The 288,358-nt window shown below is 41.9% G+C and overlaps 11 protein-coding genes, 3 long non-coding RNA genes and 1 other non-coding gene across 23 annotated transcripts; 8 read left to right on the forward strand and 7 right to left on the reverse strand.

Annotated features, from left to right (window-relative positions):
• Nucleotides 1–37,754: 37,754 nt before the first annotated feature.
• LOC134225280 (putative mitochondrial transporter UCP3) lies at nt 37,755–74,935 on the forward strand. The gene is made up of 4 exons (XM_062705223.1): nt 37,755–38,243; nt 55,114–55,502; nt 73,829–74,123; nt 74,191–74,935. Exons 2-4 carry the CDS (start codon nt 55,368–55,370, stop codon nt 74,769–74,771), a joined length of 1,011 nt encoding a protein of 336 aa, XP_062561207.1. The 5' UTR covers nt 37,755–38,243; nt 55,114–55,367; the 3' UTR covers nt 74,772–74,935.
• Nucleotides 74,920–84,062, reverse strand: LOC134225279 (recQ-mediated genome instability protein 1-like). Its single transcript, XM_062705222.1, has 4 exons — nt 83,031–84,062; nt 82,203–82,919; nt 75,265–75,372; nt 74,920–75,195 (listed from the first exon to the last, which is right to left on the reverse strand). Exons 1-4 carry the CDS (start codon nt 83,883–83,885, stop codon nt 74,992–74,994), a joined length of 1,884 nt encoding a protein of 627 aa, XP_062561206.1. The 5' UTR covers nt 83,886–84,062; the 3' UTR covers nt 74,920–74,991.
• Nucleotides 84,063–91,014: 6,952 nt separating this feature from the next.
• On the reverse strand, nt 91,015–91,839 carry LOC134220777 (uncharacterized). The gene is made up of 3 exons (XR_009982055.1): nt 91,421–91,839; nt 91,239–91,342; nt 91,015–91,168 (listed from the first exon to the last, which is right to left on the reverse strand). It is a non-coding gene; the product is annotated as an uncharacterized LOC134220777 (long non-coding RNA).
• An 836-nt stretch (nt 91,840–92,675) lies between these two features.
• Nucleotides 92,676–95,121, forward strand: LOC134225281 (transcription initiation factor TFIID subunit 5). Its single transcript, XM_062705224.1, has 4 exons — nt 92,676–92,879; nt 92,939–93,855; nt 93,988–94,570; nt 94,633–95,121. The coding sequence occupies exons 1-4, from the start codon at nt 92,817–92,819 to the stop codon at nt 95,023–95,025; spliced, it is 1,956 nt and encodes a 651-aa protein (XP_062561208.1). The 5' UTR covers nt 92,676–92,816; the 3' UTR covers nt 95,026–95,121.
• Nucleotides 95,122–95,596: 475 nt separating this feature from the next.
• On the forward strand, nt 95,597–96,388 carry LOC134222649 (uncharacterized). Its single transcript, XM_062701809.1, has one exon. The coding sequence runs from the start codon at nt 95,597–95,599 to the stop codon at nt 96,386–96,388; it is 792 nt and encodes a 263-aa protein (XP_062557793.1).
• Nucleotides 96,389–111,063: 14,675 nt separating this feature from the next.
• LOC134223718 (uncharacterized) lies at nt 111,064–111,967 on the reverse strand. The gene is made up of 3 exons (XR_009982684.1): nt 111,850–111,967; nt 111,303–111,394; nt 111,064–111,226 (listed from the first exon to the last, which is right to left on the reverse strand). It is a non-coding gene; the product is annotated as an uncharacterized LOC134223718 (long non-coding RNA).
• A 1,239-nt stretch (nt 111,968–113,206) lies between these two features.
• LOC134220778 (uncharacterized) lies at nt 113,207–114,441 on the forward strand. 2 transcript variants are annotated; one of them, XM_062699878.1, is made up of 2 exons: nt 113,207–113,886; nt 113,948–114,441. In XM_062699878.1, the coding sequence occupies exons 1-2, from the start codon at nt 113,668–113,670 to the stop codon at nt 114,191–114,193; spliced, it is 465 nt and encodes a 154-aa protein (XP_062555862.1). In that variant the 5' UTR covers nt 113,207–113,667; the 3' UTR covers nt 114,194–114,441. The 2 variants fall into 2 exon arrangements, with proteins under 2 accessions (XP_062555862.1, XP_062555863.1); XM_062699879.1 differs by having other exon boundaries at nt 113,963–114,441.
• A 397-nt stretch (nt 114,442–114,838) lies between these two features.
• Nucleotides 114,839–115,689, forward strand: LOC134220779 (uncharacterized). The gene is made up of 2 exons (XM_062699880.1): nt 114,839–115,415; nt 115,484–115,689. Exons 1-2 carry the CDS (start codon nt 115,245–115,247, stop codon nt 115,646–115,648), a joined length of 336 nt encoding a protein of 111 aa, XP_062555864.1. The 5' UTR covers nt 114,839–115,244; the 3' UTR covers nt 115,649–115,689.
• A 126-nt stretch (nt 115,690–115,815) lies between these two features.
• Nucleotides 115,816–156,147, reverse strand: LOC134225282 (calponin homology domain-containing protein DDB_G0272472-like). 8 transcript variants are annotated; one of them, XM_062705229.1, is made up of 8 exons: nt 155,991–156,147; nt 130,870–132,853; nt 129,619–130,839; nt 128,623–128,826; nt 128,416–128,557; nt 127,941–128,357; nt 127,598–127,871; nt 115,816–116,432 (listed from the first exon to the last, which is right to left on the reverse strand). In XM_062705229.1, exons 2-8 carry the CDS (start codon nt 132,829–132,831, stop codon nt 116,027–116,029), a joined length of 4,626 nt encoding a protein of 1,541 aa, XP_062561213.1. In that variant the 5' UTR covers nt 132,832–132,853; nt 155,991–156,147; the 3' UTR covers nt 115,816–116,026. The 8 variants fall into 8 exon arrangements, 7 of the variants coding, with proteins under 7 accessions (XP_062561213.1, XP_062561211.1, XP_062561212.1 ...); XR_009983213.1 differs by lacking the exon at nt 115,816–116,432 and adding exons at nt 116,896–117,031; nt 117,112–117,261 and having other exon boundaries at nt 129,619–132,853; XM_062705227.1 differs by having other exon boundaries at nt 129,619–132,853.
• On the forward strand, nt 134,273–135,789 carry LOC134222650 (secreted protein C-like; the record flags this gene model as incomplete). The annotated part of the gene is made up of 2 exons (XM_062701810.1): nt 134,273–134,401; nt 134,923–135,789. Coding segments are annotated over exons 1-2 (996 nt in total), but the record flags the coding sequence as incomplete, so codon positions are not given.
• A 347-nt stretch (nt 156,148–156,494) lies between the features above and the next one.
• LOC134225284 (uncharacterized) lies at nt 156,495–162,679 on the forward strand. Its single transcript, XR_009983214.1, has 4 exons — nt 156,495–156,618; nt 156,941–157,145; nt 161,486–162,107; nt 162,557–162,679. It is a non-coding gene; the product is annotated as an uncharacterized LOC134225284 (long non-coding RNA).
• Nucleotides 162,128–180,947, reverse strand: LOC134225283 (facilitated trehalose transporter Tret1-like). The gene is made up of 6 exons (XM_062705233.1): nt 180,182–180,947; nt 163,758–164,253; nt 163,515–163,689; nt 163,120–163,461; nt 162,869–163,055; nt 162,128–162,806 (listed from the first exon to the last, which is right to left on the reverse strand). The coding sequence occupies exons 1-6, from the start codon at nt 180,227–180,229 to the stop codon at nt 162,546–162,548; spliced, it is 1,509 nt and encodes a 502-aa protein (XP_062561217.1). The 5' UTR covers nt 180,230–180,947; the 3' UTR covers nt 162,128–162,545.
• Nucleotides 173,344–173,418, reverse strand: Trnat-agu (transfer RNA threonine (anticodon AGU)). The gene has a single exon. It is a non-coding gene; the product is annotated as a tRNA-Thr (tRNA).
• Nucleotides 180,948–211,514: 30,567 nt separating the features above from the next.
• On the forward strand, nt 211,515–213,016 carry LOC134220780 (lipase member H-B-like). The gene is made up of 2 exons (XM_062699881.1): nt 211,515–211,601; nt 211,663–213,016. Exons 1-2 carry the CDS (start codon nt 211,559–211,561, stop codon nt 212,640–212,642), a joined length of 1,023 nt encoding a protein of 340 aa, XP_062555865.1. The 5' UTR covers nt 211,515–211,558; the 3' UTR covers nt 212,643–213,016.
• Nucleotides 213,017–233,950: 20,934 nt separating this feature from the next.
• On the reverse strand, nt 233,951–265,687 carry LOC134220781 (phospholipase A1-like). The gene is made up of 3 exons (XM_062699882.1): nt 265,343–265,687; nt 265,113–265,278; nt 233,951–234,724 (listed from the first exon to the last, which is right to left on the reverse strand). Exons 1-3 carry the CDS (start codon nt 265,419–265,421, stop codon nt 233,995–233,997), a joined length of 975 nt encoding a protein of 324 aa, XP_062555866.1. The 5' UTR covers nt 265,422–265,687; the 3' UTR covers nt 233,951–233,994.
• Nucleotides 265,688–288,358: the final 22,671 nt, after the last annotated feature.

Genomic DNA, 288,358 nt, shown 5'->3' on the forward strand with positions numbered 1-288,358 from the left:
ACTTCAAAGTAGAATGACTTTTTACCTGATAATCCGATCGTTCTAAAATTTCTTGACTTTTAATATTTTGTGGAAATGAAGCATCTGACATGAAAAAAGTATTTTAAGGTGCAACAGGAACGACCCCACAAAAAAAGTTACGAATAAGATGTTAGGGTCATATTGACCCAGAAATGTAAATGCTTATAAAACAGTCAAATTATAACCGAATTACAAAGTTTATAAACCGTTCGAAAGATAAACTCATCAATTTTGTGGCTATGTGGTGATATGCTGGTTCTGGAGACAATGGCAACCGGGAAACGACTTCCACGGGGACCTTGTCGGTCATATAAGGGGAGCATAAAAATCGCTCCATATATACCATTCGATCGCTAATTCTTCATATATTCTCTTAAAACGAATGTATGGTCCATGAGAGGGCTTCCGACGAAAGTGGCCACTCCTGGTACATGCAAGGTGCCCCCGGGGAACCCGCAAGAGAAGACATTTCCGTTTTAGCACCAAAATATGCCGTGCGCTTTTTTGTCAAGATTTTCCACCAAACAGATGGTTATGCGCTTGAAATCGATAAGTGACCACATTGACCACTCCTGGTACATGCAAGGTGCCCCCGGGGAACCCGCAGGAGGGGACATTTCCGTTTTAGCACGAAAATATGCCGTGCGGCGTCTCTTTCGTCATGATTTTCCACAAAATAGATCATTATGCGCTTGAAATCGATAAATCGATTGGCAACGCCTGGAACCTATGAGGGGCCCCCAGGGAACCCGTAGAAGGGGACATTTCCATTTTACACCAATATAAGCCGTGCGGCGGCTCTTTTGATTTTTTCCTATCAAACAGATGGACGTGCGCTCGAAATCGATAAGTGACCACATTGGCTACATTTGAAACCTATGAGGCTCCCTCGGAGAACACGTAGAAGATGACATTTCCATTTTTACACCAACATATGTCATGCGGCGGCTCTTTCGTCGTGATTTTCCTCCAAATAGGTGCCCTCGAAATAGATTATTGACATATTGTCCACCATTAGAACCTATGAGGTGCCTTCGAACCCGTAGGAGAGAACATTTTTATGGTTATATCAAATGTACTGTGCCGCTTGCGGCAGCTCTATCTTCGTCTATCATTGTCTACCATGGCCATAAGTCTTCAAAAAGTTGGTTATGCGCTTGAAATTGTTCTTCATTTGAAATTGAGTACTGAGTCAAATTAAAAAATAGTTTCTGGGATTCCTTCGAACAGCTCTCCAAGGATTTTCCATTCCGCATCTCGATATTACTATTAGTCGATGGTCCCTTCAATCCCAGGTAGCACACTTGTCATAGACATGTTTCCGTGACTCGTATGTGACCCAATCGAGTCACATTAGAGTTGCTGTAACTGAATAGGTTAGGATTGTGTTACTAGGGAAATCGACTCATAGAAGTTTGAGGTTTTCACCGATCGCCGTGGACAATGATATGAAAACGCTACATTTCGATATAAAAAAAATCTCTCCTTCTGTGAGACTCCTGCGGGTACCTTGTAGGTTGTAGATATTAAGTTCAGAATGAATGATATTTGATAGAAAAAAACTAGACTAATCTACCTAGTGGTGATGGTGCCTTTATCGTTCGTTCAAAAGGGTTGAGAAATATATAAGAAAAGTCTAATAACACTAATAGGTAGATAGCTCTTATTTTTCATATTTGTTTATTTGCATTCTAAAATTTTCTGCTGAACGCAACTTACTGGAAGCCAATCGGATGAGCATAAGTGCCAGAAAAGTGATTTTCCCATGCAGCTGCTCAAATTAGTATTTTGGCCATAACTTCGGAGCCCATAATTTGATCTGGCCAATTTTCAATAGGAAACAATAGGGCAGAATTTTCGTCGAATGCTATTTACTGCGAGCAATTCGGTTGAGGAAAAGTTCCTAAAAAGTGAGTGAGATTTTGTGTGCACAGACACTTTCAATGAATTCTTCACGGCACTCCACAATTACCAGACTGGGCCTGGGGTTCCCCCGGGTTGATATTAGATTTCAAGAGCATAACCAACTATTTGATGGAAAATTATAGTGAAAGAGCCGCTGCACGGCATGTCTTTAAGGGCCGATGTCCACGTAAAGTTTTTTCACGTTGCTTGCACGCCGCGTTCACGCAAGGTACCCAGCATCAAATGGAGTAATGCACACGTAAACGTGTGCACGACTACATTTGATGCCGGGTACCTTGCGTGAACGCGGCGTGCACGCAGCTTGAAAACACGCTACGTGGGCATCGGCCCTAAGTAAGAGTAAGAGTAAGCACGGAAATGTCCTCTCCTATGAGCTCCACGGCGGTACTTCATAGGTTCCAAAATGGAAAAGGTGGTCACTTATTCATTTCGGTATAAAAACGCAAATGTCACCATCTACGGGTTCCCTGTGGGCATCTCATTGGTTCCAAGAGTGGCCAATGTGGTCACTTATCGATTTCAAGCGCATAATCATCTATTTTGTGGAAAATCATGACGAAAGAGACGCTGCACGACATATTTCGGTGTTAAACGGAAATGTCCCTTTTTACGGGTTCCCCAAGGGCACCTCATAGGTTCAAGAGTGGCCAATGTGGTCACTTATTGATTTCGAGAGAATAACCATCTCTTTGGTGGGAAAACACACCGAAAGTGTCGCCGCTCGACATATTTCGGTGTTAAAACAGAAATATCCCATTCTACGGGTTCCCTGGGGACCCCTGGTAGACTCCAAGAACGGCCAATGTGGTCAATTATCGATTTCAAGCGCATAATCATCTATTTTGTGGAAAATCATGACGAAAAAGCTGCCACACGGTACTTATCTGTAAAATAAAAAATCACCATAATAAAGTTTAAAAAAAAAAGCTGCCTCACGGCATATTGGTGTTAAAACGGAAATGTCCCCTTTTACGGATTCCCCGGGGGTACCTCATAGGCTCCAAGAGTGGCCAATGTGGTCACTTATCGATATCGAGCCCATAACCATCTATTTTGTGGAAAATCATGACGAAAGAGCCGCAGCACCGCACATTTTGGTGTCAGAACGGAAATGCCATCTCCCCGGAGGTACCTTGCATATACAAAGGTGGTCACTTATTCATTTCGGTATAAAAACGGAATTGTCACCATCTACGGGTTCCCTGTGGGCATCTCATTGGTTCCAAGAGTGGCCAATGTGATCATTTATCGATTTCAAGCGCATGACCATCTGTTTGGTGGAAAATCATGATAAAAGAGCCGCTACACGGCATATTTTGGTGTTAAAACGGAAATGTCCTCTTTTACGGGTTCCCCGAGGGCACCTCATAGGCTCCAAGAGTAGCCAATGTGGCCAGTTATCGATTTCGAGCGCATAATCATCTATTTTGTGGAAAATCATGACGAATGAGCCACCGCATGGCATATATTGGAGTTTAAACGGAAATATTCCTTTCTACGGGTTCCCCAAGGGCACCTCAGAGGTTCCAAGAGTGGCCAATGTGGTCAATTATCGATTTCGAGCGCATTATCATCTATTTTGTGGAAAATCATGACGACAGAACCGCCGCACGGTATATTTTGGTGCTAAAACGGAAATGTCCCTTCCTGCGGGATAACCGGGGGAACCTTGCATGGACCAGGAGTGACCAATGTGGTCACTTATCGATTTCAAGCGCATAACCATCTGTTTGGTGTAAAAACATGACGAAAGAGCCGCCGCACGGCATATTTTGGTGCTAAAACGGAAATGTTCCCTCCTGCGGGTTCCCCGGGGGCACCTTGCATGTACCAGGAGTGGTCACTTTCATCGGGAGCCCTCTCATGGACCATACCTTACCGTTTTAGGAGAATCTATGAAGAATTAGCGATCGAAAGGCATATATGGAGCGATTTCTATGCTCCCCTTATATGACCGACAAGGTCCCCGTGGAAGTCGTTTCCCGGTTGCCATTGTCTCCAGAACCAGCATATCACCACATAGCCACAAAATTGATGAGTTTATCTTTCGAACGGTATATAGTAATTCGGTTAAAATTTGACTGTTTTATAAGCATTTACATTTCTGGGTCAATATGACCCCAACATCTTATTCGTAAGTTTTTTCTAATATCCGAAGAAGGTTAAATGTTTAAAAACTTTAAAATTATCTGAAATGTTGTGATGAATGTTCATATTTTAATATTGAAATAGTTAATGGAATTGATTATGATTGATATGGACACATGGGCTTGAATGAAGGAGCAGTCATCCTAATTCTTTCTAAAACAATTTGTTTTTTGCCTTTCTCGTACACCAAGGTGTAACGAAAAGGCTATATATTCACTTCCAATACGATTTTGTGATAGAAGGTCCGGAGACCCATAGTGACAAAAAATCGCCTTTTCATAGAACGATATTTGCACCAATTGCGCTACTAATATTCTTGGCACTCCAAAATACATTGCCTCTTATTACTCTACGCAAATCATCGCACATTGGTTCAGAACCAGTATAGGAAGGGTCTGGGTCATTTGGCATAAAGTCATTTGGCATAACGCCATTTGGCATAAGGTCATTTGGCATAAAGACCATTTGGCATAATGGCCATTTGGCATAACGGACATTTGGTATAATTTTGAACTGTAAGAAAAGAGTGGGTCATTTGGCATAACGGACATTTGGCATAATTTCGAGCTGTGAAAGCGAAAGGGATATTTCATGTAATGTTTAGCGTAGATAAAGTAGGACGAGGCTGTTTTCTGATAAATTTTAGATTGATTGTAGACATTTCCCGGAAGAACGAAATAACAAAACGGCATAATTACTTCCGAGAGAGGGATCACATCCACCATTGCATTGCCACAATTCAGGCCACACACCTACTTTTAAAGAAGGGATTACATCCACCATTGCTTCAATCCGGACAAGCGCCTATTTTTAAAAAACAAATCAAATCCTCCATTGCCATAATCCGTGCAAGCGCCTATTTTTAAAGAAGGGATCACATCCACCATTGCCTCAATCCGGGCAAGCCCCTTTTTTCAAAGAAGGAATAACATTCACCATTGCCTCAATCCGGGCAAGCGCCTTCTTTTAAAGAAGGAATCACATCCACCATTGTCATAATCCGGGCAAGCGCCTTTTTTTAAAGAAGGAATCACATCAACCATTGTCATAATCCGGGCAAGTGCCTACTTTTAAAGAAGGGATCACATCCTCCATTGCCTCAATCTGGGCAAGCGCCTTCTTTTCAAGAAGGGATTACATCCACCATTGCTTCAATCTGGACAAGCGCCTATTTTTAAAAAACAAATCAAATCCTCCATTGCCATAATCCGTGCAAGCGCCTATTTTCAAAGAAGGGATCACATCCACCATTGCCTCAATCCGGGCAAGCACCTTTTTTCAAAGAAGGAATCACATCCACCATTGTCATAATCCGGGCAAGTGCCTTCTTTTAAAGAAGGAATCACATCAACCATTATCATAATCCGGGCAAGTGCCTACTTTTAAAGAAGGGATCACATCCACCATTGCCTCAATCCGGGCAAGCGCCTTCTTTTAAAGAAGGGATTACATCCACCATTGCTTCAATCCGGACAAGCACCTATTTTTAAAGAACAAATCAAATCTTCCATTACCATAATCCGTGCAAGCGCCTATTTTTGAAGAAGGGATCACATGCACCATTGCCTCAGTCCGAGCAAGCACCTTCTTTTAAAGAAGGAATCACATCCACCATTGTCATAATCCGGGCAAGCGCTTTCTTTTAAAGAAGGAATCACATCAACCATTGTCATAATCCGGGCAAGTGCCTACTTTTAAAGAAGGGATCACATCCACCATTGCCTCAATCCGGGCAAGCGCCTTCTTTTAAAGAAGGGATCACATCCATCATTGCCTCAATCCGGGCAAGCGCCTTCTTTTAAAGAAGGAATCACATCCACCATTGTTATAATCCGGGAAAGTGCCTACTTTTAAAGAGGGGATCATATCCTCCATTGCCATAGTCCATGCAAGCGCCTACTTTTAAAGAAGGGATCGCATCCACCATGGCCTTAATCCGGGCATGCGCCTACTTTTAAAGAAGGGATCACTTCCACCATTGCCTCAATCCGGGCAAGCGCCTTCTTTTAAAGAAGGAATCACATCCACCATTGTCATAATCCGGACAAGCGCCTAATTTTAAAGAAGGGATCACATCATCCATTGCCATAATCCATGCAAGCGCCTACCTTTGAATAATGGATCGGATCCACCATGACCTTAATCCGGGCAAACGCCTACTTTTAAAGATGGGATCTCATCCATAATCCGGCCATAATCCGGCAACCCGCCTTCTTTTAAAGAGGGGATTATATCCACCACTGCTCTAGTCCGGGCATGCGCCTATTTTTGCATTGCATTGCAAATGCATTCCTTCCACGAGAGGACAATGTCTTTTTAATATTGTTATTGACGGGTGTTATTTTTACTATTCCGGGGTGTTTCCCGCACCACTTAGTCACCATTTAGCAAACGCAAAGAAAAATTATGCCAAATGTCCGTTATTCCAAAAGACCCTCACTTTTGACGTTGGCTACAATTATGCCAAATGTCCGTTATGCCAAATGACCGTTATGCCAAATGGCCTTAATGCCAAATGACCTTATGCCAAATGGCGTTATGCCAAATGACTTTATGCCAAATGGCCCGCTCCCGTATAGGAATACATATAAATGTTCAAAGTTTTACTGAAATATTCACTTGTCTTTTCTTGGATTCTTATAGAATTTTTGTCCTTTTTGCTTTTGTATTTTCCTTCAATTATGAAAAGCATTATAGTTCAGAAATCTGAAATTCTCTGGATTTTATGCTTACAATATTGTATTATAATCCAAATGTTATTAAACGTTTAGAATCATAGTGTTAACATCTTTTGTACAATACAAACTTAGTTAATACATGAATCATTTGTTTGAGAAACTGCATACATCCGTTTTACACAATTCTTAGAAAACGACAAAATACTGTTTTTGAACAAATTGGCACCGAATCTTTCAATTTCTTCGATACAGATCAAAAGTTGCTGGCAATATTCAACGCCCTGGCACACTTTCATTACGGAAATGGCAAGCAGTGCTACATAACTTCCGTAATTTTCAAAGTGCGTGTATATATGTAGTTTCTCAAGCAAACGAAAAAAAAAATCATACATTTCCATACATTTCCATACATCATACATACAAAAATCATACGTATTTTTGGACAAGGATTCAGAATATATAAAAATCTCATTTTCCCCAAAAATGTCACATATGCAGTTTCTTAAGGTGGTTATACAACAAAGCCACAAATCGGCCATCTTGGAAACCACGTGTTTTTTCTAGTGATTTTTCAAGAGCACGAATTGAGAGAACCACAACGCCCATGGGGATGAAACATCCGTAGATCGTTTGTTTACTTATGCTAAACAATCGACTTTAATTTCAGCATTGTACGAAAATTATTACGCTAGATTTGAACTTTTGATAATAGGAGTAGAAAATCGTGTGGTGAATTTAAAATTCACCACATGGCGTGATTGTATAATCACCTTAAACAAACGGTTCATATATAAGCAAATTGTTTTCATGTTTTGTAATTTCATATTATGTGTAGAAATGTATTTCAAATATCAAATAACTAATGAATAACTGCAGAGTTATTGTTAATTTTTGTTGAATAACCAGCCCACCACAGTCCAAAATATAGTTGTTTTGTAATTATCATGTTTATAAATCCTCTGATTACAACGATATAAAAAAAGGAAAAAAAAGTTTTTGATAAAAAAAAGTTCGTTGTGCGAGAAAGGTAAAAAAGTCAGAATACATATTCATATTAATCAAAACAATTATGTTATTATGTACCGTGGACCCCCGATAATTTGAACGGTACCTCATTCAAATTAACGGGGTTCATTTCTAATTTGAACTTCTGGTTACTCTATTTACATCAGAAAAACTGGTTTCTGGCTGCTCTCTTGCTGTTTTGTTGTGATTCTGAGTTCCGTTTCACGATGTTCCACGACCCCACGTGCTAAATGACGTTTGAACAATTTTTAATTTGATCGATGTTCAAAACAACGGGGATCAAATTAAAAAGTGTTCAAATTAAAAACGGTCGTATTATCGGGGGTCCACGGTATGATACTGCCGTCTTTTTATTTCATCTTTTAAGAAATCAAGAAGTCTATTTCTCGATCTTTGAACCAGAATGAAACATTTTCCCGATCTAAACCAGAATATCTTTTGAAGAGCTTTTGAAAACCATTTCGATCTCTGAAGGCATAAATCTAAAATCAACTGGCGTTGAAAAAAGGGCACCCGATTGAAGCGATTTGGATAGGAAGAGTGGAATCGCCAACTTCCTATTGTTAACATCTCGTGGATAAAGGGCGGGCTCTTCTCCCCATCTATTGGGTCAATCTGGGAAACGAGGGCTAGATTATAATACTGTATGTACGAACTTTCTTCTGGAAGGAGATTCTCTATTTCATCCCGTGGATTCGCATAAGTGTCTCTGCTTATGGAACCACCCCACCCATTTTTGGCCCTTCATACAGGAGGCTGATGAAATACAAACAGTAGTATATGATCATGATCAAATCGTTTGTCAGATATGGCCAGTGCTATCGGCAGGTGCCTTGCTACAATAGATGGTAGTATCATCATCATCATCATCATCACTAGACCATATTTGGACAATAACAAACACACCAACAACCAGGGGTCTGATGTTTTGGTTGTGTTTTCGTAGTGTAGATGCAGTCTCGTTTCTTCTGCTTGTCGTTTATGGAACTGTCAGTGTGGAACGCACCTATCTCTTTCTTTCCCATGATTCTTCTTATGGCTGTCAGTGCGGAATTTTCTATGTTGGCTACGAAATGAACTGTGGTGGAGGTATAGAAGTGTCAGTCCCGTGCCAACAACAGGAAACGACATTTGTTTTGTTGACCTTTCTCGCATAGCAACGAGCTTTTTCGGATCTGATCTAGTACCAATAAGCCATTTTATAGAAAGCTCAAATGACAGGAGACCAAATACTAATATTTACATTTTACAAGGAACATTTGCGAAAATGAAATGAAATGATGATGATGATGACGAAATGATGATGGTTTACATGCAAATTTACCAAAACAAAGACCGAGCCGTCCACTCAAAATTTCGATCAGCTGTTCGAATCTGTCTCATAAAATGGCTTATTTCAATTTTCCTTCCATTCCTAGATCTCTACTCAGACTTTTGTTTTTGCAACAAGAAAGGGATTACAATGCTAGCAGATATAAAAACAATACAACAGCCGATTTACTGTTTAATTGGCTGTTGCCTGGCTTTCCATTACCTTCCTTTCTTACCAAATTTGTTAGATGGAAAGGTTAAGCAAATCTTTATTCACTTTCCGAATGAGTGTTTCTCTGTATAGAACACAAATTATTAAATAAATTAGAACTTCGAAAGGAACGTTTTTATTCAGGCGATGCGCAGTGTTGTAAATTTGTAATAGAACGAAATGGCCAATTTATGTCTCGAGCACTTTATTTATCTGAAAATTTGTTAATCTGATGTAAAGTTAGAAAATAACAAAACACAAGACAAAACCTGTTGATCTATTGTGGAATAAATAGATTATTTGCATAGTAAACGCAAAATTTCGCATAGTTATAACCATTGCTCTTTTCCATGCGGGAGATAATTTTCAGAAAGTAAAATACACATTTGGTAAATCAACCGTACATTACTTCTTAACAACGAAACCAACGATATCAACTGCAATCGTACCAATCGCCGCTGATCTGGATCCGTCTGCTACCCAGTTCCCGTTATCCGCAGGGATGCGGTACGGGTCCGACAGGATAGCTACATCTGTCTGCTACCAACTGCCACAGCAACTGCTGGGTGGCCACAATGGTTGAGGTTGAGCTGCGTTACTTGTACGGCTTCCTCGTACTAACACTCAACGGGCAAGCAGGCCCACCTCTGACGTGGTTGTGTATCTGGTTCCTGCTCGCACATAGCGTGCACGATGGCGCTTTCTCGCACGTGTGCGCCTTATGACCCTCTTCGCCGCATCGCCTACATAGGTTACTCCTATCCGGCCCTTTGCACGGCCACGATTTGTGTCCCGCTTCGAGGCAGCGGAAGCACTTATTGACTACCGGTGGTTGGTACTGACCAGCCAACTTTCAGCTTACCAACTTTGATTACCTTGTTTTAGCGTCGGAGGCCGATAACTTCTCCGTGGCAATTTGCGTCCCTTGCGGTCCTCTTCGCAAGCGGATGGACGCCTTTGCTACCACCACTCCACCTTGGTCCTTGATGACCGAGGCTGTCTCTTCCGATGTCGTGACCTCGTCCAGCTCCTTACATAATCAACAAATCCGCCCAGCCCGTTGTTGGGGACATAGAGTGTGATGTTCCTCGAATAATAAGCAAGGTGAGCTCGCTTGACTGTAGATATACAACAGTAAAGCATATAAGACGATTGGACAACTCAAGCATCCGAAAGATATTCAATTTGCAAAAAAAAGCTCACCGCGGTGGAGGTTGGTACTCGGATTCTGACGGCTTTTCCGCAAACGTGACCTTTAAGTAGTCTTGTTGTAGTCTAAGTATCACGCCTAGCTGGAGAGTAGGAGGTCCCTCCAAGACACATGGATTGTTTTTTGTGTGTCTTGATTAAGGAGACTTTCAGCCCTAGGCTGGCTCGTCTCCGGAAGACACATGGATTATTTTTCGCACAGTTGCAATAAAAGTTGTTCGTTTGTCATTCAAATTAATTGAATCAATTGAATTGATTGAACTTAATTGATTCAACTTTTTATCAAAAATATTCCATAGTTGTGGATGTTCCAAATAAAATGATTTATCTTGTCTTGTCTTAGCACAGCACATGCACAGCCAGTTTTTATCAAGCAAGTCTTTCGATTTTTTTGGAATACACTGGAATACACTGTTTTTACACAATTTACATTTTCTCAATTTTTCACTCATCCTAAATGTTCAACGCATATTAATTACCATGTGATTTTTCTTTGATTTATTCTAGATTTTTTAAAACATGTCGCGAAGATTTTGGAAGCAAATTGAAGTCACACGATCAAAAATACGAACGAAAAAAATCGTGTAAAAACGAAATCCTGTGTATTCTCACTTGTCATAAGACGAGTTAGTACTAGGTATCCCATTTAATTCCACCACTTGAGCCAAGTAAGAGACACTGAAGACGGCCTTACTGTTGAAGTCGAAATACGTATCTGTAAAGTAGCAATCAAGTGGTGGAATTCAATGGAATAGTACTAACTAGTTTTATGGCAAGTAAGATCGTCTTTGTTGCGAAACGATCTTTTTTTCAAAACCCAAATTTAGCAGTGAAATGAAAGTATTTACTATTCACAGAGATGCCGAAAGACGACTGTATATTGCTAAAGAAGTGCTTCCAACATTTCAGTATGAGATAAAAACTGCACTAAAACTACTAAACATTTTTTGTGAGGCATTTATAAAATGTTCTTGCTATCAAATCGTCCTTGTTGAATTTCCTCGTTTTTCACAACGCCTAATCTCCATACAGCTGTTGAAGGTTAACACACCTCCTGATGCCATTCATCTGAACCTGTTCAAAGTAAGTAGCGACCTGATGATAACTCGAATCTATCGAAAACCAAAACAAACTTCGGCCAAAATAATAATCCACATTCCGCCGACCGAAGCGCATTAGCGTTCTTCTTGCAGAAGGTGTGTCCTCTAAATGAACCAATCAGCATCCGAGGTCGTGATTTCGAGCAGGACACGCCACCGTGGTCGAACACGCGCGCGCGCGCGCTTGATTGTGTCGTGTGGTAATAAACGAGTCGGACGACGTCGTTCTATCGCCTGATGGTAACAATTCGGGTGTTTTCGATATCTGTCCGTTATTTTGTTCCCACAGTCAATCGATATATCTACCAATGGTATGACGATCGCTAATTGATGGACAATTGCAAAAGCAGATAACGCGGACAGAGCGCGTTCGTTGTCTGCTGAGGTTATAAATCCTCATACGAATTGATACGGACGTGGGAGATGTTTTTCACAGATTTATCGCTATGTCACTTATGATTTGGTTCGAGGAGTTTATTTTGTATTAGGTATATGATTTTGACTGTCGTAGGTATAATGCAATCGTCAAATATTGATCCATCCTTTATGCGATGTTTGTTTCGCACCTTTCGGCAGTTGCTCAGATTGCTTGCTTGGGGAAAATATGATGAACTCAACCTAGTTTACCCTTGACAACAATTTCCCGATACTACACATATGCGTTCTCTGATTGGTAATAAAATTTGCGGCAGACAGAAGATATGCGTTGTCGCTCTACTTTTTATTGACAGATGAAACGGATTCGCAAATAAGCTACGAATTGAATTGATCAATGTTATCAAATGACTTGAGTGATTCATTGAAAGATATATTGCTGTGATTACCTTGAGTAGTCAGAGTCATTTAATTTTTTTGAAATCGAGGGCGTTACGCTGAAAGGGAAGATTTCGAACGTTACTGGCACTTTTATCTTTTGATGGAATCTGAAGATTTATATATTTATAGATTCGGATACTATCCAGCATTTTGACAATTTCATTGAAACTTAAGATTATTAACGATAAGCTATTGAGAATTTAAATTATTGTCAAAGCCAGTAAAAATTTCAGATGTTCGTGCATTCCTAACACGGACATCAGAAAGATGTAATTCACGGGCCTTCGAGTCCACCGAAAGATTTTCATTGTGTAGAAAAGAAGCAGTGCCTGCTGTACGCGAGTCCTTAGGGATGAATGACCTTTTGGGTTAATATCCCTGAAAACCTATATGAATCAACCCAGCGGTGGCGATGCCTTTTTCTTTTCAATTGTTTGGTTTCGCTTTAGTGTGATACACATAATCAGTAATTGCCTACATTACGGCTCTTGCAAACGCTGTATAGCGAACCAACCAACCAACCTTAGATGCTTCATTACACCATTTTCTTCATATGTTTTGAACGCATTGACCGATCGTGAATATACTCAATAGTGATCAACTAGGGTTTTCCCCTGTCCAATGCAACTTGTGAGAAAATCGGTCAAGATATACTGTATGAAAAAGTGGCAAATGTTTTTCAGTTTTCGTATGTACACGTACACGTACACGTACACATACACACACACACACACGTACACACACGTACACACACGGGTGGCAGCAGGGACTTTGTCCAAGGGCTTGACGACCCCTCCCCATGGCCACTGCGAGTTAGGGGGCCTGTCTAGAACGTGGTGGGGTTTGACAGTGGGCTCTGTTGAACCTCTATAAAAAGCTGCATGTGTTTGCAAGCAGGCCCTATCATAGCGACCGTGTGTCGCTCGAAGCGCACAAGCCCAACAGGTGTGCCAACCGGCACATCAGGATTGATGCCAGTAAGATCCTGATAATGGTATACTGGTCACGGCAAATGACATTGGACGATTCTCGGTTTTTGGATAGGATTAGGCGTATATGGGCTGACAGTCGAGCTATTCTGTTTCCTGAGTAAAAAAGAGTGACATCTTTTTGAAATGGCAAGCAGGCTAATGGTTCGTCTGCCTCCGTCCCGGTAAACAACCTGGCAGGCCTCCGGTAACGCTCAACACTTGTCACCTATACCGGTGGGTAGTAGGTTCAGATGCACCATTCCTGATTTACGTCGATCCGGCTCTGAACACGGTGTTATAAGGCACCGGAGTCAACCCTTGCATGGACCTCACTGTTACAAAGGCACCCATGGGATCACAAGAGGCGACTATCTACAACAGGAAGAGATAACGGCCCGGAGGGGGGACCCTTGCACCATGGAAACAAATTCTACAATCAACGAAGGAGCAGGCGGTGCGAATGTTTTCGCAAAGAGTGGGAGGCTGCAGCGATCTCCAGTGATGGCGCAGGCAGCAGTAGCAAGTACCAGCAGTATGGCCAAGGCTGCTGAGAACCAGGCAGGCCAACAGGAGCTAGGATCCGGAAATAGGGTGTCCACCCCAAAATCGGAAAGTAGTGCTATTCAGGAGGATCTACAATTTGGGAGGTCCAACCTGATGGAGGTGCGGAAGCGAGTCAACGAGCTCTATGACTTCGTGAAGGACAAGCACAATGTTCACACGAAGATCAAGCTTCTAGTGACGAGCATCAAGTCCGCCGTTAAATCTGCTGAGCACGAACAGAACGCGCTCAAAAGAAGAGCGGAAGCAGCTGAAAAGCACTGAAAGATGCAGCGGAGCATACAACAGTCGAGGCACTGCAAACACCAATGAGCTCCTGAAATACTCGCACGGAGAAGCGAAGCAGGGACTCTCCAGGAGATCAGGAAATCCCGAAGAAGCAGCGGAACGTGCAAGATAGTGCTAGCGTACTGAAGGAAGGCGTCAAGAACGGTGATTGGCAAACCGTGGAAAGTCAGCGAGAGAAGAGAAAGAAGCAGAAGGAGTACGTGGAAAAGAAGAAGGAGCAGAAGAAGAAAGAAAACATCGCTCTTCTCGTGAGCGGGTCAAGGGGACGCCTTGATAGTCGAAGTGAGCGACAAGACGACATACGCAGCGATATTACGGAAGGTGAGAGAAGACCCGGTGCTCAAGGACTTGGGTGAAAAGTGGTGAGGACTAGGCGTACTCAGAAGGGGAATTGCTGTTCGAGCTGAAGAAGGATCCCACGGTCAAGAGCTCGGCCTTCCGGGAGCTCATTGCCAATTCCTTAGGTAGTGAAGGAAGCGTAAGGGCTCTAACGCAGGAGGCCGTGGTCGAATGCAGAGACCTGGACGAGATCACCACGATAGACGAACTGAGGGATGCACTGATCTCACAATGCATGCTGGGCGAAGTTCAGATGACCATTCGGTTGAGGAAAGCGTACGGTGGTACACAAATAGCAGCGATACGACTACCGGTAGATGCCGCCAACAAAATGGTGGAGGTGGCCAAGGTGAAGGTCGGATGGTCTATGTGTCCGTTGAGACTCACCTCGAATCACCAAACAGATGGAGCGATGCTTCAAATGCATGGCATTTGGACACCAGGCGCGAAACTGCAGTGGCCCAGACAGATCCGGTCTTTGTAGGAAATGTGGTGGAGAAGGACACGTTGCTAGGGACTGCACGAAGCAACCAAGATGCCTGCTCTGCAAACCGGAGGATGGAAACGACCACATGACGGGTGGCTTTCAATGCCCTGCCTACAAGAAGGCGATGGCGGGCCGAGATTAATGGAGATCATCCAGTTGAATCTCAACCATTGCGACACCGCACAGCAGCTGTTGTGGCAGTCGACAACAGAAGCAATGTGCGACGTGGCAATTATTGCTGAGCCGTACCGGATTCCTTCTGACAACGGCAACTGGGTGGCGGATGCTACGGGGATTGCGGCTATCCAAGTGATGGGCAGATTTCCTATCCAAGAGGTGGTAGACAGTTCAAGCGAGGGTTTCGTAATCGCCAAAATTAACGGGATCTTTGTGTGTAGCTGTTACGCACCCCAAGGTGGACTTTGGAGCAGTATAACCGGATGCTGGACTCACTCACGGAGAAGCTGATCGGCCGAAATCCAGTGATCATCGGAGGCGATTTCAATGCTTGGGCAGTGGATTGGGGAAGCAGACTGACTAACGCCAGAGGTTACAGTTTGCTGGAGGCGCTGGCTAAGCTGGAAGTAAGATTGTGCAACGAAGGTACCGTTAGTACATTCCGCAGAGATGGCAGGAGTCCATCATCGATGTCACGTTCTGCAGTCCGTCGATGGCGAGGAACATGAACTGGAGAGTTTGTGAAGAATATACCCATAGCGATCACCAGGCGATCCGATATAGTGTTGGAACGCGAACGCCGACGGTACGACGGGAGACAAGGTCTAGTTGGCGAAGATGGAAGACGAAGGACTTCGATAAGGATCTTTTTATCGAAGCACTTCGAGTGAACAGCGACGCTACAAACCTTGACGCAGACCAACTGACGAAAACGCTAGCGAGGGCTTGCGATGCGACGATGCCGAGGAAATTGGAGCCAACGAATAGCCGACGGCCAAGTTACTGGTGGAACGAAAATCTTGCTAACCTTCGCGCTGCCTGTCTCAGAGCTAGGAGACACGTTCAGAGGGCACGGTCTGAAATGGTCAGAGAGGAGCGAAAGATAGTTTTCCGTGAAGCTAGAGCGGCATTCAAACGGGCGATCCAAATCAGCAAGTCTAACTGCTTCAAGGAGTTGTGCCAGGAAGCTGACGCTGATCCTTGGGGTAACGCTTATCGAGTTGTGACAAAGAAGATCAGGGGTCCAGCGACGCCAGCCGAAATGTGTCCAGACAAGCTGAAGATCATCGTGGACGGTCTTTTCCCGCAGCATGGTTCTACGACGTGGCCGCGTACGCCGTACGAAGATGAAGACCGAGTAACCGCTGCAGGTATGCAAGTCACCAATGACGAGCTATTATCAGTGGCGAAAGGTTTGAAGTTGAAAAAGCTCCGGGTCCGGATGGAATTCCAAATGTGGCTCTAAAATCCGCGATTTTGGCGTTCCCGGATCTGTTCAGGATGGTGCTGCAGAAGTGTTTAGTAGACGGTAATTTTCCGAACACGTGGAAGATCCAGAAACTGGTGCTGCTGCCGAAACCAGGAAAACCGCCGGGAATCCAGCATCGTATAGGCCCATATGTCTGCTGGATACACTGGGGAAGCTTCTGGAAAGGGTTATCCTTAATAGGCACACAGTTCACGGAGGGTGAGACTGGCTTATCGGATAAACAGTTCGGATTCCGCAAAGGCAGATCGACTGTGGATGCAATCAGGACAGTCATTGAAGATGCAGAGAGGGCGTCCAAGAAGAAGAGGAGCGGCAATCGGTTCTGCGCGGTAGTGACGATTGACGTCAAAAACGCGTTCAATAGTGCCAGCTGGGAGGCCATCGCCGCAGCGCTGCATGGAATGCGAATCCCGTGAATGCGTGTAAGATCCTTAGGAGCTACTTCCTGAACCGGATTCTGGTTTACGACACGAACTCGGGGCAGAAGTCGATCAGGGTTACGGCGGGCGTTCCACAAGGGTCCATACTAGGCCCGACGTTATGGAATGTGATGTACAACGGGGTGCTGATGCTGAAGTTGCCCAAAGGTGTAAAGATTTACGGATTCGCGGATGATGTCGTCCTAACGATAACCGGTGAGTCACTGGAGGAGGTGGAAATGATGGTGGCGGAGGCGGCCAACGCAGTAGAAACTTGGATGAATGTAGTCAAGCTGCAGCTGGCTTACACAAAACGGAAGTGGTGCTGGTCAGCAACTGCAAAGTAATTTAGCGGATGCAGATTATCATTGGAGGGCACGACATCCCGTCGGTGCGGACTCTGAGACATCTAGGTGTGATGATTGATGACCGGTTGAACTTCAACACCCACGTGGACTATTCCTGTGAAAAGGCGGCTAAAATGATCAGTGCGTTAGCAAGGATCATGCCGAACGTCGGCGGTCCGAAAGGCAGCAGTAGGCGTCTTCTTGCGTCAGTATCATCCTCGATACTAAGGTACGGAGTTCCAGCCTGGGGAGCTGCGCTCAAGACGAAACGTAACCGGAGGAAGCTGAATAGCGTGTTTCGTCTAATGGCCATTCGAGTCGCGAGTGCGTACCGAACTATTTCGTCGGAGGCAGTTTGCGTTATCGCAGGGATGATTCCAGTCTCGGAGGGATACCAGAAATGTGAGGAAGGCGGTGAGACTGGACTCTATGGTGAAGTGGCAGCAGGAGTGGGACAATGCGGATAATGGAAGGTGGACCCATCGGCTCATCCCCAATGTGTCGACGTGGGTGAACAGGGAGCATGGTGAGGTGAACTTTTACCTCACACAGTTCCTGTCCGGACACGGTTGTTTCCGCCAATATTTGCACCGGTGTGGCCATGCGTCATCGCCATTCTGCCCGGCGTGTATCGACGTAGAGGAGACTCCAGAGCACGTGATATTCGACTGCCCGAGGTTTGCGGAGGCACGTAGGAGAATGCCTGCCATAAGGGCGGACAACATCGCAGAGCGAATGTGTCGCGATGAAGGTACGTGGCATGCGGTAACCAGAGTCGTGACACAAATAATGTTAGAGCTGCAGCGTCGATGGAGAAGGGACCAGCAAGTAAGCGTCGGTTTGGAGCAAAATCCAGCACAGTGAGCAGTGTTGGGTCTCGAGTCGTCGGGGCGCCAGCGAACCGGAAGTCTTCTGCCAACCGGAATCGTCGGACCGACCTCGGCACTCGAACCGTCAACCTGCTGAAGAAAGAAGAAAGAAGAAGGAAGTGCTTCGGGTATGTAGGGCACCGCCAGTGCGGACGTTATCCACCACCGGAACTGTCGGACCACCTCTGCAACCCGAAGACGAAGTCGGCGCAATGCGCGAAAGCGTCCCCTGCGATAGCCGCCGGTAGTCGGGGCACCATCAGTGCGGAAGTTTCCTTCACCGGAACTGGTGGACCACCCTCGACGCCGGGGGAAGTCAGGAGGATTCGAGTGAGGAAGTTTGCGGCACAACCGCCGAGGGATCGAGACGTAGCAGTGGATCTCAGCAAGCCAGTCGGCGAACTAGCCTAAGCTAGGGGCCGGAATTTTAGAAGAAGTGCATGAGCACAGCCCCCCCCCGAAGTAGTCGCAGGATCCAGTGGTCCCGGGGGGATCGAGGCAAGGAGGATAAGGGACCCGGTTTATCCGGGAGGCACATTTTTAGCAGGTCGGGAGGAGCCCATCCCTGTTCGCCTTCGAGCATAGTGTGGATGCTCGAGGTGTCTGTCGCGCAGATTTTTGATGGCCTTTAACCCTTGCAAAAAAAAAAAAAAAAAACACGTACACACACGTACACACACACGTACACACACACACACACACACACACACACACACACACACACACACACACACACACACACACACACACTTGGGCTGCGAAATGAGTTGACATCTGGGTAGGAGCGACTTACACAGCTCTGGTCCTCACAAGTTTCAATCTCACGCTTCCATGGGTCTTCCATTGACAGTTGACCGCCAGCTAAGGGTTGCGTACTTAGCTGGTAGTGCAGCCTGGGCACTGTTGTCCTTCTGACATCAGCTAGAGTGAGGGGGTGCGACCAAAGGGACCATCGTCCCTAACCCCTAATCCTAAGGCGTTAAGCGACCCGTGCCGAGGGAATGCATGGCCAGGGGGTGAAATAATGAGCTAGGCCTCTAACGGAGCCTGTGGGGTACCTGGGCACCCTCCACAGTAATTGTCCCTTACCGCGTCATGCTGGGCTCTGTCGTGGTGGACCTCTTTTCCCGAGAAACTCGTGGGACCAAAATGGAAAACCAAGTCAATTCTTCAATTATTGGTAGTAGTGTAGGCGACAACCCCTTCGCAAGAGGTGGGCTGTTCAGGTCTCTGCCTAGGAGGCCAGAGGCAATAGTCGGCAGCTCAGTGCGCAGCGCCAGCGTGGGTCACTCAACCTTCATCTCGGCTAAAAAAACGCCGGTAGAGGTTATTGACGGCCCATGGCTTGTGGAGGCGATGAACCGCAAACGCGATGGGCTTTCGGCCTTCGAGATGGCGACGGAACAGCTGGACGCCATCATCGACTTTGCGTCATCAAAGCATAATATCAGTAAGGACCTCAAGAGGAGCTTGCTGAAACTTCGAAAGTCGATGTTGGACGCCAAGCTGGAGAGGACGGTCGGGACGGCCAAGTCTAAACCCGTGAAATCCGTGGAGTCGAGGTCTACCCAGACTAAGGCCCAATGATTCGCGGACTCGGGTAAGGTCGAATCGACCGAGGGCGTGCCAGCGAAGACGGTGGCGTCAAAGTCTATCCAGACTGAGGCTCAAGTATTCGCGGGCACGTCGGGGGTGACTGCTCCAACGGAGCAGACACAAAAACGGGGGAGACAGTCTCCAGGGGATGAGCTCCCTGGGGGGCCGCTCCAAAACGCGGAGGATTACTACCCCGAACAAGGGTAGTGGGGCTGGGATGCTGAACCCCGGCCAGGTACCTCCAAAACTGGGGGAGGAAGGGCCTGGAAAGGTCCGTCCATCCAGGAAAGACGGTGGTAAGGGGTTACGGCAGGCTGAGAGCTCTCAGCCGCCCTAGACCAGGGAAATAGAGGGGGATGACGCCTCCTGGACCCTGGCCAAGAACAAGAGGAAACCGAAGACGTCAAGGACCGAAATGAAGGCCCAGGCGAATGAGGGTAGCAAGAAGTCTAGGGTAGGCGCCAATCGCTCCAGGGGTCATGCCCTAGTCATCACGGCGGACGAAGCCAAGTACTCGGACGTCTTGAAGGCGATGAGGAGTGACGTCAAGCTCGGAGAACTCGGCGCCGATGTACGTCGAATAAGACGTACCCGGATGGGCGAGATGATCCTCGAGCTGAAGCGGGGCGTCTCGCAAAAGGGCGCCGCCTACAAGAAGTTGGCGGAGGAAGTCCTAGGCGAGACGGTCAAGGTGAGGGCACTCACGACGGAGGTGAATCTAAGGGTTAAAGACATGGACGAGATCACCGAAGTCGAAGAGCTCGTCACGGCACTGCGGCGACAGTGTGAAGTGGAGACGCCCACCGCAGCCGTTCGGCTACGGAAAGGTCCGGCAGGGACGCAGGTAGCATTGGTTCGGCTATCTGCAGCGGACGCCTCCAAGGTAGTCAAGTTAGGGAGCATCAAGGTGGGATGGTCGGTGTGCCCTGTGGGCATATACGAGCAACCCAATGTTTACTTCAAGTGCCTGGAACCGGGGCACAAGCAATGGGACTGCAAAGACCCTGACAGAAGCAATCTACGCCGACGCTGCGGATTGAAGGGACATAAGGCACAATGCTGCACGAACCCTCCCAATTGTTTTATTTGTTCCAGCAAAGCTGGCGGCGTTTAAGCGTGCTGCAAAATCACAGTGTAGGTAACGCAGCTGGCTTGCTCGGCCTCGTCCGAGGGTTTGGTGTGCGCAGGTTTAGAGGAAACGGAGGAACATGTGTTGTTCGTGTGCTCACGTTTTCGCGCAATGCGTGACCACATGCTTGCCACATGTGGTCTGGACACTACCCCGGACAACCTAGTTCGAAGGATGTGTAAAGATGAAATTGGCTGGAACGCCGTTTTATCGGCTATCGCCCAAATCGTCTCGGAGCTACACAGAAGGTGGCGCGTGGACTCAAGGATGGCTAGTTCAGGTGCAAATAAGAGGTGGTCCAAGGGATCGGAATCGGCTTCATGGGTCATACCGGTGGTCATGCTCTGTGGTCGAACTGGATCCTTTTATCGAACAAGTGGCCGCGCGAAGAACAACATGGTATCGTCGCTTTCGCGGCGTCGGTCAACCGGGCGGGTTCCGAGCCCAAGGACGGAAAGGGGTCCTCGTCAAGGCTGGGGCAGGCGTAGGCACCGCGCCGGCAAGTCCCTCTGTGTGCTGGCGAATAGGCCCTATCGCAGAAAGGTCAATTTGGGGTGCACGCGGCATCATCATTCTTGATACCAGCCGTGCAGAGCGAAGCAGGCGCGAAGTCGACCCTTCCCACCTTCCGAGGACATAGGGCGTGGTAAGGCCACCTGGAAAGCCGGCAATGCGCTGGCACGATACCATGGTGTTCTTCTAAAAAAGCGAGTCACGATGTTCGATTCTGCAATGACACGCAGCTAACCTCGAGGGTTCGTTGTGCACTAACCCGCTTTGAAGGATTACTTTCTGGTTGTACCGAAGGGGCGATAAGCTTGGCGGCAATGGAAACGGTTGAGTGGGTCGGGGACGTAGTCTTGCCTCCCTCGTTTGATGTTGGAGGTGGTCCCTAACCCCGCACTTCCTGGACAACCCAGGATGTCTGTTGAGCAGATTCCCCCTCGATTGCTTAGGAAGAAAAAAAAACACACCCACACACAGACATATACTCACATATGGGTTAGCAGGGGCTTTGTCCAAGTGCTTGACGACCTCTGCCCGTGGCCACTGCGAGTTAGGGGGCCTGTCTAGGATGTGGTGGGGTTGGACAGTCCCTAGCAGCACAATTCACGTTGATTTGGTTGCAATAACTCATATATGACCAAATTTGGTCATATATGAGTATAATCAACTGATTTACAACATGTGTGTTGCTCGGGTGGGCTCTGTTGAACCTCTACAAAAAGCTGCATGTGTCTGCAAGCAGGCCCTATCAAAGCGACCATGCTCCGCTCAAAGCACACAAGCCCAACAGGAGTGCCAACCGGCACATCAGGATTCATACCAGTAAGATCCTGATTATGGTATACTGATCACGAAAACAACATTGGACGATTCTCGGTTCTTGGATAGGATTAGGCGTATATGGGCTGACAGTCGAGCTATTCTGTTTCCTGAGTAAAAACGAGTGACATCTTTTTGGAATGGCAAGCAGGCTAATGGTTCGTCTGCCTCCGTCCCGGTAAAAAACCTGGCAGGCCTCCGGTAACGTTCAAAACCTGTCACATATACCGGTGGGTAGTAGGTTCAGATGCATTATTCCTGATTTACTCCGATCCGGCTCTGAACAAGGTGTTATAAGGCACCGGAGTCAACCCTTGCATGGACCTCACTGTTTACAAAGGCACCCATGGGATCACAAAAGGCGACTATCTACAACAGGTAGAGATAACGGCCCGGAGAGGGGACCCTTTTAACATGGAAACGAATACAAAAAACAACGAAGGAGCAGGCGGAGCGAATGTTTTCGCAAAAAGTGGGAAGCTGCAGCGATCTCCAGTGATGTCGCAGGCAGCAGTAGCGAGTACCAGTAGTACGGCCAAGACTGCTGAGAACCAGGCAGGCCAACATGAGCTAGGACCCGGGAATATGCTGTCCACCCAAAAATCGGAAAGTGGTGCTATTCAGGAGGAGCTACAACTTGAGAGGACCAACCTGATGGAGGTGCGAGCTTTATGACTTCGTGAAGGACAAGCACAATGTTCACAAGAAGATCAAGCTTCTAGTGACGAGCATCAAGTCCGCGGTTAAAGCAGCCGAACATGAACAGATCGCGCTGAAAAAGAGAGCCGAAGCAGCTGAAAGAATGCTGAAAGAAGCTGCGGAGCATACAGCAATTGAGACACAGCACCTAAAAGTCCCCGAGTCACTCGCACGGAAAAGCGAGGAAGGGATTCGCCTGGAGAGCAGGACGTCCCGAAGAAGCAGCGGAACGTGCAACATTGTGGAACGGTGAAACGGTGAACGGTGAACCGTGGAAAGTCAGCGGGAGAAGAGAAAGAACCAGAAGGAGAACGTGGAATAGAAGAAGGAGCAGAAGAAAAAAAAAACATCGCTTGTCTCGTGAGAGGGTCAAGGGGGATACCTTGATAGTCGAAGTGAACGACAAGACGACATACGCACTTACGCAGCGATCTTACGAAAGGTGAAAGAGGACCCGGTGCTCAAGGACTTGGATGAAAAAGTGGTGAGGACTAGGCGTAATCAGAAGGGGGAATTGCTGTTCGAGCTGTAGAAGGATCCCACGACCAAGACCTCGGCCCTCCGGGAGCTCATTGCCAATTCTTTAGGTAGTGAAGGAAACGTAAGAGCTTTAACGCAGGAGGCAGTGATCGAGTTCAGAGACCTGGACGAGATCACTACGCTAGACGATCTGAGGGATGCACTGGCCTCACAATGCAAGCTGGGGGGAGTGCAAATGACGATTCGGCTGAGGAGAGCTTACGGTGGTACAAAAATAGCAGCGATACGACTACCGGTAGACGCTGCCATCAAAATGGTGGAGGTGGGTAAGGTGAAAGTCGGATGGTCGGTGTGTCCGTAGAGACTAACCCCTTGAGTCACCAAATAGATGAGGCGATGCTTCAAATGTATGGCGTTTGGACACCAGGCGCGAAACTGCAGTGGCCCGGACAGATCCGGTCTATGTAGGAAATGTGGTGGAGAAGGATATGTTGCTAGGGACTGCACGAAGCAACCAAGATGCCTACTCTGCAAACCGGTGGACGGAAACGACCATATGACGGGTGGCTTAAAATGCACTGGGTGGCAACTGGGTGGCGGATGCTACGGGAATTGCGGCTTTCCAAGTGATGGGCAGATTCCCTATCCAAGAGGTGGTAGACAGTTCAAGCGAGGGTTACGTAATCGCTAAAATTAACGGGATCTTTGTGTGTAGCTGTTACGCACCCCTAAGGACTCTGGTGCAGTACAACCGGATGCTGGACTCACTCACGGAGAAGCTGATCAGCCGAAAACCAGTGATCATCGGAGGCGATTTCCATGCTTGGGCAGTGGATTGGGGAAGCAAACTGACTAACGTCAGAGGTTACAGTTTGCTGGAAGGCGTTGGCTAAGCTGGAAGTAAGATTGGGCAACGAAGGTACCGTTAGTACATTTCGCGGGCTATATCTGCTTTTTTGAATGCAGGCCTATCCGAGGACATCTACAGGGATTAGGGAAAAAGGCGAGAAACTCATATAGTTTTCTACACTTATCCTAAATCTAAGATCGGTTTACGGGTTCCAAAGATGTTCTGGATATTCCGAGGGTATATTAAAAATGCATTTTCTTCTTCTTGAGATTATGTTTAATGCTTTCCCCAGACACTATAATTAATCTACCTTCAAAAAAATCAGTGGAGAACACTCAATGGCTGCAGGTGTTCATCGACAGATGCCTGCGGTATATAATTCGGACCTGGTGGCCTCACAACTAGATCTCAAACAACAAGCTCCATCGTCGTTGTCACCAGAGGCCGATAGCAACAGAAATACTAGATCGAAAGTGGGGCTGGGTCGGCCACATTCTACGTAGGGGCGGAAACGAAATCTGTAAAGGGGTCGTTCAACAATGATGTCACAGGTTTTAGGGGGGAGGGGGTCTAAGATTTTGTGACAGTAGATATACTAGGTATACAAAAAAGCGTGACAAAGGGGGGAGGGGGTCTAGAAATCTCAAAAAGTAGTGGACGTCATACTTGAATCACCCCAAACAAGCATTAGCCTGGAGCCCAGCGGGATATCGCAGCACAGGCAGACCCAGAGGCTCATGGCGGCGAAGTCTCAATAAAGAAATAAAAGAAGTCGACGACATCTAACCTGGCAACAGGTCAAAGCGACAGCTGGACATCGCTCATGATGGAGATCTTTCAAGTCGACCCTTTGCACAGGACCCATAAGTAAGTTCAAAAATATCTGCGTGTCAAATTTGCACAGTTACGCGTTATATAAAGGAGAGGGTATTAAATTTGTTTATTTTTGTTACATGGGGAAAAAAGGGTTGGTAAATCCACTCTCAAGGCTGCCCCAGACCTAAGTGATTTCATCGCCGCGACGGCGACAACTAGTCGCCACGATTCTATCGTTGGGTCGCTGCAGGCAATGTTCTATTTACGCTTCCATACCAACGGCGACAGAATCGCTGTCGCCAAGCGATAGAATCGCGTCGCGACTGTCGCGTCGCGTGTGTTTGGGGGAACCTTTAGAGTTTTATATTTAGCAGATGTATATCGGTGATTGATCCTCATTAAACCCATTAACCGTTACCATTTAACCGATATGTAACAAGTTCAGGATTAAGAAGTGTAGATATATGCGTACAAACATATTTATACAAGTATTTGCTCAGTATTTGATAGTTTTGAGCTGAGTCGTTTGTTGTATGAATTAATTTCCTACGAGTTACCCCTTTTATCACAAGTTGGTTTTTTGTAGTGAGGTTAGAGCCTTCTAATACAACTTTGTTGTACCTATTAGGAAGGCAAAAAGAAGAGAAACAACTGTAAAAAAACACACACATCAAGGAGGACGAAACGAAGGTGCGGGTAGAGCACTAACAGGCAACAAGGCATAAGATGGAATGGACGATGGAAATTTTTCAATTTCGCTAACAAAGATGTTTCTTACGAATTTCTTTTTTGCAGGTAAATGTATTCAATGTAGAAAGAAAACCAAAGGTAAAAGATAAACCATCTTTTGTGTGGTGCATCTTTTGGAAGATCTGCTTGAGTTTTTAGACCCTTAAGGCAGTACGGAGCTGACAAGTAGAGAAAATTTCGTAACGCTATCTAATCGTAAGCCGTTTTCATTAGTCAGTCGAAAGGCGCCGAACTTTCCAATAGTCGGTCTGAACTCCTACTGAACTTTATTCATAGCACTCTACAATTCTCATCTGTCGATAAAATGCATAACCAGTTACACTTCGATGGCTTTGTTCCTAAGAAGCAATACCGAGAAACACCGCGTTCAGCTCTCTGGACTTGAGTGCTATCCTCATTTTGAATGTTTATTTTTATTATTTTTAACAAACTAAATTAATGAAATCACGAAGTAAGTGCATAGTGTATTTCCATACCATGCAAACATTCTGGATTCCTAAAATCATGAACGTTGTTTTTATTTAGGGGAACACATTCTTTCCCGTGTGACTCCACCCGTGTCAAACACTGCTCACTGCACTCAGAAATAGACCAAACCTGTAACATACAAACCAATAATTTTTCATATTTTCAAAGCCCGCAGTCCACTGTTTGTCATATTGGCAAATATTTGTCAAGTTGATTCGGACATCTATCAGACTGATTAGAAATCGACATGGATTTCAGGCTGACTCGACAAATATTTGTCATCATGACAAACAGTGTACTGAGGGCATAAGCTAGGAGCGCTCGTTGATTGAGATTTATGAGTGATTTTACCAACACTGAGCTAGGGTAAAAAAGTAATCTATGCAAGATTAAATCGTTACACGGCGAGGATACGGAGGTTATACTAATCGAGTATAAACTGCACGTAAACGAATGTGGAGTCAACCAGGAGAAACGCAGTTAGCATAGATTTTCCTTAAGAAAATTATTTTGAGCAGAATAGTGTGAGAAACATCGTAGCAGACGCCATAAAAGCAGGACATCGAACAAATTCGAGAGGAGGATTTTAAAGGAGTTGGAAACCAGTTTACTACATGAAGGCGGACAAAGGAAACGCAGTGGTGATAATGGACAAACAGGACTACGATGAGCAGATGACGACAAAAATTCAACGGAGGACCATACAGGTATTTGAGAGTGGACCCACTACCCGGACTAATCCGACTTACGGATAAAACGATAAAGGAATGCAAGACGATCATCGGAGAAGCCCGGGTTGAAATGACGAACCCTGTGTTACCAAGGATCAAAGGACTACCAAAGATACATAAGCCAGGTACAGAAATGCGAGAAATAGTTTCATCGGTGGGATCCCCTACACAAAACTTGGCCAAGTGGTTAGTCAAGGAGTTCCAGTGTATGCCGAAGCCGTTCCCCAGCAGATCAGTTGTAAACATCCAGGAGCTCATCAAGAGGATATTGGAATCAGGAAACATCAAAGAAGAGGACATCATGGTATCATTCGACGTAGCGGCATTGTTCCCAAGCGTTCCAGTGAAGGATGCTCTGAACCTTTTGGAGGATTGGCTACTAGAACAACGGACGGATACAGCATGGCGAAGAAAAGTAAAGATGTATCTCAAGCTTGCTAGATTATGCATGAATGAGAACTACTTTACATTCCGTGGAAGCTTCTACAAACAAACGAAGGGTGCACCTATGGGAAATCCGCTATCACCGTTTTTGTGCAAATTATTCATGGCGAATTTGGAACAAGAGGAACAAGGAGTACTACCCAAGAAATGGTGGAGATACGTGGACGATATTTTCAGCATTATCAACCGGAAAGATCTACCCAGGATTTTGGAAGCGATAAACAACGTGCATAAAGACATCAAATTCACCCACGAGGAGGAAAAGGAAGGTAAATTACCTTTCTTGGATCTACTGGTTATCAAGGGAACAAATGCAACATTAGACTTCGAAATCTACAGGAAGCCCACCAACACCATGAGAGTCATCCCATACACAATCAAATCATTCGTATCAGCATAAAATGGCAGCTTTTCATCACATGATCCACAGGATGCAGACGATCTCCCTGAGCGAAGAAGGAAAAACGAAGGAGCTATAACACATCATGGAAACAGCGAAGATCAACGGATACAAGGAAAGAACAATACAAGCAATCATCAACATGAAGCAGAGGAACCTACGGAAAAACGAACTGACAACACTGACACCGATCAATGAACCGCTGAAGAGGGTATCGGTCCCCTATGATCGACACATCACCCACCAGCTACGCCATCGACTGAGGAAATTAGGCATCGATTTAGTATTCTCCAGCAGAAGCAATCTACTGAAGACACTGCTGGGCTCTACAAAGGATAGAGTAGAAATGTTAAATAAGGCCGGGGTTTATCAAATTAATTGTTCACAGTGTGATAAAGTATATGTAGGTCAAACAAAAAGATCGTTAGATGTAAGGTTCAAAGAACATATTGCAGAAGTAAGTAAGGCTAAGAGGGAAACTGATAAGGGATTAAATTATGAGTTTAGGTCTAAGGTAGCTGAACATGTATATCAGGAAAATCATTCAATAAGGTACCAGTCAAAACGATGGCGTTTTTTCAGTGGTAGTAAAATCGAAATTTTATCACTATAAAACTACTAATCAGTGCAAACTAAGTGCAGGAGATAATCTTTTCACCTCATACTTCATTCCTTATCACTACTTTCTTCTAAAACACTTCCATTTTCCATAAATTTGCAAAATACTTGATTTTCCCATACATTTTATCGATTTCCAACTACCATTCTTCCATGAGCTCATGGTGGAAAATGTGAAAATCTCAGAACATAGAGTAGCAGGCTTAACAACACAGATAGTAACGCCGGTATCGCCACTCAGTGACGAGTACCGTAAACATGATGCACGGAAGGTTGATGTCTACACTTTTTACGGCTGCTGCACCCTGGAAGTAAATGTCATCAAAGTAAACAGTCGGTCCCTTATTACAACATCAAACATTAAAATTTTAAGAAATGTCTCTTCTCCGTGGAAACTTGATGTTGCTGAGAGCCGACGTCTACCGACAGGTACAAACGCGTATTCACCCACGTCGATACGTTGGGGATGAGCAGGAGGGGCCACCTTTCATCCTCCGCATTGTCCCACTCCTTCATAGAATTCAGTCTTGCCGTCTTCCTCGCATTGCTGGTCTTCCCTCCCATTGGTATCCTCTCGCAGGGCTATGCAGATTGGAATCATCCCGGCGATAATGCTGAAAGCAAGCTGCCTCCGACAAAATGGTTCTATATCTGAATGCAATCGTTGTCATTTGGACCACCGACGTTCGACATGATCCTTGCTAGCGCGCTGATCATTTCAGCCGCCTTTTCGCATCAATAGTCGACATGGGTGTTGAAATTAAACGGGTCGTCGATCATCACTCCTTGATGCCTCAAAGTCCGCACAGACGGTAAGTCGTACCCTCCGACGATCGATCTGCATTCGGTGGATAATTAGTCAGTTGCTCAACAGCATAACATACTTCTGTTTTGTGTTGACCCAGCAGCACTCCATTGTTAATTCAGTGTTAACTGTGTGTGTTAACTCAAACAAACAGACATAAGACATGGAACATCGTCGCACAGACTCTTCTGACATCTGTTGATTACATCAAGTATGGCAAACCAAGAAATAGATGGCAATAATCAGCAAACGTCAAACTGGAGCAAAACCGATTGGGACGCCAATATATATAATAATCTCGAAGTGTTATGTCTGTCTATTATATCATTACTACCCTAGTTGATTCCATACTTCAAGTGCTTATAGGTTCTCTTCGGGCATAGTCCAGGTCGCAATACCAGTTAGTGCAGGGCCGTTTTGCACTTTATGTATCCCAAACTGCATACACGCAACACGATCTTGAAGCACTTTGTTCACAGTGTGTTACATCACAAGCATTGGAAATACTTAAAGCGCACTAAACTTTCATGAAAATAGCTCTACAACGCGTACCATTTGAACTTGTTTAGTTGAATGTCTTTACCTGTTTAATCCACTTCGAGTTGATTTGTGGTTGTGCGAAACAGATTGTAAATTAAAGACGCTGACATAATGGAAGTAAAAACAAAAACATTGGCGTTAATTATGAACAGAGTCTAAACTTGAAAATGCTTGAAAAACCTTGCCTTTTTCGTTGATGAAAGTTTCGAATAATTTGGAGCTTCTTCAAGTTATTTCGAGCTGAGCAAGTATTGAAACAGCATATGTGACATTTTGGGCCAAAACGAAATTTTTATATATTCTTAAACCTTGTCCAAAAATACGCATTCTCGCAAAAAATACGAAGAAATTATGGAGTTCTGCTTGCAGTTTTCGAACTGGAAGTGTCACAGGGTGTTGAGTTTTTCTCAAAACTATTGATCTGTATGGGCTGCAAAATGGTGAGTGGACATCAACGAATCAGCGCCCAACACAGCTCTGGTCCCACAAGTTTCTATCTCACACTTCCACGGGTCGACCGATGACAAAAGACCACCAGCTAACTAAGGGTTGTGTACTTAGCTGGTAGTGCAACATGGGCACTGTTGTCCTTCTGACATCAGCTAGAGTGAGAAGGTACGCCTCCAGCGTCTGCTTACCAGGAGGTGCGGCTCAAACAGCGTTTGCCTGGCACCCAGCGGCTGATTAACGGAATGCTGTATCGCGTCAACTATACCTAACGTGGCAGCCCCAACAGTGAGATGTGAGTGACGCGACCCCGGTAAGCCTCTTAAATACCACGAAAAATGGATGTAGAAGAAAAAGAGAATGCTATTTTTGGCAACCGTCCCGGCAACGAAAAAATGACTATGATTGGAAACTCGGGATCTAGAATGTCAGGACCCTAAATTGATCTGGACGAGTGAGCCTTTTGGCTATTGAGTACTCGCCTATGGAGAGTACCCAAAGCATGACATAAAAATTGTTATCGGAGACGCCAACGCTCAGGTCGTTAGAGAGGATTTTTTCCTTCTCATATTCGGTAGGGAGAGCCTTCACTTCGCTACCAATTACAACGGCCTGCGACTAGTAAATTTCCCTCTGGCCATCAGTAGCACCTACTTTGCACGAAAGAACATCCGAAAGCACACCTGGAGACACCCGAATGGTGAAACTTGCAACCAGATAGAGCATGTTCTGGTGGATGAGCACCATTACTCGGATGTTATCGATGTGCGGACATTCAGAGGTCCGAACATTGACTCTGATCACTACCTCGTTGTCAGTGAAATTAAAATGCGATCACGGTTGTCAACTGTATCGAACAAAAGATCACAGCGAACGATGCGTTACAATATTCAGCGATTGTCGACGGAAGAAGTATCGGCTCAGTACCGCCAGAAGCTCGACGAACGGATAAGTGCAATCAACGTTAGCGACAACATCAACGATCTATGAGAGTCTATCCATGGAGCGGTGAGCACAATAGCACGAGAAGTGGTAGGCACTGCACAGAGGGTTAGGGACAAAAGGTCGAAAGACAAAAGGTCGAAAGGTCAAAAGGTCGAAAGACAAAACGTCGAAAGACAAAAGGTCGAAGGGACAAAAGGTCGAAAAGGACAAAAGGTCGAAAGGGACAAAAGGTCGAAAGGACAAAACGTCGAAAGGGACAAAACGTCGAAAGAGACAAAAGGTCGAACGGGACAAAAGGTCGAACGAAAAAAATATCAATAAGATCAAAAAGGCGAAAGGGACGAAAGGTCGAAATAGACAAAAAACTGAAACGGAGAGAATCAATCTCGCACCAGAGTTACATAGTTGTCAAAAAAATCTGCGCTTTTATTTTTCACAATTTTAACAATTGAATAAAATTCATTCAGTGAGTACAACTAATAGATGGATTTTTGAGTTTTGTAAATGTCACTTCGATTTGTCAAAATGGCGCACCCCACACATTTTGATGTGTATTACACGCAGGTGAATTTTTAATGCAGGCGTCTTTTTTATCTCTAACATAACTATCAAGATATTCATAATATTGTTTCATAGTCATTACTCCTTCTTTGAAAATTGCTCATTCTTCAACTTTGATTAATGAGATGAGTGTTATTTCTGCTTGAAGTTAAATGCATTTCAAAAATTCCTTTGGAATACACAAAATCTCAACTTGTTCATGATCGACCTTTTGTCCCTTTCGACCTTTTTATCTTTTTCGACATTTTGTCCCTTTCGACCTTTTGTCCTTTTCGACCTTTTGTCCCTTTCGACCTTTTGTCCTTTCGACCTTTTGTCCTTTCGACCTTCTGTCCCTTTCGACGTTTTGTCCCTTCGACCTTTTGTCTTTTCGACCTTTTGTCATTCGACCTTTTGTCCTTTCGACCTTTTGTCTTTCGACCTTTTGTCATAGATTCCTGCACAGAAGCGACCCAGGACGGGTTGGTTCGATGTGGAGTGTCAGGGAGTGATAGACGAGAAGAACGTTACCAGAAGCCATGTGTTGGTGTCGGGTACCCGATCGAATAGTGATCGGCACGAGGAAGCAAGAGCAGCCGAAAAACGAACCCACCGCAGAAAGAAGAAAGAATATGAAGAACAAGTGATTAGCGAGGCGCAGGAAAAAATGGAGCAGAATGATATGCGGAGGTTTTATGAGTCTGCCAGAGGCAGCGCCATCTCCTATCATGTGCAACGACCAAGAAGGGAATTTGCTGACCGATAAAACCGAAGTGGCTGCCAGGTGGAAGCAACACTTCGAGACTTTGTTGAATAGTGGAAGTAACGGTGCATCGGCGAACAGAATAAATATTAGCGACGATTGACAAGCTGTGGAGTCGCCTACACTATGTGAGGTTAAAAAAGCTATTAAAAGGTCAAAAAACAATTAAGCTGCGGGGAAGGACCAGCGCCCGGCTGAACTTCTCAAACATGGCAGTGATTAGCTTTATGAAGTTCTGCATCATTTTATGTCGACAATATGGAAGACGAGGAATTGCCTGCTAGCTGGTTGGACGGCTTCATTTGCCCTCTCTTTATGAAAGGGCACATACGCTAATTACCGAGAAATAACCTTCCTTAATTCGGCCTACACAATTATGTCCCGTATTCTGTTTAACAGATTGAGATGGTTGAAAAGTCCTTCGTCGTAATCTGTTTATTGATTTCAAGGCGTCATACGATTCAGTGAAACGAAATGAATTGTGGCAAATTATGCTAGGACATGGTTTTCCGGCGAAACTGATACGGCTGATTCATGTAACGTTGGACGGATCGAAATCAAGCGTAAGGGTTGTGGATGAAGAATCGACATCATTTGTGTTACCAAAACACGGTTACAATACCTTCGTTGAGAATCAACGTACTTTTATCCTAAAATAACAACTACAAAGACTAGCGAAAATTTGTGAAACTCTGCATGTAGTGCAAACAAGGGGGAATAGACATCTATTTTATTAGTAAAATAACTATTCCTCCTTTAAAAGTGTAATTACAAACGCTACTGTGGAACTCCGAATCCGAGTGAAATTTGCTCGGGTAACCCAACCCCGAGGGCGAAGTCGAAAGAAAAAGAAGGATGAGAGGGTGAAAAGTCGGTAATAGACTATTAACGTGTTCAGAATTGTCTCTCAAGTCGCTAATAACACCGACAAGCAAGTGTAGAAAGTCGCCACCTTTACCGTTGGAGGCTTTCCGTTGAACAGAAAAAGACGACATCGGACCAAGCGCTTGGTGTGGCCTCCGACCTCCGCGACAAAGCCGTTCGCCTTCCAACATTATGGGGACCTGTTCTGCGTGGACCCGTGGCCGATTTCCCCTATTCCAAGCCCAATAAGGGACCGACTGTTTACTTCGATGACATTTGCTTCCAGGCTGCAGCAGCAGTTAAAAGTGTAGACAATAACCTTCCGTGCACCACGTTTACGGTACTCGTCACTGAGTGGCGATACCGGCGTTTCTATCTGTGTTGTTAAACCTGCTACTCTATGTTTTGAGATTTTTAATTTTTTTACCATGAGTCCATGGAAGAATGGTAGTTGGAAATCGATAAAATGTATGCGAAAATCAAGTATTTTGCAAATTTATGGAAAATGGTGGTGTTTTAGAAGAAAGTAGTGATAAGGAATGAAGTATGAGGTGAAAAGATTATCTCCTGCACTTAGTTTGCACTGATTAGTAGTCTAATAGAGATGAAATTTCGATTTTACTACCATTGAAAAAACGCCATCTCTTGCATTAATCGTTTTGACTGGTACCTTATTCCCGTTCGACGGTTATGTCAAGAACCCTGCTAACCTCTATCATCGCTGGCTTCGCGTCAGTACCTACCGGTGACCGATACCAGGTCGATCCCGAACCCCGCCCGACGAGCATCTCAAGAACCTTGCAAGCCTTTGCCATCGCTGGCGTCTCGTCGGTACCGATCGGTGACCGATATCAGACTTCAGGTCAAGCCCGAATCCCGTTCAACGACCATCTCAAGAACCTGGCCGACTCCGGCCCGATACGGTGGGCACAGCTACGCCACCCGTCTGCAGAACCTGGCAAGTACCAAGGCGAAATTAGGTTTCAAAGATCGATCTCCTCACGTAAGCATGCCACCCATATGGGCCCCAACTCCTCAATCGGCCGCAACGTATCTAACCCTGACCACTAACCCTATACAAATAAGAGAATAAACATAAAGCTAAGATGAATTAAAACTTCCAATGCTTCTTTAATTAGCTAGTTAATTCCTTGCATGACCATACGTTGGTTCCCGTACCGTCCACGTCCAATTATTGGTTTTCGTCTGTTTCTTTGAGCAGGTGTCGACCCTGAGTGATTTGTCTCGGTGAACTAGTTAGGGACGTTTGGACGTCCACTCTACAGATGTGTGGACGTCACGAAGAGTTACATTTGTTACCTTAGAAGTATTGTAGCAGGGTGATGCACTCTCGAATCTATTGTTTAATATAGCGCTCGAGGGAGCAATTAGGAGTGCTGGTGTGCAAAGAAGCGGTACTATTATCACAAGATCGCATATGCTACTGGCATTTGTGGACGATATCGATATTATCGGGATTGATCGCCACGCCGTGGAAGAGGCTTTTGTGCCTTTTAAGAGAAAGACGAAGTACATGGTCGCTGGCAATCAACGTGGGTTCATTAGTGGTGGTGGTAGTGAAACGGTGCTGGATGGTGAAAAATTTGAAGAGAGGGACTGGAAACGATTGGCCCAGGCTCGAATCCAGGGGAGAAGGATACTCCATTCGGCGTAGGCTCATCGAAGAGCTGTAGCCCATCAAGTATCAAGTATTGATCTGTATCAAAAAAATTGAAAGAGTTGTCCTAGAACATTTTTTTGTTGTTTTCTTGGAATTGAATGTAAAATGAATCAATTATGGAGCAATAATCAAATCGCATTTTATTCATGCAGTAATTAGTTAGTTATGGGTCCTTTACACCTCCGATGGTGCAAAGGGCCGAATTGAAAGATCGCCATCCTGAGCGATGTCCAGCTATCGCTTTAACCTGCTGCCAAGTTAGATTTCGCTCAAATTCTCTTATTTCTTTATTGAGGCGTCGCCATGAGCCTCTGGGTCTGCCTCTGCTGCGATGTCCCGCTGGGTTCCAGTCTAATGCTTGTTTACAGATTTCGTTTCCGCCCCTACGTAGAGTGTGGCCGACCCAACACCACTTCCGATCCAGAATTTCTGTTGCTATCGGCCTCTGGTGACAACGACGATGGAGCTCGTTGTTTGAGATACAGTTGTGAGGCCACCAGGCCCGAATTATATACCGCAGGCATCTGTTGATGAACACCTGCAGCCGTTGAGTGTTATCCACTGTTACACACCATGCTTGGCTAGCGTATAACGGCACAGATTTTACGTTAGAGTTGAAAATTCGTATTTTGGTGCGTTCACTTATCTGCCTGTTTTTCCAGATATTTCATAAAAACATGCTTTCTTGATCCGTACGCCCATGTCGATCTTGGTACCGCCGTTTGACGCCATTTGGCTATCAAGATATAGGAAGATATCAACATTCTCCATTGATTGCCCGGCTACTGTGAAATATGAAGGGGTCACCGTGTTTACATCCAACGATTTGGTCTTGTTGACGTTGATGACTAAACCTGCCGAAGAGGAGCGCTCGGCAAGGTCGTTGAGCTTACTCTGCATATCAGAGCGCCGTTGAGCGCGGAGTGCAACGTCATCAGTCAATTCGAAGTCGTTTTGGTGCTCCATGGTTATAGGCTGCCATAACAGCCTGCGGTTTGGTTCACGGTCAATCACACCTACCAGAATCTCGTCGATTACGATGAGGAACAGTAACGGTGATAGAATACATCCTTGCCTCACACTAGCTACACCAGCTACGACCCGATTAGGGTCAGACAAGACCCCATTGTGGAGCATTCTACACGAGAAGGCCTCGTACTGTGCCTTGATGAGACCGATGATTTTCTTAGAAACCCCCTTGCGTCTCTGGGCGCCCCACAAATTATCGTGATTGAGTCGGTCGAAAGCTTTTTCGTAGTCAATGAATACCAAGTAAAGGGACTCTTGGAATTCGATAACCTGCCCCTTGGAATTCAAGAATGATACGGAGCGTGACAATATAGTTTACAAAGGATCTTCCATCACGAACTTCAGCCTGCTGCCCCGGTGAGACGCATCGATCTTCACCTGAATCCGGGCTAGGATAACTTTGCATAGAACTTTGAGAACGGTACACAGCAACATAATGCCTCGCCAGTTATTGCATACAGTCAGGTCACCCTGTTTGAGCTCCTTCACTAAGATACCTCGCATCGAGTCGACCGGGAAAGTTGCGGTGTCCCAGATATTACGAAATAAACGATGCAGTAGTTGAGCGGATGTCATTGAGTCAGCTTTGAGCATCTCGGCTGATTTGCGATCGACCCCTGGGGCTTTATGCGAGTTAAGTGCGAGATTTGCAAGTGGTGGAACTAAATGGAATTGTACAAAGTCCTGGGCTGGACTGGACCGGGAAAACACAGTTAGGCGAAAATGATAAGTCCACACACCATTATGCACGCGCACGCCTTATTATAAATGAAGACATTCCACGAAAAGCTCAAAATAATGTTCATATCAATATCGAGTCTAATCTTATAATCTCTTAATAATAATCTCTTCTATACAACATCATGCATACGATATGTAGAATGATCATCTGCTATTTAAAACATAGAATAAACAACAAATCACTAGCAAAACAACAACCGTAACGAACACCTTTCCCATCCATCAAACCATAAGCTTCTTGTAGTCAAGTGCAGATACTTGCGTAATGGAAACCACAACAATAACAGCGCTAATAAAACGTGTCGTCGATGGCAAATCAATCCATTGAACGGACCGAAGTTCAACAAATCATAGACTCTCGGTCAAAGTGATAAAACGTACAACAACGAGCCCACAGCGCCTAATCTATCGACCGATATAACTCCGGTGCCCATACATCATGACGACGACCTCATCAACGATTCCAGTTGCGCGGATGTGAACCGCAAAGACGCAAAACATGATTGTCCTGACGATGATGGCCTGATGGGCGTCTCGGTGGCTATTTGCTATAGCAAATCATCAAAACAAATTGGAATTGAATCACCTATGGGGCAAAGGATCCTGTCGATTATTTAGCTCGAATGGTAAAACCAAATCGATGATGTGGGTTTGTTTCGATTTCTCAACCGCTCAAGATGTAAGAAGTGTAAAATCACGATTGATAAGATTCGTCGCGGCGGCGACGCCTGCATATTGCTATAGATCGTAGCAATGTTCGCACATTCAGATGTCCCTGTGTATCGGCGACGAGCGTCGCGGGCCGGACGCCGGTAACGCGCGCGCCGTCTGCATAGGTAGAGGATCGGCGCATTCGCGCATAACCGGGTAGCCTTAAAACGGTTCGGTTCGCCGGTTTCAAGCTTCAGTTCAATTCAGTTCCTGCTGTGTTGAGTTGAGTTGGCGAGGTGACGGCGGCGATAGAGCACCGCGTCGGACAGACGAGAAAACGAGCAACAGAATAAGCCCCAGCCTTCGACAAAGTCGTCGGTCGATCGTTTTGTGAGTGGTGATTAGTGCGGCTACTTACGGGGACACAAAGCGGAAAGCAGGAAAATATCCTCTGAGTTGGAAAATTTTCACGCGGGCCAAATAGGCGGCACATGCTGATCGGGTGACGAAGAAGCACAGTGTACTGAGCGCTCAGCAGGTCAGAAACCGGGCTTGTTGGATAAGTGAATGAGCGAACAGTAGTGGAAGAAGTGTCGTCGGGTGAACGTCAAATTCCTTTCAGGTGCAAATTTTCGAAACTTAACAGTAATACAGAAGACGAATGAGTAGCGTTTGTGGCGAAAACTAGTGAAGCGCGATAAATAGTGATCTGCTGTAGGCAATTGCGCCATTGAAAGTGACGTCGTTAAGTTCCAGGTAAAAAATATGAATATAAGGCTGTATTCCGCATCCGCATGTGTTTTGTTGCTTATCATAACTTTTTTTTCGTGAATTTCAATTCTTAAAACTACCTAGTTCTAACAATTTCTGACAATAGATTATTTTGCAATATTGCTTCCAAATGTATTACTTCTTGGTACAGTCAAAATGACTAATATATCTTTAATGTTTGTTTGACTCCATTCCATGTTGGCAACACGTTCGGAATCACCTGTCATAAGACGAGTTTATACAATCCCATTGAATTCCACCACTTAATTGTATCTTGACAGATACGTATTTCGACCTCAACAGTAAGGCCGTCTTCAGTGTCTCGTACTTGACTCGACTTATAAGTCGAGTCAAGTACGAGACACTGAAGACGGCCTTACTGTTGAGGTCGAAATACGTATCTGTCAAGATACAATTAAGTGGTGGAATTCAATGGGATTGTACACCCAACCAGAGATTGCAACATTTTATTGCAATCTCGCATTAGTTTCGTGTACAGTTTGCCATAATTTGCGACATATGCACAGATTGTATTAAGTAAACGGCAGGCCGTTGCATTAGGTCTCCGGTCACGAGAAAATAAGAACTGGTTATGTGTTAGTGTCTACATTGAATCTAATTTTACACTCCCCATTGAGGAGTGAAATGCTGTATACTTCGAAAACCTCAGCAACCATACAAAAAAATTCAATCAAAGACGGGAACTGAACCGGGACCCTCCACCCTTACCACATCTAGACTGGCGCGCTAACCATCTGGACCGAATAACCAGATGAGAAACGACGCGACCAAAGGCAATTATAATCCACGTTTCATGCTATGCGGATGTGACAAGTGGAAGGGTAACACTGTAACAGGGATAGCAATGAGTGATACGAGTGGAATATGCACCATGTATATTTGTGTCCTTTTCCGTTATCAAGCTAAATGGAATCAGGAAGATTGTGTGGGTTAAAGTTATATTGCTGTACACGACTCATATACTTGTTCTAAGAGGAGCCAACGAGATTCGTTTGGATGTATTGATTGAAACCAAATGAACCGACTTAATGCAATGAGCTGTATTAACAAGTATGACATTCTCTGAACGGTTTGAATGCGAGATTTGATACAAAATGCTTAAAACAAAGAATGTCACCCAGAATTGTTTTGGGTGTATAAACTCGTCTTATGACAGGTGAAAACATTCCACTAAAAAGCTCAAAATAATTTTCTTATCACGTTCGGAATGTTTAAATATGTTGTCAAAATCAAATTTTCCTAAAATCGTATGGTTTTTGCTTTCTAGGGTATCTGTTACATTATCAATAACATTCGCAAAATAGGCAATTTAGGCTCCATTTGTGCCGTGTTTTGTTGTTATCACAAAAATGAGAAATAAAACAATTTGCGCACCAATTCTTTGTTTTCGAATGGTATTGATTTGGGTACATCGTATGAATTCAAGGAGTAGTTCCCCTACTTCACATTTCTTCACTTATTGTGACACTTTTTTCCGAAGATTTTGGAATCTCAGCGTTTTTCTTAGATTTTTTTTACGCCGGTTTTGGGATCATACCAGTTTTTTTACGCGGATTAAAGAATTACGCGATTTATAAACGATTTCAAAAATAAAAAAAATAAAAATAGTGTTCCCAAAATTGAATGGTTTTGTTGCTGAAATCGAATGGTTTTAGAATGTAGTATATTTTGGCAAAGACGACATTCCATAAAAAAATGGAATGTTCAATGATTTTTTTGCGCATATAAAATCATAATGTCGCTGTTGTATTCAAAACGAACATCTGGTTTGTTATAGTCAAAGTTAAAGCAGTTAACCGTAACTAAGAGTGTAAAATGGATGTTGAACAGAACAGTTATACAACTACACAGTGCCATTAGCATTATCGCTTCTACTTCAAAAACGCTATATAATCACTCACCGCATTACCATTTGAAAAAAAGTTCCTAGATATGCATAATGTGACCAGAATATTTTGTGCCAGCGGGGGACAAAATTTTTTAAATCCTTGTTTTTATTCAAAAATGTGATTGAGTCCAAACTTTAAAATTTGATAAACCCCTCTGGGACTCACTTGCCCCTGGATCAATCACACAACCCACCTCTGTTGTGAATGAATCTGTTCAACTTTTTACAACGGTGCGAGTTCCTGATGGTTAAACTTATTTGTATTGGTTACATGATTCATTTCTAACATTCAAAGTGATCGTATCATTCGTTTTATGCAATTAGGCAGAGCGCTCAAATTTGCTTAAAACGCCTACATCTTACTCAGTTTATTATTATTTCCCGCAAACTGACAGACGATTTATCATAAATTTTTCCAAAACTAAATTTTTCGTCGAACTAGCTCAGATTACAAGTGAAGTTTTTACTGAAATAATAACAACATACGAACATGATGTGAGTTGAAATTGTTGGGCTAGGGATCCTACATTCAGAGATCTTGGGCCAATCGAGCATTGAGAACTGCCAGAATCTGAGCCAAAAGAGCATTGTTATTTTTTAAATTATTATTTCTAGTTATTGACTTCTACTCTGAGATGAGATAAGACATCTCGGAGCTGAATGCCCTCACACAAATTATCCACGCAACGGCAGCAGACGAATAAACTACAAATAATAATTACCGAATGCTGAGCTGTTCATTTGTACTTCATGATTGCACTGATTCTAATTCTGATTCTAATTACAACATTTTTATTATTCATTCTCTTTTATGTTAAAAAAATGAATGGAAGAAACGTTTATTCGTTTACTTGTTCTTTAGAAACTGATGTTGGAAAATCCCCGACTACTAGCAACACCGCGAAAGTAATAACAAAGCACCCACCAGCAAAATAAAGCAACGCTGCACTTGCCGGCGTCTGTCAAATCTCCCAATCAAAACTGGCTTTTACTGATAGGCAAATGATTTCAAAAAGGGACAGTGAGATGTCTTATCTCATCTCAGCTTCTACTATAGTGTGGATTTTCGAGAACATTTTTTTCCCTGAAGAAGACATCGAACCCGATGCCGAAACGTTGGACAAAATTTAAAAAAAAAACTAATTAATCAGACTGTATAGCCGAAAAATCTCGAAAATTTATTATTTCTGTGAATTTTGAAATGATTTCAGTTCTTCACTTTTAAAAGCATTGTTTTTCTTGCAGATTGAGTAAAATATTCCATGTTCAAACCTTCCATTTCACTTATTATAGCTCTTTTAGTAGGTATCCAATTAAACATCCTCGTTCTCGTGTACATGAGGATTTGACTAGGATCCCTAGAATACACCAAAGTAGGCTTGTCAAAATTCCTTGCTAGAGTTTAGGACGAAATAAAATTGGAAACCAACAAACACGTGTTTTAAGTGAGTGCTCGTGCTGCCACTCTGCGTTGCACTACCACAGTTATAATTTTGTGGGAGGCGGAAGATACAAATGACGTTGATGACAATATGAGAAACCCTTGGAGAAACCTCTTTTCTGCGTCCAAATTATATTTCTTACATCTTAAATAAAATTAAGAGCTTAACAAAATTGTTTAGCCCCTCCTTACTCTGTTTGTTACTGATGATAATTTTATTTAAGATGTAAGAAATATAATTTGGACACAGAAAAGAGGTTTAAACCACATGCGAGTGTGGCCATGGCGTTGGGTGAAAGACCACTCACCAAGCCTCCAGGGCGATGCTTTGTATGTGACGAAAATCGAAAATTATTAATCAATATAATAAATTTTCAAAATATTATAAGTTCTTGAAGAACGTTTATTAAATTACTGCTATTTTTTTAATATTTCTTTATTTCGCGGGACATTATCTTGAAATGAGTGAAACGCAGGACATTTCGCGGGACTCTTTTCAGCGCGGGACAAATGGCGAAACTGCGGGACTGTCTCGCGAAACGCGGGACGTCTGGTCACCTTAGATATGCATATTAAGGATACCAGTTGTAATGTATGAAGAGTTACAAAATATCATCTTTTTAGAACAAGTGCTAAGAAGTCCATCAAACAGTGCTGATAAATTTCGTCTCATTCTTGAATGCTGAAAAGAAAATCTAGTCAGTCATTTTCTATTCCTGTCGTTTTCCATGCCATCACAATTGATCAGTGCCTTTTCTCGCTGTTCTCAACTCTGTCAATTATGTCTACTGACATCCGGAATTTCGAATGACAGGCGGTCGAAAAAAAATGGGAAATTACAGGGGAAACTGATTCTTGTTCAATCAAAGGTTATCCCAGGTTTTTGACCAACCGGATTGGAAATTAATTACACTGGGCTCGATTTTTACGCGTTTTTTATGCGGGTCGTTTTTTACGCGGATTTCATTATACATATACGCGGTTTCTTCGCACGGATTTTGGAATACCGGCGTTTTTAAACGGATTTTTCGAAAAAGTAATTTTAAACGCGGTTTTTTTTAATGGTATGAAACTCTAGAAAACCGCTTAAATCCGACTCTAGTGTAGGTACTATGTTTAAAAACCCGATTTGTGCAACTGCCCAAAAAGTGAAAGATTTACCTTAGTAGGGGCATACTGGAGTTTGATACCGTTTCTGGTACGGCCTTTTGCTCTCGAGGAACTACTCGACTGAACCTGGAAGAAGCTCAGTCCTACACCCCCTGTTGCTGGTCTATAGGCAACAGCAGCCTATAGGGTGGGAATGCAAGGCCTCTTTTGGTCCTTGAATCCCAGGTGGAGGTTATGGGGAGGTTTTCGGACCATGCTAGTAACTGTAGATCGGGAAATTAGCTTAATAAACGCTTTAATTACTCACGATTTTGAACAGGGCGAGGAAATTTTGGAGTGGCGGCAGGGCGACGGATGGCCGGCCGGGCTGGCGACTGGCAGCAAAGTGATGAAATGCGACGGAGCGATGAAGCGTCGGCAAGCAGAAATGCCGGACGAGCGATAGAATGCCAGCCGGGCGGGATGCCGAAACGTCGGGGGATGCACTCTAATTTTTAACTACTCAGTGACTGAGTGAAATTGTATTGCCATCTCTTTTCTTCCCAGACGCGAGCAAAAGATAAATACTTGGAGGACACAAATGGGTGGTTAGCGTGATTGGAAACATCATGGAAGCCTTGGATGATTCGGTAGACCATTTGATTCAAACTCCAAGACAATTTGGAGATCTTAGAACAACTCATATGCCTACATTTGAGACGCAAGTGAAAGACAAATACTCGGAGGACATATTTGGGATTAATACGCGGCTGAGGAGTCTAGGGAATTCTTGGATGACCAGGAAAGGAACGGCTGCATATTGAGTTTGGTTTAATAGATCATATGGAGCATGAACCATTAAAAAAAAAGAGATAACAGCCCATCGGTTACGCGGGTAGACCTCAAGACCTATATTCCAGGGAATTCTTGTATGACCTAGAACGGAATTTGGTTTAAAATATCAAATAGGACATAAACCATTTTTTACAATAGATAACAGCTATTTCGCTACGCTTGTAGACCTTAGGTCCTTGGTTACGCGTGTAGACTCCAGGAAATTCTTGGATTACCTAGAATGGAACAATTGTTGAAGGCAAATGATGAATATACAAAGCATCTACTTTGTTCTTTGGGTTTCTAAGAGTACCTTCTTCTAGGCTTACTTCTGGATGTCAATAATGGTTCGAATTCTTTTTACGTCACGTGCCGTCCCTGTCCATGGATGATGGGGTCAACGTTGATAAGTCAAGTGTCTGCATATTGTTAAAATTGTGAAATAATTTGTTCTTTTATAGTACACATTGCTAGTATTATTAGTACTCAACACATTACCTTTAGACGAAAACGAGATGAATTTAATTGCATCCGAGTATGCTTACACTATTAAGCAGTACTGAAGTACGTACTTTAAACCCGGTAACATTTCAATTTAACAGAAACGCGTCGAGTATTTTTTGCCAATATATAGAAAATAATTAAACACTTGATATATCATACCTCCTTGCAAATACTTAGAGAAGGTGTCGCATGATCTAACAACATTTTCTTGAGTATATGCTGCGGAGGTTCCGGCAGGGTCTAGTACCAGTCTTAACTAACAAAATACTAACACAAAAGACTGGGAAGCAAACGATCATCCATTGCACCAATTGTAGTTAATAGTTCAGTATACAGTAAGTAGTGAAAGTAGATACTGTAGATTTACTAATTTTGCATTATATATGAAGATTGTATCCGTTATTTCTTCTCAGTAATCTTTGTTATTTTACTCTTACTTTCACTGCATGGATCAACTTATAAACAAACCTGTTTCGCTCTTCATTTTTTCGGGTTAGGAAAAAATAATACATACTCCAATGTAAAGAAAGATTGAAGGACATAGGAGACGTGACTAAGTGTATTCTGAAAGACAAATAAAAATAGTTGACTACCTTATAACACAGTAAATGACCGATAGGGAATGAACTCATGATCAGCGCTAGACGGTAAAACAAGAGATAGAGTCACGTTTAACTGAGACCTTAGCCATCTATGTGCATGAGAATAGACCATATGATGCTTTCATCCACTATCCTTTTATCTGCATGACTAATAGTTTGACCACCTAAGGTCGTGAGGAGGATCAATCAATGTCTTTTTAATAAGAAAATTATTTTGAGCTTTTTAGTGGAATGTTTTCACCTGTCATAAGACGAGTTTATACAATCCCATTGAATTCCACCACTTAATTGTATCTTGACAGATACGTATTTCGACCTCAACAGTAAGGCCGTCTTCAGTGTCTCGTACTTGACTCGACTTGAAGAAAATGATCGCAGCTTACACTATTTATACTATGCGTAGGTGTAATAATTTATCTAGGTGCTTATCTTACTACGGTGCTTATTTCTACTCGCTTGATGCGCTTAATGCTTAGGTATAAACTTGAAGAGCCAGGAGCTACCATTTCCTTGATCTTTATTCAACAACCGCGTTTGTACCTGTCGGTAGATTTCCAAGCTCTCAGCAACATCAAGTTTCCACGGAGAAGAGTCATTTCTTAAAATTTTAATGTTTGATGTCGTAATTGAATGATTTTCCTGATATACATGTTCAGCTACCTTAGACCTAAACTCATAATTTAATCCCTTATCAGTTTCTCTCTTAGCCTTACTTACTTCTGCAATATGTTCCTTGAACCTTACATCTAACGATCTTTTTGTTTGACCTACATATACTTTATCACACTGTGAACAATTAATTTGATACACCCCGGCCTTATTTAACATTTCTACTCTATCCTTTGTGGAGCCCAACAGTGTCTTCAGTTGATTGCTTCTGCTGGAGAATACTAAATCGATGCCGAATTTCCTCAGTCGATGGCGTAGCTGGTGGGTGATGTGTCGATCATAGGGGACCGATACCCTCTTCAGCGGTTCATCGATTGGTGTTAGTGTTGTCAGTTCGTCTTTTTAAGCCCATCATCAAATGGAAGCTCACGAAATGGTTTGAAATTTTTACTGAATCTAGTTCCGAGACAATGATGATGCTATGCAAGGCCGTCATAAGTCCACAAAGATAGTATCAGGCGTTTTCTTGGAACATGGTTCTTCAAAATATGTAGTTGTTAAAATAGCAGGCTCAAATTTTTGAAGATTGTTTGGTGAACGGTTCTGAACTGTGGCCCATTTTGGCTTTTCGATTCAGTTTCGACTGCTTTCACTAGATCATGGGTTCCCAAACTGTGGGTCGCGACCCCCAGGGGGGTCGTAGGCAGATCAATGGTGGGTCGTGAAAGACAAATCTTGATTTATACCTTTGACACTATTTTGTCCCACAAGTCTATACCAGCTTTTAGATAGCGATCTAAGTAATAATTCGATGATTAGAGAACATCAAACTTGACGAGGTCAATGGCCTTCTTTCATTGTGCAAATGGCAAATAGAATGAAGTTCAATACAATCCACATCTAATCAAAAACCCAATCCAGAACTAATCTAAATCAAATCCAAATCCCATCCCAATCCAAACCATATCCAATTCAAGTTTAATTCATATCCAAATCCAAATTTAATTCAAGTCCAATCCATATCAAACTCAAACCCAATTCAAATCGCATTGAAATCCAATCCAAATACAATCCAAATCTACTTCAAATCCAATCCATAACAAATTGAAATCCAATTTAATTTCGAATCGAATCCAAATCTAATTCAAATCCAAATCCAATCTAAAGCCAATCAAAATCTAATTCAAATCCAATCCAAATATAATTTGATTCCGATCTAAATCCAATATTAATTTGATCCAATTCCAATCTAAATACAATCAAAATCATATTCAAATCTAATTCTAATACAATCTAAATCTAATTAATTTCCAAATCCAATTGAAATACAATCTAAATTAAATTCAAAACCAACCCAAAACCAATCCAAATTCCATCCAAATCCAATAAAATTCCACATCCAATTAAAAAAAAATTACAATGATGGGATCAATTTATTATGATTTGTTCTATCTAACGCCAACTCATTTTTATCCAATTCATAAAAATCAATGCATTTGTAACTGGTGGGTCGCAAGCAATTTGGGATTCTGCTAGGTGGGTCGCATATCCAACAAGTTTGGGAACCTCTGCACTAGATAATTTCCCAAACTTTGGACGATTATTGATATTCATCAAATTGTAATACGATATTTTAGTTTCAAAATACGTTTTCATGAAAGGTGTTTATTTAAAATATAGCCAGCAATTCAAATTTAACGAGATGTATCGCAATTCCTATACCATATACACATCAACATAATTGTATTAACACTGACTCGCGATTGAATATTAAGATTTTGAACAAACTTTTAAAGCTTCTTTTGTTTGATGGGGACATTACTTAAACGCTATTGATGAGAAAACTACTTCGAAACAATACCACTCACACTGAATACTCCGAACAATATTGAAAGAGACTTTTTATAAGAACTGTTTAGATCAGGCCTTAACAGCAGACTATAATGACGAATAGACTGATCATTTAGGAGTAAGGATTTGTAAGGGTTACCTTGCTGGACAACTAAAATTTGTAACATCAGACAACTCTAACTGGAAGAATACAGAAATCAACACGACATAATAACAAACACATTTGTTTAACCGCCTAAATACAAGGGAAGCTCTTTGTGATTTATAATTGGAATCAAAGTTAATACATATAATCAAATATTATAACCGACATCTCTCCACAGCTTTAATATTCATCATAAAAATATCCCCAACCTGCCCATACTCCTAAGGCAGTGATATACTAGCAGTATATCCCGCAAAACTTAAAACCCCCATGGGTAAAGATGTTGTGAAGCCTTATCCTTTAGTCCCTGGTGTATCATGGACGATATGAATTTCAAATTCACATCGGTGACTTGGCCCCCGGCCCCCTTATACATCAATAAAATAAAATAAAATAAAATAAAATAAAATTCTTTTTACGTCACGTGCCGTAAAAAGAAGTGACGTATAAAAAACTGCCGTAAAAAGAGGGTTGAGTGTATAGTTTTGCAATAATTGAAAGAGAAAAGAAGCAAAGAGAGACTCTCTTCTGCACATACGACCTATTCTCAAAGCACTCTAGAATTATATTTGCCATTCCCTAGTAACATTTTGGTTTTATACTGGTTTTAAAACACTCTTGTAGAGTAAATTATGGTCTTCAAGAGCGTTACTAAATTTAACGCCGTTTCACGCCGGCGGTATTGAACTTAATTTGTAAATTAAAAAACAAATAAAATCACGCCGGTAAAAACCAACGACGGGCCGCCGTGATGCCACCGGGGCAACAATGTATGCCACGCCACCGCCGACGATGTTGTGCCCGGCGCACAAGTCTACCCACAACTTGTATAACTGCTGAATGTTACAAATTAATCAATTTCAATAAAAGAAAAAAGTGATTTTCACACTTTGCTGGTTGCTAGAGTTAGGTTGGGCGGCGAAGAACTCAATTATTCTGGCGGGCGTAGATCAAATTGATAGCAGTGCCATTAGCTCACCGTTGTCACCGCTCACCTAACTGCCAAAGATGACCTGATCTAGGAATCCTTTCGTTAGTCATCTCGGATATCTGAAGCTTTCAGGTAAATTCACTGTTCAGGCCAACCGACGCCCCGCCAAGTTCCTTACCGTGAGGGTTTTAATTTCATTAGAACCACAGGGAAACAAACGCCTCAAACACAAAATGCAATCAAAATCATCGTCACGGAATCATTATCGTTCAGTTTCAAATTTACCGTGTTTGGTAATGCCTAAACGTCAAACACAAGCAAAATCGATGGAAGCGCAATCAGTGACCTACAAAAAAATGAATCCACCGTTAAAAAGGTGAACGATGGAACATGTGTTGAATGTTGAGTAAGACGTGTGTTTCTCTGTGTTTTCTCTGTTTCTCAAAAGCAAATTTTCAAAACAACTTAGGTATCTGCTTTTGTATACAAAGATTCAAATGTCGATTTGTCGAATCTGAGAGCAGTCCCACGCAAACCAACACCATCAACACATAGGCGAAGACTTCGGCTATCTGTTGATAGTGTTGGTTTGCGTGGGAATGCTCTCAGATCCGACAAATCGACGTTTGAATCTTTGTTTACAAAAGCAGATAAGTGTTTTTGAAAATTTGGTATTGAGTTTTAGGTTCTGTCTCATTTGGAGAATTAAACTTAAAAGTGACAGTTCGGAAATTAACAAATAACCCAATCATAAGAATGGCTGGTGCTACCCAGCAATTCCAATAAGACATCGATGCAAAAATGATTCGATATCTGTCAAAAGTAATCTTGCTCTGCGAGCAGGGTTATTTGATAATTATTGAAATGTCACTTTTAAGTTTAATTTCAGTTTAATTCTCCAAATGAGACAGACCCTTAACATCATTATATCCATCCACGTTACACCACTGACTGAGTGACTATCGTCAATAGTAAAAACACCCTGTCGTCGTCCGGTCAATTCCGGTTCGCCTGTGCCAAGGAAATCGTCTCCCGGTAACAGAATCGACAGCTAACCTGCAAAGTGGTCCAGCGTTCCACTGCCAATCCCGTTGCACGCCCAATCGCCCGCTCGATTCATCAGCCTTCCGGCGCCCCATCGCCGCCGCTAACTTTTTCCTACTCAGTGACTAAGTAAAATTGTATTGCCATCTCTTTTCTTCCCACGGAAATTTTACTCAATTTCCGTGGGATAGAAAGAGAGAGCAATATAATTTTACTCAGTCACTGAGTAGGAAACAGTTAGCGGCGGCGATGGGGCGCCGGAAGGCTGATGAATCGAGCGGGCGATTGGGCGCGCAACGGGATTGGCAGTGGAACGCTGGGCCACTTTGCAGTTTAGCTGTCGGTTCTGTTACCGGGAGACGATTTCCTTGGCACAGGCGAACCGGAATTGACCGGACGCCGACGTTTTTACTATTGACGATAGGCACTCAGTGGTGTAACGTGGATGGATATTGGATATAATGATGTTATAACTTAATATAATACCGAATTTTCAAAAACACTTATCTGCTTTTGTAAACAAAGATTCAAACGTCGATTTGTCGGATCTGAGAGCATTCCCACGCAAACCAACGTTAATGGTGTTGGTTTGCGTGGGACTGCTCTCAGATTCGACAAATCGACATTTGAATCTTTGTATACAAAAGCAGATAAGTCGTTTTGAAAATTTGCTATTGAACTAATAGTTCTAACACAGAGAAACAGATGTCTTACTCAACACTCAGCACATGTTCCATCGTTCACCTTTTAACGGTGGATTCAATTTTTGTAGGTGGTCAATCGGCCACTGATGGCGCTTCCATCGATTTAGCTTGTGTTTGACGTTTAGGCATTACCGCCATCTGTTTGCTGCTTGTCCAAACACAGTAAATTTGAAACTGGGCGATAATGATTCCGTGATGATGATTTTGATTGCATTTTGTTCTAAGTGAGACGTCTGTTTCTCCGTGGTTCTAATGAAATTAAAACCCTCACGGCAAGGAACTTGGCGGGGCGTCGGTTGGCCTGACCAGTGAATTACCTGAAAGCTTCAGATATCCGAGATGACTGATGAAAGGATGCCTAGATCTGGTCATCTTTGGCAGTTAGCGGAAAGTGTATTCGACCAGTTAACACTACAGAGGGAGATACGCAACGATAACCAGTGCAGCTCTTTGACAGTGAGCTACACACTTCGAAAAAATCATGTAAATCTAAGTGATGTTGGATGCACATAAAAGGAACGATCCGTTGGACATAATTTTACGTCACTTTTTAAAATTACATGACATTGAAATTCGAAATCAGCATTTACGTTCGATGACTTAAAAAGATGCTACGCAACTTAACATTACTTCCCAAATTAAAGTCATCGTTTTAAATGACCATTGCTGCAACTTTCTACTGCAAATGATTTAACCATATTTACATATATGGTGATAAACATCACACTGAGCGAGACCGGTAAACTCGTCCGATCCTTGTCGATTAACAACCACGAACTAGTGCTACTGATGATCAGGGCTGTCCAGCCTCGTCTCAGAAACACGTGTTTATTCTGCTCCACTTGCACTTCTAAAAATAAAACTTTTAGTTCACACGATCTATCTACATCCACGGTCATAACTAAAAAGAGTAAGCTTGCCTCCAGCAGACTCGCGGGAACGTCCAATTCCACTTTTCAGTAAGTTCCATCGAGTATTTTGGTAGCTATCATTTATCCGGTTCAAAACAACGATGAGCGAATGGCACTGCTACCAATTTGATCTACGCCCGCCAGAATAATTGAGTTCTTCGCCGCCCAACCTAACTCTAGCAACCAGCAAAGTGTGACAATCACTTTTTCTTTTATTGAAAATGATTAATTTGTAACATTCAGCAGTTATACAAGTTGTGGGTAGACTTGTGCGCCGGTCACAAGATCGGCAGCGGTGGCGTGGCATATATTGTTGGCGCGTCGTTGGCTTTTACCGGCGGCGACGGCGTGAACCGGCGTTAATTTTATTTGTTTTTGTTCTTTAATTTACAAATTAAGTTCAACACCGCCGGCGTGAAACGGCGTTAAGTTTTGTAACGCTCTTGAATACCATAATTTACTCTACAAGAGTGTTTTAAAACCAATATAAAACCAAAATGTTACTAGGGAATGGCAAATATAATAATTATTAGAACTTCAGTTGCGCCGGGAGTGGGTGACACAAGCATGAATGTTTCTGGGTGGGACAGTCAGAGAATTTTCCTACCTATGATTCATAATCGAGGTTATTACTTTAGATACAATGCTGTTTGATAAATTTAATTCAGTTTTACAAAAATATTATTCAATCATTAGGCACCTTTACTTATATACATAATTAAAAAAATCTTTTTGAGAATTTTTACCGAAACCTCAGCAGCAGAACAGTTCGACAAATAATTTCTCAGATTTTTGGTGAATTTACCGTTCAGGGGCTTACGGATAAAAAAATCACAAAAATATCAGTGAAATAGTTAGCGATCCGTTCTGTTGTTGTATCAGTAGCTGACTAAAGGAGATTTTACGGTTTAGTCGGAGCGTATACCTTAGATCCTAAGAGTATTCTGAGATCTTAAATCACAAATCATTATTTTCCGAAAAGACTATTCAGTGCCCGTAAAAACTATAGGAAGTCCTTTTCATTTCAAAAGCACTAGGATGTCTAGAGGTTTTCCATAGGTAGAAGGGTTGAAGAAATCTGCAAATGCTTTTTATACAAAATTCACAAACGAACATTTCGGTGTTGAACTTAATCTAGAATTAAAAAAACACCTAAATAAAGAATAAAAAAAAAAAAAAAAAAAAACAAACGAACATTTTTGAAATGTGAACTACCCTAATCTACAGGCTTCTAGACAATCCTCGATAGATCTTGATAATGCAATGTTTCTCCTGGAAACCCAAAAGAAAATTATGAAAAGATTCTGCCCGAAAAGATCATTAAAGTCCAGAAGAATATTTCGATTATTGGATTCTTTTGATTCGTAAAATCGATTAAAGCTACCGTTTTGACTCAAATCCCGAACAAGACTCATATTGCGAATACTGGCGTATTAGCACATTCCAAACAAAATTTTCTTCGATGCACGTATGATAAATATTATTTCAATCGATCCTCAAGAAAAAATGACACGAATAAAAGTAAAATGGCTATTTAAAGGCGAATCTTCGGAATATTTGATTTGAGTCAAAACCCCAAAATTCGGCATTTTTGCTATTTGTCCTACGCATAACTGTTATTTAGAAATGTTGTTAATTGGCAATATTTTCGACTATGGCTTTATGAAGCCGAAACAATTTCCCACCCGAAAATATTTTTCGCCAATTACAATTCCAAGGCTCCAAATAGATTTAGTTGTTTCCTAGTAATGTACAACCAATAATTTGAAAGGCTGAACACGCGAGTTGAGGCCCCTACTTAAGTAGATCTTCTCACTTCTCACCTTAAAGTGAAGGTATAAAAAGGATTTTTTTAAAATATTTTTTCTTTCTAAATATAACTTTATGGATATACATTCATTATTCAAATCAGTTCTAAACGATTTGGATCAGATCTCACTTATGCAGCTCAAACATTTAAGTATGCAGGTGGTCGAAAGCACCTTGCACCTCGATCTTAATAACTTCCTCTGTATATCATATCTTTTTATTGAACTCCGGTCAAATCTAGTCAAATCTGGTGCAGGTTATCGGCATTCTTTTTTGTGTCGCATTTTTATCGCATTTAATGAACGTCTTTCATTTGAATATCCTTTATTTGAATGTCGAATTTTGACTTTAATAAGAAGAAAATGGGTAGCGTTTAGTTCGGATTTGAAACTTAAATAAAAAATTCCTTCAATAAGAAGAATGGAGAGTCTCCATTGGAGACGTTAGCTTGAACCCTAAGGATCGCTTAACTTCGGGGTTTTCTCTAAGCCGAGTCAGGTACGAGGCAGTACAGACAAGCTACAAAGGAGTAACGAAAATAAATCGAATAATTAATAACCTGCATAAATTCGCCATGTGACAGGTAACATTGGTAACGAAAGATATGATGAAAAATATGTATGCATAGTTTTAATGATTAGAATAGTTTTATATTATTTTTCCTGGTGATCTTTCAAGTTTATATTTAATAAATAAATATAATTATAAATGTATAATTATAAGGCCGATACAAATATGAAAAAAAAACAACTATATCTCTCCTCCTCGGATTTTTTTGCCCAAGAATAATATTTTGAAGGAGCAATAACAAAAATTCGGATAATTTTGAGGATTTTCAAAACAATCTATAACAAATCCAAGGATTTTTATGTATCTTTTCATTTTAATATTTATTTTTTCATAATACACCCCCTACTGGCCTTTTAATTTTATTTAGATATTTGTAGCGGTATAATTATAAATAAATATAAATAAATAATTATGCTCATAAATACACATTTTCACAAAAGTCAAAATCAATTCAAAATAACTTTCTTACACATAGAACCATTTGAACTATGAAACCAATTGTTAATCATCTAAACGTGGCTATGGCTGCCACAATTTCCAAGGTTGCTTAAACTCAACTTTTTTTTAAACTTTGACATTTACGATAGAATCACAAAACAACAAAACATATAGGCCATCGAAACTGTTCTGGAGTACGTATTCTGTCCGAGTACACCAATTTGAACAAAATAATAATAACTATTGATCATTGAATGCACGTAGAACTTCCCAATCTTAAATAATCGGCCTTAACCCTAATACGTGATAGATGCTAAAAACATGTTCAACAATGAATTTCTAAAAAAAGTTAAATATCTAATTACTAAAAAATATTGATTTATTTGTTTCAGCAGTAACCATGTTTTACATGAGAATCAAAGATGGGTATTGTTACAAATTAAGGCGCGAAGAAAATACTTGAAAATGGCCGGAGGGCGGTGAACCGTTGAAATTGGTGTTTAGATGATTTGTTTTGAAACAGGATGAATGTACAGGAACGACAGGAACGTATTGGACTTTCATTTCCCTACGCATGAACAAATGTATTCCTGGTATTCCCATTGTTACGCCTAAAATTATCATCTAGTGATAATAAGGCTAGGTAAAAATGAATTGCCCTTGAATGCGATAACAATAAGCAATGATTGCCAAATCATTGATTCAACGATTCCATACCTTACTGATGTAAAGCGATAAAAGCAAAACAAAGTGCAAATTACTATGATGGGAACTACGTACGTTTTTTCTTACTCCTTTGTATCGAAAACAGGAATTTCTTAGCTGTTTTATTTGTGTATCCATTTTGCAATGAAAATATCTGCTGAGTCATTAAGTGGATCCACAGTGGTAGAAAACATCTTCAAACTCATTAATAACGCAATTTGATGGTGATTTGCCAATATTGGTTCTTCATATTTCTCTCTTTCACTGGCACTGGCATTCCTTAATTGGGACATACAGTTTTTGCAGATCAGTCTTCATTAAACACAATCTTAAATACGAGTATTATGTTTCATTTGCGATTTCAAAATGCATATATAAGACATGTTGATACATTTTTCAACGAAAATGTCGTTGCACGGATTAGTATTCGAACCCAGTCATCATCAATGTGGTTTTAGTTTTCATAAGCACAACTTTCTGAGCAATTGAAGACTCAATTGTGGTGGAATCCTTTTTAATGAAATCTGTTTCGTGGGGAAAAATATCATTTATGAAGTGAAATGATGACATTTCGTTTAAACTTTGTTGAATAAGACAGATAATGAAGTTTATCGAATGATACGCGACACGTCGAAATACATTTTATCGAGGTACACCTGTGCTTGCACTCACACGATGGCAACAGAACAATAGTCGATTGTATACTATCGCAGTAATATTCTTAAAAACCATCTCTTTTCTCTCATTCTTTTATTGCAGAATTCAACTGGCCAATGTACCACAATCACCCATCAGTAATCGTTTAGGCTGGACCTACAACGATCTTCCAACAAAATCTAACATTGTGCGTGGCCAAAACAGTCAAAGTTCCTTAAAACAGTGTCAAGTTGTTCCTTGTCTTGCTTTTTAAAACCACCAATTCAAAAAGTGCGCGCGCAATTAGTTACCCGTGTTGAAGAAAGAAATTTTTGTCCGTTGGAAACGCCGGTAGAGATCACCTACGAACCACCATCATGAACAAGCAATTCCCGAAACGCGAAGAACCGCCCCAGGTCTCGGTGGCGGTCAAGCTGCTCACAGCCGGTACAGCCGCGTGCTGGGCCGATTTCGTCACATTCCCGCTGGACACTGCCAAAGTGCGACTGCAGGTAGGTTTGCCTCTTTGAGTTTAGTTTCCGTTCGACCAAGTAATTAGAATTTGATCAATGTCGGGTACCGATTCGGGCGTAGTTTGCAATGGCTGCTTTTATCCGTTTGTTTGAAATAGAAAGGGACGAGAACTGCTCGTTTACATATAGTGCATTGATTGGAGCTATGGTTCTCAAACTGTTTCTGTATCTTGGCGAATTGTATTTATTTGATACCTGCAACTGTTGATGAAAAGAGTATAAAACATGTAAAAATTTCAATAAAACTGAACCAATTTTGAACGAATTCTATACTGCCCTTTTACGCATAATTGTCTCCTGTTAGTTTTTGAAGATTTCGACTTCTTTATCAGAGAGCGCTCTATTTTTATGTATATTTTCCGAAAACACTCAAAAGTATCGATTTTTGTTCGAGAAATCAGTGAAAACATCATCAAGTCTATTATTTCCATTGCATTGTTGAATTCAACAATGAGTCATCATTATTGCAGAATCCGTTTCTCGAATTTCAAACAAAACTGAATCAAACTGAACAAAATCCCACACAACAAAAATCATTTTGAAAGGAAATCAAATTTAATCCTCTGTCCATAGCTCCGGAAATCAAATTTCAAGGCCAAGTAATTTAATTTCTGTTGCATTCGATTTCTCTTAGAGGGGGGCGCCACTGCTTAAAATCTGTCACGCATCTGTCCTATAATTTTGAACGCTGGTTCAAATTTGTGAAAACCGAAGAATTTTCAGAATTTCGAGAAATTTAGAGTTGAAATTCCGAGAATGTCAAGTTTACATTCCAATAATTTTTGCGCGGAAATTTCGTAAAAATTTCCCAATTGCTAACCCTGAAAGCTTCCAGGTAATACTCCAAATAGCTCTCCGTGATAATTCCGATGCTTTTCTTGAAAATTTCATGCAATATCCCGCTGAATAATCGTCTGTTGAAATCCCAAGAATAGTCTTCTAAATTTCAAAAGTTTCCCCGTTAAAAAACCGAGTATTTCTCCGACAAAATGTAGAATTATTTCCCGAGGTAATTTTAAGTTTTAAACGGACATTCTGATATATTTCATGAAAATTACAAAAGCTTTTTTTACAAAAACTGCAAACAATTTTTTTGTTGTGGAAACTCAAACAGATTTTGGTGGGGAATTCAAATAATTTCTCGTGGAAGTTTTCAACAATTTATTTAGAAATTCCGGAGATTTTCTATCGATAATTCCAAAGAATTTGCATTAGAACTGCCGAAAAAATTTACGAAGTATTATCCATGAGAATTTCGAAGAATTTCCAAAATAAGAAAAATTTTCTGGGGACTTCCCAGAAAATCTCCAGTGGATATGTTGAAGGTTTTCTCACGGAAATTTCGGAGAATCCCCTTTACAAGTTCTAAAGAATATCTTTTGGGTATTCCAAAGACTTTTTCTTGGATGTTCCAAAATGTTTTTTTGTAAATTAAAAAAAAAATCCGTTGCAGTACGACATAATTTAATTTCCATAGTTTCCAAAGAAGTGTCTGCCGACAATAAGACAAATCTAGTAGAATCTGCAATAAAATCCAAGTGAAGATTTTGAAATTTTTTCGAATGTTTTTATAGAATACTTTGGAGAATTTTCCTGCTCAATGCAGAAGAATTCCCTGGTGAAATCCATGACTTTTACTTCAGTGAAATTCATTACATTTTTATGGAGAAAAAAAACGGGAAATCCTAAACAAAATCAAACGAGTGAACTTCGCACAAAGCTGCTGTATAATTTGATCAAAAAAATAAAAAGTCCACGTAGACTTTTAGCAAACCCCCCCGTCCCCCTTTGTAGACTATCGTAGACTTTTTCAAAACCCCTCCCCCCTCCTCAAGAGTCTACGTGGTTTATGGACAGCCCCTTATTGGCATTACACTCCCACTGGGACATTGCCGCCTTGCAGTTTTTTTTTTTTTTTTTTTTTTTTTTTTTTTTTTTTTTTTAACTAATTTTATTTGCTGATTATCTAATACATGCATTCATCTCTTAGACTAGGTGTTCCGTGTTTTCTTAACACTATCATCCTTATTTGCTATGTTACTTTTTAGTTATTATTAATACATTTCAATTGCCTCTGGCAGTTAGAATTTTTCCTCTGGTTGAATTGAACCATGTAGGAATTACAATGTTTTCAACTTAAACTAATCTTAACCTATTTTATACTAAGGGTACAAGGAGTTAATCGTTGCAATAGAAGATTGCAACGATTTTTGTTTAAAATTGATAATTATTTTGTTGGACATTTGTTGCAATGTCTCAATATTAGAAATTCTATGAAGTTCATTGGTACTATACCACGGAGGCAACTTCAGAATCATTTTCAGAATTTTATTTTGAATCCTCTGAAGTGCCTTCTTTCTGGTATTGCAGCAACTAGTCCATATTGGCACAGCATACAACATGGCAGGTCTAAAAATTTGTTTGTAAATCAAAAGTTTGTTCTTAAGACAAAGTTTTGATTTTCTGTTTATAAGTGGATATAGACACTTAATATATTTGTTACATTTGGCTTGAAGGCCTTCAATGTGATTTTTAAAAGTTAATTTTGATCTAGCAGAAGTCCTAAATATTTAGCTTCGCTAGACCAATTAATTGGAACCCCATTCATAGTGACAATATGTCTGCTAGAAGGTTTCAAATAAGAAGCTCTCGGCTTATGTGGGGAAAATTATAAGCTGAGTTTTGGAAGCATTCGGGAAATTTTCCATTTTTGCAAGTAAGTGGAGAAAATATCCAAACTTTTTGCAATCTACTACAAATGACACGAAGGCTTCGCCCTTTGGCTGAAAGGCCCGTGTCATCTGCAAACAAAGATTTTGACACCCTGGGGGTAAATCAGGTAAGTCAGAAGTAAAAATGTTATACAAAATGGGCCCCAGTATGCCGCCTTTGGGGTCACCAGCCGTTACAGGTAATCTATCAGATTTAGTATTCTGATAGTTTACCTGCAGTGAGCGATCTGATAAATAATTTTGGATCAGTTTAATGATGTACAGAGGAAAATTAAAATTCATCAATTTTACAATCAAACCTTCATGCCAAACACTGTCAAATGCTTTCTCTATATCAAGAAGAGCAACTCCAGTCGAATATCCTTCAGATTTGTTGAGCCGAATTGAATTCGTTACTCTTAATAACTGATGGGTGGTTGAATGCCCATGGCGAAAACCAAATTGTTCATCAGCAAAAATAGAATTGTCATTAATATGAACCATCATTCTATTTAAAATAATCTTTTCAAACAGTTTGCTTATTGAAGAAAGCAAACTGATTGGGCGATAACTAGAAGCATCAGCTGGATTTTTGTCCGGCTTCAAAATTGGAACAACTTTGGCGTTTTTCCATTTATCTGGAAAGTATGCCAATTGAAAACATTTGTTAAATAAATTAACTAAAAAGGATAAAGAGCTCTCAGGAAGTTTTTTGATAAGTATGTAGAAAATACCATCATCACCTGGGGCTTTCATATTTTTCTTTCTAGTAATAGATCTCACTTCATCCAAATTAGTTCCCAACGAAGGGTCAAAACATTCTCTTGACTGAGAATGTCTTCGAAGCTCCGTGTAACCTGATCCTCAATTGGACTAGTGAGACCTAGACTAAAATTATGGGCACTCTCGAACTGCTGAGCAAGTTTTTGAGCCTTTTCGCCATTTGTTAAAAATATTTTATTTCCCTCTTTAAGCGCTGGAATTGGCTTTTGAGGTTTTTAAGAATTTGTTAATTTCCAAAAGGGTTTTGAACTGGGATCCAACTTCGAGACATTATTCTCAAAGTTTGTATTTCTTAGAATAGCGAAACGTTTTTCAATTTCATTTTGCAAATCTCGCCAAATAACTTTCAACGCGGGATCGCGAGTTCTTTGGTATTGCCTTCTTCTCACATTTTTAAGACGGATCAGTAGCTGAAGATCGTCGTCAATAATAATGGAGTTGAATTTAATTTCACATTTAGGAATTGTAATGCCTCTGGCTTCGACAATTAAATTTGTCAAAGATACGAGAGCATTATCAATATCACTTTTGGTATCGAGAGGAATATCAACATCAAAATTCCTATCGATATACGTTTGATATAAATCCCAATCAGCTCTATGATAATTAAAAGTAGAGCTGATTGGATTATAAATGGCTTCTTGTGAGATTTCAAATGTCACAGGAAGATGATCAGAATCAAAGTCAGCATGAGTTACCAATTGGCCACACAGCTGACTTGAATCCGTTAAAACTAAATCAATTGTAGAAGGATTTCGACTGGAAGAAAAACAAGTTGGTCCATTGGGATATTGAATAGTATAATATCCCGCAGAACAATCTTCAAATAAAATTTTACCATTGGAATTGCTTTGAGCATTATTCCATGAACGGTGTTTGGCATTGAAGTCACCAATTACAAAGAATTTTGATTTGCTGCGAGTCAGAATTTGAAGATCAGCTTTCAACAAATTCTTTTGCTGCCCATTGCATCGAAAAGGCAAGTAGGCTGCAATGAAGGAAAATTGCCCAAAATTTGTTTCAACAGAAACTCCCAAGGTTTCGAAAACGAAGAATATAATTTATGTTTGATACGTCTATTAATGACAATGGCGACCCCACCACAGGCGCTGTCAAGACGATCATTTCTGTAGATAAAATAGTTTGGATCTCTTTTAATGGAGAGTCCTGGTTTTAAATACGTTTCAGTTATATTGGCAATATGCACATTATGAACTGAAAGGAAGTTGAATAATTCATCTTCCTTACCCTTTAGAGAGCGGGCATTCCAATTTAGAACTTTCACACAATTATTTGGATCCATTGAAACGGAGTCCGATAACAATTTTTTGTGTGTACTTTATACCAACCTGAACAGCTTCAGGAATGGTATTTGCTTTGAACATTGCATCAATCATGTGATGCAATTGTTCAGTTAAAAATCAAAATCGGAAGCAGTCATGCTACCTGAATCGGCAACATGACCGTTATTTTCCTTTGGGACATGGGTATAAACCTCATTTTGAGAAGAGAAATTTTGTCTACCAGCAGCGATGTTTGCATACGTAGGTACATTCGAAAATTGGAATTTACTGAAGTGCTTGCTACCCGTTGACGAGCGGCAAAATTTGTTTGTGAATTGTGGTGGGTATGAATTGCTCGACCGGTAACCGGTTTCGAAATTTGAGCGTTTGAAAAATTTCTACCCGTCGAATCTGGGATCCGATTGGAATTTCCCGTCATCAATTTTGCACGGGAATTCAAAACTTTTTTGCGTGAAGGGCATTCCCAGAAATTGGATTTATGATTGCCCCACAATTTGCACACTTAAATTTATTGGAATCTTCTCTCACAGGACATGCGTCCTTGGCGTGAGAGGTTCCACCACAAATCATGCATTTAGCATCCATGTGACAATGTTTGGTTCCATGACCCCACTTTTGGCACTTACGGCACTGGGTGGGATTTTGGAAATTTCCCCCAGGCCTGCGGAAATGTTCCCATGTAACACGGACATGGGACATAATACAGGCCTTTTCCAAACTTTTCATATTATTTAGTTCACTTTTGTTAAAATGAACTAAATAAAATTCTTGAGAAATGCCCTCTGGGAAGTACCAGAATGGGATTTCTTTTTCATCTTAATTACTTGGACTGGTGAAAATCCAAGTAATTGAGAAATTTCAATTTTAATCTCATCCAGTGATTTGTCATCACTGGGGAGACCTTTCAAGACGACTTTGAACAATCGCTCAGTTTTGTCGTCGTATGTGAAGAATTTATGGCGCTTCTCAGTTAAATACTGAAGAAGACGTTTGCGATCGTCAAAGGATCCCGGCAAAACGCGGCAGCCACCCTTCCTAGCAATCTGAAACGAAACCTTGATCCCCTGAAGGTTACTCAAAATCTCATTCCTAAAGCCAGAAAACTCGGCAATAGATACCACAATCGGCGGAATCCTTTGCTTTTTCGCATGAATCGAATCACCTGGGCTAGTTTCGATTTGCTCAATATCATCATTAATCAAATCGAACTGATTGCTCAGTTCGATAGGAGAAAAATTATTTCCGACATTAGAGTTTGAAGGAATATCTGAATTCTCCAGCTTCCTTCTATTTTTTCCGCGCTTTGGCAGGACGGTCTTGAAACCTTGTTTCTTAGAAGGAAGTGGAGAATTCAAAGACTCCTTCCTTTTGTTTTTATTAATGCTCATTGCTGAGCGTGGAGACGTGACCTTCTAAGAGGTTTTTTTCCCAGAACGGTGTCCCTGCAGGATTACCATCGCTTGTCGGAATTTTACTTCCGCAAACGGGTCCAACGTAAAACGAAGGCACGGGTCCTTGCAAAGATCGTAACGGGATCAGTGGGTACAAATAGCGCTAAGAAGCACCGTTGAAATTAAAATAGCTTCGGGTAGTATTAAAAACTTCCTTCCGCAAAGAGAGAAAGAACCGCACAGCACGAAAGCACGATGCGGTCTGACGCCTTGCAGCTTAGTGTTCTATTAAGCACTTCCGCAGTTATTTACTGCGAGGTTTATTTTAAGTCAGTTTTATAAAGTCAGGTTACCATTTTTGCATTCGTATATCATGAGGAAAACGATGATATCTTTATACTCAGGAAAATCGAAATCTCGAAATCAAATTTTTTTTAAGCCTGCTGCAATGCACTCAAATGAATGTGAATTGATAGAAATAACTGAATCTATCTCCCTAAAGTGCAATTTTGACCACTCTTATGTGCTTTTCTCGTTATATTTTATAATAGACTAGGTGGATTATTCTGGGTTTATTTTCAATTTAGTACAAGCGTGTTTGGAACGACAGTCGGCAGAATAGTGGACGCAAAAGTATGAGAACGACAGTGACCAGTCGATTCATTTCCTTAGAACGGCAATGATTGAAATAATTCAACCACAGTAGTCTAGATTTTGCAGTAAAAAGGTTCACACGGAGCGGCACAAATAGGGCACTGCACAGGAAAATCTCTTTCTCTTTTGTTCATCAAGAAAGTTAGAAAACAATAAGGCCAGTAAATTACATTTACTAGCCTTATGCTACGTTTTGACAGGGCAAGTGAATTGAACAACTTGAATTCAATTGACTTGCCAAAAGTTAAACATGTTCAACTTTCTTTTCGTTCAAGTGAATTGAATTAAGGTGTAAACGTTCAATTCGCGTTCGATTCAAGCGACTTGCTCAATTCACTTGCCTTGTCTAAACGTATTATTGTTTTAAAATAAAAAGTTGAAATGGAACTCAAACTCAAATGGCATTGATACACTTTCGGAGGAAAAATGTTGTTTTATATTTAAACATCAAAATGTTCACTCAAGTGTATGGTATGTGTTGGGGGACGGTTCGACGGTTAGATGTACTTCCCTACGTTGTGCACCTCCTGGCAGTAATCCTTGATTACGCTAGATAGCCTTTCCTTTCTTGTCTATATTCATTCCCTTTCTAGGAATTTGGACACCCAGTCCTTTGAGGCACTTCCTTTCTTCCACCAGTAAAAGTCCGTATCACAATTCCGTTAAACAAAACTGCACAATTGATTTGTGTTTCGTGTGCAGTGGGCAGTGTTCATTTGTGTAACATATTGTGTGAGAAGTCTGTGAGTGTCTTTTACATGTGTTAAGTGTATAATTTAAGCTAGGGTGATCGTTTTATTAGTTTTACATTTATGGACCGCAAACATTACCGCCCCCCTTGAAACTTGTTTCAATAATAATTTAGACGTTTATATCATCGGAGGGCACGAGACAAATCCGGTTTACTGCACGCTTGTATGTCCCTTTGGATATCAAAATCGTGACCACCCTCACGACTCCATTAGTACCAGGGTGTATCTCCAGTATCCTCGCTAGAGGCCATTGTAGCGGTGGTATGTTGTCTTCCCGGACAATTACGATGCTGCCGATGCGAATGGGGCTCAGTTGATGGACTTTGTTCGCCTGCTGAAGTCCGGTAAGGTACTCTTGGCTCCAGCACTGCCAGTACCGTTGGGACATCTGCTGTCGTTGCTGATAGTGTGTAAGTCGGTTCGAGGGTATGGCTGTAAGATCATGATCTGGGAGGGCGTTCATGGGGGACCCGATCAAGAAATGGGCTGGTGTCAAGGCATTGATATCGGTGGGGTCATCCGATAATGGGGCTAGAGGTCTTGAGTTCAGGGCTGCGACGATTTGCTGTTTAAACTGTTATACAATTCATGCAATTCGTATTTCGCTCCTTGAAAATGGGTGGCATTGTCGGAGTGTATCTCGCTTGGGATTCCGTGGTGCCCAATGAACCTCCGAAGAGCAGAAATAAAACATGCTGTTGAAAGGTCCGTAACGAGCTCCAAATGGATCGCTTTCGTGGTGAAACATACGAATACCGCGATGTAAACCTTCGGTGGGGCTGCTCGACGATGAGGAGGTGTCAGGAAAAAGGGGCCACAGTAGTCCACGCCGGTTAGCAGAAACGCCCTAGCGGGGCGGACTCTCTTAGATGGCAGCTGTCCCATTGGCTGCTCAATCGGCTTTGGGTTGAAACGGAAACATCGATGGCATTTTCTCAGAACGGAAAGAACGGCTCTTTTTCCGTGAATCGGCCAAAATTCTTGTCTCACTGCGGCTAAAGTTGCTTGGTGTCCACCATGGTGAATCTGAATGTGGTAATACTCAATGCTCAAGCGGGTGAGAGCATGTGATTGAGGAAGAACAGCCGGATGTTTGACGGGGAAGAACGGAAAGAACGGCTCTTTTTCCGTGAATCGGCCAAAATTCTTGTCTCACTGCGGCTAAAGTTGCTTGGTGTCCACCATGGTGAATCTGAATGTGGTAATACACAATGATCAAGCGGGTGAGAGCATGCGATTGAGGAAGAACAGCCGGATGTTTGACGGTGTAATCCTCAAGAGAGTCACGGAGGCGACCACCTATTCTAACAATGCTTTCATTATCGATGAACGGACACAAAAGCTTCAAAGGTGATTTGGAAGTACTTGATGCATCCTTTTCAAGGAAATTATTTCCTCAGCGAAACATTCCTCTTGCACTAAGCGAATAATGATGTGTGCCGGTGATTTGACTGCCGACAATTGGACAAAAACCGTAAACAGAATGCTACTAATCTGACTGAGGCTACGATACGAGATTCTAGTTCCACTTCAGTTGGGATCAGGTCGGCGGATTCGACCATCCATTTTGACGGTGCTTCCTTCAGCCATGTAGGACCGTATTTACAACGCTGACTTTCCAAGAAATCTTCAACGGACATTCCACGAGAAACCAAATCAGCGGGATTTTCATTGCTTTAACAGCGGGATTTTCATTATTTTAAAGAAAGAGCTTTAACCACCGTCTGTAACAGAGCAGCAGCTTCCTTCGCAGCACTCAGTTCCAGTCTCGGTATAGTCAACCTTTTCAGTGGCGCAACCCTAGATTTCGATGCGAGTAGCTCGATACGTACGTTTCCGCGTCCATCCACAGAGCGAACGTATAGACATGCATCGTATGCTAGATCCGAGGCGTCGGCGAAACAGTGTAGCTGCACATCAACGAAAGCGAATCTGGGGATGCTGAATTCGGTCAACTTGGATAAACGACGATGGAAATCCACCCATTTATGCTCTAGTTGTGTTGGGACAGGTGCTGCTGCATGATTATTTTTGCGGTTACCACCACAGGCGATATCAATCCGAGAGGGTCGAAAAGCCTTGCTACACACTTAACTCATTTCACCGTATTCGGTAAATTTTACCGAAATCTCAACAGCAGAACTGTTCGGTAATTTATTTTACAGATTTTTTGTAAATTTTTCCATTGATCAACTGTCAAAATCACCGAAAATCAGTTAAATTATTTACCGAACAGTTCTGCTGTTGAGATTTCGGTAAAATTTTACCGAATTCGGCGATTTATTTTAAGTGTGTATAGCGGACAAAATTCGCCTCCTAGTCCATTCGCCTTCTTAATTCGCAATATTGAATATGAACCGAAGTTGGTCCACCTTCGGTACCCAAGTAATTCCAAGCGTTTTAACCTTCTCATCGGGGCTCAAGTCGAAGGTTATTGTGAGGCTTGTTCCCAGTTGATCCTCTGGAACTCCAGCCAAGACTTCGGGATGGTTTGAACACCATTTTCGAATGGAAAATCCTCCTTTGGCCATTAACGATGTTAGATCTTCTCTGAGGTTAGTGGCTTCGACGATACTTGCAGCCCCTCCAATATAATCGTCCACATAAAAATTCTTCTCTACCTCTACGCTTGCTGGTGAACTTTCCACTCCTTCATCTACTGCTAACTGTTGTAGATCCCGTGTTGCAAGGAATGACGACGGCTTAAGCCCGTATGTTACAGTAAGCAACTCGTACACACCAAATGGATCTTCCTTAGAGAACCGGAAGAAAATTCTGAGGCGTCTCCAACAAGCACCACTTCATACTTGCGGAAGCGAGAGGCTTGGGGTTAGCTACTCATTCTCAATGTACACGTTTCGGGAGCTCAGATATTTAAAGTCAATAACGGCGCCGGCCACGTCCTTACGGTCATATAGGAAGAGAAGGATTGTTAGTCCGACTCTCGTTGCTACTAGAGACCGAGTGTGTCTCTCTGTACCTCTGCATCTCCACGATTGTCTTGGGATAGGATATAGTTTTAGTTACAAAGGATAATTTATCCGGATTCACTTCGGTAAGTGATGCGATCTATGGGATGGGAAAAAGCACTAACTCGTTTTCTCGCCACGTCGAAAATGTTAAACCATGCACGCTCGGTGGCATATGATAACTGGGGAGAATCGCGGTTAGGACGACCGAACGGACGCGCAACAGCCTGTACCTACTTGCCCGATAGCTACCGCAAACTATGGAAGATCGCACTTATCTCGACCAGAATAAAGTGCAATTCATACGCATTAGATCTGTTCACCATTTTCAAAAGTATTTCAGATTTAAAGTGCCACCCCTCCATTTCAATGAGTATCTTAAATGGAGTCTCCTGACCAATTTTCAGCCAAATCCATGTAGATTTAGATGTGCATCAAACAAGATTTGTGATTTTTCAGGCTTTTTGTGAAATGTTGTCTGAATGCATCAATTTTTCTCCACATAATAAAAGCATTAGTCGTTGATAGCTTCTTTAGACTATTATCTACCACTTTGTCATTGATACTCGGATGTTTAGAGGGCTTATTCTATGACTTTTAGTAGGTTTAGCTGAAAAAAATGCCTAAAAATCAGAAAAATTATTTTAGGTGCTTCTGGGGGTAAAATAAATTTTCAATATGTACCCAATTCAATTATTCTGTTAAAATAAGCGGAGTAGATTTTTTTATGAGCGGTACAGTAAATATATCATTCATGTAAATATATGCCTGTAATAATTGTGATATTGAGCACAACAGGATTTTCTATGAGGAAGAGGTTTTATTGAAAACCGGAGGTAAAATCAACAACAAAAAACTGCCGTATGGATCCGCGTGAAATTGAGTACATTGAAAGAGCGATCTCTAAATTGTAAAATCATTGTTGTTAAAATTACGTCAAACAGTTCTCCTTTTTAACCGTTTGTTCGTGTCATGGTATCCTATGACGCACTTGAGGCTCGACCAGGCCCAAACCAATCATCGGCTTTGTTGAGTTTGTTTGCACGTTCGCACACATCTAGTTAATGAAGTTTTTCTGGTTTCCGTGACGTTCAAAGGGGTTGAGGCAAATAATGATAGCTTCTTTCATCAACTCAACAATTTGTCACAAATAAGTTATCAGAGGGAACAGGTTGGACTAATGATAGACTTATGATAAGGTAGTTACCTGCAATGGATATTTTGTGTGTCTTAGGACAAGTACAATAAGCTTGCCTTTGATATTATTCGTTCAAACTGTCTCTTTTAATTTTAATTCGAGACACAAAAACGGAGTAGGGTTCTCTATAGAGAAACACTGACTGTGCAGACTCTTATCGCAACTAGTTGCACACACGCCATAACGGTGTCAGCACCTCATCGTCCAATTAAGCTGAGATTGACAGTTGCGCTATTTATTGGGTGCAAAGTACACCGGCGAGCTACCGGTTCATAAATAGTAAACAGTACTTCCCCATAGCTGTATAGTAGGAGGATAGTAACCTGCTGCTGCTGCATTCAGGCAAGCAAGACCCCATATGTAAATACCGAATCAGCCGGCAATCAAGCTTTGTCGATCGTTGATCAAATCAGACCAAGTGCTGCTGGAGTGCTGATGTGGGAAGCCAAACACGCATCGCGAGATAACAGCCGCGAACCGTGCCTCCGTTATTTTAAATTGTGCATACATATATAGTCAATTAGGGTGAAATAGTTAGTTTGAACAGAATTGAACATAAAATACATAATAACGCACAAATTAACGCAGAGCTAAAAGTGTCTTTTAGGAAGTTACACATTCGTCACCCTATAGTATGTATATGAATACATATACGTTGGACTTGTACAGACAAAACATTGTGCCAGCCGTGTTTCCCCTCTGTTGCAAGTGCACGTGTTGTGGAAAAACCTAAAAGACTGATCCGCTGATCGCACATACATGTAGGGGAGAATGGTGCAAAACCTACCCATGGGAAAAATGGTCTAACTCATAAAATCACTCATATAATCGTTGGTAATACATTTCTGAGTCATTATTATCATATTGTATTAGATATTCATTATCGAGATCTATCCCAAAAATTGACAACATTTTGTTACTTTCAACTCACCCGTAAGATTTTCGTTCAACCAAATATGATTGAAATGCAAACAACCATGCGTTTTGCCCCAGGCTCAATTTTTAAATGCTTTAGAAATTCCAAAAAACCTTGGAGTAGTAGATCATTTTAATATGGTACAATTAGTTTTAATTTTTTGTGTCTGCAAAATGAAATGATTCACTATTTCGATTTATATTGGCTAAAACGTCGAAAAAGATTAAGGGAGCATTTTGGACCATCCTTCCTTACATGAATACAAACAGCTGATCGATGACCGGTCTCAACGATGCCATATAGTGTGAACCCTTTATACACAAGCTGTTGTTGCATCGCGAACATGAATGAATCTTGAACGGACTTTGGACTATGACGTATGCGTTCAAGTTCTACAGGAGGATTGTGTCAGATGTTGTTACAGTTCATTCTCCACATGTCTGTGTACTACATTGATGTCGATCATTTTCTCAATTATTTCAGTTTTTATTTCCTGTATACCTATCGATCTATCTTACTCTCAATGCAATTTAGAAATAGTACTTTTCCTATTTTTGTCTCTTCTATTTCTGTTTTCTATCCCTATATTTTGATGATTACTCCAATACTGATATATAGAGAAGCGATGGTGAATTTGAACACAATACTGGTAGACAAAGTGCGAACGATTGATATGTAGTTCACTTCGCAATGATGAAGAAAACAATAAATGGGCTGCTCATGTTTCCACGTAATTCTATCGAAATGTTTGGATGAAGCCGAAGCCACTCACGACAATTAAGCAAAGTTTCCAATCACATTTCGGTAGCGGCAGTCACGGTCATCATCAGATCAAATAATCATTTGGAGCACATTGAACTGGCCCAACTTAATTAATATGAGCGGAAAAACAGTAGTCGAATTCAATGAATTGGATGGAATAAATCTGATGCAACAATCGAATGAGTTGATATTTTCAGAGAATGTTGTTCTCATCCGAAGGTAAAATCTAAAATCTATGGACTTTGTTCTAGGGTCTAGTCTAATGTGAATTAGTCAGATTAGTCAGTTTAGTTTCGGTGGCTGTTTTCAAAACTTATTTTTGCTTAACGAAGGTTGAGCATGTTAGAAAAAGGCTCATATTTATTGCATAGAATTTTCGAAATAATTAAGTTTCGAAGGAACAGGGAGAAGATCTTTTTGGACAGTACCCCTTAATAGCGTCTTCGGCAGTTACTACTCAATCGTTTTTCGAACGAATGATTTAAAAAAAATGATTTAAGATATTATACAGATACTTTCATTCGTTCGGAATTCGCCTTAGTAATAAACATATGAAAAGCAGACGACTTCCCAATAGATTCATTTCATTTCATTTATTTAGTTTACATCTAAACAGATAACACTGAATCAACAATTTGACGCCACAATACACGGTTCGAGGCCGCGTCTCTCCATCCTCGAATGCGCCCCACGCTCGCCAAGTCGTTTTGCACCTGGTCTGCCCACCTCGCTCGCTGCGCTCCACGCCGTCTCGTACCTGCCGGCTCGGAAACGAACACCATCTTGCTGTCCACCTCGCTCCGGCTTTAGCTACCTTCTGGATACTGGGTTCGCCGTAGAGCTGGGTGGTTCATTCTTTGCCGCCACACACCGTCTTCTTGCATGCCGTCAAAGATGGTCCTAAGCACCCGTCTCTGGAATACTCCGAGAGCTTGCAAGTCCTCCTCAAGTCCTCCAGCATTGTCCATGCTTCGTGTCTGTAGAGGACTACCGGTCTTATCAGCGTCTTGTACTTTACACATTTGCGGTGGCGAATCTTTTTTGACCGCAGTTTCTTCTGGAGCCCGTAGTAGGCCCGACTTCCACAGATGATGCGCCTTCGTATTTCACGACTAACGTTGTTGTCAGCCGTTAGCAAGGATCCGAGGTAGACGAATTCCTCGACCATCTCGAAGGTATCCCCGTCTATCGTAACACTGCTTCCCAGGCGGGCCCTGTCGCGCTCGGTTCCGCCCACAAGCATGTACTTGGTCTTTGACGCATTAACCACCAGTCCAACTTTTGTTGCTTCACGTTTCAAGCGAGTGTACAGTTCTGCTACCTTTGCAAATGTTCGACCGACAATGTCCATGTCATCCGCGAAACAAATAAATTGACTGGATCTGTTGAAAATCTACCCCGGCTGTTACACCCGGCTTTCCGCATAACACCTTCTAGCGTAATGTTGAACAACAGGCACGAAAGTACATCACCATGTCTTAGTCCCCGGCGCGATTCGAACGAACTGGAGTGTTCGCCCGAAATCTTCACACAGTTTTGCACACCATCCACCGTTGCTTTGATCAGTCTGGTAAGTTTTCCAGGGAAGCTGTTCTCGTCTATAATTTTCCATAGCTCTACACGGTTTATACTGTCGTATGTCGCCTTGAATTCAATGAACAGATGGTGCGTTGGGAGCTGGTATTCACGGCATTTTTGAAGGATCTGCCGTACAGTAAAGATCTGGTCCGTTGTCGAGCGGCCGTCAACGAAGCCGGCTTGATAACTTCCCACGAACTCATTAACTAATGGTGAAAGACGACGGAAGACGATCTGGGATATCACTTTGTAGGTGGCATTAAAGATGGTGATCGTATAAAAGTTCTCACACTCCAGCTTGTCGCCTTTCTTTTAGATGGGGCATATAACCCCTTCTTTTCACTCCTCCGGTAGCTGTTCAGTTTCCCAGATTCTGACTATCAATTTGTGCAGGCAAGTAGCTAGCTTTTCCGGGCCCATCTTGATGAGCTCAGCTCCGATACCATCCTTACCAGCTGCTTCATTGATCTTTTGCTGTTGGATGGCATCCTTAACCTTCTGTCTGTGCTCAAAAAAACTTACAAAAAAACATTAAAAAAGTTATAGCAATTTCAATTTGGGGTCAATTTGACCCCAGAGCACAGACAACGTAAGTTTTTTTGAAAAAAGTACACTGTAGCACATATTTTCAAGATTTTTCAAGCAAATTTGCACCTAGGAGACAGATCTCGGCGAGTTTTATTTAAATTATTTAAATTAAGAGAATCGGTTGAAAACTAAAAAAATGGCAGCCACTCAAAGTGGCCTGGGGTCATATTGACCCCAGAGCACAGACAAAAAGTAAACTTCCCTCAAGGTTGGGGCTGGTTGGCTTCCATCATCCGCTGAACTGACGTAGTCATCTGCTCCGGTGCCTTGACTTTCACTGCCTGTACTCTCAGCGCCATTCAAATGTTCCTCGTAGTGCTGCTTCCACCTTCCGATCACCACACGTTCGTCCGTCAAGATGCTCCCATCCTTATCCCGGCACATTTCGGCTCGCGGCACGAAGCCTTTGCGGGATGCGTTGAGCTTCTGATAGAACTTGCGTGTATCTTGAGAACGACACAGCTGTTCCATCTCCTCACACTCCGCTTTTTCCAGGCGGCGTTTCTTCTCCTGAAAAAGGCGGGTCTGCTGTCTTCGCTTCCGTCTATAACGTTCCAGGTTCTGCAGGGTACCTTGCTGCAGCGCGACCGCCCGCGCTGCGTCCTTCTCCTCCAGAATCTATCTGCACTCTTCGTCGAACCAATCGTTCCGTTGACTTCGTCCCATATACCCGACGTTATTCTCCGCTGCGTCGTTCATGGCTGCTTTGACTGTATTCCAGCAGTCCTTAAGAGGGGCCCCCTCGAGCTCACCCTCTTTCGGAAACGCTGCCTCGAGATACTGCGCGTATGCAGTGGCGACATCAGGTTGCTTCAGTTGCTCTAGGTCGTACCGCGGCGGTCGTTGGTACCGAACATTGTTGATGACGGATAGTTTTGGGCGCAGTTTCATCATCACCAGATAGTGGTCAGAGTCGATGTTAGCGCCACGATCTGTCCTTTACGTCGATAATGTCGGAGAAGTGCCGTCCATCAATCAGAACGTGGTCGATTTGTGATTCTGTCTGCAGTATGGTGATCTCCAGGTGTACCGATACGGGAGGATGTGTTGGAAGTAGGTGCTGCGAATGACCATATTCTTGGAGGCGGCGAAATCAATTAGTCGTAGGCCGTTTTTGTTCGTCATCCGTCGTGGCTTGGGCAGCTGTCGTGCTCACGTTCCAGCTGCGCGTAGAATGCGTCCTTATCATCATCAGTGTTTCCGGAGTGTGGGCTATGGACGTTAAATATGCTAATGTTGATCCTCAACCTGCACATTCTTTCATTGATCGGCCACCACCCGATCACGCGCCTTTGCATATCGCCCATCACTATGAAAGCTGTTCCCAGCTCGTGTGTGTTGCCGCAGCTCTGGTATGTCGGGGCCGAGCGAATATCCTTAGGACATCCGTCGAATATCTGAATTATCATGGGCTGTGTACTCACAAGTATGTTCTGACAGAACGAGTAGCGCTAGTGATACATAGACGATGTACCCAATATTCGGATTAGTATCGTCTCTTACTTTGTTTCGTTCTGTCAATCGAGCTCATATTCGTGTGCTAATGGGCGCCTACTATTCGAACGCCGATTGCTTCGATTTAGAAATTCAAATCGCATTCAAATAATTCATGCTTCCATTTCGTATCTTTGATTATTATTTTAACACAATCCGCTACTACCACATGGTAGATGGTACCTCTAAACGTTCGCACCATTGATCCCTTCCAACAAACCTCCTGCAGCGCTACGATGCCGAATCCACGGTCCTTGAGCACATCGGCGAGTATGCGTGTGCTTCCGATGAAGTTGAGAGATTTAGTTCAACGAACAGAGTTTCCAATCGCTAGTCCCTTTTCGTCGCAGTGATCTTCGCCGATGGTTCCGGTCCGATGGTGTTTTTTTAAGGCTGGCTTGCAGGGCCTTACACCAAACCCCCTAAATTTCCGGAGGACCATTCCAACTTATTCCCAGTGGACCATGGTGCACAGTTTCACTTAGAGTCCCTCGCTGGCACTCGAACGATGATCAGCCGCTTCTAACATGGAGAACAGACGCTGTTGTGAGCCGATTCTGACATGGAGAACAGACGCTCAGTAAGATTTGCACCTCCGGAGAGGAGCAAACCCCCCTTCCCTGTCAGCATACGACCATAGTTCCCACCGGGGTTGATTACCCGATCTTCCCTAAGGTTGCTCGTATCCCGGCCAGCACCACGGGGAGATAGGGAGAGAAGTTGCTGGGTAGGGACCGCAAGATAGGGTCTATTTTATTCCTTCAGGTACGCGAAGTACCAATGGTACGCGTTACGCAGCGTTTTTAGACGTAAATAACGGGAAAAAATCTATCACGCAGTTATCAGGGCGAAATATGAAATTGCAATCGAGCAACATACAAAAGAAGCAAATTTGCTTACTTTTGTTCCAACCTCTATTCAAAAGAAACAGCAGACAACAACAAAGGCGGGTTTATTCGCGAACGGTTCCATCACGACGCACTGAAGATAGGCAGAAATTTTATTTCCCATCAAATCAAGCCACAATTTTAGAGGTTTTTTTTATTTCCACACACATTTTCTGAGCCAAATTTGCGCAATTTTAATTGCGTATAAAAACAGAATCCTGTGTATTCGTATTTTCGTATTATTACGCACTTATTGAATATTCAACTCTGTCCGTTCATGCACTAATCTACCACACGATCATTTTCCACCTCTTTCAGGTTCAAGGTGAACAACCAGCCCGCACAGCGCCGCTAACGCATACTGCCACCGCCAGAGGCGCCAGTGCATATCAGGCGTTCAAAATGAACCCATCGGCCATTCCGGCCATACCCGGTGCACAGCATGTCCAGTACCGTGGTCTGGTGGGAACCATCACAACCATCACCCGACAGGAAGGCTTCCGTACACTGTATAACGGCCTATCGGCCGGTTTGCAGCGTCAGATGTGTTTCTCCTCGATACGACTGGGTCTTTACGATACGGTCAAGGAGTTCTACGGATCGATCTTCCGCGGTTAGTAATTGTAAAAATCATGTTCCATGTATTAGATTTTAAATGATGCCCCTAATTCCCCCCACAGAAAATGAAGCAGGCCTTCAAATCGTCACTCGAATTTGCGCCGGCTTGACCACCGGTGGCCTAGCGGTGGCGCTAGCCCACCCTACCGATGTGGTCAAGGTGCGCTTCCAGGCGGCTTCCAGCTCGAACAGCAATCGTCGGTATACTTCCACGCTGCAAGCGTACCGGACGATCCACCGCGAGGAAGGTGTCCGAGGTCTGTGGAAGGGAGCGGTGCCCAACATTGGCCGCAACGCCATCGTCAACGTGTCGGAAATTGTGTGCTACGACGTGGTCAAGGATTGCCTCCAGCGGTACGCACACATTCCGAACGACATTCGGTTACATTTTAGCTCGGCCGTTGTTGCCGGATTGGCCGCTACCGTGGTGGCCTCGCCCGTCGATGTGGTGAAGACGAGGTACATGAACTCACCGAAGGGCCAGTACCAGGGTGCGCTCGATTGTGCCATTAAGATGGCGCGCATGGAAGGAGCCGCGGCTTTCTACAAAGGATTCGTGCCATCGTTTGCCCGGCTCGTCTCGTGGAACGTTGTCATGTGGATAACGTACGAGCAGTTGAAGCTGATTGTGTTTAAATCTTAGGTGCTTGTTTTATTTGTCTGTTTCAATGTGTCGGACATGTTATTTTTACAATTTTATATAGACTGCAGATTTCGAGAATAGTTTATTTTTTTTAGATTTTATAACTATGGAGAATATTGTGATGTAAGAACGAAGAACAACAAACGAATATTGTGAACGTAGATCATTTTTATAAATATATTTACAAAAAAAAACTCAGCCTTTTTAAATTGAAAGAATCTTACCGTTCAACACTGCAACCTTGAGGCAAAATATCGAGCAAATGTTTCAGATTTTCGCGATCTATTTTATTAGTGAGTGTAGACAGGCGGGACTTGGTGCATTCATACAGTTCTTTAATTACGGGATAATCATTACCTCGATGATAAAGAACTCGCATAAAGGTTCTCAAATCTTGTAGCTCATTCTTGAAGTTGACTAAAATCTAGAATTGATAGATTTATCAGTATATAATTGTATGTCTGAGTATAAGATAAGTATCGCGTCGTTTTACCTCTTGTAGTAGTTTCATCACATGTGGATCTTTCGCCCGTTTCATTTGTTGAATTTTACTGGCCTCATGACCAACCATCTTGCTAATTACAGATGTATGAAAGCGCACCTAAAAACAGATTTCATTTAATCAAAATAATTATTAAATGCGATTTGTAGGGGAGAACGGGGCAAGATCGCCACCTGGGGCAAGAAGAGTACCCCTTAATTTTAGACTTATTATGCTTTTTTGTCACTAAATTACCCCGAACACTGTTGAACTATTAGTCCAACAAAAGACTTGACACTGAAAACATATTTAAGGTACACCGGGGCAAGTTGAAATGCGGGGTAAGTTGAAACGGAAGCTGTAATTTAGATAGGAATAGACCGAATGCTCTGATTATTTTTTTCAACAAACTACTCCCCTAAACGCACCTTCTGACTGCCATTCCCGAAAGATTTCAGCTTTCAAAGCCAATTCCTGCTATTGTTTATTTTTCGCTCTTTGCAAAATTCAAACCAACTATTTGACGTGCCAATGAAACAGGTCTCAAAACGATGTTTGGAAGAGTTTTTTCATCAAATTTTCACGGTAGGTAATCATTCAATGTTGAATAAGCATAAAGGCTCCCCCAAACCTAAGCGATTTCATCGCCGCGACGGCGACAGCTAGTCGCCGCGATTCTATCGTTGGGTCGCTGCAGGCAATGTTCCATTCACCCTTCCATACCAACGGCGACAGAATCGCAGTCGTCAAGCGATGGAATCGCGTCGCGATTGTCTCGTCGCGTGTGTTTGGGGGAACCTTAATGATTATGAAAAATCGACGAAAGATCCGTTTGAATTTTTGTAATTTGGTTGTTTGATATTGCTCCGCATGTTCAACTCATCGGGGCAAATATAAATGCGTGGTGCGGGGCAAGTTGAAACAACAATTCAAAACAAAATTTTCAATACGACTTATCTGCTTTTGTAAACAAACATTCAAACGACGATTTGACGAATCTGATAGCTCTTTCACGCAAACCAACACCACCTCGGTCGAACGAGGCCTGCGGATACAATAACATTGAGAACCTCGTTCGTCTGCAGGAATGTCTCAAAGGACCAGCATTGGAGAGTGTTCGAGGACAGCTACTATTACCAAAATCTGTCCCAAAGGTTATTGAGAAGCTGCGACAACTTTATGGCCGACCGGAGCAGTTACATTTCCACTTGGAGAAAGTGAACCGCTTGGACTCGCCAAAGGCTGAACGATTGGAGACGTTTACACCCAGGTTTTTTTTTACACGGTTTGGTTTTGGTCGTCTAAGACCTTCAGCGTCAATGAAACCATGAGTTAACCCCACCAAAAAATTCACAAAAAATCAAAGAAAATTCAGGGGGTATTTAAAAAGCTGTAAAAGTTTAGGTTAACCGAGAAATTAATGAAATCCAACCGCGTAAAAAAAAACCTGGGTGTATTCCCTTTGGTAACGCTGTGGAGCAACTGTGTGATCACCTGGAAGCGGCGAACTTGAAGCAACACTTGGTAAATCCACTGTTACTACAAAGTTTGCTAGAAAAGTTACCTTCCTCAGACAAGAGAGAATGGGTCCGCTTCAAGAGCGCTAAGAAGAAAGTGAACCTGAGAACATTTTCCAAATTTCTTTCTCAAATTGTAGCGGAGGTCTGCGAAGCTAACGCGGGCACCTCGATGAAAGCTGGTGATTCTCGTCCCGCCAAGGTTGGTAGAGGAGGTATGAAGGAGAAAGGCGCTCTCTACAACCACAGTACACCAGCAAGTCCCAAAGATAGCACACCTCTAGGAAATCCTCCAGCTGGTGGCGTAAAGCCATGCAAAGCTTGCAAACGCACAGATCATCGGTTGCGGTTTTGCCAAGACTTCAAGGCCATGTCTTTCGCTGATCGAATGAAGGTCGTTGAGAAAGGAAAACTATGTAGGGTGTGCCTGAATGACCATGGGAGAGCACCGTGCAAGTTTAAAATCCGCTGTGACGTAGGTGAATGCCACGATCGACACAACCCTCTGTTGCATCCGGGGGGGTCAAGGGTTATGATGAACACCCACTTCGAAGTTCAAGGCACAATAATCTTCCGGATGATTCCCGTGACATTACACTCCGGAAAACGTGAGGTAAAAACGTTGGCATTTTTGGATGAAGGAGCGTCGATTACGTTGGTGGAGCGCTCGTTGACCGACAAACTGGGCGTTGAAGGAGTGCATGAACCGCTCACCATCACATGGACCTCCGACGTAACGCGCGACGAACGAAACTCAACAAAGATGAACCTGTTTGTGTCTTCCTCCGGAAGTGAAGGAAAGCTGCTTCTGAAGGCAGTTCAGACGGTGAAACAACTTCTTCTGCCCAAGCAATCGATTGACGCCATCGAAATGAATGCATCATACCGGTATCTTCGCGATGTACCGTTCACATCATATTCAAGTCAGCGACCGGGGATGTTGATAGGACTGAATAATCTTCACGCCATAGCACCGATGAATGCCAAGGTCGGTCAACCAGGGAGCCAATCGCCGTAAAGTCCATGCTTGGTTGGACCATCTACGGACCGACGAAAAGGCGACAAGAAGTGCGGAATTTTGTCGGCTATCACCCCCCAGTGTCCAACGAAGACCTACCCAACCTCTTGAGAGAGCACTACGCCCTGGAAGAGTCCGTGGTGGGTGTGTCGCAGGAGTCGGAAGAAGAAAAGCGAGCTCGGGAAATTCTAGAGCGCACTACAGTCCGCGTAGGCGATCGTTTCGAGACCGGTATGTTGTGGAAAGTCGAGTATCCAAAGTTTCCGAACAGTTACCCGATGGCTGTGCGACGGTTAAAGCAGCTGGAACAGCGTTTAGGAAAGACACCGGAGTTGTTTGCTAAGGTACGCATGCAAATAGCAGAATATCAGCAGAAGGGATATACGCATCTAGCGACACCGGAAGAGTTGGCAAAGTTTGACCCTAGTTCGTCTTGGTTTCTACCTATCAGCGTCGTGCTGAACCCTAAGAAACCTGGGAAGGTGCGAATAGTATGGGATGCAGCCGCGACGGTCAATAGCGTATCTTTGAACTCCCAGTTACTTACGGGTCCGGATCTACTCACTCCTCTTCCGAAAGTTATCAACCGATTTCGCGAGCGTCCAATTGGTTTCGGCGGCGATATTCGTGAGATGTACCACCAGCTACGGATTCGGGCCGCCGATAAGAGCGCACAGTTGTTCCTATTCCGGAATTCTCCAGAAGAAGCACCTCGTGTATACGTGATGGATGTCGCCACGTTTGGCTCGAAATGCTCCCCGAGTCAAGCCCAGTTTATAAAAAACAAGAATGCTATGGAATTTTCCGTACAGTTCCCAGAAGCCGCCGAAGCGATAATAGAAAAGCACTACGTCGACGACTATTTTGATAGTGTCGATACTGTCGAGAAAGCCATCGACAGAGCGAAGGAGGTTCGGCACATCCATGCGAAAGGCGGTTTTGAAATTAGGAACTGGGTTTCAAACTCCAGTGCAGTTCTCAAGGAGCTAGGCGAAGAGAATGCGTCGCAAAAAGTGCATTTCAACCGCGATAAGGAAACTGGAACTGAAAGGGTGCTCGGAATCGTCTGGGACCCAACACAAGATGAATTCTCGTTCTCGATGGAGCATTGGCAGAACGTGAAACCGTATCTGCTAGAAGGTGTGCGACCAACAAAGCGAATCGTTCTAAGCAGTGTTATGGGATTTTTCGACCCGTTGGGACTGCTTACGCCATTCACGGTTTACGGAAAGATGTTGGTGCAGGATTTATGGCGAGCCGGCTGCGATTGGGACGATGAAATAGATGATGGTGCCCTCGATAAATGGGATCGCTGGACGGGGCTGTTGCCGATGGTTACTGACGTTCGCATTCCCCGGTGCTACTTTGGCAGAACACCTTCTTCGTCGATTGAATCCTTGGAACTCCACATTTTCACCGACGCAAGCATTCACGCATACGGTTGTGCTGCCTACTTTAGAGCCATCGTCGATGGAAGAGTGAGGTGTTCGCTAGCAATGTCTCGTTCAAAAGTGTCTCCACTCAAGTTGCAATCTGTCCCTCGTCTGGAACTGATGGCTGCAGTCCTCGGTGCGAGGATGATACATACGGTAAAGAACAACCATTCACTGCCCATAGAAAAGCACATCCTGTGGAGTGACTCTCAAACGGTGCTGAGCTGGATTCGGTCTGATCAACACAAATACAATCAGTTCGTCGCCTTCAGAATTGGTGAGGTTATGGAGCTAACGACTGCGGATAACTGGAGATATGTTCCATCGGAACAAACATCGCTGACGTTATGACCAAATGGGGATCCGGGCCACCGTTGTCATCAGATGGACCGTGGTTTAGTGGACCCGAGTTTCTACACTGGCCGGAGAGTATGTGGCCGAAACAAGAAAAAGTGGATTCTGACGATCCGGAAGAGATGAAGGCCTGTGTGTTATTCCACCATGGTTCATTGTCAAGTCCGCTTATCAACGTCCAGGTAACAACACGATGGGAGAAGCTGATCCGAATTGCTGCGAACGTCTTTCGCTTCATTGATAATTGTCGAAGAAAAAGTAAAGGAGAGCAAATCTTAGTATCGAAGGCCAACAATTCGCTAGTGCGGCTAATAAGGGGAGACCCAAGAAGCATCGTACAGCCGCTGCGTCAAGAAGAGCTCAAGTTGGGAGAGAATATTCTACTAAGACAGGCACAACGCGACGGGTTTCCAGAAGAGGTGAAGATATTGGAAATTAGAAGAGATTACAAAGTGACGAGGAAAATCGAAAAGTCAAGCTGGCTGTACAAGTTACGGCCGATAATCGACACTGATGGTGTGATCAGACTGGATGGGAGATTGGCCTTGGCAGATGTGCTGCCTTTCGACAAGAGGTATCCGATCATCCTGCCAAGACAGCACGACGTGACGAAGATGATTATTCAGAACTACCACGAGAAGTTTGGGCATGCAAATCGAGAGACTGTCTTCAACGAGCTACGTCAAAGGTTCTACATTCCGAAGCTTCGATCGTTGATTGCCGTTGTTATGAAGAACTGTACGTGGTGTCGCGTCCACCGGTGCCAACCAAGTGTTCCAGTAATGGCACCATTGCCGGTCCAACGAATCATGCCTCAGAAACGACCATTCTGCTCAGTTGAGTCGACTATCTTGGGCCAATAGAAGTGTCAATTGGTCGACGAAAGGAGAAGAGGTGGGTTGCACTGTTCACGTGCCTTGCGGTGCGAGCAGTACATCTTGAGGTGGTGCACAGCTTGACAACGCAAGCGTGCTTGATGGCTATCAGGAGATTCATCTGTAAAAGAGGTTCACCAGACGAGTTCTTCTCAGACAACGGGACAAATTTTAAAGGAGCGAATAACGAGATGATCAAAGCGGTGAAGAAGGCGGAGATGGAGTGTGCTGAAAGTGTCGTCAGTTGCGCGATCAAGTGGCATTTCATACCTCCAGGTACTCCACACATGGGCGGCGCATGGGAGAGAATGGTGCGATCGGTGAAGGAATCGATGAAGACAATGGACGACGGCAGGAAGCTGACCGACGAGGTGCTCTTAACTACGTTGTCCGAGGCAGAGGATATGATTAACAGCCGCCCTTTGACATATTCCTCACAAGAATCGGAGATCGAGGCGCTGACGCCAAATCACTTTTTGCGTGGTGTTGTAAAAGAGACAGATAAAGTGGTCCAGCAAGTCGAGACGGTTGAGTCGCTGCAGAACTTGTACAAGCGGTCACAGTACTTGGCGGACAAGATGTGGCAAAGATGGTGTAAGGAGTATCTACCCAGCATCAACCGTCGAACAAAGTGGCACGATGAGAAACGACCTTTGCAAGTTGGAGATCTGGTATTTGTTGTAGACGGAGACCAGCGGAAGAACTGGACAAGGGGAGTGGTCGAAGATGTGATCCAGGGCGCAGACGGCAACGTGCGGCAAGCGAAGGTTCGAACCTCTAAAGGAATCTTCAGAAGAGCGGTGGCCAACCTGGCAGTGGTCGAGATTCGAGATAAAACCGGAACCTGCAAAGCGGTACCGGAGTTACGGGCTGGGGTGTAGCGAAACCCACTGGGATGGCCACATGGTTTAGCTAAAAGCGGGTCTAGTGCGATTCAACGTCGATGACAGGCGCTTGCTGAACGGATGAGTAGGTGTAGGAAGAAGGAGGAAATAAAAACAAATATATTAAAAGTTTAGCTAGTGTTGCTTGAGTTTGAAGCCGCAAAGTAAATTGCATAATTATTAATTATAAGTGGTACGTGGATAAGTACCTACTGTGAGTTGTAGATACGTATATAGTATCAAAGAAGGAGTCAAAAGGTACCGTGAATTATAAATGCATTTATTGTTTTTCGCACTGAAGATGATGTTTACAACTAGGTGGTGAGGTACTGCGGTGAAAGTTGGTCGGTCGAATCGTTACCTTAAGTCCAGTAACTAGTTTAAAGAACAACTATTCTGACTAGAAAAGTAAGTAGTCTGTAGTTTGATGATGTTCCTTAAAATAAGTTGATGTTTGAATCCGTTTAGACTGGTGTTGGAGCGAGTTGACGAAAAATTGATAAACTAAGTCTCATTGCAAGAGGTTCGGAGCACAAACTATCTTTGTAAGTAAAAACAAAATTTGTAAATCATAAATCACTAATTGAATTAAACGCTGCAGTTTGAGCTGCTAGTTAGCTGCTACAAAACGGTGGTGTCCGTTATTGGAATTCCGAACACTATGAGTTTCCTGGCCCTCTATAAAGTTTTTTTTTGTGCGTAAACTTAGTAGACAAGGCAAAAAAGGGTTTTTTAACATACCTTGAATATGCCATAAACCCGGAGAACATTTTCAGTAGTTCCTTCGGAATCGGATTACCATTAACATAGATTGCAAAATTAATCGAAAAAGTCTTTGTCCATCCCTTGCATTTCGGACGATAACTTACCGGTAGCACCCGTTCCGACCGATCCGTTAACATGACGCCCAGCTTCCAGCCATCATCGTCTGTAATGCGAATACGTTCGAACACACTGTCCACCTCACAGAATAAAACAAACGAGCGCTCGCTGCGGTCAGCATCGCTTAGTTCGCTGATTTGATCCACAGTCACCAAACTGTATCCCTCGATTTGGAACTGGTAGCACGGGGAGAGAATGTTGACCTTCCCGGACGAGCTTGGAAGTTTCTCCTCCATTTCGAACACATCGTCCAAACTGTTGTCGAATAGTGCCATTTTGTCCCAGTTCCTGCTGGTGGAAGGTTGTTGATCGTCGACAGCGATGTCGAATTGCTTTCGGGCTTTACCGGTTGGTACCTCTGAGGAAGTGAGACGTGGCCGCTTTGCGTTAGGAATCGAACCCACTGGAGGGGAGGATGTTATTTCCGGATCGTCATAGTCCACCCGAGGTTGATTACGTTGCTCGCTTAAAATCTGATCTTCGAGCAAGTTGAGAGCGTCGATATCATCATCTGGTTCTTCGAATGAGGGCAATCGGTAGGTGGGACGATTTGGCCGGGATGCTTCAGATGGCGAAGGTTGAGATGTCTTAGTGGAAGAAACGTGATGATGCATAATTTCTGCTTGGGGAACTTCGATTATTTCCAGATCGTCATCGTCGTCGATGACGGTACTAACCGTAGGAACTTGCTCGGGTGGATGGTTCTGAAATTAAATATTACCAAATAAACTTGAGTCGCTTTTTACGCAAATGATTTTAATAATTCCAATTTCCTCGACTATATAACATCCGAATGGCATTAAAACAATACATACCGTATTACTTTTAGATTCAATCCCGTCCAGATTGATTTCCAAGAACATGTCGTCCTCCCAATCATCGTAGTTATTGTTGCTTAATCTACTCAGCGTCGGTTTCGCCGGCGAAGGGAAAACCATCGGAACGGACGGTATATTGCCATAGTTTGCGTTTCGTTTGTTTTCCGTAACCACAACTTCGTCGTATTCAGTTTTAGGATTCGGATTCAGCGGCTGACCCAACTGTTTGAGCAGGATGTTCTCAAAAGCATTTGTAATGAGCAAAGTGTCCACTTCTCCACCCAAAATTTTAATATTTTTCGGTTCAAGGAGCAACACCTTATTTATGCACCGAATAGGACCAGTGAGTAGCACTTTTACCCCCGGTGGAAGCTTAGTATTCAAAGCCGCTATCGGACTATGTTCCATTCCTATGACCGTTCGCTTCCCATCCGTCATTTCCAATTTCAGCATCCTCCGCTTCTTGACGTGCTGCGCCTGGTTCTTACGCATCTGAATTTCGTCGTCCGCCTCGTCCAGTTTTTTGTTGTAAAGATTCCTCAGCTGTTCATAGCACGGTTCCGAAATATCCATCAGGTAGTTCAGCTGCAGCGGAAACATGCCTTTCAAGATGAAGCACTTGGTTTCCGTTTCGACCGTTTCTGGCAAGCTGGAAACGCCGATTTCCAGCAAATCGGCTAGTATCCACTGGTCGAAGGTGAACTTGAACAGAGCCGTGTTGGAGGTTTTCGGGTTCTCCTGCAGGCAGAACGACACACATCCCGTAAGCCAATCATCTGCCACTCTAATGCAATGTGTTTGCAGCAAATGGGATTTCACCTGGGCGGCGCGGTTTACTTCAGTTTGAATCATATTTTTTTAGAGTATTGTTGTTATGATAACAGGCACATTGAAATTTTCAGTGGAAAACATAAAACTTAACAGTAAGGAAAAGAAAAACAATCTTTTTCGGCAATTTTTTGCAAGATTTTTTGGATTCCGATCGATGGTAGGTAAATATTTACACAAGTTTTCAAGCCCGCCGCGCTTTTTCACATGACAGCTTCAAGTTCTCGCGAGCGATGCTGGAAGCAGGGTGGCCAGATTATATTTTGATTAATCGGTAGCTTGACTGGAGAAAAATCGGTAGTTATCGGTAGGCCGGAAAATATCAAATAATAGGGGTATACAGAGTCTATTATATATAGAGTTACGCAAAGAGTGAAGCCAAATCTACCTATTGAACTGTCAAACCGTCTACCTATCGAGCAAAGTAAACAAATGATTGTTGGTAAGGCGGAAGTATTGTTATCGCCTGATGATTATTATGGTGAATTAAAACTCATGAATTGAAATGTATTAGATTTGTTCTAGAAACAGCTTCAAAAAACTTCAATACACCCCCCAATAAAGTTGCAACAAGAAACTCACGTGTTTGCACTCTGTAGGTGACTTCGGTTATCGAATTAAAAAGCTTTAGAAGTGATCACTCCCGTGAAGTCACTTGAAGGGTTGAACAAAACTGAAAGTTTTCAACATAATAACAAGAGCATCATTCAGAATAAGAGTAAGAAGATCCTCTTTGCGCAACTCTATATAATAGACTCTGGGGGTATACACTTAACGGCGTAGGTCGCTGCGTATCTGATTATAGAAATGTTTCACACTCAATCACAAGGGACATATTTCAAATCGTCTATGAAACATTTCCATAAACAGATACACAGCAACCTACGCCGTTAAGTGAATCCCCCTAATATGAAAATGTATATTTCAAGACAAAATTTTCAAAACGACTTATCTGCTTTTGTAGACAAAGATTCAAACGACGATTTGACGAATCTGATAGCTCTCCCACGCAAACCGACACCACCATTAGGTAGGTGAAGGTTTCCGCTACCTGTTGATGGTATTGGTTTGCGTGGAAGAGCTATCAGATTAGTCAAATCGTCGTTTGAATCTTTGTTTACAAAAGCAGATAAGTCGTTTTGAAAATTTTGTCTTGATTTTAAGTATTAGCCTCATGTAGAAAAATTTCATATATTGTCGGCGTGGCACCAACTTAGAATTCGGAAGTCCGGACTTCCGAACCGAACTTTCTACACTCTACACAATAGAACAAACCGTTGATAGTATAAAAACAAATCTTTTTATTCATTTACGAAACTTATACTCACCCTAGTTTAAACAGTATTCTATTCAAGATTATCATTTAATCTATAAACGAATTTCGCGAAACTATATTCCACAAGTATATTTGCGGCTCTGAAATTTGCCGAGGTAACACTTTCGCAAACCTGTGCTTCATAAATGGATCATTTCTCCCCTTGTCCTAAGACGAGTTTATACCATCCCATTGAATTCCACCACTTAATTGTATCTTGACAGATACGTATTTCGACCTCAACAGTAAGGCCGTCTTCAGTGTCTCGTACTTGACTCGACTTACGTATCTGTCAAGATACAATTAAGTGGTGGAATTCAATGGGATGGTATAAACTCGTCTTAGGACAAGTGAAGACATTCCACTAAAAAGCTTAAAATAATTTTCTTATCAAAATGGATCATTTCTGATCCCGGATCTGTTTCGGCGCTACGAACAACTACGGAATCGGCGATTAAAGAAAACACGTGCAGTTATTGATGTAAAAGGCGAAAGTTAAAGGTAGGTTTTTGAAATAATTTTTCGATGAAAATATCGCTCATGAGGTTTTGATTCTATGAAATGTCATTTCGAAAAACCGGCGGCAAAGATTTCTAAAGACGAGAATGCCAGGAATTATCCTACTTTACCCAAAAAGGCAAATCGGCTGTTGCTCCACGAAATCCGCTAAAGTGCAAATTGGATCAGACAGTGACAGAGCGGCGTTATTTGGGACAAAAGAGATTGGCTGTACCTCGGGATGTACTGCTCGAGATCAGGTGGGTTCTTTAAAAAATCTATGAATATCATATTGCGATTTGCAAATAAAATTAGCATTGGAGACAACCTGCAAGCAACTTGCACAGGAACGAGCTGTCAAAATGCATGCTGATTCGTCTGTTTTAGGCGTGTTATTCATTGGATTCACGTTGGTTTTAGTTTGATGTGTACATCAGAGCAGTGGTGCTAACATATTTTGCTTACTTTTCAGGGGAAGTATGTCAAAAATTGGCAGTTTATTTATTAGTTTTATGATACTTTCCTGTAAAAAAATAACTTGCTATCACAATATCTTAAATGTGGAGTAAGAGCTCATTATATTTAGCTTAAATAGAATGACTAATCATTACGACTTCGATTATAACATAATCTTCTAAAAAGATAAAATAGCCAGCAACACTGTATGCAAGATCTTTTGCATGTTTGCTGCAACTTCGTGCATTTGGCGAACTCAACGCAAACTGCAATATTTCATCAACTAAATTATTTACAGCATATTGGAACGCATCGTCGATCAGTTAAAGGAGTGATTGAATACGATAAACTATGAGCTGAAAACTTCACAGCACCGCCTGATTCAAATGTCAGATTAACATTCTCAATAAGAGCCTCAGTAATGTTTGTTAAATTATGTTTGAGTCAGTGGCGCATCCATGTTCCGAGTCGTGGGTAGGACAAATAGGAAATGCCGATTTGGACAACAGTTATGGTATTGAGAAATTGATGCACATTCTATCTATACTTCCGCTGAAAGCACAACTGTTTCATGTTGATATGAAATCCATTTCAATATAGAAAAAATATGAATGCAATATAATCAATTCTAAAAATAATCACGACTTAGGCCGGAATATTTATATAATTTTAGAAAATTTCCTCTATTTTTAGGACATTGCTTTCCAATTATCGATTATCGAACATCTTTACAAGCTTCCTGAAGAAGTCACGGGTCACAGAAATTAAAAAAAATCAATTGTTTCAATCAATTATTTCTAACTAGAAGGATTTCAAATTACCTCCGGGATCAAGCAATCTAAAACAAATTTCCAAAAAATCGCATGATTGTCGATAAATCTGTTTTGGGAGCTCAGAATCCTTTACGGATCAGGTTTAAAGCGGTCTTTGGTATGTTTCTGGTTCAATAGAGATTTGATGAAAACTTTTTCCGTGGCTTCTAATAATCCATTCAATCGTGCTTTATCATAACTTCTAAAAAAATTATTTAATCGCATTTGCAGATTTCAACAATTTCCATTTTACCTATGTAAAACCTTTAGAGGCTAAAAAGTGAAGTTTAGACATCTTTGAGCACTTTAGAGATTTTAAAGTACCTGAAGTCCAAAACAACAATCAGTATTCTATAGCTTTAGGATCCCAAAAACATCTATGATTATTGTTTGGACTCTGATTAACTTTAAAATCACCTTCTGCTAACACACAAATTTTTGCCAACCAATGACTTCATAGGTTTGTGCCACAATCATGGGTAGGACAATGCTTTGACTGTCCCACCCAGAAAAAATCATGCGTAGGACATGTCCTACCTGTCCCACCCACTCCCAGCGCCACTGGTTTGAGTCAAATAAATTTAAAAAAACTTTTGTAAATGTATGTTCCTTCTTTCTTTTGTAAACACTGAATAATTCCAAGCAAATTAAAATTAACTCAACAAATACTATTTTCGATATCTTCGCTCTATACTATTTCCATTTAAATGAAAGTTATACTAACCGAGTATAAACGGCAGTTAAACGAGGTCGGGGTCAACCTGGCGAATAGCCAATTAGAATGACTTTTAATCTATTTGGTATAGATTTTTCTCAGAGTGTACCGAAGTTTTATCTGTCAAACTAATTGATGCGTTGTTTAGCGCATCTTTAGGGGAATCCAGCGCACTATTTCCGAAGTTGGGAAAGTTACCTGTATCAGGAGAAAAATCCAACTTCGGTATAAAAAGCGTTATAAACTTGAGCTTGATGATTAAAAATATCCACAACAATAAAGAGCAGGATTTATTTTTAAATTCTGCTCAAGCTTTTCACGGTGAAATAAAAGACAAATTGTTGTTCTCCATGTAAGTAAAATCAAAATTGATCATGTAGATAAGTTTTAAATCAATTAAACTCATTAGTCATATTTAATTTATTTATTTATTTATTCATTTGGTATTATTTCAACTGATCTTTGTTGATCTTATTGAATTACTTAACCTATTTTACATCATTTCATATTTTCAACAGTCATTAACAATAAATTTCATCAACTTTACAAACAATTAATAACCATACTAACATTTACATTACCGAAATACATACAATAAAATCAATCAACACATTACAAAATCAGGATAACAAATTATTCAAATACATTTATATGTTTACCGGTTTCCATGTATCGTTTAATCTACTAATCTACTATTAGACCTTTCCCGTGAAAAAATATTATTAGATTATATGATTCCTCTTTCATTTTGGTGTCCCTTTTCTTAAGAAACCTATATTTTTTGAGGCTTGGAACTATTTAAAAACAACAAAACACTATTTATTTGAAATTTCACCCCACATTCCCAAGCTGTTTTTTTTACCACGAAACCCATTCAGCCCCTTTTTCCCCTAAAGTTGACATAATTTGCGTAATGAGTTTTAGATTTTGTGTTCCTTCGAATGTCGTGTTGGTATAGTAAGGGTAAAATCAGCAGTGATTCAAATCGTTCGGGGCTGTCAGTTTGAATATGAATCTGAGTCATGCATTTTCCCAGCAGTGGCTCAAGATTCATTTTTTATAACAGTCGAGATTCAAAAGCTTAAAACTGTTTTACCGCTCAGTTCTATTTTCTGCAGATTTGAACCACGAATGAATCACGAGATTCAAATATTTTTCGATTGTTTTGGTGCATGAATGCGTTATTTTATGTACGGATCAATCCACTTTGCATTTACCGCGCCTTCCTCAGCAGCAACATAATCATTTCATTTAATGAAAAAAAAAAATCAAACATGAATAGAACACTGCTGAAGAAACCTGTGAGTTTGTTCTATTTTGGCTCATATTCAAACTTGAATAGTATTCGAAAATTTGCAACCAAACTGAATCACTACTGATTTCACTCTAACAATCCCTTTTGTCTCTTTTTTTCTCAAAGGCAAACATGATGACGTAATCATTTGTGTTGCCTGACTCAGCGTAAGAGGAGAAGAGACAACACGGTTCATGTTCCTTTGCCTTCGAACATCCAGAACGAGGATTTGTTATTTATTATTTTTGTTTTGTTGCTTTACTGAATTTGATGTTTCGATATTATTTAAAATTAAGTTTTGCGTACATTTTTTTTAGGGAGATCTCAATGGAAGAGTTGTAACCCAATAACAAATATATAATGTATTCACAGCGATTGTACTTCATAATAGACATCATAATATGGGACAGACTCATTTCATAGAACCAGCGAAGGCAATTAAACGAGCGTTCAACATTCTCGAGAAACGGAATATCAACAAAAACTCACTTATGGCAGAGACAAAATCAGCTCAAGGGTGCCGCTTAACTTCACTGGGCAGCAACTTTCAAGAAAACTTTTAACAATAGAATTCTTTTGCATTTTAAATTTTTCAAAGCGACCTGAATGTAATTTTCACTAACAAATATTACCGCCAATAACAACACCATCGAACTTCATTTTCCACCGTCTGCGGATGCCGAATATACAGTTCGAGGCCTACCTGAAGGACGATCTACTGGAGTAGAGTGCGGAACTAAGATGAGGTTCCAAAACGGCAGTCACGAAGATTTTAGTTCAATATCCTCTTAATTCTGCAAGAAGTGAAAATTCCGGATTTGAAGTTTTTATATTGAAGATATTGACTAAGATTTTTCCACCATAACAACCAACATTCTCAGATGTACGAGAAGCTTTCTCAACCAGAGTCAGGAGTCACAGCAACGACCACAAGACATAACGATTAGGACATCACATTCGCCAATAGCTGCTCATATTTGCTCTTTCGTTATAGCCCTCATATTCGCTATGTCCTCCGGTTTCTATCAGGGAAGCCTTCCTCTTGGATGGGTGCAGTTTCTTCAACAACATCTCAGAGAACCAACAAAGGCTTCGATACAGCCATCGACCATTACCGTGCCTTTAACATGAATTATTATTGAATTTCTCATGTTTTCTCTATTCCGTATTATAATCCTAAGTAGACCATACCGCACACCCATAATAGATTATACCCTCTTATGTGAAAATTTCTTTGAAAAGTGATTTCAAATCTATTAAGTAACATCGCTTATTATTTCAGTTATGTAGTGTTGCTATTAATTTGTCTTAGATCAAGTCTTCATCAACAGACAATATCTAGCTTCAATTATTACTGGGACTAGAAATGGCTTGCCGATTTGTCTTAAGTTGTGAAAAATATATACTTTAAGAGAGTTATTCCCAATTGCAATCTAGCCATTTCTACACTCAGCGAACTGGACTATCGAAATTCATAACTGGCGCCTTATGAATATTCGACTGATTATTCCACCATCAGTGCTTCTTATACGCAGTTATCTCTTCGAATACCCAAGCGTCGATGGGCGTGTGGTCTACATATCGGACTCCCGACTCCGACGTCCATGGTTCGAATCCAGTCTGCCGCACTTCACTTTTTTTCAAATGAAAATCATTATTCATAAGGCAACATATTGAAATTCATACCGATTCCTTGTGGCAAATTTCCATAAGGCGTTTTATTGAAAATCGTACGTCCATTTTCCTCAGTGTAGAACTGGAAATGGGCTTTAAACCGCTTCCATTTCCTACACACTTAATTCTATTCACCGGGCTCGGTAAATAGATTACCGATTTCTCAACAGCTGAGCTCTCGGTAGTGACCTCGGTAACCGAATTCAATTACCGAGCTCTCGGTTCAACATTTATGGTAGCGAACTGTCAAAAAAATACCGAGCAGTCGGTAAAAAATACTGGTGAATCTGTAAAAAAATTACCGATTTCAGTAATTTATAGTACTGACTAAAAGGTAATTTAATTTCAATTTTTCTTATTGATAATGAGAAAAAACACATGCAGTCTGAGGCTTTTATATTTATTATTGTTTTTTAGAGTCAGAAAACTTTGTACAAAATATGTTTGCTGCTGTCTCATTGCTGTAGCACTAGCGCAATTCCATTATCGCCCAGGAAGCTATCACCAAGATGGACGCAGGGAACCTCATTCGTTTTATTATATCTAGAAAATAAGAACGTTTTTTATCGAGAAAATCCTTTACGGAAACAGTTATTTTATTGAGTTTACATACCTGATGTCTTATTATAGATCGAGTTCCATAAAATCGGCACAACGCATGTTGGAGATAGCAGTAGGGACTGTGCCAGCTGATGATACATTTTTTTCATATTTGTCCTGGAAATCCATCATATAAATCTTTAGCAAACTAGCGCATAAAATACATGATGGTAAACGTGTTTGAACTTTACCTACCTGAATATCCAATAAAGCAAAATTTCCACCGGTAGCATTAATCTCGACTGAAACAAACTCGTTCTGACTCGCAAATAAATATGGCGTCGAAACATGCGGTACCTGGTCGAGAACTGATAACTCGGTACTTGTTTTACCAGGTGTTCAGTAAAGTGAATTTATTTTTACTGAGTGATCGGTTAATGTTTTGACAAGTGCAGGACATTTACTTAGAACAGAGTTGATCGGTAATTCAATCTACCGAAACTCTGTATTTTATTTTTTACAACTGAAACATCGGTGAAAATTATTACAGAGATCAGTTAAATCTTTGAAATCAACTGAGCTCTCGGTTCAATTCTTCTTTTACCGAATAAAATCAGTAAAAAATATTACCGAGCTGAAATTCTCGATTTAAGTGTGTACACCCTACAACTTGACTAACTCTAGCAATAACTAAGAATTCGAAAAGAACCAAAGCTTGTTTCTACATTCAATTAGAATACTTCAGGCGGGTGCTAAGCTGTCAAATGTTTGTTGCCTCCAATCAAGCGAATGCCGACGGCACTAATACTACGCCGTAGTCTATGAAAAATAAACACTGCAGTCAGTGAGAATGTGCTGAAACGCACAAAGTTTGGATAATGCAAGAAACAACAAGAAACAACATGAAAACTATTGATTGCAGTATTCAAATTAATTCATGAAAAAAATGTTACTTAGGTCCTTTTGAAAAGTTAAGCGAGAAATCGTCTGGAAAAGTATTCGCACATCTTTTATTATTTATAATAGGGGTATACACTTAACGGCGTAGGTTGCTGCGTATCTGATTATAGAAATGTTTCACACTCAATCACTAGGGATATATTTCAAATCGCCTATGAAACATTTCCATAAACAGATACACAGCAACCTACGCCGTTAACTGAATCCCCCTAATATTGTCGGCGTAGCACCAACTTAGAATTCGGAAGTCGGGACTTCCGAACCGAACTTTCTTCCGAAGTTTTATTTGTAAAACTAATTGATGCTTTGTCTAGCGCATCTTTAGGCGAATCCAGCGCACTACTTCCGAAGTTGGGAAAGTTGCCTGTATCTGGAGAAAAATCCAACTTCGGTATAAAAAGCGGTATAAATTTATTCCGGATAGACAATATTTTTATTATAATATTAGAGGATCCCTAGCCAGCACTGTTAGAGTGAAATATTTCAAAAAAGCCCGCCTGTTGAAGAAACATGAGGCTGCCGCACTGGAGCCGACGCGGATCTCTAGAATATAAAACGTCACTGTGACCGAAAGCGTCCTCAAAATTGGAGTGTGTTTACTTTGCATTTCGCGTCCTCCAAAATTTGTTCCAATATTTCAGACGAAATTAGACCTCTAGTGCGCTAACTTGGCCAAGCTGCAATTGCCGAGATGGCCCAGAACAAAACGGATTTGATGGCCGTTCTGGCTGTGCTGAAAAAGTACAATTTGAAGGTAAAATACGATTGATGAGATCACAAACATGATTGTTTACGTCCATTTCTGGCTTGTAGGGAACGGAAGACATTCTGAAAAGGGAAGCTAGTTTGTCGGATATTCCGGAAAATGCTGCGGGGGAAGCGGACGTGAACAGTGTATTAGCTGCTTACAAAAGTGAAGGCGATCCGGATATTTACGAAAATTCGTACATGGAGTTGCGTCGGTTTGTGGAGGAATCGCTGGATATTTACCGGCACGAGCTGGCCCTGATCCTATATCCGGTGCTGGTCCATATGTATATAGAATTGGTTTATAACAGCCATGAGGAACAGGCGAAGAAGTTGATTTCGAAGTTTGGCCCTGAGCAGGAATATTACTACCAGGATGAGCTGACCAAACTGGCCATGGTCACAAAACGAGATCAGATGAGCGGAAACGATCTGACGGATACGTTCAAGTCTAACGCTTTTACCATACGGATTTCAAGAGATACATTATCATTGCTGAAGCGGCACCTACACGAAAAGAAAGCGTCCGTCATTTTAAACATCGTAAACGAACATCTGTTTTTCGATCTGTACGAGGGAGTTGCTCGGAACAAGGCACAATGTGATGCCACTTCCGGTGCGATGATAGGTGAGGCCAAACGACTCGACAACAAAGTAAAGGTTTACTATGGCTTGTTGAAAGAACCGGACGTTCAGACCCTAGTTCAAGCTCCCCCTGAAGAAGATGATGACATGGATCCGGACGCTCCGGATAAGCCTAAAAAGAAGAAGCCCAAAAAGGATCCTCTGTTTTCGAAGAAATCGAAATCCGATCCCAATGCACCGCCACTTGACCGAATTCCGCTGCCCAAGTTGAAAGACGTAGACAAGGTGGAGAAGATTAAGGCCTTGAGAGAGGCGTCCAAGAGGGTGAATCTGGGACCGGACTGTTTGCCGTCCGTCTGTATGTACACACTGCTGAATGCGAATTATACAGTAACTTGGTAAGTTTGATTGATGATGCTTTTAATTTTGAAATTCGGTTCTGAAATTATTTATTGACAAATAATTGAAACAGATTTTTAACCATTACCCATGAGTAAGTTCTTAATTAAACTTATTTTTTATCTCAACAGCGCCGAGATATGCGAAGACTCCAGTCTTATTGCCATAGGCTTTTCCGATTCATCCATCAAAGTGTGGTCTCTGTCGCCTATCAAGTTGCGAGAGATGAAGGCGGCGGATCTCTTGAAGGAAATTGATCGCGATGCCGACGATGTACTGATACGGATGCTGGATGATCGCAAGGCGGAAACCAGTCGGATGTTGTACGGCCACAGTGGTCCCGTGTACCGCACTGCATTCTCGCCGGACCGCACCATGCTTCTGTCATGTTCGGAGGACTGCACCGTTCGCCTGTGGTCGCTGCATACCTGGACCTGCGTGGTGGTGTACAAGGGTCATCAGTTCCCGGTTTGGGATGTTCGCTTCTCGCCTTATGGACATTATTTTCTCAGTTGTTCGCATGACAAAACCGCTCGACTGTGGTCCACGGATTCCCACCAGCCGCTGAGAATCTTTGCAGGGCACCTTTCCGACGTTGATGTTTGCATTTTCCATCCGAACTCAAACTACGTAGCTACCGGGTCGAGTGACCGTACCGTTCGCTTGTGGGACATTAGCGTCGGAAACCACGTGAGACTGATGACTGGTCATAAGGTAGGAATCTTTTGATTGCTTTATTGGATATTCTAATTATTAAAAAACATTTTGTTATTCAGGCACCAATACATTCACTGGCGTTTTCCATTTGCGGACGCTATCTGGCCTCAGGTTCGGCAGATTGCCGCGTTCTGGTTTGGGACCTGGCCCATGGTCATCTGATCGCGGCTCTCTGCGGTCACTCTGCATCCGTCCACTCACTTTGCTTCAGCCGTGATGGAACTCTGCTGGCCACCGGCGGACTTGATTGCTGTCTCAAACTGTGGGACTTTTCCAAACTGTGCGAAGATATCAGTGGCGAGAATGTAAATGTGTCGCACAATCCTGATGTCCGCGATGGGGAACCCTATCTGGTGCGATCGTTTCCTACGAAGCAGTCGCCGTTTCTCACATTACACTTCACCCGGAGGAATCTACTGCTGGGTGTTGGCATGTTCGATGGATCAGCCTAAGGTAAGTGAAACGAGTTCATTCCGGATGTGCGTCTGATCGTGTTTATCAATTTAGTATCGTATTATTCTACGAGCAATAGATGTATTAAACAGTGATTTGAAGCAAGCATTAGAATAGACCGGAAAGAACTCCCATATTATAGATTTCAATTAACGTTCAGTTCAGTTTGTGATAACCGAGGTGATAACGGTAGTCTAGTAAGCACCGATGTTGCGAGATGACTGCCCGCTCTAGAATTGCTGTCTTCGATCGTGCGTTGGATGTGTTACTCCCGTGTGTGTCAGTGTTAGTAGTGTGGCGGTGCATTTTCCCGGTCACCCTATCACCGGCGATGAACCTTCATCGAGCAAAAACGTCAGTGTGCTATTCTTTGTAAAACAAAAAACACGTGAATTATAAACGAAAAATAAAGTTTGATTTATTTGTTAAATCCGCGTTGGTTTCCACTTAATTCGTGTTCCGTTTCCACAATTGGTGACCCCGACGTGATCTGCGCTCTCGTTACATATCGGGAACATCGCGAAAAGTACGAATTCAAAAAGTCTCGCGACGCGTTTTCCTAACCTCAACATGAACAACCCGGCAGACGCAAATCCGCCTGCAGGAGGTGGAAATCAACAAGCCGGAGCTGAGCTGGCAGCCGCCGTGTCCGTAAAGCTGCCAGATTTCTGGAAAAATGATCCGAACATGTGGTTTGCACAGGCGGAAGCTCAATTCCACCTGGCCAGGATCACGCAGGACGAGACCAAGTTTTGGCACATCGTCGCTAGGATTGACCAGAGTGTTATCTGCCACATTTCGGATCTGGTCAACTCACCACCAATGATAAACAAGTATCAAGCAGTTAAAGACCGGCTCATTGCACGGTTCGCGTTATCGCCACAAGCCCGCATTGAGCAACTGCTGGGATCGAGCGATTTAGGTGATCTCCGGCCGTCACATCTTCTCGCTCGCATGCAGGAAATCGCTACCGGCTTGAATGTGAATTATAGCATCATGAAGACATTGTTTTTGCAACGCATACCAAGCCACGCCCGTGTAATTTTATCCATCAGTGACGGCAGTCTCACCAAGTTGGCCGAAATGGCCGATCGAATGCTAGATTCTTCTACGTCGAATGTTGCCAGCTGCGGCTCTGCGCCCGACTCCTCACCTCTCGATTACAGTACTCTAAAAGGAGAGATAGAAGCGCTGACGGCCGAAATTCGTCGGATGAAAACCAGACCTACTCGAAGCCGAAGCCGTTCGTCATCCAGACCAAACATTCAAGGAGAGCAAACGATTTGCTGGTACCATCGCAAATATGGTGGTCGTGCTGAGCACTGCCGAGCCCCCTGCAGCTTCAATCACCAAAAAAACTAGACTCTCGCCCTCCTGAGTCGGCGCAGGTGGGCGGTGATATTGGAAGTCGACGTCTTGTTATTTTTGATAAAACCAGCAGTGCCAGATTCCTCATCGACACGGGCTCGGACGTTTCAATAATACCTGCATCACGAAGCGATAAGCAGAGAGGAACTATTCCTTTCTCACTACATGCTGCCAATGGGACAAAAATCAACACATACGCCAGCAAATATATTTCAGTCGATCTCGGACTCCGCCGCCGCTTCACTTGGCGTTTTATTGTGGCCGATGTAAGCGGAGCTATAATCGGAGCGGATCTTCTCGCGCATTTCGGACTACTAGTGGACCTGAGACACCGGCAGCTTATCGACGGAACGACCAAACTGCGAGCCATCGGTAGTCTAACACCAGCGGTTATTCACGGTGTCAAAGCCGTCGATTCTCAGCACCCATATCATGACCTCTTGGACGATTATCGAGAAATTTTAGTTCCATCATCGATTCGACAGGAAGTGAAGCACGAGGTCACCCATCATATCGTTACCAACGGACCGCCGGTCGCATCGAAAGTCCGTCGAATGCATCCCGAACGAGAAAAGGCGGCACACGATGAGTTTCAAGCCATGTGCGAAATGAATATTTGTCGGCCATCCTGCAGCAGTTGGGCAAGCCCTCTTCACTGCGTGCCAAAGAAGAACGGTGAATGGCGCTTTGTCGGCGATTATCGTCGGCTAAATAAGGTTACAGTTCCAGACAGATACCCGGTTCCTCACGTTCATGATTTGCTGAACAGATTTCAAGGTAAGACTATCTTCACTACTCTCGATTTGGTACGGGCCTACTACAACATCCCAGTTGAGCCTGCAGATGTTCCGAAGACAGCAGTCATAACGCCTTTCGGCTTGTATGAATTCCTCCGGATGCCATTTGGACTCTGCAATGCAAGCCAAACATTCCAGCGATTCATGAACAAGCTATTCGGAGATCTAGACTTCGTTGTTGTTTTCATTGACGACATTTGCGTTGCATCGTCGAATGAAGAAGAACACCGACGCAACTTGAAAGTCGTTTTAGAACGCCTTAGAGACAATGGTCTCGTCATAAATATTGAAAAGTGTGAATTTTTTGCACCTGAGGTCGAGTTTCTCGGGTACCTTTTGAATAAGGATGGTATTCGGCCACTACCGTCACGAGTTGAAGCTGTAAATAATTTCACTACACCTGCGACGGTCAAGGACCTGCGACGTTTTTTAGCACTAATAAACGTGTATAAGCGATTCATTCCACATGCTGTTGAACCACAAGATGTCCTTCGAAAACTTATTCCCGACAACCGGAAAAACGACTCCAGAAGTATATCTTGGGACGAACATACACAGGAATCATTCGACAAGTGCAAACAATGTCTAGCAGAAGCAGTTCTTCTTTCTTATCCTGATGCTACTAAACCACTAGCGTTAATGGTTGATGCATCCAGTTTTGCAGTTGGTGCTGTTCTACAACAATTAATAAAGAAAGAATGGAAACCGCTAGGCTTCTTCTCTCAGAAACTTTCAAAGAGTCAACAGAACTATTCGACATTTGGAAGAGAACTTACTGCAATAAAGTTAGCGGTAGGTTACTTCAGACACTACCTTGAAAGTCGACAGTTCACGATCTTCACCGACCATCTGCCTCTGACATATGCCCTCACAACCGACCCAAGCAGTCGTTTGCCTCACGAGGATCGTTATCTTCGGTATGTGTCGCAGTTCACCACTGACATTCAGCACATCAGCGGCAAGGACAACATCGCATCGTTGCCGATGCGTTGTCGAGGATAAATGCAGTTGGAATTGGACCGGATTTTCATGCTGTTGCCAACGATCAAACGAATGACCGGCAGTTGAAACAGTTGCTTTCGTCAGATTCAAGTTCCCTAAAACTCCAACTTTGCCGATTTCCGAATATTCCTATTCCTTTATACTGTGATGTCTCGCATAACAACTGTATACGCCCTTATCTTCCAGAACGCCATCGTACTACAGTTATTGCACAATTACATGGAATGGCCCATCCTGGGGCACCTGCAACGAGGCGACTCATTGCTGATCGGTTCGTTTGGCCTTCTATGAACAAGGACATCAATTCTTTCGTGAAGACATGCCTGGAGTGCCAACGTTCTAAAATCAACCGACACACAGTTGCTCCTCTCGCCAGCTTCGAGATACTGAAAGCTCGGTTTCGACACATTCACATCGACCTTGTGGGTCCACTTCAGCCGTCAAAAGGATTTCGCTACCTGCTAACTATAATCGATCGCTTCACGCGTTGGCCAGAAGCAATTCCACTCAATGACATGACGGCACCAACAGTCGCAATGGCTTTGTACTCAGGATGGATAGCACGTTTCGGAACCCCGGAAACGTTGACGAGTGATCAAGGCCGACAATTCGAATCAGATCTCTTTCGGGAGCTAGCAAGGTTACTCGGCGTGCATCATATTCACACAACAGCCTACCATCCGCAGGCGAACGGAATTGTGGAACGGTTCCATCGTACTCTCAAAGCCGCTTTGATGTGTACAAATACTAGGGATTGGCACGATCGTTTGCCCTTGTTTTGCTTGGCCTCCGAACAGCATTCCGTGAAGATCTTAAATGTTCAACTGCTGATCTCGTTTACGGACAGGCACTTAGGATTCCTGGTGAGTTTTACGACAAGCCAGTTGAGAACGTAAATCGTGCGGAAATGTGTAAAATTTTGCATCAAGCCTTCTGCGATCTGAACGCTCCCAAAACATTGCACCATTCCAAACAAAATGTGTTTGTTCATCCGAGGCTGAAGGATTGCAGTCATGTTTTTATACGCATTGATTCGGTCAAGAAACCGCTTCAGCAACCTTACGAAGGACCTTATGAGGTACTTCAAAGAAACGATAAGTTTTTCGATATCTCTATATCCGGGAAAAAGCACACCATATCCATCGACCGCATTAAACCAGCTTTTCTGGTGCCACAACAGTATCTCAGACTATCCCAAAGACGACAGACGAACAGTAGTCACACCATCCGGCCATCGTGTACGCTTCCTGGTGTAACTGGGGGGGCATCTGTGGCGGTGTATTTTCCCGGTCACCCTATCACCGGCGATGAACCTTCATCGAGCAAAAACGTCAGTGTGCTATTCTTTGTAAAACAAAAAACACGTGAATTATAAACGAAAAATAAAGTTTGATTTATTTGTTAAATCCGCGTTGGTTTCCACTTAATTCGTGTTCCGTTTCCACAGTAGTATTAGCATCTAATAGGGGGTTTGTCTCAGTTGGTATAATAGACTGTTATAAATGGATGTCTACCACATCCCGTTTTTTAACGGAATTTTGATTTATTGAATAACAATATAAATTGTAGCATAGTCATGAATAGGCTAATTGATCATATAGCGTCGTGTCAATACTTATCTTGAAGGGCTAAATCGGTCCTTAGGTCTGATAGTACGATTTGATCGCCGAAGAGTAGGTGTTGGAAGATGGGATGATGATGGTTCGGGTACTACGTCCTTTGGAGAATCCAGAGAGTTATCTTCGTTGTCCGGTTCTTCTTCTTCTTCTTCTTCTTATTGGCATTACATCCCCACACTGGGACAGAGCCGCCTCACAGCTTAGTGTTCATTAAGCACTTCCACAGTTATTAATTGCGAGGTTTCTAAGCCAGGTTACCATTTTTGCATTCGTATATCATGAGGCTAGCACGATGATACTTTTATGCCCAGGGAAGTCGAGACAATTTCCAATCCGAAAATTGCCTAGACCGGCACCGGGAATCAAACCCAGCCACCCTCAGCATGGTCTTGCTTTGTAGCCACGCATTTTACCGCACGGCTAAGGAGGGCCCCGTTGTCCGGTGTGCTTGTTGAACCCGAGTTCGAGACTTGGGCTGGGCGAATCAACTTCCTTAAAGGAGATATGTTTCGATCATATTTCTTTCCTGTATCGTTCGACTGAACTGTGACATTGGATCCATTTCTGCTCAACACGATGAACTTTTCTTTTAAGAAGTTTGTTGACAGTTTATTCTTTGGGAGCAAATTCTTCATCAGAACAACATCGCCAGGTGAGATGTCACTTGGTTTGGCTCTACGTTTAGCATCTTCTCTCTCCTTCTGTAGCATCTTTTTTTCGAAATCCTGGTCTAGAAATTCAGAGCTTGGTGGTGTACTTTCAAGATCCTCGAACGCTGGCAGTTTAGAGCGCAATTTCCGTCCTTGTAGTAATTCACTTGGTGCTTTTCCTGTAATTGTGTGCGGTGTGTTGTTGTAGAGGTCTAGGTAATTATCGAGTTCGGCTTTCCAGTCGTTATATAGGGCGTGAGCTATCTTCATTCGTTTGAGTAACGATCTATTAGTTTTTGCTCAGCTTCTGAGACGAGTAGACGTGTTGTTCGATTCCGCTCTCCGAAAGTCAAGCGATTCATCAGTGGTTTATTATTTTTATCTATCCGTGCCGCGTCGCGCGATTCTAGTGCTCCGCGATGAGGCGAGAAAATACTTTTCGAATAGACTACTCGCGTTTCCCTGTGAAGCCGTCTTTCGAGAAGGTGCATGGCTTCTGCCGAACAGTTTTAGGGCTGAAGAAAGAAGATGTAGTGAGACTCCAGTGCCATCGTGGTGAACAATGTGCGTTCGTCAAGGTCAATGACCTGACGCTCGCACAAAAAATAGTGGACGATCATGACGAAAAACATGAAGTGGACGTTGCGGGGAAAAAGCACAAGCTCCGTATAACCATGGAAGATGGAAGTGTTGAAGTGAAGGTGCACGATTTGCCGGAGAATGTACCCGAAGAAAAGATCGTCGAGTTCCTCAGAGCGTTCGGGGAAGTGATCTCGCTGCGCGAACTGACGTGGGGTGATGGTTTCGAGTTTGGTGGGATTCCGCTCGGGATTTGGTCGGCTCGTATGCTGATCCAACGAAACATCGACTCGTGGGTCACGATCGATGGACAGCAGGCGTACATCGTCTACAAGGGGCAGATCGCCTCATGCAAACACTGCAAGGAACAGACCCATACTGGCATATCTTGTGTGCAAAACAAGAAACTGCTGGTGCAGAAAAGCTACGCGAACGTGGCGAAGCACGTCGAGCTACGACAACTACCAAAGAAGACGAGTGGTGCGAAAACCCCGATCGTCAAACCGGCCGGCCAGCGATCTGTCGCTCCACCACCAACATCGCTGGAGGCCTTCCCCGAGCTTCCGAAGCCGGCGAGTCAGACCGAACCGTCTGGCACAATAAATCAGCCAGCGAGCCAGCCAGCTGCAAGCACCGTTCGAACGGTGTCCCCTAGCCCGCTATTACTAGCACAACACGCATGCAGCTCATCGTCGTCATCGCTACAAACACATGCACAGAGTGCCGAAGTTGTATTAGTCGACGTCTTTAGAAAGCCTATTAGTGCATTTCGATCACATAGCCGAACAGCCGGCAATGAGACGGATGAATCGTCAACTTCGACAATAAGTAGCCGAAGCCGAGGTCGCCCGCCCGGCAAGAAGCAACGATGCGAAGCCGATGACGACGAGCGGGATGAAGGCAAAAAACCATAAATGGCTCTCACATCCTACAACCTCGCATCGATAAACATCGGAACCATCACGAATCCCACGAAAATCCACGCGCTCCGAACCTTCATCAGCAGCCAAAGTCTCGATATCGTATGTCTGCAGGAAGTCGAGAACGAACAGCTATCCTTGCCTGGCTTTGTCGTTTTCGCGAATGTGGACCACACGAGAAGAGGTACAGCTGTTGCGGTGAAGGAACACATCCCGGTAACTCACATCGAAAAGAGTCTAGATGGAAGGTTGATCGCGTTGAGAGTCCACTATACGACGATATGCAACATTTACGCTCCCTCCGGCACTGCGCAGCGAGAGCCAGAGAAACTTTTTTCAATGGCACGCTGGCATACTATCTCCGTCACCGCACCGCAAACATCATCCTCGCTGGCGACTTCAATTGTGTGCTACGTGCATGCGACTCGTCCAGCCCAAACACAAGCCCGTCTCTCAAAACAGCTGCAGCTGCATGACGTGTGGGAAAAACTCTGCCCACGTGACCCTGGGTTTACGTACGTCAGTCGGAACGCGCAATCTCGGCTTGACCGTATTTATGTGAGCACCGGTCTACGAACAAACCTGCAGTCCGCCTACACGCATGTCTGTTGTTTTACAGATCACAAAGCGCTGACGGTAAGAATCTGTCTCCCCCCACTGGGACACGAACCCGGGCGCGGCTTTTGGGCCCTGCGGCCTCATCTTCTAACAGAAGAAAACGTTGCCGAGTTCCATTATAAGTGGCAATATTGGACTCGGCAGCGCAGAAACTATGGGTCGTGGATGGAATGGTGGCTGTCGTACGCTAAGCCTAAAATCAAAACTTTTTTCAAGGGGAAATCTCGAGCCATTTTCGAGGAATTCCACGACGCGCACCAGCGTCTTTATGCGCAAATACGGCTAGCGTACGACGGATATTATCGACATTCTGAAATGTTGACCACTATAAACCGTCTAAAAGGTGAGATGTTGACACTGCAACGAAACTTTTCCCACAATTTCATGCGTATAAACGAATCGCATCTGGTGGGAGAGCCCATGACGATCTTCCAGCTGAGGGAAAGACGATGAAAACAAAAACAATCATCACGCAGCTGAAAATAGCTGAAAACGATTTGGTGGACGAGCCACAAGCAATCGAAACAAATCTGTTTGCCTTTTTTTCGAATCTCTACTCGGAAGAAGCAACAGAAAACAACGAGGACGGGTTTGTTTGCGAACGAGTCATCCCACCGGACGACCCACTGAACGAGAGATGCACCGAAGAGATCACGACGGCAGAAATATTATCTGCGATCAGAGCGAGTGCACCAAACGATCCCCCGGTGCCGACGGGATTCCGCGAGAGTTTTATCTCCACATGTTTAACGTAATCCACCGTGAGTTGAACCTGCTTCTCAATGAAGCACTCACCGGCAACTTTCCACATGCCTTCGTGGAGGGTATTATCGTGTTAGTGCGAAAGAAGGGTGGAGATAACACGGCCCGTGCCTATCGGCCCATATCGCTGCTCAACAGCGACTACAAACTTCTCTCCCGCATCCTCAAAAACCGGCTAGATAGTGTGATGCAAGCCCACCGTGTACTGAGCGACGGGCAGAAATGTTCTAACTCAGAGCGCAACATCTTCCAGGCCACTCTTGCTCTGAAAGATCGGATTGCCAATCTCCGCCACCACCGTCGCGCCGGAAAGCTCATCAGCTTCGATCTCGAGAACGCTTTCGATCGGGTACGCCATTCATTCCTCTTCGACACCATGCGAGCGCTCGGTTTCAACCAGGAGCTCATCGCTCTTCTCGGGCGCATTGCCAGTCAGTCAACATCACGGCTACTCATCAATGGGCGCCTCTCTCGTCCGATCGATATCGCTCGTTCGGTGCGGCAAGGGCACTTTCCATGCATCTCTTCGTCATATATCTTCACCCGTTGGTTCGCAGGCTCGAGCAAGTGTGTGGAGCTGGAGAGGACCTGCTTGTTGCTTACGCCGACGACATCAGCGTGATAGTGACGTCACCGTGGCAGATAGAGGCGATGAATGAAATATTCCGGCGCTTTGGGCTTGCCGCCGGCGCAAATTTGAATTTGCGAAAAACCGTTGCGATAAATGTGGGGCTCTGTGAAGGCAATCAAATTAACACCCAGTGGCTGCAAACAGCCAATGTGGTCAAAATTCTGGGTGTTGTCTTCACAAATTCAATCAGACTAATGACCAAGCTCAACTGGGATGCGCTGGTGGGAAAGTTCGCTCAACAGTTGTGGTTGCAATCGCTCCGTTCACTGACTCTGCATCAAAGGGTAATAATGCTTAACACGTTCGGTACATCAAAACTGTGGTACCTTTCATCGGTGTTGCCTCCGTCTGGTATCCACACGGCGAAAGTCACTTCATCGATGGGGACGTACCTGTGGAGAGGAATGCCTGCAGGCGTTCCCATTATGCAGATGGCACGGAAGAAGGAGCACGGCGGTTTAAATCTACATACTTTGGCGGTTAAAAGTCGCAGTTTGGCCACCAACAGGCACATCAAGGAGATCGATTCCATTCCCTACTACAAATCCTTTCTAGTCCATGTAAATCCCCGCCCCGTAATTCCATGGATCATCCTGACATAAAATCAATCCTTTCAAATATCTCCCAAATTCCCATCCATATCCGACAAAACCCCTCCGCCGATCAAATCCACCAGCACTTCGTCCAGCAAACGGAGCTGCCAAAGGTGGAACGAAACAGTCCAGCAGTCGACTGGCCACGCGCGTGGCGAAACATCGGAATGAAAGAGCTGTCGTCTGCGCAGCGAACTCAACTTTTCTTGCTGGTGAATGGTAAAACAGAGCACCGAAGACTGCTGCACGTAATGCAACGCGTGGAGGATGAGAACTGCCAATACTGCGGCACCCAAACAGCTGAAACACTCCAACACAAATTTTCTTCCTGCGCTCGTGTCGGACCGGCATGGACGGTTCTCCAGCAGAAGCTGTTGGAATTAATGGGTGGATGGAGACGGCTTTCGTTTGACGATCTGGCTAAACCTGTTCTACCAGGCATAACAAGAACAACTCGTGTGAAAATACTGAAATATTTCATAAACTACATCCACTTTGTTAATAACTCTAACAACAGAATTGATGTTAATGATTTAGTTTTTCACCTTGAATTAGATTTTTGAACTCCAAACAATATTGTAAATAGGTATGAGAAATGAGACACCGACGGCACAGTTTGTTATCCTTGACGAAATTCCACCGACCGTCGATTGGATTTTTTTTTAATGTTGCGCAGCTTGCTGTTGTGTGGTCGTGAGCGTCACAAGCCGGACACCTTTTGGATGTTTCAACTAATCTGCCTTTGACATACTTCGTTGCTGCTCGTCGATCTCCGGATGGTTTGAAAAATGGCTCTGGGACTTCTTGCTCTTGAGCCGCATGAGCGTTAACGAACGCCTTTTCTTTAGTTCTATTTTTTTCTTCCTTTGTCTGCTTCGCCGCTATAGCTAAATTTGTGACACTACTCGTTGCGGTTGTGACCCAAACTGGATTAAAGTTTCTAGCCTTTCTGCTTTGGGTGCGGGTGTGCCTCGAACCTTGGTGACTAGGTTGTGTACAATCTGCTCCGGTCTTCCGTACAGCGTCTGTAGGGTTGATAAAACTTGCGACACCGTGGATGGATGGAGGAGAAAACTGCTGACGGCTTCCTTGGCTACCCCTTTTAAAGACCGTTGCAAACGCAATAGATTTTCGGAGTCAGTGTAACCACACGCTGCTGTGGAGTGGTTATAGCTATTGATAAAGTGGTCATTCTATACACTCAAAATAATTGTCACTTAATTTCCACTATAAAAATCAGGTAGACTTTAAAAATCGACATTTATGATGACCTTACTTGTGTCTTATAAAACTTACTCACATGTCATATGCATACCAAAAAGAAATGTAGTGAAATTTAAATGAAAACGTAGAAAACAATATCTATGTTCTTTTCTAGTGAATACTACTTATCACGAATGTATGAAAAATATATGAGTGGGGTACTCAGGCAGAAGTGTATGCTTTGCATCAATCGCTAATGAAAAATTGTGCAGAAACATCATGAGAGCAATTTACAAAAATGGTACCGTCCGCTTCTAGTGGACGGGATATATTATCACTAACACGGATATTTCGCAAACTATAATGCCAATTCACTTAAAATCTATGTGTTTGTTGAAATTTCAATTCACTTAAATTTAATTACATTTTTAGTGAATTGAGAGCAGTGAGTACCATCACTAACAAATCATTTAACTTCTACAAACGAAACTAGATGGAAAATATCTGCATATGTTTTCATGTAACTCTCAAGTGAAAATTATTTTGAGTGTAGGATCGCCACAGAAAACGGGAAGCTCTCTGGAAATGACTTTTCTCGCCGCCAACTGATGAGACGTCGGGCTCTGGATCACCGACTGACACTGGAAGGGTGCGAAACGGTTTAAACCTGACGATGAGTTCGGCATGGCCGAAAACTGCCCTAATGTGTCTTTTTGAGGCCCTAACATTGGAGGTACAATGCGTGTTTGGGGTGTTTCTAATCTCCTAGTTTGGCTAGCGATACTTGGACAAGGTGGTACTTTATCGTAAGAGTTATCGTATAACAAATTTTGTTCGACTTGGGAGCTTCTGAAGGGAGCCGTAAGTATGTTTGTACTCTCGGGTATGTCCTGTTGGTTTGGTTCTAGACTGCTCCCGGGACGATTCGCTGTATTATGTAGTTTTGTCGCTGGTTGATGTTCTGCCACCACGTGTTGTTCATCCACTATACGCTTTTCACCCGCAAAGTGCTGTTCGGCCGTTGAGTGATGTTCCGCTGCTGAATATTGCTCGCAGGTTAATCGCAGAACTTCCAATTGTCCAATCAAACGCTGCTCCTTCGCCAGAAATGTTTGCTTCTCTTCAGTTCGCTTAGCTTGCTCCTGCGCGTACTGTTGCTGAAAAAGTTTCAGCCGGTTTACTAGCTCCAGTTCTCGCCGTCTTCTTACGTCGATTTACTTACAATTGGTCTCCTAATAGATAATATTAAATAGATTGGCATGTACACCGTTATAAATTCAAGTTTGCGTCTGTAATCAATTATTTTATAATTAGTATGTAGTTATTTAATATTTAACATTAATTTCACTTTACAATCCAATATTCACGTTTAATCAAAACAAATGCTATAGGTTTATCAATTTGCTCTATCTCTTACATTGAATGTTCGTTAGTGTATTCTACTCACACCGTCATATCCGAATCGTCTAAGCTTTCGGGGGGTGCGTCGATTGACGCATTTGTCACAACACATGTCCATAACATATTCCAGAAGACCATGAGTTCTTGTTCGTTCGATGCCTCGATGACAACACTGGAGAACCGAGCCTATGATGAGCTGCCGCTGCAGCTTGTAAAAGAAGATTGTGAACGAAGTGCACAAGTGGCGGGAATCATCGGTGGCGGATTATGTTTTGTTTTGCAAGCGGACGATAGGAAGAAAATTGTAGAGAATAAGGCTCCGCTCATCCTCCAGCTTCTGGAGATCCCTAGCTATCTGAGCCCTTCGAGAACTTGAAGTGTTATACTGATCTGCCCTAGAGCTAGCGGGGAGTGGAGGGACGGTCGGCATGCATTTCACACAGATAAAATTTCTGGATCGTACTGTAGCTGTATCCATTTCCGCACAAGAAAAATGATACCAGCGCGTACATTCTCCGCACTGTACCATATATTGTCGGGCCGGCACCAAACCGGACCGCGCGATTGAGCACTCGCGCTGCGACGCGAGTCGCGACAATTTGAAATATTTCATTAGTAGTGCGCATCATGCACGCATGGATGTACTATCATGCGCACTAATCAGAAATGAGTTGCGACGTCTGATAACTGCAGATATTTCATTTTATTGAAAACAAATTTTCGATTTTCTACTATACACGGAATATAACTCGGCATTGTTTGGCCGCTCACATTCCGCACATTATCATGGTAGGCGGGGTTAAGTATAACAAACAACACATAACCGTTGCCAACGCCAAACTGTATAGAAGGCGGGTGTCAACGGGGCAAGAGGTCATTCTTACAACGGATGATATGACGAACGCATCAAATTTGAAGAAAAGGAGAAGATCAAGAACAGGTTATCAAGAATCCATAATTGAATTGAAAGAGGAGAAATACTTATCAAGAGAGACTCCAAACTTCTTCTAATATGATGGACTCATCATTTGGATTGGCATTTTGTGAATCAATAACAAGAAATCACAACAAAAGTGTTGTGTGTTATCATTGCGAGAAGCCCGGCCATAAGAAGAGAAATCGCTGAGGCAGAAGAATGACGAGAGTGTCGGTAGTTCGAGCGGGAGCAGGCAAACGATTCGAAAAAAGTGTCGAAAAGGCAAGCGAAGGCCAAGCTCGCGGCATCAGAATCGGACTCATTTGCGTTTATGGCCACTGCGTGTTCGGTGAATGACTGGATTGTAGATTCGGGAGCGAGCTCGCACATGTGTGCCAATCGTAAATTTTTTGTGTCGTTATGTGAACCGCTTGCAGACACTCCGAAATCGGTGACGGTTGCCGACGGGCAGTAGTGAAAGGCGTCGGATCGTGTGTGATTTGGTTACTCGGGGGAGCTAAGGACGAAAAACAGATTTCGGTCATTGCGAACGGGGACAGAGTTCCGGTGGTTGCGCTGTCGGTCAAAGGTCTTTACCATCTCCCAATGCGGTTACGAGCGGGTGTCACACAAAAGGCTGCATCCACGAGTGACACATAAAGCTGGGACATCGCGACGTTCAAGCTATTCTGGAACTGGAACGGAAAGATGGCGTGGCGGCCATTTCCTAAGAAGGTGAAGCGGAAGTCGAAGGCGGTGTTAGATTTGATCGACTTGTGTGGGCCAATGAATACGGCCACACCGGGAGGTCGTCGGTATTTTGACGTAGGACTTACGTCTCTCTTTACTATACCGGGTGTCATTTCAAAATATTCAAATCGACCGCGTTACGCTGTGTTGAAAGATTTTAAACGTTAATAGCGTTCGTCTCAGTGGACGAATTTCTGCCGTAAGCCCCTCAATCGACAGATTTCAAGTATGCCTTTCATGTCCATGCTTGATAAGACCCGAGAAACTTGTTTCAATAGGCATGAAACTGTTTCCAATGAAAAACATTGAGATCAAGGGAACCTATAAATATGGGTACCGCACAATTCTTGCATCATTCCATTACCACGTTCTGATTGGTGCAGACACCAGCGAATGAGCAGCCGCTGGGTCTGCCGAGAAGCCATAAAATAGCGCAACGCGATTTTTTCCTTTCATTCTGACCGGGACAAGCAGGCTACTGTCATGCTATTGTTTATCCCATCGCCAAATCGTAGCCAGGATGTCCCGGTCTCAATTTTTTTTTCATACTACTTTTCAATGATGACAGCGGTCTATGTCTATTGATGATGATGACACCGCGCTTGTCACAGGCTCGGGGACAAGCGAAGCAACCGCATCATCGATTGAACAGCACTCACACTTTTCAGCAGGGAATGAAGTCTGCACCGACCACTTTTTCGGCTCGACACCATCGAAGCCACCTTCATCAGCCGAAACCTAGCCAGTACAGCAGCAGTCCACTCTACAGACACGACAAAGCAGCAATGCTGAGCAGACACCGGCAGCAGCAGCAGTGTCGAGCCGAGACCGGCCGGCATCGGTGATGAGCCGAGACAGGCTGAAGAAAAGTCACATGATGCAGCATGTATGTCCAAAAAACGGTTTAGGGTCTGTCTCATTTGGAGAATTAAACTTAAAAGTGACAGTTCGAAAATTAGCAAATATACCCGGTAATAAGAATGGCTGGTGCTGCCCAGCAATTCCAATAAGACATCGATGCAAAATGATTCGATATCTGTCAAAAGTAATCTTGCTCTGCGAGCAGGGTTATTTGATAATTATTGAAATGTCACTTTTAAGTTTAATTTCAGTTTAATTCTCCAAATGAGACAGACCCTTAGAGAGCCAATAATAGAAATCAATATCAAAGCTTTCAATACCCTTCGGGATAGAAATTGCAGGGTTGTTACGGAGATCCTGAAATATTTTCCGCGCCAAATCCGCGCCGACAAAAATCAAATCCACGCTATTTCCGCGCGACATGAAAATCCTTTCCGCGCTAAATCCACGCGACCCATAAAACAAAATTCTAAGCAAATGCACGTTAAATATTAATGTTAAATATTACGGTAAATATTACCACAATTTAGTGAACGTCTTTTTTCGAGTTCGTTTTTATAATATTACTGATTTTAAGTATATGTTTTAACTTCAACGTTACACATGTTTGTATAAAATTGAAAATAGGATTAAGGAAAAAGCAGTTGATATAACAACTCATCTAGATGGTCCTTCTTGGAAATTCTGAAAAAGTCGCTCCGAGAACATCTGTGGAAATTTCTCCATTCTTGCAAAAGGTTCCCCAGAAATTTATGCGGAATTTCATTGTTTCATAATTTTTTGTGAATTCCTCAAAAACAACATGCAGGAAATTTTCGGTAACTGTATGTGGACACCCCTAATTAATTCCTACAGAAATCGCTTGGGAAATTCTAACAGACATCCCGGATAAAAAATATCATTAAAATATCATACATTTTATTGTTACACCACCATTCAAAACATAAATTTCACCATTGAATATAATGGAATTTAAACAATAAATTCACATGAAAAATAATGGTTTTCCACGATAAAATAAATGGTAAATGGGACTTTTACAATAAAAAAGGGGGGTTGTTATGTATCTTTACAATAAAAAAATCGAAAATTTTCCATACAAAATTCGGAGCAAAACAATTGATTTTACGGTTCTTCAATGGGATGATTTCGAGCGACAAAACAATAGAAAACATTGTGTTCTAAATGTTTTCAATTACTTTTTCTATTGTTTTACAGTAGAAAAACAACAGGATTTAGAATACATTATACTCCAATATTACAACAAAAATACAATACAATTAATTGTTTTTCAAATTATTTTATTTCCAATTTAATTTTAATTAAGTTCAGACTTAATTTTTACTCATTCTAACTTGCTTTGCTGTTACTTTGACACGGGTGCATAAACGCAGAAAGTCGGTAATGACGCAGTCCGCTATACTCGTTAAATACGCCGTAACTGCTGCTACTAGAGAAGGGGATTCGATTTATCTCCAATGGCTTATTTTTCCTTGCATAGGTGGATCGAAGTTGAATATAAATATAAACCTGTGAAAAATGTAAATTATAAAAGAATATCAGTTTTATTAGAAAGTGTACGTCGAGAAGAAAAGAAAAAAATTACCTCCCGTTTGTGTGATTGGCTAATGATAGCCACTGAACGGTCTTGAATCAGTGAAGGCAGCGAGCAGCAATATTTTATCATAAGCTTGATTTCTGAAAAGGAACAAGATACCAAAAATGTTTCAAATTGCTTTGGCGATGGAAATTAAGGACCCTCTTAAAGGTACTTTAAAGATTTCAATATCATCAGGTGTTATGATGATAACACTTATTTTTTGTTGTTGTTGATCGGGATGAACCACTGCGTGCATTACAGTCGTGATTCGCTGGTTGGCTTTTAATACATGGGTCATTTTGGCCTCCTCTGGTTGGACCATGGCCCAACTTAAAAGCATTCATACATCAAAATTCAATGCAAACGCCGAAAATGGGTTTTGACGTCATTATGGACATCATTTGTGATGTTCAAATTGGAATGCACGAGTTCAAATTGGTGTCAGTTGACCCAACTAACTAAAAAACAGAATTCGTTAGTTGGGTCCAGGTTGTGACCCAAGCAGCGAACCGCGACTGTACATTGAACTTTTGTTGTATAACACTTAAAATACCTCGATTGAGAAGCCAGTAAACTACCGCTTGCCCAGCACCAGAAACAGTAATGAAAAGGACACTTCTTGCACCATCTTCTGCTTCTTCTTCTTCTTCTTCATTGGCATTACATTCCCCACTGGGACATTGCCGCCTCGCACCATATAGTTTCATTATTTTTTGCCTCTACTAATTATAAACAAAACTGTACACGCTCAAATGAATCCATCCATTCTCCGAGTGAAATGATTAGCAAAAGTTTTTGGTTCCCTTTAATTTTTTAATTCAAATTTTTATTAAATAACATTTCTAGACCTGCAATATAAAAATAAATACTTGAGAAACGGGATAATTTTTTGTTAAATGAAACATTTGATAAGCAAAGCTATTGTTATTTTATTGTTTTCAATTGTAATTTCATCAATATAATAAATCAATGAAATATTCCAAAATTATTTTATTTTTTAAGGACTGATTTCCTGATCATCCAGACAGAATACTTTTATAATTTGTTCAGTTTTTGGATGAGCAATACTAAACATAAGCGAACAATAAAAATATAATAGAATGTATGGGTAACATTTAAATCTATTGTACTTTTAATGTAAGTACAATAAAGATCTTTTACAACCGCGAAAATTTTACGATAAGCGTACAATAGTTTGTATTGTTTACCACAAAATCTATTGTATTTCAATGAGTTATGTCATACAAGTTAATGTTAATTTTTATCCGGGATTGGTTTGTGACTGCCTGCTGAAAAACTTCCGAAAAATCTGTTGTTAAATTTTCAGGATTTATCACAGAAATTCTTGTGATCATAGCTAAGTAAACTTCGAAGGAAATCGCAACGTGAATTCTTGCGGGAGTTTCTCGGGAATCTCTGCAAAAGCTCCTCCGGGAAAACATTTTCAAAATTTTTCAACAATTTTTTTTCAAAATCAACATCAAAAACAATTTCTGCGGAAGCACTTAAAAGACGGGTGTTCATGTCCTTCAACAGACATGTTTTGAATGCGCCATGCTTCAGAATGGTTTAAAAATGACAAGTGGCGCCCCTCTCCTAATAACATTTGTTTAATCAATGCTCAAGAGTGTAACCATGGAACCACCTGAACTGCAATTCTAAGCTCGCTTGCCCGGCTTATTGGCCTGTATCAAGCGAAAAGTCCCGTTAGGAAATAGACGCCAACAGCGAGCAACAAGCGTAAAAAAGAAGAAGCCCTTCTCGAACGCGTTGATGATGATGACGCTTTGGCTGACAAAGAAGCGGGATACAAGACACTAGCTGATTGGCCCACCAATTGGGAAGCAGAGAAGATTCAAAATTAAGTAGTATAAAAGAAAAGTGCATTCGCTCGCAGAGCATTCAGTCTTTTTTATACCATCACTATAAATTCGCGGTTATTTGAAAAGATCGTTTGCTTACTTTTTGCACTTAGCCGAAGCAAACAGTCTTTTTCAAGGCTCTAAGAGTTAAAAATAATGTTCTCCTTCAGTCGCTATCGCACGGATTGCAAGGCCCTTCAGTGGAAGGGCTGAGATACAGTCTACATCCCCTGCTGAGTCAACTTGTGGTTCATTTCAGGCAGTCCTTCAGTGGGAAGGTTGCCACTGTCGAGGCTAATATTTCGTGACCGGACAGATACTTCCTGAATTTTTTTTGATGATTTTTGTTCGAGGTAGATTTGATTTCTGTGTCGGTTTGATGAGAAGATTTTGCCAAGAAATGGTATGCAACGCCGATTATTTATCCAAAATAGTTGATGTGAGAAATTTGGACATATTATGTATCTTAAAGGCATGGTCAAGTCAAGTTCTACGTCCACTTAGCGGTTATGTCACAGACATTACCCACTGTTCGTTTTTGGTCATTGATCGACGACTACAACAGCCGCTATACCACTCTGTACATGCTGGAACAGAAGTCCTACACGGTGGATGCTATCCGTGATTTCGTGCGCTGGATGAGGACGCAGTTTGGTAGGACCACCGACGGTCATCAGGTCGGATCAAGGAGGAGAGTACAACAGCGCAGAGCTGGTCAAGTTTTTGAAGTAGGTATTCAGCAGCACTCTACAACTGCGTACACATTCATTTTCATTTTCATTTATTTAGTTTACATCTAAACAGATAACACTGAATCAACAATTTGACGCCACAATACACGGTTCGAGGCCGCATCTCTCCATCTTCGGATACGCCCCACGCTCGCCAAGTCGTTTTGCATCTGGTCTGCCTATCTCGCTCGCTGCGCTCCACGCCGTCTCGTACCTGCCGGATCGGAAGCGAACACCATCTTTGCAGGGTTGCTGTCCGGCATTCTTGCAACATGCCCTGCCCATCGTACCCTTCCGGCTTTAGCTACCTTCTGGATACTGGGTTCGCCGTAGAGTTGGGCGAGCTAATGGTTCATTCTTCGCCGCCACACACCGTCTTCTTGCACACTGCCAAAGATGGTCCTAAGCACCCGTCTCTCGAATACTCCGAGTGCTTGCAAGTCCTCCTCGAGCATTGTCCATGTTTCATGTCCGTAGAGGACAACCGGTCTTATTAGCGTCTTGTACATGACACATTTTGTGCGGTGGCGAATCTTTTTCGACCGCAGTTTCTTCTGGAGCCCGTAGTAGGCCCGACTTCCACAGATGATGCGCCTTCGTATTTCACGACTAACGTTGTTGTCAGCCGTTAGCAAGGATCCGAGGTAGACGAATTCCATTTCGTAACACTGCTTCCCAGGCGGGAAGTCCAACTTTTGTTGCTTCACGTTTCAGGCGGGTGTACAGTTCTGCCACCTTTGCAAATGTTCGGCCGACAATGTCCATGTCATCCGCGAAGCAAATAAATTGACTGGATCTGTTGAAAATCGTACCCCGGCTGTTACACCCGGCTCTCCGCATGATACCTTCTAGCGCAATGTTGAACAACAGGCACGAAAGTCTATAACCTTGTCTTAGTCCCCGGCGCGATTCGAACGAACTGGAGTGTTCGCCCGAAATCTTCACACAGTTTTGCACACCATCCACCATTGCTTTGATCAGTCTGGTAAGCTTCCCATGGAAGCTGTTCTCGTCCACTGCTTACACGCCACAGCTGAAAGGAGTTGCGGAGCGCAAGAATCGTTCTCTGATGAAGAATCTGGATTGCATTACTGGTACTAGGCTGAGGCGGTGAATACAGCCAACTAGCTGCAGAACATATTGCCAACGAAGCCGGTTCAGGAGACGCCCTTCGAGATTTGGTACGGATCTAAGCCGGACATGAGTGTGATCCAGGTGTTCGGTTCGGAGCCGTATGTGTTCATCCCGAAGGAGAAGCGGACAACGCGTGGCGTTTGATTGACTTGAAGATAAACTAAATCGTTTTCAGTCGAGATGCTCCTTTCTTGGAGTTGGGAGAGAAGGTTCAGGATGCGATGGATGATGATATGATCGAGTTGCCGCAGGTACCAGCGAAGCCAAATAGCACCAAGGAGCAGGAGGAGTTGGATGCGTCCGACACGGAATCCACCGACGACGATGAAGAGAAAGAAGGTTTCCGAGGCTTTGATGAGGAGCAGCTGGGAGACGGATTTCACGGATTACAGGTAACTAGTATGAAGATGCCAGTGGAAGCGATGTGTCATGCCAGGGTGACGATAGTATTTTGATCCAGGAGGAGCCGGCTCGCGTCCAGGAGGAGCAATTCGCAGATACATCTCGCCGTTCTGAAAGGTCACCGAAGGGAGTTCCACCTGAACGTTACATAGCTGATGGCAGGTTGGCTCAATGTCAGCAGGACGAACCTCGGAGCTATCAAGAGGCAGTGAGTGGTCCGTAGAGTGGTCAATGGAAGGCTGCCATGAACGACGAGTTGAACTCTATGCAGGAGTCGTACCCTAAATAGTAAATACCACTGTTAATACCACTGTGCTAACCAATCCTCCATCTACATAATCTATTTCAAATAAATGGACGTCATCATCATCGTAACTTAAAACGCACTAGTATTATTCTATCGATTGTTTTATTATCGGACATTGATTGTAACAGACAATTTGTAATGCTTTGTAAAACGTGGAAATTATTGTTAGATCGGTTCAGAAAGGTTAGTGCCACGTGTGAATCATACCTTTCGTAGACAGATTCCAGCTTTCCATTTCTTTGGTTAGAAGAAGACCATTTCAAAGGACCAAATCGCCGATTAATTATCAAATGCCTATTTAAGCACACAGTAGTGGTAGTTTTTGAATATCAGCGGGGCCACGTCATCCGTTACGAAGTTCCGATCCGGCCGCTTCGATCCGTACGGATTAAGCTGAGGTGGGGTAACGATTTGCAGGGGTCGTCGCGCTACCCTTTGGAACTGAACCAAATCCAGCGGGCAGTCCAGGGCGCTGTAGGAAGTTAGTACAATGGGACAGTTAACTTCCGAGGTTGCCTGGATAGTAGCTGGCCAGGTATCGAATCCACTGAAACCGGCCGTGGTGTGGAGGACCGGATTGAAGAAGCAGATGAGGTTCGGTTTCGAGTAACAGCTGTCCCGGTAGTAGTCGTGGTAGTACCGTCGGCATTGGAAGTCAAATTTGACTACGCGGCACTTCAAGCGACACATTCGGCACATTCTAGATAGGGTAGATGAAAATAATAGGGGAATAAATTAGGATTGGTAGGTTTCGTTGAGGTAAATTCAACAATCAGGTGTGTTTCGAGAAAGACCACGAATTCATAAATTTCAATTTATTTGAACGAAAATTATATAATTATGTTTTGTTACAGAGTGAGCGAATCGCAACCAGCTCAAATTCTAATGTTTATCTACTTGACAATGAAGTAGAAATAGTTTTTGAATATCATAGGTTCAATCTCCTGGGAGATGAAATTGCGATCCGGTCGTTGGGAGGCGAATGGGTTGTGTATCGGTGCCTGGATCACTTCCAGCGGGCGTTTGCTTTCTTTCTGCATCCGTGCCAAATCCAGGGGGCTTTCGTACGCGGTGTAGGCCGTTACCAAAATCGGACATTGTGGCTCGGTAGCCGCTATGATGGTTTTGGGCCACGTGTCCAGTGTGCCGAATCCCGTGGAGCGATGCAATCCCGGGTTGTAGAAACATATCAGATTGGGCCGAGAGTAGGACGTGCCCTGTTGGTAGTCGTGGTAAAACCGACGACACTGGAAGTCAAATTTGACCACCCGGCACTTGAGTCGGCACGAGCGGCACATTCTGGAACGCGGGAATGAAATAGATTAGTCGAATATCTGGCGGATGCACGGGACTCGGTACGGTAGGATGGGTATAAATACCTGGTCGATTTTCACAGGACTTCCTCGATCGACTAGGAGTTTTGCCTGTGCTTGACTCACGTTGCACTTGATCCATATTGTTCAGAAATTATAGATTGAGTCAAACTTTTGATATGACCAATTCACTGATGGTTTTGCATGCACTGCACACTGTAAAACAATTCAAGGTGCATTCCGTGGATGATTGGTTCTTGATTTTGGATTCCAATACAAATTTCCGACAGTACAGTTCGTGTGTTAAGTTACAGAGAACCAATTTTTTGAGAAGGTTTGTTCCGTACAACATCTGTTAGCCAAAGAAATCAGGAAGAAAACGCTGTAAACGGTAAGGATTTGAAAATCATGCTTCAAGGGTTTATGATGAAGTAACAGACTAGATTGGGTTTCATAACGATAATGAGATAATCAAGAAAAAGGTGTACACATATTTTGAAAAAGATGGCAATCGAATAAAATAGGGTAAATAACGAAGCTAAGAGAAAAGGGTTTACAAACAGACAAATTTGTGTAAATGTTGAATGAGCTCTAAAAACAGTAGTGATAAGGAGGACGACGACACATGTGGACAATTCATTTTTTTACTGTTTCAAAATTCCAAACGTTCCAAAGGTAAATAATTATTAATCTCATAAATTTCTTTTTCTGTTGTTTTCGATTCTTCTTACTTCAGTTAGGTTCTTGTTTTTTCTCAATCAAGAGTTGGACGTACCTTTGGGTTTTCAAAGGCAAAAGGTTTGTGCACATGATGTCACATTTTATTCCCGATTGAACTGTCGCTATTTTTATTTCAGTTTCATACATAATCCGTTCACTAAGATAATAGCAATAGAAGTTTAAAATTGTACTCTTCATTAAACCAGATTAACCCTTTCATGCCCAAAGTTTTCTAATCGGTATTACGCAGTAAATTTGATATTTTCCATTTGTTTTCGTGATTTATAATGGAGAACTAGCAAAACAAGTTGAAAAATATTTTTTAGGGATGTACTAGATCATCCAAATTGTTCTTGAGTCCGTAACTTGCGATCTACAGTTACAATGCGAGCTTTTTTCGTCACTCTAAGCTTGGATATGTATTCAACCATGTCCTTAACATATTCCTAAAAATCAAAAAACATGGTCAGGTTTTGGGATATCCTGGGTCATCCAAACTATCCTTGAAACTAGATTTTTTCGCCACTAGAAGCTTGGAAATATTTTCAACCATGTTTATAACATACTCCAGAACACCATGGGACATGGTAAGATGGTTTTGAGATATCTCGTGTCATCCAAACCGTTCATGAGTTCAGAACTTGCGATCTACAGCCACCACTCTAGCTTTTTTCGTCGCTTCAAGCTTGGGTATGTATTTAACTATATCCATAATATATTTTTGAAAATCATGAGACATGGTTAAATGGTTTTGGGATATCCTGGGTCATCCAAACTATCCTTGAAGTCAGTACTTGCGATCTACATCAAACTCTAACTTTTTTCGTCGCTGTAAGCTTGGATATGTATTCAACTATGTCCGCAACATATTCCAGAAGACCAGAAGACAAGGTAAGACAAAGTCATCCAAACTGTCCTTGAGTTCCGAACTTGCGATTTACAGCTACGACACTAGCCTTTCTCGTCACTAGAATCTTAGATATGTATTCAAGCATGTCCATAACATATTCCAGGAGACCAGGAGACATGGTAAGTTGGTTTGGGGTGATTCAAATATGACGCCCACTACTTTTTGGTATTTCTCAACCCCCTCCCCCGTCAAGGTGGGGTGGTCGGTATGCCCTGTGGGTATATATGAGCAACCCGAAGTTTGCTTCAAGTGCCTGGAACCGGGGCACAAGCAATGGGACTGCAAAGGCCCTGACAGAAGCAAGCTATGTCGACGTTGCGGATTGGAGGGACATAAGGCACAATGCTGCACAAACCCTCCCAATTGTTTGATATGTTCCAGCAAAGCTGCGAACAGCAAGCACCCCATGGGGGGTTCGAAGTGCCCGGCGTTTAAGCGTGCTGCAAAATCACAGTGCAGGTAACTCAGCTAAACCAGAACCACTGTGATGCAGCCCAGGAACTGCTGTGCCAGATAGTTGCTGAATGGGGGACGGATATCGGCATCATAACAGATCCTTACCGGGTACCCGCCAGGAACGGTAATTGAGTCACCGATGGGTCTAAAATCGCCATATGGACAACGGGGAAATACCCAGTCCAAGAGTTGGTGTCTTCGACACACGAGGGCTTCGTCATTGCCAAAATCAACTGGGTCTTCTTCTGCAGCTACTATGCGCCTCCTCGATGGTCGATCGAGCAGTTTGGTCGAATGCTAGATTGTTTGACGGCTAACTTGATGGGGCGTAGGTCGGTGGTGATAGCGGGGGACTTCAACGTTTGGGCCGTGGAATGGGGAAGCCGATCCACGAATCAACGGGGGCAGTACCTACAGCTGAAACGGAGCCGAGTCGATTATCTACGTTACGTTCTGGAGCCCTGGCCAAACAAGTAGTTTGAACTGGAGGGTAGATGATGGCTACACTCACAGCGACTACCTGGCGGTTCGCTACAGTATCGACTATACGACCAGCATTCAGCGGACGGAAGAAGGGCGAGGCCTAGCCCTCGTATGTGGAAGACATCATATTTCGACGACGAGGTGTTTCAGGAAGCGCTTCGCCGCGTGCACAATACTCTCAGTCTGAGCGGCGAGCAGCTGGTAACAGTACTCTCGCGTGCATGCGATGCCACCATGACTAGGAAAGTCCACCCTAGGAATGGGAGGCCACCGGCTTACTGGTGGCCTCAAGCAATTGCGAACCTGCGCCGCGCCTGCCTACGGCCAAGGAGGCGGATGCAGCGAGCACGCACAGAAGAGGAGCGTGTTGAACGACAGGTGGCGTTCGTAACTGCTAGAGCCGCTCTGAAGACTGAGATTAGATCAAGCAAAAAAGCCTGCTTCGAGGGCCTGTGTCAAAGTGCCAACGCGAATCCATGGGGTGACGCCTATAGGGTCGTAATGGCCAAGACACGTGGGGCGATAGCCCCTACAGAGCGGTCTCCAGAGATGCTGGAGACGATCATCGCGGGGCTCTTCCCACGTCACGACCCAAGTCCCTGGCCTCCCTTTGTGGAGCTTCCAGGGTCCAGGGTGGCCGACGAGGGAAGAGTAACTGTAGCGGAACTTGCGGGGATTGCACAGTCCCTTAGTGTAGGTAAGGCGCCAGAATCGGATGGTATTCCGAACCAGGCCATCAAAGCGGCCATTGCTGAGGCTCCCGAGATGTTCAGATCTGTCATGCAGAGATGCCTGGATGAGGGAGTCTTCCCTGAACATGGAAAAGGCAGAGCTTGGTCCTATTGCCAAAGGCGGGAAAACCACCTGGGGAGTTCGCTATTGTGCAGTAGTGACTGTCGACGTGAGGAATGCTTTCAATAGTGCCAGTTGGGCAGCTATTGCAGATGCGCTCCTGCGTCTTGGAATTCCCGAGTACCTGTACAAGATTCTCGGAAGCTACTTCCAGAATCGAGTACTGGTATACGACACGGAGGCGGGTCGGAAGTGCGTTGACATAATCTCAGGGGTTCCGCAAGGTTCCATACTGGGTCCGGTGTTATGGAACGTCATGTACGACGGTGTCTTGAGGTTGAAGTTCCCGGTGGGCGTGGTAATCGTCGGGTTCGCTGACGATATTACGCTGGAGGTCTACGGCGAATCGATCGAAGAGGTGGAGTTGACTGTAGCCCACTCGATCGCAACTGTGGAGGAGTGGATGAGTTCCAGGAAGTTAGAACTGGCTCACCACAAGACTGAGGTGGCTGTTGTTAACAACCGGAAGTCGGAGTAACAAGCGGTGATAAGGGCAGGCAACTGCGCGGTCACCTCTGAACGCTCCATCATAATCTTGGGGGTAATGATCGACGATAAGCTCACCTTTGGTAGCCACGTCAATTACGTCTGCAAGCGTGCCTCCACAGCTATAGTGGCATTGTCCCGGATGATGTCCAATAACTCTGCGGTTTATGCCAGCGAGCGCAAGCTTCTGGCTAGCGTTGCTCTGTCCGTATTGAGGTATGGGGGGCCAGCTTGGGGCACGGCCCTGCGTATTAACTGCAACAGAACGAAGTTAGAAAGTACGTATAGGCTCATGTGCCCAAGAGTTGCGAGCGCGTACCGTACCGTGTCGCACTATACACTTTGCGTCATCACCGGTATGATGCCTATTGACATCGTTATCCGTGAAGACATAGAGTGCTTCGAAATGCGCGGCACGAGAGGCATTCGTAGGACTGTCAGGTTGGCCTCAATGGTCAAATGGCAGCGTGCGTGCGACAGTTCCACTAAGGGTAGATGGACACATAGGTTGATACCGGAGATAGGTACGTGGGTCAAGAGGCGCCATGGGGAAATCACTTTCCACCTGACCCAGATCCTTACAGGCCATGGTTGCTTCAGACAGTACCTACACCGGTTCGGACACTCGGCCTCGCCCGAGTGTCCGGTGTGCGCAGGTTTAGAGGAAACGGCGGAACACGTGTTGTTCGTGTGCCCGCGTTTTCGCACAATGCGTGACCACATGCTTGCCACATACGGTCTGGACACTACCCCGAAGGATGTGTAAAGATGAAGTTGGCTGGAACGCCGTTTTATCTGCTATCGTCCAAATCGTCTCGGAGCTACACAGAAGGTGGCGCGTGGACTCGAGGAATGGCTAGTTCAGGCGCAAATAAGAGGTGGTCCAAGGGTTCGGAGTCGGCTTCACGGGTCATACCGGTGCCCTGTGGTCGAACTCGATCCTTTTATCGAACAAGTGGCCGCGCGAAGAACAACATGGTATCGTCGCTTTCGCGGCGTCCTCGTCAAGGCTGGGGCAGGCGTAGGCACCGCGTCGGCAAGTCCCTCTGTGTGTTGGCGAATAGACCCTATCGCAGAGAGGTCAATTTGGGGTGCACGCGGCATCATCATTCTTGATACCAGTCGTGTAGAGGGAAGCAGGCGCGAATTCGACCCTTCCCACCTTCCGAGGACATAGGGCGTGGTAAGGCCACCTGGGAAGCCGGCAATGCGCTGGCATGATACCATGGTGTTCTTCTAAAAAAGCGAGTCACGATGTTCGATGCTGCAAGGACACGCAGCTAACCTCGAGGGTGCGTTGTGCACTGGCCCCCCTTTGAAGCATTACTTCTGGTTGTACCGAAGGGACGATGGGCTTGGCGGCAATGGAAATGGTTTAGTGGGTCGGGGATGCAGTCCTGCCTCCCTCGTTTGCTGTTGGAGGTGGTCCCTAACCCCGCACTTCCTGCACAACCCAGGATGTCTGTAGAGCCGATTCCCCCTCCATTGCTTAGGAAAAAAAAAACCCCTCCCCCCCTCTGTCACGCTTTTTTGTATACCTAGTACATGTACTGTCACAAAATCTTACACTCCCTCCCCCTAAAACATGTGACATCATTTTTGAACGACCCCTTTTGGGGCATCCATGGTTATCCAAACCGTACTTGAGTTCAGAGCTTGTGATCTACAGCCACCACTCTAGCTTTTTTCGTCACTTTAAGTTTGGATATGTACTCATCCATATCCATAACATATTCCTGAATATCAAGGGACATGTTTAGATGATTTTGGGATATCCTGGGCTATCAAAACCATCTTTGCATTCAGAACATGCGATCTACAGGCAGAGCAGTACATTTTCCAGCTAACCATAAGCGTTTAAGAAAATCCGTACGTGCGACTATAACGCTGTCACAGTGTCACAGTGCTTTATACTGGCTTATAGAGCCTGGCTTATATAGCTTTGGATTTCCGTCACCCAAAGCTCCAATATATCGGCACTAACATTTCAAATTTTCATTTTCTGTATGTGATTATTACAATTGAATATCAGCACCAACATTTCAAAATTTTTGCAGCTGTAAAAAATCCCGATCTCAATGACAGTTTGGATTGTCCAGAATATCTCAAAACTATTTTACGATAGCCGTTGACCTCTTGGGAAGTGTAATGGATATAATGGAATTCATATTGAAGCTTTGAATAACGAAAAGAACTTCTAAACAGCTGTAGATCTCAAGTCCCGAACTTAATGATAGTTTGGATTGCCCAGAATATCTCATAACTATCTTACCATATCTTTTGGATATAATTGAAAGGATATTTAAGCTTTGAGTATCGAAAAGAGCTTCTAAGCAGCTGTAGATCTCAATTCCCGAACTCAAAGACATTTTGGATTGCCCAGAATATCTCATAACTATCTTACCATATACGTTGACCTCCCGGGAGGTGTAATGGATATAATTGAACGAATATTTAAGCTTTGAGTACCTAAAAGAGCTTCTAAGCAGCTGTAGATCTCAAGTCCCGAACTCAAGGATAGTTTGGATTGCCCAGAATATCTCATAACTATGTTACCATATCCGTTGAAGTCCCGAGAGTTGTAATGGATATAACTGAACGGATATTGAAGCTTTGAGTACCGTAAGGAGCTTCTAAGAAGCTGTAGATCTCAAGTCCTGAACACAAGGACAATTTGGATTGCCCAGAATATCTCAAAACTATCCTACGACAACCTTTGTTTTCTCTTTCGTAACTTCACCGTGGGGCTGCAAAATGGTGGGTTGACATCAAGGAAGGAGCGCCCAACATAGCTCTGGTCCCCACAAGTTCCTATCTCACGCTTCCACGGGTCGTCCGATGACAAAAGACCACCAGCTAAGGGTTGTGTATTTAGCTGGTAGTGCAGCCTGGGGACTGTTGTCCTTCTGACATCAGCTGGAAAGGGAAGGTACGCCTCGAGCGTCTATTCACCAGAAGGTGCTATTCAAACAGCGTCTGCCTGGTACCCAGTGGCTGATTAACGAAATGCTGTATCAGCTATACCCAAGGTGGCAGTCCCACCAGCGCGATGTAGGTAACGCAGCAACGAAATAAGGACTATGATTGGAAACTCTGTATCCGGAATGTCAGGACCCTAAATGAACCTGGACGAGTGAGCCTTCTGGTTCGTGAACTGCAGAAGGTTGGAGTGAACGTGGCCGCTATTCAAGAAATTCGATGGCCTAGATCCGGAGAACGTGAATTCCGAGCCGTGGACCGCACGACAATACTGCATTCAAGTATAACATCTATCACAGCGGCGGCGGAAAAGCAGAGCATGGAGTTGGTTTTGTAGTGATGGGCAAGCAGATGAAGCGAATGATGGAATGGATTATTGGATTAGCGAAAAGAATATGTGTGTTGAGGATACGGGGCAAATTCTTCAATTACAGTCTAATCAACGTTTACGCACCGACAAACGATAAATCCGAAGACGTGAAGGACAAGTTTTATGGCTGCCTTGATAAAGCCTATGGAGAGTACCCAAAGCATGACATAAAAATTGTTATCGGAGACGCTCAGGTCGGTAGAGAGGACTTTTTCCGTGCCATAATCGGTAGGGAGAGCCTTGACTCCGCTACCAATTACAACGACATGCGACTAGTAAATTTTGTTGCTGCCAGAGGGATGGCCATCAGTAGCACCTACTTTGCACGAAAGAACATCCGAAAGCACACCTGGAGACACCCAAATGGTGAAACTTGCAACCAGATAGACCATGTTATGGTGGATGGACACCATTTCTCGGATGTTATCGATGTGCGGACATTCAGAGGACCGAACATTGACTCTGATCACTACTCGTTGTTAGTAAAATTCGATTATGGTTGTCAACTTTATCGAACGAAAGATCACAACGAACGATGCGTTACAATATCCAGCGATTGCCGGCGGAAGGAGTATCAGCTGAGTACCGCTAGAAGCGCGACGAACGTATAGCAATCAACGTTAGCGACAACATCAAACGATCTATGGGAGTCGATCCATGGAGCGGTGAGCACAACAGCACGAGAAGTGGTAGGCACTGCACAGAGGCGACCCAGGACGGGTTGAGAAGAGAAGAACGTTGCCAGAAGCCGGATGTTGGTGTCGGGTCTTCTTCTCCTTATTGGCATTACATCCCCACACTGAGACAGAGCCATCTCGCAGCTTAGTGTTCATTAAGCACTTCCACAGCTATTAACTGCGAGGTTTGTAAGCCAGGTTACCGTTTTTGCATTCGTTTATCATGAGGATAGCACGATGATATTTTTATGCCCAGGGAAGTCGAGACAATTTCCAATCCGAAAATTGTCTAGACCGGCACCGGGAATCGAACCAATTACTGAGGAATAACCCTCCTTAATTCGGCGTACGAAATTAAGTCCCGTATTCTGTTCAACAGATTGAGACCGCTTGAAGAGTCCTTCGTCGGCGAATACCAAGCAGGAGTTCGTGAGGGCCGATCAACGATGGATCAAATGTTTACCCTTTCTGGGAGTACAACTCGCAGACACATCATCTGTTTATTGATTTCATGGCAGCGTTCGATTCAGTGAAACGGAATGAATTATGGAAAATCATACTAGACCATGGTTTTCCGGCGAAACTGATACGACTGATTCGTATAACATTGGACGGATCGAAATCAAGTGTAAGAGTTGCGGATGAAATTTCGGCATCATTTGTTACCTTAGATGGATTGAAGCATCACCCTACTCTCGAATCTACTGTCCAATGTAGCGCTCGATGGAGCTACAGTCGGGATTCGCTGGTTGGGATCTTAATACTTGGGTCACTTTTTAGTTGGGCCTCCGCTGGTTGGGCCATGGCCCAACTAAAAAGCAACCGTACGTCAAAATTCAATGTAAACACAGAAAACGGGATTGGGCATCACTGGACATCATTTGTGATGTTCAAGTCGAAATACACGTGTTCAAATGGCTGTCAGTTGGCCCAACTAAAAAACCGAATTCGTTAGTTGGGCCGAGGTCGTGACCCAACCAGCGAATCGCGACTGTATTAGGAGAGCTGGTGTGCAAAGAGGCGGTACCATTATCACAAGATAGCGTATGCTCCTGGGATTTGCGGACGATATCGATATTATCGGGATTGATCGCCGTGCCGTGGAAGAGGCTTTTGCGCCTTTTAAGAGGGAGACAGCGAAGATTGGACTCACGATCAATACCAGCAAAAAGTAGTACATGGTCGCTATCAATCAACGTGGGTTCATTAGTGATGGTTGTAGTGAAATGGTGCTGGAGGATGAAAAATTTGAAGTGGTAGAAGAATTTGCGTATCTTGGAACATTAGTGAATCGGAGATTCGTCTCCTTACTGAGGGGAAGCGGCTGGCGGAGAGCCAGACTGCGGAACTCCAAAAGCGGATGGCCATCAGTTGTGCAACTCCGAAGCCAAGTAAGGTCACGCAGGTGGTGGACCTGAACTACACCTGAAGAGCTACAGTGTCGGCTAAAGGAGAGATGCGGGAACTCGTTCGGAGAGCATTGAGCGGACAGTTGGCCTCAAGGATCAACGGAAAACAGTGCCAGAGTGGGCTGGTCGGTACGCTCGGTCATAAATCCTTTGACTGCAAGGGGCCTGATCGCAGTAAGCTATGCCGTAGGTGTGGAGCTGAAAACCACCAAGCTCCACCGCGGTAGAGCGAACAAAAACCACAGTCACAGAGCCACAGTCTGAACTACACCCGTAACTACAGCCCGTAAACGATACTCGGCTTTGGAGAAGTAAGTGAAACGCTCATGTCGACGGAACAAGCGAGCGTGGGCGGACTCTGATGATGGAGGTTTCGCCGATGAAGGAGAAGGACATTCGCCCCATTTACGATATCACGAAGCTTAAGCGAAGCGAAGCAATGAGAATAGATAATAAGATGAGGAAGCAGACCAAATGCCAGCGTATTAGTGTATGGTGTAAAACATAAACAAAAATGATGACGTACATAATTGCACGGCGCACGCATATGCTGTATTCTTCTCCTCCACTAGTTAGTAACATTATCCGTGGTACCAGTAGCAGCGGTTGGGGTGCTACCAATGGTGGATCGAATGGCTCTCCAGCTAACTTCAAGAGAAGCTCTGACTAGCTGCTCTTCAGTTGGAAGTGCCACTTACAGATGCTGCGCGCAGCCTTGGGCTAGTCTACTGTTTTGTAACCGCCACATGTTTAACCGCAGCGTTCGATTTCGACGCGTGTTGTGCACCGTCTAGAGTTTTGAGCGCAGGCATACTGCAATGAGGTAGTGGTCGGATTCAATATTCACACTACGGTAAATGCGGACGTCCGTTATATTGGAGAAGAATTTACCGATTAGGTTAGATTAGAATGTGAATTCTGAGATGATGCTAGTTTAAAAAAGCTGTTGCAGAAGCGCAAAAAAGAAGACATCGTTGTCGCTTTTTACCTTACGATGTACTCAGGATTCAAATTAATAGTACCGCAAATAATTTGCATTCCTATTTTATTTTCAATTCTTTCTAGATCATGCGAACAGATAATATATGTGTAGTAATGTATATGATTGCTGGATTCATTTGAAAGTGTAAGCTGCCAATAATGTCCAAAGAAATAGGAAACGTTAAACGGATCTGCGGGAGAACCAGTTCAGAAAATTCCGAACACTTACCTGATGCGACTGATGATGTCAATCGGTAGATTCTCGACGTTCAGCTCCGGGCCGACGAACACGACGCGCAGTTCGGTGATCTCCGGCACAATGTGAAGGAAGAAAGCTTCCCACTTGTCCAAGGTGTCACCTTCAAATTGCAACTCCGCACCGACCAAATGGATGGTGAAGGTTTCCGTTGGACGTAGACCGGTCTGCAGGTAACCGTGCAAGGCCGTCAGCGGCGCAGTGGCGATCTGTGTCAACGTTGCGTAGGCACAATCGTCACGTAGTGCTGAAATGTGCGAAAATGAAGTTCTTTACTAGTTAAAGAAAGAAGAAAAAATGCTTCAAACAAACGCACCATTTGAATTCTTGTACAAGACCTTGATGACTTCATCGATGTTCGGTGGTAGTTGGAACGACTTGCCGACAATGCGAACCGGAAGCACCGGTTCAATGCGGCCGAGAATCTTCTGTCGGAGGATAAGCTTCTGGAAGAGGAAAAATGCCCTACACCACTGACCGTGCGACGGAAGCAGATGGTCGGGATGTGCCGCACAGAAGGACACCTGGCGGCAGTCCTTGCATTCCATCAGCTGGTCTTGTCTCCATTCGCGACAGCTTGGTGAACAGCAAGTCCGCGGAAAGAGGAGAACTTCGCGTTCGAATGCTTGCAATGGACGTTTCAGCATCTGCTCCGCTTGGTTCAACGTGTAGACCCGTAGATTTCGGTATTCCTCGTCCGACAGTGTGTGCGCCATGTTGTAGATATGGCCTCCTAAATAAAGAAAAACTTGTCTTATGTGAACAAATGTCGAACAACTTGCCAAAACTACCTCTTCGCCTAGCCAGTTCCACGATGACACCACAGAGATCCTTATGACTCGCAGAGTCGGATCGTCGATGCTCTTCATTGCAGTAAGATATCATCCAACAGTTTTCACATTGGACAATGTTCCTGAGTGGGTTTTTACAAACCTGGAAAAAGGAAAAATGTGACTGAATCAAGTTCACTATCCCAGGAACTCGTATGTGCTACTCACCTGGCAATTGGTGGCTAGGAAAACCGGACGAGGCATGAACTTGTACTCTATGGATTCTTCCTCTTCGTCGAAATCTTCCTCCAGTTCGTCTTCTTCGGTTGTTTCGGTACCGACCGGGAGGGTCTTCGGCAACAGTTTGGCGGCGGCAGCGGTCGCGTTCAGTGCTGCCAGCTGTTTCTCAACATTGAATTTCATGTTTACCTCCTGCAAGGTAGGCAACAATGCACGGATAGCATCTTTGGTTAGAAATGGCGGTGCAGGGGATGAAGCAGAAGCGGTTGATGACAATGGCTGCGCTTTGGCTGTTCCGTTAGAAGAACCAGAACCACCGGCAGAGCTGCTGTTCTGCTGTGTGCTTTGCAGTATTGATAGAATACGGTCCATATTGATATTCGATTTTGGCTTCTTGGGTTTCGGTTCTTTAGTTTTCGAGCTGGTTGCTTCTACGGGTGCATGATTCGTAGTGGTGTCTGCTGTATCGGTAGATGGGGGTGTTGATGAAGTGGAAGGGATTGGATTATCTGTGGGATTGGTGGTGGTTTTTTTTTTCTTGGGATGGGACATAAGGATATCGGCGAGGGTGGATATAATTTCCATATTTTTCTTAAATGCTTCCGATCTACTTAGCTCCGTGGCTGGGGACCTGGAATCAAACTGAATTGATGTCACGTTTACATTCGGAATCGGTTCATTTGTTACCGTCGAAGCCTTAGATCCAGTGGCCGTAGGTTGCTTTATTGGTGTCTTCATCTTGGCCGAGCTCTTGCTGTGGACATCTGGTTTAGGGGGGACTTCAGGTTTCTTGGGTGCGGCCTTCGGCGCTTTAGTGTTGCTGGCGGCAGGTTTTTTAACAGCTGAACCGTTCAACTCCTCCGTTAGCCGCGCAGCTGCTTCCTGAGTGGGTTCTGGAGTGACGGGAGAAGCAAGAATAGCGGGTGCAGCAGGACTAGGAGGGGCTTGGACAGGACTTGGAGCATTTTGGGTTGCACTTGGTACCTGTGGTAATGTCGCCACTTCTGTAGGAGTTGACGGTGGAGTTACTGGCTTCGTAGATGGTGCTTTATCCTGCTCTACAGATGGAGACTTCTTCTTCAGAAATTCAGGCTTTGGAGGGAGTTCTGGTTTTTTGGTAGGCTTCGGAGTTGTAGGTGGTGTACTGGGTTTGGGGGATGCTCGGGATGGTACTGTCTTTGGCGGGGAGGGTGCTTTCTTTAAAGGAGTGGGGGTGGGAGTGGAAGCTTTAGGCAGTGTCTTTTCGGGTGTTTGCTGTTTGGCGGGAGCTGCTACTGCTGGTTGAGGTTTCGTTTTGGCGGGTGATCCATTGGTTTTTGGCGGAGAAGTGCTTTTATTCTGATCAACGGGTGCTGGTTTAGCTGAAGCAGTCTTTTCAGGAGTGGAAGATTTTTTTTCGTCAGGTTTAACCGCAGCAACCGGGCAGGCTGCAGCTACAGCAGTGATGGTGGCGGTCTCTAGCGATTTTGTTACAATCTGCTCGGGTTTAACAGATGAGACAAAATCGCTGCTTTCCACGTTTTTTGGACCGGTTAGTTTTTCATCCTCTGATACGCTGCTTTTTGGTGTTCTTTTATTTTTCTTGTTGCATTTTTGATTCTGATTATTGGTTTTGTTATCAACCGGTTTCTTTTCATTTTGCTTATTTTCCTGTTTCTTCGTGCCATTTGCAGTATCAGCCAGGGCCTTCTCTGCGGTCGCCTTATCGGCCGTAGGCTGTTCAACGACGTTTTTCACAGTGGCATCTTTTTCCACAGCAGCATGTACATTAGCGGCAGTCTTCTCCGATGCAACTTTGTCTACAGCAGGCTTCTCTGAAGCAGCAACAGCTTTCTCTGCCGCGGTCTTCTCAGCAGCAGCCTTTTCAGCAGCAGCCTTTTCAGCAGCAGCCTTCTCAGCTGCTGCCTTTTCAGCAGCAGCCTTCTCAGTTGCGGCCTTTACTGCAGCAGCCTTTTCAGCAGCAGCTTTTTCAGCTACGGCCTTTGCAGTAGCAGCCTTTTCAGCTGCGGCTTTTTCAGCAGCAGCCTTCTCAGCAGCCGCCTTTTCAATTGCGGCCTTATCAGCAGCAGCCTTCTCAGCCGCAGCCTTTGCAGCAGCAGCCTTTTCAGCTGCGGCCTTTTCAGCAGCAGCCTTTTCAGCAGCAGCCTTCTCAGCCGCAGCCTTTGCAGCAGCAGCCTTTTCAGCGGCAGCCTTCTCAGCTGCGGCCTTTTCAGCAGCAGCTTTCTCAGCTGCAGCCTTTTCAGCAGCAGCTTTCTCAGCTGCAGCCTTTTCAGCAGCTGCCTTTTGTGCTACGGCTTTTGCAGCAGCAGCAGCCTTCTCAGCGGCGACCTTTTCAGCAGCAGCTTTCTCAGCAGCAGCCTTCTCAGCGGCAGCCTTTTGTGCTGCGGCCTTTTCAGACGCTGCCTTCTCAGCGGCAGCTTTCTCGGCTGCGGCTTTTTCAGCCGCTGCCTTTTGTGCTACGGCTTTTGCAGCAGCAGCAGCCTTCTCAGCGGCGACTTTTTCAGCAGCAGCTTTCTCAGCGGCGGCCTTTTCAGCAGCAGCCTTCTCAGCGGCTGCTTTTTGTGCTGCAGCTTTTTCAGACGCTGCCTTCTCAGCGGCAGCTTTCTCGGCTGCGGCTTTTTCAGCAGCTGCCTTTTGCGCTGCGGCCTTTTCAGCCGCCACCTTTTCAGCTGCAGCTTTTTCAGCGGCAGCCTTTTTTTCTGCGGCGGCCTTCTCAGCAGCCGCTTTCTGTGCTGCCGCTTTCTCAGCGACAGCCTTTTCTGCTGCAGCCTTTTCAGCGGCAGCCTTTTTTTCAGCCGCAGCTTTCTCAGCAGCCTTTTTTTCAGCCGCAGCTTTTTCAGCAGCAGCTTTTTCAGCGGCAGCCTTCTCAGTCGCGGCCTTTTTGTCTGCGGCAGCCTTTTCTGCAGCTGCCTTTTCAGCGGCTACTTGTTCTACACTTGCCTTTTTCTCAGCGGCGGCTTTCTCAGCCGCAATCTTTTTCTCGGATGCTGCTTTCTCAACAGCTATTTTCTTCTCAGCAGCAATCTTATTATCAGTCGCTTTATCATCACCAGGCTTTTTATCAGCGTCGGCCTTTTTTAAGTTATCTTCGCTCTTTGCTGGTTTCTTTTGTTTTTCGGAGTCCTTGTGTGTTCTTTGCTGTTGCTGAGGCTGTGCCGTTGATCCGGCTTTCTTCTCTTCCAACTCATTCATTTTCTGTTCGACGGCAACGACGCGGGCCTGTTGCTGTAACAGCTTTGCTGCTTCTGCTACTTTTCTATCTTTTTCGTCGAGCAATTGTTTCGCTTCTTGCTCTTTCTGTACTTTTTCGGCGTGCAGTTTCTGCAATTCCTGTTGTTTCTTGACCTTTTCTTCGACTAGTTTTCGGGCTTCATTCTTTATCCTATCTCTTTCTTCGGTAGCTTTCTTTACCTCGGCTTGGGCTTGCTTTTGGGAATCCGAATCTTTTTTATTGCGCGTTTGTTGCTTATTCTTGTTCTGTTGCTTCGGGGATTCTGGTTTCAGACTGTCGATCTTCTTTTGCTCATCTTGGGTTTGTTGTTGCACTTGTTGCAGAACCTTTTCGGCTATTTCTATTTTTTTCTGCAAAACTTCTACGCTGTTGGCACTCTTGGGGGCATTACCAGCGAGAGCACCTTCGACGGCAGCGATCTGTGCTGTAGCAGATGATTCAGCCAATGCTAAGGCGCGCAGTCGCTTTTCACGCTTTTTCTTGTGTTCCTTCTTGGGCTTTTGCTCGACATTCGATGTCTGCTCACCTTCAGCAGTTTCTGCGACAGGCTTTTTCTTACGATGTCTACGGTTGCGTCGTTTTCTCTGGGTTCCAGTACCCTCGGCTTCACTTGCGGTTCCTTCGCCAGCCGTGGTGGTTTCACCAGCTGTCCCATTCTGTGATGGCGCAGATGGCTTAGGATCTTTAGGTTTGAGTTCGGTCGGCTTGGCAGGAATTTGTTTCTGTTTCTGCTTAGGAGAGGCTGGTTTCTTAATTACTTCCGCTTGCTTAGGAGTTTCCTTCGCCGAAACTGGAATAACATTGGGGGCTTTGGTAGGGTCGACTGGTTTGTCGGCAACTTTTGCTAGTTCTTCTTCTTCTGGCTTGGCGACAGGTTCGACCGGTGTAGCCTGCACTGCTGGAGCCTCTTCAGTAGATGCTTCCGCTTTCACTGGTCCACCTTTAGCTTTCCCTTTCTTGGCCATCACTTCAGACTTTTATTGGATTCTGTATGGGAAAATAAAGCAGAAATGTTAATTAGTGTCCATTGTTAAACATTTTCAACAAATACAACTTTCAAACAAGAAGTGTAGTGGCATCTGTTTTTGCTTCATTTTAGCTGTGTGCGAAAAAAGGCATATGCTCGCTGTAAACAAGTTATAAATAAAATGTATAAAAAATGTTTTGCCTCAAATGCGGTAACTGTGAAATATGAAAAAAAGATGGTTGAACCTTTCAGTGGCAGTGCGTCATCATTACGATGATATCATTACGCAATGGTTAGTTTACCTTCTACAACTGGCCTAGATACATGTGTTTTGACTATATTTCTGTCAATTTTTAAATCATTCATATCACCAAACGTAGTGTTGATGATTCACCATCAAGCTAGCTTGCCTGTGCTCATCATTATGGTCCTTTTGAGTGACGAAATATTTTTGGCACTTGCCAAAATGCCGTTTATATCTCGAGCAAACAAGAAAATATGTGTTCTCTGCTCGAGCGTAACTCGTATCAGATGTATATTTTGGTGCTAGCGTTGTTTCAGAATTTATAGAAATGTGCATATTGATACAAAAAAAGCGATTTCAATATTAATATGATAATTATTTTGTCTTTTTTCGCATAGGACGTAGAACATTTTCCGTACATCATCTATAACACCTAAAACAAACAAAAAATAATAGACTACATCACATTCCATGGTGAATTCCGATCCATACTTCTGTCTACCCCTTCCCTCCTTCCCTAATACAACTTCCTTCCGTGGTAATAGTGGAGATGCAAAATTGTTCTCGTTTCTAGTAGCAACAATAACTGCTCAATAGCATTCCTTTTCTAACTGACTGTAAGAACTTTGTAGAAGAGCCTATCGCATATCATATATTTGAATTCAACCACTTGACGGCGCTAAAGTATCTGGAACTCGCTCTATAAAAGCCTCCGGGAGCTCCTCCGGGAATTTTTCCTGAATTTCTTCCAGGAATTTCTACAGAAATCTCCGGGAGCTCCGCTGGTAGTTCCTTCTGCAATTCCCAACAAGTTACTGTGGTAATTCCTCCTGAAGTTTCTCCGGATTTCTTCAGTAACTTCCTCGAGGAATTTCTCAGGTAGTTCCTCTGGGAGTTCCTCCGGTAATTTCTTAGGAAGCTCCTCCGGGAATTCATTCGAGAGTTCCTCCAAGAATTCCCCCTGAAATTCTTCCGGAATTTTTTTTGGAAGTTCATCCGGAAGTTCCTCCAGAAGATCCTGTGGAAATTCCTCCTGAAGTTCCTGTGGGAGTTCCTTCGGAAGCTCCTATGGAAGTTCCTCCGAAAGTCTCTCTGGACGTTCCTGTGGAAGTTCCTCTAGAAGTTCATCCGGAAGTTTCTCTGGAAAGTGCCTTTGGAAGATCAACCGGAAGTACCTTTGGAAGATCAACCGGAAATGCCTTTGGAAGATCAACCGGAAGTGCCTTTGGAAGATCAACCGGAAGTGTCTTTGGAAGTAATGGAAGATCAACCGGAAGTGCCTTTGGAAGATCAACCGGAAGTGTATTTGGAAGATCAACCGCAAGTGCTTTTGGAAGATCAACCGGAAGCTCCTCTGAAAGCTTCTCCGGAAGTTCCTCTGGAGGTTCCTCCGGAAGTTTCTTCGGAAGGTACTCTGGAAGTTCCTTCGAAAGTTCTTCTGGAAGTTCCTTCGAAAGTTCCTCTGGAAGTTCCTTCGAAAGTTCCTCTGGAAGTTCCTTCGGAAGTTCCTCCGGAAGTTCCTCTGGAAGTTCCTCTGGTAGTTCCTCTGGAATTTCCTCCGGAAGTTCCTCTGGAAGTTCCTCTGGAAGTTCCTCTGGAAGTTCCTCTGGTAGTTCCTCTGGAAGTTCCTCTGGAAGTTCCTCTGGAAGTTCCTCTGGAAGTTCCTCCGGATATTCCTGTGGATATTCCTGTGGAAGTTCCTTCGGAAGTTCCTCTGGAAGTTCCTCCGGAAGTTCCTCTGGAAGTTCCTCCGGATGTTCCTCTGGAAGTTTCTCCGTAAGTTCCTCCGGAAGTTCCTTTGGAAATTCCTCCGGAAGTTTCTCTAGAAATTCCTCTGGAAGTTCCTCTGGAAGTTCCTCCGGAAGTTCTTCTGGAAGTTCTTCTGGAAGTTCCTCCGGAAGTTCATCTGGAAGTTCCTCTGGAAGTTCCTCTGGAAGTTCCTCTGGAAGTTCCTCTGGAAGTTCCTCTGGAAGTTCCTCTGGAAGTTCCTTTGGAAGTTCCTCTGGAAGTTCCTCTGGAAGTTCCTCTGGAAGTTCCTCTGGAAGTTCCTCTGGAAGTTCCTCTGGAAGTTCCTCCGGAAGTTCCTCTGGAAGTTCCTCCGGAAGTTCCTCCGGAAGTTCCTCTGGAAGTTCCTCTGGAAGTTCCTCTGGAAGTTCCTCTGGAAGTTCCTCTGGAAGTTCCTCTGGAAGTTCCTCTGGAAGTTCCTCTGGAAGTTCCTCTGGAAGTTCCTCTGGAAGTTCCTCCGGAAGTTCCTCTGGAAGTTCCTCCGGAAGTTCCTCTGGAAGTTCCTCCGGAAGTTCCTCTGGAAGTTCCTCCGGAAGTTCCTGTGGAAGTTCCTCCGGAAGTTCTTCTGGAAGTTCATCTGGAAGTTCCTCTGGAAGTTCCTCTGGAAGTTCCTCTGGAAGTTCCTCTGGAAGTTCCTCTGGAAGTTCCTCTGGAAGTTCCTCTGGAAGTTCCTCTGGAAGTTCCTCTGGAAGTTCCTCTGGAAGTTCCTCCGGAAGTTCCTCTGGAAGTTCCTCTGGAAGTTCCTCTGGAAGTTCCTCTGGAAGTTCCTCCGGAAGTTCCTCTGGAAGTTCCTCTGGAAGTTCCTCCGGAAGTTCCTCCGGAAGTTCCTATGGAAGTTCCTCCGGAAGTTCCTCTGGAAGTTCCTCTGGAAGTTCCTCCGGAAGTTCCTCCGGAAGTTCCTCCGGAAGTTCCTCCGGAAGTTCCTCCGGAAGTTCCTCCGGAAGTTCCTCCGGAAGTTCCTCCGGAAGTTCCTCCGGAAGTTCCTCGGAAGTTCCTCCGGAAGTTCCACCGGAAGTTCCTCCGGAAGTTCCTCCGGAAGTTCCTCCGGAAGTTCCTCCGGAAGTTCCTCCGGAAGTTCCTCCGGAAGTTCCTCCGGAAGTTCCTCCGGAAGTTCCTCCGGAAGTTCCTCCGGAAGTTCCTCCGGAAGTTCCTCCGGAAGTTCCTCCGGAAGTTCCTCTGGAAGTTCCTCCGGAAGTTCCTCTGGAAGTTCCTCCGGAAGTTCCTCTGGAAGTTCCTCTGGAAGTTCCTCCGGAAGTTCCTCTGGAAGTTCCTCTGGAAGTTCCTCCGGAAGTTCCTCTGGAAGTTCCTCCGGAAGTTCCTCTGGAAGTTCCTCCGGAAGTTCCTCTGGAAGTTCCTCTGGAAGTTCCTCTGGAAGTTCCTCCGGAAGTTCCTCCGGAAGTTCCTCCGGAAGTTCCTCCGGAAGTTCCTCCGGAAGTTCCTCCGGAAGTTCCTCCGGATGTTCCATCCGGAGTTCCCTGGGAACTTCCCTCTGTAAGTTCCTCCGGAAGTTCCTCCGGAAGTTCCTCCGGAAGTTCCTCCGGAAGTTCCTCCGGAAGTTCCTCCGGAAGTTCCTCCGGAAGTTCCTCCGGAAGTTCCTCCGGAAGTTCCTCCGGAAGTTCTTCTGGAAGTTCTTCTGGAAGTTCCTCCGGAAGTTCATCTGGAAGTTCCTCTGGAAGTTCCTCTGGAAGTTCCTCTGGAAGTTCCTCTGGAAGTTCCTCTGGAAGTTCCTCCGGAAGTTCCTCCGGAAGTTCTTCTGGAAGTTCCTCCGGAAGTTCATCTGGAAGTTCCTCTGGAAGTTCCTCTGGAAGTTCCTCTGGAAGTTCCTCTGGAAGTTCCTCTGGAAGTTCCTCTGGAAGTTCCTCTGGAAGTTCCTCTGGAAGTTCCTCTGGAAGTTCCTCTGGAAGTTCCTCTGGAAGTTCCTCTGGAAGTTCCTCTGAAGTTCCTCTGGAAGTTCCTCTGGAAGTTCCTCTGGAAGTTCCTCTGGAAGTTCCTCTGGAAGTTCCTCTGGAAGTTCCTCTGGAAGTTCCTCTGGAAGTTCCTCTGGAAGTTCCTCTGGAAGTTCCTCTGGAAGTTCCTCTGGAAGTTCCTCTGGAAGTTCCTCTGGAAGTTCCTCTGGAAGTTCCTCTGGATGTTCCTCTGGAAGTTCCTCTGGATGTTCCTCTGGAAGTTCCTCTGGAAGTTCCTCTGGAAGTTCCTCTGGAAGTTCCTCTGGAAGTTCCTCTGGAAGTTCCTCTGGAAGTTCCTCTGGAAGTTCCTCTGGAAGTTCCTCTGGAAGTTCCCCTGGAAGTTCCCCTGGAAGTTCCTCTGGAAGTTCCTCCGGAAGTTCCTCTGGAAATTTTTCCGGAAGTTCCTCCGGAAGTTCCTCTGGAAGTTCCTTCGGAAGTTCCTCTGGAAAGTTCCTCCGGAAGTTCCTGTGGAAGTTCCTCCGGAAGTTCCTCCGGAAGTTCCTCTGGAAGTTCCTCTGGAAGTTCCTCCGGGAGTTCCTCTAGAAGTTCCTCCGGAAGTTTCTCTGGAAGTTCCTCCGGAATTTCCTCTGGAAGTTCCTCCGGAAGTTCCTCTGGAAGTTCCTCTGGAAGTTCCCCCGAAAGTTCCTCTAGAAGTTCCACCGGAAGTTCCTCTGGAAGTTCCTCTGGAAGTTCCTCTGGAAGATCCTCCGGAAGTTCCTCTGGAAGTTCCTCCGGAAGTTCCTCTGGAAGTTCCTCCGGAAGTTCCTCCGGAAGTTCCTCTGGAAGTTCCTCTGGAAGTTCCTCTGGAAGATCCTCCGGAAGTTCCTCTGGAAGTTCCTCCGGAAGTTCCTCTGGAAGTTCCTCCGGAAGTTCCTCTGGAAGTTCCTCCGGAAGTTCCTCTGGAAGTTCCTCCGGAAGTTCCTCTGGAAGTTCCTCCGGAAGTTCCTCTGGAAGTTCCTCCGGAAGTTCCTCTGGAAGTTCCTCCGGAAGTTCCTCTGGACGTTCCTCCGGAAGTTCCTCTGGAAGTTCCTCCGGAAGTTCCTCTGGAATTTCCTCCGGAAGTTCCTCTGGAAGTTCCTCCGGAAGTTCCTCTGGAAGTTTCTCCGGAAGCTCCTCTGGAAGTTCCTCTGGAAGTTCCTCCGGAAGTTTCTCTGGAAGTTCCTCCGGAAGTCCCTGTGGAAGTTCCTCCGGAAGTTCCTCTGGCAGTTCATCCGGAAGTTCCTCTGGAGGTTCCTCCAGAAGTTCCTCTGGAAGTTCCTCCGGAAGTTCCTCTGAAAGTTCCTCCGGAAGTTCCTCCGGAAATTCCTCTGAAAGTTCCTCCGGAAGTGCCTCTGGAAGTTCCTCTGGAAGTTCCTCTGGAAGTTCCTCCGGAAGTTCCTCTGGAAGTTCCTCCGACTTATTTGAGATCAACTTTCCCAAAGATCTTCTTCTTCTTCTTCTTCTTCTTATTGGCATTACGTCCCCACACTGGGACAGAGCCGCCTCGCAGCTTACTGTTCATTAAGCACTTCCACAGTTATTAACTGCGAGGTTTCTACGCCAGGTTTCCATTTGTATATCATGAGGCTAACGATGATACTTTTATGCCCAGGGAAGTCGAGACAATTTCCAATCCGAAAATTGCCTAGACCGGCACCGGTAATCGAACCCAGCCACCCTCAGCATGGTCTTGCTTTGTAGCCGCGCGTCTTACCACACGGCTAAGGAGAGCCCAAAGATACTATATTTTTAATCCAACTACTTTAAAAGCCGGAAACAAAAATTTAAACTTGATTGAGCAAATACAAAAATTTTGACGGGAGAGGTCGATTCTTTCAAAAATACCTCAGAAATTCTTTCGGATATCAGCCGGGGGTAATTTCCCAGCCGCGGGTAATTTCTATGAGAAATCCTCCTAAATTCCTAAAAATTCCTAAATTCATCCGAATATTTTTCCAGAAATTGCTTCGGAAAGTTCTGGCAATTCTGGTTTTACTAAACATTCTCGTGGAAATTCCTACCAGAAGTCCTCTTTAATTTTTTAAAGAATTCCATTCCTCCAGGAATTTCACCGAAAATTACTTCTAATTCTTTGGAAAATATTTCTATAAATATTCATCCATAAATCTATTCAAAAACTCCTCTGGAAAATCGTTTCACAACTTCCGTAGAAATTCGTCAAGGTATTCTCCTGGAAATGCTCCTGTAAATTATTCTTTCAGGAAGAATTTCCAAAGAAACTATTGTGGGAATATCTGAAGAATTTATTGAGAAATATCCGGAAGCAATTCGTGAGTTAAATTGTCTATTTTTGCGGGATATCAGTGTGGAAGCCAGTGGAGATATATCAGCTTCCACACTGATATTCTTCCCTCCCCCTTTCATACGGGAGCTTGGCAGAAGGAAGGTCGTGTGATATGTGCCATCACAAATATTGCCCTCCGCTCGCTTTCAAATCGACTTCTATAAAAACATTCTTCATGCCTGCCGTATCCTAACGGAACTATCAATTCTATACTTTCGCCTCTAATGCTATCATGAACATGTACGTCCAAGTTTGGAAGATGATATTAGCATTTCCATATCATTATGTGGAAGATTTTTCATTTGAGGGTCATGGATTCGAGTCCCATTGAAAGAAAGTGATGACCTCGAATACATTTTTCAAAGTAAAAATCTTCCACATCATGGTCATATTCACATTCCCGAAAGAAGATGGCTGTTCGGCCACATTGAGAGTTGACGTAAAGTCAATGTCAACTTCTCTCCACGAACAGCCTAGATAGCCGTGTGGTGTCGGCAGCTAGTTATCTGGCTAAGAATAACATTACGAATTGCCTGTTCCAGTGGTAAAAGTCCACCATACAGGTGACCCCTAATTTTCGGTGTGATGCGGCTTTATGCTTACCGTGCCTACGAATGAATGGTTAGGGGGGTCTAATAAGAACCTAACCGCAAATGGAGCCTGTGAAGCACCAGGGCCCCCTTCACAGTATTTGAGCCCTCGCTGCGCTAACCGGAGCTATGGCGTAGTTGACTTTTTACTTCTCCGAGATAATCGGCTACTCTTATTCAACCTCATCGTGAGGTTAAATAAGAGTAGGGTTATGAATATGTGTTTTAATTAGTTTTCAATAAATTGTCACCTATATGGATTCGCATTATGCGTTTTTTACAATGTGCTTTGTGTATGTTACCTATATGGATTCGCATTATGCGTTTTTTCACAGTGTACTCTGTGCCTCTTCCTTGACGTTAGGCTTCGGCTACTCTTGTTCAATCTCAACGTGAGGTTAAATAAGAGTGGGGTTATGAATAAGTGTTTTACTTAGTTTTCAACAAATTGTCACCTATATGGATTCGCATTATGCGTTTTTCACAGTGTACTCTGTGTCTCGTCTTTGACGTTCGGCTTTGGCAAGTCTTGTTCATCCTCAACGTGAGTGTGGGGTTATGAATATGTGTTCTACTTAGTTTTTCAACAAACTTCTACCTATATGGATTCGCATTATGCATTTTTTTTTTACAATGTACTTTGTGTTTGTCACCTATATGGATTCGTATTATGCGCTTTTCACAGTGTACTCTGTGTTTCGTCTTTGACGTTCGGCTTCAGCTACTTTTGTTTAATCTCAACTTGAGGTTGAATAAGGGTGGGATTATGAATACGTTTTTTTACTTAGTTTTTCAACAAATTTTCACCTATATGGATTCGCATTATGCGTTTTTTTTACAACGTACTTTGTGTTTGTCACCTATATGGATTCGTATTATGCGTTTTTCAAAGTGTAATCTGTGTTTCGTCTTTGATGTTTGGCTCCAGCTACTCTTGTTTAATCGCAACTTGAGGTTGATTAAGGATGGGGTTATGAAAATGTTTTTTTTTTTACTTAGTTTTTTTTCAACAAATTGTCACCTATATGGATTCGCATTTTGCGTCTTTTTTACAATGTACTTTGTGTATGTTACAGTAAACGTTCGCTAATTGGGTTTTTTCTAGTTGGGGCGCTTTTTAGTTGGGGGTTCGCTAATTGGGGCGAAACCCAATTAAAAAGCAGCTAAACGTCAGAATGTGATGTCAAAAACGTGTTGACGTTTTGTTTCCGTGTTTGGCAGGATCGATATTTTCTGGCGCGTAAAATTTTCCTTTGTTCAATGCAAAAAGTAAACAACATTGTCGCTTGTCAAAACGCCCCAATTAGCGAACGGCATTCGCTAATTGGGGTGAGGTTGTGCCCCAATTAGCGAACGACCACTGTACCTTTATGGATTCGCATTATGCGTTTTTCACAGTGTACTCTGTGTCTCGTCCTTGACGTTCGGCTTCGGTTACTCTTGTTCAATCTCAACGTGAGGTTCAATAAGAATGGGGTTATGAATATGTGTTTTCAACAAATTGTCACCTATATGGATTCGCATTATGCGTTTTCTTACAATGTACTTTGTGTATGTTACCTATATGGATTCGCATTATGCGTTTTTCACAGTGTACTCTGTGTTTCGTTCTTGACGTTCGGGTTCTGCTACTCTTGTTCTATCTCAACGTTAGGTTCAATAAGAATGGGTTATGAATATGTGTTTTACTTAGTTTTCAACAAATTGCCACCTATATGGATTCGCATTATACGATTTTTACAATATATTTTGTGATTGTCACCTATATGGATTCGCATTATGCGTTTTTCACAGTGCACTCTGTGTTTCGTCTTTGACGTTCGTCCATTGTTACGTCCTCTGTGTTTTTGTGACCTCTCTTTAGTCCCTAGCTGAATGCATGTGAGTCCACATAATTGGCTTTCCTATAAATGGTTCCATTCTCCTTTCCAACTTCACTTCCTCTTCCTTTCCCCTTTTCACTTCCTTTTCCGTCAGGTAAATGATGAGAAAGGCCAGTGAAGGCGATGGCACAAATCTCCCAAATTGAGGGGAACGTGCCTCCTGAGCCGACGTTCTGATACCTGATACCTGATACGTCCAAGTTTGGAAGATGATATTAGCATTTCCATATCATTATGTGGAAGATTTTTCATTTGAGGGTCATGGATTCGAGTCCCATTGAAAGAAAGTGATGACCTCGAATACATTTTTCAAAGTAAAAATCTTCCACATCATGGTCATATTCATATTCCCGAAAGAAATTCGCAAAGCAACTCCTGGTTTGAATCCATGAAGAATTTTTTTTGATAAATTCTTGAAGAAATTTCGGATTGGTTCCAGGAAGAATTTTTCATGGAATTTCTAAAAGAGAAGACGCTTCAGGAGATATTCTAGAAGTAGGAGTATTTTCAACTGATAAGTAATTAAAGATAAGATAAGGAATTCCCATAACAAACAAATTTCAGATAATATTCTAAAATAAATTCTAAATATTTTGGGCCCGGCATACGTTGTATAGCAAAGAATCTGGTGGCTAGTTTGGCCTAACAAAGGCATTGACAATATGGTTCTGACCTCTTGAACAATTTGGTAGAAGACGGCAACTTTAGAAATCTCACGGCTTCAAAAAAACTAACTAATATCGGCATAAACACCGAGCTGGTCAGCATCAACAACGCAATTTGTATGGATATGCTCCGACGTGTTGAGGTCCAAACATGTTCGGCCCAATCGGATGTCTTAATGTCTCAGATAAATCTTGAAGCAAGGGAAAATTTGTAAGTCCAAAAATTGTTCAAATCGGTAAACCAACGGCTTGGAAGGGAGGCTTGGCTGCTGGATTGTTAAAAACACCCGGTCATAAGAATGGCTGATGAACAAAACATCTATCAAAAATGATTCGATATCTGTCAAAAGTAATCTTGCTCTGCGAGCAGAGTTAGACAACCTTAGACATACCTTAGAGCAACTGTATTGAACTCAAATGGATGCTGCGTTACCAAACCACCTATACCATCTATATAACAGCGGTTTTAATCGATTACCAGTGCACAATGAGAGATTTTCAAAATCGAAAAATTCCGTAACTAAAATTCTCTTTTTATGCTAAACAATCGGATGAATTTGTCTATCCTCTTATCCAATTGAGATATTCACTTGGCCTTTATCTGTGATTTATATTTGTTGGATTAACGGAATCAACCATTAACTTTCGATTCACAACCATTCAATATTTTTCACACAGGCAGTCATTATGATTGCCAACTGCCTTTCCGTTTTGCCTATATTTCTGATTGGTACTTGAAATCATTCCAAGGGCACGCGCTGTGAACGTTTCCCTGTACAATATTGAATAAGGTACCCCGGGGCAAGTGGGACCTAAAAAAACGCTAGTTCAGCGAAATTGTTAACAAATACTTAGAAAACAGGGTATTTCAGAACATTAACCACGGATATATCATTATATGCTTCCGTTGTTGAAGTGTAGACGTGTTGGATGCCATTTATTCAATTACAAAAAATATTGGTAGTGAAAGAAAGAAATTCACCTGTAGGACCCACTTACCCCTTCAAACGGGGCAAGTGGGACCTATTCTGCTTTATACTATCAAATGAAACTAATTAATGATGATGTCAATATTATTTCTGAGTCGTAGTATTTTCAGATCATGGATGAATGTTGGTTGTTTGTCGGACTTGTGTTTTAGCAACAGGAAAGGGATTATAATGTTATAATGAAAACAAGACAACATCCGACCAACTGTTTAATTGTCTCTTGTCTTGCTTTCTATTAGCTTACTTTTGTACCAAATGTTTTAAGTGGAAAGCATAAGTAAATCTTTATTCACCATTCGAATTAATATTTCACTGTTTAGAACACGAATTATTACATAAATCAAGATACTTCAAAAGAAAAGTTTTCATTCAGGCAATGCGCAGTGTTCTAAATTTGTAATAGAACGAAATTGCCAATTTATATGTTAAGCACTTTGTTTATCTGAAAATCTGTAAATCTGATGCAAAGTTTAAAAACAACTAAACACGAAACAAAACCTGCTGACCTATTGCAGAATAAATGAATTATTTGCACTGTTAACGGAAATATATCGTATAGTTATAATCATCGTTCTTTTTCATTCGGGAGATAATTTCAAGATTATAAAATAAACATCTGTTAATGAACTGTAAAATACATTTTAACAACGAAACCAACGATATCAAACCACATCTGATTCAGACCCATATGATATATGAATGGCAAAGTTATTTTTCACTAGACAAATATCTAAAAGCAGTTAAAATTGTTCTATCGAAAATGTTGTTCAAATATGTCCCACTTGCCCCATGTATGTTAAAACTCAAAGGCAAGTGAAAATTGCAAGTTTTGGCTTTAATTATAAATTTTTAATCATTTTTTATGTCACACAATTATTAATTTGCTCAAACTATTCGCCTTCTACATCAATGAAACATTTAGGGACGACTATTCTGTTGGAGATCCATTGAATCAAAATAAAAGTAATAGCTTTTCCCGGGAGTTTTAAGTCATGATCAAACAATAGCATTAGCATGGTGCCTCAAATGGTTTTAATTCCAAATATTTTTGTGTCGGGTGGATTCGTTGATAGTTCTGCTTCATCTTTATAGAACATTGTTACCATTAAAAACGTTCATCGATTCATCGGCAGCCATAGTACCCACTTACCCCGTATTTTCACTTGCCCCGGAGTACCTTATAGTGTTTGGAATTTGCTGTTTATAAGCTGAAATATCTAATTGTCGATGTATTTCGTTGGATGTTCTGTCGAAACCGAACAGGGCGATTTCAAATCTGCCAATTTTTCACAGACCATGAAACGACGTCGTCGCTGTCATCGTCTCGCCGAAAAGAAGCATCATAGGAAAAATAAACAGAAGTGAAAGTGAACCATAGAAAAACATTTTTTTCCCTCGACTAACACATTTTTATAAATAGACCTATTTTCCGTGCTAATGCGAGGGCATTGCCTCGATCGGAACGGAACGTCCAAAACAGCCAAATGCGATATTGTTGGTACCTTCACGATCCGGTTTCGGCAGCAGAGCAGCTGATGGCAATGTGGCGTCAGCTATGTATGGCGCGTCTCCATCATTGCGTGAATGATTTTCCCGCGGTTCTCCTGACGGACCGTTATTCTTGAACTTCACCGCGAAATATAAATATCGCACTCCTACATACGGTGTAGGTTTCCCTACGGCTTAGTGTCAGTTTGATCACGGCCGGTTGTTGGGAAATTTTTCTAATGTTCGCAGTTGGGTCAATTGTATTTCGTTGTGTTTGACGACGAATGGGAAATAGAAGGAGGTACATATCTACGAACAAGAAACGCTTTTATTTTTTTTTCTATTTCGCAAATTATGGCGTGATATCGTAGCCGAATGCAGGTAATGTCAGATTTTGGTAAGCCTTTAGGTTTTTGTAGATCAAACATAGCGAAAATGGTTTAGCAATTCCGAATCCTAATAGCGTACAGTTCGTGTTCGATTGATAGAAAAAGATATTCATGAATAGTTTGTTTATCAAACGAGACTTGCTTGCAATGATATGTGCTCTATTTTAAACACTTTTTGTGCTCATGAGCTCCCTCATCAGTTTCTAGACTATCAACGAAAAACGAACATATCAAGCTCATATTGCAAATACAATTTGGATGTGTTATAAAGTCACAAAAAGCAATATGATATTTTAAATTTGTGCAAACTCCATGTTCGTTGAATACCTCATCTGTTCCGTATTATTCTTTGCAGAACAAATAACCTGGATTTGGTGTGGTGATAGCGCCAGAATGGGTGAACCGCTGCGCGGATGTCGTCCCTCAACAAAACTGCTAAAAGGTTCTCCCTTGGCTCGAACTGCGAATGATTTCTGCTAATCGAAACAGGAATTAGTGCCATTAGGCGACATTTTGTTGGGAATTTTTGAACTGTTGAGATTGTATTACTCTCTACATGAACTTGATTTTGTTGCAAAAATATTTATGGGTGTTAGATTATTAGCAAGCTTTATTGTTTTGGTATTGGGCTTATTGACACGTCACGTTTTAATTTCATTGGTATTTTTTTGACCTTTTCTGCCGGAACTTTTATCAGTCTCATATTGATTTTTAGCATACCGAGATATGAGCCACGCAAAATTTTAAAAAATCTAATAAGTTCAAACATTATACGATCCTGTTGAAATTTTGCGGAGCTGTCCTTCACGCAATGGCTTCACGTAAAATAATTTAGATCAGCGGAAAAATAATTGAATTTTGAGCAATCAGCTTATGCAAATTCCTAATAGGATTAGTATGGGGGAACATTACGTATGGGACAATGTTCATTCTGTATTTTTTTCACATTTCTACCGAACAAAGTCTCATTTTTAGTCTTATTAAATGAAAGTATGTTAAAACTAACGACTGAACGAAAATGACGAAAACCCAAGTGGGACTGATATGCGAGTAACGGGAGTTTTTCTTTCGTAAGTTTTTGAACTATTTTGGATTTACACAAGTGATGCAAGTAATTTTTGGTAGTTTTTGTTTGTAAATAGGGGAAAATACCTATTCTTGGCAGTCTAAGAATAATAAATACACTAAAATACAGGTACAGCTCAACTGGTATACATTTGTATGCTCTTCCTTTAATAATTGGTGTTCAGTAAATATAACAGCTTGTACCACAAACTCAGTAAATTTAATATTAAAGTAACAGGTCAACGTTTCTTTTATCGGCATAGCAAATTCTATCATCAGCAATGAGTTTGCCCCATTCAGCAACTAGACATTTAGGGTCTGTTCACAAATTACGTAACGCAAAACTAAACTAAAAGTAACATTTTTGGCACCCCCTCCCTCCCCCGTATAACGCGTAACAGTGAAAATTTTAAAGGTCGATTTTTTTCCTTCTCTGAAGCATGTGGGTTTTGTTTTTTTAACACTGTTAGAATAGGAACGTCACATGATCAAAAATCAAGGATATTAAGAATGCAGCTAGTAGAAACGAAAATAGAATTTGCGACCATGATCATTTAAATAGTTAAGGGGTTGATCTGTCGAGAAATATTATATTCGCTTGGTGTTTTTACGCATATCACTCCCACTATGTGCTTGATTTCGGTAATGACTAATGCGATAACGACGGTCATATAATTTTTAAATTGAACTTTTTAGGCTGTTGAAGTGGTTGAGCTAAAATGTAATTGTTTAGAATGAAAACTCTCTGGGTTGCCTCTATCAACTTTAGCTTGGTTTGGAAGGTTTAATTATGATATACAATACCAATTAAAGCGTCGTTTCCGAGGTTGTTCTATAAAATAATATAATTTGTAGAAATCGTGAATATTCATCGTGAGACACAAATGCCTCGAAATTTAGCTACAATTTTTTGAACAAAACTCGCTGTCTTTTAGAATTAAAAAAAAAACACCAAAAAAGCCTGCTCTGAGATAAAAAGTTAAAAAACTACTAACATAGGACAATTATAGCTAGTATAGTAGTGAAGACCCAAGTAACACCGAAAACATCATTATTAACGACGATCTAATAATACTGTTGAATAATGGTCGGGAAAATGAAATACAAAACATGTTATGTTCAAGAAAAGCTATGAAAAGGTTTTTGCAAAACATACAGCAATTTGATCATTGACATTTGTTAGGTTATTTGATATGTTTCGTTTTACATTCTCATGACATAAAACATGACTACAGGAAGATTTTACGAACAAGGTCATAACATGTTCACTTTTTGACATTTGTTTTGTCAGAATATATATCCCAATGATAGCAGTTTAGCTAAAATATGCATTTTGATATTTTGAACGTAATTTCAACATCTTTTAAAATCAGTGCAATGAACGTTCTTCGTCGACTTTGTTGTTTATCAAGAACTCGCCATACTGTTTTTCTTTTGCAGATTCGAAAAATTGTTTACATATCAATTGCAAAAAATATTCTCTGGCTTAGTTAAATTTTTCTCCAATCATTGGCGCATGAACTTAGGAGAAGTAAAATGAAAAGTTAGCCAATGAAACATGAGCCGCATATAATGTTTCGACCGAGACTGGGAAACAAATTTGATTTATTTATTCAGTATATATTTTTTATTATTATTATTAAAATTGTATTCTCGCTTAACTTTTCAAAAGGACCTAAGCAACATTTTTTTCATGACTTAATTTGAATACTGCAATCAATGGCTTTCACGTTGTTCTGTTGATTGCGCTATTCAAATTAATTCATGAATAAAATGTTACTTAGGTCCTTTTGAAAAGTTAAGCGAGTATTCATCATTTCATGCATGCTTGTTTTCATTCGTTTTTTGTATAAAATTTATTTCTTTGAACGTGTTGGTCAACATTTTCGTTTTGATATTCAATTTGACAGAACCATGTTGAGAGTCGGTCATTGATAACACCATTGGTACTTAGTCTTGTGAATGTGCAATCAAAAACAAGGTTGCGACTGGAATATGTTGAAAATATCGATAATTTTTGCGCTGTTTGAGTCGTGTGAAAGCAATGAGAGCTGGTTTTTATATCAAAACGTAACAAACTATATGTTCTAAAAGTGTATTTTTCACACTCATACAACAAATCGTGTTAGGGGAACTGGGGGTAGGACGCCCACGTTAAGGAAAATGACATTTTTATCAATGAAAACCACCATTTCAGCCAGTTTTCATCAGCGCATACTGAAGAACAGCATATCTGCGACTGACTACCGATAACAGATATCTAATTGTCCATTTTATTGCACAGAAATTTGATTTTTAAAAAGCACCCGAAAAAATGATTTTGAAACCATGCGGGGTGAGATGCGCCAGTGGATGGGTTAAAACGCGCATGTGCTTATCGTACTGATTTTCATTTTAATTGCCTACATTAAGGCAATTAACCGAATGTTTCAGCTGTTTCGGTCATACGAAATGAGCATGGGCGTAATGCCCCACACCGACCTCAGAAGTTTGAAGGCCCATAAAATCGTTTTAAAACCATTTTTGACGACGATTTCGTGTGAAACATAAAGAACACGAGTAAGCAGCATGGCTCATGGCTCAATTATTAATTTATCAATGTATAACAGCGACAGAAAGACTAAATTCCACCGAGCTAGAATTGCATCAAAACACGCAAAAATTTTTCGAGTTTTTCATGTATAACTAGAGAAAAATCATGAAATATATGTATCCAATGGCAATATTTTTCATTGCTTTATCGTATAGACTATTGAAAATAATCAAAATGGGGATATTTAACCTTATTCAGGGGTGGCGCGTTTTAACCCCTATGGGCGTGCTACCCCCACTTCCCCTACTTGTGGAGGATAAGTTGATGCGTGTTCATCGTCTTGATCAAGACATGTCAGCAATTACTTCAATCAGTGTTTAAGAAAATGAGATTAAAATACATTTTTATTCTCGTTTATTTATTTATTTATTACCAGACTAAGGCCGGAGTGGCCTGTGCTGCACATAAAAGTCTTCTCCATTCAGCTCGGTCCATGGCTGCACGTCGCCAACCACGCAGTCTACGGAGGGTCCGCAAGTCATCTTCCACCTGATCGATCCACTTTGCCCGCTGCGCACCTCGCCTTTTTGTTCCCGTCAGATCATTGTCGAGAACCATTTTCACCGGATTACTGTCCGACATTCTGTCTACGTGCCCGGCCCACCGCAGTCTTCCGTTTTTCACGGTGTGAACGATGGATGGTTCTCCAAACAGCTGATGCAACTCGTGGTTCATTCGCCTCCTCCGCGTACCCTCCGCCATCTGCACCCCACCATAGATGGTACGCAGCACTTTCCTTTCGAAAACTCCGAGTGCGCGTTGGTCCTCCACGAGCATCGTCCAGGTCTCGTGTCCGTAGAAGAGGACTACCGGTCTAATGAGCGTTTGGTAGATTGTCTGTTTGGTACGGCGGCGAACTCTATTCGATCGGAGCGTCTTGCGGAGTCCAAAGTATGTACGATTTCCAGCCATTATGCGTCTCCGAATTTCTCTGCTGGTATCATTTTCGGCGGTCACCAGTGAGCCCAAGTACACAAATTCTTCTACCACCTCGATTTCGTCACCACCGATGCAAACTCGCGGTGGGTGGCTCACATTGTCTTCCCTTGAACCTCTTCCTATCATGTACTTCGTCTTCGACGTGATCCGCTTGGCTTCCCTCTTCAGTCTGATGAAGGCTTCCTCCATCTTCTCAAAGTTACGTGCCATAATATCTATGTCGTCGGCGAAGCCAAATAGCTGGACGTACTTATTGAAAGTTGTACCACTCGTGTTAATCCCTGTTCTTCGTATTACCCCTTCCAAAGCGATGTTGAATAGCAGACACGAAAGACCATCACCTTGCCGTAACCCTCTGCGGGTTTCGAAGGGACTCGAGAATGCTCCTGAAACTCGAACTACGCACATCACCCGATCCAGTCGCTTTGATCAACCGTGTCAGTTTATTCGGAAATCCGTGTTCGTGCATTAGCTGCCATTGTATCGATTATATCATATGCGGCTTTGAAGTCGATTAATAGAAGATGTATGGGAACGTTGTATTCGCGGCATTTCTGCAGTACTTGGCGAATGGCGAACACCTGGTCCGTGGTGGAGCGTTCGCCCATAAAACCCACTTGGTACTGCCCCTCGAACTCTCTTGCAATTGGTGTTAGTCGGCGGCATAAAATTTGGGAGAGTACCTTGTAGGCGGCGTTCAGCAATGTGATTGCGCGGTAGTTGCTACAACCCAGCTTATCGCCCTTTTTGTAGATGGGACACACGACACCTTCCATCCACTCCTGCGACAAAACTTCCTTCTCCCAAATCTTGGTAATGACCCAGTGCAGCGCTCTAGCCAGTGCCTCACCATCGTGTTTAAATAGCTCTCCTGGTAGTTGGTCAACCCCAGGGGCTTTGTTGTTTTTCAGCCTGCCAATCTCCTCCTGGATTTCCTGGAGATCCGGAGCCGGTAGAATTATGTCCTGCGCGCGTTCTCCCAGGTCCATCACCATACCGCCATCTTCGTCTGCCACATCGCCATTCAGGTGTTCTTCGTAGTGCTGCCGCCACCTTTGGATCACCTCACGCTCGTTCGTAAGAAGGCTCCCGTTTATGTCCTTACACATAACAAGCTGTGGCACGTGGCCCTTACGCGAACGGTTTAACTTCTCATAGAACTTTCGTGTGTTATTAGCGCGGTACAGTTGCTCCATCTCTTCACGGTCTCGATCTTCCTGCTGGCGCTTTTTCCTCCGGAAAATCGAGTTTTGTCTGTTCCGCGCCCGTTTATATCGTGCCTCGTTTGCCCTCGTGCGGTGTTGCAGCAATCTCGCCCATGCTGCATTCTTCTCTTCCACTAACTGCTCACATTCGCCGTCATACCAGTCGTTTCTCTGATCCGGGGCACCGTGCCAAGTGCAGCGGTTGCGGTGCTACCAATGGCGTATCGAATATCTCTCCAGCCATCTTCAAGAGACGCTGCGCCTAGCTGCTCTGCCGTTGGAAGTGCCACTTCCATCTGCTGTGCGTATTCTTGGGCTAGTCTACCGTCTTGTAGCCGCCCAATGTTAAGCCGCGGCGTCCGACTTCGACGCGTGTTGTACACCGTCGAGAGTTTTGAAGGCAGGCATATTGCAACGAGGTGGTCGGATTCAATATTCGCACAGCGGTAAGTGCGGACGTTCGTGATGGCGGAGAAGAATTTACCGTCGATTAGAATGTGGTCGATTTGGTTTTCCGTTTCTTGGTTAGGTGATCTCCATGTGGCCTTGTGGATATTCTTGCGGGGAAAGAAGGTGCTTCGGACTACCATTCCGCGGGAGGCTGCGAAGTTTATGCATCGTTGGCCGTTGTCATTCGATACGGTGTGCAGACTATCCGGTCCGATGACCGGTCTATACATTTCCTGCCTTCCTACATGTGCGTTCATGTCGCCGATGACGATTTTGACGTCTCGCAGTGGACATCCATCGTATGTCTGCTCCAGCTGTGCGTAGAACGCTACTTTCTCGTCGTCGGGTCTCCCTTCGTTGATGATGCTACAATTGAAGAAACGGCCTTTTATCCTCAGCTTGCACATCCTTGCGTTGATTGGCTGCCACCCAATCACACGTTGGCGCATCTCACCCAGCACTATGAAGCCGGTTACCAGCTCGTTGGTGATGCCACAGCTTTGGTAGAAGGTAGCCGCTCGATGCCCACTTTTTCACACTTTCTGTCCTGTCCAGCAGATTTCCTGCAGCGCTACGACGTCAAAGTTGCGGGGATGTAATTCATCGTAGATCATCCTGTCGCAACCTGCGAAACCTAGCGACTTGCAGTTCCATGTTCCAAGCTTCCAATCGTGATCCTTTATTCGTCGCCTAGGTTTGCCGATTATATCGAGTCGTATTATCTTCTATGTCGTTCGTAATGGTTGTTTTTAAAGGCGGCTTATTGGGCCTGCGCAAACCTCCTGTCTCGTCGGAGGGCCGTCGTGTCAGGTCTGTTTTGTGTCCCACCTGTCACCAGGACTTGGGCTTGTGCGCTTTGAGCAGCACACGGTCGCTTTGGTGGGGCCTACTTGCGGATACATGCAGTTTTTCATAGGAATTTAACAGGGCCCACTGTCAATCCCCACCACATCCTAGGCAAGCCCCACAACACGCAGATGGCCTGGGGAGGGATCGTCAAGCCCTTGGACATAGTCCCTGCTGCCCATCGTATGGACGACGATTTCCACATACTTCATGGTATATATTTCTAAAAAGGTTATTACAATATAAATTTCTGAGAACAGGAAGCGTCAATTCTCGTACAGGAACAGTTCGACAGGTTTCGTGGTTCAACCAGCAAAGCGCATAGGAACGGTCGCAGCAGATCCAAGTGAAACTCGTGAGGATGGAAATATTTTCTTTGCAATGAGTCGAAACGTGTTCTATTTGAAGATTGGAGGCGTGGAGGTGTCAATGACCATTGACTTTGGACTCGACGCAAACAAAATTTTGCCAGAGACATGGAAGCAACTGAAGAGAGCACATGCACTGCTATGCAATTATACAGAGCACGTCGACAGGGTATTGAAAGCGTATGCTAGCAAGGAGGCCTTGAAGACAATAGTGATGTTCACAGCGGAGATACAGGCTGGTCCGAATAAGGCAGATGCAAAATTCTATGTGGTTGAAGATGGCTCGCAATCTTTACTTGGTGAGACAACGGCTTCTAAGTTGCATGTCCTGAAGATCGGTTTTGATGTGGCAACAGTTGAGACTTCAGGTACATTTCCGAAGATGAAAGGAATTTCTCGAAATTCCTATCGATAACACGATTCAGCCAGTTCAGCAACCATATCTATCGAGTCTGATCGAACAAAAGTTACAGTGTTTACTGAACCAAGATGTAATTGAGAAAGTTACTCAACCATCTCCATGGGTATCTCCATTAGTACCGATGCTGAAAAATTCTGGATAAATCCGTTTGTGCGTTGAAATAGCGTCGGGCAAATCGAGCTGTATTTCGGGAAAAACATCCACTCCCTGTGGTTGACGAGCTTCTTGGTAGTATTCTCATGGTGCAGTTCTTTTCTCCAAGGTTGATATAAAGAAAGCATATCACCAGATTGAAATCTCGGACAAATCACGAGAAATAATCACGTTCATTACAAAATTCGGAATGTTCATGTTCATAAACATTCAATCTTTGAAAGAGCGTCGTGAAACTGCAATGGTTTCATTTATTAACGATATAGTTTCGCAGCGTATTGATTCAACAAACATTTTATCGAAATTAAATTTCTACATACCATCTCGACAACTGCGTCATCGACATACATTTTCAATTAATCACTGTCGTACAAATTATGCAAAATTCGGACCTCTCAATCAGATGATGGCCATCTATAATCAACACTGCGAAACTATTGACTTTACAATGTCTCGGCAGAACCTAAGAAAATATTTTGTCTCAATTCGAAACCTACACAGCTAAAATTACATTAAATCGCAAAATTAAACACTACTTAACCAATCTACTTTTATTTTTATACACTATAATACCGTATTTATTTAAGAAAATAAAGAAAAACATGTGTATTGTATATGTACTAGTCTACGTCGGTTGACGAAATAAATAAATAAATAAATAAATTATATACCTACACTAACTAATTATATTATTGCTTAGGTAGAAGCTTGAAGAGTCAAGAGCTGCCGTCTCCTTGATTTTTATTCAACAGCGAGGTTTGTACCCGTCGGTAGATTTCCAAGCTCTCAGCCACATCAAGTTTCCACGGTGAAGTAACGTTTCTTAAAATTCTAATATTTGATGTCGTAATTGGGTGATTTTCCTTATATACATGTTCTGCTACCTTAGATCTAAATTCGTAGAGCAATCCCTTATAATTTTCCCTTTTCGCCTTGCTCACTTCCGTCATATGCTCCTTGAACCTTACATTTCTTGATCTTTTTGTTTGGCCTACATAAATTGTTTCGCATTGAGAGCCACTCACTTTATAAACGCCCGCCTTATTCAACATTTCTACTTTATCCTTCGTTGACCCCAGTAAAGACTTGAGTTCGGTACTTCTGCTGGAGAATACTAGATCGATGCCGAATTTCCGTAGTCGAGTAGTTGGTTGGTGATATGTTGACCATATGGGTCCGAAATTAAATGGTGGAATTAAATGGAATTGTGCCAAACTCGTCTTATGACAGTGAAAACATTCCAATAAAAAAGAGCTAAATAATTTTCTTGAAAATAGGCTAAATAGTTATGACAGTTATGGGGCTGTCCTATTGCAGGAGAACGAGAAGCATGAGAAGCGTATCATTGTTTTACTAATAAGGCTCTGACAGATTTGGAAAGAAAATATTTTCAAACTGAAATAGAAGCGCTGGCATTAGTGTGTGGTATTGAGAAGCTTCAACTCTATCTGCTTGACTTTAAGTTGTAATAATGGTGTTACCGACTTGTTGTCAGGGAAGTAAAACCTTAAAGAAATTCAGTTATCGTCAACCTTATCGTCATTATCAGCGAATTATTTCGCGTTTAAACTCTATCTGCTTGAAACTGACTTTAAGTTGTAATGGCGTTACCGACTGGATTTGCCTCACTTATTCAAATTTTGGCTTTCTCAGTCTCCGACGTTTTGGCCGATTGGTTTTAGCCTTTCTCAAGGGTCGACGATAGACTTTACGACTCTTGACAATTGACAATTATGAAATGCATTGGCTTATGTTATTATAATTTGATTGTGCATGTTTCATTTATAAATTTCAATAGTAATGGCATTAACAATGCAGAGTATTCAATATGCAAAACAAAAACAGGAACTTTTCACTAAAAAAACTAATATATATAAAAAAGTAATTTATTCACAAATGTTTAAAAACCAGAGTTTAATAAAACATTTTCAAATTGCGTCTTCGATCATTTGCAGCTCACCCAGAAGGCCATTTTGTTCATCATCACTGAACCAAATCTCAGAAAAACCACACTAAATTGAAATGGAAATATTTTTAGAAAATGTCCAATAAACTGTGAACCAACACACCCACAGTAAAAGTCAACAAAAACGCACGTAGCACAGTCTAGATGTCGCTGTCTCGTTGTTTTTTTGTTGTTGTTACAGTCTTATTAGTTTCCTAAAGCTTGTACTTATCGTTGCTATTTCATTTCTGTGTGGAACAGAAGGCACGTTTGCCATTCGACTCACTCAGTCGCGATTTTAACCGCCTTTTTTCCTCGTATTTCGTCACTAATAATAAACACACTAAACTCTCAGCATGTTAACCGTCGGTGAGGTGACAAAAGAACAACAATAACAACCTACCAGAGAGCGGAAAATGCCAAATCCGAGATCTCCGCAACGGCGGCGGCGGCACCAAAATGCTATTATTATCTTTTTCACTTTTCCTTGATTTTTCTCCTTTTTTGACGAAAACCTCCCATTTTGTCCGGACGGGCAGCAATGGGCAACTGAATAGAAATTAAAAACTCCAAATCACTTCACATGATCTCCACCGCATAATTTATGACCTTCCCAAGTTTGGCTGTGTAGGTCGAGACGATCGACGGGCGATCGCCTCTGAATTAATGGTCGGTCATAAATTATACATAAACCGATCTTGGAATGGATTCGACCGCGTGGTTTCCTAGCCGACATGGAAAACTGTGCGTTACGTAATCGGTCGGTTGTCTAACGTTCTTGGAAAAACAGATCTTCCCACAGAACTACTAGATAATCACTTTTTCACAAAAAATCATTTGGTTGATCGATGACCACTACGACTCGCATTTGAAAAAAAAAGGTTATATTTGGCAATTTGGTGCTCCTACCTAATTTTTTGTTCTGTTCTCTAGTCGCACTAGCTTCGAACGCCTAGACGTGGTTTCTAGTTCACGTTTCTATTTCGACGGTTGAAAAGTAACTGCGGCTTTGCGGAAAATCTTGGCGACGACGACGATCATCGGTGGGAAAAGTTCGTGTGTGCGATATTTTCTTCCTCCCGAGATGTGGAGAGCTGAGAACATAAGTTTTTCTGAGCAAAAATTAAGCTGGGAAAAAGACGGAAAATGAAAGGTGAAATGATTCTATTCGAGACCGAGACTCGAGGTTGGTTTGAGGCGGGTTGAGCGAGTTGCGTTCGTTCTCGTATTTCGTGGGGTGGTGTGGATTTTGGGTGTGCGCTTGGAAAATCTCGAGACGATTGGTCGCGTTGTTTTGGCCTGGTGATGAATATTTGGTGCGATTTGTAGACGAATGTCAATAGTAGTGATTTGATATTCGGCGGTGGAGTTGTAACTTATCTGAAAGGTTGATTGTCAGAATTTTCTGGAAACACATTAGTAATATTTCAGTTCGATCGTTCCTATGATGATTATTCAGAAAAAAATATAGTTAAATAATCCATGGAAATATGCACAGCAATGTCTGCACTGCATACATAATTTAACTAACAGCAAAGTGAGTGATCTCAATTGGGATTTTACCACAGACAAACAGACATAACACTCGTCAAATTTCCATCGTTCACTGATTTACTGGTCAATTCAAATAATCATTAGTTGGCCAATCGATCACTCGCGGCGCGCAGATCGGATTTGCTCTAGTTTGACGTTTGCTCACTACCGCCATCTGGTTCGTGATTTGCCCAACTAACTGAAATCTACAGATGTCGTTAGTGTTTAAACGACTAGAAATTCGATGAGTGAATGTTCAATGTGTTATGTCTGTTTGTCTATGATTTTACTATTTTAGTGAAACCTTCAATTGACATTTTTTCTAGACTATCAAATATGGCGAGGAGAGGTGGAGCTACGGCAAGCTGGAAATGGCCGATTTGCCATTCACTCGGGCAATTAGTCACAGAAAACAAACCAGCAGCTGCAGCAGGCAACATAACGTCGATGACAGACAAATCTTGTCCGAACTGTTTTCTTCCCCAAAGTTGTCGTACAGTAATTTCACAGCATATGATTGATTTTTACTAGGTATAATACATTTCATAATAACAATTTCAATTATTCAATCAATCAGCACATGTTTGTAGTTTATAGCTACATATAATAAGTGTCATATTTTAGATATGGTACGGATCGCCTGGCATGAGACTCTCGCATTAATAACTGTGTGCGTCGATTCGAAAATCTCCGCCGGTGAATTTTTATTCTTTTTTCTCGACATCAATTCATTGGCACAGCAGAGTGATTGATTAACACTCTTTAGTTCTCGATGATAAACAATGTGGGCTTGCTTGACTGTGGATATAAACAGTAAAGCAAATGTGACGATTTGGAAAATTAAGCATCCCAAAGATATTCAATTTGCAAAAAAAGAGCTAACCGCGGTGGAGGTTGGTACTCAGATTATGATTGCTTTTCCGCAAACGTGCCCTTTAAGTGGTCTTGTTGTGAGGGGTTATCACGCCTATCTAGAGAGTAGGAGGTTGAGAGTCCCATCAAACATCGGAAGCTAATCCAGCTTTCCACGCTCGGTAATGGCGGCTTGTCGGTGTGTAAAAATCAATCAGTCACTGTACTTTCTGACACTAGCTGGAGGAAAACTCACTGGCGAAAAGGCCTTTTTTCCCTTCCCCTCACCCAGGAACGCCAGTGAGCTTTCCTCCAGCTAGTGTCAAACAGTACAGTGACCGATTGATTTTTACACAGCGACAAGCCGCCATTACCGAGCGTGGAAAGCTGGATAGAGCACTTATTCAACCAAAAATATCTTTCTTCAGCTAGTAAACTAGCTTATTCAGCTAAAATTGTTTGTTGGGGTTCGAGTCTCCCATGACACGTGGATTCTTTTTCGCATATTTCATATCAATTTGTTCATCTCGAAACATGTGCTGTGCATATGCACAGCCAACATATTTAACAAAAAAAAACTGATCGAGCGTCTGTTCAGCAAGGAGGTGCGGCTCCAACATCGTCTGTTCTGGCATCCAGCGGCTGAGTATGAAACGATATTTTCCAGAAGCGATATCTATAATGGCAACCCCATCCCGGTGGAAAGCAAACCTTGGTCCAATAACATTATTATTATTTATTCAGACTAAGGCCGAAGTCGAAGTATATAAGAGTCTTCGGCTCAGTCCATGACTACCTTCCACCTGATCGATCCACCTTGTTCGCTGCGCACCTCGCCTTCTTGTGCCCGTCGGATCGTTGTCGAGAGCCATTTTAACCGGGTTACTGTCCGACATTCTGGCTACGTGCACGGCCCACCGCAGTCGTCCGATTTTCGCCGTGTGAACGATGGATAGCTCTCCTAACCACTGACGGAGCCAACTATTGTTATTTGGTGGGGCACCGCTTGGTGCAAGAATAATAACCGTTTAGAACAATGGTGTGATTGCATCGTATGGTGCCCCACCTCTGTCTCCGCCAGTGCTCCCAACAGCTGATGCAACTCGTGGTTCATTGGCCTCCTCCACGTACCGTCCGCCATCTGCACCCCACCATAGATGGTACGCAGCACTTTCCTTTCGAAAACTCCAAGTGCGCGTTGATCCTCCACGAGCATCGTCCAGGTCTCGTTTTCGTAGAAGACTACCGGTCTAATGAGCGTTTTGTAGATTGTCAGTACGGCGGCAAACTCTATTCGATCGGAGCGTCTTGCGGAGTCCAAAGTACGTACGATTTCCAGCCACTATGCGTCTCCGAATTTCTCTGCTGGTATCATTTTCGGCAGTCACCAGTGAGCCCAAGTACACAAATTCTTCTACCACCTCGATTTCGTCACCACCGATGCAAACTCGCGGTGGGTGGCTCACATTGTCTTCTCTTGAACCTCTTCCTATCATGTACTTCGTCTTCGACGTGTTGATGACTAGTCCGATCCGCTTAGCTTCCCTCTTCAGGTTCCCTCTGCGGGTTTCGAAGGGACTCGAGAATGCCCCTGAAACTCTAACTACGCATATCACCCGATCCATCATCGCTTTGATCAACAAGTTTATCCGGAAATCCGTGTCCGTGCATTAGCTGCCATAGTCTCGATCGATTATATCATATGCGGCTTTGAAGTCGATGAATACATGATGTGTGGGCACTTTGTATTCGCTGCATTTCTGCAGTACTTGGCGAATGGCGAACACCTGGTCCGTGGTGGAGCGTTCGCCCATAAAAGCCGCCTGGTACTGCCCCACGAACTCCCTTGCAATTGGTGCTAGTCGGCGGCATAAAATTTGGGAGAGTAACTTGTAGGCGGCGTTCAGCAATGTGATTGCGCGGTAGTTGCTACAATCCAGCTCATCGCCCCTTTTGTAGATGGGAGCTTCGGCCCGGGCTACGATTTCAAATTATAAAATGCACCGTTCTCTTGTTTTACGGCCGATTTGCATGAAATTTGGAGGAAAGGTGCACGTTTGGACCTCCAAAATCCGATTACAGATGTTCCGGGAACCTTGTTTCCCCAGGGAAGTGGTCACCTTTTGATTGATTCTGAAACCCAGCTTGCGACACATCAAACTTCATGATTTTGCAACGCAAATACAATAGAAGACATTTGCAGAACATATGAGCGCATTGGTCAATTCCGGGGGTTCCCTGGAAAGCTGGTGCCCTCAGGGAAGTGGTCCTCCTTTGGAATGCCTTATGACCTGATGACTCAACAATTCAGATTCCTTAGAGACAACATCTCCACGCTTCTGAAAATCGTAATTAACGGCTAACAGCAAGGATTTGGAATTGGAATCCACCCAGGAATCCACCAGTTTGGGATCAATGGCCAGTCACAGCATGCATTAAGATCTGAAAATATTTTAAATCATAATAAAATCCATAATATTCTATGTAAATGAAAAACCAACCTTTTGAACCAAACTCTGCTATCCGGATGATACCGGAACTGACATCGAATCAGACGCTCGATCAGACGTGTTTGAAAATCTCTTTGCTTTTTCTAAAATCCAGATTTCTGTGACACCCCACGATTGGCACGTCAATCTTCCTGCAGCGGTCAACTGGGTGGTTCGCTGCGCCAACGAATCTCCCAGTGTGTTGACAAAATCTCATCAATAACTAGCGGCCGTAGAACAAGCGGCACCGAACACTCCACCGGTACCTTAGTGATGACTTTGCTACGGTTTCGTCGGTCATATAGATTTTTTGTTGATGCTATTGTCGAGCCATTGGTTGGAAAGGACCTGCCGTCTCGACTGATTCCGCTTGTATTTCCGGTCCGCTGGTAGGGATCCGGCGATTATTTATGTTCCGAGAAAACTGCTACAAATGGAGAATGTTTCGTTAAAATAGAGTGCAACAATTTCCGGAGAAATGTACTCACCGAAATTAACGCTGGGACTGTTTTCCTGCACAAATCTTCTAGGCAAATCAATTTAGGAAAGATTCAGAGTTTGTGTTTATTGAAACAGTGTGGTTCGGAGGTTCGAGAAATAAATACTATTGCAAACAAAACAAGATCATTTTTTCACCCATATATGAGTAAAATTCAATTACCTATATTTAGGTAAACTCGCTTTACTGATAATATCAGTAAATTTTACCGATTTTATCCATAAAATTTACCCATAATATAGGTAATGCGAATAATACCTAAATATCGGGTACTTATTCAAAAGGACGTATGTGATTTTGTAAACAAAGATTCAAACGTCGATTTGTCCAATCTGATGGCACTCTCACGCAAACCAACACCACCAACAGGTAGCCGAAGGCTTCTCCTACCTGTCTGTGGTGATGGTTTGCGTGGGAGTGCTATCAGATTGGACATATCGACGTTTGAATCTTTGTTTACAAAATCACATACGTCCTTTTGAATAAGTACCCGAGAAATATGGGTGAACCAAGTACCTATAAATAGGTAAACTGAATTAAGCGTGTAGGGCACTGCACGGAAACATCTCTTTCTCTTTCGTTCCTAATAAATTTTGACGTTTACTGGCCTTGTTGTTTTCTAATTTCTTTGCAGCGAGAAAGAGACAAAGCAATCCGTGCAGTGCCCTATATAGCTACCAATTCAGTCCATTATTGTCTCTTTTTGATTTGTAGAAGCAAACTATCAAAATCTGTACGGATAATTTGCAGACACCCTGTACACACATGTGGAAGCATTTGGTTTGGGAAATAGATTGTGAGTGCTTCGACCATGCGTCCGATTAGGGCATCTCGGGCTCATCCAGTAGCCGCTATGTAGCGATGCCCGTTTAGTTGATTAAAAGCACCAGTCTAGCGTACTGAGGGCCGTGGGTTCGAGTCCCATCGAAGGAAAGTTTTTACCTCCAATATATTTTTCAAATCAGTGTTATTTGTTATTCATAAACCTTGACGTTTTTATTCGATCCCATTTTTCTTGTCCTTTTCGACAGGTTTAGTCATCAACGTCAACAAGACCAAATCCACCTGTCAGAAGACGAGTTAAAGTACTATTCCATTTAGTTCCACCACCTATTGTAATATTTACAGTTACGTATTTTGACCTCAACAGTAAGGCGTCTTCAGTGTCTCGTACTCGACTCGACAAGGACATTCCACTAAAAGAACTGAAATAATTTTCTCAACAAAAATCGATGGATGTGAACACGGTGACCTGGTTCTGGTATTCAATCTGGTCAATCAGTGAAGAATGTTGAAAACATCCAATATCTTGGTAGCCAAATGGCGTCAGACTACAGTACCAATGACTTGTGCCTGGTGGCCTCACAATTGGATCTTAGCAACCGATAGGCCGATAGCAACTGAAATTCGGGAATGGAAGTGGGGCTGGGTCGGCGGAAACGAAATCTTTAAACAAGCACTAGACTGGAGCCCAGGTGGACATCGCAGCAGAGATAGACTCAGAGGTTCATGGCGGCGCAGCCTCAATAAATAAATAAAAGAAGTCGACCAAAATCTCACTTGGCAACATTGAAGGCGATAGTTGGACATTGCTCACGATGGTAATCTTTCAAGTCGGCCTTTTGGACCACTCGTGGTGTACAGGACCCATAAGTAAGTAGAAGAAGAACAAAGGATAACAAGAGAGTACTATTACACTATACGTTACCGCGAACGCTGATCCACTAAGAAGGTTTTGCCCCCCTATGAACAACACATTTGGCATTGATTGAATATGTTATATTAGGGGCAGTCAACTTAAGAAATTATTGGGTTATGTGCACTTCCAGTGCTGTGTGACAGAATCTATGTAGATCAAACAGAAAGATCTTTAGATGCGAGCTGAAAAATTAAATCTCTGAAACGTCTCTAAAACTAACCTTCAATATTTGAGCTTTAAACTCTGGCAACAATTTCAAATCTAAACATACTTTGAAGTTTTTTATTATTCACTCTAATATAAGTGACATTTGATAAAAAAAATCCGAAAAACAATATGTACTCGTATTTTTTAAATATTTTTTATGGCTTTATTTTCAATAAATAATCATTTTAAAACCTAGTGTCTCCTTTTTTGCCGTCACTGCATGGAGTTATGTCATCTTCACTACTCATGGCGGCATTGTCATGACCATGCTTCACGCCGGTTTCCACGTTCTCACTCTTCGATGTCAGCGAACTCCGCTTCTCAAACAACTTGTGTATGGTTTCCAGATCTCGTCCTTTCGTTTCGGGAACGATAGTTATCACAAATATCACCCCAACGGCGCACAGGATACTGTACATCCAGAAAGTCCCGGATGTCGATATGGCCTACGATTGGTGAAGAAAAAAATAGTTTGGGTTGTCTTGATTTCAATTTTTAAATATCTTACATCTTCCAGAGGATGGTATGTTTTGATGACAACGAACATCACTGCCAGATTGAATGAGCCAGCCAGGGAACTCAACAAGCTTCTTTGTGCTGTTGGAAATAATTCACCCATCAAGAGGAATGGAATGCAGCCGAATCCAATGGAGAATCCGATCATAAATACTATGAGACTTGCCACTGGGAGGTATCTGGTGAAAAAAATGTATTTTTTCTCTCGTTCAACTATTTAAATTGATTCATTCTCTATATTACCCGAAATTAGTATTGCCGATCGAATTGAGATGAAAAGCTGCGCCCATCGATGCCATGGCGATCGACATGATCACACCGGATGTGATCAACAGTGGCTTCCGCCCAGCTCGGTCCACCACAAAAAGCGCCGATAAATTACTGAGAACCTGCACTGCTCCAACGATGATTGTTGCCAAATGGCCATCCAGTGAGCTTCCTGCCGATCGAAAGATCTCCACCGTGAAGAAGATTACTGCGTCGATACCACTAAGCTGCTGAATCGAGAGCAATGCCAATCCGATGGCCAAGGGAAGCAGGACTTCACGTCGTAAGAGAGCTTCCTTGGAGAAGGGTTTTTCTTTTCTGAAATAAAAAAAATGTTAAAAAATGGTTGAGAAGCATGTTTTAAATAATACTTCTCCAATGAAGTACCGTTGCCCACTGCCTTTTGGATGTCATGAGCTCGCGGGTCGAAGGTGAAACCTTGTAGATGCAGCCACTTGGCAGAATTATGAGCTTTTTCGTATCGCTTCTTCGTTTTCAACCATACTGGAGACTGCGGAAAGCTTATTACCGCCACGAAAAGAAACACTGCAATATGACTTCGTTAATTTGGGTGTACTCTGTCCTTATAAATGAAAGTTAAATCTAATACTCACCTGCCACTCCGCAACAGATCCAAGCCAGTGTTCGCCATTCGACGTACTTGCCGAACACGTATGTTATCAATATTCCGACAGACATCGAAAGCGAAGGCAATGATCCAATAACTCCCCGAATCCGGGGGTCGCTACACTCGCTCACGTAGATTTGCGCCGAGGGAAGGGTCAGCCCAGCACCGAATCCTGACAGCATTCGGGCAACCAGCAGCACCTTCCAGTCGTCAGCCGTTGCTATCAGCACCCACGCCGCGACCCAAACCGGCGACGTCAGCATCACGGTGTACTTGCGGCCTATTTTGTGCATCAACGGGAACGCCACCAAGCTGCCGAAAAGTGCCCCGAAGGGTGGAATGGAGCTGACCCACGAGGCGATGTTTTTGCTCGGCAGCAGCCCGGGGTTGATGTCATTCATGGACGGTACCGCGGGGGCGGAGTAACCTCGAACGAGGCCGATGCAAAAGTAGGACAGCGAAACGGACAATGAGAGCAATGTCTGCGAAGAATTAGATAAAATTAGTGTTGGCTGTAAATTACTGGTAATAGAGATAATAATTTATTGGATGGTTGTGACAAATTATGGTTATTTGTGTTTTTTTATGGTGCCAAATGACCTCGATTTGGAGTTTGTGACATTTTCATCATTTCAATGTAATCCAGTTTTGTGCTAATCATATACGGGGTTTCTAGTTGCTAGTCTTGCGTGGCGTCAAATTGAATATTCGAAGGCGACGACTTCTATTTTAATCCGAAATGTTTAGAGTTAGACACCCTTGAGATTGTCGCACAGGACACGTATGATACAATATGTACTTGTTACGGTTGGTATTTTGACTTATAAAATGTGCTAAAACGCATGCCAAATTACAAAGGAAAGATAGAAAAAAATCTTGAAACAATCACCAATAGTGTTTATGCCTTTCTCGTAGTCGTTATAAAACAATAACAAGATAGTTTGTTTCTTAATCTTGGATCTATCCATGTTTCACATTCTACTAATACATTTCCTTCTATTATAACTTTAAATTTCAAAACTCTCGTGGCATTATTATTATTATTTATTCTATTATTCATGCTAATTTGAGCGAGAATCCATGGCGCATTCAGCTCGCCCAGAAGAGTTTTGGCCTTAAATGTGGCTCTCAAATCGTTCTGTATCTTCTGCAGTGTATCCATACCTCACAGACGGCACCGGCTTACCATAAGATGGCAGATCGTTCCAAAGAAGAAATCTAAGTGCGTACTTTATGAACTTTAATTGAATTTTTACAATTCTTTCGATCCAGACGCTATGAACAGGACTCCATACCACAACTGTTGTTTCGAGTATAGGCCGAGCTACACTAAAGTAGAGTGACCTCAAACAGTAAGGATCACGGAACTCCGGAGAAATCCGGAAGATAAACCCTAAATTCCGATTGGCTTTATTGATTACGTGGCTGTCATGTCCTGAAGTCCTCGATCGTCGCAGGGTTATCACTGATAACTTCCAGGATGTGGATTTTTGCTGATCGCATCACTGCCTCCCATAGACCTCCAAAATGGGGAGCAGCAGGAGGACTAAAGTGCCATTGAATGCCATCCTGAGCACTGTCTTGGCTGGTCCTGTCCTGGTGATGCTTACTGCGAAGTAGGTTGAACAGCTGCTGCAATTGATTTCTTGCAAAAACGAAGTTTGTGCCATTGTTTGAATACACATCATAACAATAGCCTCTCCTTCCAATGAACCTTCGGAATGCCCCTGGATGAAACGGTTGATCGAAAGGTCGGATATTAATTCCAGGTGAACCGTATTTGTGCACAAGCAAACGAAGAGTGCAACATAGCCTTTCACTGCGGTTCTCCTTGGTCCTGGACGGATATGGACGGGGCCGAAATAATGGACGCCGCTCTTGAAAAATGGCCTTGCGACTGTGACACTTGCCACAGGCGGCTCTCCCCTGAATTGCTGCACCGCGGTTGGCAGTACTTCTGCCGGATTGTTAGCAATAGGAATTGAGGCCAGGGTTGTAAATTTTCGGCAGCACTGGATGAAGGTGATGTTTTTTTTATATCATGTTTTTATTTTCTTCCTGCTTTGAAATCAACCTCACATTCCTGGAGAGGCAGAAAAGTAAACAACGGAACTCACATCACCCACTGCGCCGCGAAGATGAAATTTACCACAGCAAAAGGTACACATTCACCAAGCAAATTGAAAAGATTCACCACGCGTTTAAATGGGCCACTCACAGTCTTACGGTAAGGCGCGAACTGAGCAGCCTGTCAGAGCGACTTGTGAGTGGCTGAATGCGAAATTGAACAATCGGTATTGGAAATGATTTTTCGGCTGCACCCAGTCGCACTCACCATGGCGGCGATGAAGGCGACTGCAGATTATACTGAGATCTGTTGGAATATCAGGTAGTGTGCGACGCTTCGCTGTAGATCGAAGATGGATAAGAAGCGGGCGCAGGTTAGTTGTAGTTGCTCTGTGGTATAGATTAAGGAAGTTTGTTATGGATTATTGTATATACCTATTGTTGAATAAAGAGAACTGCAGCTGCTGGCAGAAGTATCAGTCAGTAGCCTGCCGTGGTGTAGAGAGGGAACTCTAGTGGTTATTCTTTGTGAGGGGGTTCCCTTATCTGGCCAACAGGTTATGGGCCCAGGAACGATTCCCGTTCTCCATCTTAGTGGGATGTTATGGCCGTCGACGTTATCGCAGTGGGATCATGGATCGGCCGCATAAGTCGCGTGGCGCAGTGGGATCATGGATCGGCCGCATAAGTCGCGTGGCGCAGTGGGATCATGGATCAGCCACGTAAGTCTTGGGTAGCGGCGGACGGCATTCATCAGGAGGTTGGAACGTTCGGTAGGATGCTGGCTGGTCAGCGTCCAGGAGGAGCATCGGATCATTCAGGAGCTGGTCAACAGAGGGTGATGTGCAAACGTCGGATAGAGGCCATTTGTACGGGCAACGGATTGGGCCAGGAGGAATTGTTCGGCGAGAAGGAGCTCTGGACGGGAGGCTCGGTGTTAGAAGGAGCCAGGAGAGTTGCGAGGCGTGCACACTAAGGAGGAGTGTTGGAATATCAGGTAGTGTGCGACGCTTCGCTGTAGATCGAAGATGGATAAGAAGCGGGCGCCGGTTAGTTGTAGTTGCTCTGTGGTATAGATTAAGGAAGTTTGTTATGGATTATTGTATATACCTATTGTTGAATAAAGAGAACTGCAGCTGCTGGCAGAAGTATCAGTCAGTAGCCTGCCGTGGTGTAGAGAGGGAACTCTAGTGGTTATTCTTTGTGAGGGGGTTCCCTTGCTCCGACCAACAAGATCCATGTTGTTCACTGCATTGACTGTGAAATATTTCTACCCTGATTGAGCCCCTGCATGGAGCAGGCGTTGGTGATAATGTTGGATTAACATTCTGGTGAACAGATGGCGCGCAGGTAGGACCATGGGGCTTTTGGCGTTATCCGACTCCTGTGAGTGACCCAGTCTCCCACAGACTCGGATTATATTGTCCCTCGACAATTTCGGATTGAACCATCATAGTGATTAGCTCTTTGGTTTTGTTTACTTTAGAGGAAAATATTTCCATTCGCTCGAAAAATTGTCCTGCTGAAGTTCGCGTATAATGGTGATTTTGGCTGCACCTAACTCCTTCACCGTTAGGAAACCAGTCGGCTTTTGATCCTCCTTCCGCAGTATGCGAATCAGACGCTGCCAAATTGCTGTTCGCCTGGAACGACGGGAGCTTGGAAATGTACCAGCCCACAAAACCTTGGGGTTTCTGATTAGTACAATGTGCTGTTGAACAAAACTCTGCTTCAACGAAGAACACCTCCATTGGAACCTTGATCGACTCTAGGACTTTCATTCTCCCAGCAGCTTTGGGGGTAAAGGTTGATCCTAGCCTAGCCTAGTTTATCCTCATCTTCTTGAATCCATAGTAATTGCATAAACAGCTTCGCTAGCTAGATGACCGCTCCGATCAGACCAAATGGGTCGAATAATGAGGATATTATCGAGAGTACCTTCCGTGAGTGACAGATCCTCGTCAAAGTTTGGAATACCGACCTTAAAGGGGAATTTCATTCGATCGGTTCCCGTTAACCAATTCAAACCTAGGGTTTTCACGGATGGGTCGGGGTCTAGCGATACTTCTTCGGTATTGACAATCGAAAGGTTTTACTTCCTGCTCCTTAGAACAGCTGTGAAAACCACAATAAAATTTGTTATAATCCTCAACATTGATTAATCCATAATAGGAACGCATGGTTCCTTATTGGGCAAATCCCATTGTTATCTTATGGGATTGGCCAAATAAGGACCACTAGTGCGACAACTGGTGCAAAGGACGTCAAAAATTAAGCAAAATCAATTTTTACAATTATGCTTTGCTTATTTTGGAGGAGATCAAAGGTGTTATCGTATCATATGAATATCTGAACATGTTTTGTGGTGATTTGATTGGCCATATAAAGCACTAGTGCGACAACTGGTGCTATAGCCACGACTGGTACATCTAGCCTATTCTTAACGGCAAATGAGCAATTTTGTAGAGTTTAAACATAGCTAGTTGGTGGAGCTGCTTCTCAGATTATATTTTTCTTTTGAACTTGCATCAGGTTATCATAGGCTTGTTTTTGTAGCTTGTAACGATTGTGCGGTATTCATAACTCTCTTTCATCCTCCATCATTATCAATTTAAACCAAATTATGTAAATAAACCATCACTTTATTGTGCAAAAACGTCAAACCGTGTACCATTCATACATTTTGAATTACCAACATTCAAACTGCTAGCTAATATTACAGAGATACAATTTATACACAATGTTTGAGTGAATGGACTATACCAGTTCTAATCAGGTGTATATATTTTCAAGGGTTGGCCAAATTTTTCTCATAGGTAACAGAATACCCTCGATTCTATGTTTACACAACTGTGTGAAAAACACTCCAAAGTTTAACAAAGTTGCATTCATTTTGCACGATACGGAAAAAAACTTTTTTTTCTACAACGAGCTGTTTTTTTACACGGAGAGCGTAACTATGTAATGTGTATACTATTGAATAGGATAGAGTATACTATTGTCTGACGATTTTAAGGTCACTCCTGACGGAATCCAAGTTCCAAAGTGCTCGCGTTTTCGGGGGCACATCACTCGATTCAGAGGCGGCGCACAACTGTCATTTTTGTTGATTTAGCTTTGCTGCGTCGCAGCATGCGTGAAATAATATAAATGACAGTTGTGCGTTGCTTCCGTATCGAGTGGTGTGCCCCCGAAAACGCGAGCACTTTTAATCTTGGATTCCGTCAGGAGTGACCTTAAAGGATCAAATTTTAGGATACACGTTTCTGCACTCATAGATAAAGTATATAAATTGTAGATCGCTTAATCAATTAATTAAAAGATTACCAAGCAAAACTGTTTTATTCTCGGCGTAATTTACACCACCTGAAAGTGCTTGAGTACCTTAACAAGACTGTGATGTGTAAAAAGGATGCTTCGAATACAAGCCTTTTTCTCTTAAAATCTTTTCTATCCTTATATGAACATATTTCCAACCAACCATCCAAGATGTGGTTTGCTAAGAAGTAGACTACCGTGTTGAAGTACCAAAACAAATTTTCACTCTTCCGAATGGATGGAAACTAGCTAAAGCATTGCATTGGATTGTGCTTTACGACGTTCTTGAAACATCGTTCTTGCAGTTAGGACGTTACCCATATATGGAGGAACTGATGGGAATATATTTTGGTGGGACAATATTTTTGAACGAATCTGTGTCAAAAGGTCGAAGGTCAAAAGGTCGAAGGACAAAAGGTCGAAGGGTCAAAAGGTCGAAAGGACAAAAGGTCGAATATGTGTCATAACGTCCAAGGTCAAAAGGTCGAAGGATAAAAGGTCGAAAGAACAGAAAGACAAGGAATGAGATGGGAGTTGTGAGTAGTGACAAGTGAGATGCAAGATGAAAGTAGTGATCATGAATAAATGAGAAGTGAGAAGTTAAAAGTGAAAAGTGAGAAGTAAGAAGTGAGATGTAAATAAGAAGTGAAAAGGAAGAAAGAAGAAAGGAGGAAACATATATAGTAAGACAGAAAAATAGAGGAAAAAACAAAAAAACAAAAACAAGAGAAGACATAATGAAGCAAAACAAAAGAAAAAAGGAGGAAGCAAGTAACAGGAAAAGAGAAGAAAGATTGAAGAAAAGGAACAAAGGAGAGAGAAATAAGGAAGAAAGTTGGAAGGAAGAAGAAATAAGAAACAAAGAAGAGAGGAATAAGGAGGAAAGAAGAAAGAAAGAATGATGAAAGAAAGAAGAAAAGAAGAAAAAGAAAGTTGGAAGAAAAACAGGAAACAAGAAGGAAAAAGAGAAGAAAGATGAGCTTGAGCTTGAGCTTGATTGACTGCTCGTAGTTGCTACTCCATTATGACCAGATCAGCTGTTCTTGCACAGGGAACCAACAGATGTTTGCTTGGGACTAGCACACATCTTCAATGTACAAGTACTGGTGATCTCATTTGTTAGGTCATACTGGCGCCTGCCACGTCAGAATGCAAGTCAATGTAGGGAAGGGGGAGGAAATGATGATGCAATCACTTGCCCACTGCAAGCCGAATATACCTCTGCACTTGCCACGGAGTTCATGCGGAATTTGTTGGAATTTTTGGGTTAGGTTCGAGAGACAGAGGTCCACCTTGGTTAACGAGCTGCCAATGTGATAGATAGGAGAAAGCAACTGATGGAATTTCTAATTGGATGTAGGAAACGAGCTCTATAGTTCATTTCCAATTCTAGCAGATTACTGTTAAAATACTCAATGTTTTTTAAGGTATAGGAATAGTAATGGAAACGGTATGGAAGTCCATTTCCAGTTGTAGCGTGTCGGGTTTCTTTTTTTGAATAATTGAACACAATTGAATAATTCACTTTCATTCATATTTTTATTTATCTTTTTTTTCGAATTCTTTTCTATTTTAACACGCGCATCCGTCCACAACAACTATCGTCACAAAACTGAGCTGTCCAAGCAGACATACTCATTCATGTCTTTCACGAGCGGCATTCGTCGTTTTACGCTCAATAACATTACTCTCTCTCGCGTATTTCGCCACAATTCAATGATTCGATGGCACTCTAATAATTTGTCTAACAAATTCAACAAATAACGCTATGTATGATTTAATTAAATTCAAATGTTATTAATAATTGTTATTCAATTAGTAAACTATTCTTCTAAATACTATCCTATTGTTCAAATGTATTGATTTTATTATATTCTCAGTAATATTATACTATTTCCTACATAGCGATAGCTAGAACATGAGAAATATAGAGAAAGATACAAAGTAGGAGAATGGAACGGACCTGGGATTGAACCCACGACCTCCTGCGTATGAGGCAGAAGCAGTAGCCATATGACTACCAAACCCGTTAAGAAAAAAGAGAAGAAAGATGAAAGCAAAAAGAAAGTTGGAAGAAAAACAGGAAACATGAAGGAAGAAGAAAGAAAGGAGGGGGAAATAAGAAAGAAAGGGAGAAGGAAGAGAGAAGAAAGAAGGAATAAAGGAGGAAAAAAGAAGAAAGAAAGTAGGAAGAAAGAAGGAAAAAATTAGGAAAAAGAAGGAAGAAAGAAAGTGGAAAGAAGGAATAAAGACGGAAGAAAGAAAGAAGAAAAACGAAGGAAAGGTAGAAGAAAGAACGAAGGAAGAGAGTAGAAAGAAAGAAGAAAGGAAGGAAGAAAAAAGAAAAAAGGAAAATAGAAAGATGGAAAAAAGTAGGAAAAAATAAAGAGGAAAAAGGAAGAAAAGAAGAAGAAAAGAAGAAGAAAGGAAGAAGAAAGGAGAAAAGAAGGATGAAAGAAGGAAGAAAAAAGGAAGAGAGAAGCACAAAAGAAAGAATAAAGAAGGAAAAATGGAAGAAAGTGAAAAGAAAGAAGGAAGAAAAATAGGAAACAAAACGGAAGAAAAAAAGGGGGAGAGAGAAAGAAGAAAAAAAGAAGAAAAAAGGAAGAAAGAAGGAAGAAAGGAGGAAAAATAGGAAAAAAAGAAGAAAGCAAGTAGGAAGGAAGAATGAAAAAAGACGAAAGAAATAAGAAAGAAAAAAGGTGAAAGAAGGAAGAAAAATGAAGGATAGAAGAAAGCAAAAAGGAAAAAAGAAAGAAGTTAGAAACAAAGAAGGTGAAATATGGAAGAAAGAAAGAAGTAAGGAAGAAGAAAGGAGGAAAAAGAATTGAAGGAAGGAAACACATGAAGTAAGAAGGAAAAAAGAAGAAGGAAGAGAATAGAGGGAAATAGGAAGAAGTAATAAGAAAGAAGGAAGAAAAAAGAAAGACATTTTGGTCCTTTCGACCTTTTGACGCAATAAAAACCATTAAAAAAACTAAGCTTGGAAGAATTTCGAAGCAAACTTAAGTGCACTTGCCACGGAGTTCATGCGGAATTTGTTGGAATTTTTGGGTTAGGTTCGAGAGACCATTTTTCTTAGAAAATTAATATTTTTTTTTACATGGCAGTATTGCTGGATAGCGCAGACATAAATCACATATTTTCCCATCATTTTAAAGAGTAAGCCATAAAGTACATCATATCAAAAAATCAGAGAGGTGTTTTTCTTGTATCTCGAGTAACATCGGTTTGAATTTGTTGATTTTTGCCTTTCTCGCACTCTAAGGCTGTGAACCATTCCACCGATTCGTTTAACTTTTAGTTAAAATTTGACAGTTCGATGGTTATTTCGCCGTGGTTAAAAATAACCCTGCTCCGGAGCATGGTTAGATTTGACAGTTCGATAGTTAAACTTTGTTCGCGAAAAAATTGGCGCCAAATCCATTTCGTTCCAAATAACTATCAATCTGTCAAAACTCAAATGGGTCGGCTTCGGAGTAAAATTTTAACCACGATGGGAAAATAACCATCGGAGTGTCAAATTTTAACTAAAAGTTAAACGATTCGGTGGAATGGTTCACAGCCTAAGGTGTGTCGAAAATACTCTATGTTCATTCCGAAGATGATTTTATGATAGAACCCAAGAGACCCTTTGTGTGACATACCGAACGACTAAGCTCGAGAAGTTGAAGTGATGTCTGTGTGTGTATGGATGTGCATGTATGTATGTGCATGAAAAAACTCACTCTTCTTTTGGTAACTTATTTTTAACCTGTTCGCCGACACCAAGTTGTTTTCAACGGGGAAATCTTTTTTTTTATTTCTTTATTAAAGAGGTTTGCAGCCCTAGGCTGGCTCACCTCTGGAGAGGGAGAGAAAAAGTTTGAAAAAATACGGGGAATTCTGTGCCCATTTTTGTATCATTGAAAATAGATCTGTAGATATTGGACAATGGGCTCGAAAGTTATGGCCGAAATATTTTTTTCTCATAATGTATAATAATGTACTCCAATACCGCTTGTTTTTTCAAAATTGATTGTGTATGTTTACTATATAATAATAAATTCAGACAAAAATTATATAACAAATTATGAATTTGAAAACGCTTCACAAATTTCTCGAAGACGGTCTGAAAACTTATATGTGGGGATATGTATATTGTGTGGAAGAATTTGACTTGAAAAATGTATTGGAGGTAATAACTATTCCTTCGATGGGACTCGATCCCACGACCCTCAGTACACTAGACTGGTGCTTTTAACCAACTAAGCTACGAAGGATCTCCATTGGCCTTCGCAACTTAGCGGCTACTGAATGAGCCGAATTTTTTTAATGGGTTCACCCTAAGTTGAAATGAGAAAAATGCTCTAGTTCCGTCAATTTAAGAGCTACAGACGGCATTTTTTTAGCAAAATGATTGAAATTAACAGGGCTTTAACTTGTCAGAACAATATTTACCTTTATTTTTCTAGATCAAAAAAATAGTTTTTCTATTTCTTGAAAATAAGGACCACCCTAATTTTCATTAACACCCGAATCAGGTCCTTACTATTAGGAACAATTTCGTAGAACAAATTTGTTTTCTAACTCTGCTATTTAAGGCTCAAAACAGCTATTTCCACTTAATTTGGCTTTGTAGACCATTGCGCAACGTTCTCACACGTGGCAAGTTTGTCTCAAATGCCTCCGTCATGGCGTTACTCGATCAACAACATTTGGCATGATGGCCTGGTGTACAAACTACAACGCTACAATCTTCCAAGCTACGTGGTGAAAATCATCAACAACTATCTGTCGGCGAGGATATTCCGGGTCTCAATAAGCGGAGCGAGTTTCGAAGCGCACGATACCACCACAGGCGTCCCCTAAGGCAGTGGCCTCGGGTTCCTGTTATTCTGCCAGTTCACCTCCGACATGCCAGAACCTCCAGAAGGCGGCGGCGGTCTCTGTTAGCAGATGACACCTCTCTCGTTACAAGGGTAGAGTGATTAGAGCGCTAGTGGAAAACACCAACGAGGCCTGGATGTCCTGACAGAGTACCTCACCAGCTGCAAGATCTGTATCAATGCGGCGAAGACCCACGCAACCATCCTTTCCCACTCGAAATCCCCCAAACATGTTTCGCCTGAGTTTTTTTTATTCTTTATTCTTATGAATTTAGTCACTCCACCTGAGAATCGTAAAATCGTCCTTAATAGCATAACAGGTTATTCGGGTTATTCGGAATGACTATCTTGGCTTGATCCTCGATAGCGAGATTATGTTCAAGCTCTTGAAAAATAATCTTGGTGTCTACCGGAAAATATGGCAACCACTGGCGGGGCCAGCTATTGTTATTTGGTGGGGCACCACTTGGCGCAAGAACAATAGCCTATGAAAACAATAGTGTGATTGCATCGTGTGGTGGCCCACCTCTGTCTCCGCCAGTGATGGCAATCCGCCTGAAAGAGCAGTGCAGAAATTCGTTTGAAACTTTACCGGGCTTAAAATAAGTTTCTAAGGATGATCATGAACAATAAAGTAATTAATTTCTCGAATATTTTTTTGAGATCCTCAATGAAATTAAAAACTAGTACTTTTTGGAAAAGATGTTTAACGTTGATACACATAGTTAAGTTTGGCATTTAAGCAGTGTTGGTAAAAACTCAAAATCTCAAAACTCATGGATGATTCAAATCAAGCGGTGATTGAACATCTTTTCCAAAAAAGTAAAAATCTGACTTCCCTCACCAGTCATTAATCAAGAAAAATTAAAAATTAGGCTTCCGGTTTAAATTTCAAAATTGAAGCTTTCGTTTCTATAAAAAAAAGCTTTTTGAACCTAGTTATTTTCTAATCCAGAATAGAAATATGCATCAGAGTCTTCCATGAATTCGACCACAGATGGATTTGTATATTCTACCATGCTTTAGTCAAAAGTTTTTCAAAGGACAGCATTTTGCCTTGCTTTTAGGATTTCACTTTTTTAAAAATTCAGAGGACTTTCATGTTGAAATTAGGATAAACTGAATAGTGTTCATTACAAATGTACCATAAATCATAATAAAAATTTTGATTTAATATGAGAGAAAAAAAGACCAAGTCATGTGCGGCCCATATTGAAAGTACCTGCATAACTTCAATGGCTATTATCCCAGTATGTGAAATAACGGTATGGGACTGATATGCAATGCAATGATGGCAATGAACTTATTGCTAATAAAAATACGTTAATAAAGAACATAGGATACATAGGATTTTTCAGTGGAAATTCAGTAGAACAAATAATAATCACTGGCGGAGTTGAGCTGGGGCACGTGGTCCACCAAATCGAATATTGTCTCTGAAATTTTATTCTGTACGCCAAAGATTATGATGAGAGACCTGTTGTCACAAGAGACCGAGGAATCATCTGCATCTCCGTGAGCGCCACGGGAAGAACGAGCTGGTGAGTTAAAAAGGTAATTCATGGGAAGCCACCTTGGAAAGTAGCTAAATATTTATTGTAAACGAAGTTATTTTGAAAACACGCAAACGAAAACCGCGTTTCAAATCAATCCAACGCGAAATCAATGTGCTTCTTTCAATAAGCTTCTACAACACAAACGATCCTGCACTCTTCGATAAATCTGAAGGAATTATTGAAGAAATTTCCTAAGGAACCATCAAGGCAATCCACGAAAGAATTTTCAATGGAAAAACAAAAACCAATTTGAATTTTCATCTGAAATATCGGGATTGCAGTCGATCATACTTCTTAGAATCTTTTCAAGAATTCCCTGGGAATTTACTTCAGGAGATGTTTCCGAAATTTGTCCAGAAATTCCAGTATTCATTCATGAATTTATCTAAAATTTCGTTCAAGAAATTCTCCAGACATATTTTTCGTAAAAAATACCTCCAGGAATTAACTCGGTTAGTCATTCAGAAATAATTTCAGGAATTTCATAAAGATTTTTTTCCAGTAATTCTTTAAGAAATCCCTTCGGAAACTCTAGGTAGAAATTCTGGAAATTTCCTAAAAAATCATCCTGGATTTCTTTTGATTTTTTTGACATTCTTCCAGTAATTTAATTAGAAATTCCTTAGACATTTGGATATTCATTCAATAAAAAATTATCTCGACAATTACTTTAGAAATTCTTTTAGGATTTTTTTGGAAATTACTCTAAGAGTAATTGAAATTTAATGTTAGAAGCTTATTCGAAAAATTCCTTCAGATTTTCCTATTTCATCGTTTAATAATTTCTAGAAAAATTCTGGCAACAAAATTTCCGGACGAATGTCAAAAGGGATTCCTGGCATAATTTTCCTGCAGTGAAGAATTTTCCAAAAGAATGACTGAAGGATTTCCTAAAACATATCCCGAAGAAAATCCTAAAACAATTTACAAACAAGTTGTTAGATAAAACAATTTGTATTTCCAAAAAGATTTTTATAGGAATTCCTTAAAGAATTTCCAACGAAATATCTTAAAAAAATCCTAAGAAATTTGTGCAAATTTCCAAAGGAATTTCTGGATTTATCTCCGAAGTAATTTCCGGGGAATTTTCTGTAGAAATTCCGAAAAAATTCTTAGAGGAATGTCAAAAGAAATTCTTGTAATGAAGATTATAATAATAAAAAAAATGTCGGAAATTGCTTCAGGAGTTCTTTTAAAAATTCCGTTTACAATTCGTTCGGAAATCCATAAAGAAATTCTTGAAATTTTGTCCAACAATTGTGGGAAGAATTCCCGGAGAAAATTTCGTAGGAATTATTGGAGAAATTTCCGATGAAATGGAATTCCCGATGGTATCAAAAGGGATTCTTGTAGGAATTTCTGCAATCATTCTTGATTTTTTCTGGGAAATTGTTGAGGTTTTCTCTAAAGAATGATGTAAGATATTTACGAAAAAAATATGCCAAGTACATCCATAAAATTCTGCACAGTAGTAAAACTCGGTTTTGACTTTGGAATTGCTTGCTAGAGAACCCAAAATGTTACGATTACAGTCTACCCATTATCATTCTTCTTGGGACATTTTCAGGTATTCCAAAAATTGGAAGTTTTTGAAAAACATTCCAAAGAATTCCTAGCGACCTTTCTAATATATTACTAAATAACTTATAGACGATAAAATGCAATTATCATTTCGTAATATTTGAAACCATGATTTTTTAAAATGATTTATCGCTTCCCTGTTTAACCCTTCCAATTATAGTTCTTACTACTGTCGCCAAAATATAAATGAGCCAACTAAGGGTATGCGATAACACACTTTTTCCTAACGAAACGAAACGAAACGAAATTTAAAATGTCTATGTTGATTCGGATCGAAACGAAACGAAATATAGATTTCTTTCGAGACTTCGAAACGATACGAAATCCAGGTTCATTTAATTCGAAATTTTTCGAAACGAAACGAAATTTTGATTATTTTTTCCGCGGAATTTTTATTGAATTGGTTTTACATTATGTACGCAATTCTGATTTCACTTTCTCGGAGTCGAAAAACTGTTTTGCAACCAAGATAGTAATATTAACTGAACAGAAAATCTGTGATAAAACGCCATCTTCTCGCCGCATATCCCATTGGCGATAAGGCAATACCCCAGCATTTGTGCCGCTTTCATAGGAATTCATCGTTGAACGTGTGCTTCTGAATCTGATCAATTTTATATTAGTTTTATACTTATAAAAATACAGAAATTGTGGGATTTTTCATATACGGATTCAAATTTCGTTCAAAACCTTAGTTCACTTAAGAATTATGTAATTATGCTGAAGCATACTTCATATTGTCTTGTCAGCGTGGTTCTACAGTATTGACTTAGTCAAAATTTTAAAACGAATGCTTAGATTTATTTTTTTATTTAGTGGGATACTTAACTATGTATCCACATCTGCCAGGCGTATACGCAGATATAGAATTGATATTACTAGATCAACATTTGAAAAGGGTGTGTTTGCCAAAATTTATTTCTTCTTATTCCTCGTCTACATATATAGCATACATTTGCTCACAAGAAGAATCATGTGCATTTCACAGACCGATAGTCTTATATACAATCAGCACGACAAACTGAGCTATTGTGTGTGTGTCCTTGGCAGATGAGAACAGCTGTTAAGGTTACTGACCATTGGTCAATATGTGCTGAAAGCAATCATAAGTAAAGAATTTTCAGCAATTTTAATGATCTTTTAACCCGTTCTGGATTTTTTTTTGCAAATTTCATGCGTAGATCTAGAAATGCCCACAAATCTGCAATGTTCCTCACATATTGTGCAAATAGTTGAAGACGAGCTTAATAACGTTTCTTAACTGTACACGTCGTAGTTGCTAATCATGATTGGCCGAGAAACAGCAAATATGCATTTTTTTCTTCTTTTTCCAAAACGGCTGCGAAATTCGGTTGTGGGCACCGTTATTTTATTAACAAATCATTATACATCATTTTAGTTGCTCCCTAACTTATTTCAAATGACGTTTTCATGCCGTTTTTTATAATTATTTAGACATAATTGATTGAAATAAGGTACACAGTCTAGCTTTCCATTGGTATACAAATGTCGGCATGAGATCAACTAGGGCCAAAGTTATGAGTCAAAGACAAAAGGGTGCCAACAACCGAACCTCTTCCCCTATTCTTGGGATACAAAAAAGTTATTCTTATTGTATACTTGCTTCGAAGTTTCCAATTCGTGACCAATAATGATGCTGGTCACGTGCTTATAGTCAATTTAGTATTAGGAGACGAAAATTAGCGTAACACTCATCGTTTTAAGAGACCGAGGTATGCTCTGTATCTCCGTGAGCGCTACGGAAAAGGAATAGTTGATTAGTTTAGAAGGTAATTCATGTGAAACCCCTTGGTAAGCGACAAAATATTTATTGTAAACGAAGTTATTTTGAAAACAAGAAGATGAAAACTGTTTTTCCAATCAATCCAACGCAAGATCAATGTGCTTCGTTTAATAATCTTCTACAACACGATCGATTCCGCACTGAATCATTTTGTGCTCTTTGTTGCAGACATTAGTTTTTATCACTTCGCGTTCTCCCACACTAGCTGGCGTGATCAGCATCAACACGATCGATTGCACACTGGTTAAACAAATTTATTCTGCGCGAGGTAGATTTTTATCACTTCGCGTTCTCCCGGACTAGCTGCCGTCCCATGTCCAGCAGCAACACGATCGATTCCGCATTCATATTGTGCAAATAGTAAAAAAATATCACAAAATGTTAATCATGGAAACACTGAAGACGTTTTGTAGAAGAAAACTACTTACGTATTTGTCCCCTAAGAATGGGGTTAGTTAACCGTAGTAGAAAAAATTGTATAATCTAAAGTTTTGAAAACAACTTAACGATTTTGTTCAGCGGCGCAGCCAAAATTTTTTATAATATAAAGTATGGATTAGTTTAAATTCATTTCGAAATTCCGCAGAATTCCGTTAAATTTCGTTAGAAGCTAGTTTTTTCTAGCGAAATTTTTGTTATTTTACGAAACGAAACGAAATCAAGAAATCAGATTTCGCCATGCTCAAATTCCGCGGAATTTCGTTTCGAGCCACCTGAAACGAAATTTTTCGAAATACCGCATATGCTTAGAGCCAACTACGCCAAATATTCTGTGTCCCACCATATTCAGAACTCTGGCGCCGCCAGTGATAATAACTCTCTCTGCAGATATGTAGGCCTCTATGATCTAGTTGGATAGGTAATGCCAACAAGAAATGTAATTCTATTCAGTCTGCTTAGCTATTTATAAAAAAACTGAATAATAATCAATCGGAATTTCAGTTTTTATAATTACATAAATATTAATCTCTTCGAAATTGTTCTCGCTACCTCGAATACCAGGCACAAAACATTTGTCATCATTACAAATCACTTGAGATAGAGATGGATACACTGTAATGGAACCAATCAGCTGAGTTAAGTGCGGATCTAATTCCACCGCCGACACGCTCGATCTAAATGATCATCATTATCAACAATCGCCATTCAATTACTCCAAATTGTCGAGTCACCCTCATCGTCAACAAACATCAGAAAAAAATTGCTTTAACCGAACCTGTTTCACAGCACCCATCGTTTTGCTCAGCTCCGGTTTCGTAGCCATGGTTCAATCTCTCGACTCGCGCTACTATCCAAAAATCGCTTTTCGGTTGTGAATCTGTTTGCACTCAACTATTCAAATGTACACATTAGATCACTTCGGTCAATTTTCAGATGTTTGTTGCATTTTATGTTGGCTTCATGTCAGCTTCGAAACTATCCCCAAACCAAACTTCGATCGCTGGCGCGGTACACCTGGTTTTGGCAGCGATTTCCCAATTCCTCATTGATTGGATCCACCGCACAAAACTGCTTCAAACTCGTTATACGATTCTTTAGTAACTTTTGTCAAACTTAGTCGTGCGATAAATGCAAATTTGGTCACTATTCAAATTCGCAATTTATGTTGATGGCACATCTGGGAAGAGGTCGAATGGCTTCGGCGCCGGGCCGATTTACAGGTGGTTTTATGACGGGATTTCGTTACGGATCGAAGAAGTAGAAACCTGTTCGTTTCAGTTTTGTTTTGATTGATTCCTTTCTCCGATGATGGTGGCACCGCCCGGTACGAAGCGACGTTACTTTCGAACGCGCCTGTAAGTTATTGTGGACACAGGTAGCACGTGCTGTTCGCGGTAAGGCTTGCGCCAACGACTATAGTCATGTGAATTTCGAGCACGTACCGACGTTCGCGAAACGACCAAACACGCCCTGGCCCAACGATGTCGAAATCACTGGGAAGGTACGTTGTACCTCGACGGCTGTTGGATCGGAACTGCCGGGCTTCCAATGGATCAGGCGGCATTTGCTGGAAGCATCTTACCGCCACTCTTGATTGCCGGATTAATCGTCTACCGGCTGCAAAATGCGAATGTGACATGTGTATAGAGCATACTTTAGACCGGGCCATCATTTCAGTTTGTGTGGAGATTTGCGAATTTTAGATCATAACGCTTTGATTCCTCGGGCAGCAGATGATGTGCACAAAGTCGACGTTATGGATTTCTATCTTCATTACTGGAAAAAATATTCTGTTGAACACAAACGGATGCATGGATCCTATTCTTCATCCTAAATAAATTAAAAATAAACTCATTCTCTTATATGTGACACGACACAGACATAACCATTTTTGTTGAAACCTGCAGTTTTGTAAACTTATTCTGTTGGTCTAGGCGCTAACGATTTTGCCTTTAAAATAGAGGTCTTAGGTTTAAAACCTTAATTAATAATTTACGTAATTTATATTCATTTTTTGATGTGTGTGCATTTGGTAGATAAAGGCGTGCATAATACTTGACGGAGCCAGTAGGCTCTATTGACACAATCCATGCACTTCTACACCAAGGGACCAACATTTCAAACTTTAATTGAAAATTGAGAAAAAGAATGAAAATTGAAAATTTAGATCCAATATCTGAAGGACACGAAAACATACATCTTGAATTACAAGAAAAACATTTTTTTTATATTGAAAAATGATTTGGGTAAACAATCTTCCCAACACTACAAGCACCGAGCCAAGATTTGTAACGTAAAGTACCAAGCTCGCAAAAAACGTGGAACGGCAACTTTGAGCACCCCGATCTCAGCCGTTTTTCAACCAAATCTCTTGATTTTTTTCAAAGAACAATCTGTAGGATGTCAAAAATCGACTACTGAAGACAGATTGCATTTTCATGTAGCGGACACTGAGAACCAGCCGGATAGTTCCATTCCACGTTTTTTGCAGTCTGTTTGTGGCCATCCAGCATGTTGCATGCAAGTCGTACCACACTGCTTGTATGCAAAATTATATGGAGTAGGAGAATCGGATGAATCATAGTTCAGCCATGAAAATCTAAGGATTATTTTGTGATTTCAAAGAATATGCGGAAACAAAAAACCCTTCCAAAACAAATCCTAACGCGTTTCTAAAAGTATGGCGACCTCTACAATGCAAAGATCGTGACGAAGCGAGGCGGCGGTTTGAATATTGTCAATATCCGCACGTGATATATTAACGCATTTTCCGAAAAGTACACGCGGCGCTTCCCAGAGGAAACGACGCACCGCACTTTTTGCTGCCCGTATACTCGATTCTTATGGGAGATAACATTGCGGCGTTTCCTAGGGTGCGGTTTTTCCTTTCGAATGGGAAATGCCGCGTGGAATCTTGTGCAAATGCGCTTTTGGAAACATTACAACAGCCGCGCGGTGTATCGTATTGACAGCACCCTACAATACGTTATGGATCCTTCTTTATTTAGCAGAACAGTACAAATTTTGAATGAGTACAATATTATAGCAAACAACCGACAAATAATGGAATAGAATCTTTTATTATAATTTAATTAAAATTGTGGAAAGTAGGTACACAATTCAAGAAAAAAATTTCAAAACGATTTATCTGCTTTTGTAAACAAAGATTCAAAAGACGATTTGACGAATCTGATAGCTCTTCCACGCAAACCAACACCATCAACAGGTAGCGGAATCCCTCACCTACCTATTGACGGTTTTGGTTTGCGTGGGAGAGCTATCAGATTCGTCAAATGTTTACAAAAGCAGATAAGTCGTTTTAAAAATTTTGCCTTGAATTAGTGCATCATGCTATTATCATTATTTTGTGCATTGAATTAGTGCATCATGCTATTATCATTATTTATTTATTTGTTATCAGACTAAGGCCAGAGTGGCCTGTGCTGCATATAAAAGTCTTCTCCATTCAGCTCGGTCCATGGCTGCACTTCGCCAACCACGCAGTCTGCGGAGGGTCCGCAAATCGTCCTCCACCTGATCGATCCACCTTGCCCGCTGTGCACCTCGCCTTCTTGCTCCCCTCGGATCATTGTCGAGAACCATTTTCACCGGATTCCTGTCCGACATTCTGGCTACGTGCCCGGCCCACCCCAGTCTTCCGATTTTCGCGGTGTGAACGATGGATGGTTGGTCCTCCACGAGCATCGTCCAGGTCTCGTGTCCGTAGAGAACGATCGGTCTTATAAGCATTTTGTAGATAGTCAGTTTGGTACGGCGGCGAACTCTATTCGATCGGAGTGTCTTGCGGAGTCCACAGTACGTACGATTTCCAGTCACTATGCGCCTACGAATTTCTTTGCTGGTATCGTTATCGGCGGTCACCAGTGAGCCCAGGTACACGAATTCTTCAACCACCTCGATTTCGTCACCACCGATAGAAACTCGTGGTGGATGGCTTACATTGACCTCTCTTGAGCCTCTTCCTATCATGTACTTCGTCTTCGACGTGTTGATGACTAGTCCAATCCGTTTAGCTTCGCTTTTCAGTCTGATGTAGGCTTCCTCCATCCTCTCAAAGTTACGTGCCATGATATCAATGTCGTCGGCGAAACCAAATAATTGGACGGAGTTCGTGAAAATCGTACTACTCGTTTCAATCCCTGCTGCTGCTCTCCAATCCGTTTTCGTGCATTAGCTGCCATAGCTGGTCCCGATCGATTGTATCATATGCGGCTTTGAAGACGATAAATAGATGATGTGTGGGCACGTTGTATTCGCGGCATTTCTGCAATACCTGACGTATGGCGAACACCTGGTCTGTGGTAGAGCGTTCACACATAAATCCCGCCTGGTACTGCCCCACGCACTCTCTTGCAATTGGTGTTAGTCGGCGGCATAAAATTTGGGACAGTACCTTGTAGACGGCGTTCAGCAATGTGATTGCGCTGTAGTTGCTACAATCCAGCTTATCGTCCTTTTTGTAGATGGGACACACGACACCTTCCATCCACTCCTGCGGCAGAACCTCATGCTCCAAAACCTTGGTAATCACCCAGTGCAGCGCTCTAGCCAGTGCTTCACCACCGTGTTTAAACAGCTCTCCTGGTAGTTGGTCAACTCCAGGGGCTTTGTTGTTTTTCAGCCTGCCGATCTCCTCCTGGATTTCTTGGAGATTCAAAGCCGGAAGTCGCATGTCCTGAGCGCGTGCTCCTAGGTTCATTACCATACCGCCACCGTTGTCCGCCGTATCGCCATTCAGGTGCTCTTTGTAGTGCTGCCGCCACCTTTGGATCACCTCACGCTCGTTTGTAAGAAGGCTCCCGTTTATGTCCTTACACATATCGGGCTGTGGCACGTGGCCCTTACGTGAACGGTTCAACTTCTCATAGAACTTTCGTGCGTTATTAGCGCGGTACAGTTCCTCCGTCTCCTCACGGTCTCGATCTTCCTGCTGGCGCTTTTTCCTCCGGAAAATCGAGTTTTGTCTGTTCCGCGCCCGTTTGTATCGTGCCTCGTTCGCCCTCGTACGGTGTTGCAGCAATCTCGCCCATGCTGCATTCTTCTCCTCAACTAACTGCTCACATTCGCCGTCATACCAGTCGTTTCTCTTATCCGGAGCCATCGTGCCTAGTGCAGCGGTTGCGGTGCTTCCAATGGCGGATCGAATATCTCTCCAGCCATCTTCAAGAGATGCTGCGCCTAGCTGCTCTTCCGCTGGGAGTGCCACTTCCAGCTGCTGCGCGTATTCTTGGGCTAGTCTACCGTCTTGTAGCCGCCCAATGTTTAGCCTCGGCGGACGTCTCCGATGCGTGTTGATCACCGTTGAGAGTTTTGAGCGCAGGCATACTGCAACGAGGAAGTGGTCGGATTCAATATTCGCACTGCGGTAAGTGCGTACGTTCGTGATGTCGGAGAAGAATTTACCGTCGATTAGAACGTGGTCGATTTGGTTTTCCGCTACTTGATTAGGTAATTTCCATCTGGCCTTGTGGATATTCTTACGGGGGAAGAAAGTGCTTCGGGCTACCATTCCGCGGGTGCTGCAAAGTTTATGCATCGTTGGCCGTTGTCGTTCGATACGGTATGCAGACTATCCGGTCCGATGACCGGTCTATACATTTCCTCCCTTCCTACCTGAGCGTTCATGTCACCGATGACGATTTTGACGTCCCGCAGTGGGCATACTATTCTCATGCTATCCCATTTTACATTGCTTACAGAATCAGAAAACTAATGAATATAGAAAAAATAATTCAACTGTCTTAGACGAGTTTAATACTTTCCATTTAATTCCACTACGTTTTGTTATTTTTACAGATACGTATTTAGACCTCAACTAAGTCTCGTACTTAACTTGACTTCGAATCAAATACTAGACACTGAAGACGGCCTCACAGTTGAAGTCAAAATACGTATCTGTAAAGATAACAAAACGTAGTGGAATTAAATGGAAAGGAGTTCCGCAAGGTTCAATACTGGGCCCGGTACTATAGAACCTTATGTATGACGGGGTTCTGAAGCTAAAGTTCCCTCCTGCTGTTAAGATCGTCGGTTTCGCAGATGTCGTAACCTTGGAGGTCTACGGGGAGTCAATTCCCGAGGTAGAACTGACCGCAGCACACGCGATCAGCACGGTGAAGGATTGGATGAGCGCTAGAGGCCTGCAGCTCGCTCAACATAAGACGGAGGTGGTTATCGTCAACAACCGCAAGTCGGTTCAACATGCAGTAATTCACGTGGGTGAAGTCGCGATCGCATCAAAGCGGAGTTTGAAGCTCCTTGGGGTCGTAATAGACGACAAGCTGACCTTCGCCAGCCATGTTGACTACGCGTGCAAGAGGGCTTCGACTGCTGTTGCGGCATTATCGAGGATGATGTCCAACAGTTCCAAGGTGTGTGCCAGTAGACGTAGGCTACAACCGAAATAGAGAATATGTGTTCTAAATTTGGTTGAAATCCGTTCAGGTATCTAAAAGCTACATTCAATTTTTCGTTTTCTAAACATTACCCCCCAGACTAGAAGGTCATATCAAAATTATATCAACCTATGTTACAGTCGACTCTCTACATCTCGATGTTCTGTATCTCGATATCTCTCCCTATGTCGATGGTTTCCTCGGTCCCTTCAAACTACATACATTTGGGCACTCTACATCTCGATAACCTCCCTATCTCGATATCTCTCTATCTCGATGTGTTCTGATCATATTTTGCTCTGGATTCACTCTCCTTATGTCGATATGTTCAAATTTTTAGGCTACTAGACCATCTGTGGATAATAACAAACATATCAACAACATGATATGACATTTGTTTTGTTGTCGTTTTTCATAGCAACGAGCTTTTTTGGATCTAGTACCCATTTCAATTTTCCTTCCATTCCTCGATCTCTCCCTATCTCGATGGTCCCTTCGATATCGAGATGTGGAGAGGCGACTGTATTATGTTATACTAAATTTTTATAACAAAATTTGTTAGAAACGTGGTGTAGGATGTTGTTTTTGACTGAACAAGAATATTTTTCGAGAACATAAAACTAACAACATTACAAATAAGGCAACCTTTGCAAATTACATCAGCGTTGTGATATCTACAGGGGATGTCCAAAATAACCGGGATAGGCAAATTTTGGGCATAATTAGATGTGTTGTAACTATGTCAATTATTATCCGATTTGGACAATTCAGGGATGCCTGAACTAGAAATTTAATGTAGTTTCACCATATGTTGATCGTACCGACCGTGGCCATCGGATACCGGAGATATTCCGGGTTTTTCGAAGGTAGGTTCTGAACCGTAAATTTGTGGTGGGTATTAGGATAAGTTGTGGTTGAAAACAGAATAATATTAGTAACCAGAAATAAAGTAGGGCTCATTCTGAATGGAACCATATGTTTGAACCATATGTAATTGAAAATCGGACCAGAATCAAGTGAGATATGGCCGTTTGTTTAGAATCGGTGCCAAAAGGGAGTTTTAAATGGGACCAGGCCACAAATTCATTTGAATCCAGCTTTTTGACCGATCTTCCATTATAATTACATTCCAGTGTTGTCACTGTTCACTGTTGTCAGTGTTCTGTCACGTTAAGATTGAAAAAACCAACCAAAAAGACGGATTCTGAAGTCGCTGGGGTGCCCCCGGGGAACCCGTAGAGGGGACACTTCAGTTTTGGCACCAAAGCTAGCCATTCGACGGTTCGTTTTTCATGGTTTTCTATCAGGAAGTGAGGTATGAGTATAAAATGGACCATTGACGCCTTTGACCGCTTCCGGGACCTACGGATTGTCCCCGGGGAACCCGTAGAGGGGACATTTCAGTTTTGGCACCAAAGCTAGTCATTCGACGGTTCGTTTTTCATGGTTTTCTATCAGGAAGCGAGGTATGAATATAAAATGGACCATTGACGGCTCTGACCGCTTCCGGGACCTACGGATTGTCCTCGGGGAACCTGTAGAAGGGTACATTCCAGTTTCGGCACTATCAACAGCACTATCGGAAGCTATCAACCATCTTATGTAACCAAAAGATGCGCTATCCAAAGACCGTGAAGCGATGCTAAGACAATTTTTGAAAATATTTTAAATTGATGAAAGAGGAAGCTTAAAACTATTTTTTTCTGGACCACCCTATCTAAATTTAGTAATTTCGGCATAAAACATTACCTATATGAGATAAAATAAATGTTTATTAAACAAAACTGCTTAGAATTAAATTATCTACAATTTTGTAGAATAATAAAGCTTGATCCACTTAGTATTTGGCCGCACGAAAATAGACATATCATTGCCAAAAAAGTACATAAAAAGGTGGTTCAGGTTTTATTATACAAGGAATTTTGTAAGCTTTGAAGGAAAAAATATCGAAAAATTATTCATTGGCATTTCGGATGAATTCTCGGGCTTTTCTCCCAATACCACTTGTTATTTTTTGCACAGTAGAACGGTCAACTTAATCTGCCATTTTCTCACAACACTTCTCCATATAAGATGGTTTCCTGATTGTTTTGCACTATTTCTCAAGTTTCTGTTGCTGTTTCAGGGTCCTGTTGGGACGCTTACTGACATCATACGACTTCAAACCTTCGCGCCAACAGATTATTTGAGCTGTGCTGTAGGCGCAGTGAACCTTTTCGCTAAATTACGCAAGGAAATCCCAAATTGGTTCCGAACTGCTCTGCAGACTATCACTTGTAGTTTCTGGTCGTATGTTCCACTTCTACGATTGTTTTGTTCTACGCGATCCAGCAATAGTGTTTCCCGATAACGTTTGACAGTTTTTACAGTCAATTTCGGTAATTTTAGATACTTTGAAATCATTCCTCCTGACCATGTTGGATTTCCAAAGTGAGTGTGCAAAATTTGTTCCCATCTCTCGCGTTCCATTTTCGATAACTTTTGAACGTGAGCATCAATACTGATGAAACTTTCACCATAAATTAAACAAATCTTCCGCAACGATGTGATGTATTTTACTTCTCGGTACGGCCACCAGAGGCGCCGCAGTAATTGGAAAGAAACGGCCAAATACTAAGTGGATCGAGCTTTATGATGTCCTAACTCAAAAGATTAAAAATATACATTTCACAAAAAAAAATCACAAAAGGGCCACTCTAATTGCAACTTACACCAGAAATAGATCTTGCCTTGTAGATCATTTCTTCTGAAGACGTCAAAACTCTAACACTGATGGTTTCCTAGTTATAGATTTATGTCGTGAAATTTGACGAATCCGACCATTGTGACACCCAAAAAAAAGTGTAACTCATTTTTCAGGTACTTATCCTTAACCGATTTACTCGCAACAACGCATTCAACCAGCCCTATGCTAAGAGCTCATGTTTCGCGTAGCCAACACCAACACCAACGCCGAGCAACGTACGTCAAATCTAAAAAAGCTGAACATCATAAAACATCCAAATTCAGCTTTCTTCAATATGCAACTTTAGTCGGGAATATTCATTAAATATAACTAATGAGTTTAATTGATTCAAAACTTATCTACATGATTAATTTTGATTTTACTTACATGGAGAACAACAATTTGTCTTTTATTTCATCGTGAAAAGCTTGAGCAGAATTTAAAAATAAATCCTGCTCTTTTATTGTTGTGGATATTTTCAATTATCAAGCTACAATCATTGGTGTTGTTGACGATTGTTGACATCTCATGCAACTGACAGCGGTCTATCTGCACACTGTGCCCGGGACATGGTGGCTATTTTTGGGCTAAGGGAGTTAGATAGGGATGTCTATAGCCTGCATTCAACGCAGAACACTCGGAAGTTATGACCAAAATGCTATTTTTATAATGCACGAGAAAAGCACCATCACCGCTAGGTGGATTAATCAGGGTTTTTTTTTGTAGCTTTCGAACCCCTGCACTATGTTCCAAGATACAGATTTACGCAAAAAGATGCATTTCACGCCCAAACTATATATTTTTAGAAAAAAGCTTTGTTCTACAAAAATGCACGGAATAGTTAGGCCATCATTATGGTGCTATCAAAAATAGGGTGGTCCATCATATAATTTTTTTTTTCTATTTCTTGGAGTATCGACATGTAATGATCTACAAAGTTGCAGCGCAGCTTATTCCAATAAAATTTGCTTTAAAACCTTTTTCTGTAGCTCCTAATTTGGCTGATTTAGAGCAATTTTACCTACTTGGATTAAGGTTTCCCTAAAAAACAGTATTTAGACTTTTTTTGTTTTCGATTTTTCGGAACAGTCGTTTTCGGGTAACTTTAGAGCTCCAATAATGCAAATTTCTTGAATATTTTTTTTATGGAAAATTGCCACTAATAACATTGTCCAGCAGTGTAGCACGACCATTCTGAAGGTGGCTGAGATCCCGAGGAGAAAATAACTCAATAATACCTAATTCTGTATTGATTCTCTTCACTATTATAGACTTTTATAAAAAGTGATATAACAAAATATAATATCAAAAAATAATATGCAAAATATTCCAGGCATAACATATTTTGTTATTACAATATCGAAGGCATAACAAAATTATTTTTTGTTTTGTATTAAAATATCTGATCATGTTATGCCTAAATTAAGGGGCCATCCTTAGCCGTGTGGTAAGACGCGCGGCTACAAAGCAAGACCATGCTGAGGGTGGCTGGGTTCGATTCCCGGTGCCAGTCTAGACAATTTTCGGATTGGAATATACGAATGCAAAAATGGTAACTTGGCTTAGAAACCTCGCAGTTAATAACTGTGGAAGTGCTTAATGAACACTAAGCTGCGAGGCGGCTCTGTCCCAGTGTGGGGATGTAATGCCAATAAGAAGAAGAAGAAGATGCCTAAATTATTTTGGATATTATTTTTGTTATTATTTTTTGTCATATTAACTTTAATTCATATCAAATTCTTACGAACTGCTGTTTTCAAGATATTAGCTTCTGCTCAGGTTCTATACCAAAATGGTGTGGCGTTGCCATCATGGGAGAAGTAAAACACATGAAAATAGTAAAATAGTAGGTACTTGAAAATGGCAAAAAACGATAATTTTCCAATGCATCAATATGGGGCTATTTTCAACTATCCCCTGGATTTAAATCCCTAATATGAAGCCTGAGAGTAGTAGAATAAGGTCGAGAAAACAGATTGAAAAAATGTTTGTGCCATTCATAGATAGAAGAAAACTTTTTTTTTCGAAGAAAAACCTTAATAACTTTGGATCTGCATGACATATGTCAACGCTAAGTTCATAAAAAATGCGCCCTACAAGGCTCTAAAACTGGTCTGAACACCACATTGTGATAAATACGAAAGAAAACAGTTAGAGCAAAAAACTCCTTTTTCAGCCGTTTAAGACGAATTAAGTACTGTCCATTTAATGCCACCAATTACTATCGATATCTTTGCAGATACGTATTTCGACACTGGTGGAATTAAATGGACAGTACTTAATTTGTCTTAGACGGTTGAATACATTCCACTAAAAGAGCTTAATATATTTTCCTTTTTCAGGGTCACCCTAAGAGAACATGATAAAATTGCTCTGAATCTGTTAATTTAAGAGCTACACACTTATTTTTTTCACTAAGATCTCAGCATTTTTTGTTTATTTTCCTGAGATGGGCACCGCAGAGTTTCAGCAAACATGATTTTTGCCGAGATCTCAGTAAAAGTGACGTTTCAGTTTCTGAAATATGGTGAATATTTTGCCGAAAATCAGTAATAAAACAAATTTTCAGCCGAAGTTCAGTTCTGAGATTTACTGAGCTACAGCGGTGCCCGATTTTGCTGAGCTCGAGAAAGAAAAACTTAGTGTGTAGAGAAATAGTTGTTTGGCAAAATTCTTGGCTGAACTAAAACTTCGCAGAACACTGTATACTCGTATCTCTGGAAATAAAAAAGTTTTATTTTCTTTTTTTATGTGGCCCACCCTAATTTTTATGAAAATCCCAATAAGCCCCTTACCGTTAGGAACATTATTACCATTTTGTCTGCTACCTGGACCAATGTGCGATGGCCTTACTATTCCGAGCAATTTTGCAAAACAACACTTTTTTCTGAAAAATATAGTTTTGGCGTAAAATGCATCTTTTCGCGAAAATCTACTATCGAAAATCACTATCCTAGCCGTTCCTGGGTGGACATTAGGCAGAATAACAGCGATTTCAACAATGCTTGTTCTCTCATATGGTCCTCTGCTTATCTTCATTTTTTATTCTTTTCACACTTGCTGCTCGCTTGCGGTGTCAATCGAATCTGTATCTTCATTACTTTCATAGGGATTGAATTTATAATTTCATTATCATTAAGTATTCAGCCAATAATTCATTCCAGAGGCGGAATTCCGAAAAATGTTGTATGGCGGACTCCTAGAAGATAATAAAATGATAAGTTCAATCCACGAGACGAGCCAGCCTCGGGCTGAAAGTCTTGATAATAAAGACAAAAAAAAAAGTTCAATCCCTGCTTTCATCTACTCCCTTTCGCTTTGAGTAGTATATTTATAAATATCAATCTCCAATAAATTAATTTCGAGTGGGCACGCATGTTGACAAAAAGAAGTGTTGGTGCTGTATTTCTTTATTTCGCGATGAGATGAATATATGTTCAGTGAGATGGAGATCGGGGCAGTTCCCCTACATACCTACAAGATCCATTTTCCAGAGCAGTGAGTTCACTGAAATACTCAAATAAATAGCATCCGACGAGTAATCAAAACCACCTGACGGTTCCAATTGAATTCACTTGTTCAAACGATGCGCGCAGAAATAAGCCGAAGGGAGTGGGAGGTAAAACGGCTTCGAGGTCCGTTTCAATGGAAAACCATCATTATCAGAGAACTGAAATCCAAGAATAATGTACCAAGCATTAGTCGTGCTTCGAGATATAAGGCATTAAACAATAGATTTTTTTTTCCGAAACACTGAAAAACGAGTAATCTTTCCAAATTGGGTGTATTGAATAATAATTAAAAATCGAATTAATTTATTTTAGGTCGTTTTCCGATAGCTCACTAGAGATCTAAATTATATGCATTCCGATGGTAGTACATATTTAGATTTCATTATTTTGCTTATATATGTACACTATTTTAACGTTTGGATTATTCATATCTTCCCATATTATCATAGGTAGATTGCAAGTTTCTTCGTAAAATTGTTTTAAGACGCAGTTTTACTAAGTTAGTTTTTGTTCCATGCTGACGATTGAATATGAAAAAATGTCGTGCAATTTCAAGAGATGTGGGTGGAATCATAAATTTGGCACAGACGCAAAACTAGTGTACGCTATTTCCACCAATCAGTTTGCTAATGGAACAAAGAACTTCATTGTCCATTCATCTCTCGCTGGGGAGGGGGACATGAAAACGTAATGCCAATCGGTGCCAGCGCATCTGGTTCCGAATCACATAATTTTGTCAAACATAATCCCATGTTTGAAAGAGTCATTCACTCGCACTCACTCCATTAATTTGCTGCTGCTTTCTAATTTTCTCAGTTTGCCTTTGCACTCAGCACAGCGACTGATTACATATTTGATTCGGGCACACGAAATAACGCATGGCTCAAAGTGTGCTCGCGTGTGGGTTCCACTCGGTACGCGGCCAATCAATTTACACTTGGCACATTAGGACACTTAAATTTGCAAATTGGTCCATTGTCAATGCAAACGACTTGTTCCTGTCTTATCTCAGTCGTTGGTACTAAGTCTATCGAAACAGGTAGCGGCATATCGTCTTTATCTACGTCACCAGCGATCTCAGTACGACGCGTGGGAAGAGGCCGAGATAGTTTATGATCTGGCACATGAATTTCCGAGAAAAGAATGGAAAAAATAATAAAACAGATTGAAATGTTCGCGTTTCATAACTGATCTCTGTGCAAACTGCATTCCACCGAATGTTACTTGGCAATTTTCTGGAAGTCGCAAGCGTTCTCAATTTTTTTAACTGTTCGAAATTTTAACATAACAAATTTTAACATCTTGTGCCCGTCGGTTCGTTGTCGAGAACCATTTTCACCGGATTACTGTCCGACATTCTTCCGATTTTCGCGGTGTGAACGATGGATGGTTCTCCCTGCAGCTGATGCATCTCGTGGTTCATTCGCCTCCTCCACGTACCGTCCGCCATCTGCACCCCACCATAGATGGTATGCAGCACTTTCCTTTCGAAAACTCCCAGTGCGCGTTGGTCCTCCACGAGCATCGTCCATGTCTCGTGTCCGTAGAGCACTACCGGTCTAATGAGCGTTTTGTAGATAGTCAGTTTGGTACGGCGGCGAACTCTATTCGATTCGAGCGTTTTGCGGAGTCCAAAGTACGTACGATTTCCTGCCATGATGCGTCTCCGAATTTCTCTGCTGGTATTGTTATCGGCGGTCACCAGTGAGTCCAAGTACACGAATTCTTCAACTACCTCGATTTCGTTACCACCAATACAAACTCGTGGTGGGTGGCTTACGTTGTCCTATCTTGAGCCTCTTCCTATTATGTACTTCGTCTTTGACGTGTTGATGACTAGTCCAAACTGTTTCGCTTTGCTTTTAGTCTGATGTGGGCTTCCTCCATCCTCTCAAGGCTACGTGCCATAATATCAATGTCGTCGGCGAAACCAAATAACTGGACGGACTTCGTGAAAATTGTACCACTCGTGTCGATCCCTGCCCTTCGTATTACTCTCTCCAAAGCGATGTTGAATAGCAGACACGAAAGACCATCACCTTGCCGTAACCCTCTGTGCGTTTCGAAGGGACTCGAGAATGCCCCTGAAACTCGAACTACGCACATCACCCGATCCATCGTCGCCTTGATCAACCATATTAGTTTATCCGGAAATCCGTGTTCGTGCATTAGCTGCCATAGTCCCGATCGATTGTATCAAATGCGGATTTGAAGTCGATGATTAGATGATGTGAGGGCACGTTGTATTCGCGGCATTTCTGCAGTACTTGTTGAATGGCGAACACCTGGTCTGTGGAGGAGAGTTCACCCATAAAACCCGCCTGGTACTGCCCCACGAACTCTCTTGCAATTGGTGCTAGTCGTCGGCATAAAATTTTGGAGAGTACCTTGTAGGCGTTCAGAAATGTGATTGCGCGGTAGTTGCTACAATCCAGCTTATCGTCCTTTTTGTAGATTTTTTTTTTTTTTAAGCGTTTATTTGTCGTTTAGTTAATTAGAAATAAATATTTACATAATTGTTCAAAGTACGATATCTAAAAGAAAATTCAGCTCATTCACATCTACTAATCCATTGCACTTGTCAATGAATGCGATATATTCGCTTAAAATTTTAAGAATTTTTCTTCGTGTTGGTGTAGCAATATCTACAAGAGTGGGCCGCAACAGATCATCGTGTTGAAAATCGCGTCGATCATCCGTCAGCGCTTGAGGTTTTTGTTGCAGTAGTCGATACGCGTCTCGTACTCTGGGGCACTCAAAAAACTTGTGTTGGATAGTTTCTATCAGAACTCCACAGTGAGTGCATTGTTCTCCATCGGCACGTCTCATAATAAACAGTAGTCGCCTGTGCGGAACTTTCTGGTTAACCCACAGAAATAATTCACTGCGTTGATGAGGAAGAAGAGCACGATCTGCAATGTTCTTCCATACACGCTTCCAGTTGGTGGTGTTATTGCCTAATTCTACTTTGGGTTTATCCGTACCTCTAACGTAGAAACGATATATGATGTCAGCAGAGTGGTGTTGGCGAATTTGGAAGGGAAGGTGTGCAATATTATTTACAATTTGTTTGAGACATGGAAGGCTTGTTATGGTATTCGCAGGAACATGGTTTGCTTGGTTTAGGTAGGAGCTGTAGAAAGGCATGCTGTCGATTTCTCTAAGATGAGAATTGATCAGAAGAGCGCGACATTTGAACATTGGGAGGTGTAGGTTGATTCCCCCGTCCTCCGTACGGCGTGATAATTGTGGCATCGGAACGGTTGCACTCACGCCACGATAGAGATAACTCCGCATGGTGGCTGTAAGCTTGGCGATGTGTGCTGCCGTAGGGGCTAGATTCGCAGCGATATACCATATTCTTGATAGCAGGAACGTGTTGAGCAGTGTTGCTTTTTGATGCAGCGATAGACTGCGCATGGAGTGAAGCCAAACTTGTTGCACGAACTTTGCTGTAAGCGAATCCCAGTTGAGGGTAGTCATTTCTCGAACCGAATTGGAGAATATCACACCAAGAATTTTAATGTTATTCTCGGTGCGAAGCCACGGCAGAGTGATTATGTTTCGTTCACCTATGTCAATCGCAGATGTTTTTGCTTCGTTTAGACGTGCTCCTGATACTCGCCCAAATTCTCTGAACAAGTTTCGCATTTCGTTTAGCTTGTTGACGTCGGTGATTATGGCAGTGATGTCATCTGCATAGGCGACAATCAAATTATCACCACACGCTTGTCTTAAACGATGTAGCAGTGGATGCAGATAAAGGACAAACAAGTGCATCGAAAGGGATCTCCTTGGCGGACTGAACGTTGGATGGGGAAGGGTGACGAGAGGTGTCCGTTGATCAACAGTCGAGAGGAGGAAGCTGATGCTATGCGACCCAGCAAGGCCACTAGCTCTGGGTTGAAGCCAAGACTAATCATGGTGTTGAAGAGGAAGTGTTGATCAACCCGATCAAAAGCACTGTCAAGATCGAAAGAAACGAGTTTGGCATTCCTTCTGTTTGCTTTCAATTCCGCAATTCTGTCTTTCAGACCAAGTGTGGCCTGAAATATGTTGTGTCCCGAGTTTGAACACTTTTGTGCATCACTTAAAATACGGTGACCCCTCAGAATATTTTCTAGTCTTTGCTTCATTATGCGGGACAGGATTTTATAGTCAAAATTGACAAGACTTATTGGTCTAAATGAACGAGCGGTATCTCCCGTTCCACGCTTCTTTACCAATACAATCACTCCGTCGACAAACTGCGCTGGAAAGTTTAATCTGATGGCATCATTCATGATCAAATTCAGCTCTCGGTGGATTGTGTCAAATGAACGCAAGTAAAACTCTTTCGGGAGACCATCGGGTCCCGGCGACTTCCTGGATGAGCTGGTTCGGATGGCGGTTAAAATTTCAGTTGTCGTTATTTCATTCATGCAGGTTTCATTGATGACGTCGTTTTCTGGAATGATCCTCTCGCATCGAAAGGCACTTCTGTCGTTCACTTCTTCCACATCTTCTCGGGCATAGAGATTGGTATAGTATTGGACCATATGATTGCGGATCCCATCGCTGTCGTCGATTAGCTCGTCTCTCTCATTCTGCACGCTTTCGATAATAGTTTTTTTGCGAGTCCTTTCTCCTAGCTGGAAAGTGGACAGTGGTTCTCCAGCTACGAATGTTTCGTTAATCCGTACAAACATTTCGGAAAATTTTCGCTGATGCGTGAGCATTTGGGCTTTCACCCGATTGATTGTAGTCAACATGTTTCGATTAACATGATACTCATCGTAGGCTTGTCGTAGAAGAGTGTATAGTCGCTGCTGTTCCCGATGAAAACTCTCGAAAACAATCTTTGATTTCCATCGGAAAAACGATTTGATTTTTGGTTTCACAAAGTGCAACCACCATTCTATCCAAGACGAGTAATTTCGACGTTGGCGAGTCCAATATTGCCACCGCGTTTGGAATTCACTGATATGTTCGTCGGTTAGGAGATGGGGACGAAGCGACCAAAAGCCTCTCCCGGGAGCTCTATCGGGCAGGGGAAGACACAATCTCGCTGTAAGAGCCTTGTGATCAGAGAAGCAGACGACGTGAACAGCGGTTTCCCTTAGTTGTTCTCGAAGGCTGGCACTCACATACAGCCGATCGAGCCTGGACGATGAGTTGTGGCAGATATAGGTGAACCCTGTCTCTCGCGAGCGGATTAAGGGCCACACATCATGAAGACGCATTTGTTGAACGGCGGCTTTGAGAGCAGGGCTGGCGTTGTTTCCTGTCGCGTCGCACTGCCGAATCACGCAGTTGAAGTCGCCTCCCAGGATGATATGTTCGGTTCGATGGCGAAGATAATACGCAATGGTGTTGTTGAAGAAACGTTCGCGCTCAGCACGGTGGACGGAACCCGAAGGTGCATATACATTGCAGAGTGTGGTGTTGTCGATCCGTAAGGCAATCAGTCTTCCATCCAGGCTTCTCTCCACGTGAGAGTATTTGATATGCTCCTTAAGAGCGATAGCCGTTCCTCGTCTTGTATGGTCTACGTTGCAGATGACATTGTACCCTGACAACGTGAACCGATCGTTTTCTACTTCTTGGAGAAAGATAATGTCTAAATCAGAGGTGGTAGCGAAAGTGCGGAGGGCGCTTATTTTGGTTGTATTGGTGATTGTGTTGATGTTGATGGTGGCTATGTTGACACTGGTGTAATCCATTATTGTTGTGATTCGTCCCCGGAGGCTCGGCTGTGATTTTCGGTCGTTTCGTTGTGGCGCATTTTCTTTCCTGGGGGAGGGGAGCGCCGGCTGCGAGTTCGCCGACTGGTGTTAGAATTTTGCGAATTATCTGTTTCATTGCCATCAGTTTTGCGTTGTGCAGTGTCGCTGATCGAGATCGGCAGCGGAGTGAGGTGGATAACAGCTTGGGTAGCGTTAGCCTTCGGTTGACAAGAGGGTGCTGCGGGAGGCGCCATCGAGTTTTTCTGCTGCGTTGCCGAAGCAGTTCTTGTTGTCTGTATACCGTGCTCGGGAGTTTGGTTCGCATCTGGTCGATGCGACGAGTTGGGAGGGTCGTGATGCTCCAATGATGGATGGTTTGACTTTGCAGTTTTTTTTGTCAGCGCTTGCTGTTTCGCAACACTTGCGTACGATTGATCGGCTGCTAGCTTTTGCACGAGTAACTTTTTGTTTTGTACACATGGAATCCCAACATGTACGAATTCTTGGCAGTGTAGACACGTCTGGCGTTGCCCCTTGTAACTCACCGCCGTCTCTTCCCCGAGAATTGACACGAGAGAAGGAATGTTCTTTTTTACGATCATTCGTGCGATGCGGACACCAGTCTTGACGCCACCGAAGGCAGATCGTTCGTCCCATAGAAGATCGCGAACGGTGAGAACGTCTCCGAACTCGGTTAGAAACTCGGCGATTTGATCGTTCGAGATTTCGTTTGATAGATCGTATAACCGTACCTCTACGGCTCCGTCCTCCATTGTAATGCGCAGTTTGTAGATTTTTCCATCAAACACGAACTCATGCTTGTTGTCGTGTCGAGAAACGATTGTTTCGGCTAGATGGAGGGTATTAACCTCAACGAAAGTACAACCTAGCCGTCTGCTTGGTTGTAGCAAGAGCACGTTTTCTCGCGAAAGACCGAGTTCTTTTCCGACGAATTTATGAATGTCTTCATGAGAGAGCAATTTTGGAAATTGCGAATAATCAACGCGAAACGTGTTTTCGCGACGCGGCATCACGACTATCGCGACGCGTTAAATGTCACTTTGGCACCTGTTGCGACGTTGAAACGATTAATAAACGTAGAAAATAGTCCGTGTATGACTTCCGAAATACGCTCGCTCGAAACGATGTCGACTGATCGGCTCGGAAGTTGAGCACTAACTGAGATGGGACACACGACACCTTCCATCCACTTCTGCTGCAGCATCTCATCCTCCCAAACCTTGGTGAAGTGCAGCGCACTAGCCAGTGTCTCACCGCCGTGTTTAAACAGCTGTCCTGGTAGTTGGTCAACCAGGGGGCTTTGTTGTTTTTCAGCCGGCCGATCTCCTCCTGGATTTCCTGGAGATTCGGAGTCAGAAGTCGTATGTCCTGTGTGCGTGCTCCTAGGATCATTACCATACTGTCACCGTTGTCTGCCACATCACCATTTAGGGGCTCTTCGTAGTGCTGCCGCCACCTTTGGATCACCTCACGCTCGTTCGTAAGAAGGTTCCCGTTTATGTCCTTACACATATCGGGCTGTGGCACGTGGCACATACGTGAACGGTATACTCAAACATATGCGCCCTGATAGCTTTCAGAGTGTAAACAACGCACCCTAAACTTCTCCTCACACTCACCAAAGCGTTCATATAATGTTTTCATCCAGGTTAGACGATGGACCTCAGATGTTCGTGTCCTGGGAGGGATTTCATGGATCATCCGCATGAATTTGTTCTGGACTCTTTGGAGTTTGACAGGATGGGTTTTAGCGCAGCTCTCCCCGACCGGCATGCCGTATTCAATCACGGGAAGGATGATTTGCTTGTAGACACCAAGCCAAGTTGATCAAAGGGTACAGTAGTTTCAACAAAACCAACCTGTTGGCGGAGATTAAGCTTGCTTTCGAGGGTCAAGCCAAGGTAGGTCTTGTAGACCCATTCCACAGTCGTGCCATTGAGGATGATTTTACAGTCCTAAGGCGGAACATGCTTAGGGGATTTGGGGGAAGGGGATGACCTGGGTCTTCGCCGCATTAATACAAGTCTTCCAGCTGGTGAGGAACTCTGTCAGGGCATCCAAGAGTCGTTGGAGATTGGTCACTAGCGCTCTGATCACTCTACCTTTGTAGACGATGGAGCTATCTTTTGCGAACAGAGACAGAATGCAACCTTCTGGAGGTTCTGGCATATCGGAGTTGAGCAGGTTGAATAGCAGGGGCCCGAGGATACTGCCCTGGGGGACGCCTGCGATGATGTCGTACGCATCGGAACATGCGTCGCTGATTGAGACCTGGAATGTCCTCGCCGACAGGTAATTGTTGATGATTTTCACTAGGTATATGGGAAGATTGTAGTGATGTAGTTTGTACACAAGGCCAACATGCCATACCTTGTGGCATGCCTTCTCGACATCGAGTAAAGTCAAGGCGGAGGTTTTCGAGACAAACTAGTTCTGTCTGGAGTCGTTGGTCACTCGGGTCAGTTGTTGCACGGTGGATCAACCGCTTCGGAAACCAAACTGTACCTCGAGCAAGATGTTGTGGTGTTCGGCAAGCTTCCAGGACGATGGGAAGTAGCTGAGATGGAGGCACTGTTTGAAGATCCGCGAGAGGTACTCGAAGAACGGAGTACTCATGTGTTTGAGTTCAAGATTCAGGATGCCGTCAAAGCCTGGGGCCTTCATGTTTTTCGATGATTTGGTATAGGCCGTTATTTCGCCAGCTGATATCTCCAACTCTTCCGAGAAGTCGTTGGGAACAAGATGGATGTTTTAAGCATGCTCGTTAACGGCTGCTTCGTGTGGACTGACGATGCTCTGTCCAAGGATGTGTTTTTAGCTGACAAACTGTCGACCTATTTCGGCGACCTTCTCAGCAGTACTTACCAAGAGATCTTTGAAGCCAATGTCTAATAAGATCAAAGGTGGAATGGTGGATTTTAGAGTTTTGGTCAATTTCCAGAACGGCTTAGAGAGCGTCTGGGAGAGCGCGGATCTTATTTGAAAAATCACTATTTCTGAGATCAACCATTTTGGCCTTGAAGATGTTTGTCAAGCGATTGCATCGTGCCTTTTCAAGCGCAGCACTATGGGGAATTCTCATACAAATGGGCGGACAAAAATATTTTTTCAATGAAAACTGTTTCTATGCAACATATATTATGTGAAGGAATATTTAACATCCTTTTTCAACCCTTTAAGGGCCATCGTGAACCCTTAAAAAAATGTCACCTATGAAAAAAACTTAATTTTTAATATTTTTGGTCAATTTTTTTTGTTTGTATCCAATACAGCACGTATAAAATAGCAAACAATCATATTTCTAGTGATAATGTTGTTCATTTTCTAATCATTATGAGGTATAGAGAATAAAAACCACAATGCACATTTACAGATGAGGGGACATTTGGGGACATTAGGTTTGCGGGACCATTTTATAGCAAAGAATTATGATAATTAAAGTTTTTTCTCTCCAAATTTTTGATATTAATCATTGCATGCAAAATAAACCAAACTATCAAAAAGCTATGGTTTTCAGCTTTGAAATGGTATATTAAACTTTATATTTGGAGAAAAATTGACTTCATAACATACAAAATAAAGTAAATATCGATTTTTTATTTTTATCAGCTTTTTTCACTTCGCCAGCCCATATCTTTTGACTGAATAAACACAGCGCTTCAATATTTTCCGATTCTCTTATCTAGGGTATATACTTTCATATGATATATAAATAAGACAAATTGGAGATAGTAAATTTTTCGATTAATGGCCACCCTTTTCCCCATAGTGCGCAGGCAGCTCAGTACGTTGGTACTGCCTGAGAAATCTCCAAGTTTTTCATACATTTTCATAACAATTAGAACACAAGGTAGGAACAATCTTTTTCTTTTGTATTTAATGAGGCTTGCATAAAAACAACCACAAATTTATTTGTAACTAGCAGACCCGACGACCTTCATTTCGCCTAAAATTGATTTTTTCTCTGATTAGATCTCGAGTTATGAAGAAATTGGTGTTTCATTTGTATGGGAGGCCACCTTTTCAAAGCGGGGAGGGGTCTTAAACCATCTTAAGAACCTTCCCCGGCCCCAAAAACCTCTGCATACAAATTTTCACGCCGATCGGTTCATTAGTTTCCGAGTCTATAAGGTTCAGACAGACAGAAATTCATTTTTATGTATATAGATTGGGAAAACCAAATAAAAACCACCAATTCGGATGTTACAAAATTGAGCCAACAGTACATGATTATCATGAAAAAAGAGTTAAAATAATATCGGAAATCGTTGAAATTCGTCCTTTATTACTTCGTTTGACCGCCTTTGGCATCGTCGAGGCATCGATTCTACCAGATTTGTGGCCTCCGTTGCCAGAATATTGTTCCAAATTACCGGAATTGCCAATTTGAGCTTCGTTTTTGTATCGTTTCTTCGATGCATAACTCCCCTTAATTCTGAGATCCTATAACTGCAGAAGATTGAAGCAGCTATCTCCAACAAGTCTCCCGGAACCGATTGCATATCATCAGATATGCTCAAAGTTGACCTCATGCTATCTGCACAAATGTTGCATCAACTATTGTGCAACATTTGGGACGACGCGACAGAACAGAAAGTCGAAAAGGGAGAAAGGAGAAGGAAGAAGATAGAAAAAAAGGAAGGAGGAAGAAAAAAGAAGGAAAAAGAAAGAAAAGAGAAGGAAGAATAAAAAAGGAGAAGAGAGAAGGAAGATGAAAGAAGGGAAAAAGGAAAAATAAGAAGGAAGAAGGAAAAAAGGGAAAGAAAAAAAGAAGAAGCGAGAAGGAAGAAGGAATGAGAAAGAAGGAAGAAGGAATAAGAAAGAAGGAATAAGGAAGAAGAAAGAAGGAAGAAGGAAGAAATAAGTAGGAAGAAGAAAAAATGAAGAAGGAAGAAAAAAGGGAGAAGGAAGTAAGAAGAAGGAAGAACAATCGGACCAAGGAAGAAAAAGAGAGAAGATGAAAGAAGGAAGAAGGAAGAAGGAAGAAGGAAGAAGGAAGAAGGAAGAAGAAAGGAAGAAGAAGGGAGAAGGAAGAAAGAAGAAGAAAGAAGGAAGAAGAAAGAAGGAAGAAGAAAGAAGGAAGAAGGAAGTTGGAAAGAGGAAAAAAAGAAGAAAGAAGAGGAAGAAGAATGAAGCCAGAAAAAAGGGAATAATGAAGAAAGCAGAAGGAAGAATGAAGAATGAAGAAGAAAGAAAGAAAAAGGAAGACGGAAGAAGGAAAGAGGAACGAAGAAAGAAGAAAGACGGAAGAAGGAAGAAAGAAGAAGAAATAAGGAAGTAATAAGAAGGAAGAAGAAGGAAGAATAATCGTATCTAGGAAAAAGGAAGAAGGGAGAAAGAATAAGGAAGAAGGAAGAAAAGCAAGAAGAATGAAGACAGAAGAAAAAAAGGAAGAAAGCAGAAGAAAGAAGGGTGCTTTAGGAAGAAAAAAGGGAAAAGGAAGATGCAAAAGGGAAAGAAGGAGGGAGAAGGAAGGAGGAATAAAGTGGAAGGGAGAAAGAAGGAAGAAGAATGTCCTTTGCGACCTTTTGTCCCTGACTAAAATAATAATATAAATAATGGGCAATAACAATGAACAATTAAGAATTTTCCACAAAAAAATCTCTATTAGCAAAAATTGCAATTATAAAAGAAGAATTTTCCATAAAGAAATCAAAATATACAAAACAAAAAAAAAACACAATTTACATAAATGTGTTTGTGTGTGTGCGTCATCCTCTATCCTTCACTCAGCTGGGGGTGTTGGTCAAGTAGTACTACGAATAATTTGATCATTTCTCATGCTCCGTAAGGGTGCCCTTTTCGTTATGAGCACTAGTGCTGTAAAAAGGAACCACTGCTGAAGCAAGAAGGGTGTCTTCAAGGAGTGTAGGAGATGGGGTTGCACTAGCTATCCATAACAGGTACAGCAAAGCATCACAAGGACGCCCTCATTTGTACTAACTACTCAGGGAGTAGAAGGTCGAGAAGTGCCATCGTTGTCAACTAAAGCGTGAACCGGATACCTGGGACTCCCATAATATCCGCGGCAATAGCAGCAAACGATGCACTGTACGTAGTACGAGAGTTTTATTAGTTCCAACAAGAGATATATCTCTCACGCTTCTACGCTGCTTTTAACTGATCAATTATTTTAGAAAAATATGTATTTTTCAGAGTTGGCCAAATTAGGCACTAAGGTGGCCAAAACCGGTGCACTTCCCCTATTTAGTTTTCAATATACTTATATATGGGGTTTCAAGTATACACACTTAACTCATTTTACAGTATTCGGTAAATTTTACCGAAATCTCAACAGCAGAACTGTTCGGTAATTTTGTTTACAGATTTTTTGTAATTTTTTCCATTGCTCAACTGTCAAAATCACCGAAAATCAGTAACATTATTTACCGAACAGTTCTGCTGTTGAGATTTCGGTAAAATTTTACCGAATTCGGCGATTTATTTTAAGTGTGTAGGGTGTTCAATAAGTTCGAATACACTTTCAAAAAATGTTTAAAAATTGAGATTAAATTATTTCTTTTTCTGGTTGCATTTCATTGGAAGTATTGTTTATAAGGAACGTTTGTAACATTTCTTTTGGAATGACCTCTATTTTGTACTTCTTCACGAGCTTCAAACGTTTCTAAAACCCATCGCAAGCGGCACGCACGGTCTGCATGGACATTTCGTTCCAGATTTTGAGAATTACGTCTTGAACTGGTCTAAGTTACTTAACTTGTATTCGTACAGCTTTAACATAATAAAGGACCAAACAAAAAAGCTAAGAGGGTTCAAATCCGGGAAGCTGGGTGGTCGCAATCTTTTGTTCAAAAAGTCGATGAAATTGTCCCCATTATTATTATTTATTTATTTAGTTAACATCTAAACAGATAACACTGAATCAACAATTTGACGCCACAATACACGGTTCGAGGCCGCATCTCTCCATCCTCGGATACGCCCCACGCTCGCCAAGTCGTTTTGCACCTGGTCTGCCCATCTCGCTCGCTGCGCTCCACGCCGTCTCGTACCTGCCGGATCGGAAGCGAACACCATCTTTGCAGGGTTGCTGTCCGGCATTCTTGCAACATGCCCTGCCCATCGTACCCTTCCGGCTTTAGCTAAATTGTCCCCATATTAGGCTAAAATTCTTATCACCGGGCCACTGGGGGCATCAATCGTCCACAAAACCTCAGTTTTGAAGTACGCCGCAATGATTTTGAACTTCAAAAACGGCTATTTATGATGCCCCAATCCATTTTCAACGCGCATAATAAACAAACAACAAGTGACAGAATGTCGACACCACACACATCCGATAGCTTATATATACCGCTAACGCTGACACCAATACTAATACAGAATATGTACATTGGGCTTACAAACACAATGATCAAACATTAGTATTCGAACTTATTGAACACCCTGTATATGATAAATTAACCATCCAATTCCCAAGACCGCCTTTTTTAGACAGGGTACTGATATATGTATAATTTTTTGAATTCAAATAATTATAATTCATTATTCATTTAGTTAAAAATATTGACTTCAAAGCTAATTAAAGCTAAATAAGAAAATAAAAGCATTGTTTTAATGTTGATTTTTTAAAGTCTGTTTTTTTATATTTTACTGTAAAATTTCGAATTAATTAAAAAATGAAATATTTGAAGTTTGGTATTCTTCCCCAATTAACCCGATATCGTGATACATGATACTTTTGATATGATGCAAATTCAGAAATGATAAACATATTCAAGAAATTAAGTAAAATTAAAAAAAAAACTAAATTTAGAATTGCGAAAAAGAACGCGAATACGAACATTTGGGTCTTAGAGGGTTAAAGAAAACAATTGGAGCTTTCTCACCAGATTGAAGTGTCCGTTTTATTCTTCACCATTACCCAGCTGCGCAATTCAGCAGGATACTCCAACAACGACCACAGCAACGATTTTTGCGGCGGTTTCCAGCATGTCCTACTACCGTTGAAGGGTTTGTTCTTTTCGTCATCCATTGGAATTAGCATCGCATTGATATGAAACCAGCATGCCAGCTTAAAAATTGTTTCTTCTTCTGCACTGCCGGACGCGAAATCCTATTCTTATTTTTCATAGCTGTTGGAAGTCTCCAATCGCTTTACGCCTAACATGCGCAGTGCCTAAAAAAATGTGACACAAAAAATTGTTTTGTTCTTTCGGCCACAACCTGCTAGTCAAAGGTTTTAAATTTTTAATCACTTTACTCGACACTCTTCCAAAAATTGTGGTCAATTGTGTATGGAAAAAAACACTGGACGAAGAGCGGACGAGAAAAAAACGTATCAGAAAAATCAAATGTCAACTGTTCGCGCCGAAGCCTACTCTTCCTTCTCAAATACAAAATTTCCATAAATAAATCAATATTAGCGATAAACAATTACAAAATTGTCCACAAAATATTTTTTTTCCATAAAAATATTAATTAATAACAATAAAAATTTGAAAATTTTCATAAAGAAATATTTGGGTTTTTACCCAGATTAACCCACCTAGCGGTGATGGAGCTTTTTTCGTGTGTTAAAAAAAATGTATTTTGGCCACAACTTTTGAGCCCATAGTCCGATATGGCCAATTTCCAATAGGAAACAATGAGACAGGATTCTGCGTCGAATGCAACTTATTGCGAGCATATCGGGTAAGGATAAGTGCCTACGAAATGAATGATTTTTTTTTGCGGGTTTACCGCACAGACATACACACACACAGACATCACCTCAATTCGTCGAACTGAGTTGATTGGTATATAACACTATAAAAAGTTTGGTTTTGGAGCGAACATATAGCCTTTACGTATACTTTGTTTTGATAAGTGTTTATTCATTTTTGTTTTGTGGAAAATTCTCAATTGTTTATGGAAATTTTGCATTATTTGCGGAAATTTTATATTTATTTATTGCTCATGCTCATACCCTGATCTTCTTCATGGAATTTTATTTTTAATTCCTGTGCAATTATTATTATTTATTCAGCCTAAGGCGAGAGTGTCACTGCACAGGGCGCATAGAAATCATCTTCACTCAGCTCGGCCCATGTCTGATCATCTCGTCTTCTTGTTCCAGTCGGATCGCTGTCGAGAACCATTTTCACCGGATTACTGTTCGACATTCTGGCTGCGGGCCGGCCCACCGCAGTCTTCCGATTTGCGTGGTGTGAACGATGGATGGATCTCCCGTACTGCTTTCATTTCCTGCCATATCGCCATTCAGGTGCTCTTCGTAGTGCTGCCGCTCGTTCGTAAGAAGATTTCCATTTACGTCCTTACACATGTCAGGCTGTGGCATTTATATGAATGATTCAACCTCTCAGACAACTTTCGTGTGTTATTAGCACGGTACAGTTGCTTCGTCTCTTAAAGTTCTCGATCTTCCAGATGGCGCTTTTTATTTCGGAAAATCGAGTTTTGTCTGTTCCGCGCCCGTTTGTATCGTGTCTCAATCTCTCTCGTGCGGTGTTGCAGCAATCTCACCCATGCTGAATTCTTCTCCTCTAGTAATTGTCCTTATTCGCCATCATACCAGTCTGATTCGAGGGCGTCGTGCCAAGCAATGGCGGATCGTGTATCTTTCCCTCCAGCCATCTTCAAGAGAAACTGCGCCTAGCTGCTCTTCTATTGGGCGTGCTACTTTCAGCTGCTGCGCGTAATCTTGGACTGGGCTAACGCCTTTTACCCATCCAATATTTAGCGATGCGTTGGACTTCAACGCGTGTTGTACACCGTCGAGAATTTTGAGCGCAGGCATACTGCAACGAGGTAGTGGTCGGATTCAATATTTACACTGTGGTATATGCGGACGTTCGTGATTAAAATGTGGTCGCAATTTGGTTTTCCGTTTATTGATTAGATGATATCCATGTTGTCTTGTGGATATTCTAGCAGGGGAAGGAAGTGCTCCGGATCACCATTCCGCAGGAGGCTGCTATATTTACACATCGTTGGCCGTTGTCGTTCGAAACGGTATGCAGGCTATCCGTTCCGATGACCAGTCTTTTTTTTCTTCCTAAGCAATGGAGGGGGAATCTGCTCAACAGACATCCTGGGTTGTCCAGGAAGTGCGGGGTTAGGGACCACCTCCGACAGCAAACGAGGGAGGCAGGACTACATCCCCGACTCGCTAAACCGTTTCCATTGCCGCCAAGCCCATAGTCCCTTCGGTACAACCAGAAAGTAATGCTTCAAAGGGGGGCCAGTGCACGACGCACCCTCGAGGTTAGCTGCGTGTCCTTGCAGCATCGAACATCGTGACTCGCTTTTTTAGAAGAACACCATGGTATCGTGACAGCGCATTGCCGGCTTTCCAGGTGGCCTTACCACTCCCTATGTCCTCGGAAGGTGGGAAGGGTCTACTTCGCGCCTGCTTCTCTCTGCACGAATAGTATTAAGAATGATGATGCCGCGTGCACCCCAAATTGACCTCTCTGCGATAGGGTCTATTCGCCAACACACAGAGGGACTTGCCGACGTGGTGCCTACGCCTGCCCCAGCCTTGCCGAGGACCCCTTCCCGGTTCGATCGACCACAGGGCATGACCAGTTCGACAGAGTTCGACCACAGGGCATGACCAACGGTATGACCCATGAAGCCGACTCCGATCCCTTGGACCACCTCTTATTTGCGCCTGAACTAGCCATCCCTGAGTCCACACGCCAACTTCTGTGTAGCTCCGAGACGATTTGGACGATAGCCGATAAAACGGCGTTCCAGCCAACTTCATCTTTACACATCCTCCGAACTAGGTTGTCCGGGGGATGTCGTGACGCCGCAGTGCCGTGACGAGCTCTTCGACTTCGGTGATTTCGTCCAGGTCTTTAACCCTTAGATTCACCTCCGTCGTGAGTGCCCTCACCTTGACCGTCTCGCCTAGGACTTCCTTCGCCAACTTCTTGTAGGCGGCGCCCTTCTGCGAGACGCCCCGCTTCAGCTCGAGGATCATCTCGCCCATCCGGGTACGTCTTATTCGACGTACGTCGGAGCCGAGTTCACCGAGCTTGACGTCATTCCTCATCGCTTTCAAGATGTCCGGGTACTTAGCCTCGTCCGTCTTGATGACTAGGGCATCGCCCCTGGAGCGATTGGCGCCTACCCTTCTTGCTACCCTCATTCGCCTGGGCCTTCTTTTCGGCCCGTGACGTCTTCGGTTTCCTCTTGTTCTTGACCAGGGTCCAGGAGGCGTCATCCCCCTCTATTTCCCTGGTGTGTGACAGCTGAGAGTTCTCAGCCTGCCGTAACCCCTTACCACCGTCTTTCCTGGATGGACGGACCATTCCAGGTCCTTCCTCCCCCGGTTTGGGAGGTACCTGGCCGGGGTCCAGCTTCCCAGCCCCACTATCCTTGTTCGGGGTAGTAACCCTCCGCGTTTTGGAGCGGCCCCCAGGGAGCTCATCCCTGGAGACTGCCTCCCCCGTTTTTGTGTCTGCTCGGTTGGAGCAGTCACCCCCGACGTATACTTGAGCCTCAGTCTGGGTAGACTTTGGCACCACCGTCTTCGCTGGCACGCCGTCGGTCGATTCGATCTTGCCCGAGTCCGCGAATCCTTGGACCTCAGTCTGGGTAGACCTCGACTCCACGGATTTCACGGGTTTACACTTGGCCGTCCCGACCGCCCTCTCCAGCTTGGCGTCCAACATCGACTTTCGAAGTTTCAGCAAGCTCCTCTTGAGGTCCTTACTGATATTATGTTTCGATGACGCAAAGTCGATGATGGCGTCCAGCTGTTCCGTCGCCATCTCGAAGGCCGAAAGCCCATCGCGTTTGCGGTTCATCGCCTTCACAAGCCATGGGCCGTCTATAACCTCTACCGGCGTAGCCTGGGAACCATCTCCCATCTACCATCTCGCTGCGCACCGAGCTGCCGACTATTGCTTCTGGCCTCCTAGGCGGAGACCTGAACAACCCACCTCTTGCGAAGGGGTTGTCGCCTACACTACTACCACTAATTGAAGAATTGACTTGGTTTTGCATTTTGGTCCCACGAGTTGCTCTGGAAAAGAGGTCCACCACGCCAGAGCCCAGGATGACGCGGTAAGGGACAATTACTGTGGAGGGTGCCCAGGTACTCCACAGGCTCCGTTAAAGGCCTAGCTCATTATTTCACCCCTCTGGCCACGCATCCCTTCGGCACGGGTCGCTTAACGCCTTGGGATTACGGGTTAGGGACGATGGTCCCTTTGGTCGCGCCCACTCACTCTAGCTGATGTCAGAAGGACAACAGTGCCCAGGCTGCACTACCAGCTAAGTACGCAACCCTTAGCTGGCGGTCAAATTGTCATCGGAAGACCCGTGGAAGCGTGAGATTGGAACTTGTGAGGACCAGAGCTGTGTAGGTCGCTCCTTCCCAGGTGTCAACTCACCATTTCGCAGCCCAAGCCCCGCAGCCCCGATGACCAGTCTATAGGGGAGAATAGTGCATATTGATTAGTTAATTAGTTATCCATTACTGAGCCCCTTTGGAAAAAATAAGGGATTATGAAATTCACTCAAATTTAACGATTTGCGCTTATTCACCTCAACTGTAAGATTGTAATCCATCAAGAAAAAGCAAACAACCATGCGTTTACCATTGTTTTACATGTAATTCAGTCATTTTACACCACCATTCGGGCGGTTAGCTCCAGGCCTATTTTTAAAACATTTTTTAAGTGCGCTAGAAAATTGGGTGCCACCTCGTCATGCGTTGGCGCATCCTGGCAAGCACTATGAAGCCGCTAGATGAGTGCTTTCCCATACTTTTGGTCCTGTCCGGCAAATTTCCTGCAACGTTACGTCGTCGATGTTGTATAGTCATTTTCATAATTTGAATTCTTCCGGTGATTGATGTTTTCACGCATAAAGCTTTGCGATGATTTTTTTAAACTGATTCTTAATCGTGATGACATTTTCTAATTTTGCTCGTATATTTGCAATCTGGAAAGAATTGTTATGCAGAATACTCCGCTGTACGGTATCCTAAATGGTTTTATCGGCTACTTTAAGAATAATTTGAATAAAATAGAACTGCCCAGAAGGCAACTACTTCTCTCTACCAACGCTCCGGCAGAAATTATGCAAAATCAGTTGAGTCCGGTAATATCCAGATGAGAGCTCATCGCGGCAGTTTGAAAGAAGGCCATCCCGTCCACCTCGAGAGAGCTTTATTATCATGCTTGCGCGGTATTTGTCATGGGAGTCAATTACCTATGTATAGGCTGAATTACTTCTGAATTGCTTCTTAGAACACACAATATTATTTAGTGGAACATGGAACAGACGAATTATTACTATCCGAGAACGAGACACTTAAGATGGCCTTACTGTTGATGTTGCCTCAGAGTAAACAACGTATGATTTTTTTCGCACCGACCTGTGCGAAAAAGTGCACCAGATTCCTGAGAAAGGTAGTGATCGGATTGCTTTTGGGGCAATATCGCATGTGATGATCAGAATCTGAGAGTTTATCTTGGGGAGCATACTTCTCTAATTTATAGGTTTACGATCTCAGCGAAGTAGTAGCGAAGTAGCGAATGCCAATTGAGCTGTGCACGGCCTTGCTTCCGTTGTATTTGTAAATGCATTTGGTCTGAAATTGATCAAATGATGACTGGCTTGACCATACTAACTGACATACAGAACACGTCGTATGATACAACACTGCGGAAACCAGTGTAGATAAAATCTAACAATTCTTGAACAACTAGATAACAGTTTTGAACTCTTTCGTATAAAAGACGAATGACATAATTCGTGACTTGCTAGACGATTTCCACTCAAGTAAGCAGGATGATACCGTTGCTGATATTTTTGGCTGTTCTCAGCTGTGCAGGTGCCGAAATTCCACAATGATTGTAAACAATTCGTGCTGATTGCGGTGAGTTTTTTTACAGGACCATCCGTTCTTGCCGAACTATCCGACGACCACCCGTGGCAAGTCACGCACGACGACCAAGGCCACTTGCATCTAGTTAGCCAGGACCCATATGTTGAGGAACTGTTCGATCAACCCGCACCCAATTTCGACCCGGAGTATGATACCCGCTTCTACCTGTACACTCCTTCGAATCCGGAAACTCCGCATCAGATCTGGAACAATTACGAGAATTCGGTTATCTACTCGGCATTCAACGCAAGCAATCCGACCAGATTTGTGATCCACGGTTGGGGTGGCGACTTCAACTCCCCAATCAATCGACGAATCCGTACGGAGCTGTTGAGTGTGGGTAACTTTAACATCATCTTCGTGGACTGGAGTGCTGGCAATGATCCGTTCTATCCGAACTCACGTCGACTAGTGTACCCTGTCGGAATTGCGACTTCTAATTTGATCGATTTTCTCGTAAGAGTGAAGTACCTTAGACGTGAGGATGTGGCGGTGATCGGACACAGTCTGGGTGCCCATGCCGCAGGAAATGTTGGTAAAGGACAGTTTGGACGAATTCCGGTGATCATTGGTCTGGATCCAGCTCTGCCATTCTTCGCATTGGACTCAATCGATAGGATCAAAGCTACGGATGCGGAGTATGTGGAAGTGATTCACACGAATGGTGGTTTGCTTGGGTTTTTGGAACCGATTGGCGATGCCGACTTCTACCCCAACTGGGGCAGAATCCAGCCGGGATGTGGAGTGGACATCGATGGAGGTTGTGCCCATGGGCGAGCTGTGGACCTGTACGTGGAGTCGATTAGTTCAAGATTGGGACTGGTTGGTCGTCAGTGCTCAGGTTTCCAGGACATCCGCAATGGAATTTGCACCGAGACTGGATTGTCGTCTGCGATTGGTGGAGAACCAGCGAATAGAGCAAATAGAGTGCATGGAATTTTCTACTTCGGTACAGCTAATGGGCGTCCCTTTGTCAACGAGTGTTAAAGATGTTTTAATATAGGTTGGGCGAATTGGTTTTGAACATGCTGCTCAAATCGCGTTGTGGAATTGTTAATCCGAATAATCATTTTACAGACTGCTGTAAAGTATATACAATGTGTACTTGTGTGTGGCACACTTAAGTGTTAAGTGCCTTGATCTTTGATATAATTTTTTCGATGCCATTTTGACGCTTCAAAAATATATGATCTCTCAACTATAGTTGAATGTGCCAGTTGGGGATCAACTGTTGCTTAAATACCAGCGTGAACAGTTTTCAACTATCACTTAATAAATGCGATAAAAAGTGCCTAAGTAAGATCATGACATAGATGTTTTTATCCCGCAGTTAGAACAAGAACTGATTAAGCCATACATAAGTTTCAAGGATTGAAGTATAAGTAGTCGATTAGTCGTGTCAGATTTTGAAATAAATGAAATAAAGTCTATTTTGCTGATTTTTGGTTTTAATACAAACATCGATTCCTGAAAAAATGTTTGAAAACGAGATAAGAAATGCAAATAAGGCAAACAAGATTATTTGAAGTTTCCAAGCTCAGACTTGATAAATTTCGTTTCTGGATTAGTTACCTGTTTATTGATAAATTTGGGAATACTCCTGTTAACTGAACTATGCTGCTGAATGTTTCCGCTGAAGTGAATGTATTGTTTGCAATGATAGGAGTGCAGTTTTAGAAATGTAGTACGGAATTTCCGGTCAGTTTCCTATCATGAGGTTCACAGTTTGAACATAAGTGTTCATTTATTGCATTATTAATAAGTACCTTAGGGGTTGTACATTTAATTACGTAAGCACTTATGCGGGAAGGGGGGGGGTTAGAGAGTTAGTAACTTACTGTTTGACAGTGATACTCGAGCTCTCAAGATGGCGTCTTCAATCTCTTCGAGGATGTTGTTCATCTTATCCAGGGATAGGAGCAGCGTGATGGCATCAGTCTCTTTCAGAATAATGTTGTTGACTGATGTGAGTTGTTTAACGGTGTTGGTCATCCTTGAAATCCTTTCGTTGATGACTTGATTTGCCTTGATTTGTTCGTTTGACTGGTCAATCAGGGTGTTGAGTGTGGTGTTGATTATCCGTAAATCATCTGCGTCCGGTGTTCCCGCGAGCCATTTCCAGCCTTTGCCGATGATGTCCCATCGTTTTGGTCTATTGTTCCTAACTGGTTTCAATCATCGAGTTCGCGAACGCAAGGCAGAACATCAGTAACAGGGCTGGTAGCGATGAATGCCGTTCAAAATAGTGACTTTAGTGACCAACGATGATGAAAAAGTGACCAAAGAGTGACTTTCAATTGCAGAAAAAGTGACCAAATAGTGACTTTTGTATGAAGTTCTGAACCGGGTATAGAGCTACAAGTTGCATTAGCATTGTTACGGTATAATTCGTAGTTTGCAAACTAGTGTTTCATTTTTGAAATCCATATCTAGAATGCTATCAGGAATCAAGAAAAGGCAAAGACAACAAAAGCATAAGGATTACTGCTACTGGACACGCCCATCCTCATCGTAAGGAGGGAGAGGATGGAAGCAAGATGGCAGTGACTGCACAGATAGAAAAATCCACTGAAATTTACGCTAAAAATCATGCACATAAATGGAACGTCATTATTAGCGTAATTCCACATGAAATATAGCCTAAATGTATACAATATTTGACGTAAATCGGCAATATTGCAAACAAGTTGTAAGCAATCTTGTTGAGAAGTGGACCATTTAAGCATAAAATAGCGTAAATTTCCGCATGTCAAATTTTACGCGCTGTTCATTTTTCATTATTATTTTCTGTGTGCGACATTCTCATAAGCACCACGGAGTTGAGGATGGTATTCGTTGGATCTGTCAGGAGCTTGCAATGTGGCCATGGTATCTCATATTAAGTAGCATACTACAAGAAAGGTATATACGTCACGTGAACGGGTAGTAAGTGACAAGTTGTGTCACAAAATTATGCTGATAATTACAACAACATTTGTTCTTCAATATGAGCTCGAAGTTTTCTGTGTAACAGCCAAAGAATGATATAAAATATAAATAAAATATAAATCTAATTGATTCCTAGACTAAGTATTTGGACTCACAAAGCTTATAAATCTTTGGTAGGACCATTTGTTTGAAAAATATAAAATAATTAAAATAATGAAGAAATTTTAAAAATATAATATAATAAAACAATGGTTTATTAACCAGCTTAAACGAAGTTTTTGAGATTTTCAGCTCGACGTGGCATTCTAGGGAAAAGTTTGAAAATCCAATCAAACGATGGTCTCGTATTAGAAATCCATCAATTCTAATAAACTTTAATTTCTAAGTGACAGACTTTTGTATTAAAGTTAATTAAAATGAATGGCCAAATAATCTGGATTTAAAAAAATCTTTAAATCTATTTTTTTTTTGTTTTATTCCAGATTTAAAAAATTCGACTAATTCATTCACCTCCATACTAGCTTTTTGGATATCTATTCTCAATTGTTAATAAACGAATTTTCTTTTATAAAAATGTGATATTTCTGAAATAATTTCAATCAAAAAGTTTTTTAGTGGCAAGTGGCTTGTGCTAGAATTAATTCTGACATAAGTTGCTCTACATTTTTTTATTGGGACTTTATCTCGAAGAATGGCAAGGCGGATTTAAAACGGAAACGGATTTAACAACCATTTCACAACCAACACGCCCTTATCGCTCATTATTAGGTTCTGCAGCGTCTGTATCTAACCTCAAACTGATGACAGATTAGTAGTACTTCGTGTTTGACTCGGGGGCAGCCAACCAATAACGAACTCGAATCTTGTCGGAGTCCTCGTCGGAGTCAGTGGAAAGTACTACTGAACTGTCAAAAAAGTTCATTTGACGAGGACCGAATTCATTCGTGACGTCATGCTGCAGAACCTAATTCTTCCTGACGTTGAGAAACATCAATCATATTTGTCATGTGATGAACCAGAGGCTGTTCACCATCTTTGGTATCAACGCTCACCAACAGACGTGGTTCTGGTTCCAATGATCATCAATTCTGTACTCCTCAATTGACCTTTTTCGTCAATTTTTTTTATTCGCTTAATCGATTCTTTGGCTTATTTAAGGTCAACTTTCCCAAAGAACTCATATTTTTTGACGCCTTTAAGTATTTTTAAAATTTAAAACAAAAATCGAAAAAGTGCTGTTTTTTCGGATTTTGTTTTCGATTTTAAAAGTAGTTACAGGCTTCAAAAAGTATGGGTTCCTTGGGAAAGTTGACCTTAAATATGCCAAAGAATCGACTGAGACAATAAAACGAGATACAATTGTCGACGGGAGAGGTCAATTGAGGTTAGCCTTTCGCATTTTAACAAATTCCATTTGTGAAGAAAAAGATTATAGTCGACATGAATAGGAAATAACCTCAAGATTTTCACAACACACTTGGAACTTCTTTTGTGCATATTTTTCAAATTTAATATATTACTACCAGATTCATATTTGATTTGGTTGATAATAATAGATACAAATGATTTTTATTTACAAATTCTTTACAACAGGCAATGTAAAAATAGTGACTTTAGTGACCATTTTCCGAAAAATAGTGACTTTAGTGACTTTTGGATGCAAATAGTGACTTTTTAGTGACAAGACTCAAAATAGTGACCAAGTCACTAAAAAGTGACTTGCTACCAGGCCTGCAGTAAGGAACTGAAACAGAACCTTCGGATGCTTCGCCAGGCTGTTCGTGTGACAAGACAAGAACAAGATGCGTTAATCAGGCGGGTGGTGGGAAGAGAGAAGGCCGACCTCGGCCTTAAATCGATGTGGGGGGCCGAAAAGCTTTCGGCGCTGTGTCAGGACGTGCGAAGCGTCAGACGCACCAAGACCGGTGAAATGATCTTGGTTCTGAAACGCGGAGCGCAGGCTAGTGGGACTGATTACAGGAAGCTGGCCCAAGAGGTCTTGGGTGACGACGCCAAGGTGAGGTCGGTGGGGGCGGAAGTGACCCTCCAGTGCAAGCAACTGGACGAGGTCACGAACGCGGACGACGTCGTCTCTGCCATCAGGGACCAGTGCGGTGCAGAGGTCGACAAGACCTCTGTACGCCTAAGAAGCGGTCCCTTTGGCACGCAGGGAGCCTACCTTAGGTTACCGGTTGCGGAAGCCAAAAAGGTAATGGAGCGAGGGAAGTATGCCAAGTGAACAAACTCCAGCCGCCTTCAGTGGACAGGTGCTATCGGTGCTTAGAGTTGGGACGCAAGTCCTACAACTGTAAGGGCCCAGGCCGTAGCAACCAGTGTCGTCGTTGTGATGAGGAAGCGCACAAGGCACATGAATGTGATAAGGCTTCAAAGTGCCTTATCTGCGCCAGCAAAATGCAAGCCTCTTACCACGTTATGGGTGGGTCTTCGTGTCCCATCGGAGAAAAAATAAGAATAAGCCGTGCAAGTAACACAGCTGAATCTTAACCACTGTGCAACTGCCCAGCAGCTGTTGTGGCAGTCGGTCTCGCGGACGGGTCTAGGATGGCGGCTATTTGCACGACGGGACGGTACCAGATCCAAGAGGTGGTACACTCCTCTGCTGAGGGTGCCGCGATAGCTAAGATCAATGGTGTGCTCTATTGTATGCTGCTATGCCCCACCAACACAGCAAATAAATTTGACTTTTACTGGTAATGTAATCAATAAAACTAAAATGAATACAGATCATGTAATCGTTTTTTCAATGTAATTATGGGTTGAAAATCATGCACATAAACGGAGCATGAATCAAACCGTATAGATACATCACCTTACCATTATAACTACACTCTATTGAAAACAATACTTTATCCACCCTGAAAATTAATTTATAAACCATTAAGTTTACATGAAATTATGTGAACCGAAACAAAAGGTGGCCACGCTTGCGACGATCTCGGTAGAATGTAAACAAATCAACAGTTCCATCAAGGCAGCTGCAAATGCAGCGGGAAACCATCGTTTTCGGCCACCGTCATACTAAAGCGAAGATTTTCCATTGCGACTACAAAGCAGCATGCTGCATTTCATTGGTGTACTTTATCAGGCGTTTTCTTAAATGGATGGAAAACTACAACTTCTTGCACTTCATCCATCAGATATTTTCCCTTGACGATGCGCTTACTCAGATCATGAAAATTTACATTACCTAGCCAGAACCCGATCAGTTAGAATCGCCATAACTCAGAACATGTTACTCTTTGAGCAACATTGGTTTCAAGAAGTGAAAACGGTAGAGTGGTATCAGAACGGACTATCACTCTGCGGGCCTGAGTCCGATTCTCATGTTGACCATTTTTTTATTTATTCAGCATAAAATAGATTATGTAAATTTTAAACAACACATAAATTGGAAATGATAAGTGATGTAAAAATAAAATGAAATGTAAATTTCTATCGTTTATCATGCTCCAATTATGTGCATGCTATTTGATGTAAATGTACATGATTCGTTCGAACTGTGAAGGTATTAGAACATTTCAATCAGATGATACATAGGCTATCGTCTGACCTAGTGGATCGTAAGCCGGTCGTCATAGCAGGAGATTTTAACGCTTGGGCAGTGGAGTGGGGCAACCACTGCACCAATCGAAGGGGTCAAGCGTTACTAGAGGCGCTAGCGAAGCTCGACGCAGTGCTAGTCAATGATGGTTCCGCTAGCACGTTCAGAAGGAACGGGGTCGACTCATGGATTGACGTAACGTTTGTCAGTCCGGGTCTGGCACCAGACTTGGACTGGAAGGTGGCCGAGGGTTACACCCATAGTGATCATCTAGCAATTCGTTTTAAGATCAACTATGGCGTGCAACATCCGAGGTCCGGGGATCCCTGTCAGGTCCGGAGGTGGAGAACCAATCACTTCGACAGCGAAGTTTTCACCCTGGGACTGGAAGCCAACACTGACAGTAGTAGTACACTAGTAGTGCGCAAATCTCCTCGTAAGTAATTCTTGGAAGGAAGATAGAAGTAAATTAAAAATTACTCACGAGTCACGGTTACTGCCGTGTCCGTAGGAACTCGGTTGACGATGCTGGTGCTCAAGGTGGCTAACGAGGGGTGGTTCTAAAGTCCAATGATGGCTACGCCTTCAGTCACGGATGCGTTGAAAATTTTCACTAGAAAAATGTTCTTCCGCGGACCATTTTACAAGAGTTTCTTAATCACTTGCTTCCATTGTTATCTTGTTAGTTCACTCAACTGGTTTCCAGACGGCTGCGCCAAATTTGGATTGAACCATATAATGGGTAATGTTTTAAACATAGCCGCGAGTAGACGTAGGACTTGTATAAACGACAACTTTCATACTGTGAAGAATTTTCAAACCTTCTGGAAATAAAACCAATAATTAAATACATAATTAGAATTGCTTTGTTTCTAACTATTAAACCTTTGATTAAATCCTTATTTACTCACGCAAATGTAGGGCATTTATAGATTTCTTATTGATGATAGTAAAGTTTAAAAATGATATTAATAAAAATTTTGGACCTGGACAAAATGTGCTATTTTAGGGAAACTGTCCCGTTTTCTATTTCATTGAACATGTATTAATCTTTTCGTCAAACAAAAAATGCAGCACTATACGCGAAGTCGAAGCAAATTCTGCTCTTCCCTCCTATGAGAAATCCCATTGCAATCTGTCAGAGTTTGAGTGAAACATGGCCGCTATCTCCTCCTCTCTGTTGCCAAATATACTATATTAACAATATGATCCACTCTCACGAAATTTTGGCGACACCACATGTGGCGCCAACTCGCGTCCGAAAGGATCGACACACACGTAAATCGAACTACCCAAAATATGACGATCGTTTTACACACACTTCAAAATGTCATCATGAAAAAAAATAGGGATGCTTAATGTTTTTTTTGCAAACTTAATCGATTATGTTTAATCGAATGCAAATGGAAAATCAAATGTTGTAGCAGAAGTGTGGTAGGCATATTTTTGTGGAAATGTATAATAAATTTGATATAGCTCGTTGAACTGTATCCGGCGGGACCATGCCGGTGCACCTACTCGCTCTCTGTTTCGCACACCATGTTGTTGTTTGCTCATTTGAATGCAACACTTTTATCAAATGTACTATTGTCGCGCTAATCTTTTCCTAGAATGCTGCGACGGTCTTACACTCGTAGGCTCGGAAGCAGGAAGCCGCAGTATTCTATTTTATCTCGAGATGCATAATATATTAACAATATGATTCACTCTCACGAAATTCTGGCGACCCCACATGTGGCGCCACGATACACGATACACGTTATAATTAAACTACCCAACATATGACGATCGTTATACACACACACTTACGGAGCCGAGTTTATTGAATTCAACATTTGGCTAGCAAACATTACCGCTAGGCAATGGTTAAACTCACTGGTATTTTTTAACAGCAAGAAAGTGACCCTGATCAATTTACTTATGTTTTGTTACACTTTTTGAATTTAAATGTAAATTAACAAAATTCGTAGAGATTTATAGATTTATGATTTATAGATATATAGATGCATAAGAGTTTACAAAATGATTGTTTGAGCTCGAAAAACGATGGAATTCCGACATTCAAGACTTAAGGATTTTTGAAAACGTACAACAAAATATTTTACCTACTTGTGAGATGAGCATTAGGGTGGTTCAAAAAATTGATTTTGCTCCACATTGCTCATCTGATTCTTTACCATGTTCTGAGTTTTCCCTGAAAATTTGAGCTCATTTGGATTAAAACTGATTTAGCACAAGCCGTTTCAAGTTTGCATGCAAATTAGTATGGAGAAAATTATTTTTTCGTTGTACTGTTAATGAAGTTTCCTCATCAAGCGCAGGTTAAAAAAAAACCTACATAGCTAAAAGGAATACTCAACAGCTTTCACTCAGTGTAAACCGCATCTCAATTAATCGTTCCAATAATTCATGATTAGACAATGTTTTCACCACTTAAAACACTTTTTTGGTAGTTGATTTGCATTATAAATATATTAGGGAGAAATATCAATATATTCAAGGGAGATTATATATTGCTGTTACAATTATTTTAAATTGATATTTGAAAACCATCCCTAGAGCGGAATAAAACTTGTAATGTTGCTTGGGATATCACCGCATGGCTAAGGAAGGCTTTTATATTACTATGGTAGATTATTGTTTAGCATGATCAATCGTTTTGAATAATTTTATGACACCAGTTAAACTTATTCATACGCATAACAAGTTTCAATTTTGGCAGGTGTTTAGAAAGAATTGGGTATATATGAAAAAAAGATATCGAACCAGTGCATAATCTCCATCCAAGCGTTTCTCAGCTATTTTCAGAGGATTTCATACTTTTATCGAGTTTGGCTTCGTTATGCTCTTTGACGCTTGAGCTTCAATAAACAAGTTATTTAGACTATAACTTGGTAATAATCGATTCCTCCTTAATTTTTTATATGATGATTGGAAAAAAAATCGAGGAAACTCATTTAGTAGTGACGTGGTAAATAATTGACTGTTTACAACTAAAAGGTTCCGTTTAAGGGAGAAAAAAAAGTTGTTTGGGACCCTCGGTAGATTTTTTTCAAATAGTCACGAAATGAAAGCCTAAAGGGTCAAACACAATGGACACGTTTGCGTGCGTTTTGACAGTTTTCCCATGTGTTTGGCCCATAAGAGCTTTATTTTCACGTAGTGAAAGTATTAGCGATGCTCATTTTTTTTTGTCACACACCGCGTTGAATTATTTTGATTTTATAAAACCAATGATGATTTCTTTTCAAATTAACTCGCATGCATAATCCCATTTTTGAGAATTCCCAAATTGTTATCAAATTGTGAATATGATTTGACAGAGAGAAACGTACTTTTGTGAACAAACTGCCCAATATGAGAGTCTGATATAAATACAATTCAAGCATAATTACGTTTGTGGTACAATCTCTCTATATAAAAGTGAGTTTGCATTTCCTTTGAGGCAATATAACTCACGAACGGGTTGACCGATTTGTACGGGTTTCTCATTAATCGATTTGTCTTTAGGACTGCTGTGTTATAAAATATCACTAAATTTTTAGGAGAAAGTTGAGAAATTGTGAAAATACAATTTTGATGCGAGTTGTAAGGAAACCAAATACGATCGCGCTAAAAAAGATCTAGAGTGCGGCGCTGAATGAACTCAACAATTGACAGTAAGAATGCAAAATATAGTTGACTCTGTAAATCTCGATGTTCTATATCTCGATATCTCTCCCTATGTCGATGGTTTCCTCTACTACTTCTACTCCTCTACATACATTTTGTCTTTCTACATCTCGATAACTTCCCTATCTTGAAATCTTTCTATCCCGATGTGTTGTAATCGTATTTTGTTCTGGATTCACTCTCCTTATGTCGATATGTTCAAATTTTTAGGCTACTAGACCATATTTGGACGATAACAATACAGATCAACAATAAGCAATGATATTTGTTTTGTTGTCGTTTTTCATAGCAACAAGCTGTTTTGGATCTAGTACCCATTTAAATTTTCCTTCCATTCCTCGATCTCTCCCTATCTCGATGGTCCCTTCAATATCGAGATGTGGAGAGCGACTGTAGTATAATCCCGAGCAAAGTCGGGTACGTTCAACTAGTTTTTCTTGCGAAAGTATCGAAAAATAATCTATTAAATCCCAAAAAATATCTGATATTGGATACGAAATCGAGAAAGCACAATAAAATAGGCGTAATTGAGTTTAGCTGAAATATCTCATCGTAATGCTACGTTTTGAAAGGGCAAGTGAATTGAACAGCTTAGTTTAATGCACCCCCCTGGCGTCATATACTATCGCAAGGGGTTTGACAATAGCCACCATGTCCACGGACGGTAGCTCATTACCGTCCGTTGTTATTGTACGAAAATAAACATCATGTGTTTTGTTTACTATTTGTTTTTGTTAAATCTATAAATTGTTTTCTCAATAATTTGCAAGATTTACATCTTTGACCATGGGGATTATGTTATTTGATGATAAAATATAATAAACTTACGAATTGAAGGGAATCTACAGGTGAAATCAAGCGCTATACGAAATCATTTTTCGTAACTTGTTCTCCCGCTCCGAATCAAACAAAAGATATTATTATTGTTTATACTGTGTTGAGTATCACAGTTGAAATGGTCCGGGATGCAAATCGAACAACATTCATTAGTGAAATTGAAATGAAATAAATGGTGTGCTGAAAGATGTTTTAGGATTTTATTTTCATGCCCATAATTGCTGGTATTATTTTTGAACAAGTTGAAAAAGTGTAGCCAACAATATTTTGGATAAAATCCAGTTGCTTATAAAGGAACGATTCGTGAGAAGTACTTTTCAAAATGTATGCTGGACATATTCATGAAGATGTTCGCTACGCTGAGAAGCATCTCTTGCCACGGGGCTGGTTTAATACAATTTACTTGCCAATAGTTGAACATGTTCAACTTACTGTCCGTTCAAGTGAGTTGAACGAAGGTGTTTGGACGCGTTTAATCCAAGCGACTTGTTCAACCAAATAATTATACCCATTATGATAAGCGTAACATAACAAAACGCAATCGGATGAGTGTCATCTTCATGGCTTTCCACTCAAGATACATATTCATTCAATCAATGGTGGGCAGCAAAAAGTTTTCAATTCATAATAAGTTGCAACGCAGGTGTTAAGTTCCAGTAGGAATTTAGGACACCGAAGAGGAAGCAGAATGATGCATTGGAATAATATCGATAATATTCAGAAAGAATTAATCAAATTTCTTGCTGAAGAAAATGATAGAAATGTTTACAGTGGAACAATCATTTTAATGTTTGCGGAACGGCTTTCACAGTTTGAACGATTGAAGCAAAGGTGTAGCACAGATAACAGATATTGAGGCTGGCATCCGAAACGTGTGTAAACATCGGCAACCGTTAATTCAAATGTATTTTAAATTAGGACCGCGTTTAGCAATCAGTTGTAGATGGCGCAAGGATCATTGTTATTGAAAACGCAGCCTCGACGCAGCCCGAATGTGGCTGTCATATCTATTGACTGCGTTCGACGGTTGTTAATCAGCTGCGTCCGTATGTACTGCCGCAATCAGTTGAGTAGATGGCAGTAGTGGGCCAACGTATATCAATTCAAAAGTTTACACAGGATTTTCAATGAAATTTGTTCTAGCATAAATATCTGTTATCTGTGGGTGTAGTTTGTCTGCTTTGCACTACTTCATCGAAATATTTACAGTAGTGTTTGCATTTAACAAAGTCGATATTTTGCATTTAACAAAGTCGATAATCGATTTATTGAAAAATGAATGGACATCCCCACACTGTAAAATGTCATCGAACAACTGTATGACTACTCACCGGAAGATGGCAGGAGGGTTTTCCAGCACAAGCTAAAAAAAACATGTTTAGATTCCTCTTTGCTCGCTAGATGATGTTGTTATCACCGGCAAATTGTTCGCCATTTCGTTGTATGGAAAAACTCGAAGTGAACCATATTGTTAATATAATATATTTGCTGTTGCTCTACTGTAAAAACCCATAAAGAACTGTCATTGTTTGTGTGAAAAATTTTGCTTCGACTTCGCGAATTCTCGTCACTAAGAAACGAGTCGAGGAGCAGTAACCCATCTAAAATAGAGAAGGTACTGCTAATACCTCAACGAAAAATTATTTTTGCAATTCTTGATCATAATACTTGGTTTACAGTTTGTCTTTGAGTGATAAAACGGCCTACTTTTTCATACCAAAGAAATGGGTGCTTTAATGACCATTATGCAACTCAAATGAGTTGTATCAAATCCACAATAGCACTCAATTGGGTGCTATAATGAAACACCAACATCAGAACTGTGGGGCCCCAAATGGCCGGAACGAAGTTATGACAGCAACTCTGCGTGGATGCGTGTGCACGCCGCGGAGGTCTGACTAGAAGGGGGCTTGCTGCTCGCCGATTGACACGCTGCCAAATAAAATAGTGCTCTTGCTGATTGGAACCATATATTGTGATTTGGAATCGGACCAGAATCAAGTGAGATATGGCCATTTCTTTATAATCGGTTCCGATCGATACTTATCAAAGGGGTCAGGCCACAACTTCATTTGAATCTCGCTTTTTGATAGATCGTCCACTATGGTTTTATTCTAGAAGGCCTCTAATGTGTCAAGAATGAAAAACTAATTGAATAAACGGATCCTGGAGTCGCTGGGATGTCCCCGGGGAACCTGTGAATAGGGATATTTAAGTTTTAGCACCAAAACCAGTCATTCGACAACTCTTTTTTCATGGTTTTCGATCAGGAAGCGAAGTATGAATATAAAATGCTTTGACCGCTTCGAGGATCTACGGATTGGCCCCGGGGAACCTGTGGAAGGGGACATTTTAGTTTTACCAAAAAAAAAACAGTCGTTCGACGGCTCTTTTTTCATGGTTTTCGATCAGGAAGCGAAGTATATAATGGTCCAATGACGGCTCTGATCGCTTCCAGGATCTACGGATTGTTCCTGGGGGAACCTGTGGAAGGGGACATTTTAGGTTTAGCACCAAAACCAGTCATTCGAAGGCTTTTTTTTTCATGGTTTTCGATCAGGAAGCGAAGCATGGATATAAAATAATCCATTGACGGCTCTGACCTACGGATTGGCCCCGGGGAACCTGTGGAAGGGGACATTTCAGTTTTACCACCAAAACCAGTCATTCGACGGCTCTTTTTCATGGTTATCGATCAGGAAGCGAAGTATGAATATAAAATGGTCCATTGACGGCTCTGACCGATTCCAGAATCTACGGATTGGCCCCGAAGAATCTGTGGAAAGGAACATATAAGTTTTAGCACTAAAATCAATTATTCAGTTATGGTCAGTCATATACCATGACTCGTTCTCACCCCGGAATGATGTGGATTATTAAGCCAATCACTTTCCCTGGATGAGAAGACTAAATCTCTCTGGGCTAATTTTATTATTCTTCATCCACCACCGCTGCCCTCGATGCCTCCGCCATCATCGGTCTCTAGCAGTGTACTCCGAGCGATGCGATGGGCGATCGCATTGATCACAAGCACAACCGACACCACTGCATCCGACCATCATCAAGCAGAGTGACCAAAAAATGTTTCCTCCTCTTTCATGCATATTCGCAGACCCACCGGCTGCTCACCCGCTGGCGACTGCATGCTGTGTAGTTCAATAGAGCGAACGAACGAGAAAAAAATGCGCAAGCGAAAAGCACATCAGTGCGCGCTGCTGTCACAAACTGTAATGACTCGCATCGCACACGGCCGGCATTGCTTTTTTTATACACATGCGGTGGACCCAAAGGCCCGTGACTCACAGCTTTCTGATGTCCGTGTTAGGAATGCACGGGATTGGTTATATATGAAATTTTTACTGGCTTTGACAAGAATTGAAATTTTCAATACCACACAGCAAATAACTTTGAAAATTCAACGATGTGTGAAATTGCATCTAATCCCAAGAGACGAATAAACACTTTATATTCAATTGAATTTGATTGAATTTTACAAGCAAGCACGGTTTAAGTTTATTTCGATTTAAAACAGTAGTAAGATCGATTGAATGTTACGTTTATTTGCATGCTCCAAATATGTGCATGAAAATACATTTAAAATCACAACATATTTTTATCTGTGCACCATCAGGGGTGACAATGGGTTATCGCTTTCACCAGCAGTCTAGAGGTCGTAGAGTAAAATCGTTCAAAAAGGTCTCTTATATTTTAGTCTTCTTGCCCTCAGATACATTCAATCTATTCTACAAGTATTCTAAGTGGTTGAAACAGTGACCCATTCTCACCCCCATTTGACCCATTGTCACGCCCGACGACGGTAGCTTATCGTTTACAGGCCTGGTAGCAAGTCACTTTTTAGTGACTTGGTCACTATTTTGAGTCTTGTCACTAAAAAGTCACTATTTGCATCCAAAAGTCACTAAAGTCACTATTTTTCGGAAAATGGTCACTAAAGTCACTATTTTTACATTGCCTGTTGTAAAGAATTTGTAAATAAAAATCATTTGTATCTATTATTATCAACCAAATCAAATATGAATCTGGTAGTAATATATTAAATTTGAAAAATATGCACAAAAGAAGTTCCAAGTGTGTTGTGAAAATCTTGAGGTTATTTCCTATTCATGTCGACTATAATCTTTTTCTTCACAAATGGAATTTGTTAAAATGCGAAAGGCTAACCTCAATTGACCTCTCCCGTCGACAATTGTATCTCGTTTTATTGTCTCAGTCGATTCTTTGGCATATTTAAGGTCAACTTTCCCAAGGAACCCATACTTTTTGAAGCCTGTAACTACTTTTAAAATCGAAAACAAAATCCGAAAAAACAGCACTTTTTAGATTTTTGTTTTAAATTTTAAAAATACTTAAAGGCGTCAAAAAATATTAGTTCTCTGAGAAAGTTGACCTTAAATAAGCCAAAGAATCGATTAAGCGAATAAAAAAAATTGACGGAAAAGGTCAATTGAGGAGTACAGAATTGATGATCATTGGAACCAGAACCACGTCTGTTGGTGAGCGTTGATACCAAAGATGGTGAACAGCCTCTGGTTCATCACATGACAAATATGATTGATGTTTCTCAACGTCAGGAAGAATTAGGTTCTGCAGCATGACGTCACGAATGAATTCGGTCCTCGTCAAATGAACTTTTTTGACAGTTCAGTAGTACTTTCCACTGACTCCGACGAGGACTCCGACAAGATTCGAGTTCGTTATAGGTCATTGCGCGCGGCAAACCTAACCTCACAATTTTGACAGGTACTGGTCCTGTTGTTTACGTTTCGGACTTAGTATTTTTTTGATCCAAATTAAATTTGCATATTTCAGGATGTTGAAGACATTCCGTACATTTCCCTTTCAAATACAGATAATTATCGATAAGTTTAGGTAATTATCTATCAGATATTCCAAAGAATGATAGAAGTATCTCAAAATTAAAATGTAATCGTCTGTAAACAACAGGACCAGTTCCTGTCAAAAGTCGTGCGTGACGTCACTGCGCAATGGAGTATTGGTTGGCTGCCCCCGAGTCAAACACGAAGTACTACTAATCTGTCATCAGTTTGAGGTTAGATACAGACGCTGCAGAACCTAATAATGAGCGATAAGGGCGTGTTGGTTGTGAAATGGTTGTTAAATCCGTTTCCGTTTTAAATCCGCCTTGCCATTCTTCGAGATAAAGTCCCAATAAAAAAATGTAGAGCAACTTATGTCAGAATTAATTCTAGCACAAGCCACTTGCCACTAAAAAACTTTTTGATTGAAATTATTTCAGAAATATCACATTTTTATAAAAGAAAATTCGTTTATTAACAATTGAGAATAGATATCCAAAAAGCTAGTATGGAGGTGAATGAATTAGTCGAATTTTTTAAATCTGGAATAAAACAAAAAAAAAATAGATTTAAAGATTTTTTTAAATCCAGATTATTTGGCCATTCATTTTTAATTAACTTTAATACAAAAGTCTGTCACTTAGAAATTAAAGTTTATTAGAATTGCTGGATTTCTAATACGAGACCATCGTTTGATTGGATTTTCAAACTTTTCCCTAGAATGCCACGTCGAGCTGAAAATCTCAAAAACTTCGTTTAAGCTGGTTAATAAACCATTGTTTTATTATATTATATTTTTAAAATTTCTTCATTATTTTAATTATTTTATATTTTTCAAACAAATGGTCCTACCAAAGATTTATAAGCTTTGTGAGTCCAAATACTTAGTCTAGGAATCAATTAGATTTATATTTTATTTATATTTTATATCATTCTTTGGCTGTTACACAGAAAACTTCGAGCTCATATTGAAGAACAAATGTTGTTGTAATTATCAGCATAATTTTGTGACACAACTTGTCACTTACTACCCGTTCACGTGACGTATATACCTTTCTTGTAGTATGCTACTTAATATGAGATACCATGGCCACATTGCAAGCTCCTGACAGATCCAACGAATACCATCCTCAACTCCGTGGTGCTTATGAGAATGTCGCACACAGAAAATAATAATGAAAAATGAACAGCGCGTAAAATTTGACATGCGGAAATTTACGCTATTTTATGCTTAAATGGTCCACTTCTCAACAAGATTGCTTACAACTTGTTTGCAATATTGCCGATTTACGTCAAATATTGTATACATTTAGGCTATATTTCATGTGGAATTACGCTAATAATGACGTTCCATTTATGTGCATGATTTTTAGCGTAAATTTCAGTGGATTTTTCTATCTGTGCAGTCACTGCCATCTTGCTTCCATCCTCTCCCTCCTTACGATGAGGATGGGCGTGTCCAGTAGCAGTAATCCTTATGCTTTTGTTGTCTTTGCCTTTTCTTGATTCCTGATAGCATTCTAGATATGGATTTCAAAAATGAAACACTAGTTTGCAAACTACGAATTATACCGTAACAATGCTAATGCAACTTGTAGCTCTATACCCGGTTCAGAACTTCATACAAAAGTCACTATTTGGTCACTTTTTCTGCAATTGAAAGTCACTCTTTGGCAGTCTTCAAGGTGCAGCCCCGCGCAGATGTTTATCCATGCTGCCGCACTCGAATGAACATTCGCTTCGGGCTCGAACGTGCACTCGTAAAAATGAACATGAACACGAGCGCAGGTTGGATGCTCATGTTTTGCACCGCGCTCACAGCGGCGCTCGAACATTGATGTTTTCAGCGCGGCTGTGAGCGCCGCTTTGAGCACGGTACAAAACATTGGTTCCAATCCACAGACATTGGTTTGAGCTTAGCTTATCATTTTGGTATGTGATTTTGATGTTCATATCAAACATTAGTTTTATAGAATTGAATTTCATTGGTTCTATGATAAGTAAAAGTAAAAAGAAAATTATGTTAACTTCTGCGATAAACTGAACATTTGTTTATTGATGCACGGTTTGGTTTGTCAAAACTTCAACGTCTTGTATAGCATAAAAGAAAGCGATTTTAAAGTACTTCCTTTTCAGCTGATAGTATTTTTCAGTCATATTTTAAATAACCATCATTATTTGAGGAATTTCTTATATATTTTCAGTGAGAAACTAATTTTGATATCTGGGCAGTTGACGCCTAGAGCAGTACAGCAGTTTAAAATCGATCTATTCAATTGTTTCATACTGCTGAGGTATTGGCTTTTTGATGTTGCATGAAAGAGAAGCAGAAAGATGCTATTCAAAAAAATGGGCCAGAAAGCATACGAAGAAATTTTAAAAACTCTTCCCGAAAATTCAAAAATCAATTTATTTATAAACGGTTAGCAGTTTGGAGTTGGACTTTTCTAATTCTGTGTATCAAGTGTGATAAAACAAAATAAAATAAAAAATCAAAATTGTATGTTCATTGTACAGTATAAAAAAGTCCAACCCCGCACTGCAATGACTTTTTAATTAAACTACTTTTAGAGTTCCAAATTTAATGTGGTTGCTTTCTTGTGTCATATTTTTAAATATTATCTTTCTCCTTCTTCTTCGACATCGAAAAAGGTGAAAATTTCGATATATATATATATATATATATATATATATATATATATATATATAAGATTTTATGCGTTTCATTCATCTCCCCGATTGAGTTTAATAGTTTTAATAACATAAATAATAATATTATGTGTATCTTTGCTAACACACTTATTTTTTTTATGTGAAAGTGAGTTAGTTCCAAGCTTCGGTTTATTTTCTACAATCTTTAATAAATAATACATAACCGCTCTCCACATACTAAGGGATTTACAACCGAGAGAAGAATCATAAAGAAAAAAAACACCAAGGCTTCCATATAGACCAGTTTTTAGAAAGTAGTTTTCAAATGCTCATGATATGAATAATAAATCTTAAATATTCTGTACAGTGAGATTTAGGTTTGCGCATACTTCTACTCATTTCTATCAAGGTCAGATGCACACATTTGAAAAATATTCAAGGAATGAAATCTTGCATATCGTTTAACATAGAGCAATAAAATATTGTATATTTTACTTATATCGTAAAACTAGTCGACCCGGCAGACGTTGTCCTGCATAGTAGGCGAAAATGCGCGTTGTGAACTGTCTATACGAAAATTCCATACGAATCTTAATTTTAGTTTTTCACTATTCATTCAACCCTACTCGTAATTTTCGCATGAGAAAATATCATATAAACCCGTCGGAAACGATAACGAACATATCTGCTGAAGAAATGGAGAAAATCCATCCAGCCGTTTTCGAGTTATGCGGATACGAACACAGACCATTTCATTTTTATTATATAGAAGATAATCAATGCTGCCATGTTTATCTACAAATGCTGAAACTATATCTTGTCATCTACAAACTCTGAATCAAGGCCCCAATAAAGGCATCCTGCTCCGAATCGTTTTTTGCCTTCAACCTCAACTATATATGCAGCATATGAAACGTGCCGCACTGCCGCATAATCGTGATGCTTCACTCTCGGCCCACAGCCTCAGTTTACAGCAGCCTAAGCACACAGTCTGAGCACACAGCATGCTCCATGAGCACACAGCCTGAACACGCAGCCCAAGTTTTGAGCTTGAGCTCGAGCCTGAGCTGAACCGCACCGCGTTCATTTTTTGCACCCATGTTCAATGTTGACGGTGAACATGAGCTTGAAAGAGAGCGCGCGCTCAGGATGAACATGCACTGGTAAAAACTGCACACAAGCTCAGCGCCGCTCATGTTTTCGTGAAGACTGCTCTTTGGTCACTTTTTCATCATCGTTGGTCACTAAAGTCACTATTTTGAACGGCATTCATCGCTACCAGCCCTGCGTTTATAATCTTAAGTTTCAATGAAATTGGCGAATTGCTGGAGAGTGTCCGAGTCCATTGAAAGATAACGGCGCTATTAAAGTTCGAAATCATCCCATTCAGCGTAACGCTCTCGATTTCTAAAACTTTTAATGACACCCAATAAAAGATATTTTAGTTACTAGATAAAGATTGTCGCTGTCGTCGCTGTCCGGAACATCTTTTGCTGGCGAGGATAGGGGAGCTAAATGTCAAAGAAGGAAAATCCATGCGATTTGACAGGTATGTACCACACATGTTTCGGACAGCAGAACAAAGGGAACCGAAGCGACAATCTTTATCTAGTAACTAAAATATGTTTGCACCCAATACAGTAAAAAAGACGTAAGTCCTACGTCAAAACTGCTAGAACGCTGCTGGTTGGTTTTTGAAATAAATATATGCGTTTTCAAAACTCTTATATATTAACACTTTCTGGATATTGTAAATATCGTTGAAAGAAAGTAAATATCGTTGAAATAATAATAAATAATATAAATAAAAATAAATAAAATAAATAAATAATAAATAAAAAAATAAATAAATAAATAAATAAATAAATAAATAAATAAACATAAATAAATAAATAAATAAAATAATTATACATTAATCTAGCTAAAATTAGATTTACTCCGCCTTTTATGATATCGCAGCTACATGAGAAGTTCGCTATATGGCGCTTGTCAATGTCATGTCAAAAAAAATTAGGAGAACTGGGAATGATTGAAAGCATAATTCTACACTTCAAAACTCCATGGCAACTTAGCTTAGCTTGGTTTTTATACTGCCACAATCGGTTTTTGCAGGTTGAAAATCATTTTCATGAATTATGTAAGCCAATCATGCTTAATAAAATCATTAAAACTGAATTTAAACTTTAGCCTGGATGTATATCCTTCTACTTGATGTCAAAAACTTAAATTCTTGAAATATCCACCAAAATGTTGTTGAGTTTTAATAGATTAGAAAATATTTACGGTTTGAGGGTTTACTAAAACTTTAATATCTCAGTTCTGTTAGAATATTTTTTTTATCTGTTTTCACGAAAACTTTTTTTTTTATTTATATAAACTTAAAAAAAAAATACTTTTTGAATAATTAGAAAAAAATATTTTACGAACCCGAGGTGATTTTCTGCGAAAATTATCAAAAAAGTTTCCTTTTTGAGTTATTTAAATTGTTCTAGAGGTCATGTAATTGCATAATACCAACCGTATTACCATGTAGGATACTCATTATGGTCCACAGAAAAGCAAAAAAATAATAACCGATCGAAAAAGTGATTTGAATGTGGCGAATATAGCATTATAGGGTATCTGTTCCGTTATTAAAAACATGCTCCTATATCAATAACATTCGCAAAACAGCCAATTTAGGCTCAATTTCTCCCGTGTTTTGTTTTTGGCCGGTGTGCTCACTGCTGAAAAAAATCACAAAAATGAGAAACAAAACAATTTGCGCACCAATTCTTTGTTTTCGAATGGTATTGATTTGGGTACATGGTATGAATTCAAGGAGCAGTTCCCCTATGACATTAAGGGCCAATTTCTTCACCTTCGCTTAACTCAGCGGGGCTTACCCATACGCTTAAATCAAGTTTAAGCTCTAAGCGAAGGTGAAGAAATCGGCCCTAAGTGCAAAAATCAGTTTTTTTGGGTTGTTCTACTGAAATGCTCAAGATGCGATTGTCTTTCATATAAGGCTTAAGCACCATGACTTATCGAACATAGTGTTTTTTGGAACACCCTACTAAGCATGTTATGCCTAAAGTATTTTGCATAATATTTTTTGGTATTATTTTTTGGCACTTTTCCTCTTATGCAAGGCTAATCCATACCAATTTCTGATATCGAGGTCGTCGCAGCTGCCCGGGAAGAACCCACGACGATTACGACCTTTTGCAGTACTACATAGTGCATACTGCTAGGCAGGCACCACAACTCGCAGATGGGTTGAGAAGGGATCGTCAAGCCCTTGCACATAGTGCCTGCTGTCCACGAAATACCATTATACTATTACTAAATCTAATTTAAACAATTTTTTACAGTATTTGCTGATATTACTAAGTTCCATAATAATGAGCAAAAATAATGCACCTTTTATGAAAGAAAATCCGAACAAACACCGCTACGTTGATTAATCAGTTTTTAAAAAAATATTTTTATAACTTCCCCTAATGGTTTGGAGTGAATCATAATTTAAAATAAATTCATCAATTATATGAAATTGATAAAACTCTTTTCAATTGATTGATCTCGTAATACAGTGGGTTTTCCCTTCGCTTGTGTACATTAGATAACATCGTCTAGCATATTAGATAACATTTGCTGCTTGACACGCGAGAATATCAGTACCCCTTGAAGACATTCACATGATGTCACTCATCTGTCTGCTAACTCGTGTCATTGCAACTTTCAACACGCGTTGTTACATCTGAGCTGCTTTGGGTGAAATATGTGATATCATGCTTTATGTAACCTTGGAGAACATGATGCGTCAATAAAAAAAAAAAAATTTATTGGTACATTCCTTACTCATTGCCTATCAATAGTTGAAACCTAAAGCGTAAGGAGAATCGACGGCCGTGATAACAACATAAATTCCTTTCTCATTTTGAAGTCGAGCAGGATCACCGCCCAGCAGTCCCTGCTGTTTGAGATTGTAGCACTTTTTCGTTTTCAGTTCGTTGTAATCATCACAGCGAGCACCCCAGAAGCCTTTACAATCCTTCGACAGGGACTCCATAAAGTATTCGATAGACCGTCCGTGGCTGCAGGATTCTGTTGTGCATCCAGGCTGCTTCTTGCCATAATTGAGATAAAAGTCAACGCGACCGATGGGGTGAGGATATCCGGAAAATTGCGTACTGGTGTGGATAACCTCGACGTACTCGGCGTCGTCCGGACTAAGTCGGCTGTCCGGTTCGTCCTCGAAGAAGTTGATCGATGCTGGGTCCAATCCGAAAATTGCTTTTAGCCTACCTACGCTCACCAGTCGACCGGCGTTTCCGGCTATGTGTGCGCCCAAGCTGTGTCCGATCAAGTAGATTCCGTCCATCGTTGTCATTCCGGAGCGAACCATCCGATTAATCAAATCAGCTACAACATGTCCCACGGCCAGAGTGTACTGAGAGGACCGTAGATAAGCTTCGCCTGCTCCCTTGTTCCAGTCTACACCTATGATGTTGTACTGACCGTTGCTGGCCAGATAGGCATCCTTAACGCCACGAATCGCAAGCGATGTGATGTTGTTCATCCACCCGTGTATGACGATACTGGAAAAGATATAAAAATATTTTTAAAATACAGTTTTATATACGTGTGGTGCGCTGTTCCCAAAGAGCTACCAGCTACTCATTAGGCGTTTTGCCTCATGAGTTTTCTGGCAACGAAATATCACCACTTTTTTAAAATGTGATTATTATCAATATGATTGATGATTTCCACAATTTTTAAAGGCATCAGCTAGCTATAATGTTTGACTGTTGCATGATGTAAAAATGCCCATGAAAATCGTTACAGTTAAGACATTAAAGCAGTCTTTGCTTAGCTAGGGCGTATTGCCCCTCCTTCCCATAATACCCGGCATATAGGCAATTAACTTTGATTGAACAGATAAAAGATCAACATTTTTTTTATGTATGGGTTATACGACTTCGTTAGTAGATGGGAATAACTAGCGCGGGAGGGAAAAGTTCATTTTCAGTGCAAAACGTGAACAAACGAGCATAAATTTCATACAAAAATCCAAGATGGATGAGTTGGGGATATTGACAAGTAAGAACACCCCCCAATCCCCAATAAAAGCATCCTGTAAAGGATGTTATATCTTTGTCTTACTTGAGTCACTTGGTAACAATGAAGGACATAGTGGGGCTGGAAATAATATGGACACCCTAAGGAATCGCGCCATTTTTACAAGGAAAACGTGGTAATATTGGGAACCTAAACCTTCTTCTTCTTCTTCTTATTGGCATTACATCCCCACACTGGGACAGAGCCGCCTCGCAGCTTAGTGTTCATTAAGCACTTCCACAGTTATTAACTGCGAGGTTTCTAAGCCAGGTTACCATTTATGCATTCGTATATCATGAGGCTAACACGATGATACTTTTATGCCCAGGAAAGTCGAGACAATTTCCAATCCGAAAATTGCCTAGACCGGCACCGGGAATCGAACCCAGCCACCCTCAGCATGGCCTTGCTTTGTAGCCGCGCGTCTTACCGCACGGCTAAGGAGGGCCCCCTAACCTAAGGGGAACCTAAACCACTTATGTTAATTCTAAATAGAAGCTCTACGATGTGTTGAAGTCAATTTAATGGAAAACAATCGGATTTTGTGATTTTTTTTTGACAATGAAAATCAGGATGAAAAAATCTCGGTTTAAAAGTATGCGGGTGAAATGGACACGGTGTGTGGGTAAAATGTTAAGAAATTAAGCCTAAAACAGTAAATTTTGTTGATGAATTGTATGCAAAGGTTAAGCATCTATAAAATGTGCCTCTTGAAATAAAAATTATTGAATAATAATTAATATATTGGTAGCTTACAATAATTTTACCTAAAAAACATGTTACATCAATAAAAACCACTTAAAAATGTCATTGGTCTGATCAAAACTCAGAAATTCGTATATCCTTATGAATGCTTGGTGTTTTCGGAGGTAAAAAATACAAACTTTTCAAAATAAAATTTCGGTGAAAAAAATGTATGTATGTACTTCATATGGCCCATACGACCATGTCCGTTTTTCTTAAAAAATCTCAAAAAATCGAAGTTCGAGATAAATCATCAATTCAACCCGTACACAATCTTTGAACACACTAAGTTTGAGATCCTCGAGGATCATACGGATTAGTTTTGTCGATACCTGTTTTAAAAGCTTAAATACTGCACATCAAAACTTACATCACCATGGCATTTCAGTCATAGTTTTTGTGAGGTGTATACCAGCCTTATTACATCAGTTTCCTTGCCCTGCTCTATACAACACAAAGTCAATGGCATTCTCCTGACATCACTGTGTGACAAGAGTCGACCATCAGCATGATGATGCTGTCGACGTTGCCGGCCGGCGTTTTCCCGATCATCATTGTGTTGTGAAGTTGAGTGCAAACCAGACGTGTCCTTTGGCCAGCAGATGCATGTGTTTTACGGATTGGAATATTTGAGTATTCACATTGGCGATCCTTCCAGATTAATCTGTATGCAAAACAGTAAGTGAAAGCAAAACAGGTAAGGTGTTTTATTCGACAGCAATTGAGTGATTTGTGAGGTAAAGAAAACCTCTTGCACGGTAATGAAAACCGGCAAAAAAAAATATTTTGAATGGTAAAGAAAACCATTTGTGAGGTAAGGAAAACCTCTTGCACGGTAATGAAAACCGGCAAAAAAAAATATTTCGAATGGTAAAGAAAACCATTTGTGAGGTAAGGAAAACCTCTTGCACGGTAACGAAAACCGGCAAAAAATATTTTTTTTTTTCTGAATGGTAAAGAAAACCATTTGTGAGGTAAAGAAAACCTCTTGCTCGGTAACGAAAACCGGCAAAAAAAATATATTTCGAATGGTAAAGAAAACCATTTGAGAGGTAACGAAAAATGCTTGTACGGTAATGAAAACCGCCAAAAAACGTTTTGAATGGTAAGGAAAACCATTTGTAAGGTAAAGAAAACCGATAAAAAAAGTATTTCCATTAAAAAAGAAAACCATTGGTGAGGTAAAACAACATTTTTAAAAGGTAAAGAAAACCGTTTATGGTTAAGGAAATCTTATGCTAAGTAATGAAAACGGATAAAAAAAGCATTTCAAATTGTAGAAAAAAGGTTAGACGGTAGAAAAATCTTTCGTTCAGCAATAACAAAAGTAATAGCAACACGTAATATGATGAAAAGGTATTGAAAACCACTTTGGAAGACAAACAATAAGATCGACGATTGAAATTGACAAAACAAATATTTTCGTATGTTATTGGATATCTCTAATGAAAGAAATTTTGTGATGAGTGATGAGCCAACCTAGGGATGCAAGTTTCAATAAAAAAATGAAAAAGATTGCGATCGGAGATCGAGCTGATATGCATAAGTAATGAAAACCACCCAAATGAAAACGATTTGAATTGTGCATTTAGTTTGTCACTAATTCCAATGAGCACACTTATGTTCTGCGCATCAGAAGCAGGGTGCTATTTCGTTAAACTAAAGCCCATTTTTAGAAGTATTAGCATAGCACAAAATAGTTGAGGTGTTCTTTATGGCTTGAACATTAATTCATATTTATTTGGAAATTTTTATCCAGATTGCTATTAGAAATCAAAATGGGTGTAGTCCTTGATTTCAACCTAAGACAACTTGAAATGGGGAGGAAATGTTGGTGTAGTACTTACTTAAGCAAAGGTCCCCAAGTCAGCGACATCCTCATAAGTACTACGGAGTTGGATGTTGCGGGAAGTTGGGAAGGTATTCGTTGTGTCAGGATTCCCTAGTAGCTAACAATGTGACCAAGGTAGAGCTTATCTTGCAACACACCGCGTGAAGGAGTATAGCAGCGTTATGGGTAGCTCTCGCTGGATCAATGATAAAGTTATAACGCAGTGTCCAAATTGGAACAGCGCGTCTGTAGTCGAGTCAGCACAACGTTTGTAAATATAGGAATGCTACGCGATTTGTATTAATCCAGGGAGTTTAGTGTGTAGTTTTGTCGATCGAAGACTGCGTGGTTGGCGACGTGCAACCATGAACCGAACTGAATGGAGAAGACTTTTATGTACTGCACAGGCCACTCTGACCTTAGTCTGAGCAAATAAATACTAATTAGTTTGTACTAGTCCTCCCTAGTTAGCTGACTTAGAACAGATAAGATTGAAAATCAAAGGAAAACATGTTCTAATAATAATGATTTGATTTCGAACTCAAAACTTGTTTAATTGGTAGTATCGCAAACAGACGTTTAAGTTCATACATTTGAATTCGATTTTCCTGTGTAAATTTTCAAATCCAAATACATTGGAACTGCACTGCTCGCTAGCGCCGCCTATATAACTTATTGCTACAAATCGATTGATATTTTGGCTTTTGTTTACTTCCTCCGAAATTTTGATTTTCGGAATAGAAATTTATTATGAACGAATGTTGAATGAAACGACATTCGTTTTTTTTTTAATAATCGCAAGAGAACGATTCCGTGTTGAAGAACCATTTTATTTAGAAATATCCAAAATGTATCGCATGGAAGTAAAGTAAAATGAAAAGAAGAATGTTATAAGGTGAAAAATAATTGCAATTTAACTACTCGCATTGAAAAACATAGTTTGGTTTAGTGATTAAGTTCTCTGCGCACCATTGGTTTTTCAGGTTCGATTCGCAAATAAGCGAATAAATAAAAAAAATCTATATGTAAAAAAGACTCTCGAAGTACCTCTGAAGATTTTTATTTTTATCGAATTTTTGGTAGGTCGGTAAAGTAGAACGGCGAAAAATCGCATTTTTTGAACGGCATCAATTGGTATCGATATTTTGAAAAAAAACGTTATAAATTTGTCGTGTTTTAACTTCTGTCTAATTTGAAATTCTTCAGGAAATGGCATCGATCGCTATCGATGTTTGGTAAGAGAATCTTTAAAGATTGATATGAAGAATTTTTAAGAAACTTGAAGAAATGGTTGGTCGGGAAAACAGAAACACTCAACGCAAGGATGTCCCTGCACGGCCGCATTTTTTTTTCTCTCAATGTCAACGCATTGTTTTTTCAATCGACTATTACAAATTACAATGCAATGCAACTAAACGAATAACTTTACTGCAAGTTTATGCCACGATATTGTGAAGAAACTGTGAAGTTGTAGAATATTTGTGAACTGTTACCATATTTGCGGAGCCTTCGCGTTGGTTTTATCTTTTCTGATGCGTGATGCTTGCGATAGTACTTCGAAACCACGAGTCTGAACGGAGGATAGTAGAGTTCTTTTGATTGGAAAACCAACAATGAATCCATCCAAATCAAGTCTTACTTGTCAAAAAGGAATCTACACATAAATAAATTAAACAACCCTTCCGGAGTCATAAAAATATCTCCTGCGCGCTGAGTGAAACGATTGAGCATTTTCGACGGTGTTGTCTGAAAATCAACATCGCTTCGCTCGTGGTCGTGCTTCGTGCAGTTTTATAAAGAGTCCCATTAGCATCAGATTTGATAAAGAAACAAAACAAAATCTGATGAAATCGAAATTTAAAACAAAACCAAATAACGTTAGCTGCCTTGACATGTGGCGCCATCTCTTGGCAATCCGACGCCCATTTTTTTTTTACACAAGTTGGTGAGTTGAACGTCTGTTTACGGTTATGGTCACCGGATATTTTTTTTTCAGATTGATAGTTTTTTTTTTGGAGAAGAAGGAGAATGTGAGGTGTATACCAGCCTTATTACATCAGTTTCCTTGCCCTGCTCTATACAACACAAAGTCAATGGCATTCTCCTGACATCACTGTGTGACAAGAGTCGACCATCAGCATGATGATGCTGTCGACGTTGCCGGCCGGCGTTTTCCCGATCATCATTGTGTTGTGAAGTTGAGTGCAAACCAGACGTGTCCTTTGGCCAGCAGATGCATGTGTTTTACGGATTGGAATATTTGAGTATTCACAGTTTTCATTAAATCTTCAATAAACAGAATAGTTTTCATTATTTGTTGCACTCATAATTTGAATCAATTAACCTTCTGTCTGTGCTCAAAAAAACTTACGTTGTCTGTGCTCTGGGGTCAAATTGACCCCAAATTGAAATTGCTATAAATTTTTTAATGTTTGGCCAATTTTTGATTTATGGGGCTGTTTCGAAAGATAATTTAATCATCTTTCAGGTCCTTACCAAAGATTGACTATTGGTGGGCGGGTACATCGCGGGGAGGGGTTTTAGTGAACAAGGGTATAAAACCAGTGATTTTTCATGATTATTTTACTTATATCTGAAAATCCTTTCCATTTTGAACTGCACCTTTTTTAAAAAGGTTATGCAGGAAGGCAGGTGCTCTGGCATAAGGCGTTGATAAGTTTAGAACTCGGCTGCCAGGTGGTGGTATTCATTATTTTGGACTACTTAAGATATTCCGATATATAGAATTCTCCTCAGTGTAAATATTCTTATCGCACAAATTCAAAAATTGGAAGACGTACTCATTATATTGAGCACCGCTTTGTAGTGCTAGACATCCTGAACAATGTTGCCGAATACAACTTGAGTGTAGGTACGAGGGATCTCAAGCTAAAGCAATATTTCATATATGCAAGAATATTGCAAGTAAGCTAGCGCCGCCTATTTGTAAATTTACTAATTATTTATTCCGTCACATGACAGTCCATTCCCACCAGACGAACTTTATTAAAGACGTCATCGTTACAAATTGCAAATTTGTGCGATAAGAATATTTACAATGAGGAAAATTCCATATATCGGAATTACTTGAGTAGTATAAATTAATGAATTCAAATATACCGCCACCTAGCGAACAAGCGAACAAGCTTTAAACTAATCAATGCTTCATATCAAAGCACAAGCCTTCCTGCATAACCTTTTTGAAAAGGTGCAGTTCAAAATGGATAGGATTTTCAGATATAAGTAAAATAAGCATGAAAAATCACTGTTTTTGTACCCTTTTCACGAAAACACCTCCCCGCGATGTACCCACCCACCTATAGTAAATCTTTGGTAACGACCTGAAAGATGATTAAATTATCTTTCGAAACAGCCCCAAAAATCCAAAATTGGCCAAGTATTAAAAAAGTTATAGCAATTTCAATTTGGGGTCAATTTGACCCCAGAGCACAGACAACGTAAGTTTTTTGAAAAAACTACACTGTAGCGCATATTTTCAAGGTTTTTGAAGTGAATTTGCACCTAGGTGACAGATCTCGGTGAGTTTTACCAAACTACCAAAAATTAAGAGAATCGGTTGAAAATTAAAAAAATGGCAGCCACTCAAAGTGGCCTGGGGTCATATTGACCCCAGAGCACAGACAAAAGGTTAATAAGATCCACTTGATAGAGTGTTAAATTTGTAACGATTTAGCGCAAACGGGACCCCTATTCGTTTTACCCACCGTGTCCGTTTTACCCCCACCTCCCCTATGATGCTTTTCGAAATCGAAACAACCTTTATTCGTTCGAAGCGATAGGGCCGTTTTAAAATCCTTTGTACGGAGTGTATGTTAGGACATGATTTAGTTTTAAATTCACATTGCTTACGTTTATGGCACTTGTGTCTTTCGGCGATGTCACGATACGTTACCGCTTTCCAGTTGTCTCTTGACAGTCCTATCTAATTAAGTATTATTAGGAACAACGTATGAATGTGGTCTTAAACAATAGCTCACCTGTGGAGACGAGCCAGCCTCGGGCTGAAAGTCTCTTTAATAAAGACAGAAAAAAAATAGCTCACGTCGTGATAGCTAGCCGTACTAATGAATGACCTCCTCCTACGTACTATAATGTGAACTGTGTAAGATCTAAATCATGAAAACATTAAGTATTTTTAAACTTTTCAGGAAAGAAATACGTATTTAAATTAATATCAATAAATTGCACTTCACGCATGTGTCTAGCTGATTGTTAACTAGCTGTGTCTAGCTGATTGTGTCTAGCTTTTGTTAACTCATATCCCTGACAATAGCACACCTACAGCTTTCTCGCTGTAGGGGCAGCAGGGACTATGTCCAAGGGCTTGACGATCCCTCCCCAGGCCATCTGCGAGTTGTGGCGCCTGCCTAGGATGTGGTGGGGTTTGACAGTGGGCCCTGTTGAACCTCTATAAAAAGCTGCATGTATCCGCAAGTAGGCTCCGCCAAAGCGACCGCGTGCCGCTCAAAGCGCACAAGCCCAAGTCCTGGTGTTAGGTTGGACGCTAAACAGCCCTGACACGACGGCCGACGAGACAGGAGGTTTGCGCAGGCCCAATAAGCCGCCTTTACAATCGGCAACGACCTAGGCGACGAATAAAAGATCACGTTTGGAAGCTGGGAACATGGAACTGCAAGTCACTAGGCTTCGCAGGTTGCGACTGGATAATCTACGATGAATTACATCCCTGCAACTTCGACGTCGTAGCGTTGCACGATGGGGTAGCTAGAATAAATGGCTGGCCAAAACCCCATTCTCGTTTTTTGAACTTTTGCATGATATTACATTTTGAGAATATTCTTTAATATTATCTTCATTATGTGTCATTGAAATATTTACGTTTGATCCTTTTTAGTATTAATGACAACTTATCAAAAATCATGTTAATTTGATGGTTTTTAGCGTGCCGTAAGACGAAGATCAGTTACCACTGGTGACAAACCTAAACAACACATATAATGTTAGGTTTATAGTACACAAAACATCATTTATGAACTGCCCCAGGACTTCCATGAGTTGAAATAAATTATATTTAACATTAAGGTATTTTTTCATTAACAAAAATAACATGGAGTTTTTGACATTTTTTAACAAACTTCATTATTAAAAAAGTGGAAGTACTTCCTCGTATTCCGCTACGAGATTGTATGCACATGAAAATATAGGCTTCCATCTTTCTATTGCAGGTTAAATATCAGCCGCACTCGTCCGCAAACGATTTTTTTTTTTTTTTTGATTGAGTACAATAGTAACATACTCTTTTTTTGTTATTCATTCGTTCATTTGGTAGGCTCAAATGCTGTCGGGCGTTACGGAGCCGATAAAAAAAAACTTTTTAATACAATTTTGTAACCTAACGCTCAGATATTAATGTTAGTTTGGGGCATCTGCTGCCCATTTGAATCTCTACATAGCATTGCGCATGCTCCATTATCTTTCGTCTCCTTCCCACTAACCAATCTTATGAAAAATCAAAATAACAATTGTATTGAATTAGGCGATTGCATTGACAACACATATGTAAATCTCGATATAACTCGATAACTAGTTGAAATAATGTAGACAAGTTGGAGCATGGGCATAAGAGACGGGTAGGGGATAAAATGGGCAGGTGCCGCTTCAAGCTAAATAGAAACACTGAAAAATGCAAAAAACAAGCAACAAAAGAGAATAGCGATAAGTCTTTGTCCTCATCTGCAGAGGATAAAGACAATGTTGTGTTCCATTTTATCTGCAACAATCATGGATAGGAAATTGTTGTAAACTTTTCAAAATGCGATAACTTGTATATTTCAGAATTATACAAATAACGTTAACAGGTTAAGTTTATGTCTAAACATTGATAACTGATACTTATACCAAAAACAACGCCCGAAAACCGATTACTTCTTTAAATGCGCGGCAGGCGATCATTGTCCTATTCTGTTGCAGTTTGGGACAAATGCTTATTGCGAGTTGAGTATGTCCCAATATTTACAAGAGAGGACAATGTTGTTGCTACATATAGGCAATGTTGTTGTTTTGCATACCCTGGTCTTAAGTGAAGTAACTACTTGAGGCAACCTTGTAATCAGGACCAAAACAGGAAATTTACCGAATTGTCATCGTCCCGAATCCATAGAAAGAAACATTTCTCGCTTAACTTTTCAAAAGGACCTAAGTAACATTTTTCTCATGAATTAATTTGAATAGCGCAATCAACAGAAAAACATGAAAGCTTTTGATTACAGTACTCAAATTAATTCATGAAAAAAATGTTACTTAGGTCCTTTTGAAAAGTTAAGCGAGATTTCCTCTCCAAAAATAATCGATCCCGTGTTTTTGTAAACAAGATGGTTTAAGCAAAGAGTTTATGAACAACCAATAAGAGTATAAAAACAGAGTTCCGAGTATGTCATGATCAAAAGAAGACGCGAAAAAAATCGTTGCATCTTGCTTTGTCAAAATTTATTATAGAATAATTGAAAAATTTCTACAACATTTCAAACTACATCATCTCCAAGATTGAGGATTTGATAGAATAACCGAGACACATCTACAAACTGAAAACAAATTCGACCAAGTGAGAAACGATTCTGTCTCCAATGAAACCGGAAAGTGTATGGCCATAGTGACGATGGATGAATGGATTCTGGATTGCGATACAAAAGCGTTAGGGATGAGTTTCTGAAGGTAATTCCAAACCAGCATTTTCGAGGACTACTGAATGCCAGTGGATGTTAAAGGTAATCATTCGGAGGAAAAATTGCAGAAATCCAGGTTAGTATGAACATTGTACAACCTTTTATTTTTATTATCACATTATTTTACTTGATAAACGTACTTTTAATTTTTTAATATTCCGTGAACTTATGATATTAAAAGAGTGAAATAATGGAGAAACTTTATTATTATTATTTATTTTTTCCATAAAAAATACTTAAAATTTCGACAGGTATGTTATTTTTTCATTTGTTTTTTGCAATTCATCAAATTTTACGAACCCCACCAGAACAAATACAGGAAACAATCGGACCAACTGCGGCTCAAACAGCACTAGGAGCGAGTATTGATTGGTCAGAGAAAAATCTGATAAATAATATGATTGAAATTAACAGTTTATTCAGGATAATTTGTTCATTTTCATTAAGTTGAGCGTTCAGAATAATTTTGCAATCTACATTATATCTGCTTATCAGAGCAATGGTCCAACTTTATAGCACTGTCTGTACTTCAAGTTTAATACTTCCTGGTATTATATTATAAATAGAATAATAGATAATAGAATTGTTTTACCTTATTATTATTTATTCAGACTAAGGCCGAAGTGGCCTACTATTACTTAACAACCAATCAATATTGTTATTTTGGACCCATGCCACAATGGATTCTCCAGCTCTTGGCATTTTTTTCCTTTTTCAATTTCACTTTTATGACTTGCTACCCGATGTAGCTTTTTAAAATTGAATAAGCATTTACAATAATCGAATGAAAACTAATCCCAAAGCGATAATTATTAGTCAAATGAAGGAATTTCAATGTTCCGTATGACAAATTGCAAATCGTTAAACCGATAGAATACTTTTGAATATACTTTTAGTTACATGTTTCATTTTTTCCGGAACAGGGAATGATTTACTTAGTTGTTTGTATACACAATAAAATTTCAATTAAATTCTGGGTTGAACAATATATATATATTTTTTTTTTAATTATTCTCTCCTGCTAATTGTTTTTAAGGCAAATAATTGTATATTTTGTTCATTGAGGCAGAGACGAACAATTGAGAACTTCAAACCAATGTTTTTTAAAAAAAGTACCCCTTGAACTTGCGATAATTTATCCTATCAATACCATATGTTTCCTTGAATATATTTAAACGGCAGATTTCGTTTTTTTGCGCCATCAAATTTTACCCTAGATTATCATCAACAAAAAAGTGAAATTTTGGAGTTGTTTTGTTTTTTTATTGTTAATCTCTGTTTAAGTGATTTTTATATGATATAAGTTCACCCTGAAGTGGTGTTGAAGTAGGCCGTACGAAGATGGAAATTCTAATGGGCCAAGCAAGTTTCTGATTATACATATGGTCGTTTCAATCAGTTTAGTGATTCATAATTACGACTTCAATTCCAATAATATATACGTAATGGATGATTTACCATTTTAACATGTGCTTCTGCCTGTCGTATTGAGGCGGGTTTGCTTCTGCTACGACAATAGAGGCTTGTTTGCAGCCGTTTGATCATTTATTCATCCACTTAGAATTCATTTGTTGATCAAAATCATTATCATATCAGGGGGGAAGGGGAATTTAATTTCTTTTTGCTCTTTTTTCGTTTCAGAGAGCGAGCAAAGGCGCTTAAACCTAGGCTATTAGCCAGGGCAAGGCTAATACCTTCGCCCCATCCGAGGAAAATCATCGGCAAGGATAATGGAGTGACATAAATTTCTTAGCAAAGTCACTCCCAACATATTTCCACAAATTTTATATCATTTGCTTATAATGATACTCCTAAACCACATACCCTACCCACCATCCAATTCCTTGACATCTATGAGGGCGTCGGTGAGTCGCTGGCCTCTCGTTAAGTAGATGTCATATCATCATTTCCTTCCCTTTCCTAGTAACGGAGAAGATGGGCGTGGCCGGCAATGATAGCTTTCATGTTTTATCATTTTGGACCCCCAATTGGATTTCCATTGAATCCCAAATGGAAATCCATAAGCAATTGGGGTAAGAAAGGTAAAGAATATACATGACAACTATCAGTATGCAATCTACGAAATACTCCGTTACAACGCAACGCAACGCAACCAATAAGAGTATAAAAACAATAGCCAGACTTTTGTTTAATTAATTTCGAAGTTTCCGATGCAACTGATGTTATGCGTGAGTAATAACCCCAATAATATTTTGGTTTTATGCTGGTTTTATGGTTACTTGGGAAGTGTTGGTTGTACGTTCTGGGAAGCTTTCGCAGCAAAAAATATAATAAGCTTGTGAAATAGAAGTTGAAAATTTAAAGTTTTGTTTTGCATCGATTAATGTTTACCTTTCTGTAATAGGCCCTTATAAAATGCTACGCGTGATTTTTCATTTTTCACGTTTCCCACGCAAAATAAGGACAAAAGCGAGTAAACAAATGAACTGTCATGGAGCTGTCGCTTCTATATCAGTTTATAATAACTTTGTTTAATTTTTGAACATATCAAGAAAGATAATTTATCACTGGTAAGTGAATTTGCACCTGTAAAAATTTTCAAAAATCGATTGTTACTATGTTTTTTGCATCAAAGATGCAAAACCTACCAGAAAACGCCGAAATATAATTTTGGCCAGGATTTTGGTCTAGTTACCCCTTAGTGCGGTGGCTCCGGATCAGAGAAACGACTGGTATGACGGCGAATCTGAGCAGTTAGTTGAGGAGAAGAATGCAGCATGGGCGAGATTGCTGCAACACCGCACTAGGGCCAACGAGACACGATACAAACGGGCGCGGAACAGACAAAATTCGATTTTCCGGAGGAAAAAGCGCCAGCAGGAAGATCGAGACCGTGAAGAGAACTGTACCGCGCTAATAACACACGAAAGTTCTATGAGAAGTTGAACCGTTCACGTAAGGGCCACGTGCCACAGCCCGATATGTGTAAGGACATAAACGGGATCTAAAGGTGGCGGCAGCACTACGAAGAGCACCTGAATGGCGATATGGCAGACAACGGTGGCGGTATGGTAATGAACCTAAGAGCACGCGCGCAGGACATGCGACTTCCGGATCCGAATCTCCAGGACATCTAGGAGGAGATCGGCCGGCTGAAAACCAACAAAGCCCCTGGAGTTGACCAACTATCAGGAGAGCTGTTTAAACACAATGGTGAGGAACTGGCTAGAGCGCTGCACTGGGTGATTACCAAGATTTGGGAGGATGAGGTTCTGCCGCAGGAGTGGATGGAAGGTGTCGTGTGTCCCATCTACAAAAAAGGCGATAAGCTGGATTGTACCAACTACCGCGCAATCACATTGCTGAACGCCGCCTACAAGGTACTCTCCCAAATTGTATGCCGCCGACTAACACCAATTGCAAGAGAGTTCGTGGGGCAGTACCAGGCGGGATTTATGGGTGAACGCTCTACCTCAGAATAGGTGTTCGCCATACGTCAGGTATTGCAGAAATGCCGCGAATACAACGTGCCCACACATCATCTATTTATCGACTTCAAAGCCGCATATGATACAATCGATCGGGACCAGCTATGGCAGCTAATGCACGAAAACGGATTTCCGGATAAACTGATACGGTTGGTCATGGCGACGATGGATCGGGGCATTTTCGAGTCCCTTCGAAACGCGTAGAGGGTTACGGCAAGGTGATGGTCTTTTTTGTCTGCTTTTCAATATCGCTTTGGAGGGAGTAATACGAAGGGCACGGATTGACACGAGTGGTACGATTTTCGCGAAGTCCGTCCAGTTTGGTTTCGCCGACGATATTGATATCATGGCACGTAACTTTGAGAGGAAGGAGGAAGCCTACATCAGACTGAAAAGCGAAGCTAAACGGATTGGACTAGTCATCAACACGTCGAAGACGAAGTACATTATAGGAAGAGGCTCAAGAGAAGTCAATGTAAGCCACCCACCACGAGTTTCTATCGGTGGTGACGAAATCGAGATGGTTGAAGAATTCGTGTACTTGGGCTCACTGGTGACCGCCGATAACAATACCAGCAGAGAAATTCGGAGACACATAGTGGCTGGAAATCGTACGTATTTTGGACTCCACAAGACGAATAGAGTTGGCCGCCGTACCAAACTGACTATCTACAAAACGCTTATTTGACCGGTAGTTCTCTACGCACGAGACCTGGATGATGCTCGTGGAGGACCAACGCGCACTTGAAGTTTTCGAAAGGAAAGTGTTGCTTACCATCTATGGTGGGGTGCAGATGGCGGACGGTACGTGGAGGAGGCGAATGAACCACGAGTTGCATCAGCTGTTGGGAGAACCATCCATCGTTCACACCGCGAAAATCGGAAGACTGCGGTGGGCCGGGCACGTAGCCAGAATGTCGGACAGTAATCCACTGAAAATGGTTATCGACAACGATCCGACGGAAACAAGAAGGCGAGGTGCGCAGCGGGCAAGGTGGATCGATCAGGTGGATGACGATTTGCGGACCCTCCGCAGACTGCGTGGTTGGCGAAGTGCAGTCATGGACCGAGCTGTATGGAGAAGACTTTTATGTGCAGCACAGGCCACTCCGGCCTTACTCTGGTAATAAATCACTTTTCCTTGAAAGAAAGCTGACTGGTTAACCTGGATACGTCCGTCGTACTTTTCGTTGCCGAGCGGACACAACTAATCCCGAGAGATTTCCCACATAAATTCCTTCGATATCCTTGCTGGATCCAAAGTCATTCAGGTGAGGGTTTTCCTCATCGGACGAACACAAAATGTTCACCCGCTCTACTCCGTCCAAAACTAGAAAGCGGTCCAAAAGCCAGTATCGAGATGACTACCCAAAAAATACACCGGATTACAGCGGATTTTGAACCAGTCTAACGATTAGGTTTTGCAATTTTATTTCGGCTCTGAGCCCTCCCATACATGAGACTCTACTTAAGGTTTACAGGGATTTTACTACATTTATCTAATTTTTTGCATTCGCTTAGGCCTAGCATTTCCCACTGTATTCCTCTGTGCTATCTACGTGTGCATGCAATTCACTAATCTCTACGTGCGTCCTCTCTCTTCCAACTTTTGCTTCTACGTTCTCTTTACCGGCGATATCTACGGCTAAGCGAATCTTCTCCTTCAGCTGACTCCGACAAACTTCTCCTGCGAACTCACTCTCGTCTTCTCACATGCGCTGAGTTCCTCACTGGAACCATCCTCAATGGGCTACTGACGTACTCAAAAAAACAAATTGTTGCGCCTCTATTGCAGGGCTGCCCAACGTACGGCCCGCGGGCCGGATACGGTCCTCGGCTCCATTTTTTGTGGCCCGCGAGCCGTGGCAGAAAATACTTCATAACCGGCCCACAAGCTTCTCTATGTGGCTCGAAAAGTTTCTTTTTCATTATTTATTACTAATTACTGGTGAATATTACTGGTTTGAAAAAAAAGTCTGTTTATCAAGTCTTTTACTTTCAATGTGTTCCAGTACCTTTTATATGTAATTGAAACAATAAATATGTTTCTATTATTTTGAAATGGCTGCATTGAGTGACCCGAGTGACTCCATGAAACGAAAGGCTGAGGCGGATCACCGTGTTTTTACGATGAAAAAGGAAAGCCGGTTTGCTTAATTTGTTCGGAAAGTGTTGCTGTGTTGAAGGAATCCCAAGTGACAATAAAGGCTTTATAGTGAGAGCGATGGTTGGATATTGGTTGGTTAACGGTGTTATAAGCTGGTTAGGGTGTAAGCTGAATACGTGGTTGAATAAGTATCCCTACAGGCTATTTTAGATCCTTTGTACAGCAATCCATAAAATGCTGAATATCGAGCTGAAGAGAAGCTTATCTACCAAATCTAATATCTTTCATCTAGCTTCCCAAGTAACAATTTATTGCTGAGTAAACATTCATTCAGCTAGTTTAGTGCAGCCTTCGTCTGAATAGAGGCTGTTCATGATAATTGAAGACGTTTGCTCAGCTCTTATACATCTAATTTTGGTGATTTTATTCAGCCTGAGGCTGATTTAAGGTGTTTAATGAAGCTCTTCAACAGTTTTTTCAGCTATCATACAGCAATCATAGAGCAATATAGCAAACCTGGAAATTCTATTTTTAGAACTGACACTAGGACTAGACCGTAGAGCAGAAGATTCTCTTATTCAGCTTTAATCCAACAGATAATTAGCTTTATAACAGCATCGAGAAAATATTTATTTAAAATATCATCAATTATGTTGCTTCAACATGTCATATGCCATTAGTCATTAAATTATCAACAGTTTATCGAATATTTTCTGAAATTGAAATTCACAAACTATTTATCAAACTTTATTGAGAATTGAACTAAGAATCACTGATTTGAAGCCAGTCAACTTACTGCTTGCATCACCTTGAACTGTGAAACTTGTTTAAGAAATAGCACATCATTTGCAGGTATAGCTGAATAAAGTTTGGGTAATGACTGCCATAAGGTTGCATGAAATCTTCACAAACAATCTAATCACCTTCTCGATTAGCTGTCAAAATTCAGCACATTCAGTTTGTACCTACATGATGAAGTTGCAATGTATTAATCCATGTCCAATCGAGGTGAACCGGCCTTGGGGCGATAATCTCGTAAATAAAGATAATTCAATTCAATTCCATGTCCAACTCATCTTGGAATAATAATTCTTTTATAGTGACATAACATCAAAACAGTGAGTTGAATTTTATTAAAAATAACATCAACCCAGTCCGCGCTGAATTCTAAATGAAGCTTCAAATTTCGGAGGTGGGTTTGAGATTTTTCAAAGTAGCTTCAATGATCATTACCGTTTTTCAATTCAAGGGGATAATGCTTCAATGCTTTTCTTTTTGGCAATCTTGATTTCACCGACCGAATCCGTCACTATTGGATAAAACAATAGATGCGCGATTAACCAATCTCTATTCAGCAAAATGTTTGAAATGTTTCAAACGGAAATTATCGACCTCCAATACAACGACGAGCTCAAATTTAAGTTTTTGAAAGAAAATATCTCTCATTTTCGTCAACGGCACTTATCAAGAATTAAAGCAGTGCAAAACTTGGAATCCTGCTCGCAAATTTTGATCATCGATTGCCAAAACAATATGCATCGATTATTGGAGAGTACCATTTCATGATTCTCATAAAACATTCACCCAAAAATGGCCATTCTGGAAAAATGAGAAAAAAAAACCAGATTAATCCACTTACAGTGAGATTTTGACCCTTCCTTAGTTATAAGGATTTTTTTACAGACTCCAGTATTTAAAACGAGATTAAACTATTCTACTTCCCACGGCGATTTACCGTGAAAGTAACAAAATAATTGCCTATCCAAAGGCGGATGTCATGGGTTGAGTGACAACTCAATGAATGATAACGTACCGTACTTCATGCTGCCTATCTATAAGGCGCTCGTTGGATTGAATAACTATTGTGATATGGTTAGTAACTATCGTAACGTTGGTTGCATATAATGTACTCGTAATTTCCAGAGACCTTGATATTAATTAATCCAGAACTTACTAAATCAGTCATTGATCTGAACGAAACTCAATAGCGTTCAATAATAACATATATTTTGCCTTATGGATGTCTAATTTGATAAAACTAAACTTGTTCAATACCTTAAAAATGAGCTAGATTTTTATGGTAGTAAATTTCAGAATTTTCACACATACGCACACATACATGCATACAAGTGATCTATTAGTGTCTCAAAACATGCTCACATTTGCTATCTAGCTTCCACTGAAGAAATTTTTGAAATCCCTTTCAATTTTTACGTTTTTGCTTTTCTGAGAAGATTTTTTGTACATGGTTCTATATGTTCCTCAAATAAAATCATTTGTTTCTTTGAAACAAATCAGAAAAATAGGCATATTTCCATATCATATCATTTGTTATATAGTTATATTTTCAATGTCAAAGTGAATTTGTTTCAAATACCATACATTTTATTTATTAGTTCACGAGATTTCTTGATAGATTAATACGTAACACACCTGCGTAACGCATACAAAGTGAAATTATAGACACTTCCGAAGGAAGGGTCAAAAACATTGATGGAAAATATATGAAAAAATAATTGCTGAATAATGGCCATTCCCCGGATGGTTCTAATTCTGACAATTGGCCCGTGTATCGGAGAGGAGCCAGCCTAGGGCTGAAAGTCTCCTTAATAATGAAACAAAAAAAATGGCCCGTGCCTTGAAAACGTTGGGCAGGCCGATCTGCTGCTATGCGGTTGGAGGACGGTGAAAATTGATTGATGTGGTTTTGGTGGTTTGGCTTCGCCTACCACGCAGATGCGATGTTGACGATTCTCAACCTTCTCCGGCCAAGTGTACCTTGGGAACTTTTGTATTTGATGCGTGGGGTCAAAAACGGTCTTAACCGATGGAAGTAATGTGTCGGCTTCGCCACTGCTGTCACGAACCTTTTACTAAACGGGTTTCATGTAAGTACAGGGGTTAGACAAAATGGTTGAGATATGCAAAAAATTGTCGAAGTTCAAATCAGCTTAACTTTGCGTAGAATGATCCGATTTTGATGAAACTGGGACCATCGGACGCGGAAGCTCTTCTAGTATGCTGTCCTCAAACTTCTGATTGGGCCTTGGCCACCGGAAATGTTCCGGGTTTTCTGGGGGTATGTTAAAAATACATTTTTTCTTCTGCTTGTCATTTTATATGACGTTTACTGCTATCATGTTTCGTGCATTCCTCAGAAGCTAGAATTGATAATCAATGCTGGCTGCAGATCGAAAATCCGTTAGATATACGCAGAGATATGGCCATTTTCGTGAAAACGGTACAGGACTGGCCATACACCCTGAACAAATGTCCCTTTGCAGAACACCCGGAACCTGTTACAAATTGGCCAGAGAGTTTTACAGTCCTCAAAATGTATCTTTAATAAAGATCCTACATTCATCGTCTTGGAAAAACATGACTTTTGACACCCATATATGCATGGTTCCAGATGGTGCCAAAACCGGCCCCTCCTGGAAGGCCCATGGAACCTGCTGTAAGGGTGGCAGTGGACATTATCATTCTGGAAATGTTTCTGTAATCATCGTCTTGCAAAACCATGACGTCAGATTACTCATATTTGCATTATTCCGATCTGTTATCATTTCATCATGTTCCCAGTACCGTTTTTACGTACTGCGTAGTTTAGATGGATTTTCGATCTACATCCACCATTGGTCGACATATTAATTCTAGTTTTTGGAGAAAGCATAGAACATGTTGAAAGTAAACGTCACATAAAGTGACTGGCAGTGGAGGGGATGCATCTTGAACATACCCTGGGAAAACCCGGAACGTCTCCGGTGGCCGAGGACCAATCTTAGGTTTTGCAGAGGGACGGTATACTTGAAGAGTGTCCGCTTCTGATGATCCTGGTTTTATCAAAATCTGATAATTATACGCAGAGTTATGCTGATTTGAACTTCGACATAATTTTGTCTATCTCAACCTTTTTGTCTAACCCCTGTATCTCTGCTTACAGGTCCACCACCCCCATTTTTTGGCCCTTCATACAGCAATGTGTTGAATTCTAAATCATATTGAAATTTGACCTTATTGTCAAGTGGAACCGCATGCAGAGCAAGACTCTAGTCAGGATGGTGGCTAACTACATACGAACTACATACATACATACATACATAATTGAAGGGTCCGCGACGTTAGCCATAAGAACGTTAGGCATATGGACGTTAGTCATAAGGACGTTAGGCATAAGGACGTTAGGCATAAGTACATTAGGCATAATGAACGTTAGACATAATGGACGTTAGGCATAATGTACGTTTGGTATAATGGACGTTTGGTATAATTCTACCTTCTTTATGTCATAGGCTGTTCTTTGGGTCATTTTATGCCTAACGTACTTATGCCTAACGGGGTATACCCATAATTGAATGCCACCGTAGCGGTCGCAGTTTAACTAAAATTTTCACTTTTCAAAAGGGTTACTTATTTATCAACCCTCAATAAAATTGTTAATAATTTTTTTCCAATAGATGAAATAAAACAAATCTCTCCACCAGTTATTACCTTTTGCCTATAGCACCCTATAGGCTTCCATTGGTATGCAAATATCACCATATTGTGTAATTGGACGAATGTTATCGACCAAAAACAAAAGGGTGCTGACAACCGACCACCTTCCCCTACCCTACATTTATTTCATGATTTTCCACAGAAACTCTTTTAGGAATTCTTTCCAAAATTTTTCCTTCAAGCCCATCGGGAAATCCACACGAAATTCATTAACACATTTATAGAAAAAAAATCTTATGAGATTCAAATCATGAATTCCTTTGGGAATTCTTCAAGATATACTGCAAGCATTGATCATCAAAATCATGTTGGAAGAAATTCTGGAGATGTTTCCGTGGAAATTGCATGAGACGTTCTTGAAGGTGGTGAAGAAGTTCTTGGAAGCATTTTTGGAAGTATTCCTAAACAAGTTTTCGGAGCATTAATTTCCAGGTCAATTTATTTGCGAACGACTTTCCGGGAGAGTTCCTTGGAGTAGTTTGGGGTAGGAATTTCTGGAAGAATTCCCAGAGGAATGCGCGTTAGATCATTTTTCCGCAATACAATTCCCATATAAAGTTCTTAAAGAATTCCTGGACAATTTTCTGAATTTCAGAAGTAATCTGATGAGCCCTAGTGGTAAGTTATGTGGAGTTTGCAAAGTAATTTATAAAGTGTTCTTGGTGGAGTTTGATGAGGAACTCCAGAGAACATTTCAGGAGAAATCCTATGAGTATTTTTTCAAGAAGTTACAGGACTTCTCGAGGATTTTTTGAGCAGACATCCTAAAGCATTTATACAAGAACTTCCGGAGAACTTCTGAAAACTTTTTGAAGGAATTACCGGAAGAATTCCTAGAGGCGCTTCTGGAGAAAATCATGGAGGAACTTCCGGGCGAATTAATGGAGGAACTTCTGGAGAAAATCCAGGAGGAACTTCTGGAGGAATCCCTGTGGAATTTCGGAACGAACTGCAGGAGGAACTTCCGGAGGAATTCTTGGAAGAACTAACGGAGAAATTTCTGGAGGAACTTCTGGTGGAATTCCTGGAGGCACTTCCGGAGGAATTCCTAGATGAATTTCCCGGAGGAATTCCTGTATGAATTTCCGGAGGAATTCCTGTAGGCGGAGGAATTCCTGGAGGAAATTTCGGAGGATTTCCTGAAGGAAGTTCCGGAGGAATTCCTGGAGGAAGTTCCGGAGGAATTCCTGGAGGAAGTTCCCGGAGGAATTCCTAGAGGAATTTTCGGAGGAATCCCTGGATGAACTTCCGGAGGAATTCTTGGAGGAACTCCAGGAGGCACTTCCGGAGGAACTTTCGGGGGAATTCCAGGAGGTACTTTTGGAGCAATTCTTGGAGCAGCTTTTAGAGCACTTCATGGTGAAATTAACTGAGGATTTTGTGGAAGAGTTTCGGAAAATTTCTATTGCTTGAAATAAGTTCACGCCGATCCAGGCCGCCGCTCCGCTGCCGTCAATTACCAACGGCGTGACGCCGCCACGCCGCCGCCGCTGGCTCAAAATGATCTCTCGCGCCACCACCGACAAATTTTCAATCGGCGCACAGGTTCAGATGGTGTAATACGCATTAGCATTACTGCCGACAATTAGCGGAAGGCCTTTTGAAGTATAATATTTGAAGTATAATTTGTTTTGAAACATTCGTAGGGAACAAATAATCTAAACAATAAACGTATTTCCTGATGGGGGTTCCAATAGTTACATCAATTGTGACAGCACATTGATCGAGAGTTTGCCATTCCACTACTAGGTTCACTAGTAGAAGTTACTAACGCGAAAATATGAATCCTGCACGAAATCCATTTGTGATTTGCCATTTTGAATAAGTATCAAGAACGTCAAAGACGAATCACAGAGTACACTGTGAAAAACGCGAATCCATTTAGGTAAATATTTGTTTAAAAACTAAATAAAAACATACCCATTCTCCCACCCTTATTTAATCTCAAGTTGAGATTGAATAAGAGTAGCCGATTATTTTGGAGAAGCAAAAAGTCAACTACACTATAGCTTCGTTTAGCGCAGCAAGGGATCAATACTGTGAAGGGTGTCCAGTAGGGCAGTTCAAATTTCAAAAATGTTCGAAAATTCCAACTCCCATATCTCTATTATCATCATTTTGATAATATAGGAGTCCTGGCAAATTTTCAGGCAATTCGATGGCCATTTAGGGGTGGCGCGAAGTCAATTTATGTTTATATGGAAATTTGTATGGGAAAAACTTAAAATTTATTCAAATCTCCCTACAACTCATAAATCGTCACCTGTCATAAGACGAGTTTATACAATCCCATTGAATTCCACCACTTAATTGTATCTTGACAGATACGTATTTCGACCTCAAAAGTAAGGCCGTCTTCAGTGTCTCGTACTTGACTCGACTTAGTCGAATATAGGGATACTTGAATAAATTTTACGTTTTTCCCATACTAATTTCCATATAAACATAAATTGACTTCGCGCCACCCCTAAATGGCCATCGAATTGCCTGAAATTTTGCCAGGACTCCTATATTATCAAAATGATGCTAATAGGCATATGGGAGTTGGAATTTTCGAACACTGTCCAGGTGCTTTACAGGCTCCGTTATCGGTTAGGTTTCTTTTTAGACACCACCTCCCCCACCCCCTTACCATTCATTCGTAGGAACGATAAGCATAAAGCCGCGTCTCACGAAAATTAGGGGTCGCTTGTATGGTGAACTTTTACTACTGGAACAGTCAATCCATAGCGTTATTTATTTTGACGTAAACTACGTCTAAGGGGAAGACTCGGATACAGGGTGACAAATGAAAATTTCCAAATTTGAGACCGTCACGAAATCATGTAAGATTTTGAACGTTAATAGCGCCTTTATCTTCCGATGGATTTTTGAGATTTATATATCAATCGACTCGGAAATTCTCTACCAATTTGTCAATTGTATTGAAAGTTTGGGTTATGAACGTTAAAATAGGGTATCGGATCATTTTGGCAGCACCCTCTTTTCTTGTCCGCTAGAGTCTCGTTTCGGCCGTCGCCGTTCAGTGCGGTTGGCTATTGGACTCTGCTTTTTGTGCGGTGTTTCGCACAAAAAGTAGAACAATGGAGCCGGACCAGTGACCGCGGTCGAAACAAATCTAGACCAACATTTGAAAAGGGCGTAACAGCCAAAATTTATTCCTTCTTATTATTCGTCCACATATATAGCTTTATATGTAGACAAAGAATCAGAAGGAATAATTTTTGGCTGTTACGCCCTTTTCAAATGTTGGTCTAGAAATGTAACACAAATGCGTAATGTAGTGCATGCTGTATAAAAAGTTATGCAGATAGGGGCATGTTTGTGCAGGCATGAGACTAGTAAAAGTAGTAAAATTCTTCTTTATTGTTTCATTTTCTGTTCTACAATTATTTTTTACATGTACAGTGCTCGGCCGGCTTGGCCCTCCAACTTCAATTTTAAATTTTTATGTTTACATTGTTATTTAAGTGTTAATATGATATATCATGACGGCCTTTAGGAGGCGCTGGTGTGTTTTTTTAAATTTGATAACCTAACTACTATGTACACTAATATTTACAATAAGAAATTTGATAACCTAGATTGGAACTAGCGCCCTAATTGGAGCCTGATCCGAATGCAAGCAACGGACCCTAAACTTTTCTTTACACTCACCAAAGCGTTCATGTAAGGTTTTATTCCGGCCAGACGGTGGACCTCGGATGTTCTTGTCCTGGGAGGGTGTTGAGGATCATCCTCAGGAATTTGTTTTGGACCCGTTGAAGTTTGAGGTGGTGGGTTTTAGCGCAGCTCTCCCAGACCGGCATGCCATATTCGATCACAGGAAGGATGATTTGCTTGTAGACAGCAAGCTTATTTTTCAGGGACAATGACGACCGGCGGTTGATCAAAGGGTACAGTAGTTTCAACAGGACGTTACACTTTGTCACCGTTTTGTCAACCTGTTGCCTGAAAATAAGCTTGCTGTCGAGGGTCAAGCCAAGGTAGCCGGCCTCATTGGCCCATTCCACAGTCGTGCCATTGAGGATGATTTTACAGTCCCCAGGCGGAACAAGTTTAGGGGATTTGGAGTGGGGGAAAATGATGACCTGGGTCTTCGCCGCGTTGATACAGATCTTCCAGCTGGTGAGGTACTCTGTCAGGGCATCCAGGCCTCGTTAGAGTTTTGCCACTAGCGCTCTGATCACTCTACCGTTGTAGACGATGGATGTGTCATCTGCGAACAGAGACAGAATGCCGCCTTCTGGAGGTTCTGGCATGTCGGAGGTGAACAGATTGAAAAGCAGGGGCCCGAGGATACTACCCTGGCGGACGCCTGCGACGATGTTGTGCGCATTGGAACTCGCTCCGCTGATTGAGACCCGGAATGTCCTTGCCGACAGGTAATTGTTGATGATTTTCACCAGGTAGCTGGGAAGATTGTAGCGTTGTAGTTTGTACACCAGGCCATCATGCCATACATTGCCAAATGCCTTCTCGACATCGAGTAAGGCCATGGCGGATGTTTTCGAGACGAACTTGTTCCGTCTGAGGACGTTGGTAACTCGGGTCAGTTGGTGTACAGTTGACCGACCGCGTCGGAAACCAAACTGTTCCTCGAGCAAGATGTTGAGATTTTCGGCAGACTCAAGTAACCGATGATGAATAGCTTTTCGAATAGCTTGGATAACCCTGAGAGAAGGCTGATGGGTCGATAACTTTTGGGGAGGAAGGATCCTTCCCAGGCTTCCGGATGGGGATGACTTTCGCTGACTTCCAGGACGATGGGAAGTAGCTAAGCCGGAGACACTGATTAAAGAACAGCGAGAGGTGCTCAAAGAACGGAGCACTCATGTGTTTGAGCTCGAGATTCAGGATGCTGTCGAAGCCTGGGGCCTTCATGTTCTTCGACGATTTGATATAGGCCGTCAATTCGTCAGCTGAGATCTCCAACTCCTCCGAGAAGTCGTTGGGAATCAAATGGATGTTGTTAGCATGCTCGTTGACGGCTGCTTCGTGTGGACTGACGATGTTCTGTCCAAGATTGTGTGAGCTGACGAAGTGACGACCTATTTCAGCGACCTTCTCTGCAGGAGTTATCAAGCGATCCTTAGAGCCATTATTGTCTAGTGGGATCAAAGGTGGAATGGGCCGAGGCTTGGATTTTAGAATTTTGGTCATTTTCCAGAACGGCTTAGCATAATCTGGGAGAGTGCGGATCTTATTCGAGAAGTCGTTATTTTTGAGGTCCACCATTCTGGCCTTGATAATTTTTGTGATTCGATTGCAGCGTGCCTTAAGCTCAGGCAGTCCAGTACGCTGAAACTGCCTGCGAGTGACATTCCGCAATCGAATCAAATCTTTGGTGAGTGTATCGATGTTTAAGGAGTTGCTTACCTGCCGAGCCGTCGGTACGTGTTGCTCTCGGGCCGCCGTGATCGCCTCCTCGATAGCGCACAGCTGGCGGTCGATACTTTCCGGCGTCTCCGGACGCACCTCGTAGTCGACGGTGTTATCGACGCACTGCTGGAAACGCTGCCAGTTCACTCGGTGGTAGTTCCGCCGTAACTGCTGGTGCCGATTGACCGAGGAGCCCAGTTCCGCCACCACCGGATAGTGATCCGAACTGAGCTCCTGGTATTCAACCGGCTGCGAGACGTGGTCACTCAGGTTTGTTACGTAGAGGTCGAGCGTTGCGTGGGCACCGGACCGACTCAGCCGAGTGGGGGAATCCGGGCTCATGATCGTGTAGTGGCCTTCCTCCATGTCGTTGCTCCAGATGGTGCCGTTTCGATTGCCGCGACTGTTGCCCCAGGCTTGATGTTTGGCATTCAAGTCGCCGGCAATGATATACTGGCCTTGCCTCCGCGTCAGCTTGACGATGTCCTCCGAAGGGCAGCCGATGATCCATCGCCGGCTTTGGCTTGCGTTGGACAGTACGCCGCGATGAGCGCGATTGTGCCGACCGAAGTGGTGATTTCGACACCGATGGCCTCGATGACACTGAGCTGGAAGCTTGGAAGCAGACGACAGTTGATGTTGTAGCGAAGAGCGATGGCCACACCACCTCCCCTGGTCGGCCGGTCGAGTCGCACGATGCGGAAGTCCGGGATGTTGATGTTCACCTCCGGTTTTAGGTGCGTTTCGGTGATGAACGCCACGTCTATTTCCTTCTCCTCAAGGAAATCTTTCAGCTAAATTATTTTGCTCTTGAGCGAGCAAGCGTTCCAGTTGACCAGGCCCACCCTAGCAGCCATTTTCAATGATGAACATGCCAAGTGTGAAGACCTGGTCGAATCGGGTTTTGCAGCCGCGCAGTCGAGTGGCGAGCTGCGCGAAGATCGGCATCAGTTGCTCCGGAGTGTACAGCGGGGCAGATTCCTCCGGTGGGACGGCTTCGTTCTCCGACTGCCGACGGAACCCAGGAGGAGGGAGCGGGGGCCATTCGCTGGTGGATGGTGCCGACGATGTTGGAGCTTGGACCGATGCAGCTGCCGCTGCCAGTCGCTTGTGCGGCTGTAGCGGTGGGAGTATTGGAATCACACGACGGGGAGCAGGGATGGCTGGAAAGTTCACCTCGTTGATTACAGGAACACGGTTCTTCTTCGGCATGGTCCTGGTGGAAGCCTTCTTCCGGATTTCCAGGAACTCGGCTCGCTTTGGGCAGCCCTTTGTGGTGGCCCGATGTTTATCGCCACAGTTGGCGCACTTGGGATCTGCCACCTCCATTTTGTCGCACTCGTCAGTCGGATGGGGTTCGCCACACTTGTTGCAGCGCGGCTTCATGCGGCAGTTCCTGGGCCGTGCCCGAAATTGAAGCAGTTGGTGCATTGCGTTACATCGCGGTGCACTGGCCGATATCGCTCCCAGTCAACGACGGTGTAATTTATAACGCCAACCAGCTTCAGGTCCTTCCAGGTAGTGGAGCCGTGCTCCAGATGGATCAGGTAAAGCTGGTCGCGATATTTCCTCGCCTTGTCGTGACGAGCGATCTTGTGGACGGCTACTGGCTTCAGTCCGCAACTTTCAAGCTCTGCTTGGAGCTCTTCCTCCTTCATGTCGTGAAGTCCTCGCAGCAAAGCCTTGAGCGGCTTCGTGCCGGGATGGTCATGAGTGTAGTACTCATACTTGTGGACCTCGAGGAACTCCACGACGGATTGATGATGGTCCCTGTTGGCCGGCATCACTTTCACGCCCTCGCTGCAGAGCCGAAAAGTACATTTCAGCCCCTTAGCGATCAGCTGGCGAATTTTTGGGCGTAAATCCGGCGGATCGCCCTTCACAAACACGGGCGGGCACTTCTCCTTCCGCTCCGGTTGCACCTGCGGCAGCTGCGATTGCTGCTTCTTCCTCTTTTCGGCGGATTGCCGGCGTCATCAAGCGGCAACGGCGAGAACACGTTGCTCTGCAAAAGCTGCTTGGAGGGGTTACCCGCGCCTCCAAGAGCAGTGCGCTTAGGCACTTTTCCAGCGACCGAATCGGCCACCGAGTCTCCCATGACGGGTCCGGGAGAAAATAACGCCAACGCGACAAGCGAAAACGTAAACAGCGAACGAACGAGAAAAAACACTTCGAAAAAATGCGCGAGCAAAAAACACGTCCGTACGTGTTGCTGTCTCGAACTGGAATGAGATGACCTGCAGGCATGAGACGATCAATTGTTATCAATGCCAATGCCCTTGATAGTAATGCAATCATCGCAATGTAATTGCACAAACATGTTTATATTAAAAAACGACTTTGGAAAAATGTTAAGCATTTTTTTTGCAAACTGAAAACTAATAAGGCCGTTACACATATTTATGAAAAATTATGATCTCCGCAAAGTCAAGGGGGAGGGGGTAATCTTCTTCTTCTACTGAATCGAGCGGCGTTAAAATTTGAATGCAGAGGTTTTTGGGGCCGGGGAAGGTTCTTAAGATGGTTCGAAACCCCATCTCCTCTTTGAAACCTGGCTCCTATACAAATAAAACACCAATTTCATCACTCGACACTCGAGATCAAGCAAATGGAACCAAATCTGGCGTGTGGAAGTTTTGGAAGAGAAGATATGTTTCTGTGATGGTTTGCAACGCTTCTCCCTTCTGGAAAAAGGGGCTCCCATACAAATAAACCAAAAATTTCTGCATAACTCGAGAACTAATCAGAAAATAAATCAATTTTAGGCGAAATAATGTTCGTCGGGTCTGGTAGTAAAAAATAAATATTAAAATGGAAAACAAATAAAAAAAACTCCTCGGATTTGTTAAAGAATGTTTTGAAAGTTCTCAAAATTTACCGGAATTTTTTTTTGTTGCCCCTCAAATTGTTATTTTTGAGCAAAACAATCCAAAGGGGGGGGGGGAACATATTTTAAAAAAATATTTATATCGGCCTAATAATATTTTGTCCAATTAAATGCGCGTCTGAATCAGAAGGTTTTAACTTTGATTCAGGAAGTGTGAATGTACTTAAGATATTTTCATAATACGTGGGTGCAATCATGCGGTACTTATTGTATACGACAAAAGCTTCGGAACGCATACGTTCTTGAAACGGGCTATATGAGTTACAATAGAGCTATCACCTACTTGCTCCCTGATTCAAAAGTCTTGCAATAATATTAATAAAATGGTTGCACGAATATTTTATCCATAGTGACACTCAGTGTTGGTAGAATCATACTCAAATCTGAATCATCCAGGTTTCATGCACGAGCTAACTCGCCTGCGATTCTTAAAGGGGAGCATCGCGCTTGAGTTTCTCGGCCAGAATCGCATCGCTTCGCTCACTCACCGAAAAATGATTTCGTTCTAAAAAGCGTCAAAACGCAATCGAGTCGTATGTTTTGTTTATATGTGCAATTATTAGCCATTGTTTTAGACGAAAAACAGTTAATTCAATGCATTCAACAAAGAAGAACACGTAAATATCATGCAATGATGCAAATTGCGATTCGAATCATGAGCAAATCTCTAGGCCATGATTCTGATGGGATTTGACTCACGCATGGTTTGAATCGCCAACAATTTGCATATCTTAAGGTGATTATAGAATGAAGCCAGAAATCGGCCATTTTGTCAACCACGTGCTTTTCTAATATTTTTTTTCAAGAGCACGAGATGAAAAAAACCATAACGCGTATGGGTCTGAAATAATGGTAGATCGTTTGCTTAGTTATGTTGAAAAATCATAATTTGAGTTTCGGCACTGTACGAAAACTATTACGCCAGATTTTGGGTTTTGAAAATGTATGTAAATAAACGTGTGGTGAATTTGAAATTCACCACGGGCTTCATTCTATAATCACCTTAAGATACGCTAGTTTTGTTCGAAACCAGTGACATAAGTAATCAAATAAATTTTCTTAAAATATTCATGTATGATGGCACTACAATCCTCAATGAACAAAACTGCCTTACGTAGTTTACGTTGGGCGGTTGTGTATTGTACATAACCCTTCTGATTTTTTTGTTGAATATCTTGGCTGTGCACGCAAGCGGGCAATCAAACTCATCAAATGCTTTAGCCAAGCAAGCCTTTGGCACAGCAGAGTGCGATTGATTCGCATTCTATACCAGCCCGCCCAGCCCGTTGTTGGGAGGCATGTAGTGTGATCCTCTCGTTTAATAAACAATGTGCACTCGCTTGACTGTGGATATACAACAGTAAAGCACATGTGGAGATTGGACAAATCAAGCATCCGAAAGATATTCAATTTGCAAAAAAGAGCTAACCGCGGTGGAGGTTGGTACTCGGATTCTGATAGCTTTTCCGCAAACGTGACCTTTAAGTGGTCTTGTTGTGTAGGGGTTATCACGCCTATCTAGAGAGTAGGAGGTTGAGGGTTCGAGTCCCTCCAAGACACGTGGATTCTTTTTCGCAAATTTCATATCAATTTGTCTATTTCGAAACATATGCTGTGCATATGCACAGCCAAGATATTTAACAAAAAAAAAAGGTTTTCGTACGGCCGAGTTGCCGAATAATATGCAATTAACCATAGCGTTATTCCTAGACAGATAATCGGCTGCCGACACCACACAGCTATCTAGGCTGTTCGGGGAGAGAAATTGACATTAACTTAAGGTCAACTCTCAATGTGGCCGAACTATCGTTCAATGAAGACTTGAAATATCTAAACAATGGTGTATACTTGATAGTCTTCAAACGTAAATTATTTTCGGCAATATTTTACGTTCGAACATAAAGCTCTATTAGAGTAAATGTAAATGCAATCTTTTTCAAATCCACAATGCAAATAGTGCCGGAATTAGATTCAATAATGCTAATCTGACAAGCGTCAAAGTCCTAGACTCCCAGTAATGGCAATGGCAGAAAAGAACAATTCGAATTAATCTAAATGCAGTGAGTTTTATCCATATTTAAGTTAAATTCATTATTATATTACACAATACACCAAATTAAGATAATGCTCTCAGAATACAAACATAAGGAGTCCAAGAAGTCAAATCAAACTTTGCAACTGTAATTATGTTTGTTTAGGATTTTACCCTTACTAGAGATTTTACAAATCAATTACGACCGAACTGATTATAACAAATATGTACTCACCGCAGCGGGAGACTGTTGTTGTAGAACGAACGCGAAACAGTTCCAACCGTCTCAATCGAGAACACGTGAGGCTCATTCACGGTAAGTGGAGTGTACAAGTAGAACCGCACATCACGTTTGGCGCTGAAATTGCTGCTTCCAAAGCCGATTCTATTAGTGCCAGTGGCTACAAGTGGACGTAAGTTGTACAATTCCATCGTAATCGGTGTATGCCAAGCAGTAGTACTTACGAATTACGTCTTCCTCCTCAGCGTGGGTGCCAAAAGCCAACACAAACAGTAGCACTATTTTCTGGAGCATTTCGCTCATGAAACAACCAGTCGTACTGAGGTAGCGGGCAGAAATGTATGACCTTTTTGCTTAAAACTCCAAAAAAATACAATGCTTTTTCCAAAGCACCGGTACCGAAATTGATTCAAGCATACAAACTGCACTCGCTATCACTGCACTTCCCGTAGGGCGATTGTTTATTCCCTTCGTGACGCCGCAATCGCCTCACCGCATGATAAGCGAACGTAACAATGTGAGTCGATGGCGAGCTTTCAACCATTCCGGGTGACACTATCAATCTAACTGCCAAAATATTCCATTTGTGCATGTTCAACCAAAAAAAAAACGGTCTCCCAAAAACTTTCGCTGCGTTTCAACGGCATTTCGTCACACTTCCGATCATCTCAAACAATCGATAACGCCGCTCAAACTTATCCAACATACAGCGATAATGATAGATCGATCCACCTGAACTACGAGGAGCATTTGAAGGTCGCGTGTATGTAAAGTGCTTTAGGTGGCGTGCATGTGGATTTTCCCATTTGCAGTACAGTCGGGTCTCCTGCGACGCTTGTTTATTTTATAAGAGGAACGACGTTGAAGGTTTTTTTTTCATTCTGGAATTTCTTTTTGTCAAACATTTTTGGAATATCTTTAGAGGCGGGTTTTTAGACCAGCTTCCTTTTAATGGTGTTGTAAGAGACCCGACTGTAGTTTCAATCGCATGTTTTATGCTCTCTGCTCCATCCTAACGTGGTCATCGAACAAAAAAGTATTAAGAATGCCGATCTATCATGTTCCACCAGAAAGCAATACCATTCGACAGCGTACCGCTCAGTCTGTATTATCAATTTGTGGTCATTTTTTTGTGTCGTCTCTATGAACACATTCATCTGTTGGTCGGGTTCGTCTCATTAGCATATTTCTGTAACTCAAGCTCTTGCTGAAATAGAAGTGACAAGCCGCTGGTTTGTTTGCATTTTGCTCTAACCGCTATGGAATCCATAAATGAGCTGAGGGGAAGATATGCTTTTCAAACAAAGATGATAGCCTATCGAACATTTTTTTACAATACTGTGTCTTTTATTCATTCTTATTTCTTCTGTGATCTACGCCTCAGTTGCAAAAATAGCTTGAACTCATGGGTCATTTCGTTCGAACATTATAAACTCCAGATGAATGATGGACCTATAAATGCATTAAATGTCCATTTTTACTGCAATGGGACCTATATCTAAATTTCTAGTTTCAATTCAATAATCGGAAATTCCCATTAATGGAAAGAAGAAGTAGTCTTGAGGAAATTCCACTCTTACCTTGGCAATCAACTCACCTTACTACCTGTGGAGAAACAACAAACGAAGGAAACAGTTTCTTTATGAAAACTTTTTTTTACAGTTTAGACGTTTGGCCGTAAGCCCATCACATAGATTTTTTTTTTAATTATTTATGGTATTTTACATGAAAGAATTCCTACAGCATATTCTTTTAAAGGAAATCATGAAGTTGATACCTTAAAACTATAATTTTAAAATCTATCTACGCTATTTACACTACGTTTGTTTGATAATCTAATTGTATGTCAAATGACCGCAAATGGATATGAATTGATGGAAAAAGTAAAATCTATCCCCCTAAAACGCTATTTCGACCTCTCTTATGTGTTTTTCTTATTTTTTAATGCGCGAGAAAGGCACCACCAATGTTAGGTGGATTGATCTGGGTTTTTTTCTTTATTCTTTATTAACGTGATTTTTAAGTTTACACAAAGTTCATCACTAAGACCGGCAGTGTTCATTCCTTGTCGTGTTTCTGGACGAGCCGGACGTATTTTACTCCCGTGTCTCATCACGTGACGCGCTTTATACCGCTGGAGTTTTTTCCCCCGTTTAGTATTCGGCGGGTTGTTTTTATATCGTTAAGTTGCCTACGCGAGTGTAAAGCTAGTTACAATGTGATTTATCCAGCCGACTAGTTAAGGAAGCGAGCTGTTCTAGCGATGCTATTGCAGTCTCGTTAGTTTGGTTTTTTTTTTTTTTTCATCAAGTGCTGCGACGACGATCAGTATCAATCAGCATCAGGTCGTCATCGACAACGCTACCTACTCGGGTAGGCAGCAAACAGGCTAAGGGCGAAGCCAGAGTAAACGCGACGTGCGATGCGACGCGACGCGACAGTGCAATTTGACAGCCTGTTGATAATGATTGTTATTCTTTTACGTGAGTCGCGTCGCGTCGCATCGCACGTCGCGTCTACTCTGGCGGGCACCTAAGTAAAAAGATTGTATCCCATTGTCTCTTTGCATTCGTTTAACTTTCATCCACGCACCAGTGGTGAAGCTTTTGTGTGCTCTGCCTGTCGTTAGGCAAGGGTGGCACCGTTGCATTAGAGTGGGACGAAACGCAAAAAAGGTTGGCTGAATTATTATTAAAAACTTTGAATTTTTTTGTGTGTGTGTGTTTGTTTTGTTATTATTATAATTAAAACCTATTAGTATTATTTTTTTTCTCTTCTATTTTTTTTTTGGGGGGGATTTTGTATTACATTTCATGGACGAAGAAAACGGAGGCGAGACGCCTCCCAAAGACAATGTCGTTCGCACGCGATTCTACCAGGCTTCTTCGCCTGGGCCTTGGGTTGTTTACTTTCGGCAGAAAGTGAAAAGTATTGATTTTCTAGGAATCAAACGTGATTTGACGCGTCGTTTTCCGAAAACTGATTTTCATCAAATCAATCGGAACAAACTACGTGTAACCGCACCTACATACCAGGATGCAAATGCTATTGCAAAAGACCAGAACTATAATGTGGAATATTTGGTTTATGTGCCCTCGCGGGAGGTCGAGATTGAAGGCGTAATTAACGCAGCGAGCCTGACTTATAAGGATGTGCTTGCAGGAAAAGGCCGTTGAAAGAATGCCCTGCAATCTACCGTGGATATTCTGGACTGCAAGGAATTGCATTCAGCAGCCATGGTAGATGGTAAAAAGTATATTCGAAGTCAGGTTCGCTACGGGTAACGTTTGCCGGTTCGATACTCCCAAAATATGTAGATATCGAAAATATGTTGTTTCCGGTGCGTCTTTTTGTACCCAGAGTTTTCAATTGTACCAACTGCAAACAGTTGGGGCACACTGCCGAGTTTTGCGACAACAAGCCCCGTTGTGGCAAATGTTTTGAAAGGCATAGGGAGGACCCGAATAAAACAAAACCGCAAGTTATATTGTTCAAACTGTACAAAAACAATACAATTTATGGGTAACAATTAAAAATATTGTTCTTTTATTGTACGATGTGTAATACAAATTGAACAATCTATTGTATATACAATAAAATTACAATAATTATTATTACTCCGACAATAAACAAAAACAAGTTAACAAAAATTGTGATTCCGATGGTTCCCGTAAGTTGTTAGATTTGGTTTTTGATTTGCAACAGTAGTAATAATCGTTTTCGGTAAGTACCAACTAAATTAGAATATCGACAACATCTTCGGTCAAATTAGCCTTTTCTTTATTTTTATTCAGGTATGATGATAGTTAATTGGTAAAAACATATTCCAGATGGTTTTAAGTTCGTCAAAACATTGATCAATGACTAAATTAATGATTTCGTGTGTGTTACTTCTACGTGAAGTTAAACGATTTACAATGATATGGAAAGTGGAGATATATCAGCTTCCACACTGATATTCTTCCCTCCCCCTTCATACGGGAGCTTGGCAGAAGGAAGGTCGTGCGATATATGCCATCACAAATATTGCCCTCCGCTCGCTTTCAAATCGACTTCTATAAAAACATTCTTCATGCCTGCCGTATCCTAACGGAACTATCAATTCTATACTTTCGCCTCTAATGCTATCATGAACATGTACGTCCGAATTTGGAAGATGATATTAGCATTTCCATATCATTGATCAATGGTTCCGAAACGACTTAGCGGAAAGATGGGAATCGATGTAATTCTGTGATTAACGGGACTACGGAAAGGATTGATTATGCATCGACATTATCAACCAGCCGGACGTTATAGCAGAAACGAAAACAATTCCCCATTAAGACTCCATCCTCAAGGAAACGGTGGTAGTCGATTGATTAACTATTCAGAGTAACTGCGCCAATAACTCAACCGACGGCACGCGAGGCACGGAGGGTAAGCGGTGCCTTAAACTGTATTTTCCTTTGATGCATACGATTCGTCCGAAGACTCGTCTTTTGGTAATCAGGCAAAAGTGCTCCAATATGCCCCCGATGCCGTAATTCAAGGTGTTGGAGAACTTGATTTCTTACGCCGACCATCCGTCGTCGTGTGATGAGAAAGCTACAAGGGTCTAGCTTCCCTTCCAGTGCGATACCTTCCAGCCGGAGCTGGAAACGCTGGTGACGTTCGAATGTTAGACATGGGGGTCCTGAGGGACATTGTTGCCCTGTATTCTACCGCATGGGGTAAATATTGTTCTACCAATCGCTCGTTTGATAGACAACATCTTGTTTACTGGTATGCGTCAATAAATAACTTAAAAGATTTTACGAACATGAGCTGCTTTTTTGAAAAGATATTTTTTAGCATGAAACTTAACATGTGTATTATAGAAACTTAACAATATATTATATTATATTGTATATATTATATATAATCAGATAGCTTAGACAGTACGTGGATTGCCCACACACCTTATGTATTTAAAAAAAGAGTTATGCAGGCTCACACGTGCTGTATTCCACGATGTTTTTCATTTTCACTTCATACAATACATTATATTGTAGATCCAGTTGAAAACCGAACTGAGCTTTCGCGACAATCACATTTTCTCCCATTTCCAAATGTCGCAACTGCATCGCGAGTGGTGCGCATTATGGCGCACGGCTATGGCATAGATGCGCACCACTCGCGATGCAGTTGCGACATCCGGAAATGGGAGAAAATGCGATTGTCGCGAGAGCTCAGTTCGGTTTTATAACTGGATCTATAATATATAGCTCGAGAATGGGGCATTTAAGAATTCGTAAATCATGTGTCTATAAAACAGAAATACTCCTATGCTATTGCAGCGAATAATACACTTAGAACAAAGAATGAATGCAAAGATGTTTCTATATATTTAAGTGCCAGCCAGACTACGAGCTAAACCACTCGATACTTACCTACTAATGACACACTGGGGGTATTCGTACCATGGTACAAGTTGTACCACAGGTGTGTCACCTTGTATCATGCTGGTACAACGTGGAAAACCATAGTACAATATGTACTAGGGTACATAACCGTGGTATTCCACGGTCCTTGTACCACCAGTGTGTCTTTAGTATTAAGAAACACGCTATATTGAATTGTATCTTAATATTATTTTTCGTACGTCTATAGTTTTTACTGGAATTAACAAATATAATACATATCAAGATTGTCTGTGCCAAGTGATATAGCTTGTAGTGAGAACGAGGTTTCAATTCATTTTATTAATTAGTAAAATCTAATGTTACACTAATTATAAATAAAATCATATGTTTAGTTGAAGAAATAAAAAAAAAATGTAACAGTGTAAATTACAGCGTTGTTTACTTGTAATGGTATTGATTGACATATAGCTCTATTGTTGTACACCAGCAAATGACAAATTCACCTTTATTCTACTTAAATTTCCCGAAAAAGTAAATTGCAACAAATTAGCAATGATTTATTTGAATTGGAAAAACAATTGTTTAACAATTCATTTTATTGTATAGGTAAAAACAATTGACAATACAAGAACAATAGAAACCATTGTTTTGTGTTCCAAAATATATGAGAAAAAAAGGATTTTTTTACTGTTACGGTAACTAACAACCCCTATTTTCTATTGTAAAAGTCCCAATAACAATAAATTTTATTGTTAGTTACAGTATATTGTATTGTATTTTTAATGTTCAATTCACAATATTTCCTATTGTAGTTTTAATGTATTCTTTCTTATTGTTACAAAAAAAGTTATTGTTTTTTTATGGTAGTTTTTATTCGGGGAGTCCTGCCAACAACAAGTTACAAAGTGCGCTTATTGTGGCATGGACCCTCCCCATGGTTTGCAAGAATGTCCGGTGTACAAAAAGCGCACCCAAAAAGTTGAGCGTTCATTAGTACAGCGCTCTAAGCAGTCGTATGCAGAAATGGTGAAGTCGCAAGACACATCCGCAACTGCCAACGCAACGGCTGCTATTTCAGCTGCCGTTCAAGTAAGTGATTTTTATGATGTCATTTCCATAGACGAATCGGACTCTGACGTAGCCGATATGGATGATTCTGCGGAGGTACACGTACCAGAAAAGAGGAAGAAACTGTCTTCCCCGGGATTGCGCCGTAAGAAAACAAAAATCATCCCTAGAAGCTTGCCGAAATCTGATGGTAATGGGGGATTATTTAAAATTCCGAAGCAGCCTGTCTATAGAGTAGAGTGGGGCAAGAGTGCGCGTGGGGTAAGAGTACGTTTTCGATTTTTTGAAGTAATTAAAAAAGATAAACTAGCAGCACTGCATCAGTTTGACAGGTATTCTGGCCAACTATTATCATGTGTAATTGTAAACGATTTGATTAAACAACAAGGGAGATATGGAGTTAGATAACTTTTTGGTCATTTTGCTAAAAATAATTTGATTTCCGCAACTAGTATTTCATTACCATATATACGTTCAATCAGGTGAACATTATACCATTTCAATAACCTATTGTATAGAGTACTTTATGGTACAGAACACCAATCCGGTTGGTTTTCCAAGAAGTCAAAACCATTACTTGAATAATTTTTGGGACTGTGGGGTAAAAGTACGCAGGAACCGGTGGGGCAAGAGTACGCATATGAATCTTCAAGTTATGATGTCAAACCCGTATATCCGGCCGAAATAAGAATTCTTCCAAAGCCTAAAGATCCACAACTAAGAAAAAAGGGACAGAATTCGAAATTATCACAAGTTTTTAGGATAAGTTGAAGTAATTCGGTGTTAGAAAGGAGCGAACAAAGCACTGAAGCGAAATAATGAAATTGTATTAGGACTTGTTGTACACCTAAACATAGTACGAAAACACAATTTCATCTAAATGATAATTTCATTTAATCAAAAGAAACATTCATAAATTACGCAACGTTTAGCTGGGAGGGGTTGCGAGATGTGTGATCCATATAATTTTTAGAGGATTCATACAAATAATGTAAGATAGGTGGGGGGGAGGGGTGATTAAATAGCCAAATTTAACGATACGTGGAGGAAATGCCTTTGTATACGCCACGCGAAACCTGATATATATTTTTACCTCTGTAGTTTTTTGTGTATATAAAAAACAATGGTTTTTCGTATGAAAGTGCACATTTTTAGGACCCCCTCCCCCTTTAAGAGCTACGTAATCTTTAAACATTCCATAATATATGCTCATTAAACATCAATTAAATGTTATTAACTCTTATTTGTGTTAATATATACTTAAAGTACATGATTGGATAAATGCGTACTCTTACCCCACCCGATGCGCACTTTTACCCCACCGGTGGGGTAAGAGTGCGTTTTTCACTTGTCTTGCAATAAGGGTTCTACTAAAACGAATCTCAATAATTTCAATATTTTTTCCACTGGGTAACATAAATGAAGAGTATATGAATCATCGACACTGATTTGATATGCAGAAGCTTGCTTCATAAGGGCCACATGATCGATTGAAAACTAAGTGCGTACTCTTGCCCCACTCTACTCTACTGCTCCTTTTGACCCATGTTGCAGTAAGACATTCCCGCCATTGCCTAAAACTGATGTTACAAAGAAACATCAGGCAAGGAATATCTCTGAGCAGAAAACTGCTACTCGCACTTCTAAGAAAAGAATCTCGTCCAAGCGAGGATTGATATCCTTTAAGGATCTTGTGGATCGTATTTTGAACTTGTTCAATATTCCGAATTCATTGAGGCCAATCATTGACCTCTTTATTCCAACAGTTGAAAGTTATCTGAAGCAATTGACTGTTTCATGGCCCCTTCTTGCAGGACTTGTATCTTTCGATGGATAATACAGCCATACAAGATACAATCACTGTGCTGCAGTGGAACTGTCATAGTCTGAAACATAAATTGGACGTGTTTAAGTTTTTAATTCGCAACTCCGATTGCGATATATTTGCACTCTGTGGAACATGGCTTTCTTCTGAAGATGAAATCAACTTCCACGATTTTAACATTATTCGCCAAGACCGAAATTTCCATTATGGTGGCGTTCTTTTGGGAATCAAAAAATGTCACACTTTCTACAAAATTCCCATTCCGACTGTTAATGGTTTAGAAATCGTCGCTTGCCAAGTAAATGTAAAGAATAAAGACCTTTGCATAGCTTCAGTGTATATTCCCCCAAATGCCTCACTTAATCGTCGGCATCTTTGGAGCGCAGTCTCTCTTTTATCATCCCCAGTTTTAATACTGGGTGATATGAATGCACATGGTATTGCATGGGGCGAAACTAGAGACGATAACAGAGCGCCTATTTTCTATGATTTGTGCGACGATTTCAACTTGAATATTTTGAACACAGGCGAAGTAACTCGAATAGGACCCCAAGGTCAGGAAACTCGAATAGATCTGTCTTTATGCTCTAATTCACTATCATTAGATTCCACGTGGAAGGTAATCCAAGATCCCCATGGTAGTGACCACATGCCGATAGTCACCACAATCAAAAGCGGCTATCAACGATCAGTGCCAGTTAATGTTCCTTTCGACCTCACGAAAAACATTGACTGGCAAAATCATCGGCGGTAAACATTGGTATTGAATCAACTGATATTCTTCCTCCACTGGATGAGTATCGATTCCTTACCGAATTGATTCATAAAAGCGCACTAGAAGCTCAGAAACGACGCGTTCCAAGTACATCTGTCATAAGAAGACCAGCCACTCCTGGATGGGATGATGAATGTACTAAGTTGTATTCCGAGAAATCTGATGCCTTCAAGGCTTTCCGTAAACACGGAAGGTCTGAGCTTTTCGAAGAGTATTTGAGGCTTGAAAGAAAGCTCAAAAATCTTCTCAAGGCTAAAAACGTAGCTACTGGCGACGTTTTGTCGAGGGACTATCACGAGAAACCTCAATGACAACACTTTGGAAAACGGCCCGCAACATGCGGAACCGCATTTCCACCAACGAGAGTGAAGAATACTCCAATCGATGGATATTCAACTTCGCAAAAAGGTCTGTCCAGATTCCGTACCAGCTGAACCGCTATTTCGAGAATCTACGCTTGATCCCGGTTCTTTGGGTGGACCATTCTCAATGCTGGAACTATCTATGTCTCTTCTTTCATCAAACAATTCTTCTCCGGGATGCGATAATATCAAATTCAATCTTCTAAAAACCTCCCAGATATCGCTAAAGACGATTACTTGACCTGTACAACTGTTTCATGGAGTACAACATCGTACCACCAGAATGGCGCCAGGTCAAAGTAATAGCTATTCAAAAGCCTGGGAAACCAGCGTCTAATCACAATTCATACCGACCGATTGCCATGCTATCATGCATGAGAAAATTATTGTAGAAAATGATCCTTTCAAGAATTGACCATTGGGTCGAGCAAAATGCATTACTGTCAAATACTCAATTCGGGTTTCGAAAAGGTAAAGGAACAAATGACTGTCTAGCGTTGCTCTCTTCAGATATACAGCTGGCCTATACGCACAAGGAGCAACTGGCTTCAGTTTTCTTGGATATTAAGGGCGCTTTTGATTCTGTTTCCATAGAAGTACTGTCGGAAAATCTGCACAGTAGTGGATTACCCGTTATTTTGAATAATTTCTTGTACAATTTGTTGTCAGTAAAACACATGAACTTTATTCTCGGCACTCTGACAACTTCCAGAAATAGCTACATGGGCCTTCCCCAAGGTTCATGTTTAAGTCCCTTGCTTTACAATTTCTATGTTAAAGATATTGACAATTGTTTGGAAGGACAATGCACGCTTAGACAACTTGCAGATGATGCCGTGATCTCCTAAGAGGTTCATGTGCAGAAGTCCTGCAAAGACCATTGCAAAATTCCCTAAATAACCTGACTGTTTGGGCCAGACATTTAGGGATCGAGTTCTCTCCGCAAAAAACTCAATTGGTTGTGTTTACTAAGAAGCGGTACCCTGCTCAACTGAAACTAAAGCTGTTGAAAGATGACATAAACCAATCTTTATCTTCTAAATACCTTGGGGTCTGGTTTGATTCTAAGTGTACCTGGAAGACCCATATTGATTATTTGTTAGAGAAATGCCGAAAAGGATCCATTTTCTCCGTTCTATCTCCGGAACATGGTGGGGCGCTCACCCGGAAGACCTCATCAAACTATATAAAACGACTATTCTCTCTGTTTTAGAGTATGGCTCTTTCTGCTTCCTCTCAGCAGCTGAGTGCCACCTAATCAAATTGGAACGAATTCAATATCGTTGTTTGCGTATTGCCCTTGGCTGTATGCATTCAACGCATAACATGAGCCTGGAGGTGCTTGCTGAGTCACTCCTTTAAAGCACCGTTACTGGGAAACTCTCACTTAGAATACTGATCAAATGTGGAACAAGTAACACACTTGTATTAGAAAACTTCGATAATATGCTTGAACTGGCTCATCATTCAAGATACCTGCGAGTCTATCTCAACTACATATCGACAGATCTCTGTCTTCCATGTTATAATCCACCTCGAGTTCACTTCGTCAACGACAGTTCCTCAATTGATTACGATCTGTCCATGAAACACGCTATTCAAGGAATACCAGATCATCTTCGACAAATATCTATCCCTTCCATTTTTTCTGAAAAATATGAACATGTCAATTGCAATAACAGATATTTCACTGATGGTTCTCGCATTAACGGATCCACTGGCTTCGGTGTTTTCAACGTAAATTCAATCACCTTCCGAAAACTTCAAGAACCGTGTTCGGTTTATGTTGCTGAGCTGGCAGCAATTAATTTCGCTTTGGGGATAATTTCCGATCAGCCCGTAGACCATTATTTCATCTTCTCGGATAGTCTTAGTTCTATCGAGGCACTCCGGTCGATGAAACCTGTTAAGCACGCATCTTACTTTCTTACAACTGTAAGAGAGCAGATGCGTGATTTGATCGAAAGATCATTTAAGATTACCTTTGTATGGGTCCCATCCCATTGCCTAATCTATGGCAATGAGAAGGCGGACTCGCTAGCAAAGGTGGGCGCACAGGAAGGTGAAGTTTATGATAGACAAATCTCGAACAACGAGTTTTTCCCATTAGTCCGTCAGAGTACTCTTCAAAATTGGCAAATGATTTGGTCACACAATGAACTTGGACGGTGGCTCTTTTCCATAGTTCCTAAAGTTTCTGCGCGAGCGTGGTTCAGAGGTGAGGACTTAAGCCGAGGCTTCATTCGCACGATGTCGAGACTTATGTCCAATCACTATTCACTAAACGCACACCTCTATAGAATAAACCTAATTGATAGCAACCTATGTAGGTGTGAAGCCGGTTACGATGACATCGATCACGTAGTTTGGTATTGCTCGGAAAACGACGCCTCCAGAGAGCAACTATTGGATACCCTTGTGGCCCGAGGTAAACAACCCTACAGGGAAGTAAGAGGTGTTTTGGGGGATCGCGATGTGGTTTATATGCAGGCCATCTATGCCTTTCTTTGCTCGTCTGACATAAAAGTCTAATTCCCTATCTTTTTCTTTCTCGTTTTTGTTTTTGTCTTATTGTTCTGTGTAATACGAAGCTATGGCCATCCGGAAGATGCTCCCTGACGAACCACAACTCGAGCCCGACGCTACGCCATACCGTTATTGACGTCAAATACCCGGATGAGCAGCTGAAATACCTCAAACCTAAATCCCAACCTAGTCCGTCCTGAAATTACGCAATCTAACCTTACCCTTACCCTAACCTATACCCTTTCCCCTTACTAACTGTTGATAATAAGATGATATCGATTGTAAATATCATAAAGTCTCGGCTCCGTTAAGTGTTATACACGCCTGAGCCTGTCAAATAAACACAATAGACAAAAAAAAAAGACCGGCAGTGTTGCCCTACACCTTGCTATTTGATTTTACTCCATCTAAACAATTTTATAATCTTAACTGAGAGTATCGAATAAAGGGATATTTGAAATTTCTAAATGAACCTGGACGAGTGAGCCTTCTGGCTCGTGAACTGCAGAAGGTGAGCGTGGTGAACGTGACCGCTATTCAAGAAGTCCGATGGCCTAGATCCGGAGAACGTTAATTCCGAGCCGTGGACCCCTCGACTAACACTGCATTCAAGTATAACATCTATCACAGCGGCGGCGGAAAAGCAGAGCATGGAGTTGGTTTCGTAGTGATAGGCAAGCAGATGAAGCGAGTGATGCGGTGGAAACCCAATAGCGAACGAATTTGTGTTGAGGATACGGGGAAAATTCTTCAATTACAGCCTAATCAACGTTTACGCACCGACAAACAATAAATCCGACGACATGAAGGACACGTTTTATGAATGTCTTTATAAAGCCTATGGAAAGTGCCCAAAGCATGACGTGAAAACTGTTTCGGATACGCTAACGCTCAGGTCGGTAGAGAGGAATTTTCCGTCCCATAATTGGTAGGGAGAGCCTTCACTCCGCTACCAATGACAACGGCCTACGGCTAGTAAATTTCGTTGCTGCCAGAGGGATGGCCATCAGTAGCACCTACTTTGCACGAAAGAATATCCGAAGGGACACCTGGAGGCACCCAAATGGTGAAACTTGCAACCAGATAGACCATGTTCTGGTGGATGGGAGCCATTTCTCGGATGTTATCGATGTGTGGACCGAGATCACAGTCAATGTTCGGACATTCAGAGGTCTGAATATTGACTGTGATCTTAGTTGTCAACTGTATCGAATGAAACATCAAAGCGAACGATGCGTTACAATATCCAGCGATTGTCGGCGGAAGGAGTATCGGCTGAGTACCGCTAGAAGCTTGACGAACGGATAAGTGCAATCAACGTTAGCGACAACATCAACGATTCATGAGAGTCTATCCATGGAGCGGTGAGCACAATAGCACGAGAAGTGGTAGGCCCAGGACCCAGGACGGGTTGGTTCAATGTGGAGTGTCAGAGAGTGACAGACAGGAAGAACGTTGCCAGAAGCCGGATGTTGGTGTCGGGTACCCGATCGAATAGAGATCGGTACAAGGAAGCAAGAGCAGCCGAAAAACAAACCCACCGAAGGAAGAAGAAGAATATGAAGAACAAGTGATTAGGAAAAAATGGAGTAGAATGGCGTGCGGAAAAGAAACAGCGCCATCTCCCTGTAGTATTCAGAGCAAGCGGCTAATGATTTTAGTTTGTTTAAGTGATTGTAGACTATGAATTGATTCTGCTATTGCGGATAGTACATTAACATCAGCAATCAAATATATTAATCGTGAAATCACATATTTCGCGTGCCCCAATTTACAGTACAATGTGGCAAGTGTTTTACATTAGACTTGATTCGAATTCTCAATTCTGCATATGCGCTAATACTGATCTCTATCGTGAAAGAATCTGTGCAGTGTGAGATGGTGTTGGTAGCGCCATCGGGTTGAGTAGCAACGACGAAGATTGCACTGGCAGTTTGTTGTCGAATTTTAAAACGAGCAGTTGCACCGCTCTTCAACGGCGGATTCCAATCAGCCTTTTTTCGGCTGGAATACGACATGTCGCAGTCGGTAGAAATAGTGTTTGCTTTTATATTTGTAACTAGCGCATGAAAATGGTGCTTGCCACATCCATTAATGTGCTAGTTACTAAATGGTAAGTATGCTCTCATTTTATGTTGTGGATTTCGGAGCAAGCAGGTCTCCGAAATCATAGAAAGAAAAAACCGAAGCGAGCAGGTCTTCGAGTGTTTTAAAACATGATCCCGGAGCGAGCAGGTCTCCCGAGGATCGAATAAAAGATACCGGAGCGAGCAGGTCTCCGAGGCATTTTTTTTTGTTTATTCCGGAGCGAGCAGGTCTCCGAGGCATTTTTTTTGTTTATTCCGGAACGAGCAGGTTTCCGAGGCATTTTTTTGTTTATTCCGGAGCGAGCAGGTCTCCGAGGCATTTTTTTGTTTATTCCGGAGCGAGCAGGTCTCCGAGGCATTTTTTTTGTTTATTCCGGAACGAGCGGGTTTCCGAGGTATTTTTTTTGTTTATTCCGGAGCGAGCAGGTCTCCGAGTCATTTTGTTTTGTGAATGCGAGTAGAACTCCGAGGCATGTTGACGTCGAACTACGTCTGTGACCACTTTGCAAATGCGAAGCAGGATTCCAAGACATTTTGTGTTCATTCGGTAGACGTAGGACTACGGCTGTGTATTCTATAGAGGAGTACACTTTGCGAATGTGAAGGACTCTGAGGCATTTTCGTGTTTATTCCGGAGCGAGTAGAACTCCGAGGCATGTTGGAGTAGGGCTTCGTTTGTGTATTCAAAAGAAGAGTACACTTTGAAAATGCAAAGCAGGACTCCAAGGCATTTTGTGTTCATTCCGGAGCGAGTAAACATCAGAGACATTTTGACGTAGGACTGCATCTGTGTATTCTAAAGAGGAGTACACTTTGCGAATGCATTGCAAGATCCCGAGACATTTTTTGTTTCTTTTTCGGAGCGAGTAGAACTTCGAGACATGTTGACGCTGGACTACGTTTGTGTATTATGTGGAGTACACTTTGTGAATGCGAGCCGACCTTCGAGGCATTTTCGTGTTTATTCTGAAGCGAGTAGAACGCCGAAGCACATTGACGTAGGACTACGTCTGTGTGTTCTATACAAGAGCACACTTTGTGAATGTGAAGCACTCCGAGGCATTTTTTTTTGTTAATACCGGAGCGAGCAGAACTCCGAGGCATGTTGACGTAGAACTACGTCTGGGTATTCTATAGAGAACCACACTCTGTGAATACAGAGCACGACTCCGAGAAAATTTTTGTTTTTTCCATTTTCTGTTCATTCCGAAGCGAGTAAAAATCCGAGGCATTTTGACGTAGGAATACGTCTGTGTATTCTATGGAAGAATACACTTTGCGAATGTGAAGGACTCCAAAGCATTTTTGGTTATTCCGGAGCGAGTAGAACTCCAAGGCATTTTGAGGTAGGACATCGTTTGTGTATTCTATAGAAAAGTATACTTTGCGAATGCAGAGCAGGACTCCGATGCAACTCCAAGACATGTTCGTCTGGGTATTCTATAGAAGACCACACGAATGCAGAGCAGGACTCCGAGACAATTTTGTTCGTTCCGGAGCGAGTAGAACTCCGAGACATGTTGACGTAGGATAACGACTGTGGCTTCTATGAAGGAATACATTTTGCAAATGGACTCCGAGGCGTTTTTTTATTTATTCCAGGGTGAGTAGAACTCCAAAGAATGTTGACGTAGGACTACGTTTGCAAGTTCTATAGAGGATTGCTCTTTGCGAGTACCGAGCAGGACTCCGAGGCATTTTTTGTGTATTCCGAATTGTGCAGGAGCAAGTAGAATTCCGAAAAAAAAATTAAAATGGGACTCACAATCATTATTAGTTTTTAGCAAAAATATGACGGTACTTAAGATATCAAGTTTGTTCTTCTTTGCATTAGATGTTGATGGTATTACAATATTATGAATTGTTTTAATTTATTTTGAAGCAATTTAGGTATGATTTTTATTTATAATGAAAAATTTATAAAATTGAAATCATATTCTTACAAAGTTGAAAGAGTAGGGAAGGAGAAAGATATAGTATTCAGAGCAAGCGGCTAATGATTTTAGTTTGTTTAAGTGATTGTAGACTATGAATTGATTCTGCTATTGCGGATAGTACATTAACATCAGCAATCAAATATACCAATCGTGAAATCACATATTTCGCGTGCCCCAATTTACAGTACAATGTGGCAAGTTTTACATTAGACTTGATTCGAATTCTCAATTCTGCATATGCGCTAATACTGATCTCTATCGTGAAAGAATCTGTGCAGTGTGAGATGGTGTTGGTAGCGCCATCGGGTTGAGTAGCAACGACGAAGATTGCACTGGCAGTTTGTTGTCGAATTTTAAAACGAGCAGTCGCACCGCTCTTCAACGGCGGATTCCAATCAGCCTTTTTCGGCTGGAATACGACACTCCCGTCATGTGCAACGATCAAGAAGGGAATTTGCTGACAGATAAAACCGAAATGGCTGCCAGATGGAAGCAACACGTCGAGACTTTGTTGAATAGTGGAAGTGACGGTGCATCGGTGAACAGAATAAATATTAGTGACAATGGACAAGCTGTGGAGTCGCCACCACTAGATGAGGTTAAGAAAGCTATTAAAGAGTTGATAAAACAATAAGGCGGGGGGAAGAACCAGCTTCCTGCTGAACTTCTCAAACATGGCAGTGAGCAGTTGTAAGAAGTTCTGCACCATATTATGTCGAAAATATGGAAAGGCGAGGAAATCCCTGCTAGCTGGTTGGACGGCCTCATTTGCCCTCTCCTTAAGAAAGGGCACATATTGGAGTGCGCCAATTACCGAGGAATAACCTTCCTTAATTCGGCGTACAAAATTATGTCCCGTATTCTGTTCAACAGATTGAGACCGCTTGAATAGTCCTTCGTCGGCGAATACCAAGCAGGTTTTCGCGAGGGCCGATCAACGACGGATCAAATGTTTACCCTGAGACAAATCCTTGATAAATTCCGGGAGTACAACTTGCAGACACATCATCTGTTTATTGATTTCAAGCCGGAGTTCAATTCAATGCGTATAACGTTAGACGGATCGAAATCTGCTCCTGGGATTTGCGGACGATATCGATATTATCGGGATTGATCGCCGTGCCGTTTTGTGCTTCTTAAGAGAATTGGACTCGCGATCAATACCAGAAAAACGAAATAAATGGTCGCTGGCAATCAACGTGGGTTCATTAGTGGTGGTAGCAATGGTGCTGGTTGGTGAAAAATTTGAAGTGGTAGAAGAATTTGTGTATCTTGGAACTTTAGTGATGTGCGATAATGATGTTACCCGCGGAGTGAAAAGGCGTATTGCAGCTGCAAATAGGGTTTATTACGGACTTCGTAACCAGTTTATGTCCCGTAGTCTGCAAACGAAAACAAAACTCGCGCTGTATATTTACTACTCTGATTCGTCCGGTGGCTTTATACGGCCATGAGACATGGACGTTAAAGGAGGCTGATCGGAGAGCTCTCGCAGTGTTTGAGCGTAAGGTGCTGCGGACAATACTCGGCGGTAAACAGGAGAACGGTATCTGGCGGCGTCGCATGAATCACGAATTGTACCAGGTGTATAAAGGGCTGGATATTATTACCCGGGTAGAAGAAAACAGCTAAATAATATCAAATTTTACTATTAATATATGAATAACTGAATAGCAAAATCTGCTATTAGTTTGTTTGATATAGTTGCTAAAATAGCAAAAATAATAACAGACATTGCTCTAGCAAATAACTCATAAAAAGCTCATTTTGTTATTATAATAACAAACCAATAGCAAAATATGTGAAGAAAAGAAAATATCAAAATCAGTTATTATTGGTATCCCGGGTAGAGGTGAATAACAAATAAATAACATAATAATAACAAAATTTGCTGTGATATCAGATTTTGTTATTCTTATGTTATTCATGAATGAATGAATAACATGAAATAGCATCCTAACAACAAGTTTTGTTATAATAATAAAATTAGTTATATGTTATTGTAAAATAGAGCAGAACAACAAATGAAGAACACATTTTACAATCATAGCAGAGTTTGTTATTCATTTATCATTTGCATTTTCAACACATCAATAATAACTGATTTTGGTTTTTTTCTTTTCTACAAATATTTTGCTATTGGTTTGTTCTTATAATAGCAAAATGAGTTATTTATGAGTTATTTGCTAGAGTAATGTCTGTTATTATTTTTGCTATTTTAGCAACTATATCAAACAAACTAATATCAGATTTTGCTATTCAGTTATTCATATATTAATAGTAAAATTTGATATTATTTTGCTGTTTTCTTCTACCCGGGATGTTGAAAATGCAAATGATAAATGAATAACAAACTGCTCCTTCTTACAATAACATATAAATAACTTATTTTAATATTATAACAAAACTTGTTGTTGGAATGTTATTTTATGTTATTTATGAATAACATAAGAATAACTAAATCTGATATCATAGCAAAATTTGTTATTATTATGTTATTTGTTCGTTATTCACCTCTACCCGGGTAAGCTTATACAACACGGTAGAATACGGTGGGCTGGTCACGTTGTTCGTATGCCGGAAGAACGTCAAGCGAAGATAATATTTAGTAGAGAGCCCGGAAGAGGCCGCAGGCTTCGTGGACGGCCGCGTACACGATGGCTTTTTGCAGTTGAAGAGGACCTGAGGGCGCTCAAGGAAAATACACTGAGTGACTCAAACAAACAAACTCTCCATAAAGTCGTCAAGATGGAGTAAAACCAAAGAGCGAACTTTTTTGCACAGAGTGAGGGTAACGATCACAATCATGGATCGCGTAGAGAATGTTACAGAGTTCAAGTTAAAATTATATTTATGCGTTTAGAATGTTTTTTGCAGGACAAGTGTTTGGAATTTTGGCCCATCATATTTGCATGTTTGTTTTTGTTTCGCATACTTTTGTTCAAATTACCACGTAGAATAACTTTTGGCATTGATTAGATTAAATCCTAAAACGAGAATTTGATGACCTACTATGTACACTAATTCGACAGATTTCTCGAGGGTACTTGGCGGCTTAAGAGCCACTCCCGCGAACGAGAGAGCACCAGTTCAATTTTTGTATTTGCCCGACTTGTACTGACTCTTTCCCTCAGGGGACTCTTTTGAACGATCGCTGGCTCAAATGCTAAACGGACGCAAAAATTCTTCAACCAGTACTTTGCTACACCTTTTTCCAATTAAACGCTTTAAGCTCGCTCAATCCACTAAAGAACAAAACGGACGGTCTCTAATCTTTTCTTGAGAATTCAACCGGAAACGAAATGGCTAAACGGTAAACGCAATAGGGGTGGAGTTTCCCAGCACCGTGAAACGTAGCAAAACTAAAACTAAAGCCAAAATTTCCAAAAGGGTACAACTGGTGTTTATTTTGCTTATTCGGGTTGGACTTTAATTTAGTTCGATACGGAATAAGAAATGAGCTAACTTATCATGGCCATGTAAGAAGAGAAAGCACACGCACCTGCGCAGGTTTTCTCTGATGCGACGTCTCGATGGCTAGCTGGTCCGGTGATGTTTTCCGCCGGGAAGATGGCGGTGTTTGTTCTCCACACACTGGAACCCGATGGCGGCGAGATGACGTAGCCGCCAGTGCTGCTGTTTGGCGGCAGCGATGGAGGTTTGAGCTCGTGCAACAATGACCGTATCTATAATTGCGGAGGGGAGGCGGCGGCTGGACGGAAGGCCTCCAATTTCGAACCGAGAGGGTCCGGCTGACATTTCCCTCCAATTGGAAGCCCACGTTTTCCTACGACCCTGCTTCGCGGACCTTTCCGCTATGACCGTGCGAGCCTAAAAATGGAACTCTCAACTATTGGTTCCAGTCCGGTCCTGCGCAAGATAGTTTACGACGTGCGGGGACCGCGCTCTGGCAAGATATCGGTCTACGGGGAAAATGGCATCAAGCCGACGGTTGGTTGACTACCGTCCGGCACTTTCGCTGTTCTAACGAGCTACTTCGCTCCCCTCCATTTAGCTACCAAAAGGGCGGGCCTTGACGGCCTTGATACACAAGCTCTACACTGTCCGAAACCTACGGACGGGAAGCCCGTACCAAAAAGTGCCTAAGTGCTTTTGTACGTTTCACTAAACACTACTTGAAATTCTTCGAGGAAAGAATCAGACGTACTGACACCCGTAACGCAAACCTTGCGATCAAAAAGTATTAAACTAAAAGAAATGTACTTAGTACAAATTATCACCAAATTAAAGAACCTCGCGAAACACTTCTGCCCACCATCCGCTCTCTTTGCAAAAAACCGAGCTTAAGTATGGAAACTATAAAGAACCCTTTTCTTTTGAATTTTGCGCCAAAGCAATTATTACGAATGGCGACCAAGAGTTCGCGCCTTTGGTGAGCCGACACAAATCGAGCACATGAAATTTAATTGGGTTCTACAGCATGACGTCACGAATGAATTCGGTCCTCGTCAAATGAACTTTTTTGACAGTTCAGTAGTACTTTCCACTGACTCCGACGAGGACTCCGACAAGGGTTGAATTCGTGATTGGTTGGCTGCCGCTGAGTCCAACAAGAAGTACTACTAATCTGGCCGAACAAACCATCTGGCCGAAAGTCATTTAGCCGAAAGAGTCATTTAGCCGAAAGGATCATTTGGCCGAAAGGGTCGTTTGGCCGAAAGGGTCATTTGGCCGAAAGGGTTGTTTGGCCAAAAGTATCATATGGCGGAAAGGGGTTTGGCCAAAAGGGTCATTTGGTCGAAAGGGTCGGAAAGGTCGTTTTGGCCGAATGGGCCGTTTGGCCGAAAAGGTCATTTGGCAGAAAGATTTATTTGGCCGAAAGGGTTGTTTGAGCCGTCTCACTTCTCACTCTTCATTTCTCACTTCTCGCTACTAAAAGTGAGAAGCGCAAAGTGAGTAGTGAGACGTCTCTCTACTCACTTTGCGCTCCTCTTTTTTACAGTGAGAAGTGAGAAATGTGGAGTAAGAAGTGAGACGTCTCACTTCTCACTCTCCATTTATCACTCTCACTGTGAAAAGTGAGAAGCGCGAAGTGAGTAGCGAGACATCTCTCTTCTGATTCCTTATTTCTCACTTTTCAATAAACTATTCGGCTAAATGACCTATTCGGCCAAATGTCCTATTCAGCTAAATGACCTATTCGGCCAAATGACCCATTCGTCCGAACGACCCATTCGGCCAAACGACCCTTTCGGCCAAATTACCCTTTTGGTTAAACGACCCTTTCGCCTAAATGACCCTTTCGGCCAAATGACTCATTCGTCCAAATGAGCCTTTCGGCCAAATAACCCTTTCGGCCAAATAATCCTTTCGGCCGAATGACTCTTTCGGCCTAATGATCCGTTCGACCAAATGATCCATTCGGCCAAACGACCCTTTCGGCCAAACGACTCTTTCGGCCAACTGTCTTTCGGCCTAATGGCTTGTTCGGCCTAATGGCATTCGGTCAAATGGCTTTCGGCCGAATGGGTTTCGGCCAAATGACACTTCCCCAAATTGTTTTGCCGTTCGAAGAACCCGGCGAATACGGTTACCGGTATGTCGTCGTTTTTCTGCAGCAAATTCCTCAAGACAAAAATTTATTTTTATTCAAAATTTATTGTACGTTTTCACTAAATTTCGGCTCACAACCCATTTTTTTTTCTATTAATTGCATCGATCATTCCCTTGGAAAATAATTTCAAAAAATACGAGAAAGGCATAACAAGAAAGAAGTGGGACGATCTGCAACAATTCACCGCCATTCTATCGTTATTTCTGGGATTCACGTATCATGTGAACGTATATTTTTGCTTTGTGGCCGACGATACTATTGTGAGCTTTGTGTCATAGGGAAACGAACGCGAAAGCCGTTCTCGTCGCGTGTGTTCTAATATGTACACCCCTGTAATTATAAGAATGACACCCCTACATCTACTTCCCATCTACTTCCGGGGTTCAGTATTATTCAGTTGATTAGAGTAGACCACGCTGTATAGATCGGAGTTAATAAAGTATAATCGGATTTTCACATGTTTTAATAAATACTAGAACATGGTGTCAGAAGTCGTGGACTTGTGTTGCGTTTTTCGGCGTCATTAAAATCGTGATTAGCGCAGTGGTAATAATTGCCATTGAACAAAAGTGGTTAAGAATATTTGAAGTGATTCGCCCGTTCGAAGAGTGTACGCGTCGATTGCAAAGAAAACCGCCATTTTGTTTTTCAAGTGTGATAGTGGAAAGCGTGAAAATCCTCATAAAATGGATGCCAACCAATTCCAAGCGTTTATGGAGCATCAAACCAGAATGATGTCTCAACTGCTACAAGGTGTTAGTTCGTCCGCCGCTGATGTTGCGGCACGAGCTGGGAACCATTCTGCGCCACCGCAGTTGCCGCAAATGCCACTTCCTTCGCCGCTTGTATTGGAGGGAGATATGCACACTTAATTTTTTTCGCCGAGGCCGGCAAAACAAATTGCCGAGAATCCAACAGCTGAGAGCTCGGTAAAAATCTCGTTAAAAGTTCAAATTGCCGACTGGACTGCAAAACGTGAAATCATGCCAACTGTCAAAATTTGCCGGGCATTTCGGTAATTGTATTACCGAAAATCTCGGCATATATTTCTACCGAGATTCAGGAAATTATTGTTTTTCTTTTGTTTTTCCAGAAGAATAAAAAAAAGTAAAATTCAATATGAAACGTAAATACATTTATTTTTGAAACAAATTAACCTAAATACATGCTTAACACTTCGATATTTAATCACTTTATTAAACCCACTTTAAACAAAAATTTGGAAATGCTGCATTTTACGCCTTCTTCAACACAACAATTTTGATTCTCCTCATGTGCAACCGTTGACACCAATGTACATTATGGGTACATCGGCGCTTAACATTTGGTTTATTGAGCCAGGTAACAACACAGAGACCTCTGAAAAAATATATTATTTAATTTCACTATTACAAGGGATTAAATACTATGGATTACATTATTCTATTATTTTTAACTTTTTTAACTATTAATCGCCCAGTTAATGTTTGAAAAAACTTACATATAATGTTATCTGTCGGCAAGCAACCACGTAGCTGAATTTACATTTTCGTTTTCCCCTTTGTTCTTGTGACAACTTCGATTTTGACATTTCATATTTTTCCGAATCTCGGCAAATACATTATTTTACCGATTCGGATCGCAAAATAGATTACCGAGTTTCGGTGCTCATTCTTCTTAACCGGTTTTCGGCAATGCGAATATAGAAAAACAATGTGAAAT

Source organism: Armigeres subalbatus, chromosome 3 (genome assembly GCF_024139115.2).
Source record: "Armigeres subalbatus isolate Guangzhou_Male chromosome 3, GZ_Asu_2, whole genome shotgun sequence".
Lineage (NCBI taxonomy): Eukaryota > Metazoa > Arthropoda > Insecta > Diptera > Culicidae > Armigeres > Armigeres subalbatus.

Bases quoted from the DNA above. Each gene is read 5' to 3' on its own strand.
- LOC134225280 (XM_062705223.1), top strand. From the start codon at position 55,368: ATGAACAAGCAATTCCCGAAACGCGAAGAACCGCCCCAGGTCTCGGTG. The intron at 55,503-73,828 runs GTAGGTTTGCCT...CACCTCTTTCAG, and splicing joins CTGCCAAAGTGCGACTGCAG to GTTCAAGGTGAACAACCAGC. The intron at 74,124-74,190 runs GTTAGTAATTGT...TTCCCCCCACAG, and splicing joins CTACGGATCGATCTTCCGCG to AAAATGAAGCAGGCCTTCAA.
- LOC134225279 (XM_062705222.1), bottom strand. From the start codon at position 83,885: ATGATTCAAACTGAAGTAAACCGCGCCGCCCAGGTGAAATCCCATTTG. The intron at 82,920-83,030 runs GTATGTATTGTT...ATTTAATTTCAG, and splicing joins TTGAATCTAAAAGTAATACG to AACCATCCACCCGAGCAAGT. The intron at 75,373-82,202 runs GTAAGTTATCGT...ATCTGTTTTTAG, and splicing joins GGTCGGAACGGGTGCTACCG to GTGCGCTTTCATACATCTGT.
- LOC134225281 (XM_062705224.1), top strand. From the start codon at position 92,817: ATGGCCCAGAACAAAACGGATTTGATGGCCGTTCTGGCTGTGCTGAAA. The intron at 92,880-92,938 runs GTAAAATACGAT...TCTGGCTTGTAG, and splicing joins TGAAAAAGTACAATTTGAAG to GGAACGGAAGACATTCTGAA. The intron at 93,856-93,987 runs GTAAGTTTGATT...TTATCTCAACAG, and splicing joins GCGAATTATACAGTAACTTG to CGCCGAGATATGCGAAGACT.
- LOC134222649 (XM_062701809.1), top strand. From the start codon at position 95,597: ATGAACAACCCGGCAGACGCAAATCCGCCTGCAGGAGGTGGAAATCAA.
- LOC134220778 (XM_062699878.1), top strand. From the start codon at position 113,668: ATGTCACAGACATTACCCACTGTTCGTTTTTGGTCATTGATCGACGAC. The intron at 113,887-113,947 runs GTAGGTATTCAG...TCATTTATTTAG, and splicing joins GAGCTGGTCAAGTTTTTGAA to TTTACATCTAAACAGATAAC.
- LOC134220779 (XM_062699880.1), top strand. From the start codon at position 115,245: ATGGATGATGATATGATCGAGTTGCCGCAGGTACCAGCGAAGCCAAAT. The intron at 115,416-115,483 runs GTAACTAGTATG...ATTTTGATCCAG, and splicing joins ACGGATTTCACGGATTACAG to GAGGAGCCGGCTCGCGTCCA.
- LOC134225282 (XM_062705227.1), bottom strand. From the start codon at position 132,831: ATGGCCAAGAAAGGGAAAGCTAAAGGTGGACCAGTGAAAGCGGAAGCA. The intron at 128,558-128,622 runs GTGAGTAGCACA...TCCTTTTTCCAG, and splicing joins TCCTAGCCACCAATTGCCAG to GTTTGTAAAAACCCACTCAG. The intron at 127,872-127,940 runs GTGCGTTTGTTT...CGCACATTTCAG, and splicing joins CTTGTACAAGAATTCAAATG to CACTACGTGACGATTGTGCC.
- LOC134225283 (XM_062705233.1), bottom strand. From the start codon at position 180,229: ATGGCTACGAAACCGGAGCTGAGCAAAACGATGGGTGCTGTGAAACAG. The intron at 163,056-163,119 runs GTAATATAGAGA...TTTTTTCACCAG, and splicing joins ATCGGCAATACTAATTTCGG to ATACCTCCCAGTGGCAAGTC. The intron at 162,807-162,868 runs GTAAGATATTTA...CACCAATCGTAG, and splicing joins CATACCATCCTCTGGAAGAT to GCCATATCGACATCCGGGAC.
- LOC134220780 (XM_062699881.1), top strand. From the start codon at position 211,559: ATGATACCGTTGCTGATATTTTTGGCTGTTCTCAGCTGTGCAG. The intron at 211,602-211,662 runs GTGCCGAAATTC...GTTTTTTTACAG, and splicing joins GGCTGTTCTCAGCTGTGCAG to GACCATCCGTTCTTGCCGAA.
- LOC134220781 (XM_062699882.1), bottom strand. From the start codon at position 265,421: ATGAGCGAAATGCTCCAGAAAATAGTGCTACTGTTTGTGTTGGCTTTT. The intron at 265,279-265,342 runs GTAAGTACTACT...GTCCACTTGTAG, and splicing joins TGAGGAGGAAGACGTAATTC to CCACTGGCACTAATAGAATC. The intron at 234,725-265,112 runs GTGAGTACATAT...TATCTTTTCCAG, and splicing joins AACAACAGTCTCCCGCTGCG to TATCGTCATACACGGGTGGA.